The following is a 288358-nucleotide window of genomic DNA, read 5'->3' on the forward strand; positions in this document are numbered from 1 at the left end:
GGAGTTCATAGGTGATGAGTGCCTCGCTTAAACCAGGATTTAAGGCTTATATATATTGTAAATACAATTTAGTTCTACAGCGCTGTGCAAAAGTCTTGAGCCACTTCATTTCTTTATACTTTGCTAAGAAATTGGGAAATAGGCCTGTGATTTAGGAAAACATGCGCAATCATCCTTGTAAATATAGTGTGTAAGGTAAAAACAGAGATTGATTGAAAGTCAATATTTGGTATGACGACATTTATTCTTTAACATAGCATGAACTCATTTAAACAAGCATTCTTTTAGTCTTCAGGGATAGTTATTCAAAGCTCTTATTTGGGTGTTGGCTGCTTTTGTTTTGTTCTCTGTCAAGATGATCCCACAGGTCTCTGGGGAGGTCAATACATGACTGATAGTATGCCACGGAAGCTTTTCTGTCCATGTATGTTTTCACTGTATTTGCGGTGTATTTAAAATCATTTGTCTAAGTAGATTGGAAAGAAAAGCGTCTGGACTTCTTTAAGTTGCTTGAAGACGTTTCACCTCTCATCCGAGAAGCTTCTTCAGTTCTAGGGTCAAATGGTGGAGAGTCCCAGATTTAAGCCCTGTGGGAGTATCCCCCCAAGAGGGACAATGGACCCCCTAATGATCCTCTACCCAATCACAGCCCTGTGGGGAGGGACACTTAAATCTGGGACTCTCCCCAATTTGACCCTAGAACTGAAGAAGCTTCTCGGATGAGAGGTGAAACGTCTTCAAGAAACTTAAAGAAGTCCAGACGCTTTTCTTTTCAAGCTCCTTAGCCTACGATGACCTGGATGACTGAGAATTTTAAAGGACATTTAAGATCATTGTTATGCTGAAAAATTAAGCTATTGTGACACTTCCCTCAGCCTTTTCTCCCTCTTTCCCTTCTTTAAAAATGGCTTCTTGAAAGCCACCCTTCCACTGACACGGTTTCTGATGAGGCTTCATTAGACAGTAGATGGATTGTCAGATTTTTTCATGTTTCTTAAAAACATTATTTTCTATAGACAGTTATTTTCGGTCCAACACTACTTTTGTCCTTCACTTGTCCAGATTCCTTCATTTCTTTAAACGCATGAGGCACACCACGTGGAAATATGATTCAAGTAAAGAAATGGGAAGAAACAGTGTGTTAAATGAGTTTTTTGCTAAGTCACCCTTTATTTGTAGGAATAACACTCATTCATCCTTTGAGTTGGGTGTTTTTTTATGCTTGAATGATTCATAGATCGGTGTTAAGTGGCTTAACAAACAAACAAAAAAGGATTCCTCTGAAAATTGTCAGATACAAGGAATGCACAAAACTGAGGGAAAAAGCAGCCACTGTCCAAAGAAAAACTTTGAAAGACCTTCAGAAAGCCTGGAGAGCTATTGCTCAAGACCACTTTTAAAAAGTTCCAAGAAAATCTGTGAAAAAGTAAAATATGAAGAAACATAGGTGGCTCAAGAGTTTTGCACATTACTGTATCTTGGATGCCACACGGCTGAAGGGAACAAGAGTTGGGAAAAAATGTCCAATTATTTACCTTGTAGTTAGGATTTATTTTGCACAGCCTCTTAAGTCCCAGAACCCAAACTCAGCTGTAAAGCGGTAGAAACACAAGGTTATAACAAGGGTAGAAAAAACCCATAGTTATTATATTTATCTTTTAGTTTTTAGAACTAATTCAGAACAACAAAATAGAAGGCCACATAATCTGAAATAACTTTTAGTATTGATTTTTTTGTATATGTTAAATGTTATGAGACTTATCGCTTTTCAATTTCAAATGCAATACAAGAGCATTATGTGAAGAGCACAAAAAGACAAAAGCCAGTTACAATTCTGTATGAAAAAAGCTGCATGAAGTAAATATTTTATAAAGCTGTTTTGTATGTTTCCTGCTAATGAATCACCCGTTTCTACAGATACAGTTTTAATTAAAATAATTGGTTTCTCCTTTTAGAACGGAAAAATATGCAACTTTTCCATCTCAGCGAGGGGTCTTCTTCATTATGCCACCACCGTTCACAGTTATGGGTATAAACAGTGTTTTTTTCTGTTAACTGATTAAAATGTCAAACACACAAAGGCACATCAATCAGTTCCAACTGGCAATAAGAAGACCTTTCTTCTGTTTGAAAGGGAAATGTATGTTGCTGATCATGTTTTTAGGGTTTTTTTCACATAGCAGATGTGAATCACAGCCAGCCTTGGAGTTTCTAACTGAGAACCAGGACAGGCAATGTCCCCGACCAAAGAACAACCGAATGTTCAAAATAATCACACGCCCAAAGAATGCCCACCTCCGCTGGCCTCTGATGAGTTGTTTTTAGGGGGCGGGGGTTTGTGCTTCTGCCAGCAAAGAGAGCTGTGAGTTTTCACAGCACACTTCAGCATCTGGGTGTTGGCTACAACCAAGGGCTTTTACATCCTTCATTACTAATTTGTCTCAAAACAAATGTCAGTAAACACAAATCAAACCAATCTATGATATGATACGATGTGACATAAATCAGTTTGTATTCACAAAATTGATTTCCATGACATAGCCGGTCTCTCAGGCTGTCCAGGGACAGGATTTGCTACAATGAATGCATAGTCCATTATCTAATAAAATATCTGTACAACTCAGGAAATATATATTTTAAAAAAACAAAACTAAATCAAACCATCAGTTTGAAGAAACTAATTAAGTTACACTGTGTCATGTAGTTCTGTACCTCAAACTTCTATAATTGTCACAACAAAGATGGATCAGTTTCATTTAGTAAGCAACACTGCAGTCTCTGCCCTCGCTAATGTACGTGCGCTGTGCAATAACTCTATAACTCATGCAGCTTCAGCATGTGCCCTTTTGAAGTCATGCACAAACTGACAAAGCAAGCCAAAGAGCTCCTGAGAGTCTTGATCCGCCGGTTCTCCGAATTTCACCTATGCAAAAGAGAAAAAAAAGGTTTACTGATTTATGAATAAATAAATAAATAAAATGAAAATAATGGGGGACAGCAGTTACATTTTCTATGACCACAGGGCTTGTAAAAAATTGTTTTACAATTAACAACTGCAATCACTTTCATTTGTGAAGTGGTGCCTGGCCCGCACATGTTCTTCTTAACAGTAGTCTTTTGATTTAATTAGCTCATATGCTGCCTCAGCATGCATCCCAATCCTTGAGTGCCCTTATACAATGATGCAGACATGTACTGCCAAATTAATACATAGACCTAGGTGGTTAAAAGGGTCACTGGCATACTAATGTTAGTAATTCTGAAGCCAAAGTTTATTACAAAGGGTCACAGTGGTTAAGCGTACTAATTTGCTGACTGCATGCTGTTGACTGTGCAGGTTAAAGTTCAGACTAAAGCCATATGCTGTTACTCTTTCCTGATATTATTTTTGTCATGTTTTACAAATGTGTAATTTCTCTAATGAAATTAACCATAAGCTTACTTACAAGCAAACATTATGTACTATAAGTCTTATAACGCACACCAAACGGCTGACTTGAACACACACAGGATGTGCTCACTAATAATATGAAACAGCCTTCAGCACAGTTGGGCTTCATCTTAATTGAATTTGTTCCTTTACATCTTGCTCTTGTAAAGACATTACAAATTATTAAGTATCAGACACGCTCCGCCGGAAGGCGAGTTTCTTACCTTTTCTAATGATCAAGTCTTTTCAGTTTTTGTGCTAAGGTGTCAGAAATGATTAAAGCCCCAGTCATGCAGTCTTAGAGACCAGCCAGCGATCCCCTAGCAACCACTGGTCGCAAGGGAAAATTGCGTGTTCCCTGAACACTTGGCAGAACTGGCCACTTGCAATCAGTAGGTAAAATTGGTGGCAATGAGGTATATCATGCTACACAGAAACCCCTTCAATTAATACCCGATTGCCACAGTTTCCTGGCATTTGCATGGAAGACAAATACTATTTGCAGAGCAGTATTGAAACTGTGTATCCAAGTTTGTCTTCAAAGTAAAAGTCGCACCTTTTGAAACCTTGTCTTTCACTTTAAAGGCAAATACTACTAGTCTTTGTTTCAGCACTTTCCTTGTGACTGTGTACCGCCATACTTAGAGGTTGCCACTGGGTCGCTGACCATTCACTAAGACTGTGTATATGAGACCTAACCTGGCTGTTGACTCTATTGCTATACCTCATGTCAGCAAAAAACTAAATAAATATACTTCCAAAAATATCACATTTCAAGCTGCTGAAGCAAAGCTGCATATCTCTGCATGTAAAAATCGCAGTCAGCCTAATAAAAAGCGAGCTTGCCGTTGTTATCACTTATTTACTGCAGTTGGAATATCATACAATTTGCCACGGTTAGCTAGCTCACGCTTTCACAATGTGATTGGCATCATTTTATGCTTCACACTTATTCACAGCTGTGTGGCTATCAGCCGACTCAGTCATTAATATTCACCCAGATGTACAACATGTACATTAGAGCTGACACTTTAACTCTGCTAATGCACTAACGCCAGCCCTTGTTTTTGTAGCTCCCTGGAGCATCCCATCTTTAGTTGCTTATAGAATCTGCTATTTTGTTGGTACTGTAGATTTAATGATAATGTAAAAATGCAATGTTCATGTTTGTATTTATGTAGATGGGGAATTAGGTTTCCCAGCAGAAACCTTGTTGCTGCTCAGATTAGTCGAGAGCTTCATGAAGGAGGACCTCGGACTAAAATAAGAAAATTCCCATGGCAAATATATCCAAAGATCTACATTTAAAGACAAAGAGTATTTGTAGTGGCTGCTGTTTCGGAATAAAAATGAAGGAGGACATTTCTTATGGATTGTTTTAAAATCATGTAAAAATGTACCCAGAATACAAGTTACACTGCCGCTGTAACACAAGCCTTGCTCTCCCAAACACTTAAAGCGTAACAGCTGACAGTCAGTGCATTTGTATTACTGTGTGCTTTCACTTTGTAGAAACAGTTACACAGGTGTAAGATTCAGCAAAGTCCCCAGCAGCAAAAGGAAGATGTTAGCTAATGGTTAACACTGTTCTCACCATGAAATATTACACTCAGATGTGCAGATTAGGCTATTTGCATACTTTTATCCTCACATTTTTCACTGTCTGCCACGGATGCTCAAAATTATGTATAACTGGAGCAAAAGACTTTCTTTTACTTGGTAAAGTGTAGAAGTTTAATCCTCTCAACAGTGTTTTAGCTGATTCGCTTCCTTGTCTTTTGTGCACGTTGAACATTTATGAGTATTTTCACAAACACATGCTGGGCCCAATAAAATCAATTTACTAATACACATCATTTGACCATTTTATTAAAGATTAAAGAATTTAGACAGTTTTTAACTCTCAGTGTGCTGCAGTGTTCGTTTGACTTTGGGACCTGAAGCGGGTGGAGTTTTGGACCCAGATTACTCCGCCAGGCTCCTGTCTACGGCAGCCATAATGCTCCGACAATCCATGAAGCGGTGCGGCTTGTTCTGGGAATTCATCCTAGTTGACAAACCATCCTACCCGTTGTCTACACATGCGCACAACACGAAATTAAGTGCCAAACCATGCTACCTTTGTGAATGTGACCTACAAGCATACTTTAACAGCTAAAATTAAGTGGCAAATCATCTTACCTTTGTTAATAAGAGCTAGAAACATACTCTGATGGGCAAAGTTAAGTGCCAAACCGTCATACCTACTTAAATTTTGCTGGAATTACTCTGTGACAGCAGAAATGTGCATAAACTACTTACGGTAGGACGTTTTGCCAAAGTAGGATGGTTTGTCAGAACACGGCTTCGTAACTTACCAAAGTCGTACTAAAACATTTTTTGACAGATTTTTGAGGGCCGTGTACCACATAAAATCGGTTCGAGGTCATTAAGCACAACCATTATTCATATGTTAGGCGCACCGGATTATAAGGCGCACTGTTGATTTTTGAGAAAATTCAAGGATTTTATATGGTAACTCTTCCAGTTTAGTATTTATTCTAACCCTGAATAAAGATTGATATCAATAATATGAATCAACAAATGCGAGGCATTATAATATCACAAGGTCTGTAAAATGTATACTATATCACAGATACTCACTCAACACTTGAACTATCCTTATATAAAAATATCAACATACCTGAAGTATGCCTGCTGTTGATTTTATTAATACAAATGAAGTTACAAAACCAGGCCCAGGAATGTTCATTACACACCCGACAGGCGGGTCTTGGATAATGTTTAACCTGTAGGTCTGAGCTGTGCTCGAAGAAGCAATATTAAAAGTTTTTATCTGCAGAAGCTGAGGTGGAATTGATTTTCTTATATCATGTCTCACTGACATGGTGCATTAAAGATGTGCATTGTATGAAAAGAGGCTGGTAATGTGACACAGCTGATAGCGTCTAGTCTTCATGTTTTTATTTTTGCTTTTATGTATTAGAAAAATTGGAGTGCATGTTTTATAGCGTATTATATAAAATGTCTCCTTTTATTTAGTACTTGAAGTGGTTTTAAAAAACATGCTTCCAGTGTCTGGGGACATCCGCAAATCAACTGCCCCAAAATTTTATGAGCTGCTTCTATGTTTAATACATTTGCATGTTGGCTATTTCAGGGCATCATTATGAATTCCCTCCTTCCACCCACTTGACAAGATGTGACTAAATATGACACCTTTTCCCCAACCTGCTGCTCCCTTGCACTACACCACAGCCCAGTCAGTCTTAATCATTTTTTCCAGCGCTCCTGAAGGGGTTTATTGTACTTTCAGGAAGTTTCAGAGGCACAGTCTTAGTACTCAGTAAAATGATCCAGCATGGATGGGACACAAGTGGGGCAAGTGTCTACAGACTGCCCTGTGTTAATCCTCAAATGACATTGGTTCTTTCTTTTCGTTTTTTTAAGAAAAAGGATGCTTGGTTGTTCTGTGGTCTTGTATTTAAAGAAGATTACGGGAATAGTCTGAGAATGGTTCAAAAAAAACATTTCAAATATAAGATATATGAAAGGCACCGCCATTTAAAAACCACTGAGAGGTAAAGTGAATAACATTAACGATCCTGTAACAATAGCACCTGTCACAGGTTGGGATATACATATATATATTATGTAGAAAGTGACCAGTCAGTTATTAAAGGTGGAAGAAGGAGAAATGGGTTTGCATAATGATCTAAGTGACTTTAGCAAGTGAAATTATTTCTTAGATTTCTTGTTTTTTGTGTTTCTTGGTCTCTTTATCCTCCTGTCAGTTTCACATCTTTCTTTTGCTCAGTTTTTTTTTTTAGCACACTTTCATCCAGTCCAGTCATCTATCACCCCAGTTCAATCACTATTTCCTATTGTCAGAAAATCTTAGTGCCTTAGCACTAGTACAAGTTTTCCCCTGTTCTCTGTATTTTGTTGTTGTTTCTTTTTTTCATGAATTGATCTTTTTCCTGCCTCCTGCCAGTTTTGTTCACCTATCCAACTGCCTACACATGTGAATATACTTTATTAATCCTACCTGCTGAGCTATCTCCTCCCCTCCCCTTATAAGAAAATTAGGTACTGATAAAGGACCAGAGAGCTAAAAGGCTGGTCCAGTACCACTAAACAGCTACTGTGGCACAAATTTCTGAAAATTCTAATTCTGCCAATGATTGAAAGATGTTACAACATACAGTCTATCACAGCCTGCTTTGTATGGGCCTCAGGCTGATTGAGTTCCCATGCTGATCCCTGTCCACCAGAGAAAGCACCTATGGTAAGAGGGCACATCAGCAGAGGTAGTGTGACACTCTGGGAGTGTTCTGCTGGGAATCGTTGCATTCATGTGGAAGATAGTTTCCTAAATGCCATATTTTTTGCAGATCACAGAGTCTTTCATGCAACCATCTCAAAGGATCTACTGATAACATCTTTGTTGCATTGCAAAATCTTGTAGAACCCATACTTTGGCAAGTCATTTGTCTTTTATCCTGTCTTCCTTCTCTCACCCCAACCGGTCGCAGCAGATGGCCCCGCCCCTCCCTGAGCCTGGTTCTGCTGAAGGTTTCTTCCTGTTAAAAGGGAGTTTTTCCTTCCCACTGTTGCCATAGTGCTTGCTCATAGGGGGTCATTTGATTGTTGTCTTGAGGCGACTGATGTTGTGATTTGATGCTGTATAAATAAAACTAAATTTAATTTAATTTTGAAAGTCCAGGGAAAACTGCAGCATATGAGGAAGAGTTTATTTATCTGCAATAAACTAGCAAGCTTTTGAGGGTGTACTTCACCTCTCACCCTAAATTGGAGAGACGGACAGATGGACAGGTGGATAAATGGATTGACAGATGTGGCTTATTCTTAACATCAAGCTTCCAAACTTTGATCAAACATTTAGGGATGATGCTACATTTAAGCAGCACTGCCTGATGATTAAAATATAACTCCCTGCCTGAAGGGGACAATGCAGTTAAAGGTCAGCTAGTTAAACTTTAAAAAGGCCACAGCCGATTCACCACCAGAACATTTTTAATAATAGTGGAAGAGTGATTTATGTTAAGAATAAGGTATAATATTGGATTAGGATAATATTGAGGTAAATTAGGATTTATTGTTCAAGGATGTTCATTTAAAATGTTCCTCATTTAGAAAAATATGCTTATTTGCTTTCTTGCTGAGGTTTAGATGATACTGATATGATTCTAATATCTGCACATTAAATGAAAAGCTGCAGCTGGGGTTACATCAGTATGTAAGAGGTGTTTCTCAATTTCTACATGAGCTTATGTATAAATTAGAAACGCATGATATGCATTTTGCATTCTTCACAAGTTTAGTCAACTTTTTGCACTTTTGATCCAGCTGTATTGTCTGCTCCACTGAAAGCATATCCACCACATGGAGTCTTGCCTTCCATTGACCTGCTTACCTGCACAAATTAGACACTGACCTCTCTGACAGGAAGCAGCACGCCTCTGTGGAAGGTGATATTTGAAGGAAAAACTGGCTCATTGGTTTCTAAGCTTCATTGTGGGATTACATTAACTGGAAAAATCCATTGAACCTTTATCACATTGATTAAGTGGTCATGACCAGAGCTTTTACAAACTAGAGGCTGTGAGAGCAAATCAGCTGCAGCTGGTGTGAGCATCAACAGTTAGCTCTCTGAAGGCAGAGACACACAGGAGATTGATTTTTCAGTCATCCATGTTCGTGCAGCTTACAAAAAAGATACATGGCTCGTTTAGACAGCTGGATTGATTAAAACAGTTTTTTCCCCCCCACATAAGCACAATCAAATCAAGCATTTTACAGGTTTTACCGATGGTCTGTCGACATTGGCTCATTCTATCCCATTGTTAAATTCAAAGGCTGAATTCCTCACTGTGATGACATTGAACCAAAGCAGCAAGAAATTTTAATTTTTAAATAGTGTTTTCATCAATTCCAGTTCAGGAAACTACTATTTTATTTACCTTCAAAAAGGTAAATGACCTACTTTACATGTTGAGCCATCTTGAATAGCCAGCTTCTTGTAGCCATGGGTGAGATTTGGACAGAAGATGTAGCTGATGATCTACAACTGACCTGCTACTACTACAACCCTGAACTGAGCTGAACACAAAGAAGCTTCTTAGTAATCTTAAGCTGTGTCCAAATTCATACGCCGTATCTTTTGGAGGACCTGGCCCACGTAGACCGCAAAGGCTGGGTCCTCCGAAGACCGAGAAGGCGGGAAGTGCGAGGCTGTGAAATTGGATGGTCTAGCCTTCAGATTTGCATCACCAGCTGTCTCGGTGGAATTTAATAAACTCAGCCGTCTGCTCCTTGCTATCTAAAATGTAACATATATAACAAATATGTATATCATGTTTAAGCTGAGTAGTGAAAGACCGCGGCGGGGGGGAGGTTTGAAAATGATGTGACGGGAGTTCGCTGTTCTCGCCGGCTCTAGTGAGCCTTGAACCCTCGGCTAGCTTTAGGCTCCAAACGCTGACCTCTCTTTGAGCATACATAATTAGAAACAAGCAGACATGAAGTCAAGTCTACTTGAATTTTATATTTTAAAAATTATATTTTCTTACCAGAGTCGAAGGCCACCCTGGAAATTGCTACGATCTTGAATTTTCAATTGAGATTTTTTTAAAGGGTACTCAAAAAAGAGCATTTGTGCCAATTGTGGTATTTGTATCAGGTTGTAAAAGATTTCCCTGTAATGTTAAGCTAACTACTGCCCTGCGCTTTGCTCTTATATAAAAGTGTGCTAGTATTTGCATCCTCACACACACAGAGCGGAGCATACAAAAGACATGACATGATATTAATCAAGTTGACAACAACTTGTTACAGTAATTACAAAAAAAAATTCCTGCCAGCTGTTAACCCTGATGTAATATAATGAAAGACAGAGAGAAGCCAATTGGCAAAGCCCAGTGCTTTTCAATATTTGCCTACTCATTGACCACTGTTTGCAGTCAGACTGCTGCAAATGATTTGCTCTCTCTCCTTCTGCTGCTAACTGTTCACACAATACAACATAGAATTAAAAAAGTATAGATCCATCTACTTATTTTCTCTGATCTGGTGATGCAAATATTGGATTGGTGCGGTGTTTTACGCTGTATCTTCAAAACCTGCACAACAAAGGTGCTGCTTTCACTGTCCAGCCTGTTCAGACACTGTGTTAGTGATCACAGCATAACTGCTGTCCGACAAATGTGAGGACTCAGAAGGAAAATGAAGGAGAAACAATATCTGCCTGGCTGGAGTTTCGAAGAGTTTGTGCCAGACAAAATCAGCCAGACTCAACGGCTTCAGCCAGGCGAGTTGTTTGTTTCCAGTCTTTGTGCTAAGCTACATTAACAAATTGCTGTCTGTTGCTTCATATTTACCATACAACAACATGAACGTGGTATTGGTCTTCTCATCTTCTCGTCTAAACCACTCCTTTGCTTTTGAAAACATTACACGTAAAACACACTAAACGACCCCTTGTTTCTGTCTCTTATAAAATCTACACCAAACACAAAGGAATCGATGCAGATGATTTTTTTTCTTTTAAAGAATTTAGAGGAATGCTGAACGGTACCTTTGTTTACTTGTGAACAAATATTTTGAGTGCACAGGAATCTAATTGTGGCTCTAGTATAACAAAATTTCCTACCAGGCCTAAAGCTCACAGCTCATGCCGTCATATCTCAGCTCTCAAATACAGCAGGAAGGGTAAGTGGACTGTATGATGATGGATTGTCCATAGAGATATGAGAAAGGTGAGAAAATAGGCACTGCTTTTGTATTGATTGTTTTTGGTGGGTGACTCCTTAAAAAAAGACATAGCCCCTGTTAAGATGTCAAAAGTGGGCTTGAGCTCTGAAAACCTAATTTAACCAGGCTAGTGAGCAAAGAAAAGGTTCTCTTTTATGGACAATGTGATGAAAGAATACACAGGGACCAGTGCTTCCATTAAATCTGATGATATGTGTGACAGAGGTGTTCGCTTTATGGTCGATCTCACGATGCGACCAGAGCTTTTAAGGCAGGTGCATTTCTCATTAAAGAACATCACCGTCTCCAGAGTCCAGTCCACACAAAAGAGCGCTTAAATCATAAAAGGTTCACGTACGAATGGATGTATTGTACATTCAGATATATGTATAAATGAGATGTCATCAAAATACAAAGAGTCACAAAGCAGTATGAAGCTCAAAAACCATGTTTAATTTATGGTACGCCCCTTAAGGTCTAACAAATGACTTAAAAAAAAACTACATGAGAATCCCACCAGGGGTGCTCCAACATCTCGTCATTTTTCATCATTTGTAGAGCATCCTAAATCAACGTGACATTGCACATTAAGGGTCGGGATGAACTTGTCTTTCACACTTTCTGGCTGCAGGAAACCAATGTTCACTAATCCTCAAGAAATTATCCAATGAAGGAGGTATAACACTCCAAAACAGCAAATCAGCTGTGGAAGGTTTTAAACGACGTTAAGATCATTGGTATAAGGTATATGCCACATGCATTATATGCGCTTGTGGAAGCCCTCAAGGACACGCGGTGCAAACGAAGTAAATAATGTACTCTCCCAGTGTAGCATGGGGGAGATGAGATGACAAATAATTGAAGAGGGCCATCTAGACATTACTGGGACAGGGGACCATCTGTCTTTGACGCTGAGATATTGAAATAATAATTCAAGGATTACCAGTATGTCAGAGTAGAGTTTCTTCATCTCCTCGCATGTCTTCATCAGGGCCGAAAGATCTGCGTTATATTTCTCAATCGCCATCTAGGATAAGGAAAAGCACAAGAACCTCCTGGTAAGTTTGTCAGTCTTCACATTAACTGTTTAATTAGAAATATTCTGGTTATAAAAGAAGGAAACTAAAGATCTGCTCCCTGGATTTTTTTAAAAGATAATTGTAATGTTAATGAATGGCATATACATACATAATATATAAAATGAGATGAGTTGATTCATTAAAGGTGGATTTCCTTGTCTTTATTCATGGGCCTCATTACAGTAACTTTGCATGAGTCGGAGTTATGATAATCCTCAATGTAGCCCCTTAATTTGAAGAGCAGACGAGTAAGACTTCTGTTGTCACAGCCAAGTCGAGAACAGAAAAACTGGCTCTACCGTTGTATTAGCGCATATATATGTGCATGAATGACAGAGCATTAGGAAAAGCATAAGAGGCTGGCTTTAAAGAGACACATTTAGGGTGTCCAGGTGTCCCACTTTATATGCGACTGCACACAAGCACACGGCAAGATACAAAAGTCTGTTTTCTATTCACTGGCTGTGAAGAAAGTATGCTGCCATTATGGGTCAAGTGTAGCTTAACCTGCCACATCCTTTCGCTGTCAACATTAAGTCTCAATAAGGTAACATGTTATGCAGATTTCAGTGGAATGTGATGGAAACTACCGCAAATAAGGAATGCAGCAAAATAAAATCTGTGAAAATACTTTGGTAAGTGCAGAAGGCAATTTACAGAGATATTTTTTCCTTTTTTTGCCAGAGTTGTTTATAACTTTTGCATGGCGGAAGAATGTGACTTACAGGGTCAAAATCCAGGCGAGTTTTTAAAGAAAAGTGGCTCAAGATGGGATGTGCCGGCATATGGATCCATCCCCTCTTAAACTCAAAGATCAATTAGACAGAACCGGAGCTGAAATAGCTCCGGTTCTGTCCAGTAACTGTCAACAGTTTTGACAGTTACTGGAACAGAAAAAGAATGAAACAGATGAATGTAAGAGGACTATCCAGGTTTGCTGAGAAAGTGACATTCAAATAAAAACATGTTCTTCAAGTCCTAAAGGCCAAAACTGTAAACTGCATAATGATCTTTATTTTACTGCATCTCAGCATTAGTGAAGTGTCCTGTATTGTAATGCAGTAATTCCAGTAATGCATATACTCTTATATATTGTACATATATTTATTACTTTCAGATTTAGCCATTCTTATATTTTTGCTTGTTTTACGTTATTGTATTTTTGCACAACTCTGTTGCTTGAGAAGCTCGTACACAAGAATTTCACTCGCATGTACTGTACCAGTGTACCTGCACATGTGACGTGACAATAAAAGTGATTTGATTTGATTTGATTTGATTTGTCCCACAAAAACATATTTAAGCCATTTCCACAAATGCATTACAGCCCTGAACCTTTAGACACTGGCCAAATGTGGTGCATGTGTCAGTGCAAATATCCCACATGGACAGATGGGGCTTTAAGCTGCCAGTTCTCCGGTTCAAAGCCTGTGTGATTTCTGCATGTGCTGATGTGAGAACAGCACAGATATTAGTTAAGTGGATTCAGAGCTGGTGAATGAGTGTGCCGTGTACTGCCTCTTGTGCGCTTTACTCAGGCAGCACCCTCTTCTAAACAAACAGAGTATTTCCAGCAGGGAGAACATGGCTGGTGCAAACTGTCTCCTGCTGTGGTCTACATGTGAGAAAGGACTGGTTTCATTTCTTCATGTGAAAAACAGCTTTCCTTTGTGAGGATCTAGTCACTCCATGCAGGTTTGAGTTTCCGACCTGGAGTTGGAACTACTGTCTTCGTAGTCTTTATAGCTTAGATTGCAATTATTATATTAATTTTAAAAATGCTTTTAAATATGGTCAGTCTTTTAATTTTGTTTATTTTCTGAAGAACCACATTTGTAATTCCTTACAAATGTGGAGTTAAAATGTGTATAAAATGTTACTACCTGATTTAATTTAATGATAAATTTAACCTGAGGAGAAAAACGGTAATTTTTACCAGAAACATTGACTGAGGGAGAAAATTGAAATGAAAAGATTCATAATAACATTGCTTTAGCAGAGCAGTGAACAGAAATTTAACAGCATGTTATTGTTCGCAAAAGTTTACAACTCAGTTTTCCTCAGGGTCTTTCTGTGTATTTTTCTAACTTATAATGTTTGACAGTAGGTCAAGTCCACTGCGACATGATTGAAGCACCCAGTAATACTTGGGTATTTTTTTTTTATCCATTTGCAGAAATGATTCAGTCAGAACTGTTGAAAAGTTTTCCTAAACATCTCCCACACTTTTCTCAACCCATTCTATCGCAGAGAGTTAAGCTGATGACATTATGCAAATGAATTATTTTCTCACATAAAGCCTTCTTCTCGTAGGATGAACACACACATTTGTGCAGGCGTCTTCTCTTCCATCACTGCTCCAACCTCAGCAGCAAAGCTAAATAAGTAAAAAGACTTTCTTTTGAGCTGCATTGTTTGCCTGATATGAAAAATCCTCACTGAGTGGTTTTAGTTACGTCCTTAGCCTTGGTAAATACCCTGCTAAGCTGAATAATTATGATGTTGCCAAAGTTTGTGTTACTGCAAATAGTTTGCAGTCGGTTTACTAAATATTTTCTAAATGTTTACTAAATTTTGAAGGACAAGAACAATTTATGTCTGAAATTTCACATATAAGCAGTTTGCCATGACAATAGGACATACAAGGCATTTCCACACATGACCTGTAGGCTGGAACCAGCCCATGAAAGAATCTGAGCTGGGACACAGGATGGCTTTGCAAGATTAAGAAACAAAACTGACAGGAAGCGCATAATCCATAATCCATAATCCTTCTTTCACCCCAACCGGTCACAGCAGACGGCCCCGCCCCTCCCTGAGCCTGGTTCTGCCGGAGGTTTCTTCCTGTTAAAAGGGAGTTTTTCCTTCCCACTGTCGCCAAAGTGCTTGCTCATAGGGGGTCATATGATTGTTGGGTTTTTCTCTGTATTTATTATTGTGCTATCTACTGTACAATATAAAGCGCCTTGAGGCGACTTTTGTTGTGATTTGGCGCTATATAAATAAAATTGAATTGAATTGAATTGAATCTTTTTTACTTTTGACTATATTGTGCAGCAGATAGCGTTGGATTGCAAGTCAACAATAGATCATGTCATGAGAAAGTTCGTCCAAAATGATCAATTTCACCCGAGCCGTACATCTGATTCACAGATTTCTTACTGCTAAAAGCAATATCCATGCCCTGCAAAACCACAAAAAGTAAGATAATAAGCCAGCAAACTTCAGTAGAGTCAAGCTACAATTTTTCTTTGCAGAATTGAACTCTGCTTCTTTACAATAACAGAAAGTTGATTTTTTTTTTTTCTGTTTGGACTATCCGTGGCCTAGAATTTTAAATGAGTGACAGCCATATTTTAAATGATTATTTAATCTTTATGTATGCAAAATGTTTTATACTTTACCTTCAGGTCTTTAGAGAAGTTTGAATTCTGAGCTGCTATATTTTTCTTCTTGGACATTTTTCTATACTGAGTGATTTTCTTTAGTTCATTCTTCAGGACTGAAGAAAAGAAACACACACACACACACACACACACACACACACACACACACACACACACACACACACACGTCTTGGTTACCGTCTATGATATTTGAGCACTGAAGTAAATAGCTGCTTTAAATCAGATGCTGTCTCCTGTGTGATCTCGTGGAGTGCAGTATTTGTGGCTTGTGGCAAGTTTTTGTAAGTCATCATATAGACAATATATTGGATTGAGACCTTACACTCCCTAGACAATGAGATCATGGTGTTTCAACAAAGTATACTGAAGCTACAATCACAGAAGATGGAGTAAATGTTACGATCACACTTCCTCACAAATAACTTTGTTGGCACAAAAAAGGAGGGTCAATATTACAGCAATCTCAGCAAATTTAACAGTCTTTGGTCACAGTAGTAAAATGTGACACAGTAGTAAAATGTGATCTACTCACCGTCTACTTCTGCGGTCAAGCCTTTGATGGAAGCTATCCAAAAAAGGGGGCAGTGAAACACAGAGAAAATACACGTTTCATTTAACAGACCTCAACTAAAAAGTGCCACGCAGATTTCTTTCAGGTTTGATCAAATCTTGTCTAGCAAATACCTCCAGGGACAGTTTCAAATTCTGCCAACTCCTGGGGAAAAGTGGCCAAGCACGGTTCATGCAACATAATCTGCTCCACAAGGGCATGAAGCAAGGTGAACTTCTTGTCTGTCCCACGGAGCTGGGCGAGCTAGGGAAGGAGAAAACACAAATTGAGAAAGGGAACGGGGCCTGAACAGAGCTGTGTCCCCTTGCCACGCAACACACTGATTCAAACATAAAGGACAACATGTATGTATGTTCTTTATATCCATGCCTGTGTGCTGATGCAAACATGCAGCTTTGTTACTCTAGGTCAAATGAAGAATTGGAGGATAATGTATAAAGTGTGTTTACACCCATGGGAGGTTTGTGTGTGTGTGAATTTACAGTCATTTTCCAAGGACACTTCTGGCTGTTTTAACATGTCTCTATACATACATTTGATCCACTTTTATCTGAAACTGTTTCAAGGTTATAATAATACACGACTGCAAGTAACAAAAATAAATAAATAAAAAGCTTTTTCAGCCATTTGTTCAACAAAAATGTCAATACATGTAATATTCTTCTGTGGAAAAGTAGGTGCCCCTTTGGCCTCAGAAGGAGAACATTAACAGAAATAACTTCTTGTGAGCAATTTGCAGGCTTCTTCACCAGCCTTTGTTATCGGATCGCTGAAATTTCTGACGACTCCTCCATGCTGACTTTATTCTGCTGCATGATGTTTGAGAGGTTTTATCTTGCATGTACTGGGTGTTTCAAATTCCCCCACAACTTTTCAGTGGATTTCAGATCTGGGCTTTTTTTTTCTAAGCAATTACACAACCCTCAGTTTCTTCTTTTTGAACCATTCCTAGGTGGATTTATTAGTGTGTTTTTGATCTCTTAAATTCTTGTTAAAAGCTCCACTTTGACTCTTGGACAGATGGCCTCACATTATCCTTGGGTACCCTTTGATATGATGCAGAGTTGTATCAATAACTGCAAGCTGCCCAGTCACGGACACAGTGAAATAACCCCAGTACGTAGTGTTTCCACCACCATCACTCACACTTGGTGTGATATTTCTGTGAAAACCTGTGTTTATTCTGCCCAAAGCATGTCTGCAATCCTATCTTTTATTTGTCTGTCCAGATCACATTATTCCAAAAGGCCCAGGGCCAGATGCATAAAACACTGTGTTGATTCAGGGTTAAAACTTAGCACAAAGGCAGACACATGTATATTACAATATTTCTGTCTGATTTATAAAGCCGTGGAAATTCAATAATAGCAAGCATGCAGACAAGCCTATGTTACACTTTAACCATGGATATATGTAGACACTATGTCATCCATCGCATATAAAAACGCTGATTTTTAGAATGTTGTAAAGTAAACAAAGGATTTACAGCAAATGTGAAAATGAGGGAAGGAAATATGTTTGCAGGTCTTGGAAATAAGACTAACATCTTTGTAAGTTAAGAGCAACAGTAACACACCAGCAACACCAAAGCAGCATTTCTTGCATGTGACAATCAAGCAGAGCTATTTATAGCACCAACATTCAAATTAATATTGCAAGCCCTAATAAAATTTGGAACACAGCTGGTTACAGTTGGCTACTATGTGGTTACAGTGGCAGACAGTGTATGTGTAAAGAGAAAACTACAACTTAATGATAAGTTTAATTCTGCCTGTCGGCCTCATTTCTTATTTTCACTTCACGATATCAGTCTTGCTCCCCCCAAAAAATTGTGTGGCTAAAATATCCATGTGGTGTCCATATTTTCACAAAATATTATTCCTCTAAAAGGCACATAGGATGAAAAAGGTGGAGTGTGTTTGTGTTTATTCATCCGATTGCAGGTCTTTGTATTTTCATTGCCAAACTGTAGTTTCACTTTTTTTTTCCTCTAGGCACATCTCCATTGTAAGTCAAACTTGTGCATTCTCTTATGTACGTAGATATAGGCACTTTTAATAGAGAACATACAGTATGTATTCACTCGCCTGGATTAATTATATAAAACCTTTTACCTTGGTGTAACTTTGCTCTTACGATGCCATTTCAAACTCTGTTATGAAATACCTGTTTTAATAGCTTGTCACTTCTGTTTATGTGAATTATTTTGAATGGAGTTTAATAGTAGTAGTATGAATGAGGCATACTAGCTGTCTGTGACTACTTTGAAATTGTGCTGTTGGTATGAAATGGTAATGATGACTATCGGATTTAAGCTACACTACATTTGATGGTGCCGCATAATTGAAATTCAAGAACGACCTCTCTTATCCTGTGAAAGCAGCTCACAGTGGGTTTTTTCTATTTAGGTTATGTTGTTTACCAATTTAAGGCCAAGGCCAGCCTCTCAGGATTGCGTATACAAGACATGCACAAAGTATTGATGCTCACAAGTAAAAAAAAAAAGAACCAAAAAAAGATCTGAGATAACCTCGATGCATTTTTCTTGGAGGCAGTCAGCCATTAATTTGAAGAGAGTCTGTCTGAAACAGCAACAGTTTACTTTTCTCAATTAGACCTGGAAACACCTCTGAGGCAACACAAGGCCTCGGCTTCATTAAATGGAGCAGAGGACATTTTACTTCTGTGCCAAGAGCACTGCCCCTTAAACATTCCCAGTAGAGAGACATAAACACAAAAGAGTGATTCAAACTAAATTTAAAAAAACACAAAGACAGTGTCGCAAACCCTAGATAAAGGCTGTGCATTCATCAGTTTGATCAACCTTAGAGGAATCATTTTGGAAAACAAACTTATTTGCTGTCTTTCCCGTGTTAGATGAAAAGATTGATGCCTTTCGCTAATCCATCTGTTTATAGTATAAAGCCACAGACAGCGCATATAGGATACAGGAACCAACATGACACATGCTGGCTTGGAAAGTACTGCTTTAAAGCCTTGAGTGCTGCATTTTGGCTGTTGTCACTTTAGTTTTTATAAACCAAATGTAACTCTTTTTGAGGATCGTGTCAGTGATTAGCCTATGCTAGTGCTCAAAAGCATGGTTCGCAAATGTATTCACTGTGATCCCATTGAAGTGGGATGCTAAAAATCAAAAGTGATAAACAGGCTTAAAACAGAACATACTTACCATTTGAATTTTATATACAGTCCACTAGCAGCCAACAGCTGGTACACTAGTCTGACATAATGAATCATATTTCTAACCATCAAGTAAATAATTAAGTTTTGGAGGCAGGTTTGGGCAAAGCTAGTAAGGCTGTTTCTACCATTTGATAAGGCCTCGGTCACGCAGGTCTAGACACTGGTCAGCAACCCCCCCCGGCAATCTTCAGTTGCTAGGGAAAAGTATTCCCCAGCTGGTTGGCAAGTAGTTTGCAAGTGTTTGTATACAAGCCATCATCTTCAGTGCCAACTGCTGGGGTCCACAGCAATCTCCTAGTGACTAAACTGTTCATTAGGATATTTTTGATATATCTTTCATGTGTTAATAGACCTCTCTGCTGAATCACACTTGTTATTAATCTCTGGCTCTCTTCCACAGCATGTCCTTCATCCTGTCTTCTTTCTCTCACCCCAAGCAGCAGATGGCCCCGCCCCTCCCTGTGCCTGGTTCTGCCAGAGGTTTCTTCCTGTTAAAAGGGAGTTTTTTCTTCCCACTGTCGCCAAAGTGCTTGGTCATAGGGGGTCATATGATTGTTGGGGGTTTTTTCTCTGTATGTATTATTGTAGGGTCTACCTTACAATAAAAAGCGCCTTGAGGCGACTGTTGTTGTGATTTGGCGCTGTATAAATAAAAATGAATTGAATTGAATTTTGATGCAGTACCATACACCTCTTTGCAATCAATTTCACACTAGGAACTTCTAACAATCTTCAGCAACCACCTACAAACAGCCAAGGAATACTGTACACAGTTTCCCCTAATGATCAACGGTTACCGGATTGTCACCGGCCAGTGACAGTTTAGGCCTGTGTGACTGAGGCCTGAGCTAACCAGCTCCTGCAATCTATTTACCAGATACATGTGATATCCATTAAACTGTAGTTTTGATATTCTCATTTGAGTCTCTACATTTTTTCAAACCTTTTCATCCTGTGCCACTTCTTTTCATTTCTAAGACACTGAGCCACTAAAGGCGATATTTTGTGCAACGTTTCATTCCTCCTGCGAAGCCATTCATCGACACAGTCGCACAACTGTTAGAGTGAATATGTTCAAAGACCTGAGTAATCCAGAGCGACTGAGAGAAAAACTGAAAGATGCACAGAAGCCCTGCTGTGTATGTCAATGAGTAGTCTTATTAGCCCTGTGCTGCAACTCAATCAAAGGTCAGGCAACAGTGGTGGACTCGTACTTTAGTTAAGGAGGAGAGGCGGAATCCCTTGGCCTTTTCCTTCCCGGCATTCTCATTGAGGTAATTGCCAATGGCGAGGAGGTACTCCAGCACGGAAACAAATGACCTGCAGTTGTACAGCTGCGTGCACATTCTGATCTTCTGGTTAATCAGCTGGAAGACAAACACAAGGGCACAGAGTAAAGTCATTTGTTCTGAAATCCACCCATATACAGGCTCTCACATTCATTTTGCCACACAACAATAATGCAAAGTGGAATAAGGCCGAAGCTTGTTTAGAGGCTCTCTGTACTGACAAAGAGTCGACAAAAATAACTTCAGGCTTTACAATTTTACATTCTAAACATAAACAGCCATCTCACTACACCTCATTTGACCTCATAAAATGAATAATCAGGACCTGGTTGTTTGGCAAGATTATTATTTGGTATGCAATTGTGTCAAGTACAAATATCCCCCTAGAATATCACACAATTTCTGTGTCTAACCATCTCTAAACAGATCCCGTTGAATATGGATAGCATTCATATTGAGAAAAAATTAAAGTGGGATTTTAGGTTTTGCCAGTGATGTATTAGAGGGAAAAAAGGAGCTGATGCTTTGGGAATCATAGTCCTTGACAAAGAGTTAGCTTCTCCAAATAAGCCCATGCCAGCCAACAACACCCCCCACCATATGCTCCTGTTTTAAGAATAACTTCCTGAAATCTACCAGTGGGACAACCTCAGTTACAAGAGAAAAGAACGCAGAAAGCAGATATCCAGATACAGAACATATTATATAAACCTTCTGTAACATGGAAAACTATTGTAGCTCCATGGCATACCAACTGATAGTGCAATGTAACCTGTTTTAACCCTAGAACACTATCGCCGGGTGATTTATACCCGAGAAAATACATTTACATGATTTCTCCCTCCTCCAGCTGTAAACGTGTCGAGGAGCATGTGCCTTCACCATGGAAGTCTCAAATGTCCCAGGAATGGGTGGACCAAAGACCAGCTTTCCAGAGTCATTATTTTGTTTTAGGAGGTTTATTTTTCATTTTGTTAGACATGGCACAGTTGAAAGTAAAAGAAGACCACTCTAATTTGTCATGTGTTGTCATATTTTGATATATTTGATTACTTTTCATTGGTTATATTATATCGGGTAAAAATCACCCGGCACTAGTGATCGTGTTACTATTTATAGCGATAGTGTTCTAGGGTTAAGAAGATCCTCTGATTTGATATACACTATATATATTTAATATATTATTTAAAGTCAGTTAAAGATCTGAGATATTGATCTGGTTGGTTACGTAGCAGAGGGTGCTGTTAATCAGTTTCAGCTGCTTTGATGATAATGAAATTAACAACATGTGCACTAAAAGGGGCAACAATGAGACAATCCCCTAAACAGAAATGGTTTTACAGGTGGACACTGCCATTTTTTCTCTCTTCATCTTTTCTGTTTTTCACTAGTTTTGCATTTGGCTAGGGTCAGTGTCACTGCTGGTAGCATCAGGCGATACTTGGACCCTACAGAGGTTGCGCAGGTATCCCAACTCCACCGGGATGGTACATCAATCCATTCGAATGGCAGAAGGTTTGCTGTATCTTCTAGCACAGTCTCAAGAACATTAAGGTGCTGGAAAAAGGTTGTATAAGGTACTTAGCCCATCAGAAGGACCTGCATCTGCCCCTTTGTGCAAGGACGAATAGGATGAGCGCTGCCAGAGCCTTACAACATGATCTCCAGAAGGCCGCTGCTGTGAATGTCTCTGACCAAACAATCAGAAACAGGCTTCATGGGGGTGGCCTGGAGCCCAGCGTCTTCTAGTGAGCCCTGTGCTCAATGCCTGAATCTGTAGAGGCCAGATGACTTTTGCCACAGAATTTCAGAATTGAAGAATTGACAGGTCCACATCTGGCACAATGTGGCAGACATGAAAGGGTCAGGAGAAGCTGTGGAGAACGCTATGCTGCTTATAATATCATTCAGCAAGTCTGGTTTGGTGGTGGGTCGGTGATAGTCTGGGAAGGCATATCCACAGAGGGACACACGGACCTCTACAGGCTAAGTAACCCAGAGTCCTGGGTTTCTCTTGGTGCACAATAATAGTTGGCCGGATATGGCGAGAATATGCAGGCAGTTTCTGGAGGATGAAGGAATTGATACCACTGGCTGCCCCCCACGCTCACCTGACCTAAATCCAACAGAACACCTCTGGTTCATCTGAAGCCGCCAGGTTTCTGATCAGAGTGATGCCCTGGTCAAGGTCTAGGAGGAGATGCCCCAGGATGTCATCATCGTCTCATTGTCCCAATGTTGTCAGACATGCATGAGGGCCGTACAAAATACTGAATATGATTGTGAGCTGCTGCAAAGAAATTTCAGCAAAACGGACAAGCCTGCCCATCCTTTTCTAACACATTAGCCAGTTCATATCAGTATAGATATCCAGTATGGTATTTTTTCCATTGAGACTTGATGTGTTTTCAATGTGGTTTTTTTTTTTTTTGAGCAGTTTAACGTTCTAATCACTTTAAAGCCAGAAATTTTTTTTTCTTTTTTTTAGAGCCTGCGGCTTAATTTGACTCAACACGGGAAACCTCACCCGGCCCGGACACGGAAAGGATTGACAGATTGATAGACCAGTGTCGGTACTCTCCCAGTTTTCTAAGATACTGGAAAAACTATTTCTAAAGAGATTTGATAACTTTGTGGATAAACATGAATTGTTGGCAAATTGCCAGTATGGGTTTAGAAGTAACAGATCAACAGTTTTGGCATTGATGGATTTAATGGAAGAAATAACTGAATGTATGGATAAGAAGAAGTATGCACTTGGAGTCTTTCTAGATCTAAAAAAGCATTTGATACTGTTGACCACAAAATTCTAATAATCAAACTGGAAAAATATGGGTTTAGGGGTGTGGTATTAGATTGGATAAAAAGCTATGTGATGAATCGACAGCAATATGTACAAATAAATGAGTTTAAATCTAAACTGATGGATATTGAATGTGGAGTACCTCAAGGATCAGTATTGGGACCAAAAATGTTTATTATGTATATAAATGATATTTGTAAAGTATCAAAGATACTAAAGTTTGTAATTTTGCAGATGATACCAATATACTTTGTTCAGGTGTGGAATTTCAACAGGTTTTGGAGGTGATCACACAGGAGTTAAAGATGTTAAAGAAGTGGTTTGATAGAAACAAATTGTCCTTAAATTTAAATAAAACAAAATTTATGTTATTCGGAAACTATAAGAAAAAATTAATATTGAAATTTGTGTTGATAATGTGTATCTAGAAAGGGTTAATACCATAAAATTTCTTGGTGTGATCATTGATCATAAGGCCTGTTGGAAATCACACATCACTTATGTGAGGGGAAAGTTAGCACGGGCATTGCTGTCTTGGGGAAAGTAAAACAATTTTGGATAGGAAAACATTGTATATGTTATATTGTGCTTTACTATTACCATACATGAGTTATTGTGTAGAGGTTTGGGGAAATACATATAAAAGTAATATTCAGACTATAATTATAATGCAGAAAAGGGCTATTAGACTAATAAATCAGGAGGGGTATAGGGCTCACACAAACCCGCTCTTTATTAAGACGCAAGCTATAAAATTCCAGGATCTGGTGAAGTTTAAAACAGTGCAAATAATATATAAGGCAAGGAAAGGGATGCTCCCAATCGAAATAAGTAAATGGTTCTTAGAAAGAGAAGGGAGGTATAATTTTAGAGGGAAGTGGAATTTAAAATTACAAAAAGTAAGAACAACATTGAAAAGGATGTCTATTTCAATAGCGGGAGTTAAATTTTGGAATGAGTTAAAAGAAGAAATAAAGGTCAGTAGTGATATAAACCAGTTTAAAATAAAACTCAAAAAGAAATTTTAAATAAGTATAAGAATGAAGAAAATGCAATTAACCCAAGACAGCAGTCAAACTGATGTTTATTTTCTTGATTTTCTTGTTGAACATGACAATTTTTTTTTTTTTTTTTTTGTGATGTTATTATGTTCTAAGTTGAAGGCATTGTAAACGTTTTGTTGTTCAAATTTAGATGATGAGGATGTAAACCTGAGGGGGTAGGGCTAAATAAGTATATACTTCAGCCTACTCCTTTTCAAACAACTGCATGGAATGATTTTATGAAATGTTGGTGAATGTATATATTTGAAATAAAAATGAACTGAACTGAACTGAACTGAACTAAAAAAACACAGCCATTGACAGAAGTGTTCGTGAAAGTGGACATAAGAGTTTTTTGCTTTTTAAAAGAAAAAAATGATTGTTTTCTCGTGTATTATTTTCTTCTTTCTCTACAATTTGTCATCAAACAATGCAGAAAACGGCAGTGTGAGTGGCTAGCCCCGCTGCATACTGTCTCCTTCATTGTGTGGGAGGTGGATGCTTCCCATTGAAAAGCTAAGGGAAGCAGCTGAGTGCTGTTATCTATTGGAGGTGAGGAAGTTAACTTCAAGTGCATTTTCCAAATCAACAACTTCTCATCCTTGAAAAGTTTTTACTTGTAAAACCATAAGTTTTAAAATTAAATTACTACAGCGTAAATCTCACATTTACAGTATCCTCATAAGTTGCTAGACATTTACACTTTTTTAACTCTGTACATTACCACAAGGGATTTTAAATCAAGCAATCGAGATCTGATGTGCAAAGTACAGACTTTCAACTTTAATTTGAGAAGTTTAACAAAAACATTGCATCACATCACATTGAATCACAACCCTTTTTATTCATAGTCTCCTATTTTCAGTGGCTCAAAGATGATTAGACAAATGAAAGTCATTTTAAATATATATATATTTTAAATAAATGGATTAAAATCCTTTGCAGTTAATCACTGCCTGAAGTCTAGAACCCATGGACATTACCAAAAGCAGTGTCTCTTGAGATACTCACTTCAGCTACCTTCAGTTGCTGCTTGTTCGTGGGTCTCTCTGCCTTCAGTTTTGTATTTAATAATTGAAAAGCATGCTCTATTGGGTTGAGATCAAGTGAATGATTTAGTCATCCAAGAATATATCCTTTCTTTTCCTTGAGAAACTCTTGAGGTGCTTTTGTAGCACGGTTTGGGTCATTATCCATTTGCACTGTGAAGTGCTATCCACTCAGTTTTGCAACATTTAGTTGAATCTGAGCAGTTACTATAGCCCAGTACATCCTGTTACTTCTATCAGCAGTCTCACCATCAATAAACACTAGTATCCTGGTTTCCCTCACAGTCTTACATATCAGATCGTGCCGTCTGACATACCCATGCTGTTAACATTGCCTCTTCCATGTTTGACAGATAATGTGATATACTTCATATCATCATCTGTTTCTCTTCTTTGCCATACTTCTTTCTTCTTATCATACTGATACAATTTAATCTTGTTTCACTTTTCCAAAGACTTTTTTTCCACAGCCAAGCAGGCTCTTTAACATGTTTTCTGGCAAAGTCTAATCTGGCCTTTCTGTTCTTGAGTAGGGATGGGAACTGATAAGAATTTAGCCATTCCAATTCCATTATTGATATCACTTATTGATTCGATTACCAATTAAAAATCTCTTACCGATTGTCATTGGCTCCGCTTTGAGAGTCACCACCATCACTAAGCAGCAATAAAGAAATTACACTCATGCAAATTAATTGCATGCTGTGGGTCAAATGTTTGTGCATGTTTTTTCAGGTATTTCCCCTCTTTGCTGTGATCACTGTTGGAGTTGTTGCTCAAGAATGTCATTATTACACATATTACCTAAACACTTTCCTTAGAAGTAATGCATTGCGTAACTTAATTACTCCTATTTGTTATATTTTTTACATTGCTTTCATGTTACTCTGTAATATCTGAAAAACACTGCTTCATAATCACCATTTAACAATATAAACCTGAGGTTCTGAAAATGTTAGACTTTGTATAAAAATGGCTTCAATTCTTAAACAGCTAACGCAGTGCTTTTGTTAAACACCTTGAATTAAAGCTGGAATCCTGCACTTCAGTCACTTGATTGTTTGATTTAAAATCCACTGTAGTGGTGCACAGAAGGAAAACTACAGAAACTATGTAAATGTCCAAAACTTTATAGACCTAACTGTGTGCGGCTTGTCCAGATACGTTTTCTAATATATGTTCTTTATTTCATTTGGATGCTGCAAGCTATAATAGGCTCATTGCTGGCTCCAGAAGCAAGGAGGCCAAGAACACCCACTGGTAATTGAAAACTGCAGTTACAAAGAGAAGACAATTAGCCCAACCTGAACTCAAAGAAAAAAAACAGAGCCGAGCCTCCCAGATTGTCTCTGTTTTTCTCCCTGCATTTTTTGAGGAGAAAAAATGACTTATTATGCTTTTCTGTGCTTTTTTATTTACTGTTACAATGGTGAATGTCCACGTTAAATCTGGCCAAAGTTTCATATAATTGGATCAATGTATTTACAACTAATCCCTTTGAAACAATGCTCCAGGAGATGTATGTTGTTAAAAACAGGGTTATGCCAAATATGGCTATGTCAGGCACAGAAGCCCCGCCCACCTACTGAAGAAACCTGACTTAAAGGGACAGTAGCTTTAAAGGGGGAAGAACTAGAGTGGTCTGAAGAGCTTTAGTATAAGCCTTAGGTAAGAAGGATTATTTTTAGTTGTCAATCATTTAGAGTCTAGTAGAATCCAACAATAAAAATATGGAGTTAAAATTAGAATAATAAGTTTCCTTTAATAGATAAAGTCAATCTGGTATACATTTGTACATTTCTTTAATGCTAAAGTTGCTAAAGTTTCATATTCATATTGATGTTTTGTGCATTCAGATGAAGTCTGCAAGACTTTCTTTATATTCATGTTTCCTTACTACAGCCAGGCTTTCTGTCAAATTACAAGAGATTTTATTGTGTCTTGTTTTAGAATAGTTTGCCATTTATATATCTACTGAAAATACTACATTTGGTTTTATCATTCTGTACATCACAGCTTCAGGTGATGCCTCCCTGTCTACTGCATCACTGGCTCTAGCTCTGTGACTTTGCATTTCTTATATGTATATTTGAAATGGCTGCACACAGAGAACAGCAAATGTTTAAAGAAAAAGCTAGGTCCACAATGCAGAGTAAAAGCTGTCATCCTTGCAGTGAAACACCAACAAGCACATCACAGGTGAGAAGCATTCCCATAGTGGTGACTTTGCCATTTTCCCTCCTCAAGACCTGTCTATCAGGTGGCAGGTAAACCCTTCTTAATGTTAGTGCCTAAGAAGCCTGTCGTGTTTGAGAATCCAAGGATTTGCAACTATGTTGCGACTATGAGGACCCTAATGTTTGAACACACTGTACTAGGAAAGACCTAAATCTGAAGTGCACCTTACCTTTTTGTCACAGTGTACCTGTACGCAAATACCAAAGCTTTTGATTGAATGACCTTTTTAATAACTCTAACACAGTAGAAAGAAAACAATATCAGAAGCAAAAAGCCAAGAGTAAATTGAAACTTAATGAAATTGCTAATCTTTCTTGTCGAGTCATCTTGCCGGCACACAATATGTTTGTCTCTGTGTGTTAGACAAAGAAAAATTACTGTCACAGTCAATGGATTACAGTGCCATCATTCTTATCCATTGTTTCTCTTCATTCTCAGACAGTCAGCAGACAAGAGATTAGGGTTGAAGCACTGATGCTGAAAGAAACAGAAGCTTGAGAGAATCACATAAAAAAATGTCTGAGGAGCTGGGGGGCATTCTTGTCTGCCTGCAATATCTTTACACCCTGCAGTCCCCAGTGCCAATAAACAACAATGCGCGATAAGAGTGTTAACGATCAGTCTGACTAATGATGAACAGGAATCTCTGGATACTCGAACTACACAAACCAAAAATATTTCAGGTGTTCGTGTAAGGGTTAAGAAGATACTTAAATTAATATAGATATATATATTTGAGTTGGAACTTTGTGTGTGTGTGGGGGTTTTTTTTTATTTGATTTTACCTGTATTAATTTAAGAGTGACTGTCTTTGAAGTGGGTCTAGAAGTTTGCAGAAAGAAGAAAAAGTCATAAATCTTTCCACATCTCTTCCTTTGTGATAACTCCAAAGTGAGTTTTCATTGGGTTTTTTGATAAGGATTTAAAAAAAAAACTTTGGTGGTTTTACACCACCTGCAGAAAAATTAAACTTGATTTGATTAAGAGCCATCTTTTCTTCTCCGTCAATGAAGAGAAGTGTTTTAAAGTGCTTCTCATGCTTTTGTGTTTCCAAGACTCTTAACATTCCAGCAAATAGAATAGAAACTACTTCACCCGCCACATAAAACCTAAAAGTCAAACTGAAGAGGGGGGAAAAGCTTTCATGTATTAATAGTATTTTGTGCACAGATGTTCTTTTCATTTATGTCTAAAGCTATGATGTATCTGGGCATTAGCATTTGCATTAGAGAATAAATTTGCATGGAGGTGTTTGATTATGTGCTGTGCAGTCTTGTGGTTTTACCCTTTTTCAGCCTGTAGAAATGGGGCAGACTTTAAAAACAGCTCAACATCTAATTCGACTTTTGATTTGACTCTGCTGGTGATCAAGTGAACTCACGGGCTGCAGGTCGTTCATGCTGATCGGAAGCTCTCTCAGAGTCAACAACAGGTCGAGTTGTGTGCTCAGGTAGGGGATGTTGCACATCTGTAGCAGAGAAAAGATGTAAGGGTAATGAGCTGTGGATATACAGAAGAGAGCGCAATTATCACATCATCACACAGCCTATTTCCATGTGATTATTCAGAATTATCTAAAAAGCAGAGCTGCTGGGAGATGCTGGAGGGAGATACAGTCATCGGATGGCTGAGGCTTGTTCTCAGATTCGAGATTACCGCAGGCAAAAGCAGAGAGCTGCAGGCCTGTCGACAGGCTGATTTAACCGAGAAACTGAAGGCTTGACACTTTGAAACGATTGGCTGAGCTGCCTAGTCGACCTTTGTGTCTGTGCTAACCTCTAATAAATCATTCTTCATTGTCAGACTGGCTCGCTGATGCTCAGGTACCATCTCCCAAAAGGCAAAGGGCACCTGGTCTGACGGACAGTTAAGGATAGGTATCAGGATTAGTGTTAGAAATCTATACCATGTAATAATTTCCCCTGTTGCGGAGGATGTGTCATCCTCCACACGTGAAAGCATTGGGCTTGTTATTTTTTCACACTTTCTGTCATGTTTTAAATTTCAAATGCAAGGTTAACAGTTACAGGGGTTCTGTGTCAATCTAATACCAGTAAAAGGACATCACCCTGGGCTAAAAACAAAAAGTGTTTGCTTATTTGTCACTGTCAGATTTTCAGGTATTTTGACAACATTTTCTAAAACTCACAAGATGAAACTTTCATCTTCAGCAAATCTGATTATAAAAACGAAAACATTGCAACTTTTCTACTGTGAGACAGCACACTTTAGCTTTGTGAAAAATAGCCAGCTTTCATACATACACCAGATAAAACCTCCTATACAGTGTAGCGCGAGACAGACTGCTATATATAAGAGTATGACAACACAGACAGCATGAGTAGGATTTGATTTATTTTAAGAAAAATACCTACGCTTCATCCCTAATATATTTTACCTCAATGGAAAATGTGCTTCGAGGATGCCACTCTTATGTCCACAAGCATCCTGAGAGGGAAGTGATTACTCAGAGCTGTAAGGCAGATAACCAGACCATTTCCAACTGTCAACAGCAAAGACAAGACTCTGCTGCTTTGCAAGCTGCTCTGTAAAGCTGTATTTACAGCATGGAAATGTTTGCTGGGCACTTAAACTGTATACTATATACTGTAAACAGACTTTTAATTCACTTTATTATACAGTGCACATACTCTATATTTACAATAAAAGAGAGTGAACAAGACACCGTTTTGCCATCTAACTACAGTATATATCGCGACTAAAAGACGACCGATTGTACAACTTTATTAATTCATTAGATGTTCTAGAAGAAGCCATTGTGAGCCATCTCGACACATTTATACAATTATTTGAAGATATATTTAAATGACCTTTAATTTAAATGGTCAATTAAATATAAAAATATCACAAAATCCAAATCTGATATAAAAAGACTTCAAAGCTTTGATGACTTTGCCCCAAAATAAGGTTTTAAAAGGCATTTTTTCCCATTAATTCAATTCAATTCAATTTTATTTATATAGCGCCAAATCACAACAACAGTCGCCTCAAGGCGCTTTATATTGTACAGTAGATCGCACAATAATAAATACAGAGAAAAACCCAACAATCATATGACCCCCTATGAGCAAGCACTTTAGCGACAGTGGGAAGGAAAAACTCCCTTGTAACAGGAAGAAACCTCCGGCAGAACCAGGCTCAGGGAGGCGGGCCATCTGCTGCGACCGGTTGGGGTGAAAGAAGGAAAACAGGATGAAAGACATGCTGTGGAAGAGAGACAGAGGTTAATAACAGATATGATTCAATGCAGAGAGGTCTATTAGCACATAGTGAGTGAGAAAGGTGACTGGAAAGGAAAAACTCAATGCATCATGGGAATCCCCGGCAGCCTACGTCTATTGCAGCATAACTAAGGGAGGATTCAGGGTCACCTGGTCCAGCCCTAACTATATGCTTTAGCAAAAAGGAAAGTTTTAAGCCTAATCTTGAAAGTAGAGCTAGTGTCTGTCTCCTGAATCCAAACTGGAAGCTGGTTCCACAGAAAAGGGGCCTGAAAACTGAAGGCTCTCCCTCCCATTCTACTTTTAAATACTCTAGGAACAACAAGTAAGCCTGCAGAGCGAGAGCGAAGTGCTCTAATAGGGTGATATGGTACTACAAGGTCATTAAGATAAGATGGGGCCTGATTATTTAAGACCTTGTATGTGAGGAGCAGGATTTTGAATTCAATTCTGGATTTAACAGGAAGCCAATGAAGGGAAGCCAAAACAGGAGAAATATGCTCTCTCTTCCTAGTCCCTGTCAGGACTCTTGCTGCAGCATTTTGGATTAGCTGAAGGCTTTTCAGCGAGTTTTTAGGACATCCTGATAATAAAGAATTACAGTAGTCCAGCCTGGAAGTAATAAATGCATGAACTAGTTTTTCAGCGTCACTCTGAGACAGGATATTTCTAATTTTAGAGATGTTGTGCAAATGGAAGAAAGCAGTCTTACATATTTGTTTAATATGTGCGTTGAAGGACATGTCCTGGTCAAAAATGACTCCAAGGTTCCTTACAGCATTACTGGAGGCCAAGGTAATGCCATCCAGAGTAAGAATCTGCTTAGATACCATATTTCTAAGATTTTCAGGGCCGAGTACAATAACCTCAGTTTTATCTGAATTAAGAAGCAGAAAGTTAGCGGCCATCCAGGTCTTTATGTCTTTAAGACATTCCTGCAGTTTAACTAATTGGTGTGTGTTACCTGGCTTCATGGATAGATAGAGCTGGGTGTCATCTGCATAGCAGTGAAAATTTATGCTATGTCTTCTAATGATGCTGCCTATGGGAAGCATGTATAATGTAAATAGAATTGGTCCTAGCACTGAACCCTGTGGAACACCATAATTAACCTTAGTGGGTGAAGAGGACTCTTCATTTACTTGAACAAATTGGAGTCTATTAGATAGATATCATACAAACCACTGCAGCGCAGTACCTTTAATACCTACAGCATGTTCTAATCGCTCTAATAGGATATTATGATCAACAGTATCAAACGCAGCACTAAGGTCTAGCAGGACAAGCACAGAGACTAGTCCACTGTCAGAGGCCATAAGAAGATCATTTGTAACCTTCACTAAAGCTGTTTCTGTGCTGTGATGAGCTCTGAAACCTGACTGAAACTCTTCAAATAAGCCATTCCTCTGCAGATGATCAGTTAGCTGTTTGACAACTACTCTTTCAAGGATTTTTGATATGAAAGGAAGGTTGGAGATTGGCCTATAATTAGCTAAGACAGCTGGGTCTAGAGATGGCTTTTAAGTAAACATTTAACTACAGCCACCTTGAAGGCCTGTGGTACATAGCCGATTATTAGAGATAGGTTGATCATATTTAAGATTGAAGCATTAATTAATGGCAGGACTTCTTTGAGCAGTTTTGTAGGAATGGGGTCTAAAAGACACGTTGATGGTTTGGAGGAATTAATTATTGAAGTTAACTCAGAAAGATCAATTGGAGAAAAGAGTCTAACTTAACATCGATGGTACTAAAAGTAGCTGTAGACGATATTACATCTGTGGGATGATTATTGGTAATTTTTCTCTAATGATAAAAATTTTATTTGTGAAGAAGTTCATGAAGTCATTACTAGTTAACGTTAAAGGGATGGTTGGCTCAGTAGAGCTCTGACTTTTGTCAGCCTGGCTACAGTGCTGAAGAGAAACCTGGGGTTGTTCTTATTTTCTTCAATCAGTGACGAATAGTAAGATGTTCTGGCTTTGCGGAGGCTTTCTTATAAAGCAACAAACTATTTCTCCAGGCTAAATGATGATCCTCTAAATTTGTGACACGCCATTTCCTCTCCAGCTTACGAGTTATCTGCTTTAGGCTACGTGTTTGAGAATTATACCACGGAGTCAGGGACTTTGGATTTGAGGCCTTAGTTTTCACAGGAGCTACAGTATCCAGAGTCGTACGTAGTGAGGAGGTAAAATTATTAACAAGATAATCGACCTCTGTTGGAGTAGCGTTCAGATAGCTGCTCTGCTCTATGTTGGTACAGGACATTGAAGATGATAACAGTGGGTGGATTATATTCTTAAACTTAGTTACAGCACTTTCAGAAAGACATCTACTTTCTACATTAATGTTTTTCTACCACCATCTTTGCTGTTTCCAAATTCTCCATAGATTTTAGGTTCCCCGTCTCTTTCTGATATTGTTTCTGGCCTCAGTTTACTTAGTAAGATGACAATTGAGACTTTCATAATGTTTGCTTAAAACTTTGCAGCTGTGGGTACATCTAAACAGTGGATAGAAGGTCTAAACTAACTGAATCCTAGAAAAGGTGTAAGGATTGTAAAAGATGTTGTACTTCTTAGCTCTGTCGTTCTACCAGATGTTGGGTGTGCCAAAAAAGCAGTTTTGTTAAATGAAACTGCACAAGTTTCTAGGCACATTTGTCATCATATCCAACCCAGAAGCTTAACCGTATAATGCCCTTTGTGTCATATTTGATACCTGAGTTTCTGAGACCTCTATCTCATCAACATGATCCTTTCCATAATTTCAAAATGTTACGGACAAAACTCTTTTTTTAAACTAAAATTAACATCGTTGTTAACGAAAAGTTGCCATAAACCCCCAATTTATCAAATGCGATACAAAAAATATATAATAAATATAAAATAAAAATATATTATACAGAACATGATATAGCAAAAAAAAAAAAAAAAGGATTTTGTTATAAGGGTTAATAAACATCTCAGTTCCAAAAACTGGTTAAGACCCTTAACCTGGGTCTTACCAGGTTAAGGGATGCTGAAGTCATGTGACCAGAGTGTAGTTTGTTTATACCCGGTCTGTGACCCAGGATTTTGCCTTCATTTTGGTATTTATTGAGTTATATTATTATTGAACATGTATTTAGTTCTTGTTGTTGCTGTTATTAGTTCGGATTTTAGTCTTCTTGTATTTTGATATTACTTCATGTTCATCTAGTTATTCCTAAAGCTCATAGTTTCTCAGTGTTTGTTTTGTTGACCTAGATCCTTTCGTGTCGTCAGCCCTTATGTTCCAGTCTCCCTTGTTGGTTCATGTTGTCAAGTTAGTATTATGTCTCCGTCCTTCATGTTTCCTGTTTTATTTTGAAAGAGTCTGGTAATCTTTGTCTATTGTATTTAGTTTCACTTCCCCTGTCCCCTCATTAGGTTCATGTGTGTCAGCTGTTTCCCCTCATGTGTTTCCACTTCCCTAATCATCCATGTGGGTCTTTAGTCTGTCTTTTTCATTCAATCTGTGTTTAATCATCTGTTTCCTCCCACCACGTTACCTCAAGTTGTATGTATGTCATGATTCTGCTCAGGTCGTGTTCATGTTTCATGTACTTGTTGGTCATAGTTCTTTTGCACGTTCCTGGGTTGAATCATGTTCATGTCTGTCACCATAGTTATCACAGTTCAGTCACGGTTATCATAGTTTAATTTTCCCAGTGTAGTTTTTAGGTTAGTTTACGCCCCGTTGCCTTTGCTTTATTTTAGTATTCATGTTTTATCAGCCAAAATAAACGACTCGCCTTTTGTTTAAGTTTACTTTGTCTTCTCGTCTGTGTCCGCACCTTGTTCCTCCACACACACCCCACACGGTCTGCCCCGCAAACCATGACATACCCCAAATATTAATGTTTTAATGGTGTAGTGGTTAACACATCAAGGGTTTGAGATTGGAAAGAGAAACAAGCTCAGCTTCATAAGCTGGCTTACTTCATGTGCCAGTGCTAAAACCGAATAAATGGGAGGATATTATCAAGAAGGGTATAAAATCAAACTGCAGATCCATCCACTTAATAAATAAGGGAGCAGCCAAAAGTACCTTATTTACATTTTACAAAGTTTCATCAAAAACTTTTTTTCCAACAGAACGTTTTATTTTGTCATTAACACAAGAGCTCATTTATTATTTGTTATTTATTAAAAAATCTCATTTACTATTTTATCATGGGAACCAAGGTGATACCAACTTCCAGGTTACCGTACAAAAATACGTCATCTCTGCGGCAGCCTATTTCCGCTGTTTAAAGCGCCATTATGAAGTGTCAGTTAAGGGAAACGACAGAGGTCAATACATGATTGGGAACAATGACTGCAAAGGAGCTGTGGAAGAGTCATGCTGACACAATAGTGCTAATGCCCTCTTTTCACAGTGCAGCACTGATGAACAAACAGCTTGTGTATGAAAGAGTTTTCAGTGGGAAATCTTACTCACACACTAATCACAAAAGTCAATGCCTGAGGAAAAAGTGACGTTAGAATTTAGTTAGTTACTGGGGGGGGTTGGATTGGGTTGCTTTTTTGTTTTGGGGGGGTTGGCCACAATCGCCAATGTTATGTTTGTAGAAAAATGAAACTAAACAGTTTCTGATGAGGAAAAATGTCTGGGTAGAAAATTCTGCTTCAAGCAGCCTGTAGCACAAGAAGTAATGCAGGGATAAAGGAAAGAATGGATTTCACTAAATACCAGTGCATTCTGAATGCAAATGTCCTGCAGTCACTCAAGACACTGCATACTTCAAAATCCTACATACTGTTAATCCATCATGAGCTATTCAAGAAAGGTAAGAGGAATTCCTAATTCAGTACAGAAAGACTGGCTTCAAAAGGTGACTGTTGTATGCACCAAAATTACTGATCTTTTGAAGTTTCACAGATAAAATAACAGCAGTGCAAAGAGTATTCCATTTTAATGTCTGCTTGCTGCAGGGCTTGAATTTTCTTTTCACTTCAGAAATCAACAAATTGAGCAAATTAGCTCAGGGGTTCCCAAACTGTTGCTTCCAGCTGGATCCAATAAGTAGTTTTATTGATACTCCGTAAACAGAGAATAATTAAACAGTTGCTTGAAGGCTCCAACATAATGTTCAGTTTCGAAATACAATAAAGCACCAGAAGACCACACATGTTGTAAAGTGTGTACAAGGTGTGGTGCAAAAGCATAAATACTGACTATCCCATGTCTTGCATAGAAAACATGTTCAAATTGTGTTATGATGGCACGGTGTTTTAGATTGGTTTGGCTCACAGAAAGAAGGTGCTGGGGCCTTTCTGTGTGGAGTTTGCATGTTCTCCCTGTGTCTGCGTGGGTTCTCTGCGGGTACTCTGGCCTTAGGTTACGTTCACCGCTGATTCTGAATTGGCTAAAGGTGTGAATGCGAGAGCGAATGGTAGCTTTTCTCTCTGTGTGAACCCTGCCACAGTCTTTTGGCCTATCCAGAGTGTACCCTCTGTCCCTGTGGGATAAGCTCCAGCTTCCCCATGACTCTGTATTGGATAAGCGTAAGAGGTTGGATGGATGGATGGATGGGTGGATTTTATGGGGTGGATGTCTGGAATGAATAAAACCTGCAGAACATTAGTTAATGGTATTTTAGTTTGAATACCTGTTAGTTGACAATAATAAATATAACTGATTTTCTCATTTATTTAGTAGAATCCAGCCTGTCTGCATGGAGGTTTGAGCCTTCAGAGCCTTCAGAAGTACATGAGGCTTGCGAAGGTGTTGCCACTCAACCCAGGCTTACATACGAAATCCCATTTTAAAAAAAACACTGTCAAATATTCCTGTGTGGCAGTGTGGGCTGCTCTGGCTGTTCATCTGCTAACCCTGCTGCAACCTTGAGCCACCATATCACTGCCAACCTTGCTGGAAAGTGATAACCAGATGATGCCTGCCATGACAGCCGTGATGTGTGACTGAGAAGGCAGGTGACTCAACAAGTTCTCCTCAGCAAAGTGCTAAATGAGCATGCACTGGATGCTGCTTTAATCGTGAGATCTGAAATTTGCTATTTAAATTCTTGTAATTGTAATTCTAGTAGGGTAGAATTAGTGCATTGGTTAGTTAACTGTTATGTTATGCAGGAATATTCTGGTTTTCATCCTGCTGCCTTTTTTGTTTACAGTTTGCACGTTCTTCCGCCCGGGTGGGTGCAGTATAAAGACATTCACTGGTTTTGCGGTGATTTTAAAATCGCTGTAGGTGTAAATCTGAGTGTGAATGGTTTTCGTTCTGTCTGATTTGGTCTATGATAAACTGGTTACCCAGTAACCAGCTGGGATAGCCAACAGCCTCCTGTATCATTCTCTAAATCAGTGCTTTAGACTATCCCAGTTCAAACTGGGTTAAATAAAAGTCATGTTTTTCTTTGTATTTCTTTGGGCATCGAAAAGACAAACTGCAGTAAGTTTTAAAAAAACCCAGCATAACCAATCCTTCTTTTTGTAACTGTAGTATGGCTGCTATTCCAACACAGAATATAAAGCACAGAGTCATCAGATGCTGCCCGTCACGGTTGGCCAGAGCACTGCTAAGGTACAGGGCACCAAGAGCAAGTCTCCCAGCATGGGGGGGTCACATTAAGGTAAAGTTCACAGGAAAGGGGAGAAGGCTCAGTGAGAAATGACACTCCCACCATCAACTTTAATGCTCCATTTCAGTGTGCTCCACAGCATGTTTCTGTGTGTGCAATAGCATTCCCTACTTGGAGGGATTGCATGCACAGAAAAACACTACAGTTTTTTCAGTGATACTTCTGAAAGTTGGTACTGACGTGGTCGCTGATCAGATACTTGCTTTACTATTTTCCAACCTTGTACTACTTGAGAAGTGGTCAGGATGGTAGCAAAAAGTGGTGCTGGGACACCTAGCAAGTAAGCGCAAGGTATTCGTTAATTGGCATATTGGCTATTTGGTGATCTATTAGTATTAGCAACAAGGACTAATACATTTTAAAAAATAAAGTAAAGATGAGAGAAACACCCTTCAGATAACAAATGTGAGAAAAATCAGTTTATGTCTCATTTGTCAATATATTGGAATATCCATCCGTCCTCTTCTCCTTGTCAGGGTCGTAAGTGGGCTGGAGCCTATCCCAGCTGTCTTAGGGCGAGAGGCAGGGTACGCCCTGGACAGGTTGCCAGTCTTTCGCAGGGCTAACAGACATAGACAGAAAACCATTCTGGTAACCAGCGTTAGGGGGCAATCGTGGCTCAAGAGTTGGCAGTTCGTCTTGTAATCGGAAGGTTGCCGGTTCGAGCCCCGGTTCGGACAGACACTTCACCCGTTGCCTACTGGTGGTGGTCAGAGGGCCCGGTAGCGCCAGAGTCCGCCAGCCTGTCGGTGCGCCCCAGGGCAGCTGTGGCTACAATGTAGCTTGCCATCACCAGTGTGTGAATGGGTGGACGACTGAATGTAGTGTTAAGCACTCTTGGGTCCTGCAAACTTGAAAAAATAAACTGTTATAAACTATATTATATTTTCAACTGTATTCCTGTTTTTGATGCAGTTGTTTGTTATCCATTTCCATTCCCTGTGAGTGGAAATTCATTTTTAGCCATTTAACCAAAGGCAAAAAAAATCAAGAAATCAGAAATGTGTCGTTGAAACGTTGCAGCATTAGAGCAGAAAACAGAGAAAGAAATGATCCACATGTGTGAGTGTGTGTGTGAGGATTTCTACAAAGCAATGAAACAGGCTGCGCCTCGAAAGGAGTTTGATGACTGCAGTCTCCCCTGCCACCGAGGATGAAGAAGGCCGTCAATGAAGCACAAGCCCATGTTTCTCATTAAATTTTAAGTGCAACTTGTAAAATAAGACTGCATTCGGTGCAACTACAATGTCACGCTTAGTGTCAATGCATGATGTCAAAAACTGGTTTGTAATGAATTTAGTGGTAAAATTTGTACAATTTAAAATGCAGTGTGTGAATTGCTCAGCTACAGCTTGCAAGTTTATTTTATTGAACACTGATGTTTTAGGCCTGCAGCTTATTGTAACCCTTTCTGTTGTTTTATGTTAGCGAGCTTGTATGTTATGAGCTTGTATACCTAACTTTTAATTGCATATGAAGATGATACATGTAACTGAAAATTGTACCTCCATCATGTACTGGTCCACAATATGCTGTTCAGCTACAGGTCCTTTGTAGGATTTGTACATTTCCACATCTTCCATGGTGGGGACATACCTTAAACATAAAACAATAAATAAATAAGAAGAAAATGTTTGCTGTTCACCACAGGTGATGCTATTTACCTGTTAAAATGCCAAATCACATGGCTTCACAGTGAACATACCATTTCTTGCCAAACAACAGTTTGAAACATTTTTTGAGTATATCATTGTCCTGCTATTTCCCCCCTTTGTCCCCTGAGGCTTAGTTCTGAAAAGGTGATTTCATACTCTTTTGAGCTTTAATCAATCACTTGTCTGCTCTCTGTCTGTCCGGTCTAATCAAACCACACTCACATAGTCCTGATACCTCAGATTAGCCGAGTCTTTAGAGTTTAATTTGTAATCAGTAATACCTAAATATATTCTTAAAACTCGATGCTTATTTAGTCATTAATATTCATCTGGTGGATAAATACGGAGCCCGTTTAGAGGGCTGTAATAGTCTGGGTCCTTCAATTTTATGTGAATTTGCCAATCAGTCTTTTCTTTCCTACGTGGTTGGAAAATAAGTTCCAGCTGATTTGGGAGACTTGCTGCAACATCCTGTAGAAATCTGCTGCTGCTGGAAAAACAACAGTGCCGATGTGATGTCTGATTTCTTTTTTATGTATTTATTTTTTGCCTCTGGGCTTATATGCCATATGTCATATGAGATGTCTATGTTCATTTCCCTTTTTTCATATTTGCCTGTATGTGTGTGTCATCCTCTGGGACAGTTAGTCTTGTTAGGCTTTTATGCCTCTCTTTTTAAATCAATTTTACACATTTTTCTCACCTACATTCATATCACGTACATTCCTTTACAAAATTTGATGTTTGATTTGTTTGCTTTTTATGTGCCTTGTGTCTTTTAGTCATAATGTGTTCAGGAACTGCAGATAAAAGATAAGCTATGTGGTTAAATCTGACAGGCAAGTGTAATTAATGAAGATTAAGTCAATTTATTTAGTAATTTGTTCATTGTCCAAGGTCAATAAATGTTTAGAAATTGACTTTTCTGGCCACTGACAGCAATCAGAAATTATATATAAACTGAACAGAGGCAGATGTTTTTTCTAAGTTGATATGGTGCTGTCACCAAATACACCCTTATATCGTCCACACGTGGAGCTGCAATATGTCCACCTAATGCGTATATAGTTCCCAGTGCAAGCATTAGGTAAGAGTGGTGACAGTTCATCAAACAAATAACAGAGTTTATAGTTTTCTTATTAAAAATGAACAAAAAAAAATCATAGAACATGGAAAAATTAAAAAAAAAAAAACAACTTAAAATCAAGAATGAAGAAAACCTTGGCAACAATCAAAAGCAGAAATTTTCATTCCAGAACTGATATCTTTTTCTGTGCCACAGTGAATATTTTATTGCTAAGGGGAAAAAGCGCCCATCCTCAAACAGTATGCTGTATGTGGAGCTATGAATTTATTTTCTACTGGTTAACAACACTGTGTCAGCTGTACATATTTATAGTCTTTTGTTTTTATTTTGATAGAGATATGTCTTAGTATGGCCAGGGTGTGAACTTTAGAGCGACTTTTGACTGAGAATATTAATACTGTATGAACCTGAGAATTATTTTAACTTATTAACTTAAAAAAAAGAGTAAACAGTTGAATATGACGTGTCGCCATGTCAAAAAGGTAAAAACATATCAAGTGCAGCGATCTCTAATATCAGTCGTTGTTTAAGCATCAGAAAAGGATACATACATTTAGACCTTTAGACTGACTTTAAAATTTTATGTTACATTTTCTTTTTTTGTCATGTGTACTTTTGTTCAGGTATCTCATCACATGTTTCCTTGCTTGTCCCCATGAAGCGATGCCATTAGACTGATTTCTAGTAGCCTGGGGAAAGACGAGTGATTAAAAGCCAAGTAACGCTGATGCTCCTCGTCAGCTTCTATAAAGCAGCGAGACGTTGATGGGAAGAGCCATTTATTCGCTTGCACTGAATTTGAACCTCTCTCTCGTCTTAAACTGGGCTTCCTACTTCTGTCATTCCTGTGAGTTCTGACCTCAAACCATAGACGTCCGCCTTCTCACGAGTCCGCCTATGTGCCACCAGAGTAGCACCGGTCATCAATATTGCAGCACCTGTTGGGAGTGGTTCTTTCAAGATTGTATTCCTCAGGACGACGCCACCACGCATTAAAATATATATTATGTTTTCACAGAATATATAAAGCCGTCCCCACAGTACATTAGATCAGTTTTGCCTTCCAGGAGGTCAGCACACAGAGTCACTAAGTAAACTGCAGGTAAGAATCAGGAAGCATTTTACCCACTTGCTGTGTTTTATTCCTGAGGGCATGTCAATAGTTTCCATCTCTGCAAATAACCCGAGATAAAACTTTTATTAGTGAGCTGCTCTTGTAAAAGGTTCTGGCATCTGCTCTTTAGTATTAAAACACAGTGAATACTGCCGTGTGTCTTCCTCACATGAATTGGCAGCGGTTTCCCCTGTTTCACATTGTCCTGGCAGTAACATGGACCCACATCCCCGTTGATGATTTGTTTAGCATCTAGTTTCCAAAGGCTTTACCTCTGCCAATGAAAACACACATCAACCGCCCACGGACTTGGGCACAAAAAGATGTTCACCTCTCAGCTTCAGTTGTGACACTATAAGGAGTGAATACAAATCAGCGTTTTTTTGGCACCAAGTCATACCTCCTCAGAGAGGTGATGTGCTCATCAGACAGGCCTCCATCTTTCTCATTAATGATGAACAGTTTGTCCTTCAGCTCTCCCGGTTGCACCGGAAAACTTTTGAGGAAAATGTCTAGGAGAACAATAGATTAGAAAAAGTCAACACACTCAATGGTACATGAAAGCTTTTCTCTTGACAGATAGTCCTCTTATCCTGCGATGAAATGACTCAAAAAGCATTCTGAAGACAAAGGGTCCTTTGCTTAATTACTTTCTTCCAAATGCCTAAGGGAAATGCACAAATTTGCATTCTATCAAGTCAAAGCTGATGTGATTTTTTTTTATAGGAAATGCCTCTGCATAATTCAGTAGCTGTGAGAAGACTTCATTATGAGCATCAGCGTTTAGACATGTATGTAATATGAACAGTGAATTCTATAAAATACACTCACTTAAGCCGGTCTGACATACGGGCTCTGATTTGGCAATTTTAATTCAATATGTTATGAGGCTAAGTAACAGAAAGCCTCGATTCTGAGTGCTGAACATGCTGTTTAAGACATGCTGACCAAATAGTTTGATCGTCTGAGAAATCTGTTCACACATTTTCTCTCAACGGTAGAAAAGATCGATACCACTCTCATGTTTGGCTGCTGGTATATGAAACTGCAACAGCAGTTTATCTTTAGTATAATGGCTTGTTCTAAAATGTGCACACACCTCTACCTCTAACATTCACTTAATAGTGGATTGTATTTTGCTCTTTTAATATGTCCATCCATTCATCTTCTTCCGCTTATCTCGGGCCGGGTCGTGGGGGCAGCAGCCTAAACAGAGAAGCCCAGACATCCCTCTCCCCAGCCACCTCATCCAGCTTGTCCGGGGGAACACCAAGGTGTTCCCAGGCCAACCGAGAGATATAATCTCTTCAGCGTGTCCTGGGTCTGCCCCGGGGCCTCCTCCCGGTGGGACATGCCCGGAACACCTCACCCAGGAGGCGCCCAGGAAGCATCCTTGTCAGATGCCCGAACCACCTCAACTGGTTCCTTTCGATGTGAAGGAGCACCATTTCTCTGAGGGACAGGCCAGCCACCCTTCGGAGGAAGCTCATTTCCGCCGCTTGTATCTGCGATCTCGTTCTTTTGGTCACTACCCAAAACTCGTGACCATAGGTAAGGGTAGGGACGTAGATCGACCAGTAAATTGAGAGCTTTGCTTTTACACTCAGCTCTCTCTTCACCACAACAGACCGGTACCAATCCATCTGTCGATCTCTCGCTCCCTTCTCCCGTCACTCGTGAACAAAAACCCCGAGATACTTAAACTCCTCCACTTGGGGCAAGAACTCGTCCCTGACCCGGAGTGGGCACTCCACCCTTTTCCGGCTGAGGACCATTGCCTCAGATTTGGAGGTGCTGATTCTCATTCCCACCGCTTCACATTCAGCTGCGAACCGTTCCAAGGCGAGCTGGAGGCCATCACCCAATGAAGCCAACAGAACCACATCATCCGCGAAAAGCAGAGGTGAGATTCTGAGACCACCCAAGTGAAAGCCTTCCACCACTTGGCTACGCCTAGAAATTCTGTCCATAAAAATTAGGAACAGAATCAGTGACAAAGGGCAGCCCTGGCGGAGCTATGCGGACCAAGCTTTTGCAACGGTTGTATAAGGATTGACTGGCCCGTAGCAAAGAGCCAGACACCCCATACTCCTGTAGCACCCCCCACAGGACCCCCCGAGGGACACGTTTGAATGCCTTCTCCAAGTCCACAAAACAATATGTTAAAAAAAAATTAAATTAAAGCAATAATTGAAAAGTTGAAAAGCCCCCCTTGCTATTCTTAGAGACAGCTAGGCTAGCTATTCAACTGCCTCCAGCATGTAGCCAGTCGTAGGATAAGCTAGGCCGCTGCTTGCAGGCATACGATGCAACTGGTGTCAATCTTATGTAACTCTAAACAACTGTCCATAAAAAGGGTGACTTTCAACATTTGCAGTCCGAAGTAGTAGTTGAACTGCTGAATCTAAACCATCAAACTGATTAAAAATGGGCTCATCATGTTAAATGAGGAGCACTGAGGTACAAAGCTGTAATCATCACGTCTCTAAATCCTTGACATTAAAGACTTGAGACAGTAATTCCCTTACCAGGACCAACAGAGGACGAATCATAACATCAAACATCCAAAACAATTTTGAAGAACTACTAGTCTCCTCGTGAGTAAGGGTTAGGCTGTCTCATCTAGCCTGAAACACACACACACACACACACACACAAGTGCAAATTAAGCCCTTTGTTGGCTGGCACTCAGACAAACTGGGCAATGCCCTGGCAAATTAGAGTATGGAGATGGAGAGCGTATCCCATCGGGTGCATGAAGCCACAGGTGTACTTTTAATTAGGAGTGCGACATTTTCAGTCATTAAATAGGCAGCATGCAGTGGGGCTCTCAAGGTAAATAACCATATGAGTCGGACACACAATCTAAACAGAACTGCACTTTGATCATACAAATCCGCAATGGATCTCATCTAATTATGGAACTGTATAGCTCTATCACATTACTTCAGTACAATTTTGAGGTACTTGGAGCATCTCCATTTAATGCTACTTTCTGCTTCTACCCCATTTCATATGGCACTTTTTACTCCTCTTCTATTATCTCACCAGTTATCTGGTAGCTTTATTGTTTATAGTTAATATTATTTTTGAACAAATATTCACTTGAAGCAAAATGTGTACAGAACAAAGCAGTTTCACATTATTTTTACCATTCAGCCAACAATCCCTCAAGCCAATGGATTCAGTTCAATTCAGCTTTATTTATATAGTGCCAAATCACAACAATAGTCACCTCAAGATGGTTTATAGTGTAAGGAAAATAACTATAATACAGTGGCAACTCCTTGTGAGCAAGAGATAGTGGGAAGGAAGAACTCCTTTTTAACAGGAAGAAGGAGGTCACATGCCCCAAGACACACAGACACACTGTGGAAGAGAGCCATTTACTAACAACTAACAATTAAATACAGAGTGGTACACAAACACATTGCAGCATAAATAAGGGAGGATTCTGAGTCACCTGATCTAGACCTGAAAGCTTTAAGGCTAGAGAGGGTGTCTGTCTCCCAGTACCAAACTGGGAGCTGGTTCCACAGAGGAGAGGCCTGAAAGCTGAAGGCTCTTGATGGGGCCCAAATCAGTGCTTAGACCAGGAGCAACTGGGCAACACACTACAAAGAGTATTGAAAGCTGTGGGTCCATCTTTCACATCAAAAACAACACTTGACCTGGGAATAAACCATTCTGTATGATAACATTCAGAATCTTTTATAATTTATTTAAACATTGTGGTGGCATGCAGAGAGGAGTCACGGCTATTAGCATTCAGAAATTCCTAACACACATTCACAGACAAACCTTGTATCAGCGTCCTTCATCTGCTCTAAAGATATTTTTCAAAAGAATGCAAAAAAAAAAATCAATATGAGCTGCAATCTTGCTGTGAAGGGTCCACTGAGTTTCTGTAGAGTACTTAAATGCAGTGCGCAAGTACACAGATCAATGCAGCATTGTTCTATGCACGCTTGATGCAGCTGATGTTCCGGCTTGCCCATAAGGATCATGCTGATTACCATATTAAACCCCTCAAAAACACAAAACAATAGTAACACAACCACCTGCTCAAGCTGTCTAGTTCCATCTGCCTCAGTGCGTAACTGCAAACACCATACTGTTTTTAAAGGCACTGTGGATACAGTAAGGGAGCCAATGTATGTCTAATGCTAATTATCACTTCTGGGTTTGTTAATTAATTATTGATCACATATCTGGGATGTTATTATATTGAGGTGGAGTCTCACTGTCTACTGAGGTGAGGTGTTCCTGGCTTTGTAAAAAGAAAGTGAGACTTTGCATGCACACTGGCTCCCGGTTTAATGGGATCAGATGAATAAATAGTGTGGCGAAGAATGAGATATGAGACGAATAAACAGCATGAATTTAGGCAGGTTTTGGTGATAAACATGCAAACAAGAGCGGGAGGGGCATGTTGCTTATGTGTGCATGTGTGTTGGGGGTGGCAGGAACGGATGCGATGGGATAGAGAGGGACAGAAAGAAAGAGAAGTCTGATTCCCAAATTATTCCGTTTTATGTATCTGGGTGGAGATCATGTGTTTTTAAACAGGCAGAAATCACCTCTGGACTAAGTCTGTTCTAAATTACAAAAACAAAACTCGGTGTTTAAAATGTGCCTCAAAGTCAGATACAAAATGCAGCAGTGCAGCAAAGGTAATTAACCATTACTTCTCACGATGCTCTTTCTTCGGTATTATCATTTTATGTTACTCATATATCACTGCAGTTCAGATGTAAGGCTTACACAATACAAGAATTTAAATGCATTGATATAGATCCAAAGTGTCAAATTTGGCTCCACTGTGGCCCACTGCGACCATAAAATACTATTTACAGATGAGCCACAACATCCAGTGTTGTGAGATAAAGCCAAAGCAAAGTCATAAAACTGAAACCAAAGTTACAGCACAAAAATAATGTTTTGCAGTTACATAAACACATCTATTTATTCTTACATTTCATTTACCAAATAGAAAATGGTGATTTTTTTAAGTCACCCTTTAGAATTTTATAAAGGTTAAAATTTTGCAAAGTCAGCAACTAAATGCATTTAGCCCAGACGACCTGTTGAAGTTCAAACTGAGCTTCAAAATGGGGATAAAAGGCAATTTAAGTGACTTTAAATATGGCATAGCTGTTGGTATTTCAAAAAATGCTAACCTACAGCGATGTTTACACCACCATCTCTATCTTTACAGAGAATAGTCTGAAAAGGAGAAAATATCCAGTGTGCAGCAGTTATCAAGAAGAAAATACTTTGTTCCTGCTAGAGGTCAGAGGAAAATGGCCAGAGTGCTTCGAGCTGATGAAAAGGCAACAGTAACTAAAATAACCACTCGCTACAACATAAATATGCAGAAGAGCATCCTTGCACAAACAACACATCAAACCTTGAAGCAGATGGTCTACAACAGCACCAGACCACACCAGTCGGCTAAGAACAGGAAACAGAGGTTACAGTTAACATAGACTCACCTAAACTGGACAAAATAAGATGCCTGGGAAGGTTTGAATTTGGTGTAAACAACAGGAAATCTTGGATCCATGGACCAGTTCTTATATTGAATCTAACATCTCTCATTCACAAGCACCTTTTTTTCTACACCTAAGTGCTTTCTTTCTAATTTTCACACTCCAGTGGATGTGCTCTCCGTATCTCGCCCATGGATACTTAAGCATGCAGACTGAAGCAGTCAGGGATCGAACCACCAACCTTCCAATTACTAGATTATAGGATTGACAGTCAGGCTGTTAGTGGCAGTGCAATAGTGTGTGAGACATTTTCTTAGCACACTCTGGACTCTTTAGTACCAACCAAGAAATGTTTAACCACCACACTAGGAATGCTGCTGATCATGCTCATTCCTTTATGGTAACATGTACCTATCTTCCAATGTCTGCTTCCAGCATGATGATACACATCACCAAGCTTAGATATCATCAAACTGGTTTCTTGAGCATGGCAGTGAGTTCACTGCATTCAAATGCTCTCTACAGTCACCAGATCTCAGCCTGATAGAGCACTTCATGACGTGGTGGAACAGGAGGTTCACATTATCGATGTGCAGCTGACAAATCTGCAGCCACTGTGTGATGCTATCACGTAAATATGGGCCAAAATGTCTGAGGAATGTTTCCAGCAACCTTGTTGAATCTATGCAGATCTTCAGGTAACGGGAAATCCAACCCAGGACTAATAATGTGCATCTAATAAAGTTTCATAGTGTATTTACTGAACTGTACCTCTCAACTGTTTTTCAGGTGATTATGTGGGGCATCTCTGCTTAAACTGCACAGAAAATGGAGTGATTGATAGATCAGTGGTTACCATACTGGTTACCAGTGATGGGAATAACAGCATTAAAATAAACGGGATTACTGTTTTCAGTAATGGGTAATCTAACAAATTACTTCTTCTATGATTACAATGCCATTACCTTTACACATGACAATTTTTTGGCACACAATGGGTTGAAGCTGTCTTCATCTTACTGGGAGCTAGGGGGGGGGGGTGCAAAACAATCGCATGAGTGCTGCTGATTGGCTGATGAAGAGTGAAGTAGTCATGCTAAACCAACCAGAGGTAGACTTGGGCGAGTGTTCACATACAAACATAGTGAGCACTCATAAACGAAAAGGCAGACAGAGGCACAGTCATGGAGATCCCAGATAATTCAAAGGTAGCATTTTTTTAAGTGGAAGTCCAGACATTATTTTTCTCTCAAAGAGAGAAACGTCAAGAATCTCTATGTGAAATGTGATTTATGCCCTGGAACAAAGTGCTTTTCCACATCAGTTGTAAGCAATTCGACTAGTTTTGTTGCACCTCTCAATGTCACAGCCGCAACAAAGCTAGTCACCAGTAACGACGGTGTTGATGCTAGCAGGCGCAGACCAAACCCAGGTGAGGCTATCATCAGCTCAGCAAATAACAGAGATGGAGCGACGCCATCTAACAGTCTAAGCTTGATTTCTCTTCTCCGCAAACATCTGTAGCACAGAACAGACTGATAGCCAAGTACGTTGTCGAGAACATGCTGCCTTTATCAACAGTCTAGTGAGATTTCTTCAAGTCTCTTATTTCCAAGATACCAGCCAAGAAGAAGTAGGCCCACCAAGCAGAAAGACTTTTTCCAAATACATAGATACCCAGTACTTTAGTGTTCAGTGTTTCCTGTTAGTTCCTTCGACTGAGGGCTCATTTATTTCAATTATATATTCAGTTTTATAATAAACAATTGAATATGCACTTTAGTATGTTCAAGTATATTTACTAATTTATATTTTAGTATTTTACTAAAGATGGGATCAAAATTCTTTTACATATTTAAACTTTTTTTAAAGTTACTTTTCCTGGTAATTAGTTACTTTTATAATATTGTAACTCATTTGTAACTCAGTTACTTTTTGGAAGAAGTAACTGGCAACTATAACTAATTACTTTTTCAAAGTAGCTTGCCCAAAACTGATTAGCACTAATTAGCAGGTATCTGTGTCTATCTTACAGACAAGCTGGCGATAGTTAGCATTTCACTCTGCTCTCCATACGTGCTCACTTCTGGTGACAGTTTCAAATCAAGGCTTCACAAACCAATGTATGACATCATGGAGGCTACACCAATGTTTCATATATATTCTACACTTATACACTCTTGTATTAATAACTATAATCCAGTAACAGAAAACCAAAACACACATGCACAACCACTTTTCTTTCCTGAGAATATACTTATCGCTTTCACTTAAGTGACATTTTGAACTTTTTAATTTTTTGTAGTAAAAATGACACTTTCAATAGTGGTATTAATAGGACCAAATAAATAGGAACTGAAAGGCAGATGCTTTTCCTTGTTCGTCAAATGTTTTTAAAGCTTGCAGCAAAAAGATGCATGGCCTTGAGTTGCCTTCGGGCTCTCATCTCTCAGCTCCTGCGCCTGACAGAATCAAAGTTTCCAGGTCAGGGAGGAGCCCTTGATACAGTATTCTGTATCAAGGCAGGAAATCACTGCTGTTGTCGCTCAGATCCCCTATCCATATTTTATGAATATGTGAACTCTAATTATGTTGCCAGTCTGCACATTCATGCTGATTCCATTTAGCAGCCCACCACCACATCTGTATCGGTTCACGGTAACTGTGCTACTTGGAGGACCTGTGAGAGGAAGCTTCTGAAATGTTCTCCCCTGGCATGGCTCTTGAAATATACAAGCCACATACACTCAGTTAATCAAAAGTGAAAAGCCATTAGATGAGAAATAGAATATGTTCCAGTCCACAATCACTCTGCAGAGTCCATGGGCAGTCATGTCACCGCTGGATTGGTGACATACTGCCCCCTGCAGACACAAATACAGATCATATATGTGCTTTGCACAAAATGTGTCTCAACTATTATTTGAAGAGAGAACACTCGCAGCATTTTTAACCCTGAAAGAAAGTTGTCAGGTCAGCTTTCTCTTAACTGGGCATACAAGTCGAATTTATAAAAAATTCAAAGGACTTCCTGACAATAATGCTGTTTCTGCAGAGAGGCTGCTCTTTCTGTGTAGTGCTTCCCTCTGGTGGTTGTGTAAACACACGTTCTAATTTCTAATTCACTGGAGAAATAAGCTCCTTTATTTGACTTAATCCGGAAGAATGGCTTTTCATTACAGCATGGAAATGATACTTATTATTTTGCAGAGGAAATCTAATCTTCTTCTTAAAATGCTGAAAATTATATGTTTCCTTTGGCAATATTTATGAGCAGCTTCACGTCAAAAGTCACAGACATATTTATTGTACTCACTGAAGTTGTGTGCAATCTTCTGGTTCAGCATAATATGCTGGGTATTATTTGGCTCAACAACACCAAACGTCCCAAGATCTTTAACAGCAAATTGGTTGTGTAAGAGTGATGTGTCGATTTCAACCCTCCCCATGCGTTCCTGTATCCAGAACGATTTTGCAATCTGCCAACAAACAAATTAATTCAGTACTGCAACAATTTAATTTTATGAGGAAATCAATGCTAATATTACAAAAGAACAGCACTTGAGAAGAAATAACTGACAGACAAAACAAAGAACAATTCACAGCAATGATGAAGAAAAACCAAGCTGAAACTGACCTTTCTGTTTTTGCCGAAACAATAAAACATGTCATTTAAATATGAAAGACTCACACTAATGGGAGCCTTTGTAAGTGCTATACTTGGCTCTGAAAATATGATAATTCAATGACTTGTAATGAATGGAGACAGTTTTACCTTGTCTGGGCTAATAAGATCCCAGTGGAAAGCCTTGGTGCATGCTTTTTTTGAATTTAGGTTGAGGGGTAAAGGTGGAGGAGCCGGGATGCTTGGGGGAGGGGGCCCTTTCACGATTAAAGAGCCTGCTTCTTGGGCAGGAGACTCTGGGACCACGGGAGGGGGTGGAAGGATAGCACGGGGACTGGGTGGAAGGGGGGTGGGAGATGTCGGAGCAATACGACTGGGAGAGGGTGGTGATGAGACCTGAGGTGTGATTATTTGGGGAGAATTCTTCCTGCGAGGTTTAGGAATAGGGTTTGTGTGATCAGCTGGTGGATGGGTTTGCTGAGCTGATGAATTATCTCCATCACTCAGGGGTGGATCTGCATTTTTATTATCAGCTGGAGGATAAGTCATGCTGCCAGCACCAAATTCACCACTGGACTCGAGATCTGTATCGTTGTCCTCTGTGTCTTCGGGTATGCTCACGTGTCGAAAGGACTTTTGTTCCATGAACATCTTGGACTTCCTTTTCCACTCTGAACACAGTTTGTCAATTGCTTTGACCCATGCGTCCCGTTCCTGTTGCACAGTCCCCAGGGCATCTGTTTCATCTGGCACCTTAAATCTGCAATAAATAAGCAAAACCTAACTAACTTATTTAGATGACATAAGTGTGGTAATTAATGATCCCAGACTCCTTTTATAATATTATCACTCAAACTGTTACAGTAAAAATGAACACATTGCACAAATAGACTTTTGATCAACAATACCCGCTTGTGCAAGGCAGATAATTAATTTGACAAGAACTACAGCTGGTGTGACAGAGTTCATTAGCTGCTTGCTTTTGTTATATTTCCACATCTTAATAAAACTCACTCACTGGTACTCATTTTTGTGGGTGATTAGACTGAAAGTGTCAGAGTCGTTAAGTTTCTGCACTCTGGTGTCACCGTCTGACAGGTGAATCACAGTGGAAACAGGCACCGAGGGTGTCATCTCGCCATCTGTGGTGCCCCAGGATCTCAGCGGGACCAGTGTTAGTTGGCCTGGATGGAGCTGGGCCTCATATCTGGAATAAAATGGAGAAGGAGTTATGTTTAGTGTAAGCTTTAGATATATTATAATGTATGCAATTTACCGGTGTCTACTGTTTTTGAAGAAAGAGAAGTATAAAATATAAAAAATATAAAACAGCAGCTAGAAATATAAAACACCCAGCCTGGATGTATTCTAAGATAAGCTCATCTGCCTAGTAATGGGTCATGTATGAGGAAACATAGAGGAGGAGCCAGCTGTAGACTCAAATCCAGGAAAGGTTCAGTTAGAGGAACTTTTCTAACTGAAGATAACAGATAAGAGGCTTTCGATAAAAGAAGCGAGTGAATGTAACACCTGACTCAAAGATTGTATCAATTTTCCATCAAAAATCAAAATGAAAGCATAGATTTATTCAGGAATACACTTAAAACTGCTCTCTAACAATGAATACGTTCTCCTTATTCCGAGATTAATTGAATGCGCTGACTTTACTTTGCAGCATATGTCTGGATTCTGACACAAAAGGATTCGTTTTTCATTCCTCAGCTGTAGGGCAAAGTTTAAGGCAATTGCAAACATGATTTTGATTAAGCTTTACTTGCATATGCAGTGATCCAACGTTCTTGGGTAATGGGGGAATGGAGGATTATGGACTAGAATTGGTTGGATAAACATTTCGGGGTTCAGAAATATTGTAATCATTTTGTATGACTGTAAAACTGAAATAAAACTCAAGTCAAACTTAAGAAACTCAAGACTATCGTAGAATTAGCTTGTGGTATGAGCTACAAGGATTCAAAGTTTATTAAAAGGGATCAATTATGCAGTACATTTTTTTTTTATTCCATATTGTGGTGGGGCGTGGTCTGCGGCACCGCTTCAGGGGAGGCGAACGCACCCGAGCAGCATCCGCAATCACGCCTCGCCACACACATACAATTACTTTATCGACAATGACACATATTGTACTTATACACAGTCCCCACTTTTGAAGGCTGAAATGTACTTGTCCAAACTCACATAATTATAATTATGAGGATTTTTTAATACTTGGATGAAAATTCTTTGGAGTCAATGTAGAGCCCATGAACATCGTTAAATGCTGGGCTTCCACCCGAGATGCTTCAGGCACTGTCAACTGAAGCTGTTTGCTTTTCCATCTCTGTGCAGTTTAAAGTGAAAATCGTGCTCTGTTGGGTTGAGATCACTCAGGCCCAGTATAAGACCAAATTAATGGTTTAAGCTGTTGACTTCTACACTAGTAGCCGACAAATATTACTGACAAATAACCTCTCATCACTAACAAAACTGTCATTTTGTCCTGTGGCTGTTTTATGAGAGCAATGTTTCAGTAATAAGTAGACATACATACTTCATCCATTTAAATGATGCCAAGCCTCCCCTGTGCAGCAACAACATCCCTTCTCGAATGCTCTGTGGTGCCTGAGATTGCTCATGGGATTCTGCATTTTCTTCTCCGGGATCATTGTATATGTTACTATAAATTATCTTATTGATAAGCTCCATCATCTGCTCGAAAAGAGAGAATCACGACAATGAAAAGAGTCACTGTGAAACCATCAGTGAATGACATGAAATGGTATAAACGTAAAAGCAAGGCTGTTGCATTTATTTTTATAGCTTAAGTGTTTGCAATCAAGAGTCTAAATTCAAAGAGCAATAATCACATCTCAGTAAATCTCAGCAGAAATTGCCTCTGTGAAACAATCTTATCATCACCTTATGTTTATCCTCCAGCGACGTGGCCTCCAATTCATAATCATGATGTCCTTTAAAGGAAATAGAGTACCTGGAACCCTCTCCATCATCACAACTCTTGACAATAGAGAAGGGAAGTTGCCGCTTGACGATTCCTTTCTCTATGCTGCACACCATTTTGGTCCTGAAATCAATCTGGATGTTCACAATGAGAGTGATTAAATGAGCACGTCTGAAGTGTGCACTGTGTGGCATTAAAACATTTATTACTGCATTGCTTTAGTAATTAATCTGCTTTCAGTAAGGCACCATCATAATGTCAAAAATCTAATTTGGTCATTACATTAGATTACACAAATCGACAAGTACAATTCCCATCAGCCCAGCCTGACTTTATCTTTAGTGCTAGTTAGCAATGCTAACATTTTGTGTGGGTGTGTGAAAGAGAGATTCTGGAACATGCAGAATCTTTGGCCTCTGCATAACCATTTATATGGATTGCCTGTTAAACTGGTATATGGAGTACCTGCTCAACCAGTGAGCTACACCAGCACCAAATCTACAATTTTTTACTATTGCACTCTACCAGAAGAGCTTTGCATGTTTCAAAATGCAAAAATAATCCTTCTTTATCTTGTACCTGTACCTTCTTCAGCCCCTGTTCTCCTTAAGGCCCCCGTCCCTTTAAGATTCCTTCTCTGGTGCCTCTCAACAACAGGTGGGCGGCGTACAGCCAGAGCACACAGCTGAGCATGTTAAGGGTTGCTCTGTCACCTCAGAGAGCTAAGAGCAGCCTGAAGCCTGAGGTCATGGTCTACATTCCTGTTTCATTTGTTATGCAATGGGATGCCTACAAAGCATCAAAGGGCTGCAAGGTGTTAAAAGTTTTTTGTTTTTGTTTTGAACTCACCTGTAAAACCCGTTTCTGCCACCTGTAGCGGCCATGCTTGTGAACACTAAAGTTGTACTGAGATTCTTGCACCTGCAAAAACAACAAATAAACACCATTTCATATATGAATACTTAGAGGGAGATCACCACTTAAGGACAATGTAGAATCACTAGATTACACTATACTGGATTACACAAGGACACTGCATTATTGTTTCTGCCAATGCCCTTGGACTACCTTCCACATTCTTTCATAAAAACAGCTCTTAGAAAATTGTGTTTGAACTGATCCAGCAGGCTTTGCAGCTTATTAACAAAACAATGTTTTTAAAGAGCAGAAGAATAGAATAGAAGAACAGAATAATCTTTTAATTGTCCCACAAGGGGAAATTTGGTTGTAACAGCAGCAAGAAAGACACATATACAAACGAACAGTACACAGGACACAGAACAGAAACATACACAATTTTTCTTACATATTTACATTAAGGACAATGGTTACTATAAACAGAGTACTGTACAGTTATTAAATTAAATAAAAATAACTACAGATAGAAGAAGATGCAGTACTATATTTTTTAAAGTCTGGTTAACTCCAGCATCAGACTTTTAAAGCCATCTGCAAAGTTTCTGGTGGTGCATTTAGGATATCTGCATGTAAATTACATTCCTTTATCTGTGTCTGTCGCATGGTGGTTATTTGCAGGGACATGTCGACTATAACAGTTTACCGTAGTTAGATCAGTAGCTTAAGGGCTGGTGTTTATAATTTGATTCTTACATGGAATATTGTTTGTTGTGTACTTATACTGTATTATCCAGGAAGAAGAGACATTAGACAGTTCATTTTGGGTCTGCTTTTAAACCATATCTGGCTATCTTGAATGGATCATCTACTTCTTGTAATATTTGTGAGAATTTAAGCTTCATCTGCGCTATTAAAAAATTCCACATACGAAATTATACACTTAACATAAACAGAGCAACAACCTGGAAAGTTTACTTTAAATTCCCAACTGACTGTTCTTTTTCTTTAGCTTTAACTACGACACGCTCCACTAAATCCCCCACTTATCTGGAACTGTTTAGTGTTGAGCGCATGACATAAAACTGCACGTATCTACATATAGTGAATATTTAAACACTTTCAGGGAAAATTGAAAAGCTGCAGGTTTCACTCTCCATCTCGTCACATACTGATCAGTGGTCTGGACACATGGGGAACCCCAGATCCTGTTTACAGTATCTTGTGTTATGTTATGTTACTGCATTTTGGTCAAAGCTTGTTTCACATGACTCATAATACAAAACAATGTAAATTCTATCCACAAGATCCCTTTTTTTTTTTTTTTTTTAATTTTGGAGTTTTCAATATTGAAACCACACCCACGTCAAACGCAAACTGAAGTCACCATGAAAACTGTGTACCTGCTTAGTAAAAATGAAGGTTACCTTGTCATCTGTCATCTTCTGTTCTCTGTCCATCCTTGCCTGCTGCAGAGCATCATCGATTGATAACTGTCCACTCTTCACCTTGTTCAGGATGTCTAGTTGCATCTCATTGCTCAACTGAAAACATAAGAATGTTTGATTTTCTTTCCTTTTTCACCCACATTTCAAAGGTCATCTCGATCTCATAACAAGCATTCTGTGTGTGATTTATTTCTTCAAATTTAAAAAAAAATAAGAGAAATATTTTAAATATTAAATATTTAAATATTTATTTAATACCACTGCAAAGCACACTTCATATCTTTAGACCACAAGAGAGTTTCATGTTTTTCCTTTAAATATTTCTACCATAAGCACTATCCACAGGTGCACTGCTTAAGTTTTCCTTTAGATTTGCATAAAGATGTCACTGATTTCTCTGCATCACAGTATGAGCAATGCCAACATCTGTCTGCCTAACTGCACTGATAAGCCATTGTGTTGTAACATTATCAGAAACCGTTTAAAAGGTCTATTCCAGGAACGTACTGTCACACTTATGAGTAATGTCTGCTCCTATCTTTGGGAAAATTCAAGAGGGAAGTCAAGTAAAATTGAGGAAGTAAAATGCTAAAGAGACACTGGTGTGCTAAAACAGAGCTTTGTCTGCTCTTGCTGTGGGCCTGCACATGTGACGTTAGTGAAAGCAAGGCAGCTATTCTGTAGAAGCTCTATTACAGTAAAGCTGTTGTTATTTAATGACTCATCTGCAGAAAGAGTTTGGCACTTCCTTAATTCATAAGCTGAAATCTTACCTGTGGCATGTCCCCAGTGTACTTCTCCATCCTGGATGGGTTGTCTTTTCTCTTTGATCCTAAAGTTGGCATCCTAGCTGTTTAGATTATCTATAAAATGCTACACAGTTTCTCACTTAAGCAAGAAGTTTCTCCTTTACTGCAAATATAAATTCACAGTATTGTGTCTTGTTTTGTTTGTCATGCAGTCTAAACAGAGGTCTACTTGACGACTGGGAAAAAAAAAAAAGTGCTATGATTTGTATGTTTCCTTCTACCACCGCCCACTTTCAGCGCGGGTTAAATTTGTTCCTGCTTAGGCTGTTTAGCCACACCTACAGCAGCCAGCACAAGACTTTATCTCCAGACAGCATACATTTCAAGGCAGGTTACATGTCTTAACTGGCAGGACATGGTTTTACCTCTTCTTTTTTTCCATCCAGTGGAGAGTGCTAGGGAACCCATGATTTTACTAAAGTGTTCATATGAAATGCAATAAAAGTACTAAAATTGTATCTCCTTTTTTCAAAAAAAGAATTACTTTGTTTGAATTATTATAGCATAGGTTTGAAAATATGTATTCATTAATTTAAAAGTTAAAATATTATAAGATATAAAGGATTTAAAACTTTACAGTTCCAAATCACTCAGTCCAAAGACTGTAAACATCTGGTTGTGATTCATAGTGTGAGGTGTTTTCCCTGCATAGGTTTGTACACATCTTTATGTTGAGTATGTGGCAGTTTATGTGAGAAACACTCAATAATTGAAGTGCAGGGACGTGCACTAGGACAGTCGTTTCGGTTAGTTCTCCGCTGATTATTGTGTTTTTTGCACTGTGTACATTATACTGTGGCTTTAAAAGCTAACTTTGAGGACTGTTTATTTGCTGTGTACATCAATTTTATGTCATTTTGTTCCATTTTTTTGTAGTTCCTTTTCATAGAGATTGCATTTGCGAAGTTCCTTTTTTTTATTGTTTTAATCTTCATAAATCTTTATTGCTATGCTTTTTGTTGTTGTTGTTGTTTTCATCCATTGTCATCCAGTTTCCTCATTTTATCCAGTTCAGGGTCAGAGGGAGGGGACTGGAGCCGGTCTCAGCTGTCACAGGGTGAAAGGCAGGGTGCAACCTGAAGAGGTCACCAATCTGTCACAGGATTAACATACAGAGGTAGACAGCTATCTCACATTCATACCCAGAGACAATCAGCCTAACTTCATGCATTGACTATGAGAGGTGATCACCATCACAATGTCTTTTTTTCTGACCATGTGAAATAATTTAATAAAGTTATTGTATTATATGTATTGTGTATTAATTACTGTTTGAGAACTAGTGTACAATAGAGTTATTTTACTGCATATTTAGTGTTTTAATTGATAGCTAAAAGTATAATCACACTGAAAATAACTGTAAGTAATGAAGTTCGTCTCATCGACTTTATCTGCAACAAAGTTTTATGAAAAATCCATGATAATCAGTTTAGGAGAGGAAAGAAAACTTCAAAATTGATAAATGGCAAAAGATAAGACGATATCTGGACCTTCATCACTTCACCAGTGAAATAGGCTATTTAGAATACAGGACATGATTAGGTTGCATAAGTACAAGGAAGTTTTCATGGGCACACAAATCCCGGTGCATTTAAATAGGAAAAAAAGGGGGGAAAGCCTACATGTTATAGTATCTTAAAGTGTAATTCATGAGAAGTACTTTTTTGCTATGGATCGATATTCTGTGGTTAGTAAATCAGAAAACTGTAAAACGAGTTAGCTAAATGGGGTAAGAAAAAAAAAGTACCTTTCAAAAAATTCCAGATTTAGTTTTGTTAATGTTAACTGTGTGCGCTGTTCATATTCCTCAGAAATTAACAGGACAGTGATGACATTTTTAAAATGGGAACAAGGCAGGACACTGAAAAGGAATCTCTACTGGAATTTCCAAAAACCGCAGTGCTGTGAGACGTAGTGACGTCGCAATGATTTTTGCCTGCTTACGGTACCTGTACCGTAATTGCAAGAATATAGCGCAACAGAATGTGACTCCTGCTGCTGTTTCAATCGATTTGGCGAAGAAGAAGCTCGCGTTGGTCATAGATATTTTAAAAACCTTACATATACATATTTTACATCTATATATAACAGAGAAAAGCAGCCTTTTAAGATAAACAAAGTTCAACAAAGTTAAACTGGGGAAAGCCCGCTCACGAAACTCTTACAGGGAAATCCCTGGTGGTGGTGTGGTGGGTTTAAAACACTATCACAGAGTAGGTGTGGTCAAAAACGAACAAAACAACTAAAGTCATTGTACTTTCCACTTTTGTTAGATAAATATAAAGTGCTTAAAGTCCATTAATAATCTTTGTCATTTCCTTAAAATAACAATCTCATCATTTCAAAATACTGCATGACTACTATGAGTAAAATAGTACCATACATGTGGCTTATATGTATATATAACATAACACATGTATATATATAGACATATACTTATATTCAGAATGTGATGGTTGTCTGTTTTTGTATTCACCTGCTAAGGAGTGGAAAGTGTCTTGGAAGTCACCTAAAATCTGAGGCGCTCATCTGAAAGTACTGCTATTACGTTGTGTTAAACAGCTGTAAGGACATTGTACATGCCAACATCAACACAGGAAGTCATATATGAGACATCAATACTCTTTTAAAATATTGCATTTTTGAAAGATTTATAGAATATGCATGGAGGGTGGAGGGGTGCTGATTTTTTTTTTTTTCAGTTGAACAATAATAACTGATTGTTTTTAAAAGCATAATATAAAAACATTTACATGTTTTTTTCCACTTTGTGCTACCTAAAATAAATCTTTAATAAAGACTGGTGGAGTGGTGCTCCATTAACAACCTGGACCTCAACATCTCAAAAACAAAAAAAGATGGTAATTCACTTCAAAAAATCAAAGTGTGTCTGCTATCTGGAAACATGGGAGGTAAACTGAGAGATTTAAGTGCGTCATGTTTCTCGCATCACACCTCAGATTTCACGTCATCTAAAAACATCTCCCATTAGGTAAAAAAGGCCCAGCAGAAACTCTTTTTCCTGGGAAATCTCAAACAGGACCACCTCCCTGCAACAACTGATAATTAGTAGCCACCATCACAGTGGTTGTACAGCAGAAGCCTGGAATGATCTGCAGAGGATAGTAAAAGCAGGTGAGTGTGTCATCTACCACTTCTGATCGACCAAACCTTGGCACCGCACTGAGAGCCAGGGCAGGGATGCAACCCACCCTAGACGCTGGAATATTCGAGAGTATAAAATGCAGACCAAAACAGACTAAAAGCAATAACTTTAACCCAAAATTTGTCACCTCTGTCCACCCCCTCACCCTGCAAATGACTCAGTGATTGCAATATGACTGAGCTTGACTGGCGCATTATTTGTCTATTAGCCAGCTGCTGCATTATAGAACAGTACTTTCTGCTTCATCAGTCTCAAGAATAAGAAACAGTTCTTCTAACGGTTGGGTTGTAAAATAGAAATCAAAAACTGGAAATAAAGTTGCAGCCACTTTGTTGTAATTTAAAAGGGAAATTTGTTACAGTCTATATATGATATATAGACAGGCAAAGGTAAAGACCCTACAGAGAAACCCCCAACAATCATATAATCCCTTTTAAGAGGAAAAACATCATTTTAACAGGGAAAATAAATCCCCCCAAAACAAAACTGAATCTGGCTCAAGCAGGGGCTGCCATCTGCCCCAACGGGTGAAGGGAAAGACAAGAGAACAAATGCAAAGTGGGGGAGAGAGAAGACTAAATTCAATGCAGTATTGGTATATTAATACATAACTGGAGAAGAAATGCTCACAAGAAGTTACATGGCAATCTGAGTCTATTGCAGCATCACCAAAAATCTAAATATCATAAAATGCACTGCAGTGAACATATTTTATAGACTAGAAGTAGCAAGCTTTTAATAAAGATGGCTACAGCCCTCTACATGCAAAGATGGGTGCCTTAGTTCGTCCTCAGACATACTTAATACTACTACTGGAGTAAAGCAGCAGAGTAGCTCTTCCTACTCCATCAGAAAAAGACCCACTCTTTATTTGTGCAAATAATGTGCCAGTCAGGCGTGCTTCCTGTTGTGTGAAACAACGCGTTGTTGCAGAGGAATTCTATTTAAAGAGGATTTAGCACTACTTCTGGGTATTTTAGAAAATAGCTAAAGAAGAGTACAAGCTTCACGTGTTTTTACAGGAAACGGTCAAGGAAAAGCCCCGTGCGAAGCCCCTCCCACACAGTATAAACAGACGACATAGCAGAATAAGTTCGCATTCACAGTTCTGCGTATGTGTGCACTTACAGAGCTGTGTGCTGTTGTACTCGACGCTATTCAAAATGGATTTTAAGTTTATAGCGCTGCTTATACTGATCGGGTCTTTCATGGTGAGTAAACCGATTAATGCTGTGGTTTCATTTTTACAGGGATCGGTTTTGACCTGCGACAACAAAAAGAAGCACGATTTCAGATGATTTCTTCTTAACGTGTTATTATACGCTATAATGTGTGCTAAATACTTATCGTATCCAGCTGTTGCGTTACTGTGTTATATTATTGTCAAAATCCTGCTTTTTCCCTGTAAAGTCAAAACCTAATGCTAGAATTACGTTTCATGTGGTGCTTTCACTTTCGATTTCCTGGCAGTGGACAAAGACGTGACCTTGTGTGAATCACGATTTGCAAATATTTGTTAGTAACGTTACGAACAGCGGTGCACCTGGCTGCTGGATTGCGTTCACGGTTAGTTTAGCAGTTAACAGTTGGCTGAATCTTTGGGACTTTCCACCACGCCCCTCGCAGTCTAGGCCTGAGGAAGTGAATCTAACATTATCAACATAGAGAAACTCAAACGATACTCGAGATCACACAATGGCCTCTTACTTAAATGTCATGCTTTTATTTTGCAGGGAATGACTGTTGCTCAGGCCAGCTGTGACCCAGAAACACAGTATGAAGAGGAGGGTCAGTGCTGTCTTATGTGTAAGCCAGGTACGAAAACACTTTTCCTATAAAAAAAACAAATAAATAAAACATCTGCTGGCTTGTTATTTATAATATATTGTCACCAAATTGAACTTGACAGATAGATAAACAACAAATACACGATTAAGAGCCATATCGAAGGCATAACTTTACTAACAGCATCCAATCTTTCTTTTTTCAAGTAATAAACATTTAAAGTAGCATGTATAAGAAAAAACCTAGCAGCAGGAAGCATGTGGTAGATAACCGTCTTTTTCAAACAGCATGATCACTGTTACTAAAGCTTTGCTTTTGCTTTCATTTTGGCTGCTTTTACACAAGCATTTCAGCCTGTGTGTGAAAAGGCTAACATGCACATCACTCAGACATATTATAGCCAAAAGTGCATTTCCAACAAGCTAGTTGTTGCCTTTAGTCGTGCCTCACTCATTGTCTATACTAGCAGCACCCTCACCTAAAACAAACTGAATATTTGCACCAAGTGAGAATTCATCTTTCCTGTTTTGTGATATGTGTCTATATAAAAAGAAGGTGGAACTGAAACAGACGATCACTTACACTGGAGGCAGACATTTTGACAAAAGGCCCTTTCATTCATTTTTTGAGGAGAATTACTCTAGGTTGAGCTTTCAAAATGACAGTAATTACTCTTCTTTAATTTATTATCAGTGTGAGTGGAATGTCTTCTAGCTTTATGGACTTTTGGTGGAACACAAAAGACAATCTAAGATGACAGCAGAGACACTGAGAAGTTGTCCTCCTGGTATTTTAACATCTCAGAATAGAGTAGCATATAGAAAAAACAACCTAGTAATCGCTACTGGGAAGAGGGGCCCTCGTAATCCCACAGACAATGTGAACCATGTAAACAAACCAAATATAACTTGTTGATTAAAATGTTTTAGGGTTTGTTAGAACCAGATAAGCCAACCATCACCTAGTTGACTTGGCTTAGTCATATTTCCCTAAAAGGTCCATTGATTACCTGGACTCAGAAATACCAATTTACTAATTACTCAGGATAAATAAAATGCTGCAAATAATTTACTTGATTCTAACTATGCATATCTTGTTTTGCAGGGACTAGCATGTCTACAAAAGATTGTAAGAATCCTCGATGTCAATCTTGTCCTGATAATCACTACCAGGATAAATACACAACGGAAAACAAGTGTCTGCTGCAGCCTTACTGTGATAGAAGTAAGAAATTGTGACAAATTACCTCAAACTGTTCCGATACAGTGTGTCTGTGTATACCGGGACAGGGAGAGACTTTTCTTTGATGTTGCTCACCTTACAACGTAAACCTTTTTTGTCATTTAGATAAAAACTTTGAGGATCCATTCCCGAAAAGCAAGACACAAAAATCCATCTGCGAGTGTAAAGTGGGATTCCACTGCTCCAGTAAAGACTGTATTACCTGTGTGGAACACACAGTCTGTCAACCAGGATATGGAGCCAAAGTCATAGGTACCCACATCCTTGTGACTGAACATTTGTTTAATTAGCTTTAAGTTGTGTTTTTTTATGCGATTGAGTCTCTTTTTTTGAAAATGATTTTTGATTTTCAGGCAACAAATCACAGGACACAGAGTGTGAAAAATGTCCAGACGGGACATTTAACAATAATACGTCGTGGGATGCTCATTGCCGCAAATGGACAGAGTAAGTACACATTTACATTAACATGTGAACTTAGAGATGATCTTTATAAAAAAACCTGAAAAAGGGCCTTTGTTCACCTTTTAAATTTAGTTATGTGTTTCAAGAATGTTTTTTCTTCTTTGTATGAATATGCCAACAAATAGTCCCGCAGAATATCTGCCATAGGTCAAGGTCAAGTTTATTTATATAGCACATTTCCAAACAGTCCATGCTGCACAAAGTGCTTAACAATGTAAAATACCACTAAAACAAATAAAATGCAAATCAATAATGATGCAATAAAATATAGAAAAAACTAATAAGTAGATGAGATAAGTCAATAAAAACAACTTAGGCTGTTAAAACCAAAATGTTTAGGTCAAAGTGTGTTAAAAGCCAGACCATGAAAAATGTGTCTTTAGTAACAATTTAAAATGTTCGAGTGTTTGTGCAGGTCTAATATTAAGAGGCAGACTATTCCACAGAGAAGGCTCTCTCGCCACAAGACTTGAGTTTAGTCCGTGGAATAGTTACGGTTAGTTTCGACCTGGACCTCACGGTTCTTTCTGGAGCATAAATAGGAGCTTGGACAGGAAAGAAGGGGCTCAGCCGTGAAGTGACTTAAACACAAAAAGTAAGAGTTTAAATTGGCTCCTGTATCAAACGGAACCAGGCTAAAACTGGGGTTATATGCTTCTTCTGCATAGTTACTGCACTAACATACAATTTAAACACCTTAATTTTTTATCATGAATTTAAAAAGCTGATGTGAGCTGTTTGGCCACAAAGTCTGGAATTTTGTACAGGAATTTCTTCTCAAAAACAGGGATTAGGTGGTTGTTTCAGTCCTTCTGAAGAGACGTGCCATAGATTATATTTTTCCTGACAATGATAGAAAATGCTGCTTGTAATTGACACCCGGAGACCAGTGCTTATTCACTATTGATGTAGGAAGATGCCACTCTTGTAGAGCTTGTTTGTCTAAATATGTTAACATGAAAAAATAAAGCGAATCTGAGGCATTGTATTGACTTGCTTCTTAAGTTTGTGTAACTTTAGCAGTGATTTATTAACAGTGTGAGTCTGATTGAAAACGAGGTTCTGTAAATGAAGAAAAGGGTGTTTCTAGCTGAGGGGATTTTTTACTGTGTTTCATGACACAACCGTTTGGTTAAACCAAAATACGACCTCTGGCGAACTTACCTTTCATTAGGCCCAAATACAGTAACTTACACAAGTTTTAATCTTTGTGTAGGGGCAACAAATCAAATGAAAATAGTGGAATTCAAAGTGTAAATACAAACCAATGACAAATTATTGAAAAACAAATGCAACACTGAGGCAGGAATTCTGCTCTAATACTGTGAAATTCATTGCAGATGTGAGACGGGATACCACGTTGAAGAAAAGGGAACGCATACCACCGACAACACATGTGGTAAGTTGTAAGTAGGAAGATGAATTGCAAAGGTTTCTCACCTTTCTCGCTACTGCCGTGTGCAGCTGTGTGGTTGGATATGATGCATTGTTCAAAACGAAACTACGTCAACTGTGAGAAGGTTTGTCTCACAAATCTAAGTTGGTCTGTGGTTTTCAGTGTGGCTTTATCAGCTTTCACTTACAGTGTATCGATGTGTAGACTCCACAGTCTCCTAATTTACTGCTTATTTTAGAATTACAACTGACTTAATGATTTATTTTCAGTTTTCCACAACGCTTCTGAATTTATGCTTCCTCTGTTTAATGTGACTACGTGTTTGACATGAAAGTCTCTGCTGTTTTATATTTTGTCTACACAAATACCCATGTTCTAGACAATATCAGAAAACTCATTGTATGGTTAACTGTGTTTTTATTTCTTTTTCTCTACTAGGACTCCCACGACGGGGTCACATAATCGTGATCTCTATTATATCTGTAATGGCTGTGATCACTGTTGTAATCTTGGTTTTGTTATATCGAGGTAAGCTGTGCTCTAAAGTTTTAAACAAGTTTAATGAGTCTTAATAATGATAATCTTCCCATGTACTTATATTCTGTGTTTCTTCTTTTTTATGAATCGGTAAAGCAGGATGCATAAAACAAAGGACAAAGGTAAATATGACTTTTTAAAATGTATTTATTTGTTCTTACATAGATGTTTTTTAATGACAGTAAAAAGATACCCACTCATATATGTATTTGAAATGACAAAAATTTAAAATTAATTATTGTGTCTGTTGACCAGCACTCCAGTGTACATCTATAAACAAAAGATGACATCTTAGAGTCTGAATGATTAGCTTAGCTTAGCATAAAGCCTAGAAACAGTTAATGAATCTAGTCATAAGAGGGGCACCTACAAGGATCTGTTAAAAAAAAATTCGTACATTAAAAAAATTAAACTGCAAAAATTTGTTTTGCATTTTTTTTTAGGCTTTTCATAAAGCAAGACTACTTGTCGCTAATCTTTAATGCTAATCAGGAAAATAACAGCAATCACCATAGCTTATTTTGTGTACACACTTGAAAGTGTGTATTTGAGCTTTCAGCAAGAAATCAAATGAGACAATTGCAGAAAAATGAAAGCCTGTTGTTTTAAATGACTGCTGAGCTTTGTTCTCAAGCTTAATCAGCGTGGGTCATTTTGTGCAGTCCCTTTTAATAAGCCTGCAGTGGATTTATACACACATCCTGCTGACTGGGTGTCATTTCTGACATTTCTGATGTACCTTAAATCCTGTTTCACACCTTTAGACACTGTTTCAGAGAAATGCACTGCATAATTCAACACAGAAACTATAGCGTAAACTTGTACATGCTTTTCAGTAAGAGGAAACAAATCTGTAAAGCACCAGAACTGTTGACTTGATCAAATTGATTTTTATCATTATTATAATGTGTGTTATTTCTTTAACTCTGACAGCGCTATTTTAAACCACTGCATCCAGAAGAAAAACCAACATGTACAGAAACCACCCTGAATATGCCACTGACACCAGAGGAAAATGAGGACGACCCAAGCCATGAGCTCTCCTCAGAAGGATTCACAGAGAAAGGGAACCAGGTGATGCAAGAGAGAGGCAAAGAAGAAATCGTGTCTCGTCAGGAGTCTCAGCTGGAGTCTCAGTTTGAGTCTCAAGAAGACAGTCAGTCAATGGATCCATTTTACAAGCCTGTGCAAGCCTGTACAAGTGCTGTGGAAAGTTAAAAAAAATAAGTACCTGATCTGAATAAGCATCAGTGAATTCGTCTCCTTACTAATTCATTTTGAATGTTTACATGAAGTTACAATCATTTCATTTGCACTAAATTGTAAAAACCTAAACACACACACACTATATATACGTGGTGTAGACGTTATCATCCGGCAAACAAAACGTTGCTGGTTTGTTTCAAGCTAGGAAGGACATCATGGACCAAATGAAGTGCCCAGTGCGACCCCTAGTGGCAAGTGAACAGCCGAAAGTAGCTAGCTATAAGCCTTAAATCTTAACAATAGAATGTAAAGTAAGATGTATTATAAGGTGTAAAGAGAGTGTGGCGTAGTGTGTGATTTATCTGCATTAGTTTTGAAGTTATATGTTGTTTATTTTTGTTTTGTTTTTGTTTGCGTGTGTGTGCGTGCATGCGTGTGTGTGTGGGGGGGGGGGGTTCAAGACAGTATTGACGGTATCCTGCTCCTATGGACATGTCATATGGACCACTAGCTACCGCTACTGTTACCTTGTACATCATTAGCACTGTTTTGTTTGTTTGTTTGTTTTTTAATTTGAAAACATATGCAACATGTGGAAATAACAATCAGTGGGGTTGTTTATGTAAGCACAATCCCACTCCCATCAAGATCAAAACAACAGTGAAGACCAACCCACAGTGGACACCACCATGCTGAGCATGCTTAGACCCTACAGTTAGCTTGTATTTGATGTTGTGATCTGATTTGTTCTGTACAGATGCTTTGTTAGTATTTGCATGTACTAAAATTGTGCCATTTAGCATGAAAATGGCATATTGTTCACCGTTTCTGCATTAAAATTTGTGACATTTAATAAGATGAGTTTGCTCATTGTTTCCTGCTCTTGGTTACCATAGCTTCCCACAATTCCCATAATGCTTTTGTGGGATCAGGAAGTATAATGTTCAGCGGGCTATACCATGCCATTTTGACAACTGGGTAGTATTAAGTGTAGCCAAATTAGTTATTAGTTGTTACTGAACCATGGGCTTGCATGGTCTATGTACCCATGGTGACGATGCTGATAAAATTATTAAAACGTGATATCTTCAACCGAGTTTCGGAGATGAAAGGAGCGTCTTGTCTACGTTTCCTACATTGGTTTATGGACGTGGTGGCTGACGTTCTCCTTTGAAAGTGTAAGCCACAGTTAATTTAAAAATATTTGTACTGTGTCTGTATATTTGCACTTAGTCCGAACATAAATTGCGTTTTGGCGCAATCCATCGCTGACGCTGACAGTTTAAAGAGCCTTAATTGCCTCTTACCTGTGTCCGAGTACATCTGTCCTTTTCACTTCTGCTCTCTTCTCAGTGATGTCTTTATGTTAAAAACCCTGTAGGTTAGTGGAGTAAATTGTGCCGTAATTGCTCTTGATTTCCACAGAGAGGCGCCAGATGATTACTCTAGATTGAAAATTCAGTTTTTAAGTTCGAACGGTAACTTGTTAGTGCGACACTAGAAATATAAGAAAAAAAGTTTGTAAATATCCAAAGCAGACATGCATTTATCGGTATCAAATATTTTTAAGTTTCATGACATGATATCAATTGTATTTCTTGTCGCTGGTGTGAGAAATCGGGGAGTCAGGTTGGAGCTAATCTGGCCTGTGTGTGTTACTGTTTGTAGGGATTTGCATAGAGAGTTGAGGCCAGAAGACAAGGCATTTCGGACCAGTTCCTCCCAGGAGCTTTTTTCATTATGTGTGGATTAATGGAGGTAGGTCCCTTTGAATGTACATGGAAACTGGAGTGATTGATACTAAGAACCTCTAGAAGACCCTAAGGCCCGCTGCTGTTAAGTCTTAGGAAATGGAAGTGTCGTATTTAGCAAAGAAATCGGGTTTTTTCGTTGTTGTTGTTTTTTAAATCAAGTTTAATTGAATTAACTTGCAACATTCTATCAAAAAACCTATAGAGAAAGACACAATGGACGTATTTTTGATGTGTAAATTTTCCCTGAATCTCTTTGAATTCTTAGTCTACTGTTATAGTCTCTAAGTGATAGACTTCTGTGGTCCTGTTATCAGACTGTTAATGTGGGCTATCATCAGTGTGATCGGAAAAGGTCAAAGCTGTATGCAAAGTATATCAAGATGTAGGGATACAGACCAGTAAAACTGCAGAATTTCGCCATAAGTCGAAGTTTATTTAAGCAAAAAAATATTTCTTCATGATTAGACAAAGGAAACATAATTTACAGTTTGTTGGTGGAAAAATACATCTACATTTATTTACAGTAACACAAACATGTTCATTCTTTGGTTTCACGACACATTTTCGTTTCAATGCAAACTTCAGGAAATCCCTGAGGTCTGAAAGTTTAAAGTGCAAAAGCTGTGGGAAAGTGTCCTTTTCACTCGTGCCCAAACACCGGCTTAGACGAGTTCACGAGTCGTATAGCACGAGGGAACGAGCAGTCCGTTTCTTGAAGCCCAGTCTTCCCACAGTTTTCCGGCAGGGTGGTAAAAACTGTCGACAGGTTTCTTCACAGTCTCTGAGGTGGCGGTCTCTGCCAAAGACCAGATTTTGGGTTTTGGACTGGCGATGTTTTCTTTACTTTCCAAAACTGATGGCGTGCGGTCAGAGTCACGCTTTTCGGTTTTCTTGACAAGTCCAAGCTCTTTGTCTTCCTGACGCGGTATCTCCACAGGTGCCGAGCTATCCAACGCGCTCTCGATCTGCTCGTCTGCATCTGTGCGCTCTGTTTGAGGCTCTGCCTCGTCATGATCATCCAAATGACACTTCTGCTCGTCTTCATCGCTCTCCCCTTCTTGTTCCTCATCCTCCTCATCAGATTTCCCCTTTGACGCCCAGCTGACCCTGTTTTCCTTCTTGAGGCGCCTCCTTGCGTTGGCGAACCAGGTGGAGACCTGCGTGAGGCTCATTTTGGTGATAATGGCCAGCATGATTTTTTCCCCCTTTGTGGGATACGGATTCTTCAGGTGTTCGTTCAGCCAGGCCTTGAGTGCACCGGTGCTCTCTCGAGTGGCCACCTTGGCCACCCTACTGGGATCATCGGCTGCTCCCGGACGGTATGGAGGGTAGAAAGCCCCGCCGCGAGCCAAGAGAGCGTGATGGTAGGGAGAGGCGGCTTTCAAGTCAAACCCGCTGCTCTGAAAAGTAGAATGAAAGAAACGTAAGAACTAAAGAAGAGATTCGAGACTCAGTGTCACAAGCAACACACCCAGAATTTGTTTGACTTTACGCATCACAAAGATACAATTTAAAACAAATCCGTTTCAGTTACTCGAGATCAGAGTGAGAGTGTTAATCTCTAAATTATCAACTCACCATGTGTGCAATGTGCCTGTGGTGTGGATAGGGTATAAAGTTATATCCCTGTAGTCCTGAGTATGGTATGGGAATCCCAGCTGCCATCGCAGCCAGATGTTGAGCCTGCTGCTGCTGCTGTACACCCGGTGGACACCCCAGCACCGGGATCTGATATCCAGTCGGCATAGTGATGTTCCTCTCCAAGAAGAAGTTGCCAAATCCAGTTTGCGATGCGGGCATCTTTTCTGCGTCCAAGCTGTTGAGGTCTGAGTTTGATGCAACCTCCCGGGTCTGTTTATATAGGCTACACCCAGCTGCCAGCGGAGGAGGGCGAGAGGAAGGGGGGAGACGGGGGGTATCCCACTGACAGCCCATTGACTGACAGCTACGTTCAAAAGACCTACAGCTTTCACTGGCAACAAATCCCATCAAAGAAGCCCTCCGCTGTTCCTTTTAGCGTTTTCGAGGAGAGGCTAAATATGTGCTGCTGATCGCAACGCTGTGATTTCTGGAGAGAACCTAAGTTTCAATTCAAATGCGACCCTTTGGAGAGGTGACTAAAGACGCTCGTCACTACATGACAAGCAAAGATCTTTTATTTATACTTCATTTTACATCAAAGTGTCCAGTTAAGTTTGTTTTTGTTCATACGTCGACGTGACTCGTCATTTTTATTTATATTTTACAGCCTCCAAAAAAGGCAAAACTAAAAATAACAATAAAACTAAAAAATAAATAAAATAAAAATATTAGTTGTTTAAGTTGTAATGCTTTCCTAATCATTCCGTAGTTTGCATTATTTTATGTTTTTCTTCTATGTGATATATTTTTATGACAAGTTTAACACTTATCATGTCTGGCACTAATCAGCGGAGAGGGTTTTTTTTGTTACCTGAATTCAGTTAACAGTTAACAGCATCCTGCCAGTCTCTTATTGCCGCTTCTGACACTTCACCGCCTTCGGATCTGTCGTTTTGTGAATTTAATTAACCATCTCACCAGCAATAAATTACGCTAATAAGCCAAAAGGAGACGTTTACGCACGAGTAAAAGTGTCACTACGAGAGACTTCTTGAAGGTCTTTCACTAAATAATTAAAAATGAATGAAGAAAATGAACATAAAATGTAGTTGTCCGTTAACCTCTCAAGCCCCGGAGCAACGTCTTTTTATTTGTTAATTTAATGAGAAACTGCCCTTCATGTCGGATGGCATTGTTTTGAGCGCAGGGCAACGTTTCAATGGCCCTAATTAAACGAGGCTAAGTGAAACAGGTGTTGACTAATGTATATGATAATTATAAGATAACAGATGCTAATGTGTGTGTGTGTGTGGAAGGGGGTTGTTAGAGATAAGAGGTGAAGATTACACCTCTTATTCTGCTGTCCTCCTTCATGCCCTTCAAAAGAGTCGAAGTAAAGCTGAGTGTTTGTGTTCAAAGGAGCTCCGCTCTGTTATCTGGCATAAATTTGACTATCTTATTAACAGCATTAGAGGTGTAGTGGTGGTTGTGTAAGCAGGAGTGCTTGTATTAAGTGGTAAAAGAAGTGTTGAAACAGGCAGAGCTGACACTTTAGAAAATATTAAATCCACAGTCTTCTCTTTTTAATTGACAACCCTTAATTTTCACCTGCAAGTTGTTATTTTTGTTGTTGTTGTTCTTTGGTTTTCATTTGGCTTCTTGTTTTTTGTTGTTGTTGTTGTTTTTTTTTTTACAGTACTTACAGTCAGCTTTGATTTTGCTATGTTTGTTTTAATTTGTTTATTTTTATGATGCATTTCTGTAGCAGCACAACATTCTTCTAAATCTGAATAGCCTCTAACAATCATCTCCAGCACTCACTTTTTTCAGTGTCTACGTAGTTATTTCCTTTACCTTTCACATTAATCTAGGCTGCATATGTCAACATACTGCATATTTTTCACAGATTAAAGAGAAATTTTAAACTTTTTACTCCACTGCACTTATTCGAAAGCTTCCTGTATTTATTTTTGCAGGGTTAAAGATCTACTTGTTTCATCACAGTTGGAAGTTTACACTAAAAACAGAAGATGGACAAAAGTGAATAGCAACGGCATTTCTCTGAGTGTAAATACTATTGTGTATGCTAAATACAGTGTAAGAGATCTCATGAGGGGTTCTGCTGCTGAGTATGTTGATACTATGAGCCAGGAAAAAATAAGTGCATTGCAACTTTTGGTAATTCGCAAGCAATAAGTAAGAGAAAAGTGATGCAGGAAAAGGATGAAGCAATTTCTTTGTTAATAGAGTTTCTTATTATTTTAGATAGAAGTTAGTTATTACTAATTAAAAAAAAAAACATTAAGTGTTTCTGTTCTTTCTTTCTTAATTTTATTATTTTTGGTAAACTCTGTATTATCTTAGAGGTATTTGTAAGATTTTGCTAAACAGGGTAAGTAAACAGAGGTCCAGATGTAAGGAGAGTGGGAACTCTTGGGGGTAGTATTAGAGGGGAAGAAATGTAGGAAAGGTGGGGGAGGGAGGGGAATTTATTTGGGTGCGGTCCACATAGCCTAAAGCAAATTTGTACAAGAGCAACAATGGGTTGACTAGGGAGCAAGGAGAAGAAGGCTTATGTCTTCAGTAGTCTACATCTCACAACACAAACAGCTCAGGGCAGCAGCCTTTGTCCCTCCTGAAGAACATCTTCTCATTCTCTTCCTCTTTTGGCAACTGTGCCACAATGCAGGTGTTGGTCCTGCTCTGACAGGTTTGGGTTGCACTGTTTGCTGTTAGGATGTCAGTGATTTACAGGAGAGAGAAGTGACCAAATGGAAGACGATTGTCCTCAGTAGGCTGAGAGATAATGCAAGATAGCAGAGAGGATGACCCCATCTTCATCTGTGATAACATCTGAGCCTGTGCTCTGTGCTGAAACAATGCTCTATATCCTCCTGCTATTAACAAATCCTCTGCATATTTCATATTATAGCTCACTAAACTCAATGTGGAGTTTAATAAGACCCCAATTTTTTGGAGCATAAAATGCTGAATGACAGTGCAAGTGGTCTAATGATCAGGTCAAGACAATAGGTGTAGGTGTGACCTCAATTACAGGCCATCCCATGCCTTCAAGCTGACAAAGGGACTAAACATGCAATTTGAATAGCTCATATGTAGGTGTGAAGAAGACAACAAAAGCCTAAATAAAAGCCTTAGCATCTTTAACACCTTTTGCTTGTTAGTTTATTTTTGCTGCGCTCGATACAGAAAAAGGAGAAAGTTTACAGAGATTTATAGAACCAGAAGATGGCAGTTTTGTTTCAAAAGTTTACCTTGTAAAATACTGGAAGGTATTTGTATAAAAAGGCAAAATGAAAAGAGAAAGTTTGTGATTTCTTTTGTATAATTTCACACACAAAAAATAAAATCCTTTCAAATCCAAGGGTGGAATAAAAAAACAAAAAACAAATCTCCGACGGTCAATTGGCAACAATTATTTAATGCTTTCCAGGCAAAACTCCTTAATGGGATTTTCCTGGGCACCAACACAGAGAGAGATGTAAGTAAAGCGTGAATGTTATCAAGCTCTCCCACCTCTTTGCTATCTGACCCCCTCTTCCCAGACCCCCTTCCATTCTTTGTCCTTTGTCATTGCCCTTATCAGGACCACTCTATCATTCTTTCAAAATAGTAGTGGCGCTGAAACCGCTTGCAAATGTAAGTATGTCTTTGTTTAGGGCCGGGCAGTGGCCCGCCTCCCAGCTCCCTCCTGGGTGTTGCCTGATTGACGGCTCTCCACTGGGTGAGTGACAGGCGGCGTTGGTTAGACAGTGACGGCCAGTGTGACAGCTGGCGCTGCTGCTGGTATCTCCATGCATCGGGCCCCGGTAGGTGGGTGCTGGACCCCCAGGATCCCTCAGCTAGAGGCCTGGCCCAGTTTGCCGTGAGCTCAGTCAGATCAGTTCCCCGGTGTGCTTGTTGTTGCAGATCAGCTTGTTAGCTTCCACACATGTGCAACAGAAAAAAAACAGGACCACGGTGACAGCAAAGTTAGATCAAGGGTGAGAAGATGAGAAATTTAAAAACATGTATATTGTTAAAAACAGCCCCTATTTTGCATTTTTATAAGCAGAATAATCAAATGATGAATGGATTCTGACACACTGTAATGGTTAACAAAAAGAGCCATTTATTTAGCGGCTTTACTGTATTATGTTAAAATACTTGAGTAAGCACTTTTGTCTTGGTGTGTGTCTTAAAGTAGTTTATATACTGATTATGAATACTAAAATAGGGATTTAAGGTAAAATCTTGTCTTTTTACCTTTGTAATTACTAATATTTGTTATCTCACATCATCCTCCAGTTTCCCTGTAGATATGTAGATAGTTAAACAATAAGGATGACATCTCAAAGTTATATTATAGGCAGCATCAGTGGCCAAGATGGACTGCATGCACACAATGTGTTCTCCTTTATTTACTGCGTAACAAAAGTTTCAACAGTATTGTTACCTCAGAGCTATGCAGAAATTCTCTCCAGTTGAGCAAACTGAAGTTCACACATCTATTATTTTCTTTCTATGGTCTAACAGAGAGCAGCTAATGAGGTTATTGGGCATCTGTGACGTGACATCTACATTTTGGCCTATTTGTGAAACAATGGTAACGAGGAAGCCAAAGACATTGGGCTCTGTGTTTTTCAACTCAAAATAACAAAGCCAAGCAGCCGCTGGTGGGAGGCTGCGCTCTCATGGAAATGAGCAACCGAACCAACAATGTAGCGCCTAATCTCTTCAGAGAGAGGAATCAGTTACACAGCAGTATGCACCCCTCAATGCTTTTCATTAGAGTCAGCGTGCTATTGAAACAGTCGCTCCACCCCCTGACTCACACACATACATGCGCACAAACACAACCCTCGTGTGTAGCCACAGGCCTTACTCATACATGCACCAGATACAAGGTAGCCCCCCGACAACAGGAGGGTTGAAATAAGTGGGGCACAGGGAGGTATGGGGGTGCGAGGCCTCAAAGCATCGGATTAAAGTTAATGTGCCCTCCCTGGGTTATAATCTCTTCAGAGGGGGACTTTGTTTGAGGGGCTTGAGGGCAGTAAGATAAGTATCTATTACAGAAACTCCCTCTTATCCCCCCCGCAACATCCCCGCTTCAAAAATGAAGCACAAAAACACTTGCCTCTGTTCCCCTCTGTGTTGTCTGATATCCAAGAATCAAAAGCAAGTGCTGCCCTTTTCAGCTAATCAGGTATTAAGGTCTAAAGCCGTATGGCGAGTTAGCAGGGCCCATATTTACTCCATCTGTAGCCCACCAAGTCATGTAGTTGAAGTAAGATCAAAGGCAGCTTAAAGAAAAACCGGGGTTATTGTATAGAAACAGAAAACAAAGCAAAATTACAAGTCGGGGAAGCCGCGGTGTGAACGGCCAAGTCGATTTCAATGTCGCAGTTAAGTAGACGCTCACCATGTTGATGGAAGACAATTCAAAGACACGCACTTTCATATAAAAGGCAGTTTAATTACAAAATATCTTCATTATATAAATAATGTGCAAAAATGTAACTGAGGCTAGAATTAGGTTAAAAATAACTGTAACAAATGACACTTAATTTAGAAAGAAAAATGAGAATCTTTACCAACAATGTAAAAGTAATGAATACGTCACTTTTAAAGCATTAGAATCAGTTGGCAACATCTTTAGAACACAATGTAACAATGCAACCTAGAGAACCAATGGGGTCAGATCCGACCCCATGGGTTCTCTAGGGTTAAAAAAATGTTACCAGGCATTTTGATAAACAGCTGGTGAGCAAATCAAGTACAATCAGCAAACACCACTTTTTGTTTCCCTAACAATCCTTCATCGAGTAACAGAGTGACCTCATCTGTGCTCAGTTAAAGTAAATCAGAGTTATTTTACCAGCAAACTAAGAAAAACTGCCTCACGTCAGATACACAGTTATTATAACCTGAGAGTAACCAGCAGGGGCACAGCAGAAATGTAGGTTGGCAAAAATGCTAATACTGCTTTGCACTAAATCTCAAGATCTAAAAAGAAAAATAAAATTTGGATGTTTAGCCCAGTTACTACAAATTAGAAACATGGCTGCCAAATATATTGCAAACAGGCAAATGCTTATTCATTTACTCAAGAAACTAATCTCCAGTACTGTCTGAAAAGTCATTTGCAAGAAACCTGCTTTAAACAGCTTAGACACAACAAATATTTATCCTTGTGTTGATTGGATTATCTCATTACTGGGTGAATTTTCCAGCGGCTCATTTATAAAGTCGTGTTATAGACTCTGTATTTGAGTGTGAGCTGGTGCAATCATTACCATTATCTGATGTCCGACTCTAAGAACTGGCAAAGGAGGAACGCGAGAAAAAGAGGTAAGGTTTAGTACTTTATTTTTGTTGAAAGGAGGGCAATGAGCAAAGTTTTTTAAAGAAGTAGAGTGAAATGGAGAATTAAACTGAAATGAAGTTATGGTTAAATGCTAAATTTAGTGTTTTTGTGAATTATTTTTGCAGTGAGACACTGTTCTGTACAGTCCCTTAAGAGTGTTAAGTTTTAAATAATACATTTACCAGTAAATTAATGTTAGCTGCTGTCAAGGACTGAAGGAAATCAGTTTAATTGCATTGTTCAGTTATGGTGCATTTAAAGAACCGAAACATACAAAAAACATTAAATGATCCTTTTAGGGGGTGAGCCTGGTAACTTCTGTTTGTATATATGGAAATGAGAAGTATTATCACTTGATTTAAAGTCAGACTTTTTTTTTCCTGTGTCAGAATGCTCAGCTGTTCCTTAAAAACTACAAACTATTTTCATACAGAGTGTGAAGCTTATTCTTCCTTTTAATCCCCAAATTCTTACTAAGACAGCCGATGTACGACTGGAAATACTCTCCAAGAAATACGCTATCTAGCCTTGTTTTTGATTTGGTGGTCACTCTTGTGTATTCTTGACCAATTTTTTAAAGGTTAGAGATCTGAAAGCCACTGACAGGCTGAACAAGTATAGAGAGGGAGACTAAGACGTTATCATTTTTGGTCTTTTCATTGAAAACTGTAAACAATAAAATAAGAAAAATAGAGAAAATCACTAGCTTGACCATCATGGCCTCAGCTTAAGGAAAACTTGTAAGGCGTGTGCCACTTTAAGTAACACTGAAGAACATTGATGAACATTTAAAAATTCAAAAAAATATTTAAACAAGCTGTAAGGAAAAATATGGATTATATGCATGAACAAGTATATTTGGTTTCTCTAATTTTGTTTAGGTGGCAAACATTCGATTGGATCTGTAACCACAGGTATGACTCCTGTGTGTGTGTGTGTGTGTGTGTGTGTGTGTGTGTGTGTGTGTGTGTGTGTACATATAATAAATATACATATTAATACTTGGTACATGTGTGTAAATATGAATGCCTGAAAGGGCAAAGTGAGTGACAGAGAGAGTGTGGGAACAGCGTCAGAACAGGGTTGACCCTGGAGTTTGTTTTCCCTCAGCGGGAGAATTTTCTGGGTCTAAAAGCAGGAAGCGCGAGCTGATGTGACGCCGTCCTCTCCTCCTCTATCGGAGCCAGCTCCTCTGCTGACCCCCACTTCTTCTTGGAGTGGAACAACGATGCCAACTTCCTGTTCTTGTTCCGCTCCCTGGCCTGAGTTACTTGAAACTCTGAAAGAATAAGTAACAAAATTCATTAATGAGTGAAAGAACCACAGTGTTCTATACAGTGTCCAATGTTACACTAATAGTAACTGATACATAGTAACAATGCAGGTGAAACTTTGTAGTGAAACCAAGGTTTGATGATTTCTGAGTCAATCAAATCCTTTTTTTATTGCCATTAATGGGCACAAACTGTAGAGAGGTGTTTCAGAAGGGGACATGGCATAAAAAAAAGTTCAACATTTGGGAAAACAGTCCTCTCCTCTGTCTTCTCGAGTTTAGATAAGGAAATAAACACCAGTGTGGTGTAGCTTAGCTTATCATAAACACAGAACACTGCTGTTCCCTCCTACACCAGATAGTTATGCAAAGCTACAGTAACTGTCCACTTCACAGTTGGTGTGCAGACAGAGTGACATTCCTCTGTTCAAAAACAGAAGAGGATAAAATAAATCTGCATATTTCTATGGATGTTTTCCAACAGCCTTTTCAAATTTGGATTTGGGTCCAAGTTTAAGTTCCGCTGTCCAAAAATTCCTTGTTCAATCCTTCATCCTTCAGTGCACATTGCCTGGACGTGGGTTAGACAGTTAGGCACATTTTTGAGTCCAAAATATTACAGATTTACTAACCAATCAAACCTGATCGCTTCCTCTGTATTGAATACTGTCTTCAGTGTAGCTGCCCTACAAGCCTGGATGAGGAGCAAGTGTTGTTTTTCCTTTTAGCAAAAGGAAAATGACTCAGGACGGGGTTACTGAATGTCACAGAGGAGTGACAGGGGATTCATAGTTTCTAGTAGTGTCAGTGTCCATAAATATGCGGTTACATCAATTGTTATTTAAAACAAATGAAACCTGTTGTGTTACTACAGTTAGTGGAATAAATTAGAATATAGTAGAATATATAAATATTATTAAAGAAAAGTGATATACAAGTATTTAGATAGGCAGGGTTATTAGACCTAATTTCTACATGTTTTCCAAAATGTTGAGCTACTCCTAAAAAATTATTTTTACTTATTTATTTCAACTTAAATTGTGGTTAGAGCTGCTTAAATCAAACACACTGTCCCAGTAACTTGTGATAGACCAAGGATTCCTTTTCAAAACCAAAAGTTGTAGTAGTAATGGTTTCTTATTCATTTTGTGTATTTTGGAGATCTTTTTCTTTTTGTCCTGTTGTCGACTTATAACCGTGTTTTAATGTCACTGAAAACTGAGCTTTTAAAAAACTGCTTATGTGTGGACAAGGAGTTAAGTGTCAAATGTGTGAACCTTTGTCTAATTTGTTTTACTTCATGCGCTTAGTGTGTATTGCTGTAAGAAAAGAACATGAACATCAGCATATACGGCTGTATTTTCAGATTTTCCTTTGTTCTTCTATGTGCCATGTTTGTTTGTGTAATAACTATCCCTCCTAGGCTGCTGATTGGCCAACTCCTCTTGCTTTTTGTGCTTTCTTCTGGATGCAGATATTTTTTGAAACACTCCTCATGTGAACAGGAAAGTTTCTTTAAAAGGATATTTTAAATAATTCATCCCCCACCTTGATTTTTAACATGCATCCTGCAGCATCCTGCAGCGGCAAACTCTTGCTATGCAGGGTGTCTCTGAAGAAATTATGATCACTGTTTGTAATGGTAAAGCTGCTGTGATGGGCTGATACAGACATACACTGCAGCGTGAAACGATCAACCCAACCTGACTGTCATTCCCTGTTTGCAGATGTGGGTATTAGAGGGCCGACGCAATGCAGTTGTTGCTCTGCAGAAAGCAGAAAACGTCTGTCATCTAAGCAGACTACATATATCAGGCAAGTCTGATATGTAGGAATATAATGCAGCTGAATATCTATTTATTATTATTGATTCTATTTTGTGCAGCTGATGTTGTTGATTTCATATTAAATATTGAAGTTAGATGACACAGTTGGCAAAATAGCACTGAATGGACGGGTGATTTCACTATTTGTATTGTTTCGTTTTACTTGATCACCAGTGTCTGAAAAGAAAAACATAAGACTGAGAATAATGCACATATTCCCCTATATTTTTTCACACCATACACATTTGTCTGGATGTAGCCAAAGTATATTAATCCTATTTTCAAAGGCGCTAACACCAAATAAAGAATTTAAACAAAATACAAAACCACGGCAGGGATGGTCATCAAATAGTTTTAGCAGCAAAACTAGAAGAGTCATTCACTCACGTAGCTCACAGTCTTCATCTGGACCTTCTGCTTCTTTGATGTTCAGATAATGGCAGGCAAGATGACCACTGTAGTCCCGCAAGTTTTCTTTAGCCCCTGGTAAGACAAAAAATAAATGACTGAAAGCAGAGACTAAGCAGCAGATAAGCCTAAGCAGATACTTCACTGACATCTTACACCAAAAGCTTTAAGGAATGACACATAATCTAAAGGTAAACAAATCTACCTACATGAGGTAACCAGCTGTTATTCTTTAAATTACTCGCAAGATTCTTTTTCAGTGGCGAAAACTTGCAAAGCATTTTTGTGGCACTATCTCTGCAACCAGTAGGTTAAATAAAACCACTTTTTACCGTATGTCCCTACGAGCAGGTCAAGAATGTGCCGATGCCCATGTAACGCTGCGATGTGTAAAGGTGTGTATCCCTGCAGAGAAAAATAAGTATAAAACAAAATGAAAACATGCACGTACATGTGTATTCTGAAGGTAATTTCTTGGTGAGGCCGCGTGGTATGCAAACACGCCAACAACAGTCACTCCACCGACACATAAAAAGAGTTTAGAATTTACATTTTGACTTTGTGTGTAGTTGAGGGGAATAACTATGGCAAAGTGCTGGAAGGCTTAAGTACCTACCCCCTAGAGTTTCCCAGGCCCAAGGACAGCCAATGAAAACAGCATGGAAAAGAATATACAAATTAGCAAAGGTTATGGAAACACCAGATAATGATAAAAACATAATTGCATGGTAATTCGCTGAAAATTGCATAGTTGTAGAGTTGTGCATGCTGGCACATTGACGCACTGTTTTGGGAAACAATTAAAATGACATGACATGATTTATTAGCGGAGTAGACCCGCGGCAGCCCCACAACACGTGCTCCGGTAATACATTTGTACAGCTGGATCTTCACAGAGATCTTTTAGGAGCATTACATCACAGCAGAAGAGGCCAGCAGCGAGGCGGTTGTTCTTTCAAGACATATAATTTACTGTACATTACCCATCCATGCCCGGGAAAAGCCTGGTTACTCACGTGCTGCAAGAAAGAACAACGCCATGATAAAAAATCAGTGAATGTGATGTCACACTAAAGCATAACTGAAATAAAATTTACAAGGGCACTGCTGTGGTTTCAGTTCACCCACGATGGAGACACTGCTTATAAAAACAGCTGTAATTTATTCTTTATCTCTGGTGGTAAGCCTGAATTATGAAGCATTCAGGCTAAACTAGCCAAAGAGCCATTCATTAAAGTGCAATTTATAGTTTTGTGGGCAATATAGTTGCATTTATACTTGTTTGCTGATAGATCTGCATTAGTCTGCCTTAAGTCTTCTACCTTTTACATTATCATTAAAGAAGTATGTATATACTAATATAGTACTTAAATGTTTTGGATTGCTGAATCAAATGACAGGGTTTCATGCTTTTCTATGCATACGAGTGCTCCAACTGTGACTCATGTAATGTTGTCTATGTTACATATAAATAGGACTAAGATAAGACATGCATACTGGGAAGTGAAAGTTAGAATATGTAGGGATTATTTTTATTTGGATAAATTTTTTAGGACTTAACAAATGCATAATGTGAAGCATGAAATCGTTAGGAGTGCCCTTTTAAAGTTATTGTCTAAAATTAAGAAAAAAAAAATGCACTCACTGATTTAATGTTGACATCGCCACCGGCATTAACCACCAGTGTGGCCATTTCCTCATTGCCATGTTTGGCAGCCCAGTGCAGAGCTGTCTGTTTGGAATAGGGAAAGATTTGTTAGTCCTAAAAATATGATCAGATAATATTCGGCATTATTACAAGTGGTCCACAGTAAGCTGGGCTTCTTATTGGCTATCTGAGTTCAGAGGACCAGCTGTGCACGGGGGAGGGCTTTGGAGAGATGGTAAGAAGGAGGGATGGAGGGATGGTTTCCTGCCATCTAACGAAGCCTAATTACAAAACAACACAGCCCTGTGCCCACAGTTGGGGGGCCCAGCCGCCTGTCACCAGGGGGAAGATTGATGATGTTAGTGTGACCCGCAGAGGGGAGACCCACCCAGACATCACCGCACTACTGTCAGCACACGTCAAGGAGGGAAACAAGAGCCCCCATGATAGAAGTCTGAGAGATACACAGAGAGGTCCTCATGCAAAAATATGTTCATAGGTGTGAAAATAATACGCATATGTACACGCAGCACATGCAAACCATATCGACCTGTCTGACTAGCACTGTGATCTCCTCTGTTTTTCCTACACTTTAAGCTGCATAATTGTGGGCTATCAACAGGTGAAAGCAGTGTAGGTGCAGATGTCAGCTAAGTAACCACATCCATCCCTTCAACAATTTGACCCTTAACAGAGCAAATCAAACAGTAACCATTTCAGAATTACATATTAACTGCGGGCAGATGAAAACCCCGTAACCTCTTTACTTCGGTTAACTGAACAGCTTCACGGGGGATCAAATGAAATGAAAAAAAAACCTCTTTTATCATAATGATTTTATGAGTTTAACTGGTCAAACGATCTCACAGCTACTATTCACTGCTACAACATAACATAAAAAATGCTGACGCTATTTAATAAAACCACGTGGCTGCACAAAATCAGCAGATGATTTTTTTAAAAGGCTTTCTTCTCTTTCTCTCAAATTACCATTATATCTACCAGTACACTACAAAGCTAAATATCTATATGTTCTTTAAAATAAATATGTGACAGTCTTTGAATGCCTCAGATCTTTAAAAAAACTTGCAGCTGTTTAAAAATGTGTACAATATATATACATATGTGTGTAATATGTATAAAAATTCATTCTTTTGGACAAATTCAGTGGATATATTAGTGTTTCGTCTTTTTTTCTGTCATACACCATTAGTAATAAATCCTCATATTATGTTCATTTTTACACTGAATATTTCAAAAATGTTATATAAGTCAAATTTGTCAGCATTGATATATGCGTATTGTGTAACTTGTGTAATTAATCTGTATGGGAAACAGAATCATCTGTACCCATGAGACTAGTAAAAAACTGTCTTATTAATGCTGTCAACACCTTTTTTTAATGTAGTGGATGTTATAAATGTTGGGACCAGATAAAGTTTCTCAGAGGATTGGATGGTCAACCTGTGACTTAAATATCAAGAGAAACTGACACTACCTCAGTGCTTGAAATTTTGTCCAGAACTCCTAATGCTCATAGCAAAACAAGTTGGTTCAACAGCTGGCAACAGAAAAATCTATCTTATCCACTGAAGGCAAAGAGGAAGCCATATGTAGCTCCATCTCTCTGCGTCGCTCGTCTGCGAGACAGATTGTGATAGATGCTGTCTGGCTGGAGTATCTCCATCTCTTTTGTCTGTCCCCTGTCACAGTTTAAGACAGATTGGCCAAGGGGCTCTTTGACAGGCGGCTCAGCGGGTTTCTCAGTGGGCAGGAGTGATGGACGAGGCTGAACAGGATGCTGCGTCTTTCCCTCCTGCACCTCTCGTTTCTGTTCCTGCACACTGAGGTAACCCCCCACCTGTCTGCTCACTCAGGGACGGCTCTGTCCCCACCACGTGCTCTCCAGTGAGGGAAGTGGTGGCTAAAGAGGACATCGACAGGGGACACAAAGGCCTTGTGTGCCTGACACTTCCCTGGATGTGGAGGAAGATAGAGAGGAGTGATGGGCTAATGATGTACTTACAAACTGTGTGGCAGGGGAAGTCCATCACGGCAGGAACGGAGGCCCGCGTAATGAGGAGAACAGGAAGAGAGAAAGGCCATTAGACTCTGGAGTGAGAAGTGCTGCATTCAGGTGAGATGACCTGTGTTAAGCCTTCACTTTTAGGTCACTGTTTGAAGAGCATATCTATAAATCTACCTTATCCTCACAAACATTTTGTCAGAACAGGAAACACTTAAGTCCTCCCAGCACTGAAGGGTAATCCCTTCAGTGCTGCTCAAACGTGTGATTTGCAGCCTGCTATGTGGTACACTTGGCTAAACTTCTGTTAAGTAAAATCAAGCCAGCAAAAGATCAAATATAATAATTCCCAGTGTTAAAGACACCAGCAGTCGTGTGACTTTTTGATTGTCGGTATCACTGTGCATTATCTCTGGAAATGCTTCTACCACTGCAGAGCAGGGAAAGGCTGAAGGCTAAAGAGGAACATCAAAGAGGCCTGAGGGGGAATTAGCACCTTCCCAGGGACACAACCAGCATTGTTCTACAATTAATCCCAGCCTCCTCTATTACTTTCAGATTATCTTTAAGTGGGTGAACTCTTTGTGGGGCATTAAGACTCTCCTTAATCCCCCCCTCCCTCCCCATCTCCCTAAACTTCAATGGCGGCCGTGCTATCTTGTCCGGGTAGAGATGGCAAAGGCTTAAGGCTACTCTTAGAAGGTGGTCTGCCATGGCCACAGGACAGTGTGAGAACTGTGACACAGGGGAGGGACAACAAACAGGAGCTCAAAATCTCTTAAGCGCACAGGGAGACAAATAAAAGGATTTGGGTTGTCAGGGGGGCACAGGAGCTAAAAAGCTATCTTTCATAATCCTTTTGATAGTGGACCTTTGAAATGCGTGATCTGGATGTTTTAACACAGGGTTCTCAGAATACTATTAAGGGGAAAAAAATTGCAGCAGGATGAGCTTGTAAACGTTACAAAAGCGAAAGACAAATCTGAGTACAAGTCATTGGAGATCCATTGAGAATTTTCCCAAAAGGCGTTGGAAATGAACTTCTAATTTCTACAGGCTGCAGATAGAAGTATGACGTGTGAAACTTACACCCTGGAAAAGGTGGGCACGGTCACAGCCGGGGGCCATCGTGTGTCAAAAAGAGAACGTGAGAAGCATCAGGTCAGAAAGAGTCATGGAACGATAAACAACAACGAACACAAAGTAGATATAATACTGCAACATGCTACGTATAGGGTATCAAATACTCACTGAAGTGAAATCCTGGTTCGACCACCCCCCAAAAGATAGAACAAGAACACAAGTATTAGTGAAAACAAATATTAATTATTATTCCAGCAATTTGAAACAGATTTTTTTTCTTTTTGTTTACTCATCTTTTTTTGTTTCAGTCATTATTTATTTATGTCTTTAATACTAGAATAACCATTGAATTCTGACAGGGACAGAAACACAAGCAAGGAAGCAATCAGATTTTATCCTTACTCAAGTACTTCCTGGAACTACAGAACCAGCAGTTTTAAAGCCCCTTTTGCTCACTGCTGTAATTTTCCAGCAGATGTGACTGTGAAGATTAAAAAGACAAGACCAAGAATAGTTTTTTAAAAACTCCTGATGCTGTTATCTATATTAATGCTGTGTGACTGATTGTTTCAGTAAACATAATAAATAATAAATAGACTGTAAATAAGACATTCTAATGTTTGAGGGTTATGTATTTATTCTTTAAGTACCAAAGGTGAGACAAATTTCCTCTAAAGCTCTTGCACTGTGATGACCAACTGTTAGCTGGAACATGAATCAGGAGGTCAGGGTGTGGATTGTCAGGAGACTCTTTAAGTACCGCTAAAGTCTGTCAGGTGATGCTGCTATAAAGTAATACCTGCAAGGTGAAAACTCCTGAAAACTACAATTTTAATATAACACTTCAGTCGCATAGGGCTAGAGACCAGTTGGCAAACCCCTGACAATGTCGGATCAAGAGGGAAAAATGTGTATTCCACCCGACTGGTTGGTGAGTAGTTGCTGGCTGTGACATGCTGGCTGAGCATATCACCAAAAACCTTCTTGTGTTTGCTTTGGTCACTACCAGACTGCTTCTTTGCATAAACCCACCAACTACCAACTGAAGTGTCCCTTCAGAGTAGAAATTCTGCCCTGCTGCACTTTTCAAAAAGCACAACTTTTGCAGCACCGTATACCTCTTTGCAACTGATTTTACCTAGCAACAGCCAGCAACCTCAGCAAAACTGTAATGAAATATAAATTTTTCCAGAACAACGGGTGTTCACTGACCCACCGCTAAGCCTAATATTTATTTTAATTATAGTTTAATAATGAGTAATCAGTGTTATCTGCTTCAGTAAGAACAAATCATTTAAGTTTATTACATCTCTTGTACCCTTTTTGACAAATGTCGACACTGAATATATATGTAAAAGATTACATAATACAGAATTTCTAGCATAACTTAATTTATTCAACTTTACAAAAGTCATTTTTAAAAATCTGTCACGTTTTCACGGTGTGATGGGATGCATCATACCTTCGTGGCGCACTTGGTTTGTAGTGATGTTTAGCTGTGTGGCATGTGGCTTAGGTAACATCTACAATTACCACCATATTCCAAGATTTCCATGTAAAACGGATCTTCTTTCCATGTTGCATTGTGAGAAGACAAATTTTATTACTTCACCTGTCATAATTTAGCAGGTTAATTAACATGTGTATCTTTGTTTATACTTTTGATTGTGGGAAGTGTTATTAATTTATCAGAGATGATTTTTTCATGGGTTTCTTCATGGATTACCTTCTTAACAAGTTGACAGTCTAGCGAGGCCTCATTAAAATTTACCTTGTGCCCACTTTGTTATACTATATTTGTCCTTCACCAGTGTTACCCAATTCCAAAACAGTTTTCAATAATAGTTTTACCATTTTTTCCTTTTCTAAATAAGTCTGGAAAATGAGTTATGTGTTAAAGGGAAACTTCCTGATTGTTTGGCTGCTTGTGTTTCTTGCCCCATCAAATCCAGTGATAATAGTAAAGTGTCCAATTTGTACTAAACTGGATTTATCCTTTAAGCACTGAGGCAGAGGCCGGCACTACCTTCTTGTTTGCCAGAGAGCGGTCCTGTCTGAGCAGCTGAGAGAGGTCAGGGACTCGAGCACCGGCAGCAGAATAGATCCACTCCTTCTCTAAAGGATCCAGCTAGGACACACACACACAAACACACACATCCTGTTATGGGCTCCTTTGATAGTGCTGAGGCCACAAACCTCTAATCCATTTCCTACATGCTACTGAGTCACAGCCAGCTGACACATTGTGGGAGACGCCCATGATGACGCCGGTTTCAACAGTTTGGATTTTTACTTCTGTTGTTTGTTTAGTGAAACCACAGGGAGAGTGAATGTGTATTTACAAGACCAAATCCACGATTGACACATGTGAATGAGACAAAAAGGAAACTTGAGCCGCTCTACTCCTGAAATGTTTCACTTATATCTCTTCATTAATAATAAAGGGTTAGAAAAAAGAGCTGAGAAGCACTTACAGCGACAGAAGCAGAGCCCATACTGCCCGTACCCTCCTCGTCTTGCTCCGACTCGGACTGAAACACAAAGTCAGAAGAGTGTTACTCAGAGGTGACAAAAAGCTGAGCTCTGATAAAAGTTAACTACTGTTTCAGTCATAACACTCCCACAACATGATTTGAGATCACAGGACACACACTTTTTCACACACTAGTCACACTGCTGTGATGTTTTCCAGCCGGGGAGATGTGACCAAAGGGTGTGAGACAGATAGATAGGTAATGAGACAGCGAGACAGAGGTGACGCATTCACACATAAGGGGTAATGAATAACAATCCAATTAACAATTAACCCAAAAAACAACTCGCCTGCAGTCAGGCCATATGTTTTTGTCACCATTTTAGTGTAAAGAGGTCAAGAAGAAAACTTCTTAAATAATGAAAGCGGTGTATAAAAGTGTCATAGTGGTTGATTTATGTGTGAGAGGATTGTTCTCAGCTCACACAGAGACATCATGTTAGAACACTCGGCCCTTTCACGTCTGTGGCACAAACTGCACATGTCACTCTGCGAACACGAAAAGTGGAGGGATGATATTTATCCAGCCTGCTCCACTCTGGCACACATGCGTTTTTAGCTATTTTTGCTGGCGACCAGTAATAACAGACGGAGAAAACAAAATACCATTGTTGGGTATGTATTCAAGGGAAAGACAGAAGAGGATGAAAGAATCTGAATTTCAGCAAAGACTATTTCAGCACTGTTTTAAGCCATGTAAGCATTATTTTCACTGTCAAAATGATGGTTTTTGTTTTAATATTCATCTCACCTTTAAAATTATTCTCAAGAGGTCCAGGTGGCATCTCTAAAAGTGACCATTTGTCCAAAATCTAAATATTTATTGAAGTGCCACAGTTAAACAGGCCACCGAGTCAACAGACACTCAAGCAACTTTGAGGATGTACTTAAAGACAGAAATGCTTTGAGCGAAAACTTCCCATTATTACATGGTTACAGTGGTATGTTTACCATCTTAGCATGTCAGTGTTCTTCAAAGGATTCCTGAAGTTATTGTTAAATAAATATCTTCACATAGTTGAGGAAAGATATTTCACTTAAAACAAATGTGCCTCCACAAATGTTAACCTCATCATGGGAGTAAGAGGAAAAAGCCAACTGATTACCAAAATTAGCTGGAGTGTGAAAGCAAAGCTGCTAATTTCTACATTCTTACCCTCACCTATTGCCACAGGCTGAGGGTAGTGACCCAAATAATATGCAAGCAGAAAAAATGAGCTTCCTTCGAAGAGTGTCCGGGCTTTGCTTAAAAACAGGGTGAGGAACCAGTCATGGCAAAGCCACTACAGCAGCCAGATGACATGGATTGATGGATGAATGGGCTTGTCGCTAATCTCACTGTAAACCCAAACGTTGAAAGTACTTAAATAAACTGAGGCTACGTCCACACTAATGCGTTTTCGTTTGAAAACGCATCGTTTTCTCTCCGTTTTGGCCTCCCGTCCAGATGGCGTTTTCCTCAAGGAAAAACGCAGCGTTTTGAAAACGCTCTCGAAAACGCATACATTTCGAAACGGAGCTGTCCCGTCGCAGTGTGGACACTTGAAAACGCAGACTTTCTAAAACGATGACGTATTTTAGTCATGTGATGCCATCATGTGACCAATTAAACAAAGATAGCGGAGTGCATTATACAGCAGTTGTTTTGTTTGCTCTCAATTTTGACAGCCCTAAAAAAGATTAATATCAGTTTGTACAAGCTCCAGATAGCTTTTCTTCAAATTCTTTAATGCTCACTCGCATTAAAGAATTGGAAAGGCATTTAACATGATTTTGAATTCTAGCATTAGCCCAGTTTGTTTTAATTTTTTGGTTTCCTTTCTTGTTTCTCCTGACTTACAGCTTCTTCAACATCTTTTGTCCACTATATCTACTATCTCATCCCAAAAGTGAAAAATAAATATTGAGTTTTGATAAACCTAAAAAGTGACTCTGTTGTACTAATTCCTATTAAGTTTCGTCAACTTATTCACATGGGAGACATAAATGAAAACTTTAAGTTCTAGTTCCCAAAAGGTTGATTCTGTTTATCTGGACGTAGCGTTTTCGGTGGGAGAAACGTTTCGTCACTCATCAAAATGACTTCTTCAGTCTCAGGTGACTGCAGGTTTCTCCAATCTTATAAACAGCACATTGCACAAAAACTGAAACTTGACTGAAACTAGCACCACTGAATGAACAATGGGCTGTGAGTTAGTTCCTTGATCATTAATATGCAAATTCTCATGACCACTGATCAAGGCCCATTGATCACTGATTAAGTTCCACTTACTAAATATTTCTGAATTTAATTATTATAACGTTTTTTTTTTTTAACTTTTGTCAGTTCTGATAAGCTTCAACTTTTAAGTTCATAAACTTAAAAAACTTCAAACTATTTTTTTTGTTCTACTAACTTGTTCAGGTCTACAGTGCTGAACATAAGCATCGGGAATGATTTCAAGACTACATTCATGTCTAAATCTAAAAATATATATTTCTTTTTAGAAATTATATTTTATTAATTTCGATCCAAAAGTTTGTGTCAGTTGTTCTGATAGATGTAAGCTGTTTTTACACATTCACTTTTTACCATTTCTGGAGAATCAACATTTTCCACAAGTGTCCTTTCTCACATGATTCACACAGCAGGGAATGTCTTCAGACACATTTGCACTACTAGAAAATACTCCTTTAAGTTTAGGCGAGGGAGGTGCATTGACACATTATTACCAGCAATTTGGCATCTCACAGATTTTGTACCAGAGAACTGATGGGTTAAAGAGAGGCTAATATCAAATGTGACTGCTTCAACATTTGCATACTTCAGTCAGGTGACATCTAGAAAAGCTCAGGGCTGCAGTACATGTGCGAATATGAGCTTACAGGTATGTCAGTCTGGATCATTGTCGTACAATGACTATGTCATTCACAGTGTGACTAACAAAAATGGCATTTAGCCTTTAAATTCTTGGTGTGATTGCATATAGAGTCAAAATTAAGTCTTCATTAGAACTGTATCCAGCACATCACCTTTGCCTCCCCTTCCACTATTCCCAGCAGGAATAACTCTCTGTATTTTATTTTATATAAGAACATTCAAAGATAAACACTTTTGATAAAGACCCACGTGTTTTCACCCCAAAATAAACTTTTCGGTACTCTCTGAAGCATAAACTAATGGAAACTACCATTTCTTAAAAACTTTATCGATTTATTTTTATCTCTCCAATGCACATGTCAGCACTGATAAATCAGCTTTTTCAGTTGAGCTCTAATTGTAATCCATTGTGACCAACATGAGTTTAGCAGATCTGCCCTACGGAGAACCACATGACACACTAAAACCTCTTGATGTGGAGCCACTCCTGCCTTAGCGCTTCTTGAGAAGCGGGCCAAATTTCGACAGGTCTGAGAACAGATTATAAGGTAGCACAGACATTTGGGTAATGTCTGTGGGAAGAAAATCAGATTGGACATCAACTTTACACCCAGCAACTTTGTGGCGCAGCGCCATGATGTTAATTTTTTTAGTGGATAAGACAACAAAGCGATGATGGTTTCCTCCCAAATGCTTCTGGGAACTGTGATAATCTAAGTATCTTTTTCTGTTCTAATCCAAGAACCAAATATAACAGTTGGCAGATGGTCTCTGTAACATGAAACAACTGTCAACACTATAATAGGTGTACTTATATCAAAGTTTGTAGTGGCTACCACCATAAATAAACAACATAAGCTCACTCTATTTATCTAGACAGAGCGTCCAGCATCAACTTTCTAGGATTTCCTTACCTGGATGATTGAGCATGCATCAAGACACTTTAAATAAACACACCTAATCTGCTTCAAGTCCTACATTAACACACTCGCGCATCAACACATTTCATCTATGTGTTGTGCAGGCCATCGAAAGTCCCTGGGATGAATCCCCATGTCTTTAATGGACACATGATTATTATCTTTCTAATGAGGTTCAACATGTTGCTGCTTACCATGATAAGAGGGCTTAGTTTAAATGCAGATTCTCCCCCGACTGGTTCCCCTCCCTCTCACATTTAACATAGTGCAGGTTACAAATCCAGTTAATTTACTTGGCACCACCTGGTGGGTGAAAGGAGTCAGTGTTCCCCATTTCCTCTGTAGTCTTTTCATTCCTCTGACAAAATATGGTGAAAGAAGCTAAATGTTGAGAATGAACCTGCAGTGAATGTCATTCTGAAAGGCCTGCAGCTTTTATCAAAAGGGTGTTACAATTATTTTAAGATCTTCAGATACAAAAGGTCTCAAATTAACCAGATACCTAAAACTGTATATAACAACTAATGCACAGACATAAGCCTCTCCAGCAGTATTAGTTCCAGTCTAAACTCTTTTTCACACAATTACAGACTCTGGTTTCTACCTGGTGTAAAATTCTTGTGACAAAATTCTTTTGCAAGTTATTACAAAAGAACTTTTTCATTTTCTATTTTGAATTCTTCACTGCCAACAATTCTCTTACAGTCTGGATTCCTGCATGTGTTGTTTACATGGCACAGGTTCAATATTAACCATAAACGGGCAACTTTTTGATATTACAACTGAAGCAATCTTACAAGGTGTTTTTTAAAAGAAATGCAGACTTGCAAACGTGCCCAGCTTTTTTAAATGTGTTTCTGGCAATTATTTTGATTTTCTTTTTACACTGCACCTCAGTTTTCCTGGAAACGTGACCGTCCAGCACACACGTCTCTGCTAGTGAGTGGTGGTGCATTTTGCAGGTGTGTGAAAGGCACCGATGGTACTGTTCTGTGCCAGGAAATACCAGAACAAACACTGCCTCTCAGTTAAACAAACTGTCACCTTTGACCCAGAATCTCTTTCCAGCTCATCCTCTGCGTTGCTTTGCTCTGGGGCTTCATGGATCTGGATGGCAGGAGGTGGCCGTGGAGAGTGGTGCACAGGGTCTGCTCCTTTTCGCTGGTCCTACAGGAGCACAGATATAGTGTCTGATAAACTTTGTGTGATCCTAATTTGTGAGCTGAGTGTTTACATGCCAAACATTCAGCTGTGTCGAGTGTTGGTTAACAGCCAGAATTAGCATTTTGCTTGCTTTTTAGCGTCCTTCACCATCTGGTGTGGGCAGATAATGTTTACTTCAGTGCCTGCTCAGACTAATCATGTGTGAAAATACTAAAAGCAGCATAGCATAAATGTAATTTTATTGCATGAACAATATGGTTGGATGATGACTATAAAGTTATGGAGTATAATGTTTGTTGACAGTTGCTTGTATGCATTAACCTCCTAGGACCTGCCGTCCACATATGTGGACATCACATTTTGGGTTATTTAGACCAAAATACTTAATTTTGCTCTTCAAGGGTCTGATATCCATTTACGAGGACATTATACTGCTACTGTTCTATCAAAATTTTAAACGAATATCCTCATATGTGGCTCTGATTTTTCATAAAAACAAAAATAAGGTAAAAAAAAAAATTCTGGTAATTCTTTGTTTTTACATTTATCGGGCCCCAATATGCCCAAATATCAAAGAGAAATTAAAAATGCATGCCGTGGAAGAGTTCGGGTCTTAGGAGGTTAAACAACTATGCCCTTTATGCAAAGACAGAAGGCCTTGGACATTGCTTATTCTTAGATTTGCCAAAACAAAAAAGCTTTTTATTCTCTCACACAGCTGCTCTGTCAGTGAATGCTGACACTTGCTAAGATTAGAGGGGGAAACAACCCGAAGCACTCGAACAGCAACGCCCTTGTTTAGAAATAAGTGTGTCACTAACATAAAGAGTAGCCACAGAGTACTGAGGCGAGAACAAATTCAGCGATTTACACTTTAGCACCCAGTGTTGTAGCCTAACCACGCCCTGTCTGTCCCACAGTTTTTCTGGCTTTCGCAATGAGCAAAGAATAGTGTGCTGATTTCAAATTCACCTCTGCTGTGGCGTCAGCCTCTCCACATGACATTGGCTCATCTTGTTCCTCCTTCTCACGAGGAGTAGATGTCGGGGCGTCTGTCACTTCCCACTGCACTGTGGATGTCGTTCTGGCCGGACTCGTGTGCCTCTGTCGGTCTCCATCTGGCCTGAGACTCTTGGCCTCTCGCTCTTGCACCAAGTTCCTGTATTTCTTCTTGAGGATAAGATATTTCTCACCCTGTAAAAGACAGTGAAACAGTACAACATCCATGTTAAATAAAGCAGGAAACGGTATTACCACACAGTCAGTTGAATTTTAGAAGCACTTGCTGTAGCTTCTAACTAAAAACCATTAGATACATTAAAGTAATTTGTGTGTTAATCACACTCATCAGTACGCCTTTAATCATTTTGCTGGACCTCACATCTTTAATGCCCTTTGAACCCAATTATTAAACACCAAAAGCTGAGTTAGCTTCTTTGAATTGCCGCTGAGGTGATCATTCAGCTGCTTGATTAACTGATCTAATCTAATTCCTCAGTGTGAGGATTTGCTACTTTTCTCTGTTGTATCTCAGTATTGAAAATCGTTGGATTTTGGACTGTTGGGCAGATAGAAGATAAACACTTAAAGATACTAACCTCAGACACTGTTTACTGCTGAAACAGATTAATTTATAACAATCCTTAGCTACAGGCTTACTATTTAAATAAATCCTGTTGGAATTTTAAACAATTTTTTTGTTGCATCAACTGAAAAATCTTAGTCCAGGTTACACAAATCTAAGCACTGTCAAGTCTATAGATTTGATCATATCTTACGTAGGTTAGTAAAGTATATGATGCCAAGATTCTGATGGGAAAATCAATAGTACTCTCACATCTATCTACAGCTGGCATCATTAGACGAAAAGTCCATAATAATCTCTTAGCAGGCCATTGTAGTGGGGGTAAAATCACCAGTACAAATTACCATCATGAAATGCATGGCACTTAATTTCAGAAAGCCACAGAGAGCAACAAGTCCACCTTCAAATGATGCTGACACAAAATATGCTTGTTCAGTGGCAACTAAAAGTTACTCATATATCAACAGTAATTTCAACAGAAAGCTTAGCAGTGCTAACATAAGGCAGCATTAGCCTTTATCGTGTGTTGGACCCATGGTTTTTAACTGCTGTGCTGTGAGGTAAAGAAGGCCTGCTGAGGAAGCCAGCCAGGCTGATCAAACAGGATTTAAAAATGTCATGATGACAGTGCTTCTGACTTAATTAAAAAATGTTTGTAGCTAGGTACTTAATTAACATAAAAGGAACAGGAAATGGCTGTTATATGTCACATCACAAAATGCATCATGAAGCTAACTTTGCATTTCAACCTACTATTATTATTAATACTTTATCAACGTACTGCAATTTTAGCTTTACAGTTTCATTCATTCCTTCATTTCTTTAAATTATAAAGATATTATCAAGAAATGCACATTATTTACAATCACAGTGTGCCTTAGTGATCACTTTTTGATCTCTCAAAGCGGGGGGGGGTTGGGTTCAGAACAGATCTGGTCAGTACTGTACTATAAATATCTGTGTAGTTTAGAACAGACTGGGGGAGCTGCAGGAGGAGGGCTCATCTAGATTAGATCTAGTGCAGCTTTAAGTACAAAGTTAAACCCAGGACCAAATTAGTTTCTTTACAAAAAATTACAACGTGCTCTGTCAAAAGGCATGAAACTCCACAGTAGGGCATTAATTAACCTTTTATATCTATTTTGTTTAAATCTGATAAACATAAATGTAAAAACGGCACATTGCTGTTTTACAGGGATTTGCATTTTGTAACTGCATTTGCCAAAAGAAACTGTTAGAGCACCAAAATTTGTTTTTAAACGTCTTCTTTTTGCAAATTTACACAGGTTTGATATTTTGTCATTTACTGAACTTTAAAGCTGCTGATAGGTGTTTCTTTTTAAACAGTGATCAGCGAGCTAAGATAAGTCTCCAGACCTCCCTCTGTATCTTCACATTTATCACACAGATAAGCGTGCTATTCATTTCAAACTGTTTCTTCAAGAAAGAAACATCAAATCTATAACTCAGATGAGTTTACTCTGTTTATTCTTGCAGGAATTTTTAGTCTACATATGAGAACGCTTCATGGAAATAGTGTCTAGAAACACAAACTGCAGCTGTGTCCCCTGGGGGAAACCAGTGGGTACAAACGGTTCTACAAAACACAAAGATTGAACAGACTGGACAACCCCTTGTTCAGTCACAATAGTTCCGCCTTTCACAGCATGGCCTCTGTGTAAGAAGTATGACTGGAAAATCAATGAGAGCATAACTTTTCCCAGAAAAGGTAAAAATATTTGAGTAGTTTACTTACATTCTCAGATTTCACCACAGCGATTCGGTCAATGATGAGCTTGAATTCCTCTCGGTATTTGGCTGCAAAGGAAAAAATATTTGAGTTCAAAAACAGGAAACTAAACATAGTTTCTAATGTTTTTTTAACATTAAGTGGTACATGAGTGCTTCCAATACTCAAAAAGTCAAATAAGGATGGAAAAAAGGACACAAAACGCTGTTGTAGTGATGTGGATGCTGGACGTAAGACAATAAGAAGAATGTGTTTTGCGTATATAGACCTTAAGATACCCAAAGATTAGATGCACAATAGATGATATTTATTAAACAGCACAATAACGGAGCTGAATATATTTCTAGTGTTTATACTAGATGTGTTGTTTGTAAGTTGCAGTCTGCCGGTAAAGCTGTTGGGTTCTGTTACTTTATCTGAAGTAAGAAGACAAATGAGGTTTGGATGAGAACACTACTGGCAGAGCAGTTGTTTTACAATCTTCAGTTTAAAGAAAGAGAAAACACGTTCCCCTCCAGCCTGGCCAAATATGTAAACAGAATTTAACTTGTCCCTTAGGCCAAAAACTCGAGGCACTTGAAAACCTACAGTGAATCTTTCCTGTGAGAACCAAACAAAGTGACGAGCTGACAGAGCTGATCAGATAAAGCTTCCCGCCCTTTGTTTACACCAGTGAGCAGATATCAGGCTTGTGCAGAAAGTGTGATTAAAAGCTAACACTAGTCATCAGGCAGCCAGGACGGCTTCGCAAACATAAACCTTTCCAGACGTAGGTATTCCATTCACGCCAAGGTGTTTATATAAGTATGCGGCTCGGGACAATTGGAGCGTTTCCTTTTCCTCATGTGGACGGAAAGAACATTTGTAGGGAGACAGTTGCAAAGTTCGCATTCTCAACAACAGGAAATCCAAAGGAAGTGGCCACTTACATCTGCCTAAACAAAAGAATTCCTTGCATGGCACAGTGGGTAATATCGTGTATGTGCTAGTTACTTGTTAGCCAGAGGTCTGCAAAAAACAAGCAACCCACACACAAACTCACTTTCATGTACCCCCCCTTCAAACACTGCTACATTTTTACCAGCTGCCCCAGATTTGTTGTCTGATTAAAAAAAACACACAAAAACGCCCCCATTAGAGGTCTACATCCAGTCATGCATGTGGACTTAATTATGATTAAAACACTATCGCCACAATTACACGAGGAAAAGCTGCAACCGAATGCCGCGACAGACTTTAAATGTGTGGGAAGCACTTTTCTAATTGGACAGCGATGTCAGATGGCAGAGCATCAAAGCAGCTCTCTAAACCTCTGTCAACAACTGCAGTGCTGATACAGCATCTGGACAGTGCATGCTGGCAACTGCAATGCAAGGTCACCTTGGATAATCATTTGAGAAGGTTAAAACATGTTTGCATTTCCAGGCAGTCACAAAAGTAAAATCACTGCTGAACAGGGACTAGATACAGCATTACAAGCTCATTGTTTGCCTTCGTGAGACGTGCTCTTACTCTCAGCTGTTAGTTTAGTAGGCACACCTACATAAAAGAGATGTGCTGCACAGCTTTTGAAAAGATAAAATAAAAACAAATAATCCTCCTGTTAGAGAAAAGAGAAAAAATATTCATAAACCTTAACGTGCTATTAAGCTGATACGTCGTGCTGCAGCTTCATGTGGTCTGATATAACCACTAACTTCAGGTGGTTTCAAGTGACACCTTTAACTGTGTTTATGTCACCAAACCAGTTTGATGTGCACGTTTACTCCTGGTGCTGCCACTCTATGACACAGACGCCTTTTATTGTTTAGTTCTTAACTCCCTGAGCTGTTAAATCTTTGCTTTATCTGTTTACACAATACACAAAAACAGTATGAGATGTTGCTTCTGCTATTTATATACCTGCTGGTATGTATGTCAGTTAGTCACACCTACATAGAGTCTGTTTCTTTTGTCTGTGACTTTTGTCTATGGTCTAACAAAAATTAAGCCAATCATATTTGCCAAGAGATCTTCCAGAGGCCACTTTAGCAAGCCATTCTCCAGAGACCCATATGTTAAAACGCCACAATTTACTGCTGAAATAAACATGTTTACAGTCTCGAACAAAAGTGGTATTGTTATTTATAGCTAATTTTCCCCTTCATGACCACTGTACAGGGAGTGAAATCTTCTATAACGCAGCCATATGAATCTAACAAATAAGAAATCTGAAAAAAATGAATGAAAATCCATCTTTCCAAATTTCTTTTCCTTCTGCTAGAGTTGACTGTCAAGTATCTGTGTCTGTGCAGTGCTACCACACAGTCTATGGCAGCATGTTAACCAAGCCATTGTAAGGAACTGTTGGCCAATAAGTTCAAAGCTATGGGTATTTTGGGCGTGTCAACGAACATGAAGCTTAAAACTTGTAAGGTTTTGAAAGTGACTCCTTATGAATGTGCTTCTATGTAAAATTGTTTTTGCATAGGTAATTATCAATTGACTTTTCACTATGTAGCTATGCTGAGTGTAGTCAACCCTTTCAAAACTGCTCCAACTACGTCTTCATCTTCTTCATGGGTTATTGATGTCATTGGTTGAAGGTAACCCATGGCAGATAATAGTTAGTTCATCCAGTCAATAAATATACCAATTAAATTATGGACCGATTATAGTCATAACCCACAGTCTGCAAAACATGGACATGGATGCAGTGAAGCCAATGCAGAAGCATCTTTTTAATGGCCAGCAGGAGGTGGCTCATCTGGCAGCAAGTGCACTTAAGGACATGGAAAAAATAAGTATAATAAAGGGTTTGAGGCTTCATAACACGATTGCACAGTGGATGACTTCATGCTGGTTATGTCCATCTTTATATATAGGCTATCACCATACTAGACCAAATAAGGCAGTTAAAGCAAACCTTCTGTTTGCCACAGGCATGCGGTATATTTGAATGCTTAAAGGTTTGACTTTTTCAAATAATTTGTAGCTAAAATGTTACCTTTTCTCTCTACAGTTCTGATATCTTCTATGAAAGTAAGGTTCTCCGTCAGAATGTTCTTTTAGCTAAGCATATCTATGAGTACACAGAGTTACACAACTTTACTCCCAAACACTTTTTTTCTGCAGAAACCAAATAACAGAAGAATGGTGGTGTCAGCAGTGACTCAGGACATGATTGCATAAGCATCTGTAGAGTAGGTGGGTGGAGAAGAACAGGGGAAAGATTACATCTCTATGGCAAATACACTGATTCTGGGCTCAAATGGTGCATAACAGCCAAGTAATAACTAGTTATAACCACTGGTCGTTTTTATTTCTGAGGAGCCACGGGGCCTTCTTGTGACACTGCATAGTGACATGCTTTGTTGATGGGGTGGCTCGGGTCCTCTGTTTGAGTTAGAAACGTGCCCGAGGGAGGAAATGACACAATTCCTGCTGAAACTCATTGGAGGGGCTTTTTAATGTAAACCAGATGTCTCCTTTCTAACTGAACACAATGAAAACGACCCCAAAGCCGTTTGTTAAAGCAGACAAAGGGGATGTTGCGTGTTTAAAACACAAACAAACCAAAAGATAAATGTTAGTCTTATTATGAGGACTGTCATACTAACACGAGGTCAGTTGGTATTTTGCCATCCCGCTCTAATGATGCAGCACGACCTCATCTCATTTCATCTGCCCGGTTTTTTTCCGCCCAATATTTCCACTGAGTTAAATCCACGATGCAACCTCTGGTTACTTACCACGTAACTGCAAGTCACTGTGCCCAATAAAAGGCTTAAATGTCCTCAGTATATCTGCATTTTTGACTCTGCCTGAGTCGCCCCCGGCCGAGTAGAAATAATCCAGCAGCGACTCTTCGCTCACATCACTCATCTCAGCTCAGTGTTTGGAGCGTCTCTTACCGGCCAGGATGGGTTTTTTCTTAAGCGAGTAATCTAGTCTTTTAGGGGTTTTTCACTCTGCCACACCGCTCTCCTCCTGGCTAATTTGTTGTACTACATATCTAAAGTTCACTCCACCCAGACGAGCTGACCGCTGCTGCGCCTCCTCCCCCGTTAACCCTTTAAAGACACACGTCTTCATTTTCGAACTCCGCGTTTTCTGTGCCAACGGTGAAAAGGAAACATTCAGCTCCTTTTGTTGGAGTAGAAGAACTAATACTGGGCTCTAAGATACTTCATGACAAGTACAATCACTGTGCTGAAAAGCCAGTGTTTGGGACTATAATTAGGTGGATAGACGTTTTAAAAGTTAACGTATTTAATGCAAAAATAGTCCTTTTCCACTGTTAACTTTACTGATGCAGATATGTTTAAGCAGTAACTCCCTGCTGCATTTGCGTGACATGCAGCTGTTATGTGAGGACTGCAACGATTATTTCCATGACGTGCTGATTTGAGGGAAAGAAAGAATTATCGCGATGCTTTAAAAAACAGTCAAATCTGTACACTGAATCAACAACATGTTGATTTAAAGTCTGATATGTGTAGTGTAATGGTTTGTTGACTTAAACTTGCAACACGTATATTTTCATTAGGTAAAAATCTTATAACACATCCTCAAAAATAGATGATTGTAGAAGTGGTTCCCAGGGTTTTTGGCTTGTGACCTTTCACAATAAGACTTGTGTCTGCTTCAGGACCCTTAATGCTTTTCAGTTGTCTGTAACTGTTTAGTAGTAGAAACTATCCGGGATGTTTCATTTAACTAGCTCACAGAGGTCCAAAAAGATGGAAATCCATGATATGTTCAAGAAAGCTGGGATAAGAGAGGTTTTAAAGAGAAGGCTGCAGAATTTAGTTTTTTCTTTGTTTCTTCATTAATGATCTCACAATAAAAGAAGTAATATACATTATTTGCTATCTAATAATGAAAAGCATGAAGATATAAGTCAAAAGGGCCATACTCATACTATCTCCAGTTCAGGACTTTTACTTGAAATTGAGCATTTTGCATTTTTAGTACCTTACCTACGTGAAGGATTTGTGTACTTCTTACACTACTGCTATGTTGACCACACAATCCCAGACAGTAGCAAGGTGATAAATGTATCGCCAGCTGTTCTCTGTTGGCATAAAATAATTCCACAAAGACGTGGCATATGCTCTGGGATCAAATTTCTTTATCCTCATCAAACTTGTGTTGTTTTCTAAATTGAAAGAGCATAAGGTCCCACTTTCACGCAACAGAATAAACTCCTCACCTCAATAATTGTATCAGCGTATAAGAAGCTTATTGTAATTACAATATTGTCTTCTTAGGGCAGCAGCCTAGAACATGAAATACAAATCACTCATTTCTAAATTGAATGGAAACCCGTTCAAAGCAAAGCAATACTAGAGGACAGAGGGATTAAAATGTAAGTCCGGTACATTTAATATTTACAGCATAATCACACAATTAATCTGACAATGTGTTCTGTGTTTAATACCTGAACCGACTGGTGTCCCATCTTTATCAGTGGTGTGAGGGGGGTGGGGGGTGGGAGTCACTGTTTACTTGTGACCCAAATGCAACCCATCATGCAGATTTGGTACTTTAACCAATGACAACTGTTAGTTTTAAAAGCGGATTGGTTTTTATTTAGCTCCTCTGTGGTAAATGTGGTGTTGACACCTGAATATAAGTTAGGGCTTCTGGCATATAAAAGCTCATAAAAAAAAGGTCAAGACCTAGATGTTGGCAATTTATTTACCCACCTGCAAATGTTTTCAACCTGCACTCTTTTAATGGACTGTTGCAGTAAAAGTGCCGAAGTTTATCATATTGCTTATATTTTAAAGCAAAAATTAGAGATTAAATACTTTAAACAATATTCAAATATACTCAAGTAAAATGAAAGTACCTTAAAGTTTTTCTGAAGTTCAGTAGAATATACATGGACCGAGTTCTCTTGACTGTGGAGTCTATTTAAGCTACAGTCAAGTTCAAAAAACCAGTGTGAGATGATCTGAGCTTAATGACATGATGCTTCATCCTACTGGAAGCAGACATCGGAAGATGGGTACGGTGTTGTCATAAAGGGATGGACACGGTTAGCAACAATAGGTAGGCTGTAGCATTAACCAGTATCTAGTTTATACAAAGGAGCTCAAAGTGCAAGGAAAATAGCCTCCACATCATCACACCACCACCAGCAGTCTGAACCACTACCCGATCATTGTCGCAGCAGAAATTGAAAATCATCACATAAGGCAACATTGTCCAATGTTTGTTTTTCCAATTGTGCAGTTTTGGTGAGCTTGTGTGAAATGTAGCCTCAGTTTTCATTCTTAGCTGACTGCAGTGGCTCATATGGTCTGCTGAGTGTCCTCTGCATACCTTTGTTGTAACAAGTGGTTACAACAACACTTACTATATTGCTTTTTTTATTGTGCTTGTCTTTCAGATAAACTCATGTGTTCTCCTGTAATCTAACACTGAACGTTTATAGTGGCAGATAATTATTAATTGACTCATTCCTCATAGATCATTTATTATTTAACCTCCTGCAACAATTCCAGGAAGTCCAGAGTCAGGCGGGTTATCATAAAGAAGTTCATGGTGACATTAGTATAAAAAGATTGCCTCCAGGCATTGAAATAAAGGAGCAAGACTGTTTGTTTTTTTTAAATTATGAGAACAGTAGACTATGATGAAAAACTAAATATTTTTAATAATGCTCTCCCAAGTTCTTCAAACAATTTTTCACAAGTAGGCTGCCGTCATCTCTGCTGCTGTCTGCAGCTTTTCCTATCAGATTTTTCCTTTCTATTGAAATGCTTTGATTCATCATTCTGCCAACAGCCAGCCTTTTTATCAGTGACCTTGTGTGGGTTACAGGCCTTGCGGAGGATGATGATCATGAGCATCACCTGAATAACTGTCACCCTTCCCTTTGTGGCTGCATGTACTGAACTAGTCTGAATTAAACAGTGTATTTATAATGTCTGAATCATAATGTATACAAACCTGATTTATGCAAACGTGCGACCTTTATCCAGCGCTGGATAAAGACCAGTATTCATTAATACTATAGTAACACTGTCTCCTTCTCTCTGGGTTTTACACAGCTGTGACTGTTAGCTAGCTAATGAGCTAAAGTCAGCGATGTAGATAACTGGGAAAAGTGAAAACTTCAAGGTTCTACTCAGGTATAGACAGGAAGAAATCATTCTGGGACTCTAATAAGTTCTTTAATGGCTGAGCTGGAAGAACAAAACAGCAACAGGTTAACCCCTACTGTTGAAGTGCATTCTGGACTTTGTCATGCTGGTACATGGAGAGAGGTACTGAGCACAGCTGTGTGCACACACAGCATGTCTCTTCATGCTTGCTCCTCCCCTGGCCTCTTGTGTCACTTAGTTTTGCCTTATTATCGTCTTATTTGTTGAAATTTAGGGTCTGTGAGCACAAGCAGAGGTTTTTGCTTGGAAAGTAACTGTGGCCTCCTTTTCAGAGGCTTCTCTTATATTTAAGGGTCGTGAAATATGTCAATCTTTTCTCCCCTTATCCTTATTCACTTAGCTGCTGTTTACAGTTTAAAGTTATCATCAGGACAAACACTTCTAATTATTCTTTGCTCCTCATTTTCTTTAAAAGCAAGAGAAGACAGAACAGATCCAGTAAATCTTTAAGTTTGGTATAGTAATCTGTCTTGATCTATTTTTATTTGAATGTTTTATTCTGTGTTTTATTTATTTCTTATATGGGGGAAAGTCTTGCCAGCCTTGCGCTGAGGGCTGTGGTCATCCATCTGTTTTGCTCCAATAAACCCAAATTTCCGGGATACCTTCTTTAGATCTGTTCAGTTTTATTCATATAGCATTACTTAACAGTAAATAAATCTTGTCTCAAGTCACTTTATATGGTAGGATAAAGACCCTACAGTGTTAATCTAGGTCAAATGTTCACTTGGATTCACTGATGAAGTAAATGCAATTTGGTAATCAAAGGTGAGTTGACTATATACGCATACTCTGTCATGGTTGGACAAACAAGGATGCAAACAACAACTTAACTGTTTGGCTGAGACAAAACAACAACAGGGCAGTGATTACAGCTTAAATGTACTCAGGAGATTGTTAAATATTGTTACATTTTTTGTCAATGTTTGCAGGTGTCCTGTTTGAAGAAAACACATTTAGATGAGGACAAACTGATTTCAAGGAAAATAAAAATGCTAAAAAGATTGTGAGTTATTTTGTTAATATATTAGCTGTTTGGTCATTTTATGATGAGATGGATTCTGTCATTATATTTAAGTATAGTTTTTGTAGAATAAAAGGATATTTAACAGTAATGTAGCGGCACTGTTGTCTCCTAAGCACAGATTAATATAAGTTTAAATTCAAAAATTTTCAACCAAACGCTGTATTGGGTTTTAATTATATAGAAATTTGTGGCTAAGGATATAAAAAAGTACTTTAAAAGAGTTACAGACAGTGAAAAGAAGTGGCTGTAAATAGTATTATAAACAGAATTTTCCATTAATGGTAGTGAAAATATACTGTAAATCTAAAAAAGTCGGTGAAGTTCCGTAAAAAACAGTTTTTCTACATTTTTCTTTTTTTACAGTGTAATATGTGCCACTGGGACACATAGTACGGTGAGTAAGCCAGAGCTCTGTCAGGAGAAACCTGACACAAAGAAGAGAAACCATTTTTTTTTTTATATTGGCCTCTCTTCAATGGCTCCCTGTTAAATCCAGAATGAATCCAATTTAAAATCTTTCTCACATACAAGGTCTTGAATAATCAGGCCACAAATTTCAGGTACTATAAGGTCCTCAAGATCTCACGAGAGCACTTTGCTCTCAGACTGCTTGTTTACTGGATCTAGTTTGCTAGATCATTGTTCCACAGACAATGGCAGGTCGACCCTTCAGCTTTCAGGCCTCTCTTCTGTGGAACCAGCTTCCAGTTTAGATTTGGGGGGAAATCGCCTTTTCTGTTTTAAATTTTTTTAAGTTTAAAACTTTCTTTTTAAATAAAACTTATAATTGGGGCTGGATCAGGTGACCCTGAACCCTCCTGTAGTTACACCGCAATACACCTAGGCTGCTGTGGTCTTCCCTGTGTTTCTTCTTCACTCGCCTCTTTTCACTTTGTGTGTGTTTATATAGCATCTTGTTATTATTAATCTATGGCTCTCTTCCACAGTGTAGCTTTTGTCCTGTCTTCCTTCCCTCACGCTCGGGGTTTCTTCCTGTTAAAAGGGAGTTTTTCCTTCCCATTGTTGACAAATGCTTGTTCATAGGGATTGTCTGAACCCCCACTGTTGACAAACTAGTGTAGGAAAGTATTTTATGGTGGATAAATTCTATAAAATTCTATTAAACAATAGTTTAATGGTTTAATTATTTGTGATTTGTAAGCATTTATAAAGTTAGTTTGCTAGCTCATTGTTCCACAGAGTGGACCTCATGCAGCCCCTGTTTTACAGCAAGGAGTTTTACGAATAACATATGGACGTCCTTGTTGCTATTTGTCTACTTAATGCGGTTTCCAGGGGTCCGTGAGAGCAGAAAAGTACCAGATGTTCCTTTGCATCATCTGAAGGTCACAGGCATCAGTCTAGTGGCGTTGGTTGTGATCGAGGGCAGATGTTCCCAGGGTTATCCATTCCATATGGCTGCCACTCGTCCACTGGCCTTTTCACAGCACAGCGCTTGTAAACACGCTTCAGTTTGCTGTTCTCTTTTTTTCTGACCCTGTAAAACATGTCCTAAATCCAATCACCTAGTCCCTTTAGAGGGGATGATGTTGATGAATGGAAATGTGTAGTGGTAGTAGTGACCTATAAGCCCCTATTGAGATTACAGGCAGGCAAGCAGCCAGCCAGCCAGGCCTGGTCAGACCACTGGGAAACGGCTAGAGCTTAAAGAGGGATTGTTTAGATAGACAATAGTGTCTACCTGGTTTTAATCCCCGCTCAGAAAGAGTACAGAGGATTGGCAGAGTTTAATAAATGAAAGTGCTCCTATAATCAGGATTTGCCAAAGTGCCCCTTTGTGTTAATCGGACATTTTTTACAGCATGGTTTTTGACATCTGCCACAGCAAGTGGTGTTAACCCTCTGCTGCCCCAGCTGTACGCAGCACATTTGCACCAGACTTCATGCAGAGAAAAGCAAAAAGGGAGAAGTAAGTAAAGTTACACCGTTTAGTGTTTATGCACATTTCTGTTCTGTTCTGTACTTTAAGAGATGGCACAGAAATGTTTCTTCATAGCATCTTTATTCAACGATTGTTGTTAAAAAGGCCTAATGCGGGTGTGTTGCAACATCCCTTTTTTACCTTATAACTTGTTCATATTTTATAGTGCGTCATAATGTACTTGCATGTACTCTATAGGTTTCAGACAGATTGCAGCCATCATGGCACAACCTCATTACTTACTTAGCAGAGGCTAATAGAACTGGGATGTGTAATTACTTCAGAGCTAAAATAGAAAGCTGCATTTTATTTAATTAAAGTTCAGCGTATCAGCAGTAAAGCATAATAAAATTGTTTTAAAATCAAGGATTACAACAGTAAATCCCAGTGGGCCAGATGTGAGAATGGGAGGGGCCGCTGCATTCTGGGACCAGATTAAACAGAAAATCCCACAGGGCCGCACTGTCTTTTTCCTGCAGCTTAGGGGCTTGTGTGGATTCAACATGCTGTAATCCACCGATTAGCTGATATAATCACCTGTAAATACACCTTGGCCAGGACGTTACTCTCGGCCATTAGGCTCTGGTCTAATGCTCCACATGTTCATCGGACCGTTTACTGTTGAGACGGGTCGGATTTCACCTCATCTGAACTTTCTGGGAATTTCAAGCAGACGGTCGGCCCAGACAGACAGCTGTACTCGCTATGTGATCCAAATGAGTTCCCAGAAACTTAACTGGAAAATATAAATGCTCTTTGACTCTAAATTAAAGCCAAACTAAGTAGAATACAAGTGGTTTGAAGCAGCATTATAATTCTACTTTGTCTATTTGCCTATAAATTTTAAACTTTTTACTCTTTACTCAAAGCACATTTCAACACTGCAGCTAATACTTGTAATTACAATAAATGTTAACATTTTACATTCAAAACTAGTTCAGCATTTGTGCTTTGTGCTTTCCCATTATATTTACGGTACTAAACCAAAGCTGAAGTTACAGGTGAAAAGGTAACGCTTACACAAACTTCAGAGAAAAGCAAATCACACAGTAAATTTTGGCCTTGTGCTCTAATGGAGGTCACTGGGCAGAAATGTCAGCACATGTTGGCATGGCCAGAATAAGTCAAATAAACTTCAGTCTGTGACCTTTCTCCTGAGATTTTGCGTAAGTTTTGGTTATGCAGCTGTCATAAAGATATGTTTTTGTCACTATATGACTTTATTTAAAATAAAAATTTATGAAATATTCAAAACATGAACAAAATTGATGTAATCAACTGTAAAGCAACTACAGCTTTGGGATAAATGTACAAGAGTCCCTTCTTAAATGTATTACTGTAGAAGTACACAATAGCGTGGTTGAATTTAACAGTGTGTTAAAAAAAAAAACAACTTGTCTCCAGAGATAATTTTACTCAGGTATTAAAATTAATTATTAATTAGCACTTATATTTTTAAAAGTACTATCGTTTAAAAACATTTCAGAGTCAGATAACCTCTTAGTAAGTACTTTTATTTTTCTGTTATTTGCTTCGAACGGTATTATTGCAGTGTGTCTGCAGTGCAGTATTTTTTGTAGTGTGTTGTTGCACTGTATATATTAAAGTTCTTATGTAATCTAAATATGCCAATACGTCGTCTGCCACTGCTTACTCACTGCTCAGCTGATCTTATATCAAATAAGTCGATGTAGTGAATTGCTGCCACACACAGCGGTGATCCGTCTGGTGTAATTTGCCCCTAAACGTTCTTTCGCCACCTGCTGTCTGCGTGGTTAAAAACACAAGAGACGGGAACAGTCTGACCAGTTCATGTTGTTTTAATGCCATGCCGTTCAGGTTCAGCCTCTCTCCTCAAATCACTCCATTACATTGGATTAAACCATTAAAAAGAGGGATTGTATCTGTATTTGAGCCTTTGTTGAATTATTATTTTGTAAGACACTTTATAGTCATTCCTGAAAAAGGAAACACATTATTTTGGTTCATAGCACATTAATGCCTGCCAAGGAAAAAAATATTAAGACTAAATTGACCAAAAAAAAAAAAGAAATCACAAAACACAGAAGCAAACAATATAAACAATATCTTATATATAAAACAAAGGAGTCATAATAAATATTACATAAACACACAAAAAACTAAACACTTAACTTATTTGGTTTGGGCCACATTTTGAGTAAAGTCAGTAATTACTGATCTGAAAAGCCAAACATCAGTGTGAATGTTACGTTTGCTGCTTTTTTTCTTCCCCTTAAATCTCCCAGAGAACACAATTCATCTAAAATGAGAGTCACCACCCCAAACTTTTTATTTAGCCTCCTCTTTCTAGCAAGAAACACAATCAAGTGTGCACTCCTTTTGTTTTTCCTATAAATCAGTTCCTGTGTGTGCTTGTAAGCCATCCAAGCCTTTATATAGTGCAGAAAATTCCACAAAACAGCTTTAGTCACCCATGTTCTGTCTATTTTTTAGGAAAATCTTCTCACCAGTTCAACCTATAATCAAATAAAGAAGAATCAAGTCTTTATGAGCTGATATGTGATTGGCTGCTTTGGACTTGCTTTGCCTTTTTGCACTTTTATTTATTTAATTAGTTTTTTTGCTGGGAATCTACCAGCTCTGCAAGTCTTCCATCTTTGTGTTTGTAATAGAACGGGAGCAATTTTGGTTCAGTCAGGATTGGACTCAAAGTCAAATGCAGACATTCATTCACAGTCACACACAGATGTCTTTACAGCAAACACATACAAATAAAAATTCATTGTGACTGTAAATGTAAATTCACTCATTAGTGATTTTTCTACTTAACAAAGATAACTGTGCAATTTTTTTTTTTACTTTTCTGAAGCAAACCAGGACTAGTACAAGTATCAGGAGCTCGTCTTAGGCGCCGTTTTCTTGTTCAGCCACGTGTACAGAAGATTTTCAAGATTTAGTGTTCCCTCTTTTCACCTCAGGAGAAGGGAGATGTGCAGGACTCAGCTCTGCCTTTTCTCCGGTGTGGAGTGCAGTAATGAGGTCTTAAGGCCTCCGCCGGGATGCCTCCTCTCTGTAGGGGCTCCTTACGTACTCCGCCCCAAGTCCAACTTAAGGTTCCAGCCCCCATTAATGCTACTTCCATTGCAAAGTGCAAGCAGTTAATATCTCTCTGCCCCTCCCTCCCATTTGAGTAATTTGGAAACAAACGCAACAGCAAAATCAAAAACACAAATGGATTGCTATTGTTGTGATGTTAAAAAAAAAAAGGGGACAGTCATTGTCCAAAAAGCAACAGGAAGGGAGAGGGCAGGAAGAGAGCGAGTGCATTTGTGTGTTCAGTTCAGTCCATCCTCATAAAATAGGGATTCTTCCTTGTAATGTCCATATGCCACCAGTCAGCATTTGGAAGAGCTGTTATACCTCCCTGGGGGGAAAAAAGGATAACATTAATACACACATCCCTTGTAGATGCAGTGCACACGCCCCCCAGTTTCTTCTCAAACTATCAGATTATTTCTTGTATAATAGAAGTAATGACTTACGATGCTGTCAGTGTGGAGTTCAGGACAAGAGTGGTGCGTATCCTGTACAGCTGAGCCAGCGTCAGCTTCTTGTGTTGGCCTGGAGATTTTCTCTTTTTGGGCGATGCCTCCCCTGAGTCACTGGCTGCTGCTGACTTGGCTTTCTTATCTAAGCAGGCAGAAGGAGTCACTTCCCCATCTGAGCTGTTGCTCTGGGAATCGTTATCCTCGCATTGTCCGTCAGGCGCCCCGTGGCCATGCCTGGCTTCCGCCCTCCTCAGGGTGGCACTGAGTTTGTCAGAGGGCAAGCTAATGCTCAAGCAATCGTCAGGCTGGTCAAGGTCAGTGGAAAATAACTCCTTGTTTTCCACTGACGAGTTCTGGTCCAGCTCGGACATGCTCTTACTGTGCGACAGCTTTGACGTGTCCATGTCTCCGCACAGCGATTGGTCCTGCGTCTCAGAGCTGAGCGAGTGTGTGTGGGAGATGGGGTGGTTACCATGAAAGCGTTGCAGGAGGTTGTCTTCGGAGCGGGATAGAGCCAGAGAGGACAACCCCTGAAGGCAATGGAGTCGGGGCTGTACATGAGGCCGCCGGCGAGGTTTAGAGGACTGGACGACTGACACCTGAGACCCTAATGAAGCATCCTCCTCCTCTTCTTCTTCTTCCTCTTCTTCATCCACATCTTCTAATTCTGTCTCTTCGTGCTCTGGCTCCTGACCCTCCCTGTCTCCCTCTTCCTCCTCAGTCTCCTCGCCTTCACTTTGGCCAGGCTGTGGCTGCAGTTCTCTTAGGAGGGATTCAGGGGAGAGGGTACCGTAGGCGCTGTCCATGGAAAGAGAGCGGCACTGGGGGTCCAGGTCCTCACTGTCTGGTCCCGTGCCCTGGTTGTGCTCAGTGTAGATGGCAGAGTGGACTCTGAGGGGACTTGATGACTTCTGACCCATAGACCTTTCAGAAAGGGAACCCACAGCACTATCCAAGTCTTTATTAGCGCTTCCCTGGAGGTTCATGTTGGAAACAGGAGTTTCTGAGTGCTCGCCGGGCTCATCGACATCCATCACTGACAGGGTCTCGGTGGAACCGTCTGATTGACTGAAAGGAGAGTTTTGGTTGAACGTTAGATTTAAAAAGCTCACCAGAAAGCGTGTAAGGAAAACATCAAACAGAGACAATAATGGAGCACTTTAAGGAATAGTTTGAGATTTTAAGAAAACAATTTGTGTAGAGTTTTGTGTTACAAATGTGCAGCTGATTTTATTCTTTACACTTCAGTACCTTGAGTTTTGCTGATCCTTGTGACTCAGCAAAGGGGAACTTGTAGTGGAGTTGCTGCTCTCATCTTCCTCCTCCTCCTCTTCTCCATCCCCCATACATCTCTTCTGACTGTCCTGCTGGCGGAGGAACTCCTCAGTGCGAAGCCTTTGAAGCTGGTTCTAAAGTGAAAAGCACCATTTACATTAAATATGTAAATAACTGTAAAATTAATTTTTCTAAAATTAAATTACAAAAAACATAAAAATCTAATATCTGGATGCTGTCCGATATTTTTTCTATAATAAAAAAATTGCTATCCTACCTGGACATTGCAGATTGCATCTATCCAACTTCGCCCCTGGGTGGCGCTGTTGGCTTGGAAAGTGTACGCTGCCACTGCACTCTTGAATTCATTGAGGTAGATGAGGATGAAAGAGCCTGTAGGAGACATTAAACGTGAAAAATTTAGTACTGTGTGGATTAAAAAGTCACCAATATAGTTAAATAGTTGAATAGCTTCTCAAAAGGTGAGAATTTCCTGGATTTTCTGCTTTATTAAAAAAAAATATATATTATTCAGGAGTTAAAGTCAGTATTTGAGTACTCACCGGGGTCTTTGAGTTCCTTACAGATGACGTTGTGAATAAGGAGAGGCTGACGGATAATTTTGACTTTCTCCACTCTTTTCACCGGCTTAGTAATTAGCAGCAGGTCGGTGAACAGGAAACAATAGACCTCCATCTGTGGGGACAGTAAACTCATTTCAGTTATGGTAACTCTTGTAATGTTTTACAGATCTGCAGTTTTTGTGAGATTTTACGTAACCGCAAAGGAAACATGAGAAACCACGTGTAATCTGAAGAGCTGATCGTGTGTTTCCAAGCAGTCATGTGAGTCAGTCTTACCCTACTGTCTTTGCCCTCCTTCATCCTCAGCGCGCCCTCGAGATGCAGCTGTCGAGTCTCTTCCGGTGATACATCTCTCATGGGAGCCATGAGGTCAAAGTGGTTGTACTCCTTGAGGATCTGAGGGGGAAAAGATAAAGGCGTGAAGCCGAGTTTGACATGAAGTCTAATTTTAGGGCACTGGGGTATTGTAAAGTGTTTCCTACCTTCTCCACTTCTTCACTGCTCCCCTCTACAGCCTCATAGCAGTCTATACGGGCAGAGATGGTGGCCAGCTTCTGCTGTTCTTGACGCTGTCGCATCTGGGAGTCTACACTGTTGATAAAGCCCTCCACTGTGGCCACCTTTAAAACGTACATTTGCATTCAGACCTCAGGCAGGTGACAAGCAGTCAAAGCATATCGGTTACTTTAGTGTAAATGAGAAAAACAGCACTTTCTAAATGTTTTCCAAGTTCTTACCATGCTGCTGACGATGTCACGGGTTGCTGGTTCATCTGTCTTCTTGAGAAGAATCTTCAGTAGGAGCGGGTATTTGGTCAGTCTCTGGTGAGGCTTTGCCAACATGTCGGCCAGCTTCAGACGGTTACACTGCTTATTGGTCTCTGCCCACTGAATTGAGTCAGACAAAAGCAGGAAGTCAGGCATCAGAAATGAGGAGAAAGCCACGGATGAGTTTTTTGTATTAGAGTGGGTCTGGGATTATCATAATGGTAAGAGAAACCTTACCGTGACGTAGGTCCTGAAGAGCTCATTGTCCCTGAGAAGCGTGCGCATGTACTCCATGCAACCCTCCTCCTCCATGCAATAACGGATGTAGGGCTTGAACCTGGTGCCAAACTGAACCCGTACACAGAAACAAAGACATGCGTCATATTTACTTCTGTCTTCGGGAAAACAAAGACATACTAGCTGCTAATTTACATGTTTCTTATCCAATTTATGCTTAAAAATTGTGAAGCATCAAGGTTTTGATGTTTACTGGCATCCAGTGCAGTGTACCTTTGATAAAACACCTAAACCTTTATATGAATCATAGTTACATAATCAGTCACACTTATATATTAAACATAGCACAGGTAGTTACATTATTTAAACAGAGTGTAAACAAACACACCTTTATCTGATCATCTTATTTGTTACAAGTTAGGTTGGATGAAAATGTTATTGATAAACTCTGACATTTATGTAATGTTAATTAAAGTACAGTAAGGTGACTAATTTTTAAGATCATTTATTTTGATAAAAAGAGTAAACTTTTAAAAAGGCTTTTTTTTTTTTTTTTTTTTTTTAACATGTGCTATAAAAATATAAAAATCTGGATTTTTTGACTTTGGAAAGATGCACTCAATGCTTTAAACCAAGATACAAAGTTTCTATACTATTTAAATTAACTAGATGTCTTTCTTTTTTGTTTTCTGGGGGTGCATGCAGGGTTGTGGATTTATAATAACCCTCTTTTGTCGCATCTGTGGAGTCTGAAACTAACCGTTCTGAAACCATGGTGAAGGTCAGTGGGGTCGAGCAGAGCCCGGGCTTGCCTAGCCTTATTCAGGGCAGGCAGCATGACCTGGGTCCAAAGGGAGGTGTGGAGGCGGGCGATCTCCTGAATATTGCTGAACAACTTGGCAGGCTCCACCTCCGTCAGCAGGCCGCTCTCCTGCAGGTTCAGCAGCCCACACAGGAACAACTGCAAGAAGGGAGACATAAAAAGAGCGTAAGCCTCTGAATATTATGACACTAATCTGATGTAAGGCACTGCAGTTACGTCTAAACTTAAACTCCTTGTTTATTAGAACATGATAAAGGCCCCACACTTTGTCACTGTCTAATGAAAAAGAGCTTCATTGTATGTCTTATCTTTTACACTACATAACCCTCTTCATCTTACACAGTATGCGATTTATATACGCGTGAACAGACAACAAAAGCATTCTTTGCACTTACATCAGTAATGACTCGGAGTTTCTTTATGTAGGTCGCCTCGGTGTGCAGCAGCTCCCATATTGCTTCCTGCTGGTGGAACTGGCGTCTTGTCAGTGTCTGCGCACACACAGATTTTATTCATAAACATCCACAATATTTATACGTTCATCTCAACTGTTACAATATTAGCACAAACTTCCTTTAGGTTAGACATTTTAATCGCAGCTCATTCCCGTGTCAGGGTTTGGAGTACAACGATTACATCAGACATTTAAACCAAATACTAAAACTCCCCAACAATATTTGCTCAGAAGATGTTTACATATACAAACAAGTAAGAAATGAAATGACTTACAGGACAATTCCAAGAACTTTTAGTTAATTGTTCGTTTAATAACTTAATGACCAGATGAATAGATTCAACTTTTGGAGAACTTAATGTTCACTTTCAAAACAAATCAAGTTACTGATTGCTTAGAATAAGTGGTACAACATAGTGTGAGCCTAATAAACCATTTTATTGTACCATTTTTCGCTTTACTCTTTAATTAAATACATCTTTATTATTTCTGCATACTTCCTTATGATTTCATGCTATAATGTAAATTGCATCCATACGTCAGTCTATTCTGCCGTTGCATGCTCGTACAGCAGTTGTGACGGTTGCTTATTGTTTTAAAAATTCCACAGGAAATCTGTCACACCACGCAAGAAAAGCAACAATCGTTTCCTTGTGATGTGCTCATATTTCTTTTCCCCATAACTCACATCACCAACAGTATTGTGTTTCAGCAATCAAGACAGTAATGTGTTTGGTGTAACTAACATCAGAGGTACATTTACAGTGTATCTGTTGAGCAACAACCTCTAGCCCTGCTGATTCATCGTGGACTTGTTAACATGTGCAACAACTTGGTGACGACATGAGATGTGCAGCACAGAAATTCAGTTCTTTGTGGTAACATAACAGCGAAGTGCATTATAACCAGTATTTCAGGAAAGGAGGCATCAGGTTGAGTGTAAGAATGATAAAGATAGATATAAGGAAGTAAGAATTGGGCACACACCAGAAACCAGCATGCATGCAAGTAATGCAATGAATGAGAAAATTGTAATGCTAAACTATTCATGGTTCAGCATTACACCACTGGAAGTTACAAATATCTGCATTGATTCTAGTAGAAAACTGATTTTTTCCATTATGTCTGCGTATACACGAGAAGACAAAAGTGGGTGTGTTTGTGTGGTTTGCCTATCTGCACTGTACCTCTGAGTTGTCCAGTAGCGTCTGCCAGCTGTCCTCTAGGGATAGGTTGATCTCCTCCTCCTCCTCCCAGGAGTCCTGGTGGAAGGAGAGCTGTCGCGGCACCTTTGGAAATCCAAACATTGTGTAGGTCTGGAGTTTGCTCTGGAGCTGCTCCAGTCGATCCACCTCCTGTGATCAGATAAAAAACAATTTCAAAAAAAGATGTGATTATTTTGAACGGAAACAAAAAGAGACACAAAAGTAACTGTCCATTTGTGCGACTGTTTATTGTTACATTCAAACTGTAAGTAGAGAGGGGTCTGTGTATTATAAAGCATACAGAATCCCGTCCTTGCTGGCGCCTAGGCCGCTATTCAGGTCTTTGTTCAAGCTGGCAGGCCTTATGTAGTTATGAAAATGAGCTCCGTGCATTGAGACCATCTTAACAATAGGAGACGGGGGAGCGGGGTGAGTGCTACAAAACAGAGGAAAGAAACGGAGCGGGAGGATTGTGCTTCTTGAAAACAGTCAACAAAAAGTGATAAATTTATGGGGGGAAAAAGATCCAAAATTAGGACTTCTCGCTAAAGTTTAGTGTGAAAGCAACTCGATTTTGTTTAACCCTACAATATGGAGGATGCCAAAGGTCCAGACCCAGGTGCAGGATCTCTGGCCCTGAGGGGGTTACGGGGAACAAATAAATTGAAAAGGGATGGGCCCGGCAATGACAGGTGACTGACAGAAACGGTCTCCATTTGACATCTGCCACCGTTAAGGATGTGACCTCAGGGGATGAGATACAATGGAAGGCATGTGTGTGTGGGCGCGTGCCTGTCCTTCATTAGAATCAAAGTTGATTATCAATTTCAAAAACCTCTGATCCAGAAAGAGAATGGCTTTGCTTTGGTTAACCTTGCGATCTTTAACGAGAGCTGAAAGGCCGACTGTGTTAGTTTTAAACAGAGCCAGGTTTACGCCTTCCCTATTTTCCATTCCTTATGATAAACTTGTTTATCAGGCATGTGATAAAAAGTTAAAAGTAGCAAATTTCCAGAAAAGATGGCATTTTAAAAATCAAGATAAGAGTGGATAAAACTGAGTGCTAAGAGAAGGCTTTTCCTCTACCTACTCATTTCCAGAGCTGCTGGGTGGAAAGTATGTGAGCCAAAAAGTCAGGAGAACTTTGAAAGGAAATGACTTCACCAGGGCTCAAGGGGGATATGGCCTTCTGACCCCCTCCCACTGCTACTTGCTACTGTTCTGTTTGTTTTTTTAATGTTTTCTTAATCTCAGACATCGTCTGGGCAACAAGCCTGCCTCCTACAGCCCTTTATAGCCAAAAGAAAGTGCAGCACTTTGCTTGGAACAGCAATCGCACTCGCTTCTGTGATCATGTGATCACAAACATGTCAGCATTACCTTGCCAAAGGACCCCGCTCCAGCGTTGGAACTGAAGAAGCCACTGAAGCGGCTGGCAGCACGGTTCTTCCAGCTGTCGGGCCCAGCCCCTACGGCGGGCAGAGAGCCACCGATCTGTCCCAGAGCATCCTGGGTTGGGATATTCGCCTCACCCAGAAACTCTGTTATGTTCTTCCTCCGACGGGCCTGACCCTGCGAGACAGAGAGACAAACAAAAATCAGTTACATGATAGACCGTAATAGGAGGAAAACAGAAAATGAAAGGAAAAAAAAGATCCAATGAGTGAATGAGGGGAAATATAACTGTTCCCAGCCAGACGCATCGAAAGAGACAATGACGAAATGATAGGACAAACAGGAAATCTGAAAGGGGAATTCTCAGCCAGGGATGACATCAACAAGACCGTTAAAACTATCCAAATGCTTGGACACAAACAGGAGAGGGAAGGACTGCCACTTCCTCGCTGTGTATGTTCACTGCATCACAAGGAGCAGGCAGGAGGTTGTTCCATAAGAACAGACGGCCGAGTCTGGCCATTGTTCCCTGTCCATTGTTACCCTGTCAGCAGGCCCTGCCGTGCGCCCTCGCTCATGCAATCTCTGTACACTTTACGAGCAGCAGCAAAGTAAACAAACAGGGGCCACCTCAGTATCTGAGGAAGCAGTTGTTTTTGTCGTCTGGAGTGTCAATGCTGAAGAATCTGCTGGTCAGGAGTCAGCAAGAGGCAGGACATCGACACCCCCCCACACTTCACAGCAAAAGGAACTCACATTCCTGGACACTGACACCGTTTCTGAAACTCACCGGCCATTCCAGTGAAATTCTTTTACTCGTCACCCCCCCAGAAACACAAACAAGCCTACACAAACACAATGTGATCAAAACACCAAGCTGCTGCACTGATGGATATCACAGATGCACTTTCCAATTCTTCTGGCCCAAAACTGTCAGACTCACAGCTCTTATGGTCACTATCAGATAATCCACATGTAATTTTGCCCAATTTTCCTCATGAAATGTCACAAAATAGCAAATAGCCAGTTTTAATTCATCACAGCTTAAAGTTTACTGTTACAAATAACTGCCATATAATTTGAGGATTATCAAATTTTAAAATGTACCACAGATTAAAGCAAACTAAGACATTAAAACTGCACTTGACTTTTACTTGAGGGAAAGTGCAGGAACAAGAAGACTAGATAAAAAGCCTCGATTACTTGTAAAATGTAAACGGTTTTCAAGCTACAGTAATAATAACTGCCTGTCACCATAAACAGTTTCTAGCATGTATATGTTACACGATGGAATGTAAACAGAAGCTAAAAAATGAAAATCTCTGGCTGAAATGTTGCATTGTAAAGACTCATTTCAGGAGGGCTCTAATGGTACCACTTAACTACAGTGAAGGTGCATAAGTGTCCTATACAAGGTTGCATAATGAGTAAGTAAATCTAAATTTTCAAGGGGCTTTTAGTCCTTTCATCTTTCAGGAGTTATTACCAAAGAGAGCAGTGACCCAACTGCAGAGTGACATCTTGGCTTTAAAACAAAAACTAAAGTGAAAGAGGGGAAAGAGACAAATTTGGAGGCGCTTTAGTTGAAAGGGAAACGAGCCTGGAGCCATTTAGGGACTTTTTGTTGGTCCAACTGGTCAAGGACACAGGTGTTAGGAAGTGCCGAGTCCCCATGGTCAAACAGGGAAAATCTGAACCCTGTGCTACTGAGAGCGCACAACTGGCCAAACTGAAACCTGATTTATTTGTCTGACTTTGCTGTACGAGGCAATCAAAGAACAGGGTTTTATACATTTAAAGCAGGCTGTAATAATGGCAAAGAAAAGCAGCTAAAGTATTTCTACATATCAGATGGCATACATGAAGGAAACTTTGGATCAGAAATGAACACCGTGAATAGTTTAAAAACCTGTTTTAGAGGAAACCAGTTTCATAAAGCCTCAAGGCCAGGAAGTTGTAATTATAACCACCAAGGGATAAATGCCATCAGCAGTTTCCCACCATATTAACAGTGCTCACCATTGAAGCCAGCGGCATGTCAAAAGTAACAAAAACCATCCTAATCCTTCAATTGGATTCATGGATCGCAGCCCATTCTGGAGCCAGCTGCTGCTCTCTGTCAACCTCTCGCCTCCTCTCTCTCCACTTCCACTGTGAAACACACATCCACGTCGTCCTCGTTGTTCAGTTCAGCCGATGCAAAGTCAGTCAAAGAAGTCGAGCGACAGCTACAACACTCCCATGTTATTTCACCATCAAAACTTGAACTTCAATCAGTCTGCAAACGCCTATTCCAGCTGACAGGATCCGGGTTACCCGCCGCGTCCTGCAGAGTCCGATCACAGCTTCTCTTTGAGCCGGGACGTATCTGCGTCCTGTCCTGCGGTTCCGACAGTCAGCGGTGAACCTACTCACTGAGGCGCCCAGCCTGCTTGCATTTCACACACGGACTGGCCTGAAGTCATAGCAACCAGGAGGATCCTGCCTCATTGTGTTGGGCAGGAAAGAGGAGGCACCAGAAGAGGTTGATCTGAATATTAGGAGGTGGAGCTTTTGTGGCAGCTTTCAGGGAGCTCCCTGGTTTGAACAAGCATCCTGGTGCTTGTGGTGATGCCAAATGGTCTTTAGTCTCAACAGGCTGCTCTGAAGTACAAATAAACTATCAACTCCTTGCTTGTGAATCAGACACACTTTCTGTTTTCTCTTCCCTCCCCCAAAAGGATTTTTTCCCCCGATTAGCCCTGCTTGTAGTGCAAGCAAATTGCAGTTTGGATACTTCGTTTTTTACTCTTATTTGGACGTCATTATTCTTTGCCGTCTTCAATCGCTGTTTTGCTTTAGAGATCCTTAAACAATACCAGGGAACTGAGTCAAAACAAGGAAAGAAATTCCCCAATAATGACCAAAAGGGAAATCCCCTTTGTTTACTTGCTTGTTTCAGCACATTCAAAATGCTGCTTATGCCAAGCAGATAAGCTCGAGCGGGCGCACAGCTTCTTAAAAAGAAAAAGGCTCAAAACTTTCTAGATAAAGTAGATTAAGAGAGAATTAGGTGTTGTGGCAATCCAGAGATTGTTGGGGTTGTGTGAGTTTACATTAGCTGCTTTGATTTTTTTTTCAGCCTCTCAGGATATTTGGGTTTTGGGCTAAAGATCAAACAAAAGTTGTAATTGGCACTTTTGCACACTGAATAAATCTAATCAGATTATTATAATTAGCATAACAATAGATACTGACTACAAGAACTATACAACAGTTGGTAACAACTATAAACATTATAGTCAAAGAAATGCTTTCATTACATTTATCTTAGTAATTACACTGCCCATTAGTTCTTCAGTCAGACCAAATATTGATGAGCCACAATAATAAAACCACCCAAACATAGATCTTCTTGTTACAACGCCTGCAACACAATGTTTTTTCTGGATTACTTTGAATCCTGGCATTCACATAGAAGCTTCAAGTGCACACACAATGGTTTGATGACACTCCCCAACAAGCACAGCTACACACCCTGCCATGCCGCAAAAGCTGGTGCTGATTTAGTTCCCAAACTCCACAGACCCCAATCTGATCAATCATCTGAAGGAATGAACCTAAACAGGTCCTGTCAATGGAAGCCAAAACCTGCTACCAACAGGACTCAAAGGATCCAATAGCACCATCCTGGTACCAGACAACACAGACATACTCAGTGATCCTATGTTTTGGTAGCATAAGGAGGACCTGGTGGCAAACACTAAGCTGCTCGACTCATTTCTACCCAACTAATTATGTTTACAAACTTTACCTCGGGCCTACTGTGTAAACCTGACCTGAGCAGTCTCTGTTATAAAGCAACTCAATTTGGGAACTGAGACTTGTGCAGCAGGTCTAGTGGGGGCCAGTCAGGTTAATGATATCAAGCACTGGGCTTGCCCACACAGCCTTATCTTATCACTGTAGTTTGTAGCATCAACCTTGGCCTGTAAAGAAGAAAAATCATTAAATGGGAAGGGATTGTATTAAAGTAAGTGGTTACAAAGAGAAAAGTAGTGCCTTCCCTGCCCCCCCATTACTCACTGTGCCCCTGCGACTACCTTTATGCAACTGATAACGACTTCCCTTGATCAGGAAAATTGATTAACGATGGGAAAACAGCGTGCACACTGACCTTCCTCAAAGCTTGAATACACACCAGCTTAAGCAGAAAAACACACATAACGTGTGCTTAACCAGGAAATAAAAGCTGAGAGAAACTCCACGTTAGTCAACACACGCCACAGGTTAACCCAAAGCCATTGAATTTGTTATGATCAAGGCCCGATGACAGCCCCAAACGGCGGCACAAAAAGAAACCAAGACTTAGAGCTTAAAGTGAGAGAAGGGAGTTAAAACCATGTGAACACAAGACTCCTGATACTTTACCCCAACCCAGCAATCCTCACAGCAAGTGCACTAAATTATTTTCACAGTCATGTTTCCAGAAGATCAAAGAAAAAAAAAAAAAAAAAAAAAAAAAAAAAATATAATAATAATAATAATAATAATAATAATAATAATAATAATGCTCTCACTTTTCTGTATATGATTGCATTGGATAAATAAACTAACCATAACCATTTATGGTTGGTTTATTGTGACTAGTGACTGACAGTATTTGATTTTATTATTTCATCTCTAAACAGAAAATATAAAAAAGGATTTACTATTGAGAAATGTAAAGTCTTAACAACAGTTCAAAAACTAAACAGATCAACACTTCAACTCAGCAGATTTAATGCACATGTGCCAAATAATTGCCATTTTTAAAAAAGCAATCATTTGATTAAAAAAATGACTCAGTTTTTTTGTTCACTGCAGCTAAAAAACAAAAACATAATTTTTTAGACCAAGAAAAGCAGTAAAAAAAACCCTCATATCTTCCACTGCACTTTGACCAATCAACAGGCCTCTCACCTGACTCTCAGTTAATGTTGGTGTCGGTGATTCAGGAATGTCCGTGTCCACGTTCAGCAGGTCCCAGCTGCGCCAGGATGTAAGACGGACAAAACGAACCATTTTCCACAGGGAAAAAAATTAAATTAAATAAATAAGACCCCCGATTTGGGAAAAAAAGGTCCCGAGTAATCAGAAAAGCACAGGCACTTTCGGTAAATCAGGAATTCATTTCCAGGAAAGCACACTCCGGACAACAGTGCAAGCAGAGTGAAGCATCACACTTTCTTCTCTTGCATAAGTCTCACACTGTCTGCCTAAGCCTGCAGGTACTGTGTGCTGAAGACCAAAGGTCACACAATCACAGTCATAAAGGTGTGTGTGTCTGCCCTGCAGAAATCTCCTCCTCTGGGCATTAGGGGAAGTCCTTTGTCTTTCCAGCACACGAACACGCCTCCTCACCCTTCTCAGGTTTTGGCACCTCCCACACCATATGAGGAATTCATAATGGACTCTTAACAGCTAACATAATTACTGTAATTCTACAAAAGACTTTAATCGTTAAAAGTATTGAATGAGCTAGTTTCAGCAGCTAATAGATCTAATAGGTACACACACACCATTACCGTGACTTTTTACAAATAATCCTAAGAAGCCACAAATGCTAACAATTAGTCTGAAACGTATTGATAGCTAAAATGTTACAAAATAACAAATTTCTACTGGAGAATGCCTAAAGATTATTTTTTTTACTATCAGTGAATCTATCAAAATATTAGCATCCTTATTGCGCACTAATAGGTCAAAAGGCAAGGCCATTCAGTCTAAATACACCTTAAACGTCAATCTTCTCAGATTAAAGGAACTTAAATTATAATATATTTGGCTGATCTGGCTGGAAAAATAATTTTACTAGAACGAATCAAACAATTCATTATCCAGAGAGGAATTACAACTTAAATCTACAGTAAGATGTCTGTTTTTTAATAAGATATAAACATATATAGTGATTTTACATTAACTACCCATTAGCTAGAGCTGATGTCATGGATGAAATGGCACCGTGTGCACACAAGAGATCAAAGTCTAACATTCATAGTTATCAGGTCAATCAGAAGCACTTCTCACCCTATTTTTTTAAACAAAGCCCTCATGTTTCTGTTCAGTTCTTAAGATCAATCCAGCAGTAATGACCCTGTGTGGCCGCTGCTGATTGAAGCATCGTCATTCAGACTGATTACTTTGTTAGATCAAAGCTGCCCCGTTTGCAAACTATCATACAGGTCAGACACTGAGAGACAAATCCTTGATGTGAAAGTCTGAAACAGCACCACATTAACATCCACAGCTGTGTAACACGGGGTCTGAAACACACTGTATGACCTAATTTAAAAGGAAATAAATAAAGACAATTGCTCCTGTCAGTTTCTCTTGAATTTCCAAACAAACAAGCACACTGAGGGCACTGTATGAGTCGATTCCTGCAACACGAATACAGTAACAATAAAACACACTCAGATGACTAAAATGTGTAAAAGTAAAAGGAGACATGCCATTACTCCCAATTCTGTGTGATCAGCTGACAATTAGTCTGTCTACATCACCAAGTTTCTCAAGCCCTGAAGGCTTTTTTTGGCCTTTTGTTAGCTACAGCAATTCCACAGTATTTTCCCAGCCACCCGTCTGTTATAAAACAACATTATCAACCGTGGCGGCACGGTGAATACCAGACTGTTACTCTAACAACCTTAAGACAAAGCTGGGAGTTTTTCTTCCTTTTGGAATTACTGTAACTAATAACTGTAAGTGAGCCAAACCTACAACACAAGATTTCCTTTCTTTTTTTCCTTCTATCGGATAATAAAGTAGCAAATCGTTACACTTGAGAGGCTACAAGCAGTCTTCATGAGTGGATATGAAACGTGAGGGTCACCAGCACTATTAAATAAAAAATATCCTGTTTGAAATACACACTTAACAGATTAGATCAAGGTAATACTCTCCACACACGGTCCACAGGAGAAGGGTTACTCAATATAAAACTGGCAAAATATCTAACGTCAGCAAACGCAACATAAGGCAGTGTAGTGGTTTACACATCCGCCTAACAAGCCCCTGGTGTGATCCCAGGAGGGGAGACAAATCCCTACAAACCAAAAATCTGACAAGTTAAATTAGGTGCTACTCTCTGGGGCGAGCCCTTGTGAATATAGAGAGCTGCTTTTTCTTTAAACATAAGATGAGGAAACTCAAAGCCTCTTGTGGGTTAAAACTGAGAACAGAAATGTAGTATGAGACATCATGTGTCCAGCACATATAAATATTAGTATTAATATTATTAAAATAAAGCATTTTAATGTGTTAATTACATTTTTTCCTGCAAAACTGTGCTAGACATGCAATTTTTGTATGCACAAAGGTAATCTTTGAACTCCAAACTAGGATGCTTGTTTATATTTTGGATCGCTGCATCAATCATTTTCTTTTCTTATTAATTAGTCATCAGGCTGTGATGTGTTAAAGAATGATACAAAGAATTATAAAGCTCTAAAAATGTTGCTTTACACAGTTTTTTTTAATAGTGTCAGCCTTGCAGACTATGTTCATGGCAGCTGTGGCTGCAAGCACAGAAGCCCGACCCATCAGCTGTTCAAATATTATGTTTATGGAGCGCAGCCACTCAGGAGAGAGTTAAAGGACGCATTGCCTTAAAGGGAGAGGAGATAAATCGACTTAAGACAGTGAATAAACTGAGCTGCACCCAAGCCCACTACACAATAAATCAGGATTATTTGGATCTGTGAATCATGTAAAACTACTCTAGTAGAAGCCGGTAACAAAAATACAGAGCTGGTAATGAGCACAACATGTTTTAAAACGTCAAGTTTCACCAAAGATAGCAAAAATATTTACAAAGAGAAGCCAAACGTGTCAAATCTTAAATGAAAGTGCTTGGATCTGAGACTGGGACAACAAATTTCACCAGAAGCTCAGTACCAGCTTCTTCTCCAGGTTTTTCTTCTGTGTCACAAAAGGATTACCAAATGTTTTTCCTAACGTGAGGGCAGAGTGCATTATGGGAGGCCAGAGCCCTAAAACACATATGGAGGATCTATTACCCGACACCAGCTCCCTTTGAAAGCTAACGCAATCCAACTGCAAACTGTAAACCGAACCCTGACACTGGATTTGCGATCTCTTGATAAAATAATAGTGTTTAAAGTTGAAAGATTTTCTAATTCTTTTATTCAGCCTGAATCACACCCAGCGAGAGGCGCAGGGCAAACTACCAGAGGTCAGCCGCTTCTGTGTTGTATTTACAGTTCTATGGCAACAAATGGACTTTATATTACAACCGTGAGAACACTAATCAGAGTTATCATCATCAATCATGTTTTTCTGACAGTAACAAGGTCCTGGAACCTGACTGCCTTATCTTTATGAGAGCTGTAAAAGTGAAAGATCACAGGTTCTGTTGTAGGGAAAAGGGAAGACAAGAACGCTTGCGACTCTGACTGCATCTCAAAGCTTCTGTTTAACAGTGAGAGGAACATTTTAACATTTTTAAAGTTTTCTGTTTGCTCAATTTTAATATCAATCTGGGCACTAACCCTTGGGATTAATAAGGTCACCTTACTAAATAAATGGAGAAGGGTCTTAGCCTCCAGAGATTTTAATTTAGTAAAATTATGTAACTACACTTTGTGAAAATAACCCTACAACCAAACAAAAATGAATTCTCTGGACCTCAGGTCTTCTGCAGGTCAGAAGGCACCCTTAATCAAAAGGGATGTGGTGCAAAAGGTGCAAAGAGATAAATAACTGGCAAATGGTGCAATTAAATGCATGGCAGAGGTTGGTGACAGGGCTGCATGGAAACTATCAGCAGGGCTGGATTGCATCTTTCAGAATCGGTGTCATAAAACAATCATTCTCGATCACGAAAGCTATTTCTAGCCTATCACAAAAGTGCCAGGAACCATAAAATATAGGAACCATGTGATAATAAACATGAAATGCCTCATTTAGACAAAAGGTTAACTCTGTCGAGAAGGGACAGGGTTTGGTCAGTTTTGCTCTGAAGCTTTGCACAAGCTGATGTCGTGCTGTACTCAGATACGCAAGTGTTGAACAGTTGGCGCCCAAACTGCTGTCACAGGAGGCTCCTCAGTGCTCAAACAACGTTCCAAGCTAAAGCTGTCTTAAATTACCCGCCACTAACCAAAGTGAATGACAGGGTTTCCTCCCTTTCTTCTAAATCATTAAATTGGCTTCCCGTTTCCAGAAAATAGAAACTGTGATGCCGTGTCAGAACTGTTAGGGAAGATGAGAAAATGTTGACCACTCTGTTGCATCATCAAATAAGGAAACCGATCCATGTAATTCTGAAACTGTTTTTTTTCCACTGCATTCCTGCTGAATGTAAGATTACAGTTTCTCAGCAGGCTGGCGCCAGCTTTGCCATATTGTTCCTTTGATAATGCATCGAATGGCATCATTGTGGTTTTGCCAGGTCTAAAAATGTCTGAACAACAGTAGATAATACAATTTTCTCAGAACTGTATATATTACAATTTTCAGCATCAGTGTTACTTTTGCACGTATACAGGTAATACACTAACAAACCCCCATATCAACACTAGATGGCCATCCACCTTCACCACCTTTCCTCTTTAGCCCACCTCAGTCCATTTTACACCAGCTTGGACACCGATAAGATGATCTTGTTTATTTAGTCTGAACTATGAACTCTAGGTACACCAAGAATCTGTGTTCACTGACAATGCTTTTCAGATGTGCTTCTGAGGCCATGCAGGGATTTCCATTACTGACTCAGGCCTGTTTTTAATTTTAAAGTTCTGCCGGAGGGGCTGAAGGTCAGAGTCATTCAGGGTCAGTTTTCATCTTTGTCCCTCATGTGAAAGGTTTTCCTTTTGGTACCTATTATAAAATATAAATAAAGAAATTCCCATATAGTTATGCCAATTAAAAAAAACAAACAAACTTCAGACTCTAAACACTTATTCCACTACTCAAGAGGAGTGTCTTAACATTTTGAGATAAACTGCTCTCTTCTGGTAGAGCTCTGCACTTTACTGCCACCCTGAGGACTGCACTTGGGTTGTCACTCTCATTACTCTTTCAAATTCAGCGTAAATAAGGCTGAGAAGCATGAGCCAGCACTGTGGGTGCTGAAGCTCAGTAGTAAAAGTCATGTAAAGAACATAATTTACACAGAAACGTAAAATATTCCACTGTGCAACAGGTCAGACTGTATGACTAAAACTGCGTTACTGAGCAACCTCCAGTGTTTATTTCACAGCTTGATGACTCGTCTTCATGACTTACCTTCACAGATTGCCCATAAAATGCTTTAACCAAGCCTCTACCCGTTGTGCTGCCCAAGGCAACAATGACATCTGCTCACAGTGCGTATACGAACACACACAATCAAACTCGACTCGACGTGTCGACTTGCCTCAAGGATGATTAGCAACCAATGTTTGACGCAACTTAAAAGACATCTGACAAAGCAAAACTGACTAAACTTGAGTAAACTACAAATGTAAACTACAGTACAAGTAGTATGTGACAAATCTTACTACATTGGTTCAGGATATGGGGTTACTCTCATCCAGTACACAAAGACTAGATTGGAAAGTGATCACCACATTATGGGAAAACTTGAATATCTGCTTATCACAAACAAATAAGACAATACAAGTCACCACTCATACTATGTTGTTCAGAACATCAGTCAAAGCATTGTTATGGAGAGACGGCTTATAATTCGTTTTTTCTAAATAGCACTATCTAGAAAATCTTATTTAAAAACATCTTTTGAATTGTGTTATCTTCACTTTTAAGAGCAAATCAAGGCAGCGCGACCAGATACTGCACCAGATGATGCCGATTACAGTTTCAGTCATACACACATATACAGAAATATCTAATCAGCCAATCACATGGCAGCAACTCAATGCATTTATGCACGAAGACGTGGTCAAGACAACCTGCTGAAGTTTAAATCGAGCATCGGAATGGGAAAGAAAGTGACTTTGAACGTGGTACGGTTGTTGATGCTAGACAGGTTTTTCTGAACAGTTCAGAAAATGCTGATATGCCAGGATTTTCCCACAGAACCACAGACTGGTCCTAAAACGAGTGGCACTCCTGTCAGCTAAGAACAGGAAAGTGAGGCCAAAATTCACACAGGCTCACCAAAGTGGCACAGTTTGGGCCCTTTAGTACCAAGTGAAATAACTACCTGATGATTGTTGCTGATCATGTCCATCCCTTTATGACCACAGCGCATCCATTCTTCTGATGGCTGCTTCCAACATTGTAACACAACATGTCGCAAAGCTCAAATCATCTCGAACTGGTTTCTTGAACACGACCATGAGTTTACTGTGCTCAGATCACCAGATCTCAATCTGCTGGAGCACATTTGGGATGTGAAACTACTGCTACTACTAGCAAAGTGTACCTAATAAAGTAGCCAGTGAGTATATCTTAATATATTTATGATTTTTAGACTCTTGGCCAGACAAAATAGGCCACTGGCCTCTCACCCAAACAGCAGTTGTCCAGTAAAAAGAATCATAATGCCAAGGTATTTTTTCTTTTAAAAGGTTCATTCATCACTGTCACATCCGCTGAAGGCATTCCCACATTTTTAAGCAGCATCTGCATGCGATCACAGTTTAACACAACTCAGCTCTTTATGGGATTTGGGGACCTTTTCTCTTCTCTGCACAAGCTCCAGACAGAAAGTGTTGGTACTTGTCTTTTAAGAACAAGACCCTTAATTGATGATCAGTCGGCTCTAAATTCAGTACAAGACAAGCTTTCCAAACAGAGACATGGAGCTAAGCTAGTTTGGAGAGACAGTTGTTTCACGTGGCAAAAATCTGTGGTTGCAATTAGAAATAACAGCCTGACTTTGCCTGAAATGAAAAGCCCATTGTTTCAAAAAAATCCAAAAGGTTCAGGGAGAAAAATCTGCTACTGTTATTGTGAAGTATATCGAAAGTTTGGGACATGTCACAACATTGCACGGGTGGGTGTTTAGTGAGCAGCGTCGCTATCTGATTACATTATATTAGGTTCTGGGAAGCTGTTAGGAACATTTTTCATGATTTTTTTACAGACTAAACAGTGTTTCAAGCAATAATCAAAAACATTTCACAGATTAACGGATGATTAGACACAGTGCCAGCGCTAAAGCCTGACTAATGTCTATTTGTGCTAAAAATCAAAGTTTGCATGCTTAAAACTGTTTCGAGAGCTACAGCAAGCACATTATTTGCCACAACTTGAACCCGATGACCGTCTGCACCATTTCCAAGCTGCGTGTTTGGCAGCCAAGTGGATCGGGATCCTGCAAGCCTCTATCGGCCTTTTAGCATCACTCATCAGTAACAAAACAGGCGCTTCCTGGTGCTGCAGGAAGAGCTGAAGTAGCAGAGAGAGTTCCTGAGTGACTCATCATCATGTGAGATTCAAAGTTTCAGTCAGCAGCACGATGCGGCGTGCACATACATGCATGTGTGATCATAGATGCATGAAGAGCTGGCAGAAGATTTGAGTCTGGCAGAAGGCTCAAATAGATTCCCAAGATTCTGCAGTGCCGATAACGCTAATGGAAGACAATGAGGTCATAATGAGATCATGATGAGATACTAGGAGCCCATGGACAACAGAAACAGGTGATATGGAAAATGATAAAGCTTGTGGCGCAAAAACAAAACAAAAAAAAAGATGAAGGGCGTGTCTATGTGCAATGTGTCGTTCACAGAGGTGGTGTTCGAATCTAATCGTTTTCAAAAATTAACCCGTTTGTCCCAGACATAACTCACCAACAGATCTATGCTTTCGCGGCGTCCGAGAGATCCATGCTCCACCTTCTCACTGCCTGGCGCGAGGATGTAGGGGCTCTGGACTCCAGGTGGCTTCATGTTGGGCAGGCTGAGAGACCGCAAGTCCTTCACGCCCTGCTCCACCTTCAGCTCATCGCCTGGCCGAGCTACACAAAAAAAAGAAAAAAAAGTTCAAGCTGTTTGGAAGAAATACTGGAAAACTCTTAAGTCATTATTTATCTTTTATAGCAGAAAAAAATGCCAAAGAGTTTTCTCTTCAAACTGACTTTTGTTCTGAGTTTGGACTTATTTTGAACTCCGACCAGCACCCAGCAGTATGGGGTGTGATGGTTTTCCTTACATTTTTACAGCCTCTTAAAAACACAGTAGACAGGTTAATACAAATCAAAGCTTGGGCTTAAATTAAACCTGCAGTAGTGCGTTTTTTGGGTCACTTTGGGGCAACGGAAACTTCCCGCCTTCTCACCTTTCAAGTAAATATCTTAGAAATCATGCAACAACAAAAAAAAAATTCCTGGTGAAAGTGCTCACTTAAAGAGAAACTGAAATACTAGTTCTAACTAAATTCATGTTAAAGCTCAGGAGAAACCGTGATTTAACTTCAAGTGTTTACAGGACCAGAACAACATAGATTCTCAGACTTCATGGGACCGAACAGCTGTGAACTGTTTACCCTTGACCTCTGTATATTTTTGAGACTGTATGTAACTCCAGTCTGTGGTCAAGAGGTGAGAGAGTGGGAGGGGACAATTTCAAAGAAGAGCAATTACTCGTGGTACTGGATCTCATTATGAGCGGCTCTAATGGGCCTTTCATCTAAAAGCGAAACAGCGGAGAAGGAGCCATTTCACCCAGTTTCCACCCTGGAAAAAATTAGGGAAAGTCTAAAGACTCATATTGCTCTTTAGTCAGTGAAATTTGTGAGAATTTTCATGAGACTTTTGGAACAAGATTAAACAGATCAGTGACACATTTTCCACGTGTAGTTTTAATCACTTGTATATTACAAAAGACGCAGTCCACTCCTTTTTCCTGCTTGTCAGAAACACGGGTGTGAGAGGAAACTGGCCAGCCTCATTCGTCTCTATTAACCATTGTTACAAAAGGCGCAGAGGTAAGAACAGCGCAACATCTAAAATACTGCTGCAGAGGACGAGACTGCTCGGTTTCTAGGAAAAACAACAAAAGCTCCACTTTTCCTGTGGGCCATTTCATTGTGCTATTGAAATTTATTTAAAGAGGTTTCTTACAGTCTTTTTTTTGTCCAGCAACTGAATAACTGACCAAAATAAATATCCTAAACAAGCTGCGGACCCGCAGTTATGTCGGCTATTTTAAAGAAAAGGGGAAATAATTTGATTTGTTGATTAGATTTGCGTGATCTTTATTTGTTTTACAGAATCTCATGTGATCAGCTCATGAATTTGAGACAAAATTCAGTAGTTATTTACAGGTGAAGGGCTGCAAAATGCATCAAAAGAATGCATTTCTGCAATTAAAGGGAGGGCATTTGGCAACATTTGACTTTGTTCTGTGAAAACGGTGGCTAAAATATGAGTTAAATATTCTAATATTGTTAGCTTTACACTAATAGATGGAATGGGTTATTACAAAAAATAAATCAACCTGGGACAAAATTTTTACTGATTAGGATTTTAAAAGTATTGTACAAGACATGGATTTTGGTTGCTTCAATCATATCACAGTGAAATAAAGCTTCTGTGTCTTTAAGAGAAACGTATACTCAGGATTCGTGTGAGGGGTCACAGTAAGTATGATGTGGAAAAATTACAATAGTGCTCTTTTGGCCTCTGTCGTGCTGATGATTAGTGGGTTTTTGTAGAGGACCTTCAAAATGAATCTGATAATTGAATACCATATTCTTCACTGCTGTTCCTGAACCTTCATCTGCCCTTAAACTCTCTCTGTGTTTGGATCAGGCCAGTTTCTCTTTGTAATAAAACACAGCCATAAATTTTAATCTTGCATATCTAAAAATTTTTCACTGCTGAGAAGTTGTTTCATCTTCTGCAACAGTTGACAGCGATAAATCGGCCACAAGCGCTATTTGTACGAATCATGACTCATAATTTGACATCATTTAAGTGCTTGTTTGGTTTTACCTTTCACTTTGAGGTAGTGTCCTCCAAAACGGTAGGCCTCGAAGTTGAGGGACAGTGGCGTGTTAGACTGATCGAGGAACAAGTCCACCCGGGACAACTCAATGCCGTTCCTCTCAAACACAGGACCTAGAACCTCTCTGGTAAGATATGACAAAGAGAAATAAAATGTAACTATCATAGAAACTGTTTTTAAAAAGCTGTTAATTCCGGATTTAACACGATGCTCACCGCAGTGTTTTCTTTTTCATAGCAGGTACAATTTCTGTGTTTATGTCCACATTGAGGTCAAACTTGAGGCTGAAGCACTCCTTACTGGGGTCCTGCAGGAAGAACAGAGGGACTGAGTTTACACAGGTGGGGCGGGCTGTCCGGCTGTATGCAGGCTCTCAGCAGAGCCACAGGGGGGCTCCTTCATACTACACTGCCTGGCTCAGACAAAGAACAGCCTAGAAGGTGCTATCACGCCATATCTTGGTACAGAGAAAAATGGCAGCTGCTGTATTTCACAACTCTTTGTCTGTATCATATAATCTTGCTGGACTCCTTCCAAGAGCAGAGCATGGGTTAAAGTGTTTGCGTGACATCTTACATCAGTGTGTCGTCTCCGTGGTTTCTTTTTCGCCAGCTTCATCCCCACTGTTTTACGCTCCCTGCAAAACAGTCAAAGACATCATCACCCCTAACATGAAGCAGCCCTTCAAAAAAGCCCAACATATGAGAAAGTGCCCTCTTCATGTGTCTGCATCAAACATTTTAATGAGATCTGACAGGCGACATGCTTTATGGCTCCAATTTATCCTATAGCATGCAGGGAATAAAAGAGGAAAAGAGGCAAGCAGGAGGAAAACTGGAACACTGGTATGACATAACAGAGGGTTACTGACCCACGGTCACTGCTCCCTTCATCCTCTTCCTCCAGGTCCGAGGGGGGGCTGGTCCGTGGGGGACAGGAGCGTGTGGATACGTTCCGAGCCAGGATGGAGGCTAAAGGTTAACAAATCACAGCAGTCATTCTCTGTGTTGTTTCACAACTAAGTTACCCTTTATTGTAACAAATTTTAATTTGCATTGTTAATAAACGGAAAAGTGGTAGTTAATTCAACTTTTCTTAAAAGTTATTTACTGCAAAAGAATGAAAAGATCATTTTTCTGGTTTGTACATCACTGTCTGGATGATTATTGTACAATTCTGCTCTCAGTCTATGTAAATGGTAACAGTTTTTACTTCAGATATAGAACAAAAACATAGCATCCTTCGACAAACAAGGAAGTTCAGTGACAGTTACCTGCAGTTCCTGCATTTCCACTACATGGTGGTTTCTTTTTGCAAAGACATACAAAACTAAACTAAACAAATCCCTACACTACAGATCACATCTGGCTTTGGCACATTTCACTACATACCGCATATCACTTTGGGTCTGAGATAAGTTTAGCGAGCTATGTTGAGCCTTGCTGTGTCATGAAAATGACTCTTTATATCTGTTTAAATCACTGTCGTAACTTATTAATTCGTCCATTCACAGCATGTGTTAAAAACGATACAGATTCTCTTCTATATGGGCACGTTGTTCCACCGTACATTTTGGGATGCATCCCTACAAATTTCCATTCAATTCAATTTTATTTATATAGTGTCAAATCAGAACAACAGTTATGTCAAGGTACTTTATACTGTAAGGTAAAGGGTTGGACGGTTTCTACAAAATACCTGACTGGAACTTTGCTGGCACAATTTAAGCCAACACTGTCTGCATAGAGTGGAAGACAAATTTTCACTTCAATAAAAGTAACAACGCTCACTCAAATCACAAAATGTGCAAATGTGGAATTTCACGACAAACACACGTTGAGCTGTGCAAGAGGAAAATGATTTACATGATCTGCCTTATTTAGACAATAACAACTCTGAGTCCTTGACATTTACGCAGTGACGGCCTGCAGCGTCATCCCGCTCAGGGAGGGATACCAAATAAAGCAATCATGCAAGTGTACCTTGAGGTTGCAAGTCAAATCGGGGGTGCCGGTCAAAGTGCATGTTGTCTGAGTTCTCTGAATGGCAGCGTGAGTCACATGACTCACACAGGTGGAGGGGGCTTTTGCTATTCAGGTCTTGACAGTCTGGGTGGTGGCAAACCTAAACACAGAAAGCAAAAGAGGGGGAAAAAGAGAAAGTCAGAACAAAATAACTGCCAGGGACAAAGTCTCTGCATTAAAATACAAAAACAATTTAAATGACTCGGTCAAAGTAAAAAGGGCAAAACAGTCACACACACTTGGAATAAACAGCTCCCTGCCTGACTATTGTTTCAGTTACAATTAAAATGACCACAGAAGCTGTTGTGGGCATTCCTGCGGTTTGGTGACTCCCACCTTCCCACCATCTGTCCCTCAGCGGCATGACAACTAATTGAGTTAAAGTCAGTTTTACAGCGCATGTGCTGACATAGGACTAGCTTGCCCTGACCTAATCCTTACTGGTATCCCCAGAGGTGAAGCAACAAAACTGACCGCAGGTCAGCAACCGCAACACTTCCAGGCCAGAGAGCTCAAGAAGCTCCATAGCTGATGCAACATGCAGCAGAAGGCTGCAGGATTAAAGGATCTCCTGGCCCAGACACATACACCCACCCCGCGTCAACAATGGACGGCGAAGCACTGGGGGAGCTCTCCGTGTACACCTCCTCACTCCACCCTGTGTCCCTCTCACCATCACCCACACCCGGCTCAGGAAGCGTGAATGTATGGGGAGATACAATGGAAGTCCCGCTAATGTACTTCCTGTCATTGTTTCCATGTACTCATGAGGAGCAGTGTGTCTGTGCAAGAGAGTGTAAATATGTGTGTATGTGCACAGCAGAGATTTGAGCACAAGCTAGACAGCCTGGCTTACATGTAAACAACTATAGAAGGCAAGCGGTAGATGCCATACCCATTACATAAGCCTATTTTAGGCAATAATATGCACATAGGCACAATAATATGCACAAAGACAATACATCAATAACGAAAGGAGTTTAAGAGGACACGATAGACTCAGATTTAAGTACAATGTTCCCAGCCTTGGCACTGTACCCTTACATTGTGCAGATGGGACCTGAACTCTGAGCGGACACTGAAGACCCCAGTAAACATTCAACTTGCCCCCTCTTTGGTCTGCTAATTCACAGTGCAGCCCTGTCAACCCACACTGACAAGCTGCCTTATTAATCCCTCCTCTCAATGTCTAGCCAGATATAATCGCAGATTTTAAGGAGCAGATCGCAGAGCTGCAGGAGGACAAAAAGGGGGGAGGAAGGGAGTGAGCGGTAGGGTTAAGGAAGGGTGAGGAGTCCCGGTGAAGATATAAAGGCAAGGCAGGAAGGAAAAATAAAAAGGTCCATCCAGAAGCTTTTCAGAAGTACAAAGCCCCCTAATCTTGCAGCCTAATTGGTGCCTGTGCTCTGTCAAAGCCATCTGACGGTCCTGCAGAGATTAAACAGCCCCATAAGCCAGGGTCTTCTTCTCATTTTCCTCTCTCCAGCTCTGTCGTTTCTGTCCTCTGCCACCACCAGCATAGACTCCTCCCTTCCTCTGATGCACTCAGGGTCACTGTACCCAGACACAGCTTCAACCAGAGAAGATTTAAATAGAGACTGAGAGACAACAGCGAGAGAAAGAGCAGTGAAGTTAATGAGAGAATGGCCTTTTGTACTGTAGTGAACAGACATGAGGTTAAACAGCAATTCGAGTTAATTACAACTTGATTTTTATAGTTTGGGCTGTCATACTGAAACGATTGCAGATAGTCAAGCAGGTGTGTTGCTAAAGTTACAGACAGAAATGATGGTCATACCCATGAATAAAAGATTTCAGCTGTAAAAACTCAGACTCGGGTGCTGATAATCATATTAAAAGTCCTCACATGAGCACTATTCAGTGATAAACATCGTGTAAATAGACCGACCTAGTTAGCAAATAGCCGTATCTGCAAGTATTGCTCACTTTGTGGTGACTGTGGTAAAGGAGGATTAAAAGAACAGCCAGAATCCGGGTTAGAACATTTCTCAATAGCCACAGTCGATGACGTTCTATAACTTGCAGGTACAGATAACTGCTGCGTCTCACATCTGAGTCACTGACCTCACCTCACCACTCAACAGCTAGAAACAAGTGATAGAAAGTTGTTAAAACATCACATGCTTATGATTCTCTGAAGTGAACGTCAGCACAGACACACACGCGCATTTTTGAATGGCAGCGTCAAATGTCTCATCACACAGAGATGCTAACTTTTCCATGAAGTGTGGAGACACAAAGAACCAGACCAGAGAAATACAAGCAAATAAGAAGCCATATTTAGACAATAAGATAGGTAAGCCCTCCTCGCTATCAAGTCAGGGCGTTCACATTCCTGCAGGAACTAAAGCAGCTGAAAAAAAAATCGGATGCTTTAGCCAAGATAAATGGACGCATCATAGGATGAACTAATGCCTCTCCTGGTGAACCAAAAAGCACCAACTGTTAAAAAGTCAAATAGACCTAGAAAAGCCTGTAATCTCACAGTCATCACAAGATAGATTTGGCTATCAGAGATATGTAGCAGTTCAGGATATGTGCAGCTGAGATTTTTGCAATACTGAACATTCCTATCGGACAGTTATTCAGGTACAGCCTGACTTTTACGAACCATTTCTGGATATGGATCAAAATGGAAAAAGGTGGAGGAGGGTACAAATGAAGTTGGAGGTGGCGGTGTGAGACAGCTGACAGGAAGCCGCGCATGCCTCGGACGGTGAACGTATGAGTGTGTGCGAGACAACATGTGTCATGTGAGTGCGTCGCGTCAGTCCCCTGCGTGCCTGCTCTCAGATCTGCCTGGATTAGTGGGGTAGTTTGAGGCGGCATGACTGCAGATGAAAACGCTGAAAACACAAACACACACACACACACACAGCCCCAGATTCGCCCCTTACCCAACAGCTGAGAATACACACACAGGCCCCAACAGCGGCCCCTCTACTTGGCTTACCAGATCCGATGCCACGTGGCACGCGCTTATGCATCCTTGCTTTCACACATCCTGCAGCTTGCCAATTCTCCCCACATGCATAATTGAACACACAAATACAGGCATGCCTGCTCAAAAGTTGTGTCATCGATGAGCCGCACAGCAGTCGTTCAGCTGTAATAAAGCTGTTTTTGTTTGAAAGAAGATGACTCGAGTCTCCTGAGGTGAATCAGGATTACTTCAACACAGTCGTCCATGCAGGGACACAGTGAGGCTATATCCACACACATACATGACAGCTGAGGATTATTTTATTAAAGAAAAATTGCTTTACAGAACATTAGGCTACTTCACACAGCTGACCTTAATGACATTACAGTGGGGAATGGTTATCTTAAGTTTAAATTCAAATTTCTTAAACATGATTTATAATTAAAAGATGAAACTTGTGGGTTTGGAGCCACAACAACCAGGCAGTTTAATTTGGCTGCAAACTCCTCACCACCACCACCACCACCACCACTTTTGGTATCCTGAGGACAATTTTAAATAAGTGCGGACAGTTTGCCACATCCTCACAAGCTGGTAATAAGTCTTAGTGCATCATATAATTCCGCACACAGAGAGAAAGGCTGCAGACCCAGATTACAGATCTGAGCGAGTGTGATACGAGGCCCATCCATCACAGGGCTGCTTTGAAGACAATCTGCTCAGTAATGCAAAAAGCCAAAGCTACACTCCTGCCTGTCTGCAACCTGACTTCAGTTCCCCCTTAAACCTTACTCAGCCTTCCTCCGGAACAGCTTGTCCTGCCAGAGAACACCTAGCGCTTATGTAATAGCACGCATCACTGTGTGTTTGCATCACGTTAAAGTTGGAGAAGAAGAGGGGGTATGTGACCAACGAGATATAGTTCCTCTCTGTGTGGTCTGAAAGAAGAGGGGGGAAAAGACTTATCCTAGTTTTGTTGTGTAAGTGTCATTAGGACTTGGAGTTTGATAGGAATCTATCAGCTATTCAGAAAAACTAAACCCATCTTACATTATAAATACAAAAAAGAAGAGTTACTTATTACGTTGATAAGCTTAAAACTTGATAGAAGACTAAACCAGTCTATCCAATTCATCTACAAAAACACACAAATCAGTGATCATCAGTGGTGCCGCAGAGTGATTTTTGTTTTTAATCACAGACCCTGGCCCAGTGTAACCCTGTTCAGGAATGTTTCATCCACTGCACAGTAGACAGCCCCGGATGGTTTGAATCGAAAAAGCTCAGAAAGGACACGTCCGCTGCTATAACCAAATGTCCTGTACGTTTGCCAAATCAGTCAGTTCGTCCTCATGTGCGGTGTACCGGCGCTTGTAAAACCACAAGTACTGTTTGAAGTCGCTGAAAGTACAGTGTTAATCCCACCCTTACTGTCGCCTGTCAGAGTTGACACCACACTTCAAGAGAGTTGAGCCTGCAGGTTGAGCTTTGTGCTTTGTCAGAATTGTTCTCATACAATGTCTTTTATTCTTACAAGTGAACCCTGTTTAAAATGACTCATCGGCTGGTTTCGGACGCATACGTCTTGGTAACTTAAAGAGCAGAGCACAGGCGCTTTCCTGAGCTTTACCATGGGAACCATGCATGACTGTCTTCAAGCATTCCTTGAGGCAGCCCCAAACAGGCTAGACCCAGTACAGACACAAGTTCACAAGGAGTGCATTAACCCCGAGGCAAAAGCGAAACATTTTTGTAACATGAAACCAAAAGCTACTGTGGGTTAATAATAGGAAGTTGTGTTTTCTGATATTTTTCAATTGAAAGCAGGAGCAGTGGTAACAGCTTCAAGAAGACATTTGGTAGACACCCAGAAGAAGAAATAAAAAGGAGACCCGTTATGCTTTGATTTTTTCTGTCATATATGCTTTTACAGGGCTAACACATGTGTTAGCCTTGGGTCTATGTGTTAGCCCTGCGGCAGACTGGCGACCTGTCCAGGGTGTACCCTGCCTCTCACTCTAAGACAGCTGGGATAGGCTCCAGCACCCCCCATGACCCTGAAAAGGATAAGTGGAAGCGAATGGATGGATGGATGGATGGATATGATTTTACAGTGGCGGATGCTCATATTAAAAATGGCCACAAACATTCGTTTTCGGGCAGTTTTTTCCACTCTTGGCTCTGTCAAAGAGAAGGGATATTTCTAACATGCTTATCTCACACACACAGCTCCGGCTATGGGCAGAAATCCTCGTCCCACCTGCTATTCAAACCATCTGTTGACGAGGGGCAGCCAATCAAAATAAAGCTGACTGAAAGCAGCAGTTTTTCTGGCATGCCACACATCAAATGACAGAAAAAAGTTCACACCCTGCGCTACACAACTTTTAGAAATCATTAAACACAGTCTTAGGTTTTATTATTTTTTTGTTTCATTCTTTCTTTTCCACTCTTGTCATTGATGTTCCAGCTGCAGTGGCTTTATCCCTCACAGTCTGAGATTCACCATCTTAAAAGATGTGGAAATACAACTTATATGGCTTGTTTCAGTCAGTGGATGAACTGAGGGGCAGCATCTTAAGGTGTTTAAGAATAAATCGACTGAGCTGGGAATATAAAATGGGTATAATAAGTCCCCTTTAATAAATGTTGTTTTACTTTTAGAGTGTGTGTATATTCCAGGGTGGATATGTGAGCGCACAGAGGGGTAACATTTAGATAGGCTTATGTAATACATGTAAACTTTCTGCATCTGAGAGAAACACATAGCTCTAAAGGAATAAAACATATTTTTTCATTGCCTATTCCTACACAACACTCTTCTACTGCACCGACAGACATGGCTGTTTGTCACAGTGGTGCCCACACCCATAGAACAAACTCAACTCCCTATCATTGTTCAAAGTGGTTGTCATCAACCACCCCCCACCCCAGCCCGTCCACCACCACACACACACACACACGATAGAGAGCATGGAATCAAAGGTAGCCTGAATCAACACAAAAACACTGTATGCTTCATATTGGGTATAATGCATAACACTGTTTGTTTAAGTTGAATGTATTGTCCGAGGTCAAGCTTCTGTCAGACAGTGAAGGAGCTCACTGCACTCCAGTCTTTGTTGAGATTGCAGGTGACATCTATGTGCAGTGTGTTTAATTACACACGCCAACTTTGATGCTTACCATCGTTCCACTCCCACAGAAGAAGCTGTGTTAAGGTCCTGTCTTGACATGCATGCATTGACTGATTTGGCAGCTGGTAGAAATTCTCCTCCGCAGTCAGTTATGTTAGCTTCAACACCGCTGCTCATCAGTTATGGGGCTGGTTCTGGATAATCCTGCTACAAGTCAACCTCTCACCTTCTTCCAGCTGTGAACACCCCCACACTCCTGCCCCACTTACAAAAAACACGGAAGGAAAAATGCTCAAGTGCATCTCAATAAGCACACCTACGCACACAAATGATTGGTTAGCACCAGACCAGCAATAGTCATGCACAGTCTTGTTCAAATAGTGTGACTGCATTTAAGTCAGTTAAACATCCAGACAGACTTTGGCCAGATGAACTCACACAGTCTAGAACATCAAACTAATTAAAGGTAACTCAGACACAAGAACACATCACCAGTGGTTCATAGTCTAAGGCTTAAAGGCAGATAACCACCGTCTGATTTTTAACAGTCAAATACACTTATGTACTAATGTTTGACCTGTCTGCATAAATACAAGACACTACACAAACACAAGTGTACCCTACCTTCTCTGGGAAATGAAGTACACGGAGCTGCTGTAGTTCAAACAAGTAGTTATTATATAACCCGAATCCTCTGCTGCTACTATGAGGGGATCCACTGGTTAATCAAAGATAACCGACTTGCCCCCTTTGTGGAACGGGTCACTGCAAATTAAAAAGTTTTTTCTAACTGATCATTTTATCCTGCTCCCATGTACAGCGCAAGATGGTGTGAATAAGTTGACTGAACACCTATGGAAGATTTGGGAGCACTGGTTTATAATAGTTTGAGTATTATCAAAACACCTAATGAGGAAATATAGTGCTCCATCCCTCCTGTAGGGTTTGTGAGACCTGGAGAAGGCATCTGTGGGCGCAATTAAGCTCTTTTTACCTTTTCTAAACACCTGTGAGATCACCTATTGGGGAGGTCACCTATTGGTTTGTGAAGTTGTGCCTCTAAGACTCAACCTGAGCATTTCAGCCATTGTCATCTGGACCAGATAGTGAGGCAGAGGTGGATCTGACTGAGAAACCAAGGGAAAGCAAAGTGTTGTTTTCTTATAGCCCTCTATACAATTTATGCAACCAGAGGGGTCATCCCTTCCTGACCAGTAGAAATAACGCCGATTTAAGGCACCTATAAACTAGCCTCCCTTTTTAAAAGAGAATCTAACCCTCTGTTATATTCAGTCACTTATTCCAGCTTCACACCTTTTAAGTATTCCTTTCGTTCCCAGTTAACAAAAAAAAAAAAAAAAAAAACTTAATCAGATTATGCCAGGTGCTTTCGCCCATGCTACTCATAGAGCTGCATGTGGCTGTAATACTAACTACAAATACAATATCAGCTACCAAATTAAGCGTGAAGGATAAGTTCAGATGTCTGAACAATGAGTGTTCTTTTTATCAAGCTGCGTTTCTTTTTCAGTACCTTTGTCTTAAGAGCCCCCTTTCATCGTCCTCTCGGGACCAAAGCACGCAGCCCCATAGGGCCTCCCTGTGTATGCTGAAGTGGGCCTACTTTCCTAAACATTACAGAGTTGCCATTAGCTGTGGCCCAGTAGGTGGGATTGAAAACAGCACAGAGTAAGGCTGCAGGAGATCAAAGAGGTAGCCTGGGCAGGCCAGGCCCACGTCTGATTTATTTTTCAATAAATAAACAATGCATCTGTTGAGGAGTGCCATTGGAGAGTGCCGCCGCCGCCGCTGCTGCTCCTTGGCTCGCTTTCTTCTGCTGCCATCTGTCCTCTGGCTAAGCAAAGGGGGCGGAGGAGGATAGCCAGGCCCCGGTTTTTTACTGCTGCCCTTATGCAACACGACTGTCTGCCTGTCTGCACGCCTGTTCCTCATTAAGAGACTCTCCCTCACCGTGGTACAGTACAGTCCTGACGCCTTGCACACATATGGATTTACTCAAACAGAGGCACTTGTTGTGTTACATCCATCCAAGAGAGAGCCCAAGTGTGTGTGTGTGTGTGTGTGTGTGTGTGTGTGTGTGTGTGTGTGTGTGTGTGTGTGTGTGTGTGTGTGTGTGTGTGAGAAAGAGAGAGTGAGAGCGAAACCGTGTGTTGGCCAAACTTATGTATACTCATAAAAAGGCCGACAGTGGTAAATTCTGGTGATGGTACTCATTCACTAAACAAAGATCAAGTGCAAGCAGGAGGAGCAGTTAACAAGGGATGATGTCATTCAAAGGCAAGTGGAAATAAAACAATAAAAGCACGGATATACGGCCTAATGACCCACACATGACATACTGCCGATTGAACCAGTGGACAGGAAGAAGTGATCATTTATACTTTTACTCTGTTTGCAGTTTTACTGCTTAAAACTAGTAACTGTCAGCAAGTCAGCGGAATCATTTTTAATTCAGTTAACTGAAATTTTATCGGACATAGGTACTTCGCTTCTCCATGCCAACATTTTTAAACACTTTTAAAAACCAGACACCTGCCAAGGGTTTTCATCCACAGCAGAAAAGTTGAAGGTCACTTTAGGATCTTCAGATGGATGTTCAGAAATTCTGTTTGCAGTCCTTTTGAGAACAATGACACATGGTCCATGATTTGTTCTAATTTTATGAAAGGTTATGTGATTTCTAAAATGGTGATGGAAAAAAAGGGCCTCTTCTTTTTTTAAGATGTTGTAAAATACTATAAATAGCAGAAGAAGTCTATAGCTGCATGTTTCTGGGAAGAAGTAAAAGTTCTCATCAGCCGAAAGTCCCTGTAGGAGCAATAACGAATTAGCCTGTTCTCATTCCCAGAGCATCAGATACTGCCATTTTGTCGAACTCATGCTAGGATCTATGCAATGAGGCACTGGTTTCATAGCAGAAGTGGGAAGGGTCTCACCCCTAACTTGCATGCAGACACTCATAAAAGGAACCCTTGGCATCACATTTAAGCTGGCCCAAAGTACTGATATTATGAAACACAGTATTTAGTTCCTAAATCTAACCAACCAGTGAAAGTGAAAGTAAAAGCAAATTACTATCCAGTGAGGGAAAATAAAAATGATCAATGTGACATGATCTGCCGACATCTTCTAAATAGGAGTTATTTAGCACTCTGTAAAATGAGACACTTATGTACGCCTCTGACATTCACACTGCCACTGGAAAACCTTTTGCAGATCTTTGTTACACCAAAGATTTCTAAGTGAATAAAGAAATGTTAACTCCTACTGTTTGTGTATAGCACTCTGTCTTCGGGGCGATATAGACCAATTTGGAGTGGACGTCACTGTTACGACACTGCAGCTGCTTGGGCGGTGGAATAAAAGTAAAACAAACATGGCAAGATTCTCAGAATAAGAACTGGACATAAGACGGAAATGGCAAAAATCACCTAGAATGCAATGAAAAAGCATTTTAAAGCAAAATGCAAAGGAAACATGCGGTGCTTGAGCAAAAAGTGGGGTAAACCCAGTGTACTGCAGGGTCAACACAATCACACCTATGATCAATTTAGAATCACCAGTTTATTTACCAAGCATGTCTTTGGACACTGGGACGAGTACTCGGAAAAAACATGCAAACTCCACCTTTAAACCAAATGGTGCACCTTGCGATATCGAACATTGTTCTCGTAAGAGCTCCATTAACAATAAAGTAAACAGTTTATTCAGTTTATCTTAAGTTTGAGATAAAACTAGGAGTGCAGGCACAACAATCAACCGCAGGAATATGAAATGTTTGCTCAGCTATGGCAAGTACAGCAGATCTCAGATGAAGCAGGAAGTCCGTCTGTAAACTGTGGTGGATGTTTACACCAGAGAGTTTGGGTAATCACTTTAACGTGTTTTCTCTTCAAAATAAGCTTGTATGATCATCTGGCTGACTCCCCCCCCTCCTCCTTCACCGCAAACTTTGTTTTGTCACTGCTCTTGTGTCAGATTGCCAGTTAAACTGATTAATAAAGTCTATTTTAAGCTGAATTACGCCAAAAGTAGACATATCGCAATCTTTTTATCAGGGTCATTTAGATTCTCACTGCAGACTGGAGATACCCGTAATTGTATACAGTATTTCTTAATGTCATCCTCCTCTGCAAAGTGACACATGATGAACAAGGACTGGGTTTTCCCAGATTACATATAGCCATTTAGAATAAATGGGCCTATTCTGTATTACTAACACATGAACAATATTTATATTGCCACAACAAGGAAAACATGAGAAATACATTTCCACTTCCTCTTCTGGTAACAGATTAGATGAGAATGTATACAAATTATATTGGGTGCTGTTTCCATATATTCATTAACTATTCTGTGAATGACTGACTTGGGGATGCATCAACATGCTTTTCCTTTATCATTTCCCCATATCACGTACAGCAGAGCACCAGACAAACCATCTAAAGGCGGAATGAGATCCAAAGGTTCATCTGTCAGCACACGGCTCTCCGAGTTTGCCACTGAAAGTAACCGACTCAGGAACAAACATGCTCACAGGAAATACTGCAACTCTTTTTTTGGGGTAAAACAGACAACGCATTCCAGAGAAAGTTATGTTTCAACATGCAATGAAGTTTGCCCAAGAAAAATATTACCTCCTCATTTTTTCACAGCTCATTTTACTAAAGCTCCCCCCCGCCAAGGAAAAAGAATGCCAACACTTTAAAAACTCCTACTTTTTTTCATCTCCTTTACAGGCTGTATGAATTTAAAAGAACATTAAAGTGAGCTAAACTGACTGAAATCAAATTATCTGACTGACTTCAGCGGAAACGCAGCTGACCCCAACTTCTGCTACTCGGTCAAATATTTACAGGAAACCCAGATGACACATGCTACTGTCACTATGCTGTCAATGAGGAAAAAGCAGAAAACACTATAAAATAAAACGCATGCCTCGTGAGAAGAAAAACACCAATAAATCCTCTTAGAGATGAAGAACTAAATGACAGGCTCGACACCATTCACCATTCAAGACCATCAATACAACTTCATGAGAAAAACACCACTCACCAGCAGCTGCTCTCTCTCTGCTTGGACAAAGTCAAGTGTACTGACTGCTGTCTCAGTCAATGCTGGCTGACTATGATGTAACCAGCCTTCCGATCCATAGCTTCAGGGTAGGAGAAGAGAGCGGGATAGACAGGAGGGCGGTGAGCAAGACCAAAAAAGGAGGAAGTGAGAGGGGGGGAGAACTGGCTATTCCAAGTGAAATGAGAACTTTCAATGAATGCTGATTTGGATGCAAGATGTTCCGAATACGACTTGGAAATTGATTATTTGGAAACCACTTCCAGTTTGGTATAAAGAAAATGGAAAGGAGAGAACAGCGGTGGGTGCCAGGGTGTACACTGGTCTGTTGATATAAGAAGCAGATGTGAAATATGCAGACATACGAGGAAAAACAGACTTAAAGTGCTGGTCTGCACAGATGTAGATGATACCTACAGGCAGGAATAAGACAAGTACTGCCCAGAAAGAAAACTGTAACTGAAGGTCTGCCCACTTTGAAGTCATTAATTCCTCATATCATTCATTTGTCAAGCAAAGAAGTCCAAAAACTACTCAAATGAGATAACTTTGCTTTTTCCCATATAATGAATTCAACACATTGAGTTTATTTTGACTAGACAAAATAAACCATTAATTAAAAATCAGCCAGTGAAAGCGATAATATCCAGATAAAGCCCCACGTGAATTCAAACTGCTAAAGCAGCGCATTTCTCCCAGCTGTTCTGGGACGAGTATTTCACAAACTTATGTAAAAAAAGGAAAACTTAAAAGCACCATCACCGCAAAATCTAAGAAAAACAATCTACGTTATCTTTACCTGCCATAGAAAAACTCCACTCCTCTGCAAAGGTAACAGATCGATATCTCCAGCGTCCGATAGGCAGCAGGTGGTGAAAGTTTTAGTCCCAAAGTGAACTGAACTTGCTGTATAATTTGAGTTTTTCTAGTTCCTAAACTAATTCAGAGTTTCAGGGTGACGCTGTTAATACGACACACGGCTGGATCGACAGAGTGTGACAAAGCTGAGAGCCTCACTCTCTTTACTACGCCAGACGCACAGACAGAAATAATCAACCCCACCCCATCTACTCATTCTCACCCAACAAGCTCACACACATCCAGGCTGACTCATCTAAACTCACACTTAAACTCTTTCTCCTTGAGAAGCGGATTGATTTTCCATCAGACGAGCTGAGGTTTCACCATCGAACTAAACAGGCAAATTACAGAATAGCTGCTTCTTCGTGCCTAAGCTCAGCTCCCCAGCTTGATTTAGAACGTAATTTGAACTTTGACCCCACAGGGGCAGAAGGTCAAATGAGGGAGTTGAGTTTGGTTTCTTTCCAAAGTGCTGACCAGGGGGAGGAAAAGGAAGTAAATCTGTCAACATTGCCATCGGCACACTTTTAAACCTACGTTCACGGCTCCCTTTTGTTCAGTCTGGATCAGTTTTAGGGGGAAAACAGATGATGATGAAGGAGACAGGAAATCAAAAACAAAACAAAGGTATTCAGGTGTCACACATTTTCCCAATTCTTTTTGTCATCTTTTAAAGTTGAGAAGTTTTTAAAGGGCCGATCCCCTATGTTTATATGTCAAAGCCATGAGATCACTAGATGGCTCCTCTGAGTGCTCAGACTGGTAAACCACATGTACAAGGTATCCTGTTACTCCCGAGAAACATCTGCGTGAAAAAAGTCACCCGGATTACGTCACAGTGACATCAGCCGGTTTCTCTCAACTCAAGTTAGAAGACGCATTTAAAACAGAAAGTCTGCAGCAGTCAACTGTTCAAAGTAATTTTGCTAGTCAGTGTCAGTCGCTTTACAGGAAAAGTTACAAATATTTGAGAAACGGTTTAGGAATTTCTGCTTGTTTTTATCTCACAGTATGAATTCTGGCCTGTTAAAACATGACTTGTGTCCTAACTAATTAACTATTTTTGGCAGCTCCCTTTTCACAAAGGACGGCCACAGCAGGTAGCATGTTTGGTTTGGCAGATTTTTACGTCTCATGCCCTTCCTGACACAACCCCAAAGGGATTTGGGTCCGCCTGGAATCAAACCAGAGATCTTTGGCTTGTTTAAACCACTTCACTGTGGAGCCATTCTTTCTTAACTGATTAATTAATTAAAGGTAATCTGCAGATTAGTAGGTGGCGCACTGGTGCAGTGTTTAGTACCGTCTCACAAGAAACCCTGGGTTCAAATCTACTGGCTAGCTGAGGTTTTCTGTGTGGACTTTTCATATTCTATGTGGATCTTTGTGGGTTTTCTCCAGATACTTTAACTTCCTCCCACAGTCCAAAGTCATGTAGTTAGTGGGGTTAAGTTAATTGGTTATTCTAAATTGGCCGTAGGTGTGAATGAATGTCTTTCACTCTGTGTTAGACTGGCAGCGTGTCACCCTACTACAGCTGGGATACAGCTAAACTTGAAAAACAGTTAAGAAAACAAATGGATGGAATCTGTGGATTAACAGCTATGACGTGCTGCTCTTTTTGTGTCAGACAGTTTTTTGTTTGTCGTTTTAAATCAACGAGTCCTCTCTTTTGCCTCTTAGGAGGAAAAAAAAAAAATCCCTTTTTCGTTATTTAAATGTCTTTTTCCGGCTTGATTTTTTTTTTTTTAAAAAAAGGTTTGAACTGCTGACATTTAGTGACCAAACAAATTATTAATAGTGTGCAATGAACAGTCATTACTTGTAGCCCTAGTTTGGTGCGGTATGTGTAGGAGGGTGAAGCCTTGTGTGGGCTTGTAGTGTAGCAGCATGTGTGATTTACAGCCTAAATTTCCTGTTACAGTCTGTTGCGCTGACCACAAACACTCAGCCCACTACTCTCGGTTCTGTTGTCATTCAGGTTAATCTGAGATGAGCCATGTTTAAATCCCCCACAATTAGCCAGCTCGCAAAAAAACAATTCAAGACCCCTGAGGCTCGGGTGGGGGGGGAGCACAAGAGAGGCAAGGGTAGACTTTGGGGAGGATCGAGTGGTCAAGTGGGTAGGTCATAATACACAAACCCCACCTCTTCTTCTCTCACAACTTCAAAACAAGGCTGCCTGTTGAATCTTTATCATCCCCGCCACCCCCCGCTGTCAGCATTAATCAGGGGGAGGCTATATTTAAGAGTGGATAGCAGAGATGCAATTACCCAGAAGGATTAGCCCCCAGTGGCAGTGCCATTGTAGAGGGAGCGGACTTCAGTGGCCTTCCCTTGATGCCTACCCTTAGCATTAACCCTTCAATAACTGTAAGCCCCGATTTTATTTCTTTAAATCTTCAAGGCAGTTGCTAAATAAAGAGGACAAAAGGAAGGGAAATGTGAGCATTAAGCTAACAAAGAAAAGCAAGTCAGCGAGAAGAAGAAAAAGACACGTAAGGAAAAAGAAAAGATTAAAAGACCAATAATTCACTCACGATGCTGCTGGAAGTTCCAGTTTCGTGTCTGGCTTCAATTGAGAGCGATGTAGAGAGCAAGCATTACATGCTTCCACAGCCATAATAACACACATTAAATTAGAGATTTTTCAAAGCTTATTATCGCCTCTCTAACTAAGCTGTGCTGACTGCCACTCTCAAAGCATTTCATTAAGCAGCGGTTGTTTACATTCTCAAAACACTCACAACCAATAATTAGCAGGATTTGCCTTGAGAAGACTCTTCGCATGCAAGGGAGGTGTGGGGGTTGTTTTCCCATCCCATCTCTACACTCTAGGCCTTTTCCTAACGCTTTGAAGCTAGGCTAAATTGGTCAACCGTTTCCATAGGAGCGTCAGTCAGGTAGGTACCCTCTTCCTGTTATTCCCCAGTCCACTGCGATGGTGTTTCCTGACTGGGAACCTCTTGGATGGGATTGAACTGCTGTCCCTAATCCCCCCCACACACACACAAACTAGTGTTTGCACTTCCTGTGGAGACAATGTATGGAAAGAGACACACAAGTCCTTGTCCATCTTGTTTGTTTTTGCTGAATGTCCATCGCGCTGATTTTCTTTCCACCGAGCCACGTCGACGGGCTTTTGCTTTTTTCCACATTTCACCGTCATTGCATTCATACACAAGTCTGTGTGAAAAATTAAGAATTAGCTGAGGCTTTACAACCCAACTTCTCCTTTGTGCTCAAAGTGAATGGACCTCAGGAGCTAAAGTTATTTAATCAGTGTGATATTTTTTGAAATGTGTTCTTCTCCATATTACGGCTTTATATTTTACAGACTATATTAGAAGGTTATTTTGATACAGAAGTTAGATGATGACTCTGATAACAACATATGGGAAAAATGTGGCCTTTCAATATGCCACAACTTGTTTTGAGCCACCATCTTTCCCGCATGGTGATATGATCCTTAAACATTTACCTCAAACACACTTGATGTTTTTTCTGTTGAATTACCAGAAAGTTGATCAAATATCCAAGATGATAATTATTGTTTCTGACATATCCTATGATATTGCTGCTCAGATTTGGAAAGACAGAACATTTTTGCTTTAGACTGTGACATATGGGGTGTAAAAGGTATCCGGTTGCAATTTTTAACAGATCTTGAACATGCTTTGAACTTCATGTGGATATCTCCTATACTTATGAAACAATGAGGGCTTAAAATAGTGAAAAAATAATATGAATTAAAAAAATGCAAAATTTCAAATGGCACCCATGTACTTTGATGGCTTGTAACTAAAAATATTCATAGTATTAGGATAAAAATGTTCAGGTCTTCATTAAAGATGCAAAGGGGACTGTGCAAAATCAGCTGATTATGAGGACAGGGAACCACTCGCACTACTTTCACTAACCCAGTTTCTTGCCTCAGCATGCAGCTGTCCATATAGCCATTTGGTAGAGATACTCCTTTGGTCATCCATCCATCCAATCCGCCATCCATCAACCTTCCAATTACTGCCATTGGTCCAGGTCATGTCCCCAAGCCAGTTGAGAGAGACTCTCTAGCGTGTTCTAGGTCTCGTGAGCATGTTCTGGATCTCCCCCAGGGTGACTCATACCCAATAGGACACATGGCCAAACCATCTCGACTGACTTCTTCGGATATGGAGGAGTACAGACTCTAGTCCAGTCTCCAAAACAATCACACCCTTGGACTTTCACACTTGACATGTCATTCTTCCAGCCACTACCCTGAGCTAGTGACCAAAGGTGAGCTCAGTGACACAAACCAAACATGATTTGCCATTTATTTGGAAAGCTGACATCATGAATGAAGTATAAGAGACAGATTACTAAAAAACAGCATGCTAAACAAACAGTGATGCAAATGGCACTAGTGGACGTGTTCAAAAAAATGCAAAATCGCACTTTCATTACTACTTGTCAAAACAAGTAAAAATTCCAGTAAAAGCTTAAAAAAAAAACAAAAAAAAAAAAACCCCAAACAACTACTTTATAAGTTCCAAGTAAATAAGACTATGCAACAGTTGTGACTGTGCAATTCCATTTCTCTGGAATTAGCTACATTCATACCGGATATTTCACTGCCAATCTTCAATACTGGTAGGTGACAAGGGTCTGACGTTAAACACAGCATCAGAGTCTTTCTCTGGAACGAAATCTTTCATAGGGCTGGAAAAGTAGACACAGGCAAAAGATCTGCTTATTGCCTTTTAGATGAAGGCTGTGTGTCTGTTTGAAGAAGAAGGAGCTGTTGTAGCTTGCACCGTTGCAGGGATCCACGCAACAGTGTTACGCCATTGGAGAGAAATGTCCACATAATTATGGGAATATCACTTTTGAGTAATAACCCAAAACACAGAAGATATTTTTGTGATTTAACAGGATAAGCATGGTGTGCAACGTAACACAAAAGATTACTCTGAAGCAACACAGATTATGATTTCATTCTTTCTCAAGGTAGCAAAATCATTTCCAAGACTACTTAAAGTAATAGTGTTCACATCCAAAAGTCAATTGCTGCGCCAAAATTGCGAATTAAACAAAATTATTATTTCACTAAAGCTTTCCACACTTTTTCCCTTATTGTTGTGTTGGGTTTAATGACTTCAAGCAGACTGGTCAATCATAAAACAAACAGGATCCTAACAAAGAGATGATTAACAGTGAATCAAAACAAAACGTTATAATGCAAGAGAGGGCCAGACAGTTTAATCCAGACTGTTCTTACAACTGAGACTTTACTGGATAGCACACCGAATCTCTGGTTTGAACTGTCAGATGTTTCCATTTTTTTGAATCAATGCACGAATGAATAAGTTATATAGAGAATATATGCCATAAATACCTATATTCCTAAGTTCGAGTTCCTTAAAACTGAATTTCCTACCTACTGGTACCGATCTGTGAGTCGTTTGGTACCAGGCCGCGAGATTTGAGGCTCGGGTGTGAAATTTATGGTTTTCAGGGTTTTTATTATAATCGTTTTTATCGTTAACTTGGTTTCCCTGGGTCTTTTCCTGTGTGTTATGAATATTTTTTTTTTTGTTGTACCGATAGTGGTTTTATTTTGTTGTATTTATCCACGACACCTTAAAGGCCGGTCCGCGGAAATCTTGTCGGACATAAACCAGTACGTGGCGCAAAAGCTGTTGGGGACCGCTGGACTAGATGAACGTGGCGAGAAGTTAAAGGTTCAGTTATTTTGACCTAGTGCAATTAAGCTCAGGTGTTGCAGCGTTGCTGTTTCTCACCAATAAGCTCCAGTCAGTGGCTTTTCTTTGTGGAATTCTAGGTTCTTGTCATATCTACGTGGGTCCTCTCCAGGCCAATCGGAGGTCACTAAAATCAATATTGAATCGGTGTGTAACTTTGCCAAAACAATGTCGGACTCTGTAGTTTTCTCTGGTCCCCTCCCCAATCAGACCAGGAGTGACATGTTTAGCCGCATGTTCTCCTTAAATTGCTGGCTGTCTGAGTGGTGTCCCAGAAACGATGTGGGCTTCATAGATAATTGGCAAACCTTCTGGAGGAAACCTGGTCTTGTTAGGAGAGACGGCATCCATCCCACTTTGGATGGAGCAGCTCTCATTTCTAGAAATATGGACCAATTTATTAAACCCCCCAAAATATGACTATCCAGAGTTGGGACCAGGAAGCAGAGTTGCAGTCTTACACGCCTCTCTGCAGCTTCTCTCCTCCTGCTACCCCCAAAACCCATCTCCATTGAGACTGTGTCAGCTCCCAAAAAGACAAAAACAAACTAAAAACCAGCAATAAACAACTTAAACATAAAAATCACAAAGAAAGAACAATACAGTATCCACATCTGAACCAAAGAGTAAAACAGTGAAATGTGGATTATTAAATATTAGGTCTCTCTCTCCAAGTCTCTGTTAGTACATGACTTAATAATTGATCAACAAATCGATTTACTCTGCCTTACAGAAACCTGGTTGCAGCAGGATGAGTATGTTAGTTTAAATGAATCAACACCCCGAGTCATTCTAACTACCAGAAATCCCGGCACAGGCACAGGCCGGGGGCGGTGTGGCAGCAATTTTTCACACCAGTCTATCAATTAACGAAAGACCAAGACAGACTTTTAATTCATTTGAAAGCCTGATGCTTAGCCTCGTCCACCCCAGCTGTAAAACTCAGAAACCAGTCTTACTTGTTATCATCTATCGTCCACCTGGGCCTTACACAGAGTTTCTCTCTGATTTCTCAGACTTTTATCTGATTTAGTGCTCAGCTCAGATAAAATAATTATTGTGGGTGATTTTAACATCCATGTAGATGCTAAAAATGACAGCCTCAACATCGCATTTAATCTGTTATTAGACTCAATTGGCTTCTCTCAAAATGTAAAAGAACCCACCCACCACTTTAATCACACTCTAGATCTTGTTTTAACATATGGCATAGAAACTGAACATTTAACAGTGTTTCCTGAAAACCCTCTGCTGTCTGATCATTTCCTGATAACATTTACATTTACAATAATTGATTACACAGCAGTGGAGAGTAGACTTTATCAAAGTAGATGTCTTTCTGAAAGTGCTGTAACTAAGTTTAAGAATATAATCCACCCACTGTTATCATCTTCAATGCCCTGTACCAACATAGAGCAGAGCAGCTATCTGAACGCTACTCCAACAGAGGTCGATTATCTTGTTAATAATTTTACCTCCTCACTACGCACGACTCTGGATACTGTAGCTCCTGTGAAAACTAAGGCCTCAAATCCAAAGTCCCTGACTCCGTGGTATAATTCTCAAACACATAGCCTAAAGCAAATAACTCGTAAGCTGGAGAGGAAATGGCGTGTCACAAATTTAGAGGATCATCATTTAGCCTGGAGAAATAGTTTGCTACTTTATAAGAAAGCCCTCCAAAAGCCAGAACATCTTACTATTCGTCACTGATTGAAGAAAATAAGAACAACCCCAGGTTTCTCTTCAGCACTGTAGCCAGGCTGACAAAAAGTCAGAGCTCTACTGAGCCAACCATCCCTTTAACGTTAACTAGTAATGACTTCATGAACTTCTTCACAAATAAAATTTTTATCATTAGAGAAAAATTACCAATAATCATCCCACAGATGTAATATTATCTACAGCTACTTTTAATACCATCGATGTTAAGTTAAACTCTTTTTCTCCAATTGATCTTTCTGAGTTAACTTCAATAATTAATTCCTCCAAACCATCAACGTGTCTTTTAGACCCCATTCCTACAAAACTGCTCAAAGAAGTCCTGCCATTAATTAATTCTTCGATCTTAAATATGATCAACCTATCTCTAATAATCGGCTATGTACCACAGGCCTTCAAGGTGGCTGTAGTTAAACCTTTACTTAAAAAGCCATCTCTAGACCCAGCTGTCTTAGCTAATTATAGGCCAATCTCCAACCTTCCTTTCATATCAAAAATCCTTGAAAGAGTAGTTGTCAAACAGCTAACAGATCATCTGCAGAGGAATGGGTTATTTGAAGCGTTTCAGTCAGGTTTCAGAGCTCATCACAGCACAGAAACAGCTTTAGTGAAGGTTACAAATGATCTTCTTATGGCCTCTGACAGTGGACTCATCTCTGTGCTTGTCCTGCTAGACCTCAGTGCTGCGTTCGATACTGTTGACCATAATATCCTATTAGAGCGATTAGAACATGCTGTAGGTATTACAGGTACTGCACTGCAGTGGTTTGTATCATATCTATCTAATAGACTCCAATTTGTTCAAGTAAATGGAGAGTCCTCTTCACACACTAAGGTCAATTATGGTGTTCCACAGGGTTCAGTGCTAGGACCAATTCTATTTACATTATACATGCTTCCCTTAGGCAGCATCATTAGAAGACATAGCATAAATTTTCACTGCTATGCAGATGACACGCAGCTCTATCTATCCATGAAGCCAGGTAACACACACCAATTAGTTAAACTGCAGGAATGTCTTAAAGACATAAAGACCTGGATGGCCGCTAACTTTCTGCTTCTTAATTCAGATAAAACTGAGGTTATTGTACTCGGCCCTGAAAATCTTAGAAATATGGTATCTAAGCAGATTCTTACTCTGGATGGCATTACCTTGGCCTCCAGTAATGCTGTGAGGAACCTTGAGTCATTTTTGACCAGGACATGTCCTTCAATGCACATATTAAACAAATATGTAAGACTGCTTTCTTCCATTTGCGCAAACATCTCTAAAATTAGAAATATCCTGTCTCAGAGTGATGCTGAAAAACTAGTTCATGCATTTATTACTTCCAGGCTGGACTACTGTAATTCTTTATTATCAGGATGTCCTAAAACTCACTGAAAAGCCTTCAGCTGATCCAAAATGCTGCAGCAAGGGTACTGACAGGGACTAGAAAGAGAGAGCATATTTCTCCTGTTTTGGCTTCCTTCATTGGCTTCCTGTTAAATCCAGAATTGAATTCAAAATCCTGTTCCTCACATACAAGGTCTTAAATAATCAGGCCCCATCTTATCTTAATGACCTTGTAGTACCATATCACCCCATTAGAGCACTTCGCCTCGCTCTGCAGGCTTACTTGTTGTTCCTAGAGTATTTAAAAGTAGAATGGGAGGCAGAGCCTTCAGTTTTCAGGCCCTCTTCTGTGGAACCAGCTTCCAGTTTGGATTCGGGAGACAGACACTATCTCTACTTTCAAGATTAGGCTTAAAACTTTCCTTTTGCTAAAGCATATAGTTAGGGCTGGACCAGGTGACCCTGAATCCTCCCTTAGTTATGCTGCAATAGACGTGAGGCTGCCGGGGATTCCCATGATGCATTGAGTTTTTCCTTCCAGTCACCTTTCTCACTCACTATGTGTTAATAGACCTCTCTGCATCGAATCATATCTGTTATTAATCTCTGTCTCTCTTCCACAGCATGTCTTTATCCTGTTTTCCTTCTTTCACCCCAACCGGTCGCAGCAGATGGCCGCCTCCCCTGAGCCTGGTTCTGCCGGAGGTTTCTTCCTGTTAAAGGGAGTTTTTCCTTCCCACTGTCGCCAAAGTGCTTGCTCATAGGGGGTCATATGATTGTTGGGTTTTTCTGTATTTATTATTGTGCTATCTACTGTACAATATAAAGCGCCTTGAGGCGACTTTTGTTGTGATTTGGCGCTATATAAATAAAATTGAATTGAATTGAATTGAATTGTACTCATACACTCCAAAGAGATGGATGGGGTTAGATTAACGCCTTTCTCTGGGTTAGCACTGTGTTACACTGGCAACCTGTCCAGGGTAGACCCTGTCTTTAAGCCTATGACAGCTGGGATAGGCTCCAGACCACCCAATCCAAACTGGGATGGATACATGGAATAAAATTGATGGATAAATAAGTTCAGGACATTAAATTCAATAAAATTTGGGGTTTTTTTTGTTTTTTGTTTTTAGACATGATGCCTTTAAGGCTGCAAAAGCACAAGATGCTACATTATCCTTACTACTCATCCCACTGCATTGCATCATGACATTAATTATTATCCTCCATAATTTGAGCTTTTTAGAGTTCTCAGTAACACCCAGTAAACCGCATATATCAACAAGTGCACTATTGCGTGGCACTATTGTATGTAAATGTACATAATGAATGATGTAAGCAGGCAGCATTAGCTACACACTGCGTAGCCAAGCCTTGACTAGTATTTCAGTAAGCAATTGTGATTAAGAAACCTTTGCATTGCAGCACAGCATAATTTATGGTTGGTAAAAGTCAGTACTGTTTGAGTGGGCCACACTAGTTGATGAAGTAATTTGGCGAGCTAGCCAATTACCACTAATTAGTGTTAGAGAGCTAGATAATGTTAGTCACCTAACTGTAGCTTAGCCAAGCTGTGTGAATTTGGTGAGTTTATAGCATTAGTTAATAAGGTCGTCTAATAAAAGTTAATTTTTACCAATTACATCACAATCTTTATTAACAATAAGAATGTTTGCTACATGAAAATTGCTTTAGCAGTAAAAAAGTAGAAGTATAGTGATTCTGAACAGCATCAGTGTATTCATCTCTGAATGTAAAGCATGGACTAAAAAGCTAATTACGACCATAGTTTTTGAGTATTAAGCTTCATGTTGAAATGTAATTAGGCAACTTTTCCTCAGTTCCTGTAATGTTCAGTTCACTCTAGAGTAACCGAAGCATTTTAGACCACCATTTCCATCAATGGTCTCTCATTACTTCATAGAGTAAACTTTCCAAGAACCTAACGTTTATATAACTGAGGTCACATCCTTTGACATCTTTTTCAAGACTTTAATGTCTAAATTACAATACAAGCCGTGAAGAATATTGATGAACATAATGTATGTTGTGTCCAGAGATAAATCACCATCAGCAGCTCTCTTTTGAAGATACTGGAAGAAGCTGCATGACGTGAAAAAAGGCAAAGGAAAAACAGAAAAATATACACAGCCATTTTTCCCCATTAGGACATTTTCTAACATTAACTGGAAATTCCTAAAAGACCCAATGAAACCAGAAAAATGAGCAGAAGAAGTGGACAGTATGGATGTAAAACGGCTGTTTTAGAGTCCATGCGTGCTGAATGACCTTTCAGAAAAAGATGTGAATCCTCGCAGGCTGAAGATTCAACAACAATTAGGCAAGTGGTGAGTTGTTAGAGAAAATATGCTGCCTTTTTCACATGTCTGCTATGTAATACTGCTGGCTTCACTAATCATACGATGGTGTCCTGTTGTTTAGACATACCGTAGGTTCCTTTTAAGTTATGAGCAGAACATTTATTGCCTTTATGGCCACAGTTATTGTCAGTAACGGCTTTATTTAGCTTGGTTCTTTCATCAATGTCACAAAGAGTGACTCTCTTGGAGTATTAACTTTGTTCGCTTTTCTTTTTTATCTTTTTTCATTGGTTTGCCTTAGGTGTTTGTTTTCAGTGTTTCAAGATACTTTTTAAAAAATGTCATTATATACACACTGCTGTTCAACACATCTTCTAGTGAATTAAACAACTCACAAAGATGCATGTGGGCGGATGTGTCTGTTTGGTAATGTTACTATATGTAGTTCAGACTTGTCCTTTACTGAAAGCAAACATTACTGTCCCATAGCAAGACTGCAGTTGTGCCTCTTCCAACAAGAACAAGACTGCTCATTCATACAGCTGACACATTCAGATTAATGAAAGGAGGGTATGTCTGAAAGGGGCTTATGACACCTAGAACCGAAGCCATTTCTACCAGGAAATAACGCCTAATACCCCCCTAGATCCCCCTCAAAGATACAGAAAGTAGGCATCCAGCCAAACGAACGTGTTTACTTAGCAGCCTCGGCAGGTCCCTGTCAGTGTCGGTTAAGTGTGACTTTTCAACTGAGCAGTTCAGTGCAACAGAAAGCAAGGTCAAATCTGAAGATCCACCGTGTCTGTGCTTATAAAAGAAGAAACATTCATGACAAAATGAACTGATAGCCGCTAAAAGGAAAAACAGACTGAATGAGTCAGCTGCTAGTAATAAGGTGATTCTGTCTAAGTATATCACATAAGACTGTGACTAATAAAAATTAATTACCATTAAACATAAGCAAAGGATTGCTCATAAAACATAAAAGAGTGGGAACAAAAGAGAGAAAAGAGAAATTTTTTTATAAAAATGGAAGCCAGCCAGAAACATGAGTGATTAAATAAGATGTACTCCACATGTCCAAATACAGAGCAACTTTGACTGTGTACACATTAAACTGACTAAAGAAAATGGATACTACATTGACATTATTCAGATATTAGGTTTATAGAAATAGAAAAATAGCTGTTGGTGCCAGTTCTCCAGCTGGAGGCATTAAACAACTCAAGAAGAAGAAGGTGCAACAAATTAATACAAATATGAGAGTTTCCAATCTCTCTAAAATGGCAAAAAAACGAGGTAAAATACAGCACTGATGTTAGTTTCGTGTAATTATTTCAATAAGGTTCCCATATCAACATGAGTCAGGACAGAGTGAATTCTTCCACTGCATTTAAAATGATTCATACATCGTTTTACGTCAAGACATTATCACCAAATCTATTGCCACTTTTCATAATATTTGGTTTAACTAAGAAGTCCCATTGAGATCAAAATCCCCGTTACAGAAGCCTTCCAAGGCAGCAGTCATATAAACTCACTAAGCCCAGCAAATACGACTTGATATCAGACCCACATTTTTACTGTTACTTCTATTCAACGGTAAATAAAAGCACACTTTAGTTTCGATCTTGCTGCGAATTATTCCATGTCCTAACTGCTTAAAAAATGATGGCGTTAACCCAGATCTGTCCAAACCTGGAGCACATTAAAAAGCAACTATTTGGAAGAGAGTAGCTGGAGACACAAGGGTACAGAGGGAAGCTGAAAGTTCACACAATGCACGTACAGAGACCGAGGGGGATCCAGCTGACTTAAACATTTCCTCATCCTTTGTGCTTCTGTCAATTTCTACACATTATCCCTGTGCCTCCAGCTGTTTGGACTGGGAGAGGCCCGTTGGCAAAGCAACCCACGCCTCGCGAGTCATCTTGTCTGGTCATGTCAATCCTGAAGGAGGGAGGGAGGGAAATAAAGGGGACCGGTGGGATAGAAGGGGGATAGAAGCGAAGGAGGAGGGGGATAATAAACTCCTCTCTGTCTGTACCTCAATCCAGCAAGCAAGCTCAGACTAGCAGTGAGCACTAACCAGCACGCACTACCGTATCCCACCACCTCAATCGAGAACCCACTCCGTAACATTATCTTTCAGACAGACACCTGCAGACGGATTTCAAATCCCTCTGACTTAAGGAAACCAAAAGTATCCAAACACGCCAGCAAAAACCCAGTGGAAACATGTGTTGGGCCGTTTAAAATCCTTTTAGAAACCTTTAGGAGCTCTGCTTTTCAACGTGGTGACAGAGCTGAGCTACAGCAGCACAAGTACAGGGTGACACCTGGTGTGATTCCAGTAAATTATGGCCCAGGTGGACTCATTCAAGTCCCAGCCAGTCATGCTGCGACTAGAAGTGACACAGCCTCGCCAGGGAGCTGATATATAGCAGGAGGAGACTAAAGGCAAGCCTGCCTGGGAATAAAACAGCTGAAAAAGAGCATTACAAGTCCAAGACTCGCTTTCTCTCTCTATGCATTTGTGCCTGCAGTGTATCTTGTTGCCAAGCTGCCGACATATCAAAGAGATGATTGGGAGTCATTTCAAAAACTCTTAAAGTGAAATATAAAAGTTTAATGTGTTTTTTTTTTTTTTTTTTTTCATTTAGTAAAAACTGCTTTCTTTGATGTGTCTAAATCGGTTTCGTGGGTGGAGTGAGTAAAAGTCGAGGGATATATTTATGCTCAAATTCTTCTGAGAAATGTGCCTCTCGCTAGTCAGACTGAGCTTTGGAGGAGAATAAGCAGCAGCAGACCTGGAGGTCAGGGCAGCCATGAAATGCCCCCTGCTGTTTAAAGCTCGTTACAGACAATACAAGTTCTACTATTGAGCAACAGCTGTGAGCATGAATAATATTCACAACATCTTCCAGTACACAACAAAAATAATTTTTCATGATCTGGAAACCACCAAACGTAAAATGACTCACCCTCAATGTTCTTGTCTTTAGTTAAAGTATACAGTTACCAGAAGTGGTAGGAATTGTGACATCTTGGGTTATTCACTCCTCACTAGAGCAGAAACAGGCAGCGTAGGATCGAGGTGCAAGAATAACACCAGTGACTCACTTAAAACAATATTTTCAATGAATGTCTTTCATTTGAAACCATTCACTTGCTACTCATTATACAGCCAACAGGTGGCTTTTAGAGGCTTAATTTTAATGTGTCCAGTATATAGAGTACTATATATTTACAAAACCTGTTTTTATTGTGGTACAAGATTGAATCAAACAGATGGAATGCATCTTTTTTGACTTAGGATAAAGTTTGTATATATTTTAGATGTAGATATTGTATACTCTGCAGGTAGTTTCTTCCACTTTTTCCATAAAGCACATTTAAGTCTTTCAATATAATGAACTCGTGTTAATACACCCATAGAGAGAAATTGAGCAATCTTTTGAATTTCAGTTACATTTTTGACCTTTTTTCTTTGATTTTTTTCTAAAGGATTTACACTTTGAAAGTGGAATTATTACATATTAGCAGTAAAACAGAAATACAATTCAAGTACACTTATTGACTGTAGAGTTCAACTCTACTTTATTCAAGAACAGAAGTTAATATGGGTGTAGTACTGTATACTGTATACAGTACACTGTAAAACCCCTCAAAGCAAAGTCTCTTGATGCATGCTCTATCATCCAGGTAAGTAAATCCCAAAAGGTTGATTCTGTTGATCTGGACGTAGCGTTTTCAGTGGGAGAAACATTTCGTCACTCATCCAAGTGACTGCTTCAGTCTCAGCTGACTGCAGGTTTCCCCAATCTTATAAACAGTACATTGCACAATGACTGAAACTAGCACCACTAAATCAACAATGGGCTGTGAGTCACCACTACTGATCAAGGCCCATTGATCAAAGACTGCTGATCAATGGCCATGAGTACCATTCACAGTTGGGGAATGGCTGCAATCACAGCATTACTGAAAGATGGCGAAAGATGTATCCTTGGGCCCCCTCCTTCCCTTTTCACGTAAATGGCCTCCTTGACTCCGCGCTCAAACCAGCGTTCCTCCCTGTCCAGGTTGTGCACATCCTCATCAGTGGTCTTTGATCAATGGGCCTTGATCAGTAGTTGCTGATCAATGGTCATGAGAACTTGCATATTAATGATCAACTAACCTCCCAGCCCATTGTTCATTCAGTGGTGCTAGTTTCAGTCATTGTACTGTTTATAATGTTGGGGAAACCTGCAGTCAGCTGAGACGCTAATAAGCAAAATACCAAATTAACACAAAAACCAAAAACTTGAATTCATCTTCAAAAAAAAAAAAAAAAAAAAAAAAAAGAAAAAAAAAGAAAAAGAAAAAAAGAAAGAAAGGAAAGAAAAAAGAAAAACAAAAAACCATCAGATTATAGATTCAGGGATTTCAGATTTCATTGGTCTTTTTGCACAATTAACTGCACAGCAAGCCATATTTTTTTTAACAGCTGTATTAAAAGGACTCAAAGTCACAAAGACTACAAACAAACATGGTCAAAAGGTCCTGCGAATCAAATTAGTTAACCTAAAGTGACAAAGCAGAGAGCGACTGGAAACCGTTTAACAGTCTGTGCTATAAAAAAAAAAAAAATCTCCCCGTAAAGTAATTTGAAAGGGTGAAATTAGCTGCTAGTAAGCATAGAAACAAAAAACTATATTCTAGGCTGTAACTACACATGGCAGTCTACAGGTTTGATTTGCTTTTGGAGATGAGCATCAGAGGAACTGCAGTGTGAGCACCTGTGTTCGATTCATTTTTTAGTCTATCACTTGAAAATAAAAATAATCCAATTATTTGTATAAGTTTATATGAAGAAGTTTAGTAACATCTAAATGTTTAATGAAGCTTAGCTATCTGAAGAAGGTGATAACTGTTTGAAACAAAATGTAAATAAAAGCCTCTGTGTTACCTAAAAAGACTGTACACCTTGTATCTGCCGTCAGCCTTGTTCTCCTCCCGTCTGTCCCAGTCCGCACTGGGATACAAGCCCTTCCATAATCTCCTTACATAATAACGTCAAGCCTGACCCTGACCAAGGAGAAAGCCTCCCGCCTCATTTACAACTCTGCACACAAATCCTAAAAACAGGACAGACTTTGTCATGCAAGAGAGGCCAGACAGTCTGAAGTGATTTTGTCTTTAAGGAAAAGTGGATTTTGGAGACTTATGTGGGGAGAAAGGAAAGAGACAGTGTGAATAGTTCAGGTTAAGCACTTTGCATCTCTCTTCTTTCCCCCACTTCATTATTCTCAGTTGCCATGGAGAAAAACTATATATAACCCTTTCTCTCTAGAGGCCTGCCTGAATTCAAAATCTTTTCTCCGTGTCATCTTCCTTTTCCATTGTTTCCACAGAGAGGACAGTAGGAGACAACATCTCATTTCAATGGGAAATCTGTCTAATGCCCAGCTTTAGCGGCAGGAGGGAGACGTCAGGGCAGAGCAGACAAACCAAAACAAACCAGAGTTAGCGAGTGACCAGCCAGACACTATGGCGGTTTCCCTTGCTCTTCTGGCCAGACTCCCATTTTCAGAAACCAGTGGCTTCAAAGGAATAATTCATTTCACAGTCTGGTGGCCAGACATAGAGCCCCAAGACTCACGCCACTTTTAACACCTAAAGAAGAAGAAAAGCAGATTTGCCACTCTGCTTCGCCTTTTACAGTACTGTACCACAACAACATTTTGTCAGGCTAAATCTAATTAAATTCAAACACTCAGGGAGACCAAGAGGAGTTAGTCAGGGTCTGTGCTTTTTCATTACAAAGTTTTCTCATTTCTAGGTTAAGACATTGGACGTGTCTTACAAATTACATCCCGTGTAGCTTCGCTCAGAATGTCACACAAAAGCTTTTACTTCTCTGACATCTGTATTAAAATCACACCAGGTTAACTTTGGTTAAGGTTAGGCGCAAAAAAGATTTGGTTCAGGTTGAGGAATGTTCATGGTCTGAGTTAAAATAAGTACTTGTTAAAGATGGGGAAACGTGTGGTGGTTAAAATTACCGGTTTGTTAATGTTAGAGGACCTTCGTCATCATGGTTAAAATAATAGCTTCTTGGTTAAGGTTAGAAAAAAAAACAAAACAACCATTATCATTATGGTTTAAAGAAACCCATCTGACTGTCAGAAGGAAGTGGAATGCAAACAGCGGTCTCTATGTCCAAGTCAGGCTTTTTGGTGATTCATCCATCCGCCCCAAGTACTTCCTTTTCTGTGAGTGTAGCATGGAACTAGGTTTGGTTTTAGTCCCAAAAGATTAAGTCAAGACGTGACACCACTCCTGTCCAGCTGTCTGTTATAGAACAACATGAACACAAGTGGATGGCTACCTTTGCTCTGTACACTTGCCAGCATCTGTAAGGCTCACTCATCAACTCCATTTCATGCATAATCCATACAGTAAATAAATAAAGAGTCAATTGTCCCCATCTTGCTCCACATTCATAGGATAGCGATATGCCAGCTACATGTACGCAGGTATTTTTTTTTTAAAAATGGTTGTATTTATTTTCTTTCCCAGTTCATTTTGAAAAGTATTTTTGTATCATGACAACTCAAAATATGACCTCAAGGGCTGTCAAGAGCATGCCAAAGCAACAGGTGGCAATATAACTGTGAAGAAATGTTGGCCAATCAAAAGCCCCCAAATGCTAACACGATGCACAGTTTGATGTCAAAAAAAGAGATAAAGTACAATCCTTTGATGCTCTGATACAAAGTCTCTGTTTTCTTTGTGCAGATATAAACCCACATATGGGGTTTTCAAAAAGCTTTACCTCGACAGGAGTTTTTCCAAAATGCCATCTTCAGTAATCTTCAGTATTCCCTTTTCATTGAAAGGCGAAAATGCATATAAATAGCTATGCTCAGCAAATACCTGCATACATGTAGCCATAGCGTTCATTACAAGGTAAATCTGTGCTAAACCATTCCCTCCTTTATGGGCCTTTTTGACTCTAATAGGACCATAAATTTTAAAATGAGAATTGTGTTGAACGCAGTAGGATAAGAAACCAGTAACTTTATTAGTGTTTACTGAGGTCATAGAGTTGGGAAAACAAGGGCTGATTTTATGTTGCTTAACACCCGACCATTTCTTTTTGGAACCAGAGTCGTCATCCAGCGACAGCAGCTCTGAGGAGAGTTCATCAGATGAGGCTGAAGCGCCACGTAAAGCAGCCACTGCACCCAACACCCCAAAAAACAGTACTAATGGAAAAACACGGATGATGAGAGGCAATATCAGGACTTCCTGGAGGACCTGGAGGAAGATGAGGCACTGAGGAAGAACGTCAATATCTTCACGTGTCTTTTAGACCCCATTCCTACAAAACTGCTCAAAGAAGTCCTGCCATTAATTAATTCTTCGATCTTAAGTATGATCAACCTATCTCTAATAATCGGCTATGTACCACAGGCCTTCAAGCTGGCTGTAGTTAAACCTTTACTCAAAAAGCCATCTCTAGACCCAGCTGTCTTAGCTAATTACAGGCCAATCTCCAACCTTCCTTTTATATCAAAAATCCTTGAAAGAGTAGTTGTCAAACAGCTAACAGATCATCTGCAGAGGAATGGCTTATTTGAAGAGTTTCAGTCAGGTTTCAGAGCTCATCACAGCACAGAAACAGCTTTAGTGAAGGTTACAAATGATCTTCTTATGGCCTCTGACAGTGGACTCATCTCTGTGCTTGTCCTGCTAGACCTTAGTGCTGCGTTTGATACTGTTGATCATAATATCCTATTAGAGCGATTAGAACATGCTGTAGGTATTACAGGTACTGCGCTGCAGTGGTTTGTATCATATCTATCTAATAGACTCCAATTTGTTCAAGTAAATGGAGAGTCCTCTTCACACACTAAGGTCAATTATGGTGTTCCACAGGGTTCAGTGCTAGGACCAATTCTATTTACATTATACATGCTTCCCTAGGCAGCATCATTAGAAGACATAGCATAAATTTTCACTGCTATGCAGATGACACGCAGCTCTATCTATCCATGAAGCCAGGTAACACACACCAATTAGTTAAACTGCAGGAATGTCTTAAAGACATAAAGACCTGGATGGCCGCTAACTTTCTGCTTCTTAATTCAGATAAAACTGAGGTTATTGTACTCGGCCCTGAAAATCTTAGAAATATGGTATCTAACCAGATTCTTACTCTGGATGGCATTACCTTGGCCTCCAGTAACACTGTGAGGAACCTTGAGTCATTTTGACCAGGACATGTCCTTTAACGCACATATTAAACAAATATGTAAGACTGCTTTCTTCCATTTGCGCAACATCTCTAAAATTAGAAATATCCTGTCTCAGAGTGATGCTGAAAAACTAGTTCATGCCTTCATTACTTCCAGGCTGGACTACTGTAATTCTTTATTATCAGGATGTCCTAAAACTCCCTGAAAAGTCTTCAGCTAATCCAAAATGCTGCAGCAAGAGTACTGACAGGGACTAGGAAGAGAGAACATATTTCTCCTGTTTTGGCTTCCTTCATTGGCTTCCTGTTAAATCCAGAATTGAATTCAAAATCCTGCTCCTCACATACAAGGTCTTAAATAATCAGGCCCCATCTTATCTTAATGACCTTGTGGTACCATATCACCCTATTAGAGCACTTCGCTCTCGCTCTGCAGGCCTACTTGTTGTTCCTAGAGTATTTAAAAGTAGAATGGGAGGGAGAGCCTTCAGTTTTCAGGCCCCTCTTCTGTGGAACCAGCTTCCAGTTTGGATTCGGGAGACAGACACTATCTCTACTTTCAAGATTAGGCTTAAAACTTTCCTTTTGCTAAAGCATATAGTTAGGGCTGGACCAGGTGACCCTGAATCCTCCCTTAGTTATGCTGCAATAGACGTGAGGCTGCCGGGGATTCCCATGATGCATTGAGTTTTTCCTTTCCAGCCACTCACTATGTGTTAATAGACCTCTCTGCATCGAATCATATCTGTTATTAATTTCTGTCTCTCTTCCACAGCATGTCTTTCATCCTGTTTTCCTTCTTCACCCCAACCGGTCGCAGCAGATGGCCGCCTCCCTGAGCCTGGTTCTGCCGGAGGTTTCTTCCTGTTAAAGGGAGTTTTTCCTTCCCACTGTCGCCAAAGTGCTTGCTCATAGGGGTCATATGATATGATTGTTGGGGTTTTCTCTGTATTTATTATTGTGCGATCTATTGTACAATATAAAGCGCCTTGAGGCGACTTTTGTTGTGATTTGGCGCTATATCAATAAAATTGAATTGAATTGAATTGAATTAATCGCCCCCTGCTGGACATGAGACATAATGCAGGTATATGGCATTTTGGTATCTTTCATCATTTTGTTTTTTCTCATTAAACTCCAGGACAAAAATTTAATAAGCATATTATATATAACATCAACCTGCTGATGACTTTAAATTTACTCACAAATGTACACAGGTGTAAAACCAGGTGACATGGATGTATAATCCTAAGTTATAGTAAGCTAGTTAGACTTCATGAAAATACTGTAAACACCTAATGTTACAAACAAATTGTGATGGCTACTGTTAGCTAAATCAAAACACCTCAATATAATCTCATAGTAAGCTGATTAATTTGTGTTTGTGGACATGATTTTCCATCACTGTTTCTGACTCGGCTTAACATGTGTCTGTTGGAAGATGTGGCAGTAGTGTGGATCTTTTCTTCCATCACACTGGAAACCATGATTTTTACGCTTGAATTGCTTGAAATTATTTTAATTGAGTTATTATCATTTAACTGCTTAAAACTGACTGGTGGCCAATTCAGAACTCATATGGTCTCTGTAATAGGCAATGCTAAGGTCCAATTAATGTAAGGAATAAATAATACCATCCATGGCATTCACATATGGAGCTCCTTCTGGTAATGTCTAAAAGAAAACCAAACAAACTGTAGTTTGGGTATAAAAACTGCATTCCCTGCAGCCTGTCCTTGCAGACATAGACCTTGGCCCATTTAGTTACCGGATTTACACCAATCCATTTCTATACCATCTCACTGCCAGTGAAATGTGTCCATGCACAGACTTTCAAGCCTTAAGGATCTTACCTTAGAGGCCCTCCTCCGCTCAGGACACTCGGGATGTTGGCACACCACCCCATCGTCCTCCTGGACAGGCTTCTCATCTGAAACAGAACACACGGGTCAGTTTGACTTCCCTCTGTATCACTAAAAACACCAAACTAGCCACCCAGCCAGCAGCACGTCCATTAACACACCTTTCTTGGTAAAGTTTTAAAAACGTTCTGCAGACAGCTAGACTAAAAGTCGCTGCCTGTTTTTACATAAGGATGGAGCGACTACGAGCACAAGAAACACACAGTAATAGAGACCTAGAAGCCACGTAATAAAAAAAATGGAAGAAAGAAAAAAGAAAAAGAGAACTTCAGCTATAGAGATTTCGTGAAGGGAAGGTAAACAGAGGGAAGAGGGTGGGGTGTGTTTTTGGGAGGAGATCAGAGAGAAATGACAGGAACAGACAGGAAGAAAATGGAGCAAATGAGAGGAAGCCCCAATCTGGGTTTTGTACAAAAGTGCACTCATCATGGGCAAGCTCGCAGCACTCTGCTGCACAATAACAAATCACTGTTGTCAAATAAACTTCTAAAATCTACTTACTAGCTGGCTATCGCTACACCAGGGGGCATGATAAAAGGCAGTGTTTACATCTACATCTCCTACATGTACACACACGATAAAAATATCATAACAGAGTCCCTGAGCACACCAATATTTATCTGACCGTTTAATGAGAAAAACAGAGAATACATGTGAAGAAAGGAGAAAGTAAAAGCCAGGAGGGTAAAACAGAAGGAGCCTCTCTCCAAAGGATCTGCAGTTTCCACGCATGACAGGACTTTTTAGTAAAACTTTCACTAATAACCTCGTCGCTATTTTCGCACCTATAAAATAACATTAAACAGAGGAGGAGTGGTGCTAGGAAATGAAGTCACTTTGTGGCTGAACTGAAGGTCAAATTGAAAACACCAATTTGTCATCACAGAAACGAGGCCCTGCTCACAGCCCGCAGACAGAAACGAGTCATCCACTTGGCTGCAGCTGCAATCAGGTAAAGGTTGCTGGTGAGGAAGATGGAAAAACATTGTAATTGGTGTATACCACTGAGCCAGAGGTTTCCCAGCTGTGATGGGAAGGGTCAACCTGTGTGCAGTCAAGTTACTCAACAGTGCACTCGGGGGTTAGAGTCATGTTAGCAGCTTGGTGAGACTCTCCCCAAGGTCCTGAGGTCCTCAGGATAAAATGCTCATGTCTATAGGTCATATGAATATGTTCATTACACATATAGCATGCAAAGCCCTGATAAGAAAAACTGAATTTTTATAAGTATCTGGTCAGAAAACAGAGTTTTTAAATATATTGTAATAGGTTTTTGCGATTATTTTTTTAGCAGAGCAACAAAACGTCCCTACCAGAAATGCATGCGCCTCAACTTTTTCCCCTCTTGGATGCCCAATAGGGGTCAACCTTGTTTCTCTTATAGGAACTCAGCAGTTTCTGTCATATTTCTGGCCTGCTTCCAGAACTAAAAGTGATCACCTTACTAGGGATATCCTTGGAAAAACCCCAAACCTATTCTAAGGGTCATTTGTGATAGATACCAAGCTGTCTTGTTATTAAAGGTACAGGGGAGGTCCTCACATGTCATCTTTAAGAAGCAAAGAGTTAAAAAATTGAGCAACAAGGACATACTGTAACTTTAGATCTGACACAAATATGTACAAAGAATTCATGATATTCTATTAAAAACACTGCTGAGATGTTCTAAAAGCTCAAATTATCCATTTTAACCCTAAACAAAGTCAGGATGTCAGTAATGAGACATGAAGATTGGCCTTCTGGGGACACCAAATGTGTGTAAAAAAATATGCCACTACACCTAAACTGTTGAAATTACTCGTTTAGACAGTAAACAACAGTAAACGACTAATCTTAACAACAGTTTAGATGTTGAAAGAGTGACCCAAACACCTTCACTACCCTTAAACCCATTTAAAGTGATAGAGCAGAGGCCTAGCCTGTTTTGTAAAGCTTCCACCACCTTCCGGGAAAAAAAGAATAAAATGGGTCTCTCCTGTGTGTCTGCTGTGCTGGGAGCAGGCCGAGACGCGCTCTCAGCTCTGACAGCGGCCTCTGCCAGCGGGCCTCAGGCTAATGTTTCCCTCGGGGTTTACAAGCAGCAGGCTACAGAGGGAGCCTCCAGCTTTTATGGAGAGTTTCCCAAAGAGGAAGAGCCGTCTTTACCACAGCGAGAGTTCACAGTCGTCCACAAAACAAATGTTACTTGGCTTATCGGTGTGATCTCAGATGTCACTGCAGGGAGGTGAAACAGTAAACACACAAAATCCAAAGTGGACCTAAACATTTGGACACTGGTTATGGTTTAAAAAATAAATAAATAAATAAAAATAAACTTGGTTGTCCAACCACAACTTAAGGGAAAGGGTCTATACCCAACATTTCCTCTGCATACGGTTTAACGTCATTCTCAAGATCTTTTTGCAGCCTGTAAATGTATTCTTCATGGTTTAACCGTGCCAGTTGCAAAAGTGGTCTTTTGGCCACATTTTCCAGCTCCACCAGTGAGAAAGATCCAAAAAACAAAAGGCCACTGTATTTTTTGTGCTCAGCACCCATAAGCATACTGAAACAGTTTTCACACATGAACTACAGCCAGGCAAATCAGGTGTGCTGGTGTACTGTCCAAAAATAATCTTTCATCACATTTATCATAAAACAAACTATCTCACTTTTGGATACACATTTGGTTTAGACAAAGGACACGGGACACACATTCACTTTGTAGGCATCACGACAATAACCCAGGCTAACTCTACCATGGTATAGCGAGCATGACACACACCTTGTACGTGTGTGCTGCCAGGTTAAAGACAGCTATTTGAGTTTTCCTGAGTACATATGTGAAAGCAGCTAGACAGTGACGGCTTCACTCTCAGTTTCTAGACATAAAGTTGGTCGGTGTAGGGAAACAATTTAATACTCGTGACTTATGAAGCGCTATCCACATGTATAACGCTAACTGCTAATTGTGCAGTAGTGCTGCATACGTGCACCTCTGCTCACAGGAGGAGAGAAAGGAAGGAGACAGAAGGACACAGTGAAGTCTCCCCTTCCTAGCATGAAGAGAAATTCAAGTATATACACGAGTGGTAACACACCGAATTATATTAAGCTCGTTTACATGCAGAGATAAATGAAAAGAATTACAATTTCTTTACATTTTGCTTACAAGGAGCCAGACATTCTTGTATTGTACAGCACGTGGCCAAAGTATCATTTGTTCCCATTTATTTAGCTGAATCAATAAAAAATGCAAAAGATAAAGTGGTTTGTCAGATATAAAATAGCATTTTAGCACCAACAAGGTGATTTCCAAAGAGCTATTAGCCAAAAAACCTGCCATATCTTACTATGTCGTGCAGCATGTCCTTAGAAATAAAGGAAATTAGACAAGTGGAGGAGAAAAGACGAAGTAGCAGGCCTAAAATACTATAGCAGATGAACTCTAACTGTAAATCATGTCAAAAGAAACAAAGGAAAGAATTCCACAAAGAGCCGACACAGCACCTGAGAAAAGTTAAGAAGGAAAAGAAACTTAACTAGAACTGGAGTCTAATCATTGCATAAATCCCGTTGACACAGATTTTATCAAAATTTGAAATGTTGGGTTCAAATCTACTTTCAGATTGGAATTCAACATACAAAACCATCTAGAAATCATCTTACTGGCAACAGTGTAACTTATTTCTGCATTCTATGTAAAGATAATCACAGCACAGAACAGTAATAAGGAAATGTGCAGAAATGTTAGCAAAGCTGCGATGAAAGGTACCTTTTCTTGATTTTACACAATGCAACTGGCCAACAGTAACACTGCCACAACAAAAGGAACAACACATGAATGCGGCTTTATGGATGGCTTTCTCTCGCCTTGATTTTGACCCACATCATCAAATTCATTTCAGTGCTAAGCCTTCTCCTCTTCTTAGCCCTCTTCCTCATGACCATCCTTCCTTTTAACATATAATCACACCATTATGTGCCAAACCTCCATCTTCTCTCCTACTTGCTCATATCTTGCTCACTCTCCCTCTTTCTCTCTCTGATGAACTGGAATTTCTGAACTCAGCACTGCTGATTAAGCCAAAAGCAAACACGAGCACACACCATACACGCACACACGTGACAGCAGACAATGAGCTCGCACACTAAAGAGACAGGGGTGCATCCCATCCACACAGCTCTCAGCCGGCCTGCTCACGGCAGAGAGACAATGCCCGAGGCAAAGAAACATTAGGTATCCAAACTAGCCCCATAAATAAGCCCAAAGCAGCAGAGGCTAGATTTAATCATGCACACTAGTCTGCCTGTCCTTATTCTGTGATGAGAATGATGCGTCTATGAATATGGTGTTCAAGCACTTCAACAGTCTCTTCACTTCTCCACCAAATGTAGATGCTTGCTACAAGCCAAGGCAAATGTCAGTCTTTCTGTACCATCGTATATTGAACACCTTATAATTCTGGACCGCTATTCAAACCAATAATAGCAAAATGTCTGAGAAATCATAATTTCCACACTTTTATTTATAAAGGAGACGAGATTAACTGAAGGTAAGTATAATCACTGGCTGCAGCCTTTTCACTGGCTCGCTGGTTAGGGTTAAAAAAAAAAGAGCACACTATATGTTTACTGTGTATGAATCTCCAGGTTGACCCAGTATATGAGCTAATGTTTATTTATTTATCCATTTATTTTTTGCAAAACACATTACCATATTACCATTAGCACAATGGGAGCCTACACAACTGCACTGCCACAGGCTGTCACTCTGCCATCTGGTATACCTCTGACTCACACACAGAAATTGATCTCGCAGCAGTGCTGTTCTTGTTTTGCACTGCAGAGCTCGTTAGCCTCTGGTGATGCGAGTATAGATGGAAATGCATAAGATCATTCTAAATAAACCCTGTCTGGCAGCTTAGCTTACCTTCTTGATACTTTTTTTCCACAGTGCATGAGTAAATACGCAGTTATGATGAGAATTAAGAGCTAAATTTTGGAATTGTTAGAATAGGTAAAGGTACGGGTACAGATGGGTATGTAGGCATTGTCCAAACGCAGTAAAGACCTGCAGGATAGTCTAACATTAAACTCTTATGACATGGAGAAGTGGCTTATACACTGCAGGGAGATACTACACAGTGGATCTGCCAGTTGTAAACAGTGACTATATTCATTATAACCTTTAGCTGCCCCAATCAATCAGTTAAATATTAGATATGTAGCACTTTTATTAATGCAGGGTAGTGCTATTCAAAGAACTTAAGTGACAACCTGGTAAGACAAAGTGAAATGCAGTGAAATAAAACAAATAAAACAAATGCAATAATAAACAATTTGAAATAAGATAAAAAAGATATTGCTGTAATGTCCACATGCACTCTTTGGCTTTAGCGTAAACTCAAACCCTACTACAGACTGTAAGCTGCTTAGGCTGACTGCTAATATTAGCAGATTATAAACACGCCATTTAATCCATGCATTGCTATGGCACGTGTGTTTTGTCTTTTATTCGCAAACAAAAATGCATCTCAACTTCCAAGTGTATTAGATTAAACAGAGAAATCCAAAGCCTGACAGGCTACTGTCCCAAACAAGTTACGAGAGGACCAAGGCTGCTCAGGGAGGAGGGTTTTTTACAAATGGTCAGTGACCCCAGCGCACCTCAGTTGCAGGATAAAGATTTGGTCTGAGATGAAACTCCCAGCAAGTTCAGCCACCACTCGATCATGCCTCACTCTGTTCACTAGTCTCTTCTTCACCATGAGGTGGGCAGAGACTGAGCTGAGCACACGTTTAACCGTAAGCCTTCAGCACAATTTCACAAGGAATCTCAAGAATGCTTCGTGCTGCCTTCTGTTTGGTGCGGTCGCATCATGGTACATGGAGAAAGGGTGAGCTTATGTTTGCATTTGCAAAGACTTTGGCTCCTCTCTTCGTCTTCACATATTGTTTTTGAGAGACTTCAACGGCCTCCTCTGCTCCCAGACCCCCTCGTGTAACGCAACACACACCTCTCTGCCAGGAGATAGCTATGAAAGCAGTCCTGGGAGACAAACACAGATGGCAGACAGGTGGATGGCATACAGGCAGGGAAAGCTGGCATAGAGACAGACATATCAGCACCCATGGCGCAGCAGACAGAAAAGTTGGGCGATTGAAGCCAGAGCTGTGGAGATGAGTCGTTAATAGTTAATGCCTATTAGCATAAATTCCATCCATCTCCCAAATTAAGTGTAGATATGAAGTAAATTAAGCAAAGGAAGGGTTTAAATAGTGCAACAGTGTTGCTTTATTACTGCTATAGTGCATATTAGTTATTTTGGTGACTGCTTGACCACATAGTTTATTGATGCAGCACTAAATGATAAGAGCAATATCACTCTCATCTGTATGGCCAAATAAAACTTACGGAGCTGGAACCAGGAGGCAGTTAGCTTTCATTACCATAAAGTTTGGAATCAGGGGGCCAGCTAATCTGGCTCTGTCCAAGTAAAGCAAAACCTCTCTGCAGTCCTTAAAAAAAAAAAAAAAAGGATTAAGACAACAAACAGAAGTTTTGCAGGGAGTTATGTGCCGGGCTGTTTCTCGGTCAGGACCAGTGGCAAGTCTGATTTATCAGGTTGGAGAAAACAGAAACGCTGGTATCAGTCTCCCAATCTCCCACCTTGGGCCTAATCACTAAACCCTCAGACTTAATGGAAGTCACAGCTGTAGTGCTTGAATGGGTGAATTAATGAGGGCTCCACATGGGACATACAATCAGTACAAACAGTGTTTAACAGTTGCCTTTTTAGGACTTTATATTTTGGGTCTATTAATAGCATTCTGCCTATGACTGTTGAGTGGCTATGCATTTTAGCAAACTACTGCTAAGATGAATATTATGTAAATCCAGCCTGTTCTCATCCTAGGGCGTCAAACACGGCTGTTCTATCAATTTCACCTCAGAGGAGACTGCAAAGTGTCCTCAGCTTTGGTGTTAGGAGATCTGTTTCACTATTGATCAAAGCCATAGTGAAACAGAGCTTCCAACCCTTATGGTTACTTTTAAGTGTTGCTTTTTAAATGCACCGAGTACCATCAAAAATTTTTTCAATGCAACAGCATTAATGAAGGGACATAACTAAACCCAATTTACAATTTCAACTTCAAACCTAACCAAAGTAAGTAAGCAAAGGTGAACAGCAGGAAAACAAAGCTCCCGTGCACCACAGACTCCTGGTCGACAGTGGTGTTTGAGTCCACTTCCACCCCTCCTGCCTCCCGAGGCCTTGATTATACTTCTGCTGCAGACACAGACAGCTGGAGACACTACAGCTGAGGAGTCATTCCTGTTATATTTCTTATGCTTCTACTTCTAAAGTCTGCTGTCTGGGGTGCGTGCATAGTTGTTGCTGCACTGTAATGAACATTCTTAGTGGACAGGTGCACAGTCACAAAAAACAAAACTGGTAAGCCCGTGGACACCAGCACCTTCTGGCGGCATCGGTATTTTACCTCTGGGAGGGAGAACAGTAAATCCTATTTAAACATTAAAACTCTGCAAAGGCAGAGCAGCAGCAAAGTAACCAGATGTCGTCACTTATAGATATAATATTAGAGCATCACAAGCTTCCTTAACAACTATGGATGAGACTGTTCGAGAAGTCTGCAAATATGTAGACTCACAGAAAGACACATAATGGTTTAGAAAAGTCTACCTAAGAGGGCGACAGTATGACAATAGGATACAACCGAGTGAGAACATGGCAGGAACACACCTCAAGGTCAGAGTCCATAAGTGGGGAGACTGGGATTGGTCCAATCCTCTCATTCAGCTCCCAGACAGAAGATTAAGCTATTTTTATTTTTAAAGGCTACCAGACAGGAAATCACTTTTTTTTTTTTTTTTATATAAAAGAGAGAATACAAACATTCTTTTTTAGAAATAATTGCTTAATGTCGACACTACCTTTTATTTCAAACACTCATTCTCACTCCCAGGGGCTTGTGGTCCGTAAATAACGACCCCCTCCATTATTACTAAAGCCTAACTGTTTTCCTGTTCCTCTACAGGTGGATTGGGTTTGGGTCTGGTAACCATCCCTTAAATCACGAGCAGGTTGCAGCTGTTTCCAATGCTGAGGCTTCAGTGGCACTAGGGGGAAGAACACAGGCTTTCTTCTTAATGTTGTTTTACCCCAGTGGCGGTAAAAACCCACACATGTGCATCGCACACTCTCCCACCCTTTCCCTCCGTCGTTCTCCCTCCTCCACCACATCTGAGCAAACCCGAGGTCTCCATGCATAAAACTGAAAACCGCAGGACAGCAAGTGTAAACTGTTCCATAGAGGGGTGGATGAAGCAATCAACAGTTTTCAATTTACAAGATTTGGAAAAATACAAATATCTGATTAACTGTGCTGAGTCATTTCACAGTTATTTAATAGCAATGAACAAAAGCACCGTTCTCCAGCCTCTCCATGCGTATCCAAGGCTCTAGGTGACTTTTGCGTTAAAGTAGAAAACTCACAACCCTGTCACAATTTTTAAGAGGCATCATGAGGGGATTACTGCATAGCTCACATTTTTGGGGGCATTTATGTCAGAAAGTACAGTAATTGGTACAAGTACAAGATATTATTATTGTGACCTTTTTGTGTCAGGCTTTTCTTTTTATGGACTTTATTGGTGCTTAACTTTCAGCAAAACACAGGCATGTTCTGCTGTTACTGGAACTCATGTCTGAGTATGACCTGAGGAATGCCAGTGTGCACTTAGCGCAGTGTACAAGAAGCGCATGTTGGGATAAACCAATGATTTTAGAAGCCTCAATTATGACTCACTTAAGAAAATTTTTAAAAAGTCTGTCATAAAAATAACAAAATCTACTCCTAATTTGTTCAGAACACTGCTTATGTTACAAGAAGGCCAAAATAGCTTTCATTATCCAATTTTTCCCCACAATTGTAGCTGATAAATTACCACATGATCAGATGTATTACATAATATATACTGTGATTGTGTAACTGGGTTCATGACTAGCTCTAGATTCCCCCTCAGCACTAAAGTCAAAGTCTTTCCAGAAGCCACTCAGAAACCATCTTGGTAACACCACTGGTCGGTAATTTTGAAGCTCATTTACAAGTGAGGTTCATCAAAGTTTTGAATTTAGGTCCTTTTGATGGTGCAAACAGACCAAAGAGTGGCACACAGAGAGGCCAAACAGCAACATCATAAATAAAATCGTGCCTAGCTATCTTACTGATCTTCTCAGCCTGTATATTCCTAGTAGAGCACCAAGATCATCAGGCCAATTGCTCTTGGTGCAACCTAGGCCACGGCTCTAGACCAGAGGTGACCATCCTTTTGCTTCAGTTGCACCTAACCTCTGGTACAATCTCCCACAAGCTATTCGCGTGTCTGATTTGATGCAGACTTCTACAGACTTTTTGAATCCTTGAATACTTATCTATTCGGTTTAGCCTTCCCGGCTATCTAGAGCACGCTTCTTGTGTACATGCAACCCCTTTTCTTCTTTTTTTTGAACAATGTTTTGTATTGATTTTACCTTTGAGGTTTTATTTTGATATCTGCTTACCTTGTATGCTTGGTTTATCAATGCTTTCCACCTGCTAGCTCATTTGCATTTGTATTTTGCTGCTGCTTCTACTGGATTTTGTGAAGCACTTTGGTGTACCTCTGGTTTTAAATGTGCTATGCCAATAAAGTTGTATTGTAACAGATAATTTATCTTCATCAGTATCAAACACGGCTTATTTTGCTTTATTAAAGAAGCTATACATCCAACTATTTATTTATTATTGTAGTTTTTTTATTACTGATACTTTTACGCAGCACCTATAGAGTTAAAAACGTTGGTTGTTCACCTGAAATTTAACGTGGTGGCAATTTTGTACATATTTCCACATCTTTCAGGACAGACTGTAATAACCAGGTGATCCCGTTTACATCAGCCATTCTCATCAACTTCAGCTGAACTGAGCAAATGTTAGCATGCTAAACATCAGCTAGCACTGTAACAGAGAACCTCTTAACATGGTGACATTAGTGTAAAAGTCGAGCACCACTGTGCCGTGGTGCAGCTTCACAGAGTTGCCAACACAATTAGATTCTTGGTCATATTTCAACCGCTGAAAATATGTCAAAAAACCAGATCCAGTGTTCTGACAAACCATCCTACTTTGGCAAAACGTCCTACCGTAAGTAGTTTATGCACATTTCTGCTGTCACAGAGTAATTCTAGCACAAATTTAAGTAGGTATGACGGTTTGTCACTTAACTTTGCCCATCAGAGTATGGTTGTAGCTCACATTCATAAAGCCAGGACGGTTTGGCACTTAATTGTACCCGTTAAAGTATGTTTCTAGGTCTTATTAACAATGCTAGGATGATTTCCCACTTAATTTTAGCTGTTAAAGTATGCTTCTAGCTCATATTCACAAAGTTAGGACAGTTTGCCACTTAATTTCGTGTTGTGCGCATGCGCAGAAACAATGGGTAGGATGAATTCCCAGAACACCGGATAGATAGGATAATCCATGGAAATGATTGAATTCTGGATTCAAGTTTGTGTTTTCTCCCATTTTGGTGAATGTAACAATATCCTAAAGCTGACAGCTAAAACACAGTTGAGAATGTTTTCAGTAGAAGCTCAGGACTTAATTACAGAAATGGAGAAAAAAGATGTAAGGATCACAGCCTGACTGTACCCTTCTTGGCTCCTCTCTTCTCTCTTCGTCTGCCAAACAGGTCTGCCTCAGCAGGCAGACTGACTAAAAAGCAGTGCGATTTAGAAAGGCTGGCTGGCAAAGAGGACAGGATGAAGAACATTCCTCCACAGCCGTGTGTTATCACTTGCCTTTCACTAATGGCGTAAATCAGGAGAGGGGGGAGAGGGAGCACAGCAGAAAGCAAGTGCCCCTGTGCCACTTCAAAAAGCACCGAGGGGAGACGGGAGGATTTCAGTGCTGTTACGCACTTCTTCCGTGGTAAATATTTCATCTGTGAAGCTGGTCTCATCCGCTCTTCCCCTCTTGTCTACCTCATGTGAGGCTGTCTTCATGCCAGGTCACTGAGTGCTTTCCACGGAAGAACAGAGCAATGGAAAAAAAGCCTTTCCATAATGGGGATAAAATACTTCACTCAAAATGAAAGTGATCTTTTTTTGCAGAAAAGTTACATAAAACAATGCAGAGTTATTTCTTATGAATGTTAAAGGATCACTTGATCATATCAGTGAAATACGGATGCGACTCAGTGGACAAGCTCTGAACTGCACATGGTCCATTTCTTTTTTCCATCATAATGAATAATGCTCATCTTATAACCAAAGGAATTTCCTTTTATTTTTAATTAACTAATTAGCATGAAAGACAGTGTATTTGAGCCTAAATGTCATCAGTCTGGTGGGCTTCTTCTCAGCAGACACATACTGGACACATTAAGATTCATAAACTTGAGCGCGCGTGGAGATTTTAGCGTTTGGCTCTCAGAAGCGCACACAGCAAACACGTTCTATATGAAAGTGAGCCAGCATTCACACCGTCACTATTAAGAGCTGGTTCCAAAAAGCAGCTTTGAGCTTTATGCCCTGCAGTCTTAAAGAAAGCAGATCAGATCAGGGACATTTTCATTAGTGCTTTTCTAGAGGTTCAAGGGGCCGTGCATCGAGATTTCATCCTCCAGGAACGGGCGCATCGCTGCAGAAGGAGACTGCTTTGAAGGGAATTGTGTCCATATTTAAATTGGGCATATAATTGTTCCTTTTATTGCTACAGTCACTAAACAATTTGTAATAATCTGTAATCTAGTACATTTTAAAGTGTACAAAGACATTTGCCCTGTGGCGTTTAGTGAAATGGGGCTGGTTAATTCATTTCTGTGGCATCTCACTCTTTTAAAATAATCCAAAGTAAAACAAACACAAACCAGTGCAATGCTCAGCCTTGTGTTGTTGTGCAGAAAACCAGACACACAAACACTAATCCAAAAGTTAAGTCAGGTGACCTGGTTCCCCAGCTTACCACACAGATCATGGATGACGTCCAGGGATGAAGACCAGGAGTAGCGCTCCATTAACCCTTCGCTGAAAGGAGATGGCAAAGCCTCCAACTCGTACGCACCGCGCTTCTTCCAGTAGAGGAACATTGTGACTTCTTCGACAAGCAAATATTTTACAGGAATGAATATAATTTAGCCGTTTGCCCATACTTTGCTTGTGAAATTGAAAAGTCTGAGCAGTCCATGGCCCCTTCCCCCACTGAATAATTATCTGAAACTCTGCAGACAATTATTACTCCCTTTTCTTTGACCATTTTTAAAGACAAAGCCTGCCAGCCAACTCTGCTTTCAACTTTGCCAACTGCCAATATGTTCATCTGTAATCTCCACCTGCACGATTACCTCATCCAGCTTGCGCTTGCTAAAACTTGCTTTGAACCTCCTGTCTAAGTCTGATCCGACTTCACAGCGAGTCCAAGTGAGCAAATGCGCTTCCTTCAAGTACAATTACATTTCCAGAGGACAAGAGTATCGATTCTGTAACTGCAACAAACTTTTTATCATTTAAAAATAAGCAACATTAAATAAGCAACATTTAATGCTGCATCTGATCCCACAAAGCAAAGACCAATAAATGTCTCTGAACCTTCTGTTCACTGCATCTTCCTGTTGATCCTGTAGGTTTTTAGATTCTCTGCTAATCATCCACTTAAAGCCGCCCACCAGGAGCTGTCAAGCACCAAATGCTGTCCTCTTCTAATCCATTTATCCAAGCTTTTCCCGACTAAATTACAGACAACCAACTGCTAAAAAAGGTGTTGCTCATCTCATCTCTAGGAGCAAGTTTCCTTTGCCGTCGCCTTCCCTGAGGTTTGACTTTATCCATGACAAAGTTTCTCAAACTGTGCAAAATTGGCGTGTGAGGCAAGCTGCTCATGTTAAAGCCCTGTGTAGGATCTCCTGGAGATAGGGGGGCTTTCTGCCCACTCCATCAGACAAGTGTTGTATTCATGCAGAGGTGAGTTGCATGCTGGGACGGGCAATCTGGGCCAATGGCTTTTGGACTGGGTGACACAAAGATCTCTTTTAGGCCTCCTCCTACATCCAGAGCGGACTTTCTTTATGTTTTGCTCAAACTGTAAAAGGCTGACATTTTTCTGCATTGATTAGTGCCCGCGCCCTTTATGTCTCCTGAAAGATTTATTCGTTTTTATGAATGCACCAGCTCTGTGGAGCATGAGCTCAGATATTTCTGAGGAGGTAGAACGCACACATCGGCCTCTCGGAAATGAGCAAAAGGAGTCCAGTTACAAAACGCTCGAGTGAGACAACGCACTCCGATCCTCTAATATCTTGGAAAAACAGCTGAAGGGTTAAACCAACAGGCAGTTAGATATCAAATCAAGACATAATATTTTCCAGGGTTGCTTAAAGGTTGATGCACTGCTATTATGCATCTAAAATGGGAGAAGAAATACTGTGAGAATGTGCTGCGCCGGCCGGGGGAAGGGAGGGACGTTGTCACACATAGCGACCCACATGTCCAATTTTGGGATAAGAAATTAGAGGGTAGGATGGGAGCTGGTTTTCTGCTCAGCGCTGGGCTTTGCAGACATATGGTAATAATCTGAAGCAGCTTTGAGCACGCAGCTTCCCTTTTAATGAAGAGTGCAGTCGTGCAGCATGAGAACTGGGAAGCAAATACAAGGGCCAATTTCCACCTACTACAGAAACAAAGCGGGAAGCAGATGAGATATTAGCCTCGCTTTCATCATCATCCATCAGCTCAGCTTTTAATAAAAAGACACCTATTTAGCCCTATCAAGAACAGAAAATACCTGCTCAAGTGTGGCACCAATACGGACATTAGAATGCTTTTTGGTCTGATCTCATACACAGAATATTTGTGTATAATTTAGAATCTAGAAATGGTTTCTGTACAGTGAAAACACATTTTCAGAGGCTGGGCAGGTGTTTACTGGCAGACTGTGCATCTTCAGGTCCAGTCAAAGGTTAATCCCTATGAAAAGACTTTTTTTTGGTACAGGTAACTTTGGGTTTTGTGGCAGAGTCTGATCAGTTTGACTGCACATGTTTTTTGAGCAGGCTTTGGCTGCATGCAGGTGCACATGCAAATTTTAACACCAAAGGCTATCATCTGAACCTTTTTTATTAGCATGTTTTAATTTAGCTACATTCATAAACAATGACTGGCGCAGGGAACAGGAACCAGTCTTCAACCGTTATCTGCAATCCAGATATCCTGGCCTTTGCCTTCAGAGGCTACGATTGGAGACGAGTCAAATAATGACCAACATGCAAGGGAATCTGTATTTTCTACCAAGATTACACAGCCCGATTTAGGTTTCCCTTCACAAATAGGTATTCCAGCAGTTTGCATTGCTCTTTCAAGAAGTAGCCTCGAATACTAAAAACCAGCATCCCTGCCTCTTAAACACTCATTTTTGATCTCCACACTCCTACTCCCCCCAAACAAGTCAAGTCACAAGTTCAAGCTAAAAATAAACCTGATGTAATCGCTATAAAATAATCAGGATTATTTCTTTAGACTTAACAAAGAAGCTCAGAAAACAGAAGACATTGTGCAACTGTTTTCATAAGCTCAGCGGCTCTGCCCCTGGCTTTATAAGCAGAACTTCATGTATAACATCCGTGGACTAGGTGTTACAAATCTGCATTCCCATCTGCTTGAGTCATTCTCACCCATCTTAAAATAAACACCATTTTCAGCCATGTTTTATGTGAAGGATTTCAAACAGCTGATCTGGATATCAATCGTTCCATCTGATAAATGTAAACTTATTAGGGCAAAAATCTTGATGCCAGTGCAAAGTTTCAAAGTGTGCGTCTCTCAGCAATGCAATGATGAATGGCAGTCCTCAGCCAGTCTAAAGCGGTCTTTGGTACTGTAAAGATAACAGCAGAAGGAGCAGTAGTATGATGACGGCCTTATTATTGCAAAGAAATATGTTGATCTTATCATCCGGGATATCGTAAGGAACAGTTTGACCCTGACTGACACTTGTTATGCTCAGAGTTTGATAAGAACTTTGCATCATATCTGCCTGATAAGTAGCTACAGCCAGGAGATGGTCAGCATAACAACAACAAAGGTCTGCTTCTGTCCAAAAGTAAAGGGAAAAAGAGCATCTCCATAGCTCACTTAGTAACACTACTTGACAGATTGAGGTTTGTCTCTGTGCTTTGCTGGAAACCCTTCTATTGCAGTGCAAAGTGAGCCTTCACAATAAAATCCCTAAAAAGAAATATACACATGCAACAAGGGAACAAAGATTCCTTTTACACTATTGTGGTGACAGAAGGGTCTATATTTTCATATGTATGTAAAAAACAAACTGGGTTTCTAAAACATATCAGGCAGTAAAAGGTTAATTTCTTCCCGTTTACAGTCTTTATGCAAAGCTATGCTTCTACACTCACTCGCTACTTTGTTAGGTACACCTGTTCAACAGGCATGTGATTGGCGGAATATCTGACCAGCCAATCACACGGCAGCAACTCAGTGCATTTAGGCAGGGAGTCACTCAAGATGATCTGCTGAAGATCAAACAGAACATCAGAATAAGGAAGAAAGGCGATTTAAGTAAATGTGGTGCGAGACTCCCTGATCTCAGTATTACACCAGCTGCTGATCTCTAGCTGGTTGTGTCAAAGGAGAATGTTCAGACTGTTTCAGGCTAATAGGAAAGCAGCCACAACCCAAATAATTTGTTACCACCAAGGTATGCAAAACAACATCTCTGATGCAGATTGGCCACAGCAGCAGAAGACCACACCGCTTCCACTGTCAGCTAAAAACAAAAAGAAGCTTAAGTTCACATGGGCTCACCAAAATTGGACAACAGAAGACTGGAAAAACGTTCTCTAATGTGATGTTCTCAATTTCTGCTGCAACATTTGGACGATAGGGTCAGAACTTCGTGTAAATGCCATAAAAGCATCCTGGGTACATCCTGTTTTGCATCAACAGTTCAGGCTCATCATGGTGTAATGGTTTTCTTAGCACATCTTAGCACCAACATTTAAATGCAACAGCCTATCCGAGTATTGCTGTCCATCCCTTTATGACCACCTTCATGGCCTTTATGTACAAATCTGATGGCTGCTGTCCTTTTATAAAGATAATCTCAGACTGGTTCCTTGAACTTGACAATGAGTTCTCAAATGGTCTTTGCAGTCACAATATCTTAACCCAATAGAGCACCTTTTGGATGTGGTACAATGAGAGATTTGCATCATGGATATGCAGCTGACAAATCTGCATCAACCGTTTGATGCCAACATGTACCAAAATCTCTGAGGAATGTTTCCAGCACCTTGTACCATGAAAAATTAAGGCAGTTATAAATGGGGTCCAATCTGGTACTTGCAAGGTATACCTAATAAAATGTCTATTGAATGCATTTGCTTTATATACACCATGCAGGAAGTCCCTAGCAGTAAGAATATTTTCTAAATGCCTCAGTAGTCATTTAATCCAGTATAGCACTGCTTGTAAACCTTTTTTAAGTTAACAGACTAATTAGAGGTGATATTAATACAAATATTAATGTTAATTCAGCTACCTCCAACTGATCGTAGTAGCATAAGACAAAAATAGCAAGCAAAACGTCCTAGTGTGTCAAGCCTGAATGAACTGGCTGCTCAACAGGATCACACTCACTAAAGTATTAATGGTGTGTTGGGGAATGAGTGAGCGAGTGGCTGCAGTATGACAAGACTGTAAATGAGACTTTTGGACTGTGAGCGGTAAGAGGGAAAAAGTGTGTAAGTCTGAGTGTTGACAGAGGGAGTGCAGTTGAAGGCTTGTGCGTGCCCATGTGGAGGAGGTTGGGGGTTATATTTAGCAAGGTGGCCCATCAAACAGGCCGAGGTTAACCTCTCACCAGCAAACTAAGAGCAGTTAAAGACGTCCCTGTGTGAATGCTCAAAAAAAGAAGAAAATACAAATGATTTAGATTCTACTTTACCAAAAAGCAACTTCCAGCAAGACTATCCATCTCTGTTTTTACATTTAGATTAATACATTTTTAGGGAAAAGCAGCACATATTAATGTGCACATCAAACCTGCCAAGAGGCTGCGTATTTGAGATACATTTCAGGGTATGTATCACTCACCTGTCTTTTGCAAGAGGCACATTTCCATTCTATCCAGAGCCTGAGACACATTTCTCTACTCTTTGGATAAAATTTGTCTGGCTACTGTGCTTTGCACGATGCACACCACCCGCTTTGACTCCATTTTTTATATTTTATTACTTTTGTGTGCTTCTGTGCTTTATATGATTTGTTTTTAATATATAACCAGTCACACATAGATTGTGCCAAAGGATGATGATCTCAGAGACTTTGCATTAAATCAATATTTTTGGATTCACCCATCCAAGTCATGGTTGGACAGGAGCCTAGCCCAGCTGTCATCGGGCAAAAGGTGGGCCCAGTCCAGACAGGTGACCAATCTATCCCAGGGTTAATAATTCAATCTGCTTTCTGTAATGTCGTGCCGGCACTCAAAACACGGACAGACACGCACACAAAAGTTCATTCGCACATTTCTCCACTCTTTGAAATCAACATCAATCCATCGTCATCATCTCAAAATGAGAGAAAAGTGAAGGGTATTTTTGACTGTTGTTTTGACTATAAATTAGAGTCAACTGTGGCTTTGCGCACACGCACGCTACTCTCCTCCGCTTTTTATTTCATCATGTGTGTTTTGTTGGTGAAAGACTCAGCTGTGTGTGGGGAAGGTGCGGTGAAGGGTGGAGGCGAGACAGATGAGCCGTTTTACACATTTGTACAGGTTGAACAAGCAAGCGGATGCACAGGCGGAAAAATATGTAAAAGTTAAAAAACAAAACAAACAAACAAACAAACAAACAAACAAACAAACAAACAACAACAACAACAACAAAAAAAAAAAAACACAATGAAAGTGACTTATTGGTTATTGGCAGTCTCGCAGACGGATCACAGGACTATTGGACTATGGAGAAGATCACCAAAACATACTGTCTGGTTTCATTTCCTTTAGTCTTCTACTAAATGAAAATAAATTAAGTTTCTTTATCCATCATTACTGCTGTCAGTTTGCCAGTTGGACACCATTTGTCTGGCTACTCTGCTTTTAGCTCTTCAGTCGCTGCTGAAAGACAGCAGCCTCTGCAGGGCATGCAGCTCTGTTAGACTGTGCTATGAGCTAAATGCACGTCACTATGCTAATATGCTCACAACATCAACACTAATGTGTTTATGAGTATAATTCAGGGCAGAAATAATAAACACATTTGTCGAGTGTAACACAGCCTGCAAATATCGGGCTGTAAGTATTATTACACTCTCCTGCATTTTAGGTCATTCTCAACAAATCTCTTTGATTCTGTAGTATTTGTTTAACAAGTCGAGATATATGAAGCACTTTTAATTTTAGGCTATGATTTAAAAAGAGAAAACACCAGTTAACTTACTTATAAACTAATTCAGTGCTAATTAGAACTGACAGGAATAGAAACAGATATCAACCACACTGGGCAGATTGTTCAGTCTGTCAGAGTCATACGCTTAATCAGTTCCTTTTATCTGGCATGTTTTTCTGGCCTGGTCTTTTTGGCAGTCGTGCATTGCAGAGCAATGATGTCAAACTGGTAGCAGACCTGAGATACAGGCGTGTCTTTTTTCCAAGCCTAACTCTTTGACTCAGAGATGTAGACCTGTCTTAGCCCACACTATACACAGAAAACTGATAAGGAATCAGTAACACAATCGACATGGACAGAGATGTTATTATTCTTAGTGGATGCTTGATTAAAAGTATTGGACAAAATGAAATGCTGAGTCACACTAGTGCTTGATAAAAAGTCAGGAGGCCCACCAAAGTTATTACAATTCACCTTGAAGGGGGAACATTAATGTGTAGACAAAATTTATTGACACTGTATTCTGTGGTTGAGCTCAGCCTTGCAGAGTCATTAGGATTCTTCCTCTAGAAACTGTAAAAGTGTCAAAATTTACAGCAATCTTCAAATAGTTCATAAAGTATTTCAGTGTAGGGCATGGAGGACTTTATAAGGCACCAAGACAGGGCGACACCTGAGACCTGATAAGAGAGAGGATTGAAAAACAACAATAAAAAACAAACCAGCCAACTTGTTTATAATACAATCTGACCAGTGATTCTATACATGGAGATTTTATGTTCCAGTGGCCAATGAAGTTAAAGTAAATTTAGATAAAGCTTTAAAATCCCAGTAATTCACCACAGAGGGTCATCTGCCTCCATCTCACCCTATACCTTATATCATTGGGCCCAAACCAACAGGCCACGGACCAGTACCGGGCCGTGAGAGTTGAGGCTCTGGTGTGAAATTTATGGTTTTCAAGGTTTTTATCGTAATTTCTTTAATCGTTTTTATCATTAACTAAGTTTCCCTGGATCTTTTCCCGTGTGTAATGAATAAATCTTCTTTTTTTGGTACCGGTACTGGTTTTATTTTGTTGTATTTATCCACGACACCTTAAAGGCCGGTCCGTGAAAATATTGTTGGACATAAACCAGTCCGTGGCGCAAAAAAGGTTGGGGACCACTGCCTTATATCATCTGTCACTCCAACCCTCTGCAGCTTCTCTATGGCTCCTTCTGTTCTCCTGCCTGGCAGCTCCATATTCAACATCCTATTGTCCGATATATCCACGATTCGTCCTCTGCCCACGTCCAAACCATCTCAGCCTTGCCTCTTTATCTTCGTCTCCAAACTGCTCAACCTGAACTGTCCCCTCTGATATACTCATTTCTAATTTTGTCCATTCTGGTCATTCCCAATGAAAATCTGAGCATCTTCATCTCTGCCACCTTCAACTCATCCTCCTGTCTTTTTGTTAGTGCCACTGTCTCCAAACCATACGTCATCGCAGGTCTCGCTAGGATCTTGTAAACCTTTCCCTTCTATCACAAATCAAGGTGAAGCTTAAAAACACTCGCTCGAAATGAAAACAAACGTAAACACAAATTATTTTGACCTCGCTTGAGAGCTATCATCAAGTCTTCATACAACTGAATGAGAGAAGTGAATGACTAACTGAATTTGACACACGAGTAGATTTTACCACATGTCTTCTGAAGATATCAAAAGCGCTGATATAAACCCTCAGAAGCTGAGTTAGAGGGGCCATCCCCAGCGAGTGAGTCATGATGAGACATGGTGTAATTTAACAGTCCATCCTTAAACCAGCAGCTCAGAGGGACAAACAACCACTCTTCAGCTTGTTGATATGAATAATCCCATAATTGAAACAATCTGGTTGAAATTGCAGAGGGGGTCTACGGTTGAGAAGCCAATAACAGAGTCAACGGGAATCAAAAACACTTATTCTTGAAAAGTACAGTTATTGTCATGGGGAAGGCTGCAATGCACATAAACAGTCATTTAAGCAGGGTGGAGGTTACACGTGTGGAAGGACACATTTAGAGATAAACATTTGCAGTTATGTTTCTGGTTAAAGAAGGTGTGTGTGTGTACGTGTATGCGTGCACATGTGTGACCTTTACATAGGCCCTCTAATTATCTGCTGCACAGTTTGAAGTGAGCGAGCGCACTGTTGGTCTATTTACAACATGATGAGGCCCTGACAGCGTGGAAGGGCTTTTGATCATATTAGCTGCCTTTATTTGTTTGAAGTTGGCAAAGTGATGTGGAGCGTGAATTTACAAAACAAGACTTCAATCCAACGCTGACCAACGGGCAGATGAGCCGATTTCATATGCAAACTGAATGAAAATGCAAAGCGGAGGCCAACAGCTTGTGCTCTGTGTGACGATGCAAAACTGCATGGACAGACTACCCCTGAAGGCAACGATCAGTGCACCAACCGAATTGGGAGCCTAACAAACCTGCTTATAAGGCAATGCGCCCTGAAATGGCACAAACTACACAAAGTGCTTTGACTGAGCATAAGAAGGGAAGCGTATCAGCTTCTGTTCGTCATTGATCATTTAAAAGTGCTCCAATGGGAAAAGATCTGTGAGAGAACAGTGGGGAAAAATAAGCCCTTAGCTGACAGCGGGTTTATGACAATGACTTCATCTGTGGCTATAAACAAAAACACTGACACTGCAGTAAAGTGTGCAAGGCCACAACACCTGCTCAGTGTGCATACTGTGAGTTTCACTTATGCCTCTCAAAGCACCTGAAATCAATGTTTTTTACATTTACAATAGAGCACGACTTAAAGGCAAAGGCTTTGTTCTCATCAGCTCATCAAGCGCTCACAGCAAGAATTAGAAATGCTAAGCGTTTAAGAAGAATTCTGGTTCCACAAAGTGACACAATGACTGCTTTTGTTATGACAGTGTTGCATTTTGCAGGTTTTTAGAAAAAACAAAGCATTAAAACACAAAAAAGAACAGTAAATGCACTGAGGACTAAAAGCTAGTGGAGAAGATAATGTGGAAATGACACACTGTCTATTACCAGAGGAAGAACAAGGGCAAAAACTTCAAAGGGGAATCCCCCTGCAAAAGAAATAGGGCAGTAGAACCACAACGGTCAAATATGTGGAAAATCTGATGGTTGTACATGAAATGAGAAGAGTTTTGGGTCACAGGACCTTCATGAACTCCCCTGCTGTGGGTAAATCAACAAGCAAGAAGTGGAGTGCAGAAATAATTAGATGCAAGGAAGGAAATACATTTTCTGTCAGACACAGGGAAGGGAAAGATTGCATCAGTGAGCTATTGTTTTTCAGTACAGTCTGCAATGCAGATCACAGTCAACTAGAGACAAAAGCTAACTGTGTTCACCAATATTTGCTGTAGTAACAAAGGAGGTCAACTTGCAGTCATTGCATTTTAGCAAAAAACCAAAAAACTTCTATACGTTAAAAGAAAAAATACTAGGATGAGCTGGAGCAACACACAAGAAATTTGAATGATTATGTTCCTGCAGCTGAAGGAAAAAAAGAAAATAAGCAGAGCAAACCGTGACACAAAATGGCATCAGGAGAAGACACGAATGCAGAGAGGGAAAAGGAGAAAGGAAATCACACTGGAACAACAGAAAGACAGTTTGGAAAAGGAAGTTTAAACTGTAACAAGCCACGAGCCAGACAAACACTAATACGCACTCGCGCACACACTAACACACGCCGTGGCACATGCACGCAACTTTCAAAGGTCTGGTCAGGCTCCAGATGTTCCCTGAGAGCTCTGCAGCTCAACATCGGGTCCATTTAGCTGCTATTCTAGACCCATTTATTATGCTAAAGATGTTCTGATTTAGATTCACGTCTGAGCACTTCCTGGGCAACTTCATCCGCCAGCGGAGCTCATTTGATATGATCAAAAGCACCATTACAGCTGTTAAAGGAGGCTATTGGTAAGATATATTTTCTTGCTGTTTTAAAGGTGAAGAAAAAAAACTGTCATGCATCTTCTCATGAGCCTGCATGGGCAGCGACTTCTTGGGGGCTTATTTCAAAAAGGAAATTACAGAATCCATCTGCAGATGAAGATCATGTGGCATGATAAAAAGCCCCAAAGTGGCTAGTGTTCTGTCAACGGCTGCAAAAGAATGGCCCTCATCTTTGAAAGCCACAGGGCCGCCAAGTCCTTAAAGTACTCAGAAGAAGATAATTTCATCATCTGTAATTTCTAATTGATCATGAGATATGATTAAACACAGCTACTAAAAAGACTGTTTCCACTGCTGTTCAGCATTAACGTGCAAACCTCAGCTCTGAAGTCTGTAAATCACTGAAACCACTTAAGTGGACAAAGCAGCTGGTGAATTATTCTGTAACCTTAATGAAGTGATTAAATTGAAAGAAAATGTAAGTAGAAATTGGACACACCCCTGTCTCGAGGATTTGTGGCTCTAACAAGAAAACATTTACTGGCATTTTTCCACTAATTTCAAATATTAAATAGACTTGATGATTAATAGGGGTCGGAATCAAAGAGTAACTCATAATACAACACCACCACAATGTGTTATCCATCCATGTGGCTACCACAGACTAAAGTCTAACCAACTTGAACAGCCTATGCTGTTTGTGGACACAGGTCTTCAGTCTTTACCCCTTGGAAGTCTACTTGGAGTAACCTTTGAAGCTCTTCTCTGAACTGAGCAGGTTCTGTCATATTTCAGGTCTGCTTACAGACCAAATAACTTGAGTTTGCACCAGAAGTTAGCGAGGGTGGTCTCTGCCCATGCAGCTACCCTTGGAAAAACATGTAAACTGTTCTTATGGCCATCATATGACATTTCATTTAAATATACTCAGATGTCAAACCTCGTCATTAAGGGTACAGGCGAGGTCGTCAGATGTCGCCCTTATGGGGGGAAGAGTTAAATTTCAGCCTCTGACCTCTGACATCAGTGAACATCACCGATATGGCTGATACCGATAGTAGTCTGACATGAATCAAACAAATTAGGCTCAATCGACTGAAAATAAAGACATGCGAAGACCACACTTCTACATTTACAGTCAAGCTTTGTATGAACAGCACATGATGGCTGCAATACTACGAAGCATTAAACTAATATGTCCTTCCCACAGTTGACATCTTTCGGGACATCCCAGCAGTGAATAAGTGCACACAGCAGAGATATTTCTTCAGTTTTTGTTTTGTTGTGGACGACAGAGACCAGACTAGACATCTGGCCCCAGATTAGACCAGTGTGTTTAAGACAGACTTAAGACTCCGGTGGCCTGGAACACTGAAGGGTTCCAGACTCAACCAATTAAGGCTGCTAAACTTTAACTCCGTGCATACTTCACTTACTGCATGAACCCATGAACTGCAAACAGTGTACATGAACATGTAAAGTCTATAAAGGAGAGGGAGAGTGAGAGAGAGAGCTAAATTCCAAGGACATCAGTCTGATAAGTCTTCAAAGCTAGAAGAGTCAAGTATTCATTTTATTAGGTTTCCATCAATAAAAGCTCAACGAGAAACTAATTTGCAGATTACCTGAGTGTGAGAAACAGTTAGATAAACTCATACTGCTAGAAAGGTCGTTACACATCTAAATTATGAGGAGGAAAGAGTGGAGGAGTGCATGAAAAAAAACTGCAGTAAATTGTACTGTCTGGAGATTTACAAGAGGTAATATCAATCATCTGAGTGTAGGCCTATACCGAGTTGTCCCAAGATCCTTTATCAGGTGCATAACTTCAGATCAGAGTGTACTGTCCTGTCTGACTAAAATATTCCTGCCTCCAGCTGGGATAATTGCTCAGGTCACTTGCCAAATCCAGCCATTAACTTTGATGACTGGAGGAAAGCATGACACAAAGAACTGCTGCCTGAGGATCAAAGCCATGAGAGATCCTCTCTTCCCCTTCCTTTGTGACTTTTTGAAGACAAACTCACAGTGAATCACACAAATAAGCATGCTGATCACTCTGAGGTGATGACTTATCCAACATTACCCAGCTGCAGACTGAGCAGCCGCTCGAATATTAAGATGGTGATCAGTCAGTAGCTGACTTCATGAATTTTTACTTACTCAGGCGTAATCTGAGACCAAGCCAGCTCCTTGGTGGCGATTTGTGCAGAACTGAATTCATGGTCCACTTGTTTGGCACCATCTAAACATACAATCCTTCTCGAAATCCTCTCCCGCACCAACTCCAGCTCCTCGCAGGTCCGTCTGTCGGTGTGGAAGGCTCAGCGCTGATCAGCCAGAAAAATGTTTAATTAGCACATTTTCATTTTCCTCTCATTCCCACGGTCGACCTCTAAAAGGCAGTGTGCTCACACTGGAGGATCTGCTCGGCGGCGAGCACAATACTGTTCATATCACGGCGAATGCGCGGAAAAGAGTGGCAAAAAGCATCCCTCGGTGCACACGAACAAAAGTTAACGCTGGTCTAACGACTAGTGAAGCACAGCTGCAGGTTGGACTGTGCTTTAAATGACCTGTTGCCGTCTGCACGCGTGAAAGAAAAAAAAAAAATCCTCCCAGCGTCCACCGAGCAACGTCTGTTGGTGAAGCTCGATCGGTGCAGGAGTGGGATTACGAGGAAAAATCTTCCCCTGGCCTTTAAAGCTGCAGCTCAGTGGATGGATTTCCTTCTTAACGAAACTTTACACAACGCTCGGGTGAAGTTGGATTGTCCGCAGTCTCCTCCGGCCGCCTTCTCCGTTCAGACACCGGTTCTCGTCCATTCATTCATGGAACCTGGATCCACAAAGACTCAGTGCAGTTTCTCGCTCTCAAGTGGCGCAACGCTGCTGCTGGAGGCGCCAGAGATACACATGCAGTCAACAGCAGCACAGAACAGAGGTTCATTCACGTTTTCAGTAAACTTGTCACATGTAAACAGTGAACACAAAACAGCATCAGGTGTGTGCTCCACCTTGAAAACGGCAGGTGAGGAGAAAGGAGAACGAAAATGCCTGGGACATCCCAACCCAACAAAGGCTACACCTTTCTATAGTGGGCCCTCCAGTTAATGTTGTGCCTGTAAAACTTTCTGTTTTTGTCAGAGGCGTTTCCAGTTTTTTTTTGTTTTGTTTTGTTTTTTTATAGGGGTGCGCCTAAAACAAAGCAGCACTGGGTGGTGGGGCAAAGGAAATGAAGTAAAGTCGGTGTAGACAACACTGGGCAAGGTTTTCTGACTCATACGCAGCCTTGTGTCCTTACACAGATGGTATTATTAAAAAAAAAGGTGGTGCACAAGACCTCAGACAACTTTATGTATTAAAAACCGTTTTACAAAACGATAAAACAAGTAGCCTATTAAATAAAAGCCACAGTAATAGTTTAGCATTAAAATCTACTCAAATAAGCCAAAGTAACTGAGGTAAAAGTAATTTTTTTTGGAGCACATGTACGTTGCATCACTATTGATTTATTAATGTGTATATCGAATTAATTTTGCAACTGGAAACTATTTTATTTACTTATATACTTAAATGTAGCTTTATTTGTATTAAGCCAGCATCAGTAGTACCAAAGCTTTAAAATACATGATGTGGACTACAAAGTACATTATTTCCAATAAGAATGTTGTGGAATAGAAGCGGAAAGCAATAGAGAACTTCTTAATGTACAAGTACATTAACACAGTACTTCTGTAAAGTATTACATCACATTTTGCTCACTGGTTCGATCTATGCCCTCTTCCAATGGCAGTGGGCGTTGCAGGATTAACTGTACTCGCATCACTGTACTCTAATGCAGTAACAGCGGTGGTGAGGTGGGGCACCAGGGCAGTGATCCTTAATTTTAGTGGTCACCCGGACATAAACACTGCTTCTATGGAATCACTAGTTAAATATATGATAGAGAAACTTTTAAAAAGTCTGCTGATTGCAGCAGTGAATATTTTCTATTAATATCAATACAGATATCGAGTGACATGATGAAGACTATTAAATGGGTTCTACTGTACCAAAACTAAGCAGACATCAAGTATTCATGCTAGCTACTGTGAAAATCAATGTAATCAAACAGTCTAAAGAATCTGTAATTGCATGCATGTTTACATTGAATGTGAACAACACTGTCTCTACATTGTTGTTGTTGTTGCAGGCAGAAGATGAACATCACATAAAGAGTGAGGCACAGATTTTTTTGTGAGGAAAAATACAGCAACGAAAACAGGATTTGTGCATGGCTTTGCCTTTTGGCAGGTGTCCTCGATACTTTTCTGGTTGGTGTTCCAAGTTTTAACCAGATCAAGAACCTCACCAACTCTGCCAAACCCACCACGGGAACAAAAAAAAAAAAAAAAAAAAAAAAAAAAAAGCTCACGTGTCCCATTAAAACAAAAACTAAAATTTTTATACTTAATTGGACTGCCAAATATTTTCCCTTTAAAAGTAATGAGGTGGTGTGCAAAATGTAGACAATATAGGGAAAATATGTCAATTTCAATTTTCAACGTTGCTGCCATCAAACCTGGGAGGATTTATAAACTCATTTCCAAATAATTTGAAGCTCATCATTATTCACAAGTGAAAAATATTCAAGACAGTTGACAATCACAGCAAACTCACCACAATGTCAGAACATGCAATGCTCAGAGAAACTGCATACATCCCATGCGCTACATCTTGGAATCTTTAGGCCTTTATCAGCATGTTAAATGTTAATGTTCATGACAGCAGAATTAGAAAAAGACTGAATGAGTATGGCTAGTTCAGGAGGGTTACCAAAACAAGCCATACTGCCATGTTCTTTAAAGAGAATATGGCAGGACAGCTTAAGTTTGAAAAGTTACATCTGAACAAACCGCAAGATTCTGGAGGAGCGTCCTCACTTTGGACATATTTGACCAAAGTGGAGATGTTTGGACATAATGCACTGCACCAACCAAACACAGCACATACAAACACCTCATAACAACTGTCAAGCTCGATGGTGGCCTGATGATTTGGGCTTGTTTTGCAGCCACATGACCTGGGCACCTTGCGGTCACCTTGAGTCAACCATGAGCTCGTCTGTGTATCAAAGTATTCTAGAGTCAAATATGAGACCATCTGCTTGCCAGCTAAAGCTTGGCCAAAATTGGTAATGCAACAGGATAATGATCCCAAGCACAGCAGCAAACCTACATCTGAAAAAGAAAAAGTCAAGGTGTTGCAATGGCAAAGTCAAAGTTCAGACCTCAACATGATTAAGATACTGTGGTGGGACCTTAAGAGAGCTGTTCATAAACAAATACCCACAAACCTCAGTGAACTGAGGCAACATTGTAAAGACTGGACCAAAATTTCTCCACAATGCTGCCAGAGAGGGATAAAGTCATACAGAAAACAAATACTCAATTACTGCTAATGAATCATGGGTGCACTTAGTTTTTTCACACACCGGTTCTGCATTTTGGCTTTTTTTTGCAAATAAACAATGGCATAATTATTAACATATTTAAACTTTTGATAAAACAAGTTGATTTTTATTATGTCCTGATATGCAAAACCTTAGAACTGAAATAGGGGATTACATCTATGTTATCTTAAATCACATTTCTGGTTTGTTTTTTGAGATGTGTGGCATGTGCACTACTGATGAGACTTTACATGCATTTAAATGTACTCTGAACTGAAATATATCCCTACAGTTTCATGTAGACTGCCTAGTGGCACATCTACAGTGGGCTCTGGGTTGCATGAGGTCTAGAGGAAAACATCTGACGTGACAAAGCCAAAACAATGACTCTGCCAAAATGTAGCTGTGCTGTGTTTGTGCGCTCCCACCCTCAAATAAAGAGGGGGGCAACGGTGAACAAAGACGAGCGAGGGGGCAGAAAGGGGATGTTAAAACAGCCCACTTAACAAATTAGCAATTCTCCACTGCGTGACCGGTTGTTTACGGCCGAGTCCTTACAGTCCTTCAGTCCTTCCACCGAGATAAGATAAAGGTCAGTCTTCATGCAGCAGCATCTCGGTCCAGCGATCTTCTTCCTTAATCTTAATTTGCATCGTAAATTTATTACGAGACATTATAGTTTAACAGAATTACAACCTTATTACAGGCTAGAGTTCTTCTGCTGTTCAAAACAAAGTGGCAACATAATTATCTGCTGCCCCCTTGAGGGGAAAAAGCCAAACATCTAGAAACAAGCTCTTTATTTTCATCCCACATAGGTCAACATAAGGAACTGTAAACAAAACCTCTTGAATGGCCTTAAGTAACAAATGCAAAAGAGGGCAATAAAAATGGAGACACTTCAGTAAAGGCTTTGATTGGTGTACAAACACAACACGGGCATTGTCCTTGTTGGGTTTTCTTTGCAAATTCAACTGAGCTCATGTGAAAGACGTCTTCATAACTGCATCCTGTCCTCTTCTTTATTTTTTTTGTTGGATGGAAGGGAAAACAACACGGAAAGCGCGGGAAGTTGATACTTTATAACAAAACAGCCACCAACATGAAAAGCTACTTGTCTGGATCAGGCAAAAATACTGCACACAGTGATAAATTAAATTGCTATTAAACCGTTTGAACTCTACATGGATATATGATTATGATATTTAAATATCAAAGCAGCTGTAAGAACCACCATTCATGATGCTCTAAATAGCTGGTGAAGGTAAGAACCACATAGTCTGGAAAAGAACCTGCTTCACGTTTATTATCTGGCAGGCATTTAAGATTTGGAATGTCATCTACAAAAAACGAAAAAAGAAGAAAAAGAACCATCAATCAAAAGCTTTGACTATAATGTGTTGTGTTATTTTACTGTCCATGTGAGAGAAAACACCTAAGCGCCTTCACAGCATCAAACAAACATACAGTTTCAGGTTCCAAGATATGGCGAGGGCTCTCAAAAAAGAACTCCAGTAAGGTCAGAGTATGAAGTGTCCCACCTCAACCTCAGTTCTGTACATTCAAAGGCCAGCGCTGACTGATGAAATGTAAAGGGCAAAAAAAATTCTGCAGAAATGTCACTGCATGCCCACTTGACTGGGCCTTGTCATTCCCTTGAAGACTCGCAGCTTTCCTGCTCCAGTGAGATCAAAACTGTACTTTGTAGTAATATAGGGCATCTCCATGTCAATGCCCAGCTGAAATAGAGACAAAGACACTACAGGTCACAATAGAATAGTAATGTCATCTTTAGATATAGTTATACACAACTCCAGATCTGAGAACTTTGGAACTCTGAATGTAAATAAATGTACATAAAAACAGAATGCAACTGATTTTATTCACAACAGATCAAAGAAAAACATATCAAATGTTTAAACTGATACATTTTACTATTTGATGAAAAACTGTTTTTTAAATCTGATTTTTAAATTTAATGGCAGCAACAGATCTCAAAAGAAACTGGGACGGATGAACAAAAGTCTGGAAAAGTAAGTAACACTAAAAAGAAACAGTTGGAGCAAAACTGTAAAGACGTAAAACATCTCATCATCTACATGCCTGTGATAGTCGGGCCCTCAGGGAGCAGTGCATTAAATAAAAAAGAAGACATAATTCTGTCATGGAAATCACTACGTGGGCTTGGATACAGTTCACTGTGCCATCTAGGTTAAAGCTCCATTATGCAAAGAAGAAGCCATATGTGAACGTGATCGAGCAATGTCTCCATCTTCTCTCATTTAAAATGAACTAATGGAGAAGTGGAAAACTGTTCTGTGGTCAGATGAACCAAATTTTGGCTTTTTTGGGGTGAAAACATGAACACCAAGTCCTCAGGTACCACCTGGGTTGTTATCAGTGCTCACTTAAGGAGCCTTCATCTCTAATGCTATAGAGGTGCACTTGTGCCTACAGATAAAACAGCCTGCACATCTGGAAAGGCACCACCAGTGCTGCAAGGTCCATACAGGTTTTAGAGCAACACATGAGCCCTTTCAGATGGTATCGTTTTTAAGGCGGCGGGGCTTGCATGTTCCAACAAGACAATGCTCATTAACTGCATCTATTATACCAAATGGCTTTAAAGTAGAAAAGCCTGAACTGACTTTTCAGCAACTGAAAACATTTTTCATAACATGAATACAAAATGAAAAACATGAAAAAGGATCTGACCTGTGTTGTGAGGATACATGGAGGCATTGAAATTGCTCCTAAGAGGAGACAGTTGACTTTGCGCAGAACTGACGGCTCTACAGGCGTCAGCAGGAAGTACAGACCCCGTGCCATGTCAATAGCTCGGAGGACCCCTGGAAGACAGTATCAAGTAAATATAACGACATATAACGACTCTTTAATTCTCCCCAACTTCAAATTAGTCGGAGTGAATTTAGAACTGTACAAGAATTGTAAAATTGTCAAATGGATTTGGGTGTTCTTATTTATTACATATAATAATGTGTTTCTTTATTCCCGAGCTTAAGAATTGAATCTGGTGCTGAAACTTCAGTTTATGGAATAAAGTCTTCACTGCATAATCTACAAAAAGTTTTTAGCTCTTCACAAATATTTTTATTTCCTTCTTTCCTAGACTTTTTGGACCACCACCCCAATTATATATAATCTTATTTTTCTGACCAGTTACTACAGTTAAAGAAAGAGAGCTTTAATAAACTGAAAAAAAAACCAGTTTATTGTTGCAGTAACAATAACTTGAGCTTTTTTTAAAAAGATATCAGCAACATCCATTTTTAATTTGATAAAAATGTTTCAGTCAATGAGGAAGTAAAGCCAAAGTCAACACAATAACTCAGAAAGGACACTTACCAAATCCCACACATGGGCAGATGGGTGCCTGGGAAAGAAAGACTGGACCTCCCTTGCTTGATACTTTCTCTGCCAGGCAGCAGAGTCCTACTAGACTACCAGTGGTAGCATGAAAGGTGTGCGAGGGCACCACGTCGCAGTGGGTCACACCTAACACAACCGCTGTGTGTGGAACCTGTGGGTTTAGCAAGAAAATTGTTAGGTGGTTGCTTAATAAATACACAAATACATCTTTAAAAACAGTTTGCAGGTTAAGGAGGTTTAAACCAAAACTGGAGCATAGACAGCCATTTCCCATGTCATGAATTCTATTCATATATGTATAGACTGATCAGAGAGTCATGTGCTTCTTGTGTACCTGGTATGGTGTGAGGCTGTGCAGAGGTCTGACTGGTCCAGGGTCCGGAGACTGCAGCTGACTCAGATAGGCCAGGAGAGATAGATCCCTCTGCTCATTGCTACGCTGGTGTTTCCTGTCAAATGCAGCAATATGAGATGTAGCCAAGAGTTTGGAATAATGTTTTTACACCAGTATATTAATAATGGTGGTGCAGTGGTGTACTTACGCTGTTCCTTGACTCCCAACTCCTTGAAACTCTGCTTGTACACCTATGTGACTGTAGATTCTTGGGGGGCTGTGGCTTTCTGTAAACTCATCCAGAGCGGTCTGGGCGGGTGGGTGAGTCTGAAAGCCATTTGCTGTCCTCAGAAAGTCTGGAGTGAGGGCGGGGCACTGAAGGATACCACTGTGACTGAGCTGGACAACATGGGAAACTGGGAAGAAGCGGATCATGTCAACCAGCAGCTGGAATCCAAATCCTGTGAACAGAAACACATTCAGACACATTTTTTATTATTAGTGTATTTAAATTCCCCTACATTGTTTCACTGATGTCACAGAAGGGAGCTCACACTGACCTTTGACCCAGCCCATGGTGTTGATAATAATCGGAGCCTCTCTGGTCTGGGATCTTCTGCACCATAAGGATTTAAGAGATTCCATATATCGATCCAGGTTTGAGTCGCACGATGACTGACCGTAGTAGATCATGTGGTCTGGAGTCTGCTGATGTGTGAAAGGAGGACCTGCAAAGCAGCTCATTGTAAGTCTTTTAATCCACTCTTACTATTCAAGCAGGAGTCAGAAATGAAGGAAACACTATAGAGCCTGGTTCTGCTGGAGGTTTCTTCCTGTTAAAAGGGAGTTTTTCCTTCCCATTGTCGCCAAAGTGCTCGCTCATAGGGGGTCATATGATTGTTGGGTTTTTCTCTGTATGTATTATTGTAGGGTCTACCTTACAATATAAAGCACCTTGAGGCGACTGTTGATTTGGCCATGTATAAATAAAACTGAATCGAATTGAACTATAAAAGGCATAATTCTACACAAAACCCACCATAAAATAACAATTTTGACATTGCACTTTGAATCACACATGATTCTCACATGTTACATAGTAGGTTTAAAAGAAGCTGAAAGGCTAACACTTTTACTCCTAGTATTTCCAATCTTTCCAATCTTTAATCTAAGGTAACCAAGGAAAGGCTCTTCCAACACATTGTTGTTAATAATTTAGCCCCAGTTGTAAAGATGTGAACGCGCTGTTTAATATAGTATTTTAAATAAAAAACAATGTTTTTTGAACATATGAGGATTGAAACATACCTAAAAGGGGTTCTCTGACAGTGAGGAGAGACAGGCAACCAGCAGGGGTGAATTCTGTTTGACCGAGGTCACCTTCCAAATATTCGACACTAGCAGTGCTAAAGGAAAACAAAACATATTGTTATTCTCCACTTTAAATGACCCGCAGAGATGTTTGTAGGCTGTAAAGACCCTTGTGTAAATGTCAACCAAAGCAAACTAAACATTACAATAAAGAGGATAGAGAGAGGACCAGAGCAGGACCAATGACATAGTGAACAGGACATTATAAAAACCGTAGTTAGTGAGAAACTTACTAATTCAGCAAGGTGTTAATGAGCACGCGGATAAATGTTGACTTTCCAACATTCTTGGTCCCGCACACCAGGATAACAGGACAGCCATCTATGTCTCCTGTCAATGAAAAACATGTCAAGTTTTCATGAAAGCAACCAAAGTGAGCATTTTGTTTTGTTATGTATGTTCTTATCACATAAACGTCTGTGGTTCGATTCAGTTACAGAACAATTCTGCAGCACTCCCACTAAGAGTGAAGAGCAAAACTTACACTGACTATTCTGTTTTTCTGCTGATCACTGTTAAACCAACACAATAACTGTGACTGGTAATTCTCAGCAACTGACCAATTTACTGTTAAAGCCCTCAGAGTGTGAAACACTTTCTACTGAAGTCAGTTAAGTTACATTTGGTATCTGTTAAGTTCTTATATGAACCCTTTTAGGAACCCTGATAACTAAACCTCCTTGTTTTGAACTAGTAAATGGACCGTTCTTACAGAGTGCTTTTCTATCCTGAGCACTAAAAGCGCTTTGCACAACTTCACCCAGTCATACACACACTTTCTTCTACACTGTCTCTAAGTGTTTCCTATCAAACATTCACACACATTCATACTCTGATGGATGCATCGGTGAGAAACATGGGGTTAGTATCTTGCCCAAGGATACTTCGTTTGTAGGTGACCCGCTTTACTACCTGAGCTACAGCCACCCCAAAACATGACAGAACAATAATTCATCCAGAATTAAAATTCTTTAGAAGAGCTAACATGATACTTTATGAAATAAATACTCAAACAAAAAATAAAATAAAGCAAAAAGCACAAAAGACGGCCACTTAAGGACCGAACGAGTCTCTAAACCTGTGCCTCTGATGTTTTATTTTACTTAATTTTAATTAATAAACCCAAAGAATTTTAAATGATTATGATACAATGAACTTTATTCAGTACTATTCTCAGTGTGTGTGTGTGTGTGTGTGTGTGTGTAAGGGTTACAAAAAGGGTATAAATTTAGCCTTGTAGCATAAAAGTGACTCATGTATAATTCGGCACTTCTAAAAGTGGGTTACCTTTGCACACACTGACTACTGTGTTAAGAGCATGTCTGTAGCTCTTCGACATTTTCAGCCCTTCAATGTTGCTGTCGAGGGGAATCATACCCAAACCGTTGAGTGGAGTGTCAAGAACAGCTGACATGATTTCAGTCTGCAAACAAGCAGTGAGGAGAAGCTTTTCAGATCATATTTAACAGTAATCTGCATGTAAATTATGTTGAACTTAGTCAGCTTTGGTGACTATAGCCAAGTGTGAACATATCTGCCACCTTACCATGGGGAGGTTGAACAATTCGCTGAGATCTGGAAAGCTGGAAAGAAACCGTGTCATAGCCGTCTCGATGGGTTCCAGCAGGATGATGGATGAATTTGTTGTTATGCTTTTTAACAGCTTCTTTCGTGATGCTGCAAAATGCATATTCATAGCAATTTAAAGTCAGAAAAACACGTTCTAATACTATATATTCAGTATTTTACTGATATAGCTACATCAGTCTCTGTGTTGTATGATACATATACCTTTATTAAAACTTCCTCTCAAAGAAAATAATAGAGAAAAAGATGCTCAAATCAAATCATAATCATCACAGTTTCTGTTTAAAATCATATGTGTACATGTCACAATTGTTACAATTTATTTACAGTGTATTTGCCATGTTTTTGTACACCACTTTGCATTTAATCATTAGTTATTATTAATCTATGGCTCTCTCCCATAGCATGCCTTTTATACGGTCTTCTTCCCCAATTAACCAACCGGCCATGGCAGATGGCTGCCCCTCGCTGAGCCTGATTCTGCCTGTTTCTTCTTCTTAAAAAGGAGTTTTCTTTTCCACTGTCACCAAATGCTTGCTCATACGGAAGGTTGTCTGCTTGTTAAGGATTTCTCTCTTTTATTGTAGGGGGCTTTACCTTGCAATATAAAGGGCCTTGAGGTGACTGTTGTTGTGTTATATATAAAAAAAAGTGATGTTTTATGAATGCAGCCTTGAGTTGTATATTACCAACACTACTAAAAGAAGCTCTGCTATAACATTATAGCTGCACAAACTACAGTTTTACTGTTTTTACACATCTCCATTACTAGTTCGTCTCATATTTATGACTCAAACAATAAGCACTCAAAGAGTAAACATCCTCTTTTAGTGTGAGTGTGCACAGAAACTGAAGCAGAAAGCCTGGGCTAACGGAGAAAGTTAGAAATGCTTCACAGGACACCCTTTAGCTCATTTTCTGTTGTTTACATTTCACTTAAGACTGTCTGCAAACATGCATTGCAGTCCAAAAGGTGGGGTAAAGAAATTATAATCATTATTATATAATTATTAGCCTAAAAAAATCTAGACTTTGCAAAGAGAAATAAGGTCCAGCTACGTAGAATTCACAGTATTTTTGCCTATATGATATGAATTCTAACCAATCAGACTTCCTAGTGCTATATTTTAACTGAAAAACCAATACAAATGCCTAACTTCAAACATAAAAGAAAAAGTGTGCTGCTCACCTTGTGGAAGATACTTTTGGAGGATGTGTGATGCCTCGTTTCTACTTTCCAACGCTCTGATGCTTTCTAATCCTCTAATACTCAGTGGACAATGTGACGCTGGGGAGAAAAGCGAATATGACTGCTGACCCTCTTCGATGGTAAATCCCATAACTTCTACACGACCATAAAGACAGGTCAGAAGGCACTTCCCGCGGAAACACAGCGTCTGCAGGTAAGGCATGATTAGTCACAGAAATGAATTGAAATCGGATTAAACATCTACATGTCCAACTAAAAATCAACTGATGCATACCTGATCCTTCTGCATGACAAGTACTGTGCGGTTCTGTCGATCGTCTCTCTGCGCACAGTGATGCAGAGCCTCTCCCTCCAATCTACCTCTCCGGACATCCTCAGTGTTATCTGAGGTCTCCATACCGTTCCCATGCACTGACTGGGAATACTCCTTCCAGTCCTGTGAGTCATTTGAGTCACTGTCTATGGTAAACTCTGAGCTTCCATTAGCCTGAGCATGTGTCTTCTTAATTCCAGACTCAGAAGAGCCATTCTTGTGGTTAGAGACAGACTTCACTTTATTTTTCAGCCTCTTTACAGATGGTTTTTTCCTTACAGACTCCTGGTGGTCCTTCACCATGCTGATCACCACAGGGCTAGAGTTTACATTAGAGGAACTGACAGGAGGTCTGCACCGTTTTCCCTTCGCATCTTTCCATTTGTGAGATTTATGTTTTACCTCTGCGTGTTTGTTCACTTTCATGATTGTCAGCAGTCATTCAGGTACAAGAAAAATGAAAAGGTGAACCTGCAAAGAAAAAGATGCACTTTTAATGGAAACAAAGCATTTACACTCAAGCTATTATTAGTTTAGTTCTGTGGAACCCATCTAGTTTACTTAAAGAGCAACTTTATTTCATGGCATTTAACTTTTGCACAGATATTTTTATTGTAATAATATGATAGTTATTATAATAATCTTCAGTTATTTTTAATAAGTGTTCATCTATCCTGATGCCTGGGTATTTATGGGTTGAAACTGTTGCAGTCAAGTTCCCTCTATGGTGTTAAACATCAGTTTTAGCTTCCATCACAGGTAGCAGACTGTTTATGCTTAAGCTGACTTGTCTGCTTATATCTTATTGAGTTCAGTTAAATCCACAAAGAGCAGTAAATGTCAGAGCAGCAGTGGCGCAAGTCAGCTGATCACAACACACACACACACACACACACAGAGGAGCTGGTGAGTGAAAGGAGAAGGGTGGCTAAGCTGCCATCCCTGCTGGACAACATCTCCTACCCCATGCAGGAGACTCACAGCACTGACCAGCTCCTTCAGTGGTAGGCTGCGGTTCCCACGTGTGGGACTAATAAAGGTTATCTTATGTTATCTTAAACAAATCTACTGGAGCTCACAACAAGTTTTTACATGTGTTATTCCTAAGGGACGTTTTTCCCCAATGTTGTAGGCGATATTAGGGTTTTGTTTTTGTTTTTTTTAACATTTGATCTAACTTAAGTATTTTTCACCTCTTTGAGTCATTTTATAAGACTGAGTCTTTATAAGACAGTAAGGCTGTTTTTATTATGTTTATTTTTATTTTAAAATGACAAGGCATAGAAATTTACATCAACACTCCATCATTTAAGATTAAGTCATGCAGGCTCAGTTTCATATGCAGGTTCACAGCATTTATACCATAGACCAGATAACCATATTAAACAAACATTGAAGGCCACTTACAAAAACTCAAAAGCCCATGAACACAGCTGCACTACTTCAGGTTACTCTTTGTTTAAGTTATTCTTTTAAAAATTGTGTTTACTGTTTCGGCTGCTGTAACACAGGAACTACTCGACGTTTGTGATGAATACAGTACATCTTCTCTTAGGTTAAATAATCCTGATAATAGTCTTGTTTTAACATATCCGTTAGCCAGAGCTAGCTTTCTTTTCCAGCCACAGCTCAATATAAATGAAAACTAAAGCCAATTATGTCGGTTTTCCACAATTTAATCTCTCAAAATGTGAACAGGGCAATGAATAAAATCACCTTCACGCAGTATGACAACAATGCAACCTCAATTTTAAACTTGGGTTGAATTTATCACGACCAACTTCACCTACCACCGCCTCAACAACTAGCATTAGCTGCTAGCTAAGGTGGTTGCTTCCCGAGAAAACGTTGCTTTAAAACAGATGGCACAAAGCTGTAGTTATAATCCCTGTGCTTTGGTTGCGAACATGCACAGGTAATGTTTATAATTATCTTAAGAGACACTAAAGAGCTGGTCACTTGTTATTGCAACGGTGCTAACAGGCTAATACTTACATGTGTGAGCCGCAAACAGACGCCGAGTCCGGATGGTCAACTATGACTTTACCCGAAGTGTTATTATCTGCTAAAAGAAGCGTCTAACAACTTAATGAACTTTTTTAGTATTTTTTCAATACGTCGATAATATTACAGACAAATGGAGCCACGAGTAAGAATCTGGTTACGTCTCAGATTTTGATTCATGTGATCGTTAATATTTTAATATTGTACGACATAAAACATTCCCGGAGTGCGGTCGCATAAACAGCGTCACATCCTGTTCACTTCGCACTTTTTAGGGGCCTACAAGAAACGAAAACAAGGTGCACGAAGCTAGGCTTTTCTGTTTTATCACTCTGCTCATGTTACGCCCGGATCGTGTGCAGGTTACAGAGAGGCTCGTCGTGTTTACTTAGTTTTTAATCGATAATTCAAACGCGAGCTGAAGCTGTAGCTGTCTGCTGGACAGCGCGCTAAGGGAGCGTCTTTAAAGAGATGTGCTAGGAACTAAACGTGGAAGTGCAAAGTAGGTGAGAGTGTGCAATTATTCACGAATGCTTTTTCGAATATGTACACTGAAAATGCACTAGGGTGTGTTTAGACTTTATTTTAAAGGCAGCTCAATAAATGTTGTAAATATAAGGACACAAATTTAAATGTAAGGATTATTTAATTTGTCCATCTAATATTAAGAGCTATGCTCAGTACATACTTTAAAATGTTTTTTAAGAATATTTTTATACTGTCAAATAATCAGCAGTGTTGGATAGTTTTATTTATTTATTTTTTAAATACCTTTAGTTATTTAACTTAATGAAAATACAAATCCAGCAAGTAAAATCACTGTAAGGAGTATAATCAGGAAAATGTACTTGTAGTATTAAAAATAAAACTAGTGCACACAAATAATTACTGCTATTAGCTATATGATTTTTTTGTAATTGTTTTTTTGTTTTCTCCTAAAATGGATTAAAAAGGTGCAACGTGTTCACCCCAGTTTCCTTAAATCTAACACCAGCAGCTTGCTTTATCTCACAATTCATAAACTAATTGTGTTCTGTCTCTTGTCATATAAGATAAATAAAAGCTGCAAACATCCTCACATCTAAAGAGCTGGAACCAACATATACATTTTGTTATTTTTGCAAGAAACCTTAACAATGAATAGACTTAAAAATCTTTGCATTAAATAATAATACTATCAGTAATGTTTACAAATCTCTAGTAATTATGATTTATAATGATTTCAGGGTTTTTTTCAGTCGGAAAACATCAAAGATACTTTTATTTGATAAGCACAATATTATATTTGTTGCTTCTGCTTTATGTATATGTTTATAATCTCAGCATCTTTGGGATTTTAATCGTTTAAATTGAGCTGATAAAAAAGTTGATAGTATTTGTTTAAGATATAATATAATCGAGCATTTTAAAGTCAGACAGTCGACTGAACACATCCTGCGGTATAGTACATATGTCAGTCTCGTCTTGTAATTCCTCAGTGTGATTGTTGCTTAAAAATACTACTTAAAGCCTTTTTAAATACTGTTTTTAATGTTTTAAAATATTTTATTCATTAGAATTCCTTTTGGTGAGATACCTGCGTTTGTAGCCGGTGTTCTTAGAAACCGTCCTACTTTGGCAAATGGTCCTACCCATATTATAATTTGACGATGACTTGTGACTGGGGCTACGTCCACACGTACCCGGGTATTTTTGAAAACGCAGATTTTTCTATGCGTTTGCACCTTTCGTCCACACGTAAACGGCGTTTTCGGTCACTGAAAACGGAGATTTCTAAAAACGCCTGCCAGGGTGGATATTTTCGAAAACTCCGTTTTTGCATTTACATGTGGACGAGGAAAACAGCGTCAAAGGTGTGCGCCTTTTTTGACGTCACACTGTGCGTCACGTTATTGTTTCGGTGAAATGAATTTCTACAATACTGTTAACTGTACTCTCTGCAGTGTTTAAATGCTTACATATACACACACAGTTACTGTCCCTCCACACATACGACTCTGTTCTGCTTCTATGCCCCATCTTTGTTTACTATTTCCCACCGAGGCTTCTAGACTTCTGATTGGCCAACATTTCTACACGGTTAGGAATATATCGCCACCTGTCGCTTTGGCATGTTCCTAGCAGCGTTTTCCTTCATTTCTGCGTTTACGTGTGGACGGGATTATTTTTTAAAACGAAAACGGAAAATCTCCGTTTTCAAAAATACCCGTGTAGACGTAGCCTAAACCTAACTAACCATAACAAATATTCACAATGGGTTGTGCGCATGCGCAGAAATAACGAGTAGGTAGGGTAGGTAGGATGGTTAGGTAGGATGGAGTCCCAGAATACCCCGGTGTGTTCCTGCGTTGTGTTTGACAATGAAAGGTAAAAAGAAAGACCTCCAAGTAAATAACTTGCCCGCTCCAGCTCCTATAACCAAATATAAACAGTTGGGACGAGAGTTAGCTCAACCCAGTACACTTTCCAAGCTAGCCAGAATTATCTGTTCATGCTAGCATTAACGGTGCCTACACACATATGTGGCACACATGTACTACATATTCATAAGATCTAGTAAAGACAGGGGTGAAGATGACAATAATGAACTAAAAACACAATCAGAAATATCAGGGTGGATACAGATATAATTAGTGTTGGAAAAGAAATTACACCAACCTCTACCACAGTGGAATTGTAGAAAAGGGGAGAGGCCAAACTGGTACCCCAAATTTATAGGTTGCACCAACGAAGAAGAAGAAGAAGAAGAAAAGGATTAGGAGGGGCTCTAACTGATAATGAAGCTAACTACAGGCTTGGAGGTCCTAAAAGTCAGGTATAAAAGGAATGGTGTGGGGTTTTGAACACATTTTGTGTAATTATAACAATATGTAATTTATGACCCGGTTACACATTCAAATGTCTTTTTTTGACCTCACACGCACACTTGATTCTTCAGTCAGTGCAAATACAGTACTGTGCAAGTCTTAGGTTACCTCTCCTTTATATTTTGCTATGAAAACGAGAAAAAGATACTAAGGGTTATTCAATAAGGAAATACAGGCTATAAGGCAAAAACAGAGTTTTTACAGTTCTGTTCTATAACATAGCTCGAACTCTCATAGGTAGCTTTCTTGACATTTCTTAAGTAGTTTTCAGTTTTCAATTACGACACAAAAGAGCCAATAGATACTGAAAAAGGTTCAGATACCCCCGTAACCCACTTAGCTCACATAGTTTGATGTGAATGCCAAAAATCCTAATTACATATGCAGCGACCCCTCTGCTTTGCAATTTAAAAAACAGCTGATTGTTCACTCTGTCAAATGCTTTGGGCGGATCTAAAAAGCACATAAAACTGATGTGTTCTGTCTCTTATATTTGTATATATATTTATGTACAGATCAGTATTACACTTACTCTTAAAACCAACTTGATTATCAGTTGTTGTATGCTTTTGAAATCTGTGTTCAAACACTTTACAAAATACATTTGCCAAGGCAATTGGTCTCTAATTATTAATACTAGAAATCTTCCCAGTTTTATCTTTCATTACTGGCACTAACAGAAATGATAACATGGAATCAGGTAAAATACCATCAGTTCAAAATCCTGTAAAGCACTTTTAGAGTGACATGTGGATTTTTTGACTAGGTGCTCTGCTGATAATTGGTCTAAACCACACGCTTTGTTTGATGTGTCTCATTTACTAGCCATCTACAGTGAAGCAGGAGGGATGTCTGCAGCAGAGAGCAACCATGCACAACGTGTCCTGTCCGCCCTGAACCAGCAGAGGGCAGTGGGCAGGTTTTGTGATGCAGCATTGAATGTGGGAGAAGGGGTAGTGTTCCTTGCTCATCGCAACATCCTCGCCTGCTTCAGTGAACTCCTCCAGCAGTCAAACGTGCCTTCTGCAACAGAGTTCTGCCTGCAGGGATGCCCCAGCGATGGCTTGGAGCTGCTCCTAAACTTTGTCTACACCGGAGAGCTAAAGTTGGATCCTCACAACCTGGACAGAGTCCAGCAGGCAGCAGCCAGCCTGTGCGTACCAGAGGCACTCACACGCTGTCACCAGTTCAAGGAGACCTCTAAGGAGCCTGTGCCTGTCAAGCGTAAAAGAGGTAGACCTAGAAAGTCTGCGTCAGACATCAACCCAGTCAAAGAGAAGAATTTAATTAAAGTCACGAAAGACGAGCCCACCATTGATACTGCTGCAGCCAGTTTTACCACTGCTGCAACTACTGCAGCAACCACCACACGCTCTGGCCGAGTAGTGAAGGGCCCCAGGCGACTAGTGACTATCGATGAGAGCCCTACAACTGAAAACGAGTTGACCCCGCCTCTTCCTGTGGAGAAAGAAGTTGGTGATGCAGTTGTTGAGGAAAACCAAAACTCAGATCAGCTAGCTGGTGAAACTGAGGTAGAATACAATAACATAAGCATGAAAAAATATTTCAACGACGGGGCATTTGTGTGGACAATAATGAGTGTGTTTTTAAAGAGGAATATAGGGGATTTTATTACACCTGTCTCCTGTTGTTTGCAGGTAACGGAGCTGCAGATTAACGACAATGTTATTAGCCAGGTAAGTGGGGGAGTGGAAGCAGAAGACGATAATGATGACGTGGGTATTCCGGAAGAGATTCCCGAAGACACAGATGAGGAGTATGTGCCTGCTGCTGAGCCCGCTTCCTCAACCACATCCCCGTCTACATCGACCGGACAGACATGCAAGGCCCAGAGTCAAACAAACAAAAACAAGAATGGTCAGGCGATGGAGGACGACTCTAAGAAGGCCTCCGTGCAGTGTCCCATCTGCTTCAAAGCCTTCAAGAGCAAATACTACCTCAAGGTTCACAACAGGTACAGGGTGTCACCTTTTTTTTTTCTTTCCAAATGCTGTTAAAGGAGTAAACTAATGTCTCATCTCCACAGGAGGCATACAGGGGAGAAGCCCTTCGGTTGTCTTAAATGTGGAAAACGGTATTACAGGAAGGAGAACCTTTTGATACACGAGATGAGAGACTGTGCTAGTGTGCTGGTGAGTGAAGAAAATCACACTTTCACGCTTTCTCCAACCCTCACTATGAAGAATCCTCAGTGTTTCTACTTTTATAATTCCAGACGTACACCTGCCTCACTTGTTCTGCTACATTTAATGCAAAAGAAGCTCTACGATTGCATACTGTCACCCACACAGGAGAAATGCCCCACAAGGTACAGCACACACCTAACAAAAAGCATAACTGAGTATGTCACAAACCTGAAGTGAATATAAAGAATGTCTTCATCACATTTTGCAGTGTTCAACATGTCCTGAACAGTTTATGTACAAGAAAAACTTGACGGTTCACATGATGAAGGTGCACGGTTACCCCAAACCACATGCAGTAAGTACCTACAGTCAGCAGCGCCTTCAGTATGTAATTTCAAACTCACTTTAACCCAAACTTTTGGGATTCTCGTTTTGATTGTGTTGCTGTATTTCTAGTGTTCCCAGTGTCCCAAAACCTTCTTAACTCGCGCGGAGCTGCGTGTGCACGAAGCCGCCAAACATCGTGGAGAAAAGCCGTTTGTGTGCGAGGAGTGTGGCCATCGGGCATCTAGTAGAAACGGCCTGCAGATGCATATCAAAGCTATCCACAGGTTGGAGAACATGTTTTCTGTGAATTTCCTCCTGATGATGAATGAAAGTGTAAAAGAGTTAAAGTTTTAATGAAAACTATTTTGAGTCTGTTTTGTTCTTGCTCACAGAAATGAGCGCCCTTTTGTCTGTAACTCGTGTGGCCACGCCTTCTCCCAAAAGAACAATCTCAACATGCATCTGCGTATACACAGTGGCGAGAGGCCATACCAGTGTCACCTCTGCGGGAAAACCTTTAGGACACAAGGTAACAGCCATATTCTCTGCACATAAGCACTTTATTCACCTTGCATCCACCCCTGTGGCAAATTTAGAATCAGTAATTTGCCTAAAAGAAGCAAAAGAAAGATCTCATGCATCTCAAACTAAGACCCTACTTGCTCTGAGGTAATGCTGTGCCACCCAAACGTCCCTACATTACTATCGATGGGGTCCGGTGTGCTTTGTGCTTCTAAGAGCAATTGCTTAGCCATTTTGCTGCCTTTGCAAACTTTTACTTTAACTGCAAATATTGTGATTTGTATTGATCTCTGTATTTCACTGCCAGCCAGTCTGGATAAACACCACCGGACTCACACCGGCGAGCGGCCCTTTGGCTGTGATGTCTGTGAGCAACGCTTCACAGAGAAAGGCGCTCTTCTCCGACACAAGGCCAGCAAGCACGAGGAAGGCCGCCCCCACTGCTGTCACATCTGCAGTAAAACTTTCAAAGGTCAGATGCTGATTCTACAATAAATTTGTTGTTACTCATGACCTGTGCCCTAATGAATGAAGTGCTGCTAATGAAAGAATCACTGCTGAAGTGATTTCTTTTTTATTTTCTGGTCGTTCTTTTCTCCTTCAGCGAGGGAGCAGCTGCGTGTCCACCTGCGTCGTCATAAAGGCATGAGGAAGTTTGAGTGCGTAGACTGCGGCTACAAGTTCACTCGACAGGTTGGTTCCAACACAGTTTCTTCATCTTCAGCAAGCTCCTTTTGCAGAGCCCTAATCTAACCTACCACAGGATTTATTATACACCTGAGTGTTTTAGTTTTAACCCTAATTTAATTTCAGGAAATGTGACTGAATCATAGTGGGAAGACAAAGAGATTAATAATTTTGATGGAGGTGGTTTTATTGTAGGATGTCTCCCATGCTAATTTTCCAAAAGCTTTGATTACCATTCATCACCATTCTGCTATCTCCATCTTAGAAGGCGAGTGGCACATGCATTAGGCCAGCGGTCCCCAACCCTTTTTGCGCCACGGACCGGTTTATGCCCGACAATATTTTCACGGACCGGCAATAAGGTGTCGCGGATAAATACAACAAAATAAAACTAGTGCCGGTACCGAAAAAAAGAAGATTTATTCATAACACACGTGAAAAGACCCAGGAAAACCGAGTTAACGATAAAAACGATAACAGAATAACGCTGAAAACCGATAAAAACCCTGAAAACCATACATTTCACACCTGAGCCTCAACTCTCGCGGCCCGGTACCAAACGACTCACGGACCGGTACCGGTCCGAGGCCCGGGGGTTGGGGACCGCTGCATTAGGCCACTCGGGCTACTGTGGATAGGGAGTGAGTGGACACAAATGTCAATTTTCAGGGGCCTGCTTATGTGAATGTGCCTGAGTGAATTTATTGTGTCCTAATTCAGACTGTTTGCTTTGTGATGTGATATTGGTCTATAACTGCTATTTCATACAAAAAAATATTTTTTTAGAAAAGAAATAAAAAAGGTAAAAGCAAGTTTTACAAAGTGCAAAGCAAAGTTCTTTGGTCATAAATATGAAAACTGGTAAAAATTTATAACTGAAGCTTTTGTATAACGAAAAAAATAATCCATCTCTTTAGTTGCCTACTAAGTTCCAGGTAATTAAATTAATTACTTTTATTATTATTTTTTAAATTACCTATTAATTACTTTTATAATCATTTCAGTTCTGTATCACTTGTGTGGTAATTTGTGCACTGTCCCTATATTCAGTTCTCTTTAGAGACCTTTCTAATCTTTAATGTCATTCAGCAAGAATCACCTATATAAAGCTTTATATCTATCTTTCTAACCGGTTTATGTATTTGTATGACATTTTACAATTATTGGACTCTACTAAACTAAGTTTGCATGAGACACAGTTAAACATAATCCTTCTTTATTTGTACTGGGTGTTTAGAGTCCCTTTCCCCTCCCTTTAGGCCAACTTTCTACTGGATGTCTGACCCTTCCACCAGGTGTTTGGGTGGGTCTTCTGTGGTCACAGCCAGGAGCTGTGTGGCTGAGATGACCATATTAATAATGTGTAGAATCTGAACTTTTCACTTACAGGGATATTTGTATAAACTTGACTGTAGATTGACATGACTATACTGTATATCTACAATTTTTGTGTTCTTTTTGAAGCATTCCCTCACTTGCATCATGTTAAGTCATTACCTAACTCTCACATTTTTACATTTCCTCTTCAGGCACATCTGCGGCGTCACATTCAAATTCACAAGCGCACTGAGAACTACAACCCGCGGCAGAGGAAGCTGAGGAATGTGATTGTGCAAGATATGGATGGAAGTCCGGTCGAGACCGAAGCTCCCAAATCGGAGGAGGCTTCGCTGATCTGTGATGGGTCCACTCAGGAGTCCACAAACCAAGGAGCTGATTCCTCAACAGGGCTCGCCTCTGGCTGCATCGTGAGGGTTGTGATTGAGTCGAGTGATGCGGTGATGGAGGAGGTTATTTCTAACCAGAACTTGGGAGAGGTCGAATCTGCGCAGACTTTCCCTGTGCCGCAAGTGTTGCAGCAAACACAGCTGGTTACCGAGCCCTATGAGTCCACGATAGACATGGAGGGAATTGTTGAGAATTTGTCAGAGAGCAAGACCTGAAGCGAGCAAGTGTGCAAAACCACAAGTCGGCTTCTGCTGAGCTTCCACGCATGCAAGAAAAGCAGATTCATGCACTCTGTAGTTTACACAGAGTAATTAAATTGCATGTTTTTAAATGCTGTTTGAATGTAAAATATTATTTTTCTGCTTGTTTACTTGAGACAGGTTTTGTCAGTGTGCTTACAGCAGCTGGAGCTCAGTGTCACCTTACATCGCTGATAGGATTAAAGGAGAACATTTTCTGTGCAGTCAGAAAAGCATTTTCTTACTTTTGGTTACAGTGTGGTTACAGTGTAACAAATGTAGTAGTTCAGTGATTTTTATTAGGGTTCCTCCAGGTGGTGGTTTTGTACTGCACTCCATTATGTTTCAGGGTGCTTCTAATATTCTTTGAAATAGAAGAGTTGCAGAGCAGTAAAATTGCACAAGTGTATAAAAAAAGTAAAGGCAGTCACAAGGTGGATGAGTGATAACAGCTAATCATGAATGTAAACAATGAATGTAAAATTGTTTCATCTTTGATGGGTTTATTTTAACCTGGTGTATTTCATCTTAATGTGGCTCTATGGGCCATGCTAACTTTGCAGGTTCCATCTCCACTGGAATAGAAAATGGTCCCTCAAAACAATGTGGACAGTGGTTCCCAAATGATTTGTCAACAAAACATTATTATACACGTTATAATATATAGTTGTGGCTTAGCTTTTCGTGTGAATTGGACACAAAAAGTGTGACAACTAAGAACTGCTGGGATGCTCCGATTGGGTGCCTTTTGTGCCACAGAAACACTGAAATGCCCTCTAAAAAACTAAAAACTTTAACCACAAGGTGGCAGTATTATACCAGAGGTTTAGTGCTGTTATCTATTCCAAAAAGCGTTGAATTGTTTTATGTACTTTTGGAATTATTTTGTAATTTTTACAAATCTAATATTTCTGTTAGTTTAAAACAAACCAAAACAAACTGCTTAGGCATTTTCATTGAGCTACTAAAGTAACCAAGTAACTAAGTAAGACGGTAACACCAGCTTGACTATTTTGTGCAATGTTGGATTAAACACTACACTGACTCACTGCACCATCTTGTGGTTCAAACTGGTGTTACGGTCCCATTTCAAGACGTCAACGGAACAGTTTATATTCAGTGTTTTTGGGCCTAACATCATAACTGTTGCTCATTTTGAAGAGTTTAATTCCTTTAAAGAATGTTTTAAATGTTTTTTATGAAATATTTTTTTGTTGCAAAAATGATCCTTATCACATGGTTTCTGAACATTTAGCCAAAGTAAAACATTTGGAGAACAACAAATACCTGAAAAGTTCCCTGCAACTTTCCAAACCATTATTTTTTTTTCATGTTTACGTTTTAAACGTTTGATTAAAATACTTGTGTTTGTTCTCTTCACAATAAGCAAAAGGTATCACAACAGGTAAAAGGCATATTTTTGAGCAATTTATGTTAAATATTTGTCCCAAATCTCTGCAATGATGGTAGGGACTGCAAAGTCATAATGGCCACATACAGCAACCGCTGCCAGATAGAAGAATACCAAATTACACCTGAAGGAAATGGTTTCAAAACATTTCTTAGATTTATATTATATATTTGGTGAGAAACTCGTCAGGATGAATTCTAGAGCACCTTTGATGTTTACTGGCCAAATTAATTTGTTTTCCTGATGCAACAGGTGCAGATTGTTTTTAAAATGTCACACAGGTTAATAATTTTTCTTGAGAAGTGCTTTTATGTTTAAGTGAGCTCGTGTTTATTTCACAGTCTTTTGAAGCTACTGTCAAGTGTTTCACTGAAATATTTGCTGCAACCTTGCTAAGAGCAAATCATTGTGACTCAGCAGAATGAACTACGTCAGACCTGCCTGCAGTTTAATTCATAGTAGCCTCCGTGGAAACAGTGTACAAACACAGCAAATAAGGTTAAGAATATACTGTATTTACAAAACTGTTCAACATCACAGACCGAACACTTAAAAAAACAATGGTGTATTGACAACAGCATGGAAACACACAAATATACTACTTCCAATGAAGCAAAAATATATCCTACTCAACAACAAACTGAGATTTTTTTTGCACTTCCAGTTGTGACTGACGACTCATTAGCGTTTACAAAGAGCCACTGATCTTTTTGCAGCTGATAGGCAGGAACTTCAGAAGCAATCACAGCACAAATATATCCATAAATAAGAAAACCGTATAACAGTGAAAACATTTAAACGTTAAACATTAAATGAAATACATTAAAAAAACAAAACTTCATGCATGGTTATAGAGGCTGATATAGCCCTGTTTAAGAGTCTAGAGTGTCATGAGGACATGCCGTGCAGCCCAAGAATCACTATAAACAGAATCAACTCAGTGCAAGTTAAGATCACATGCAGCCAACTTGAAATTCTACTATGATGATTTCTCAGCACACCGATTCCTCCGGGTAAGGATGAACCTTTTAACCATACGGCTGTATGCCTGTTTAGTTCTGGATATCAATTTTTGATTTTGGAATGCAAACAGATTCTTGTGGTTTCTGTTAAAATATTTGGCTTTTACTTGTTAAAGAAATAATCCACTCAGAGCAAAACTGCTGCAAAACCAGAGATATGTTGTTTTTATTCCACAAATTCCTCTCTCCTCACCCAAGCCTACGTCACCCATAATGCAGATTATCTGCCAGTAGCAGCTAATGTAGCCTTGAGCTGCAGGCCTCAAGCTGAGACGAGCAGCAGCTTCAGAGTTTTAGTAAGCTCACTTACTTGTAACCTTTAGATTTTCTTCATTTTAAAACTTCTTCATGTCTTCAAGCTTAACTGTTACTGCCATTTAATCGTGTTTCTCGCAGCACCCTCTTAACTGTTTTATTCACATTTTGTAATCTGACTTTAATTTAGCAGATTTTGCTTTTAACTTTCACTTTTCGGTGTTCATAAATGAAAAACAAAACAAAACAAACACCAACAGAAACTCATAAGTAACACACTGAACGCAGAAATGTCTACACGCAGACACACCTCACCCTGTAGGAGATAACTCCCATCCACTGTGTAGTTAACATCAGCAGATAGTTCCCATAGAAAAGCTAAAGTTGATGCACACTGTGTGGACCAGTCTGATAACTCACCACATCTGTTTCAATTCTTAAGTGTGGTTTTGGCCACTGAAAATAATCTCCACTATAACTACAGTTCATGCATGGATGCTGGATGCAGTGCCAACACAACAGGTTACATATGAACGCAGCTAGCATGATCTTACTCACTGGTTTACATACTACACCACTGGAACGTCAAGTTTAGCGAAGACACCCTGCTTTACCAGCTAATTTACTATAAACAGAACCATATTTTAGAAAATGCTGTACTGAAAGAAAAATAAAACAAGGAACTGAGACCATTAGCTAGTCAGTAAAATGTTTACTGATGCAATAAAGTTGAGAATTTGCATCATTTCCTTTTATGCACAGCCATAGCTTGTCTGACAAATGCCTGACACGCCCACCTTCAATGCAAAAATTCCCCTGTTTTAATCTTTCTAATTTGAATTTTACTTTCAGTTGGTAATAATCTCAAAATGTATAAGCCAATGGTGAGTCCAAGCTCAAGGCCAGTAAGGCATTACTGACCAGCAGGAACTTTAATGGATACAACTTAGAAGTGACCCTGCACCACCTTTAGATCCATAATCCAGTTCTTCTTCACACCAGTATATGGCTCTCACCAACCACTCAACAGGAGCTTTCTGGTCTCCAGCTGTAAGGGTAGTTAGGACCCCCATCACAATCTGGCACACCAGAATGATAACCTCTTTAAATATTTATTTTACCCAACAAACAGTCTAAAGCTGAATGTTTACAATGTGAATAAATATATAAATACAAAAAAGCACAGCTAAAGCTGAAACCATTGACATTTAACCTATTATAAAAATAGTTCCATCCATCAACTTCATAATAAATTCATTATTTCAGCACTAACTCAAAGTGGTTTCTCTTGTATAACCAAAACAAACTGCATGCCTGGTTATTTAGCCACAAAACCAGCAGCTCTCTAGAGCTTTTGTACAGAGCCCCCCGAGAACACCATCCATGTAATGGATAATGCAGTCCACTGGGGATACAAGGAGCCAAATGTTTATACAATATATATCCATGCATAGACAATTTCTCACACATATACTGGTAAAAGATGTAAAAAATGAATGATGATCTCAGGCATATTTCAAAAATCATAAGGAGGAGATTAAATCTGACCAATGCTGCAATGATGTTTTACAGGTAAATTCATTATTGTGTAAGTGCTATAAATTCACAGCTGTGTGTAGTATTTTCTGATAGAGACAAAGAGGTTTAGTGAGAGCTGGGTTGCCACTAGTATTAATATGCAAATAATCTCAAAAGGTGGTGAATGTGGTGAAACGACTTGGAAATTAGGGTTGTGCACAAAACAATCAGGTGACTTTAGAAAATAACAGGTATGCATATCTGTAGTGTGTAAACATTGCTTCACTCTAATATGCAGAAGCTTATGGATGTTTTTCTTAGCGTTGCTGATGTAACTTAGACTTTTCCCCCTGTGGGATAAATAAAATATCTGTGTGCGTCTATCCATCTGGCTCCAGGCCTTTCTGTCCAGTCAACAGACTAAGACTAGCTCAGTCTTCTTTTCTGATATTGACAGCTTTAGCAAAGCGATGAGGTAAATTCACAGTACACTGAGGGCACGATGAGGGAGAACACGGTCAATGGGGGTTTCGAGATCAGTGTGCCGCGTTCACATCCTGATTCTGGTTCTGGTTGAGGTTATTGAGATTGTGGAGCGCGTGGTGTCGGTGATGCCGGTGCAGGAGAATGCCGTTTGACTCGGGTATGTCAGTGGGTTCGAATGCGCTCGACACGAGGGGCATGAACTGCCGGAAAATGCTGACGCTGCCATGCCAGAAGGTCGGCTGAGGTAATCGTCCAGCAAGACTCCAGGTGCGGGTGACCGGGTCGTAGGCTTCCACGACATCGGACAGCTCAAACGTATTGTCGTAACCACCAGACACGTACAATTTAGCCCCCAGGGCCGCCACACTGCCTCCAACATGGACCTGAAAAAGAAAACAACATTTTTAAACATGTATTTTTGTTATAATTCATAATAATTTATGCATCTAACAATAACACTAGAAAGGTGCCAGACAGACAGACAGACATAGACAATTTTTATTTTTTTCTTTGTGTAGCCTTTGTTTCATTATTGTATATAATAAGTAGATTTTTTTTTCAATTCAACGAAAACAAAAAATGCTTATTTAAAAGGAGCATCATATGTGTCCCAGACTAACAACTGTCCTGAACATACTGTATGTACAACCACTTTCTCAACACATTGACACGAGAGAAATATTGCTTTTCTTTGAAAAAAGTAACAGATATATTATTAAACGTTTCTTCCTGAGATCACAAATACAAAGCTAAAAAACTAAATGAACTAGTGGAAGATAAGGCTTTGTACACTCTCTCCAACTATCTAATTTGTTTCTCTGGCAAGCCAGTCAATTTGTGATAAGGTGTGGCTGTCATAAACTGAAGTTGGAGGTGAGAAATGTGGATACGTTTATTTTTATTCATGCATTTATCATCATGTTGTAACAGACTTAGTTTGAGTGACATATGTGCTCTTCTTCCTAAGGACAGGGATCAGATCACACCTGGTGTGAAATACTAACCTGGGTCATCGGACTAATTTTGTCCCACTTGTTCTTTTGAGGATTATAAACATCAACTTCAGCTGAGTCATCCCTGCAAATAGAAAGACACTCAAGTCAAAGAGCTGCCAAAACAGCAAAACAATCCCAGCTTCAAATCTAACAACCCAGTCATATCATGTTTATTTCTCTTTCATATATAAAGACCAACCTCATCAACAGTCAGTGGCAAATTTATGTCATATTTGTTATATTAAATAACAAATGCAGAGCCCAAAGAACTAAATTTATCTTTCAACATGAAAGAACTGGATAGAAAAGATCAACACTAGTGCGTTTGTGTGGTCCAGTGTCCCTCATTCTGTGAAAGTCTAAATCAGGTGGCACTGGGGTCGTTTTAGGTCATTGGCCGCAAGCAGCACAACTTGATCTCAAGTGGGTGGGGCAAGTAAAATCATTGCACAAGAGCTCATATAAAAAAAATCTCCTGAAAACAATGAAAACGCAATGACAAAAAGGGATTTCAGATAACTTCTCAGCAACTTCAACCCTTCTTTAAAACCATTTATTAGACCCTTCAGGAGTATGCTCTGTTAGCACATGTGGAAGAATGACTCAGATCCTGTACACATAAATCACAAGATAAATATTTAAGATAAAAATTAAAAACAAGAGCAGTTTGAATTAAGTGCATTTAAATATAAATCTACATTTACATAACTCATGTTATCAAGTAAAAATTACATTTCCCTTGAAGATAAAGTAGATGAATATGAAGAATACAGCTAACAAGTCTCCTCCTAAGCAAATTACCTAAGTGCATGTACTTAATTACATTCTATCCCTGGTGTTTACTGTTTTAAAATTATAGTCTAAATGCAAAAAGTAAATTAAAGATGTAAGAAACAACTGGAAAAGATTCTTCCTCACCTGACAAAGTAGATGAGGCCATTTAGGGTAACAGTTTTCGGTGTGAAGGACCACGGAGGCAGCTGTCCACAGTTGACCATGGTCCAGCGGTTGGTGTCTGCATCGTAGCTCTGGATAGCCATGGTGTCCTCACCGGTCAGAGAGCCGATGGCATAGAGGCGTCCGCTGCATGCGGTGGTGGAGCAGTTATCCATCGGATGCAGCATGGCTGGCAGGGCCTCCCAGCAGTCCAGAGCTTGATCGTAACGCTCCGTGCTGTCTGAAGCCACCACATAGAGCTGGCCTTTCAGGATGCAGGAGCTGTGATATTCACGAGCCTTCAGCATGGGTGACACTTCTGTCCATTCGTTCACGCTGGACTTGTAGCGCCACACACCGTCATAGAGGCGGGAGCCATCAGAGCCACCTAAAGGACACAGATATGTGTCTTCTTGGTTAGAAATTGTCAGAAATATCATGAGATTGCACATATTTGCCAAATACATTAATGAAGATTCATTGCATCTGCTGTAGATGAAAGCTGATTATCCTTATGGACCCCACAGAGGTCCATTTTGAGCCAGGGAAAACCCCTGAAGTTAAATTTGATACAACCTAAACAGCCACGGTTAGGAAATCAGTGGTGTAGGATTTTATTTCTAAATTAGTGTACAAGGCAGTAATTTTGAAGGTCTTTATCACCAGCCAAGGTGGTTATGTGATTGATCTGGTTTGCCTGAATGTTAGCAGCATTACTCAGAGAGGTCGTTGCAGATATGAATGAAAGATTTTTACCAGAGGTCCAACTATTAAGTGAACCTTTGGATATGACCCAGACCTGGCTCTGCATCCATTAATTTTTGGGAGGACTCTTCCAAAAAGACAGAGCCAAATAAACATTTCATAACATATCTGCACAAATACAAATTAAACTGGAAGGCATTTTCATCTGTCAAGAAAAGATCTGTCTCAGTGGACAGTCTCAAAGTGCTCTTGTTTTGTATAGAAGCTTTGCTTTAAGTCTGGAAATCCTCATTTAAAAGTCACCATCTGGTATCACCAGACTGTGAAAATTACAGCATCTTCTAAACAACTCCTCTTAGTTGGTTTAATTAAAGAAAGTGTATCAAATGTTAGGAACAGTAAATCTGCTTGACAACATTATGCAATCATATGTGGCTGTTATTTCTGCCACTGACGCATGAGGTAACACTGCTAACTTTATAGCCCACCATCAGAATCTTGTAGGAGTCACAAGCCTAAAATGAAGGTCTATGATGATTTCTCAAGAGAACCACACTGTTCAGACATGCTCAGTTACTGGTAATGATGGTGATGATAAAGATAACACCACTGCTGTTCTGTCAGCACACTGTGTCCTGACTCACTTCTCCTTGTTCACACAAAGTCAGTAGCCGTAGAGACTGCAGTTTATTAATAAATAGTAGATGATATCTTTCTCAAATCATGAAAGACCAGGAAGAGAAAAAATCAAAACAACAACCTCCATAATGCTAGAGCTGAGGCTTCTAAATACAAATGTCACACATCACCAGGTGATGTCACGATGGTTATGGCTATGGCTGAATAAAATGCTTGCCAATATTTATCCATTTTATGGTTAAGATGACTCAAATCTGTAAAAACCATGGTAACCAACCTTGGTGTCAAACTGGACTGTGATTTTAAACAAGATAAACAGATATATATTTATATTTAATGCTAGTTTTTACCAGTTCAGGCTTTAATACAAGGTCAAATCTGGGTTATATTTTAAAGTTTTTGAACATTTTATTGATGCTTTTATCATCTGGACTATTGTAACACAATTTATGTTGGCCTTAGCAATGCTTTACTTTATTATTTGCTTTTAAAACCTTTAATGTCACTGAGGTTAGTGGACCAGCTGCTCCTGGTAGTCCCCCCAAAACAGAGGCAATCATCCCCAAACCGTGGAATCATTTCCCTGACCATGTTAGGATGTCCAGCTAGTTGCCTGTTTTTAAAACACGTCATGAAACAATTTTATACTCAATGGCTTTTAACTGAGAATGAGAGTGGTGTGTTCTAATCTTGTATTAAATGTTTTATTGTTTTGTTGTGGTGTTTTGGTATTTTTTTTTTTACAGCATTTTCTCAAAAACTGTTGTTTTTAAAAAGTGCTAAATAAAACTGGATTGGAGTGGATCAGCATCAAAGCCTTAGTTTTAATGTCTTCAGATAGCTTACCTGTGACATACATATCATTTCCGAGTGCTGCTATGCTGTAGCCTCCTCCCAGGTGGTCGGGGAATTCAGCCAGGTAGCGCCACTGTCCAGTATGAGGGTTGTAACAGTCCACTGTGACCAGCTCATCACAGTCCTGGTCGCAGCCTCCTACCACCACCAGGATTTCTGCCAATCCTGTGGACGGCCGAGGTCGCATACGATGACAAGGTCTGTCGTGACGGTCGTATTCACAGGACTGGAAGCTACGCGCTTCATTCACCATACGGAGACAGGTAGGTGAAAGGTAGACAAGTGGGTCGCTCTCCACATGGGCCAACAGGAAGAACCTCCTGACAAAGGGGAGTCGGACTTGCTGGAGGAGCTCGGGCCAGTAGTGCAGTCGTCGCTGGAGATCAGCCTTCACCCAGCGCACTGCAATTTGATAAACTGTCTCCTCCTTGTCCACACAAAGCTCATCATCCGACACAAACTCAAGGAGGCGTTTCCATGGCAAGCGTTCAAAGTCTGTCCCTTTAGCTAGCTCCATTATGTTTTTGAGGACAAAGCGTCGTGCGCTGGCTGCCAGCTCTCTGCAAGCATAGGCCTCTGCAAAGTCCTGGATTTCTAAACAGTTGGAAACATCCAACCGCTGCTCCAGAAAAGCACAACAGGCCTCTTTGACTGAGGGGAACTGAAACAGATCGGCCGTCTTCAGCAGCAGGTCCACGTTATCCTGAGTGACGGTGACCCGTCCTGTGTAGCAGAAGTCCACCAGCAGACCTAAGAGCTCACCTGACACCTCGTGTAGAACAACCCGGTCCATAACACTCTCCCTGAGTGTCCCCGTAAACATAGCCCGGAAGTAGGTGCTGGCAGCAGCCAACACCGTGCGATGACAGTGGAACTCACGCCCCTCGGCGCATAAAGTCACATCGAAAAACTTTCGTTCGGCACGCAGTTCGTGAATTCCCCGAAGCAGGTTGAAGGCGTGGGCCGTGTCGAAAAAAGGCAAGGTGGAAGGTTGTGTCTGCAACACTGGCTTTTCCATTTCTCCTCTTTTAGGGTCTCTCTTTTTCCAGTGGTCGATCTCAAAACTCTGTTTTCATCTGAAACAGATCAACACAAGAAATCTAAGTCAAATCTAACTCAAAACACCACAAAGGGCTACAGATTTTAACCTTTGGTCAAAAAACTATAAAAAAAAAAAAACAACAACACAGTTTTCTATAAGCTCATTTTTAAGAAAAGACTATCCGTCAACACAGGAAACTTGTTGCACATCACTTTACAAGTTGGTCGCTAACAGACATTCCAGCCTCCAGTTACCAAGGGAATCCTCTAATGTATTTACCACCTTCTCATACATTTATGTCCTGTGCTCTCTTTGATAATAACGTTAATCACTTTAAAGTTGTGAATAATTTAACTTGGGACCCACCTACTGTCAGCTGTTATTTCACCCATCACCACTTGAAGCCACTGACTGTCACTGACTATATAGCCTGTAGTTGCCATGCCACTGTTAGTTGTTTCCTGTGTGGCCGCCCCTTAAGATATTTCGTTCTTAGTCGTGTGTGACCAAGAGAAACAAATTTTCACGAGCGTGGAACCGCAGGTAATGCAGATAATCATTCCATTTCCACAAATTTACAACTTGTAACACAAGAAGTTTTTACACCCAATTTCAGTTACCTAATAATGTTTTGCTCAACTTTTCATTTGTTTGCAAGACTATAAGGTTCCTCTGCTGTTTCTGGGAGTTATTATCATACACAAACAGGGTTCAGATGTGAAGTTGAAGGCATGTAAATTTGACTACTAGCTAAAAATGTAAGTCAATGGATGAGAAAGGAACCCACTCAAAACACACACACACACACACACACACACCACGTATCAAAGGAACGGCACAAATAAACAAAATCTGAATCTTTTGCTCCCTCAGACAGGCACATTTCAGGCTAACTGGTTCAGAACATTTTTGGTGCTCTAAATTACAACACTGAAATCAACTGCTCTATGTGTGAAATATACAGTCCCGAGTTAGACAGGAAAGATGTTGGAGTTAGGGTAGAAAAATAAAATATAACCTAAAGGAAAAACTGTAAGACCTGTAGTGAAGCTCACAAGTTTTATCCCCTAATCTCCCCTATAGGAAGCATTTGAGGGATGAAATTCCCCCGTAATTTCAAAACCTTCTACGGAGAAGATGAAAAAGGTCTTTGAGATGTTTGCACGATGAATATGTACATTAAAATAGTTACTTATCAATTACTAGTCATCTGACTAATCGCTGCAGTATACCAGTGTCAAGCCAACACTTAGCTGTATATACTGATAAATTTAGTACTGGCTTTGATATTAAATGACATTCAGTGAAACTTCACCGTTATAGAAAACAGGTAAAAAATGAGTCAGTCTACCAACAAGACAAGCAAATCTCTATAATACACAGTGATCATTACAGAAATAATACAGTCATATGTGAGCACACCAATTATAATAATAAATGGAAAGTTTTTAACTCAAATATATTCTTCTCCTACCTGATGAGCCTCCAGGCAACGTTTCACAAGCGAAACGACAGAGTTCAACGTCTAGAAAGTACGACAGCAAAGCTCAGCATGACTCTGAATATGAACAGCTCCTTAACTGTGTTTAAAACAGAGAGCCTGGCTGAGGTTGGGGTCTATAAATACACCAGCAGTGTCCATTTTCAGAGAAGGGTGGGGGGAAACACCTAACATGCAGTGGGCTGACGCCGTGGGGAGAGTGTAACCACCCCCCCTCCACACTGGTATGTCTCTGTGGTCAGTCAGTCTTTGAGAGAAAAGCCAGCTGAGCCTGGGCCTCCTCCAAACCTGGAGCACAGCAGCAGACCAAAACACAGCTTCCTCTCCTAATACCTAAAAAATTGCTTAGCAAAGCAGCAAAGAATCAAAGATCTGCTTGGATCACAGGACACAGACATTAACAAGACCCGCTCCTCTGTTAGAAACATACTCGTATTACAATGGCCAGACAAACAACAAAAATTGCGTAGTTTGGATACAATTCAAAACACTTCCACTGACTTTACATATGGAAACTGCTAAATTAAAATGGTGATGTCATGCTGTATTCAGTATTACATTTAAAGCAGTACAGCCTTAAAGAGTTCCTACCAGGCTCTGGAGTTTTTAAAGCGATGCCCGAATTTGGCTTGTAAATTTGTTCACATTAGTCTGTCCTCAAAAATTCCACTCTTAACCAAAAAAGAAGCTTCAGTGGCATGATCATTACTTCTCCACAACCCAAAGCCCCCAATTTTTTTGTGCCATTCAAAAGTACCAATATTTTGGCTATCCCCGATAGCTTGGGCCAGATATTTGTTTGATCCTGACTCAAAAATCTAAAGTGGAAATTGTGAACAGATCTATGCTACCAATTCATTCAGTTAAACTTTGTGTTTCTCTGTGTTTATTATGTCATATGCCAGCAGCAGTGAAAACTGATTGCTAGATGAAAAACTTAAAGAAAGGGTTCTGGAAATACTACAGTAGTTTTGTTGCTTGACCACCAGGACATCACCCACTGTTTTGTGAATCCCTGTGTTTGGAGCCTCAAGCTGACCACTTTCACCATCGCCAGCTCACACTTTACGACTACAAGATGAGTCTGACTGAGATAGAAGAACAAGGTAAGCTTTAATATTTTAGGAAAAATATCAACCACTCTCAGATTTCATTTGCAGTTTTTTTTGCTTATGAACTTTTTTGACCAAAACAGTGGATTGCTAGCAGGAAAGGAAGCAGCATTTAAATAATGTATTTATGATTTGGACTCGTGATCAAAGGGCAATTTGAAGGCAACATAATGGCCTCTAAATCACTATTTTTTACAGACCAAGGAATTGATTAAGAAAATCATCAGAATGTAAGTCTTAACTGAAAATAATAGCTAGTACCAGGCTTGGTCATAAATAAAATAATAAAAATAAAAATCTCCTAACATGGATTTATTAGATGCTTTTTATACTGTTCGAAGAAACACAAGATAGTCTATCCATCAAATTGTGACTCTGGAAAAAGAGATTAAACATTAAACAGATTAAATTCTGAAATAAACATATGGAAACAAATTCCTCCATCTCCTCTGCAGCTGCTTCCTGAGTAGTACAGTTTAACCCGTACCAGCATTGAATTTCAGTTATATAGTCCTATTAAATCACCAGGAGAACAAGACTAGACGGTAGGGTGGTTAATAGAAACCTGCATTAAATCTCATGCAAGATTCTTGTCAGTATTTGGAGATAATCATTCCTTCTCTAAACACACAGGTATCTCCTTACAGAGATTTGTTTAAAGGTTGTAATAAAGCCCCTATTCCTCTGGCCAAAGGATTTAGCTCACATTCCACACCAGGGTTCAACAATGCAGATGTCCAAATAGCTCTGCGAGGGATCAAACTCCTCTCCTGAAGGGCAGACAGGGCCTCACAACTCAGCCTGCATTGAGAAAACACATGTCCCTAACTTCTGTGTAAGTGATTGTCATTATGTTTGAAGAGATTATGGCATTTTCTTCCAACAAACTGATGGGCTTTCATTTCACTCAGTCGTGAAACGATTTATTACTCCCACTGTCTCTACTACAAAGGCTTAAAATATAACATTCAGATAATATATCTTTATCTGAATGTTTCAGCTGTTATGCTTTGCAAGCAAAAATACACAAATTAAATAAACTTAAACTGTATCTGTTTAAAAACTTTTGAGTTTCTGTGGCATTTTATTCTTTGTTTTTTAGTAAAGATGATTTTTATTGTATTTAAAAAGTATGACTTTATGTACTTTCTGATTTTGTGTGTATATTAGCGCTGTGTCACATCATACTGGCAATGCTGGTGTAAATTTTTCATGTGATTAAAAAAAAAGCTTCATCTTGTGTTTGCCATGTGTTTGTGTTAGACATGCACTGATTACAATTTCCTATTCTTTGCCATTTAGATCCCAGATTTAAAAAAAAAAAAAAAAAAAAATATTGACTGACAATTGCATTTTTCCAAAAACCACTGACAGCATATACAAGGAAAAATATCAACTTTTTAAAATGCAAAATATTATTCTCATAATAAATAAAAAAAACAAATCAATAAACTTTACAATTTCCTCCAAATTGCTGCAAGTTACAGGATCTCCCACTTAAACAACTGCAAATACTTTGTTCTGCTAAGTGGAAAGAGGTACAAACTAAACTGAAAATGTACACCCATATTTACCTGAAATATTTTACCTTACTAAACATAAAGTAAGGCACAGATTTAAATAGTACAGTGCAAAAGACTTTTGCCACCGCTAATTTCTTTATATTTTGCTAAGAAAATGGGGGAAAACGTGCAGTGAAACCAAAGAGCATCTTTGAGTTACAGCAGCCAAAACACTAAATGCAACCTCAAAATATTTTAAATGAAGTAGAGGGCTCAACAAAATAAAAGATGCTGAAAATAATAATAATAAAAAAAAAAAAAACTAACAAAAAAGTAAAAATCTAAATAAAATGCAATAAAAATCCAGTGAAACAAACTACATTTTTTTTTTTTTTTTTTTTTTTTAAATAAAGTGACTGTAAGTTAACTCAAAAAGAGGTTCAATAAAGCAAACATACCGCCCCCTCCAAAACACAAGGCTTACTAAATGGAGTATGCACTATTGGGCAACTTATACTCAGTGTGTTTACCAACAGCCCAAGAATAGCTGACAGAAATGTGTACTCCGTAGGGAGGGAAACAGCCAAGGTGTGGAAACAATCTTCATGCTATGAGTAAAGAGCACAGAGAGACCAGCCCAACAGCCAGGGTATGATAGCGACACCGCCCTAAAGCCCCCCTTCCCTCGTGAACCATTAAAGTAGGATATAAAACTAAACTCATGACCTGAAGTTATAACAACAAAGAATAATGATGTTAGTCAAAAGCTAAGCTAAAAATGCAGGATGGCTGATATATTTAATAAATCTATCATATCTATACCTTCAAATGGTTGTTCTCGTATCCAGGAGACATGAATCTTCAGACAAACAATTAGAAAACTGTAAATAGAAACTCTGAGGTTACTTTGACATCTAAATGAACCCAGTTCACTGAATCAGAGTTCAAACATCCTGTAATGAGGCACAGAAACCACAGCCATAATAGCAGCTCTGTGAGACTGCACTGCACAGGTCTACTTTGAGCTAAATCATATCAGCTAGCGTGGCTGGTATGAGGTTTAACATGTTCACCATCCTTCATTTGCAAATGAGCAACAAAAACAAAACATCTTTTGGAAGGAGATGAATTAAATTAGTTTTCCCAGATCTTAAACCCAAACAGCAAAGAGAACTTTTAGGCTTAGTATTGGTGCAACAAGATTAGTACAAGCAATCTTAAGGGGACTATTACATCACCCAAGTAACAATAAAAGCATGCTGGTTGAAAAAGGAGACAGAGGAGCAACACTGGCAATAAAACAAAGAATTAATAATTGAACTAAAAGAACCAGACAAGCCATTATCACTATCAAAAAACTAAGTAATCCAGAGCAAAACCCAGAAGCTGGTTGAAATAGCAGTAAGTCACAATCTTAACCCTAAACACACTTTTGTCCACAAGGAACAGAAACCCACAAACACACAGTTCAGATATTTCCAAGAGAATAGGACTCTATCATCAGAACTCTCCTCTGACTGGCAATAAGCACTCCAACCCTAATTGGTGATGGAAATCAGCTGCACAGATGGTGGAGCGTGAAAACAGACACACCCACACAGGTAAAACCTGGGAAGGCCTGCTAGAGCTGCAACACAGACTACGTAGATTTCTTGGCAATCTATCCAACAAATATCAAGACATTTTATTTGATGCACAGGATCAACTGGTCCATTGTTTGTTCAATATGGTGTCATGAGGCAAAGCTCTTATTGAACATTTGCCGTTGTTACTTTAATATGACAATTCGACATTAATAGTCTTTTAGGATTGATTCATTAATTGATTCATCTTCTGTTTATCTGGGTCACAGGGGAACCAGTCTAAAGCATAGATGCCCAGACCTTCTGCTTGGTCACTACTTCAAGCTCTTTTGAGGAAACAGTAAAACATTTTCCAATCCAATCGAGAAACATAATCTCTCCTGCATGGGTCATGTCTTGGGTCTGCCTTGGGTCTCCTACCAGTTGGACATGCCCGACATGGCCTACTATTCAGATGCCTGAACACACTTCCTTGTGTTATTTTGGTGAAACCTACATCAAGTGCAAAACAAATAGAGCACAACCAGTCAACTGGTTGATGTTTCACATTCCAAACATGTCGTCAACAGGGAATTTGCAGAGTGCCCTCTGGGAGACATGAGATGGTTGAAGAGTGTTTCTCCCGTCTTTTCTTTACTTTTTAAATTCTTATTAATGTTGATAGCAATATATCAGACCTACTATTTAGGGATGTATGCAACTAGTTGACTAGCCAACTAATAAGCTGTTGTCACTAGTCAGTACCAGAGTTAGTAGTGGTTCAATCCAATCGTTAAAATGTTGATTGATGCTCAATGCCGGTAAATTATGGTGTCCTAAATGTTATGCAGCCATCTGCCACCAGATGGCTCATCGTTTTTGAGAAACGCCATAAATCTGTTAATCTCTGCCCAATCATTTTGTTAACATTATCAGAACAAGATAGAAATTAGATTTGTCCGAGAGGTGAATGGGCGCTGCCTTAGTAATAGGGTGAGGAGTTCAGTCATTGTGGAAGGCCACAGAGTAGAGCTACTACTACTACATCAAAAGGAGACGGCTAAGGCTGTCGCTTTACCAGCATTCATGTTTAAGATGTGACTTCAGAGTATGAGTGAGTGAGCTTTTGCCTTACACCAGACTTTACACTAAACTTTTTCACAGCAGGACTGATGGATAAATTCTACCAACCTAAAAAGTTTCAACAGTTGTTGCGGCATTTGAGTCTGAAATAAAGTAGTGAGGTGACTGCAGAATTGCTTCCTGCTAAGTAATTAAAAAGCAAAAGGTCAAAAGGCACACAACTCAAACGGAAATATATAAACAAAAACAACTCAAAAATGAAAACATAGTCAAAAAGCCATTGTGCAACATTTACACAAGCCCCAAAAAATTCTGATTTACTCAATGGAAATGTGACTTTGTGCCACAGCTTCATAAAACTGTTTTGGCATCTGCCGAGAGGAGCTGTTTATCTGGAAGCCGCTGTGTTGATGTGAACAGAGTAAATAAAAGATAGACTTGGTTTACATGGAACTGAGTTCCACAGGTGGAAGAACAGTGTGTTCAGTCTCTTCAGTCGCAGTGCCAGGGTTGCCCCTTGTTGGTGCAAGCTTGGAATGACCACCAAAGACAATTTACATTCAGGCTTCACGTCTGTTTCATATTTTTGCTATTAGTATCAGAAGTAGTAAACAGCAGAAAAAGCTCTCGCATACAGATCTACATAGTTGAAACTTTGAGTTTCTGCAAGGCTTTACCAAGACAATATTAAATGTAATAATATACATCTTAAAATTAGTATGTAAACATGATATCATTTTGAGCTTATTTAAGCTAATAAGCTGAAATTTCGAGAAAATCACTCAAAATGTAAAGTTAGCTACAACAATCAGGAAGTTCTGTGATCCTACCTCATTTCTTTGTTGCCCAGAAGTAGAATGTGGAAGGCGTCAGCTACCAATGATACAGCTGTCGGTCAAGAATGAGCAAAGTGCTGAGTTCTTTCAGCGTGGCTTTACAAACGATGAAATCGCTGAGAATTGCATGGCGTTTTCAGCAGAACAGCAATTTATTCATGTTTATTATACATTAGTAGTGCACTAATGCTATTACTATCTGATTTTCAGTGTGCCTGTGTCTACACCATCTGTTTTCAGATAACAAGGAAATGACGTCATTCATCGAGCTTCCTGATTGGCAGAGCTAACTCAAAATTTCAACTCATTAACTTGAAGTTATAGATGGCATTTTTTTCAGTCGTGGAAATAAGCTTCCACAATTTACTGCTTTGTCCGCAGCAGCGATCGTACCTTTAAGCTGTATTATGTGTTTAACTGTTTCGTATTTTTCCCATAGCACAATTTCATCATCCGTTTCGTGAAATCAGCCACTCTACTGCAGATACACACATCCATGTTTGTGATTAGTCAGATGCTAATGCAAGCACTGCACCTTTTCATGTGAACATGCAGTTAACCCTGGGGTAACTTAGCGAGATGATAACCAGCTCCACGTGACTGCTTATCCCGACAGCCGATGTTGAGGTAAGTGATTCCAGATAACAGAAAGATACCCTGGGTATGGTGTAGTACAGATAGTACATAATGTAGTACATAACAATATTAAGGTTCATGCAGTTTCAGCCAGAACCTGGCAGGATAACAACCACACAAAAAACAGCTCCCCTCTCTCTGCTGTCGCTCCAGGCTGTTGAGGCAAAGGCAAACATCAGAGTGGAGTGACATGAAAGTCTTGGGTTGTCCACAGCTGAGGCTGTCTTGGCCTTAAAAAGGCAACACCACTATTCCTCTACTGAGGAGGGCCAGCATGAAGCTACTAGAAGGATTAACACTAGGATGCAGGATATTATGAGACTTAATGGATTCGTGTATGTTGCTGCAGCAGAAACTGATCTAAACAGAGAGGTTTCAAACTGTTGAAATTACACAATTACAAGACGACATGTTTTAACCAACAAAAAGCATCTAATTACCATTGCTTTTCAATGACAGAGGTCATTAAATATGCCAGAGATATGTTTTTGGTTTGATTATTTGTTTTATTCCCCAAAAGAAAAAACTCATTCATCCTCACATTTATACATACAGCCAATTTATAATTACCAAATTAATCAAACATGTATTTGAACTCCATAAAAAATCCAGAGAGACAGAATCACTAGCTGACCAGCAAAACATTTCACGACCCTGAACTTCTTCCTGTCAGGTGACATAGCTAACCACTACACTTCCCATAAAACAGTTAATAACAATTTCAGTTATGAACGCTGATTGTTGTGGCTGTTGGTTGTGTTCACCATTTGGGCATAACATGGGGCATAACTCCTGGAGTAAAGGACACATCTTATTTTATTGGGCATGTTCCAGATTATCTGTGCATGCAAAATTTATTATCAGCTTATAAAATACGATGCACTTTTAAAGATTAGACTTACCAGCAACTATATTTTAAATGTACAGTTATACCAGTCCTTTTATGTCTCTATTTTTCCACTAACGCGCCCTGCAAGTGGCACTTTCAGTGAAAGAGCCCATCTGTTGCCAAATGAATAATCAAAGCATTATTCATTAACTTGTGCAGGGAACAGTGGGCAGAATGAGTTTAAGTGCCATGCAGAACATTTGATTCTGCATTATGACTCAGCCTTTACTGGGAGGAATGACTTCTCCAAATAATGTGCTTTCATCTGTTCCCTTGAATTCCTCTAATTCGTGCTCCTGTAATAAAACTTGCGCAAACATTTTTATCACTCAGCTCGTGCAGCCATACATGTCCAGATTACTGAGCACAGTGAGGCTTTAGTCCTGAAATGCTTAGGGGGAAAAAAATGTTCCCTCCTCCCTTTCATAAGCCATGCTTGGTCCAAGATAATATTCAAATGGTCTAGATAATGTTCAGCCACAGTTCAGATACACTGACAAGTCCAGAGAAGGGTCGATAACAACTAAAGCAAACCTATTAACATAATGGGAAAATACACTGATGGAAACTGTTAGCAACTTCTCTGTAGCCAATTACTTTCATGTATTGACTTGTTTATGTGCTTAAAAAGCATTTTCATTAGCACGTGGTGTTTATAACAATACATAAGCTGCATGCAGAACGCTATTTGGATGCGAAAGCTCCCATTTTAAACAGTCAACACCGCCTGCGATCAGCAAAGTAAAGTCATATTTATACGAACGATATTTTTCCAACGTTACAGCTAACGTTAGGCTGCCCTCCGCTCGGAACAAATAACTGCCGTGAAAAGCAGGCTGGCTCAGTTTTACACAACTTACCGATATGTGTCGTCAACGGGTGGTGATGATTTTACAGAGTGTAACGCCCGAACATCTTAGGAATAGAGCCGAAATTAAAGTTTGACGCCGCTGATCTGTCTGGCCTGCTCTGCGCCATGACAGCCTGTACTGTAATAAATGCTGCCTTCATGTGCTGTCGTAAAAAAGGGCTTCGAACGCAACACCAGGGAAATCTTCAATTACACCAGACGTTATAATAAAAAATAAATAAATGTTTATTGTTTTACTGAATTGTGCATATATGGATTCTTAACAAATAAACATTATTTTCTGGGGCATGTACAAATAAACTTCACATCACAAAATCTGATGAATAGAATAGAATAGAATAGAATAGAATAGAATAGCCCTTTATTCGTACATCGAAACGAAATTATGGGTGCTCCACACCAACTGTGCAGCAATTAAATATATATATAGTAAGACAGCAGGAATAAATAACAAACAGGAGAAATGTATATAATCAAGAGGAATATATACAAACTAGAGGAATATATACAAAACAAGAGAAAGGCAAAGATAATGGAAGAGGCATACAATGGTGAAAAAAGTGCTGGAAGTAGTGCAAAGGACTTGATTTAGTGTCCATATGTGAGTGGCCTGAGTGATGAAGGATATTCATACCATGGCTGAGATTGGTGAGATTTTCTTGAGACAGAAGGATCTCTATATTGCGCCCAGGGATGGCAGAGGGCAGCCAATGACTTTTTTGGGCCGTGTTAATTACCCTCTGCGAACCCTTCCTTTCTCAGTAGTGGCCCCTGCGTGCCAAACACCCAGGCAGTAGGAGAGCACGCTCTCCACTGAAGAGCGGTAAAAGGCCAGCAGCAGCTTCCAGTCCAGCTTGTTCTTTGTCAGGACACAGAGGAAGTGCAGCCGCTGTTGGGCCTTCTTTACCAGGGCAATTCATAACACAGATGGTATGATTCAAAAGCATGATTAGTTGTGGCAGTGGTTTTGTGGGGCATGTCCCACTGGTTTGGGCGCTGAGCCACTGCGGGTGGGTCTTGGAGTTCAGCATTAATTTTTAATGATTAATTATTAACAAATTGTTTGATGTGAAGTTTTCTTAAGCAGGCCGTGCCTCTGCGGCTCTGAATTGTCAGCAGTGATCATAAACGGATAAACACATGATCAGATAATGATAAACAGAGAAGAAACCAGTTCAGAGACTTAATATGGATGGGAGAGAGAAGAAAAGTTCTGGGGCTGGACCAAATAGGATAGCCACAATATTGTGGCTCAGGGGGTTGGGAAGCGCACCTGTAACCGGAAGGTCGCCGGTTCGATCCCCGGCCTTTCTGTCCTGGTCGTTGTGTCCTTGGGCAAGACACTTTACCCTACCGCCTACTGGTGTTGGCCAGAGGGGCTGATGGTGCGATATGGCAGCCTCGCCTCTGTCAGTCTGCCCCAGGGCAGCTGTGGCTACTAACCGTAGCTTGCCTCCACCAGTGTATGAATGTGAGCGTGAATGAATAATTGCATTGTAAAGCGCTTTGGGTGCCTTGAAAAGCGCTATGTAAATCCAATCCATTATTATTATAATGAGAATGCAACTAGTGCTTGCAAGTTCAGAGTGTTTTCTTTTATGGTTTGATTTTGGGCAGTAAGAGAAGAGAGGGGACGAAGCTGTAAGGATACTAATAACACAGGTAATATGATTTTCACCCTTTCTCACTGTGCCCCCTGGTCCTACTTGTTTTGCTCCTTCTCAGAGTCCTTGTCCATGTCTATTGCAATGCTATAAATAAATAAATAGATAAACAAAAATCCAACCTTCCACCATTCTGCAGAGGTGCTTCATTTCAGGTGAAGTTCTAGTTGAAATATTTTAGAACAGATTCACTAAAATCACTATTTAGAGAATCAGTACTATGAGGTTGTCCTTCACTCTAGTTAAATTTTATTTGCAACTAACCAAATTTGTAAAGGTTTTCTAATCTCACTCTGGCCTGATTCTATAAATAGATCTTACATATATTAAAACATTTTTACATGGTGCTGGTGCTGAATTTGAGGATGTTTTCTCAACTAGAAATAAAAAATAAATGCCAAGGCGCAAGGGATTTAGTGTTCCTGACTTGACACATGGATTATGTGCAGAAACTGGGGTTTCAGTGACGCATTTGACAGTGAGAAGGACATTACATAAGGTGTGCCTCAACTGACAAAAAACCCACTGGTCACAAAATGGCACAAAACTGCAAACATAAGCCTTGAGCATAACATACAAAATGAAAAATATGAAATGATAACTTCCAGTCTTGAGAAGCTTTGCAGGCAGGATTTCTCCAAATGAGAGTGACCTGAAACATATACAGAGATGATAGCTGTATCATCTCTAAGTATAGCACACAGTCAAGCCTATGAAGGCATAAATCAGTATAAATGACTGCCCAGGCAGACAGAAGGGCAATGAAGTTAAGAAAAACATTTGAAATACAATAGCTGGAGTGCAAAAGCAATCTTACAAAGAGTGACTGTGGACCACTGGAATATATACCAAAAAGTTAATAAAGTGAATGATAATATTTCTAGGATAAAGGAGCTGGTGAGGAGAGGTCGTGAATGGGTAACGCACAAACGTTGACATTATAAATAAATGCCTGCAAAGCCACAGTGATTTTAAAGAAGAGAAAAAAAATGGAATCTATGATTTAGTTAAGCATGTCCACAGATTTGAATCCAAAACAAGATTATCATGGGTCACGTCTCTCATCAGTAATAATGGAGCACTTTACATGCAAATAAGGATGAATTTAGGATATACTCACTTATTGCTACTGCTTCTGAGTTCTCCAAACATTTAGTTGTTTTATATCAAAACAGTATCAGAGTGCACTTATTTTTATTGTAACAACTTTAAATAAACATTTCCATAATCTTTGGAGTAATGTCTCAGTGGCTCGTTTTTCAAACTGTGAACTTGAAATGTTGAAATCCCACCAGTCTTCCATTATGCTCTGCAGACACTCTCCCATCTTAAAATTAAAACCAAAACCAGGCATCATCAACATTTTCCCTCTCCCATCGTCTCCACTTGGAAAATAAACGTTTGCCTTTGGGAGTATTGTGCAAATAAAAAATTATTATGTAAAACTATAAGCAGTTTTTTGTAAATACAAACAATTCATAATAAATACTTCAGTCAATCTGCTACGGTTCTGCCTCAGCCTAACCAGATAAAACTGTCAAGGAAATGGACGTGAAATTGTCCTTTTTAAATTGATATGATTCCCATGTGAAGGAATAAATTAATCTGGTCCTCTAAGTCACTTGGCATCAATTTCAAGCAGCAGAACCCTCACGGAGAAAATCCGCCAAGGCTTTCACAATGTTTAACTCAATAAACCGCTTAAAATTCAGTCCATGGAGGACACAGGTAGATTTATCTACCTTTGTGGTTTGCTGCTGAGAGGGGGATCATGAGGAGCAGAGAAAGAGATGATGGCCTGGAATGTAAAACAAAGAGCGAAATAACCCTTTGCTGGGCAATTAGGAGTGACCCACTGTTGAACTTCCTCTGGCCTCACTGTGTCCCTCAGGCACTGTAGAGGTGGGAACTGCTGACACACATCTTCCATGGGGGTGACATTGCACAAACGCTGCCAAATTATATGCTTACAGACAGTCTCGTAATAATTTATACTGACATTTTACACCGCTCGGCTTGGATTTGGTAATTAAAATTTGACTGTGACACTCGTCCTCACAGGGAACAAGTGAATACTTTAAGATTTTGGCCCCAACAAATAATCCTCAGACATAGTTTCAAAAAGTAATCTGACATTTTTGGAAATGTCAGATATGGAGAGGAAAAAATTCCACCTAGTCAACAACTCTTTAGCTTACTTAATTAAATACAATTTATGCTCATTATCTTCTTTTCTTTTTGGGACCATTAGCTGCTAAATGTTTTGGTACATTTACCAACAAGTGATTCAACACTGATTGACCAGCAGAATGGGACGTTTTTCTTTTTCTTTTTGAAAACAGCTGATAATTTCTCATTTTTTTGTCTTGATTTATTCAAGATAAATATTGAAAAGAAAATTTCAGAAAACTCAACCCACTATCAGGATCATGATCTCATGAACCGAAAGGCTTGTTAGAAGGGAAAAAACATCACTTTACACCACTTCACTCACTAGATGGAGACATTTTACAGGTTTTATGATAAAGCCACTCTTAGAGCTGTTGACCAGTTGGTGTGAGGACAAAAAGCTCATTCTCACTTTGTAACCTAATGTCCAAACTTTGGCTTGGTAAAATAATACATTTGAAGGGATTATTATAGTACAGCCTGTGGACATTAGGACTCTTAAAGCAACAGCTTAAGGCTTGCATGTACAGGTGCCTGACACAGAGCTTCTACACTGTGCTTAAGGATTAGCAAACTGTTAGTAAAGTCCTTCCTAAGTTGTAAGCTGATAGTTTCCGAATATGTAGCAAAACCAAATACAAACGGCCAGACAAGATTTTAGGGCTGTAAACTGCAACACACCTTGCAAACCTGTGAAAACTATGCATGTGTTACTAGTTGTAACAGTCTGTGTGATTATTAGAAACAGACATTACATTAAAATAAATCCTTAATTTAAATTCTGTACCAACCAGAAAAAATGCTGTTTTTATCAGTTAAGAAACCAAAGTATTAAATATAATACATATGTACACACCAATTAAAGTGTCTGATGTACTTCATGGCCAGTGCTGAAATGCACTTTATTTATTTAAGTAAATTCAAAGTGAGCATCATTCATGAATTCATGCATTAGCAAAGAAAATCGAAGGAGACTGGCGGATTTTGCCATCTGCAAATATGTATGATGTCGATTTTAAAGAGCGTAATTCATCACACATCAATCAGCAAGTAAATTAGCTAAATTTAATTTTCTGTCTTTCTGTAAAAAGCAGGAAAAGATTCAGCTTATTATATTTTCTTGCGGCGTAGCTGTTAATTGAATTTATAGCACTTACATCTAAAACATCGATGCTTTATTGACATTTGCTGTTGTGATTCTGTGTTGCATATCGAAGGCCACAGCAGCGTTATTGTGTAAATTATTGACATGACAGAGCGCGGCTTTAAATGTCAATACATCTCCCTGGAGAAAGAAAGTGAACGACCCCTGATGCTGAAGTTTGATCAATAGATGGAGATGAAGAGAAGTGAAATGGCATAACACAGCGAGACTCAAAAGAGGGGAAAAAAATCATCAAAAATTAAACAAAGGAAGTTACAGAAAGGGAGAATACGAATGTTGCATTTTTTTCCCCCCAAAATAAAGCTACAGCTGCACAATATTCCCAAGCAGATACACCGTGTAGCACATAATGACTACCTTCTTGTTGTGTCACAATATCAAAGGTCAAGATGTGCTCTGGTTAATCAAATTCCGAATTTATTGCTGCACAGCGGTGTTTCTCTGAGAGGTGACAGCTTAAAGGGCTTGATAATAACACACCGTGGGGTTGTTGAATAAGCATGTGTATTATTTGTGGATGAGGGTGTCAGGGAAAAGCAACACATTAGGTAGCAGCATAAAATATTGAACAAACTCATCTTTATTGTGCACGTCAGGAGGATGGTGCTGTGGCTTGCTCAGCAAAGCCTTCCCTGGATACGATAAGGTTTGAATTCTCTGTATATGCATTCTTTGCAGATCCACTTTTATTCATGTATTCAAATTTGCATGATTTTTTTTAAAAATTATTTTTACTTGCTGGGTGATTTATGACTGTCTACACTGTGTGTAAAATACACCAGATTTATTTCAGGTAAGATGCAGAATGTCTGCATTCAGCTTGCAGTGGCTGCTTAAGAGGCTGTTATAACCATTTACTTATGTAGAATAATTAGGATAATATAATCTGAATAAGAAATGTGTCCCTACTTCTTTCCTTTGATCTTCCTGAGACAAAATCAAAACATAAAATCTTTATGTGACATACATAATTACGATTTCTCCCAGACAACAGAGTGTGTGTCTATTTGCAGCTGCCACAATATTTATGCAAAATGAAGGAGACCCCCTGTGCTCTGAGGTGCTTCACATTTATATTTGTTGCTCTATTTGTTGCAACCACACAGTTACACGTTTCATGCTGTTTACGCTGTCAGACGTGCCATAAAGAGCATCTTTCAATCAGGCGTCATGGTGTATGTGTGTGCATGTCTGTGTGTGTGTGCATGTGTGTGTGTGGGCACAAACTGAAAATCCCCTGTCAAACATTGAGTCATTTCTCTTATTTGCATGTAATGCACACTTAATGCCAGATTATACGTTCATCTTCACCTTCATGTTTTTTTCCTTTTATTAAGTCTGTGTTTACATGCCATGGAACCGAAACAAAAACGGGGAAATTATAACATCACATTCATTCTCGTTTCTCTGTAAATCTTAAACACTGCACCATGTTTGTGATTACTGAGCATTTCTACACTGGAATGCAGAAGAAAGAAAAAATTGCAAAGCATAATCACAAAAGCTGTCAGCTGTCAGTAAAGCGACTGAAGTGTGAATGATTGAAATGTCTTTTATTCTGTGTCCGCTCACCATAAATTGCCCTGCGAGGCTAAGGGACTCATGAACATGCACATTTACTGCATTCAGTCAACGGTCTCCGTGTTGCTGTGCTTGCAGTTGCATATTTTTACTTGCATAAACAGTAGTTATTTCATTTCTGTTGCTGTAGTGTTCACTGGGGGCAAAACACTTTAGTGTTGGTTTACTGTGATTAATAATTTCTGAAGGCATGGTTATCTGCTGGCCCACTGCTCACAGCCTACATGATAATCTGCAGTCTAATCCAATATGCTGCTGATGAGTTGAGCTACTACGTGTAGATATTACCTCTGCTGATGCATCTGCATTGGCTGAGTTTACAGTAAGAGAAATATAGTCGGAATTTTGCAAAATCTTCTTTATTTCCCCTGCATTTGCAGTAAAGTTGGCCGACATCCCAACCCAGTCATTTAAATTGAATATGACTGTGAAAGTTTATGCTGCCATTACAGGGGCCATCAAAGCGCCTAAATGGAAGATTAGAACTCATTTATCCTTCTGAAAAAAATATTGTTTTGAGATTCTTAGACAGCGTTTTCCTAAGACATCAGCGAAATATTTCCGCGCTTTCATTTCTCATTGCATTGCTCTTCTCTTTCACGCAGCAAATAAGCAACTGCTTCTGCTTCCAATGCCGAGAACTCCTCACATATCCATCTTTGCACCCAAAAACGACACAATTAATCATGCTGTCACACTGTCTATGCATGCGAGCTAGATGGCTCAGGGTTACCAGGCACAGAGGGAGGCAGTCAAACAACGTAGCGGAGGATGTTAACTACTTTGTGATGTGCAAAAACTGATTTCCATTATCACTGTGACCATGCAAGACTTTAAGTGTGAAAGTGTTGGATTATGCATTAGTCATCTTGCTTTGCATAATTATTTTGTACTCTGAGTGTCCACTTTAAGCAGTCAATCGGCTTTTCTCAAACATGTCATTCTCTTTCAGAGGGCTAGCCAAAATAAATAAATTAAAAATTGAGATAAAATAAAATAGACTTAATAAAAAAGGTTTCTCGTCCCCATTTACTCCTTCTAAATTCTCATTACATGTGGCTAATTTAGGCTCAATGACTCATATGATTCATCTAGTTAAAATGAACAAACTGCCCTATTCTAACAGTGTGTTGAACAGAAATTCAATAAGTCTAAGTGTTATAATAGGAACAGAGTCACAGAGGTGGTGACGCTCCAGCACTGGAAAAAAAATATAATTGGACAATTCTATATTTGGCTCCGTGTTTGTGTATTTCAATCCTCAGCCTTATTAAATTCATCCTGAGTGCATAACTGATCCCTCAACAGAACGCTCTGAAATCATCTTCGGATGTAAGATGCCAGCTAAATGAACAGCTACTAATGAAAAAAGTGAATTTCTCCAGTTTCCCTCAATTCTCAGCAAGCCTCCCCCCTCACTGCATGCTCAGAGGAAGTGACACCAACACAGCAGTGTCCCTGCCGACAAAAGTGTTCATTTTGGTACTTTCTGTGGAAAATAATAAGACATTAAACCCTGGGAGGGCTGGAGAGCCTTATGTTACTTGCAGCCTGTCTTCGAAGAGCAGCTTTGCCTCCTTCTCGCCAAATGCGCTTACATTTGGGGACTCCTGCCTCCTGCCACATTTCCAAGGCAGCTGTGTTATTATGGATAGAGATTACTGAGGGTTGGTGGGCAGAGGCAGACCTCAACTGATTATTAGGAGAAACAAAGCGAAATGCCTGGTAAGCGTGGCCTGTTTGAGTGCAATTATCCTGCACTCTTGAAAATTCTGCCTCAAAAGATTCGAGGGACCGCAGGGTTACTGCTCCCGAATCAAAGCCACAACACGCTTCCATTGAATTAGTATAGACAACAGTACATTTTATGTTTAAGTGCTCTTTGACTGTGCTGAAGAAGTCTGTGGTAAGGCAATAGAGAGTGAAAGTAAAAAACTGGAGCTACCAGACTTTCTTATCTCATTAACAGCTGTGTTTTGCTAATAACAAAGAATTACAGCCCTGTAACAGCATGTCGACTGGACAACCCCACGTGTTTAAAAAAAGAGAGGTTAAAAAACAGAATAATCTGAAATATTTCAGTTTTATAGCCAGCTTTTATCTAGCTTTAGTTACATTTTCCCACACTGCTCATTTGGTGGCTACAAATGCATTAGAGATATATCTAAGCTGTTGTATAAGAGCTTGTTTATCACAAGTATGACTACATTTTCATGAATTCTGTTTTTTTTTTGTTTTTTTTTTTACTAGAAAATTGATATACTTCCCTAATGTCTGCTGGGGGGAACCCACAGCTGGGTGCAACATGGTAAACAGGGGAAAACAACAATGAACAGAAGGAAGAAAGTTTTTCTCTCATGTGTCACACAAGTCAGCAGCAATGTCAGTGACATAGTAGCTCATCTGGCTCACGATCCAGCATAATTTACATGTTATTGTAATGTGTGAAGTACTAAAAGAAAATGGTGAGGTTTTTTTTCCACTGTTTGGCCTCACGGTATGGCACCAACTAATGAAAAGTAAAATCCACTGAGATGCCAAAGAGGATGCAAACCACCACATCCAAAGCAAATGAGTCTACTTCACTCTTGAATCAAAGTGTAGATGCCAGGAGTGTTTGACTCCACAGTCTGTAGGAACCGTGACCTTCAAAAGCATGAAAATGTGTGAATGCATCAACTTGTCATAGCGCTGTATTACTAACATTAGCAACTCATTGGTTGACTCCCACAGCAGGAACCGTTCTACTGTGGGAGTCAACCAATATGACGACTCCCACTATGATCATGATCATCACCATTGCTGGATAGAGTAACAGGGTAACAGAGGTATGATTCTGAAGCTATCACATACTTTATTGTTTCATGAAATTCTTTCTTCTTCAATCATTTTGTGCAAAACTGATAAATCCACTCCATCAGAAGTGAGAATTTGGTGAAAATGTAAATATAGGTCAAGACATTTTGTCTGAACAATACTGTTATAGGAGTACCGATTGTTGTGAACTGTGGACAGACGCGTCACCACGGCATGAGCTCATTGGTCAAGTAACAGCTGACGTGTTTGACATCAGGTATCCCGTCGTCTTTAATACATCAGTGCTTCACCTATCAGATATTGTTCCTCTGGAAGAAACAACAACCAAAATAAATATCCATTCTATATTCTATATTCTAAATAATATATAAAAACATAAAAAGAAGATAAAAGTTTATGAACTGAATCACACAATACCAGTACCAGCTGAACTTTAGTTGGGGCGAATACTTTTAGCCATCTAAAATGAAAATACATTAAATTCAGAGATTTTTTTGAACTGCTAGTTGAAAAATACCATTCTGTACCATTAGTTCATAAATGTTTCTAAGCCTTGCCTTGTTGGAATCATTGCATGTTCCACTTCATTTGTTTTTATTTTTGAATCTTACCAAAAAGGGAAAATTCTGACGTTTTTCTGCATGATGGAGTGGTATCAAAATGAAAATAATTTTTTCTGTTAGACCAACAACTAAGATATCCAAGGTAGTTAGAAGAATCACTGAACCTGTTTGCTCTTTGCGTGATTATTTTCCACCTTTCACACATTGAAATTGAAATAGAAAGTGTTCTCAATTGCTGAGACAACAGTGAAGGCTGTGTTTATCTGCACAGAAACAAATCTCACGCTGCTGCTCCTCAGCCAAACATCCTATCATTCTGCCCGAACGATTTCATGCATGGGGAAGCTGAGATTAGGAAGAAAATATCAGGTTAGAAAGGACAGTAAGAACTCAGGCTGAAGCACCTTCTAAACACAAACAAGCTTATCTGCTCTGCCTACCTTTTACTAAAATGTTTTTATAATTATGTAGCCTACTTAGAGCTGTTAGATCTCTATTTTGCTATTATGCACTTTAATAGATGCTTAAAAGTATCCATAATTTAGTTCAGTCCCTTAAATACAATTTCAGTAAAAATGGAGCACCTAGAGCAGCTCTGAGCTTTTGGTTCAGAGGGGTTACTTGTACACACTGGCCATGTTTAGTATGAGCATCATAAGGAAAGGCATAATATTTCCATAATAAGTACCATTTACTGTTCATTAATTTCAATTAAACACATTTTTGCCTTTGGTATTTTACAGTGCAGTTACTGGTCCTGACACATTCATAATCATATCCTGAAGTTTTTCTTTTGCTCATATAACCTCTTGTTTTTAATTTCTTAGGCTTGTGTGAACCTCTGGGTTCAGTTGCTGTGGCAACTAGATCACATTTCCTCCAGTGGAATGAAAACAAGCTCATTTAGTTTGTCATCTCCGGGCTCTGCTTTCCTGCACCTGCTCAATACAAGGATATGAGTATCTTAAATTACTAACACCCGTATCACGGGCATAAATAACTAGTTGCTAGTAGTAGATCCTCTAGGTGAGCTTGTAAAGTAGTAAAAGAAGAAAAGTCCATATCAGCAGTCAGAGAAGTAGTAGCTGGGAAGATTCTGGAGATAATCAGTACTGTCACTTTATACTTAATATGTTTTGGTCATTGTTTCTTCTTCCCTGCACAGAATGATGTATATGTTTTGCCTGCAGTTCCATTGAGACATCTAATCTCTACTATATGTATATATAAAATCATAGATTCTGGATTTATCAACAAAATTGAAATATTATTTAAAAGAAAAGCACATAAATATTATAGATATCATCTACTGAACAACATTAATATTTTATTTTGTGTTTATTTATTGTATAAGTTTGACTGTTTTGCTCACACGCTTTGGTATTTACTCACTGTTTTATTTCAAAAGTTCCTTTTTTACACTGTATTTTAATTCCTTACACCTCTTCCCAATCACCATAAAAAGCAGCACCCATGTTAGGTCCACTGCTAATGATAGATGCTTGTCTAACTATTTAACACTGAACGCCTGAGATGACTACATACAGCTGTGCGGTGGAATAAAAGTCAAGAAGTAGCTTTGTGCCAAGCTGTTCTCATTCCTGGGGCATCTATTAAAACTGCTGTTATGGCTAATTTACACAAAAAAGAGTCACACGGTACAGCCTGACAGATGGGGTTATGGCATTAGCTGCTCCCAACTTCTCATTTTACAGCACAGATGGTTACTGTTGAGAAAAGCGTCCCAAATGTAACCAAGAAGTTCTCAGTGTCTAAAGCTAACCACAGATTGTTAATGTAAGTAAAAAAACGGTGTAAAAAACACACACAAACACAAATCACCTGGTGAGAGGGAAAAAACATCAAAACACAGTCATCTCAACAGGATCCAAACCACAGTCTCTCCGACTTCATAACGTGGACTTCATGGGTCTCTGAAACAAGGCCATGATATTTTGATGGCACCTGTTCATCCAGCCAGTAGGCATCAGCGCCAAAGGATACCATATGTGTAACCTGGAAATAGGATCTGCAGATGGGATCTGACAAAACATCGTTATATTACATGCTTTCATGGTAACGTTTTACTTTGAACAGGTTTTCATGGTTTTTAAAACTTGACGGGAGATCTTTTAGATGGGTAATTGGGCTATTAACTTTCTTTCTCAGATGTATCTGTGCAACCAGTGCACCACTCAAAACCTCTCCTCATGGTCAGGGCAGAGAAGAAGTCAGTTAAGGGATCACCGCACTGATTGGGTTCAATCCTCTGGGGAAGCTGGTGCAAAGATTCATAGCAGCAGAGTTGGCAAAAGTACATTTGTGACTAAAGCAGAAGCACAAATAAAAAAAGCTACTGTTTTTTACTCAAAAGTAAAAAGGTACACACTCTCAAATGTATTCAAAATACAAATGCAGAAAGTAACTCTTTGTACGACATTTTTGTTTTTTTTTCCCAAGCCGTCTGAATCTCATTAATATGATAATAAAAATAGTATTAATAAAAGGGAATACAAACTTTATTTAAATTGAAATTCTAATTCTGATGAATTAAAATTTCCATGGGTGACTTTGCCTTCACATCTAAACAGAAAAATCTGAATAGTCAGAGGTTTAAGTGGGACTTTAAAAAGTGCAAGAACCCAGAGATCTGTGGTTGTGCTGCAGTGTGAGGAAAAGCATCACTTAGAAATAAGTCACAATAATTTAGATATTGAGTGCTATTTTGTGTAGAGTTTGTTATTAATGGTGCTGCTAAATTTTGTGGATTTTCACAAGTGAATTCAACATGATACAAGCAGATGTTGTATGATGTCTGATTTCTCGCACCCACACATCATAAAATCTGTACAAATGTAGAATTCAGTCAGTAAATCTAATATCCTAACTTTAACCATGGACACATTAGCTGCTCTGCACCAGTCCACTATAACCCTTTATGATAAACTAATCCATCTCAGCCTGCACTCAGCTGGTATTTTTATGCAACCTTTGAGTAACAAAAAGTGAGTATTCTTCAATTTATTTTGCATGATGGTTAATAATATGAAAAACTTTAGGAACACATAATGTAGGCCATACATCCAATATCTGTTCAAAGAATGAATGAGGGCTTTACATGTAATCTGTCTTTCTTACATTTTCCTCACATTCTTTTCTCTCCCAGGGAAATCAAATCAACTACAACTTTAGCTAACAGACACTCACTGTGTGACAAACTACACAGAAACAGTGTTTGTGTTTTCTGATATTTGTTGATCTGTTAGAAATGCTGCGTTTGAACTCAACTTGCAACATTACTCTCTTTTCTTGCTCCTCTTCTGTAGCACCAGCTAGATGCTAAAGTACTGCGACCAGAACTCCTGGACATCCGGACATATGGAATGATCCGGACAAAGAGCTTCCAAATGATTCTGAGTCACTTTAAGCCCTGAATATCATGCTGCAAATAATGCATAAACTGTGTGTGATAAGTCCAGGTGATGGATACACTAATATGATTTGCTTTATGTGTTATTGTTCTCTCCAAATCTAATCAAATCAAATCAAATCAAATTTTTATTATCTTTGAAGACGCAGAGAGGCAGAAAATAATAACTCCCCCCATATGTGTTAAACCTAAAGTAATGAGCCTGTTTTGAAAATGGAAGGAGTAGAAAGTAAAAGTAAAAAGTTGTCAGAAAAATAAATTCATATACCTAAAAATTCTACTTCAAATAAAATACTTGCGCTCTGTTACTTCACACCTCTACACAGTAATCCCTTCAGTGGTAGTCTTTTAGAAAATTGCCTTTCCACAGCAATAGCAATCTTCCAGCCAAACATCCACTAATTTAATCGTCTATCCTTCCACTTCATCTGATGCATTAATCATTGAATCATTCATCCAACGCATCTATTTAAGAAACAAAATAATTCAAACGATTCCACCGAGTCTGTCTGGCAGCCTCCGCATCTGATCCAGCTCACAGCCCTAATGGTAAACAGTTGACCAGACACTACTCTGCAAGCAGGAATGATTCATAATGAAGATTGTGTCATTCCTCCCATACTGAAAAGCTTCTGGCTCACTGCAGCTTGTAAACACCCTGCTGCTGCCAGCACAGTGCAGAGCAGCAATGGCAGCAGCATCTCCAAAACTGTCAGCTACAAGGGTCAACTTCAAGACCTCTAATTAATAGACAACATGTAGATGATAGCTTAAAGGACAATAAAATCGAGGTTTTGTGGCCAACATTATTTATCAATGAAATCTGCATCATTCAAAATGCAGTTAAATTATTTGGCTACAACTAGGGATGGGAATCCTAGGAGTCCAATTCCTTGGAATCGTTAGTCTGCTTGCTTATAGGCCAAACTCTGAATTTCAACAGGTAACAAATGGATGAGCAGTCAGGCTGCAGCTTCAGTTTCTACCTGTTAGTGTTTCTACAGTAGAGTCACATTGGCGAGTCTCTTTGTGTTGGTTTTTATCTTTGCTTTGTGCTGTCGCCTTCGTCTTCTGTTTGTGTAATACTAAGAGAAAGATGATGTCTGTTGCCATTAGGATAGAAATTTATGTTGGTGTGTGGGACTGTAGCCTATAGGTTTATATAGTTAAATGTTAATTACGAGACAATGTGTTTGAGGTCATTTTACAGTGTAACACAAAAGTAATGTAACGAGTAGTATAACAAGTAATTCAGTAACATGCTACATTTTCTGGGAGCTGGGGTCTTTGACACGGCATTTTGAGTTTATTTTTGTATTCGTGATTCTATCCTTCCATGATGATGATTTTAGTCAAATTTTGTACGGTCTAGTTTTGAGTTTAGTTCCTTTATTGTCTCTAAGTTTATTTGTATTTCTTGTTCTTGGTTTCTGGTCTGCAAGGTTTTTTTGTGTCTATGCCTCGTCTTCCGTGAGAGTCAGTCGTGTCCTCTGTGTTTGTTATTTTCTTTCCCTCGGTCATGTCTGTTTTTTCCCTCTCAGTCTCTTGGTTATTTTCCTGTTGGTGTCTCCCTTCATGTCTCACTCACCTGTTCCCTTGTTCCTCTCCTTGTGTTTCATCCTTGTCTCCTCAGCCTGTCATGTGTGCGTGTGTTTGCTTATTCCTGTCCTAGAGTCAGTTCACGTGTTCGGGCTGATCCTTGTCTTGTGTGCATTGTGTCTAGTTTGCGTCCCATGTAGCGTTATGCCTGATTTGTCCCTCTTGTGTTCCCACATGTCTCCACTTTTCCTGATCATCTTCATGTAAATGTATGGTGTCTGTTCCCCTTTGTCCCTTGTGAGATCACCTGTTCATCTTCACCCATGTTCCAGGTTTCATGGTTCTCGCTCCATGCTGGAGTGTTTAGTTTCTTGTTAGTGAATGGTCAATCTCCTTTTGCTTTTGTGTTGTACTTCCATGCAGCCACAATAAACAGCTCAGCTTTTGTTTAAATCCAGGTTTGTCTCCATAGTCTGCATTTAGGTCCTCACTCTCTGCTTCACAGAGAGCATTACTTATTTAAACAGAACACATTAAGAAAAGCGTTTTATGTAATAATTACTTTTTTGACAAAAAACCCAGACACTGATCAAAACAGAGAGGGAAAATACCTCCAACATGCACAAACATTTGACCACACAGCATGCAATTAATTTGCACGAATGTATGGATACAGCTCTTTGGATATGTACAAACCGGATTGCTTGTGAAAGCAGCACCGTTACCAGTACCAGGGCTCGCAAAATTTCAAAATCTCTGGTAGCCCTTCGGGCAGGGACTCTTCAGTTTTTGGTAGCCCCAAATAAATTTAAGTAGCCCGAATAAAAAAATAGAGCAATTTTTTGATTGATGTTTTGTTTCCTGTTTTGTTTCCGTTACAATATTATACATTAAAGTATAATATTGTAACGGAAACAAAACATTAATCAAAAAATTGTTGAAACACAAATTACAACATTGTATAAAAATTACAATCATCAACTCAAATACTTGTTTCTAATTGAACAGAAATTTCTATGAACTTGTAAGAACTGTGTAGAACATGAATCAGTCTGTGTCAGATCCTGAATCTGAAATTTCCACTGAAGTCAAGGGTAAGAGGCAAGTGGAACCAAGATCTAGGCCATTTGCTTTTTGAAGTTTGCAAAGACTGCTAAATTTTGCCAGTGGTAGTTCACTCTGTGCAACATAGTACGCTGTTCTAAACAGATTTTTCAGGTTTATTTTCAGTATGTTATTTGCAATTGGTGTTTGTTCTGGGAAAGATATTGCAGACTGAGCAATAATGCATTTCTTGCATTTCTCATGGGTTCTAATGGGGGTCTTTCTTAAAATTACTGGTCCCAGTAACAAAGGCGCTTGTCGACTCAGAAATCGAGGGAAAAGCAACAACACACCCGGCAGAACATTATGTTATTTACAGGGGTGCACATAAGTGGTCTGCATGTGCACATTCGCTGTCAAAATAAAAGACGCGCACCAGATAAGAAGTTGCAACGCGTGTTTGCGTACATATAAAAGGCACTGTTTTTGTCCGCCAGAGTGGGATTTTCACGGCACATTCTGCACCACATCTCTGTGCGTTCATCATTTGTTTGAAGCCAGCTCACCTCCTGCAACCACTTTTCAGAGAATACGCGCTTCTTTTGCGGTTCGGACTTCTGACATTTCTTTGGAGGTGGAGGAACACCAAAGTAATTGCTTAAAGGAGTTTGCTTCTTCGACATCTTTAAGAGTTCTAAACAAATGTCTGTCCTCCTCCAGAAAATCTTATGTACTCAAACGCGCGTTGCAACTTCTTATCTTGTGCGCGTTTTTTATTTTGACAGCGAATGCGCACCTGTGGACCACTTATGTGCACCCCTGGTTATTTAGCTTGTCATATTCCAGCCACAGAAATTCTTTTGTCCATGAAACTATAAAGCTGCACTTTCTTTTTGCCTTATAGTCTGATTTGTCATAACTTTTCCGTTTTGTGGTAGGCTTTTCTTTGGCTGTCACTTCTTCACCCTGACTTGTCTTATTTGGCTCAGCAGAACTAAAATATATATCCTGCTGCTTTTACACACGCACTCACATAGCGCTCAGCGATTCTCTGCGCGATCAACCTCTCACATGTTTAAGTTTAAGCTTGCTGCGGAGATTTCACTTGTCATGTTTGCACAGTAAGCTAACGACTGATAAGACGATGTCAGAGGAATTGGTGCGCAAATGATCGTCACTCACCAATTAGTGCTGCCGCTCTCTACACACCGTTCGCGCGATCGCAAAGTGAAAGCAAAAAACAAGCACAAATTCAAACGCGATTTCAGTATGTCACATATTGGCAGTGGCTCATCGATGCCAATGACATAATTACTCAGCTACATTTCCGAAAGAATGCAAAAGCATTGACATATATTTTTCCTTCCTATGATAGCCCGACGGGCAGGGCTGAGATAGATTTTGGTAGCCCGACTGGAAAAATCGGTAGCCCCGGGACGTCGGGCTAGCGATTTTGCGAGCCCTGAGTACTCTTGCAGAATAAGCAATGATATATTAACAAGCAAGACGGCCCAGGATAGTTCTCAGATGTTTTAAGATTTTTATCACTTTTTCCCTGTCCTCGAAATCAACTGCTTTTTGATAGGCTGATCTTGGCAAACAGAAAGGTCAAAGAGCAGGATGGTGGCACTTCTGTGCTTACAGCAGAGCTGCTTGACTGAGATGACCACATTTGTGCTCAACAACTTGTTTGAAACAAAAATTTTAGAGCAGTTTGAAGCTTTAGCTTTTGGCTCGCCGGGATTGCTCTTGCAATTGCTGACTTCATTATTTGACAGTTTGGCCCTTTTAGATCAACATCAATAGTTTTTATATGACAGAAAATAAGGGAAAGCATAATAGCTCCCATTTTAAAAAAGATAAAAAAGGAAATACAGCATAAAACATTAAACTGCTTCTTACAGACCTCACGGTCCTTTAGGACATCTTTCAAAGCAAGTCTTTTCTTCTCCGTCTGTCTGTCTAAAACCAAGAGAATAGATCAAAGTCACCATTGATCTTGTCCGCCTTCATTCGCCCTCAGATCTGAAGGGAAACACTCTGCTACAATAACCTGCAGTACACACAGGAGAAACTCATATTTCTTTCTTGCTGTACACAACCTGGGTGTTTTTCTACAACACTTGTTTTGCTTTCAGTGTCAGGGGATGTTGGCTTGGTGGTCATTTTTCCTAGGCAATATAAACAGTTAAAGTGTGTTTAACCTGGAAGCTGAACTGAGATCAAGAGATCTCTTGAGAGAAATGTGAGAACAAATTACAGAAACACAAGATCAAAATGAAATCAAAACAACCACCACCACCCCCCCACACACACTAATTAAAACCATCAGAAATATTATTCCAAATCTAATTTGATAAAGCTTTAAAGCCTCTCTCAGGAATGAGTGTCTAATCTATTTGAAGCCGTTATTTCAGTGATGAAATGCATGAACCTGGATACAGTCTTCCATGGCTCACTATTGATAACAGGAACTTTTGAAGTTGATTTGCGATCTATCTGGTGTTGTGTTTATTATCTCTGAGCTGAACTTTGGATGATAAATATCTTGGCCCCGTGAACGGAGACACAGATAATCTGGTGTCACAGATGCCAGAGAGACCATCCGGCCATTTCATATAACTCACAGAAGTGCGTGTGAAAGCTGTCTGCAGTGATGAATCGAGAGCAGTGTGCTAGAAAGTGTCTACTTTTTTAAGTGACAGCAGCATGAGCATCCATTCTGTGTTTAAAGGAAAAACAAGCAGAACAAATCCAAGTGGCACGAGAGATATATCTCCATCTCCAGTATGTAAATATTAAGTAATAAGGCTGTAAAGTGCAAAAACATAATTTCAAGCAATTAGACTAAAATAAAGCCTGACAGCATGAAACTGAATTGAAAGATTTTATTTCATTTTCAAAAACAGTGGCCGTCATTCACTAATATCGGATTTATGAAACGTACACTCTGCACTATTTTGTTCTTACCACTGTTCATATATTAGTATATTAAAATCATTCTAAACCAGCGTGCTTGTGCAATCTGCATGATGCCACACCCTCATTTTTCTGTACAAAGATGCAAACTTACTTTCAGGTGAAGTGGAGAAATTAGCGAGGATGCTCTAAGAGAGAAGCCTGAACCTCTAGGAAAGGAAAGTAGGAGAAAGTCCGACCAAAGAAACTGAAACAATCGGGTCCAAAGAGGAAACACAAAAGGTCTTCCAATCAGATTGATTGAAACACAGACTACAGGAAAAAGAAGAAAACAGGTGGAGGATGAAGAGCAACTGATCTTTAGTCCTGAAAGTGAGAAGTTTACTGAGGAAAAAAATGCAGATTATCCAGCATCAGTGGGACAGTGCCAAGAAATCAGATTCTAAGGGATGACATCCAGCAATGCTGTGTAAGTTTTAATAAAAGATGAATAAAAAATAATGGAATGTGTAAATAATGACCAAAAGGCAATAACAACAACAACAATAACAATAATTATCATTATCATTGTTATTGTTGTTTCAGTAGCATTTATAATTAAGACGTGTTTAAATTTCGTAAGAGAACGAGGCCTCCATTTGTTCAGAGGCACTTTTAAATTTGTTCATAAAGTGTGAACAAAAAATAACTGTTTTGTGCGTTAAACTTTTTGTTTGCATGATGTATACACTGTTAGTAAATGAGGTAATCATTCTTACAGGCAGGTCCACAGAAGAAAAAAAAATAGGCATAGTATTTCCATAAGATGGTCTCATAGTTACAAGAAAGCAATCTACTTGCAAATAAACCATAGTTTGGTGTTTGATTTGAATGGTTTGTTTTGGAATTATTGTCTATTTCTGTCAGTTTCACTTTCTCACTTTGGTAATTGTCTATTAATTATCTGCCCTGCCATGATTAATCTCACTTGTGTTGTCTTCCACTCCTGTCCCCTAGCCATCAGTTACCCTCCTGTGTCCAATCAGTTAATCAGTCACCCATGTGTGTAAATGTTCCCCAGCTTCATTTTGTTCCCTGCCAAATTGTATTGCTCATTTTGTCAAGCTTTTCAGTGTTACTCATGTTCTTTTGTTGTCATTGGCGATTTTGCCTTTTGCCTTCCTGCTTCCTGACTACTGTTAAACTTTTCAGTAAAGACTTTTTGTAACAGTCAGAACAACTTTGATATGAAGTTGGTTAATTAGGAGGTATATTTAATGTCTGCAGCATGTCAGTGTTGGGCAAGTAACTTTGAAAAAGTAATTAGTTATAGTTACTAGTGACTTCTTCAAAAAAGTAACTGAGTTGGTAACTGAGTTACAATATTATAAAAGTAACTAATTACTAGGAAAAGTAACTATTGCGTTACTTTAAAAAAACTGTTAACCCTCTGGGGTCCAGGGTATAATTGGCCATTTTGACTACCTTTGAGTTTACTGCTACATTTCAACTATTTCCCTGGCCTTGTTTGGTATCCTTCTTTTCAGCACAACCTCACATGTTTGAATTTACTGTTATTTTTTCATTTGGACATACTGTATTAACACAATTGATCTAAAATCAGACAAAAAAAGTTCGATTTTTTACTGTAACAACCACAAACATGTTTAACGACTCATTTTCATAACTTGAAATGCAAACATAAATTGTACATTTTAAAAACCTGTGCACAAGTTTTGCAAAAAAACAAAGTTATTTGCAGCTTTTTACCCAAAATGCAGCCAAGGTGTTTTTTTTTTTATAACTATTTCAAACTATTTACAGAATAATCAGGTGTTCTGCATAGAATAAGAAGGCACACAAATTATTTGTGCCACTCCAAAAAATTATTTATGTCCACTATAAAGAAGATAAAGGAGAACATCACAAGCCTGCTACCTGCAGGCCTGAAAGGTGTATCACTCCTCATGTTTTCCACCTGGAGACAGTGTTTACATTGCAATCTGCCTTTTGTGGTTTTTTGGCAGCAGCTGCCACATACAGCAGTCACGTCATTGCGTTGTCACACAAAACAAAACAAAACCTTCGACTACACTAAACAGTGACTGCACATGGCAACACTCTAACTACACACTCCAAACACACTAAACGTCACAAATCTCTCACATCTCAAAGCTCGCTCTCTCGCCGCCGGTGTTGTACCAAGGTAGGTATCCCCATCACTGCTTTAGAGAGGATGCATCACCATGGCAACCAAGTAGTTTTTTAATTAAAATCAGTTACACAATTAAATGATGCAGTTATGTGTAAAAATCGTGCCGCGAGAGACTTGAGCTTCAGTTTGTGTTGCGAGAAGAGATGTGAGTGACACCCTAATACTGAGCTCTTTAAATATTCGTTTTTTCAATACTTCATGTACATGGAGTGGAATTAGTACATATGAGACGAGTGTGATTAAAAAGAAAAAAATCTTCAGGGAACAATTGAAACATGTGTTCAAAAGTATGAATTAGTGGATTTAATGTTGTGAATATTTCATAAACTTCCAAGACTGTATCTCAGTTTAAATACTCTTTCATTCACTATGCAAAGTTCACCATGTGCTTCCATGCCCAGTGCTTTAATACAGCATGATGTTCACTTGCCAGATAGAACTCCAATTCTGCCTTAGCATTTTTAAAACATTTACAATTTGGGGGAAATTAAAACTAGTACCTACATGAGTTTTACATTTATTCAATTCCTGTTTTAACATTTTATGAATTTTCATAAGTAATTTGCCTTTTGGGGGAAATATGTCAAATACCTAATTCATCACTGCAGGTTTAGAAAGCATATTTGAGCCTTCTCTGGAGTTCTATCAGAGCCAAGTAGGACCTGATAGGAACACTATCAGTGCATGTAGAGAAGCTTATCTCCTAACAGGCGATCAATTAAAGGAATTAATTTAATAGCTTAATTCGTCATTCTTAATTGATGAGTTAATCACCATCTACCATCAGTTCTCTGCTTCCTATCCGCATGTGGGTTGGATTGATTTAATTAATAGAAAATATTGTTCCCCATAATAAGTTTTATTGCCTCTACTGGTTTTCCATCATGCTTTCACAGCCGACTTGTTCATCCCTGAAACATCACTTGACATCATTTGGCGGTATTAAAAATGTTCTAAAAAATCTTAATTTGAACTCACTGAATCCTCTTTAGACAAACAGAAACAGATTATTTGTTGCCACATTTCTCATCACACACTGGGTAAACTGACCAGTAGTTTTAAACTGAGTGAAAATAAGGCACATCCCTCTAATTCTAGGCTTTTGTTGTAGGCAGTTTATATGGTGTTAATCTGTAAATCAATTAGGAGAATACCTAATAGAAATTGACTGATGGCATTTACATGCCTCTGGATTGATATGCAGTGGGCACTCACACTCAACTCTTCTGGACTCTATCACTCATGTGGGTTGTGCTGACAGTAGCTCAATTAACCACCTCATTTCAATGATATTCAGGACATGTCTGATTATGCTTTCTGTGCATTTCTGTCGGACACAGAATGATAATGCAGATCCCTGTCTATACTGGGGTAAATGTCAGCCTGGTTCACCACCGTGTTGTATGCTCAGCCTTGTTGAAAAACATTGCGATATAGCTCCATAGGTATTTTGAGCCTCTTTGAGAGCCTCAAGGAAATATCATGTCAGTATATCATTGTAAATCCTACAAGCCCTTGTGTAACATTCATTGGCAGATTTATTTTTTCACAGATCATCGCTTCATCTGTATTGTAGGAGATGAACCTCATCCATCAAATCCTCCTTACACAATTTATGACTGTTACTAATGAGCTTATATAACTCCAAATAGGAATATTTTTCTTGTTGCCCCACAGCTGAGTCGGAAAGCTTTAACACATCATGACAATGAAACGCACACACTGAGATAAACCGATATGCATTCTATGTATGTTGTATAAATCTCGGCACCGCAGCCCTCAGGAGAAGTTGCTGATGTTGATTAGCATAGCTTTGAGTGAGCCAACGCTTTGTCGTGCATTTGACACAATGAATCAAGTTCAACATCTGCAGCCACTGGGCTGTCACTACAGAAAGATTTGCCACAGATGAAGTTGATTAGCATATCAAAACGAGGACCTCGTTGTGCCTCAACCCCCTCATTTGCTGTGAAAAATATGCCTGCACCTGGTACAAAACTACCACTGTGGCCAACACAACCTTCCTCATTTATTTATAGCTTATAGGCAGAATCTCAAATGAAGGTGAAAAGACAAGTTTTAAATCTGTTGGATTATTAGTCACTAGTGCTATTTAAAACAAGCTCTCTCAGCAGTTGATTATCTCATTTATTTAACATTACCATACAGAGGGCTTCTATTTGTTTTCTTTAAAGCACTTTTTGTAGTTGCGGAGCTCTAAATTATTTACAGATGGAAACAAATTTATAGGAGAGACACTATTTTCTCCTCTTTGTAACAGTGGTTTATGAACAAAGAGGCCAAAGCGTGCTTTGCAATTAAATCCGAGCTGTTAAATCCGTACTTCATTCCCTTAAACTGAGAGGCTGCTCATTCCAACACATTAACTATTTTTTTACGCGACATATTCTGGGATGGTGACACAATGTATGTTATTTTTTTTATTGGTGGACATTTTCAATTTACAGTTACATGAGCTTAATATGTATAGCTTGAGCTGTAATTTAATAACAAGAGATCAATTGATGAAATTGAGCTTCTTTAGTTTTCTTAAATGTGTTATTTAAGTAATGCCCTGAATCTAGAGACACTAGTGTTGGTAGGTGAAGACTTGGACAAGGATCTCTATTGCCTCTTTTCCACTTGCACTCAACTCATCAATTTTTGTTAATCTCAAAGTCTGCCACAAAGCAAAAAATACCACTAGGTTCATCACAAGATTCAAACCACTGATCTGTCTCAATCAAAAAAAGGTCAGATCAGACTTTGCCAAATTATTTTTAAAAAATGGAGTAGTCCTTCACATTATTCTTTTGTCAGATGAAGAGATCAACTTGTAGCAAAATGAAAGCTCATGATCTGAAGCACACTACATTACTTGTAATATATGGTGGAGGCTGTGTGATGGACAGACATGTGTCTGCTCAAATTCATCTCAATGCAGCTAAGCTGACTGGATGGTGTTTACAGTACAGCCAAAAAATAGTCAAAAGGATTTTGGGAAAGGCAAAAAAAAGGAGTTTCATGACGCAAAACAGTAGACTATGTTTTGATTTGTTTTGTCCAAGTCAGTGAACTAATCTCAAGTCAATTGAGCACGTAGAAAAACTAAAGGCAGAAAAACCCACAGACTAACAACAGCTAAAGACAACTGCAGGAAAAGATCTGACTCAATGGGTTATGGTAATATAAGCAATTTATATTTTTTATGGTGTCATATTAAAGCAGAAACTGTGCACTTTAAGGCCATATTCATCATACAACTCCAACTTGAATGTGTTTTGTTACACAGCTGAAATAAAATAGAATTTGTGTCCAGATTTATGTGGCCCTAGCTCTATATAGAATTTTATCTATCTAATACAGGATTGCTCACCTTAACAGGTGTAGTAATGCACTGTGATGGGAAATTTATCTCAAACTATTGCACATAAACAAGATTATTATTACATTTAAATTGCAAGCAATTTCCTGACTGTCTCAGAGTGATGGAATATCAGTTAACAAGACACCAGTTCACAGAGCTGCATTATTATCGGACATCCTTGGACATTATTTCTAAGCAATGCAATTACACAAGGAAGAAGTTCTACACCCGGGTCTGCTTTCTTTCACCATTAAATCTGTTATATTGGCGGTGTTAGCAGCACTGTATGTAATTATGGACTTGTTTTGCTTTGACATGTGAGCTTGTGGTAGAAGTGAACCTGCTTGCAGTTGGAAAACACACAGCCAGAAACAGTTTATTTGCCTGTTAATCAGGATCACTCAAGAAGAACAGATCCAATCTTACAGAAACAGGAAGCACAGTAGACTCCAGATCCAACCTTTGAGGGACAGAAGAGAGAGACTTTGATAAGCCCCCAATTACCTTAGCTATCTCAGAACAATAGTCCACCGATGTAGATGCCGTAGTATTTATGCCCTGGTTAAACTCGATTAAGGATGGGAGTCAAACAACATCTGGTTAAACTCAATATCATTTCGTGATTAGATAGGCATGAAATAATTTTTCTGAGGCCTTAGTCGTCACAGAGTTTATTAAATTACTTTGATTAACGGTTAAGTTGGTAAGAACATAATTAAGGGATAAGTTCAAGGAAGTTCACATATAGTTCAACGTAATTTAGAGGAAAAGTCAAGCTAATTAGTTTCTTCTTCTTCTTCACTGCTTTAATTTGAAAATAAATACATCTAATCAGTTACAATATGAGAAATTAATTTGAGATAAATCCTCAGAGGATTGGGGAAAAATAGCATAGGGATCAGAGATGTGTTTTATTGAGCTTCATTAGCTCCAAGGTCCCGACAGACATATTAAGGCAATTTCCGAGCTTTACACAGCCTGCAAAGTTGTGCTCAATCATATATAAAACAAACACATAAACTTGCCTTAGCTATCTCAGCTGCTTTGGTACACTGAAGTAAAAGCTCATACAGTATAGCTCAACAGTAATGTTCAGTTTTTGCTTGAAGCAGATTATGAGAAGAGCTGATTCAGCTTTTTGGATGTATGTGATTTGCATTATAAAGACAGGTTTGTGTTACTTTCTCTGATATACCCAGGGTGGAGAAAATTACAGAACATTATGCTACTGTATCACAGCACAAATTCCATCCTTCAATTAAGCTGAATCAACATGTTTCTCAAAAACATTTCAGAATATCAGGAATACTAATATTGCATTTATTTTAACTATTTGCACTCTTATACCTAAAAAAAAAACTGGCAACATATGAACAACAACCAGCCTTCTGAAAAATTAAGCCAAGTGCCCAAAATAGCAGTTCTTCAGGAAATTTGTCTGCAGAAATAAGCATGACCTGTTATAAAAAAAAAAAAAAAGCCTAACAACTTCATCAGTAGGGGATTGATTACATCTCTGCATCTCTTAACAGAAGCAGCTGCAGTCATTTGCTGTCTGATGGGCGTTACCTCTGTTAATTTGAGTCTCTGAACTGGACTAATTGGTATTGTTGGTGCCATTTAGAACATTATAATAAAATTACTTGACAAACAGTGGCTGAGTCAAGCAGATATTGTCTTCCTGGTCAAAACTTGTTACTTTTTTTTACGGCAAATGTACAGTAGACAAGCAGATATTGACATTGTTTCCATATAGTGGTCCAATCACAGAGCTGCTTCCAGGGGAAAAAGCGCTGTTCACATTTCTGCAGTAGATTACGCTTCTTTCGTCTGCTCCCTTCAAGGCAGTTGGAGCCCCATATTTGATTTGATTTTTTTGCCAGATGCTGTTCCTGATGCAATCCTCTCAGGGATTTGTGTCTCCTGATAAGTATTTGGTTACCGTTATGATCAGACAATCACATAACATCCACTCCAGACTATTACCAGAAGCATGTTTTTTTAATGTAGGTAATTTTCGTACATGTGAATTCCGTCTCATCTGTTATATGATTAACTTACTTCCTAGCCTTCCAACGCCATTGCCTCTCTCATCCAAATGGTGCAGCTTCTGATTTTTAAGCACCTCACTGGGCAAAAAGATTAATTTCTGACGAAGGTCACAATTTTGTAAAATTGCCTTTTTAAGAATCTCTATTCTTCTCACGAGAGAATATTTTGCTTTCATTCAACGTGGATATAGTGCTTATATTTATTAGACTACGACCCAGTGTAAGAGTTATACCACAGCTGCCCTAAATTAACAGTTCTGCTATATAGTGAAGAAATATTTTTTTATGTTTCTAATTCAAGTCAATTTTAAGTATACAGCACCAAATCACAACAACAGCTTTATATTGTAAGGTAGACCCTACAATAATACATACAGAGAAAAACCCAACAATCATATGACCCCCTATGAGCAAGCACTTTGGCGACAGTGGGAAGGAAAACCCCCATTTTAACAGGAAGAAACCTTTGGCAGAACCAGGCTCAGGGAGGGGCGGGGCCATCTGCTGCGACCGGTTGGGGGGAGAGAAGGAAGACAGGATGAAAGACATGCTGTGATGTTAATCTGGTAACATGTGGTAGTACAGCCCTTACTAAAAAAAAGTAACCTTGATCACCTTGCAAATTACAGACCAATTTCCAAACTTCCGTTCTTGTCTAAAATATTGGAGAAGATAGTCCTCTCACAGATGTAGGCCTACTTGGATACAAACAATATCAGTGATAAATTCCAGTCTGACTTTAAACCACGCCGTAGCACTGAAACAGCGCTGCTGAGAGTCCTTAATGACTTTCTTTTATTTGCCAACTCAGGGTGCTCTATGGTCTTAGTTCGATTGGACTTGACTTCTGCCTTCAATATGGTGGACCATAATATCCTCTTAATGAGGCTTGAACATACAGTAGGCATAAGGGGTAGTGCCCTTAACTGGTTTAGATCGTATCTTTCGGATAGGTCCTACTCCGTCACTACGGGTGGCTGCTCTTCCTCTGTTGCTTCCCTCTACTGTGGTGTGCCCCAGGGATCTGTGTTGGGCCCTATGTGGTTTTCATTGTATATGCTGCCCCTAGACTCTATCTTCGAGATGTATAATATCTCCTTTCACTTTTACGCTGATGATATTCAAATTTACTTTCAGCTGACTGATGACATTTCGTCGTCAGTACACTGTCTGCTAGAGTGCTTGAGAGAGGTCAAAAATTCGCTCTCTGATAACTCTCTTATATTAAACGAGAAGAAAACGGAATCATGTTGTTTGATAACCATATTTCCCGGGGCCAATTTGCCGACACTCTTGGACCCCTTGCCGCCTTTCTTTCTGGCGCTGTTATCAACTTAGGTGTCTTCGACACTCTTCAACAGCCCCTTTAAGTTTGACAAACAAGTATCCTCTGTAGTTAAATCTAGTTTTTACCAACTGCGTCAAATCTTATCCATGCTTTTGTGACCTCTAGATTAGACTACTATAATTCCCTTTACTTTGGTCTCCACTCTGCCCTTCTTCATAGATTTCAGCTTGTCCAGAATGCTGCGGCACACCTTTTGACTGGAACCAGAAGGTTTGCCTCTATTACCCCAGTCCTTGCTGACCTGCATTGGCTTCCTATCAAATACCACATTGAGTTTAAAATTGTGTTGCTTACCTTTAAAATCATGAACAATACTGCACCGTGCTACCTTGTTGAACTCCTTAGTCCGTATACCCCTAGGAGAGCCCTAAGATCATCAGGACAATTACTCCTAGTGCAGCCTAGGTCCCGGCTAAAGACCAGAGGTGACCGTGCTTTTGCCCTGGCAGCCCCTAACCTCTGGAACAATCTTCCTGCAGCTATTCGCGCCTCTGATTCCATCCATTCATTTAAATCACGGTTAAAAACTTACCTGTTTGAGCGAGAGTTTCTGGTTAGTTAGTGCTCATTCCCTGTATTTTATCCCTATGTTATTTATCTTCTATTTGATGTATCACTGTATAAATACCCCCACCTTATATTTACAAATACTCAGTGATTTTATCTTTTAAATTATGCTCAGATGTTTTATTTCCTATTTTATCTGTATTGATTGTTTAACTAGCGTTTCTCACTTGTTAGTTTATTTGTACCCTGTTGGTCTGATATCTGTTATGTTTTAATCTTGTTTTGAAGCACTTTGGTGTACCTTTGGTTTTAAATGTGCTATATAAATAAACTTGTATTGTATTGTATTAATCTATCAGTATATACAAGGTGTAATGAACACGATATTTTCAGTGCTAAAATAAAATATTGTTGTTATGCATCCATTTACAAATACTCTGTTTTACAAAAAGCAGGAAGATAGTCTTAAATAAGATGCAAATTCCTGAACAGAAAGATTTGGTTTAGTAGTTGAATGTTATGCTTGATTAATTTCTGACTAAAAAGTATAAAATTGTGAATTATTTAGTTTTTAGTTAAAAAATGCATTTTCAAGAGATTTTTAAAATATTTGTGTTTTTATAGTTTTTAAGAAAGGTGGTCTAATAAATCTGCTAAGCACTCTCTATACAAAGGGGTTTTGACTCCAGCATCCAAGGAAGACATCCAAACATTCATGAAGGGTATGCAACAAATGGCAATGTTATGCCTGTGATGTCAGCACAATTTCATGTTGGAAACATTTTTCATCCACAACTATATTATGGTTAGTTTGCTGAGTGGTACAGTAAGTCCAAAAGTTTGAGCTTCAGTATCTGCTTTATGGACAGTTTATAAAATTCTTGCTAACCAAGCTAAGTAGCAATTTGGCTGATAACACATCACTCCACTCAAATATGACCACTTCTGGTTCCAAACACGGATGGGAATGGTAATTTCACAGAGATCAAAATATTGCATGGCAAAAAGGGAAGACCAAAATATTGCACAGAACAAGGAAAGACTGAGATATTGTACATGGGATGGCAGCAACATAGTCAATCAATAGCAGCGACGGAGTGATTGGATGGGAGAAGTAGCTGTATAAACTGTTGGCTATTTGAGTTTGTATTTTAGAGTATAAACAGTGCATGAGTGTGTATCAGTAAAATAACCATTTGAACACATTATATGGAGCCCTACTTACTCACAAAGAGGTGAACTATCATCATTACAGGTCATTAAGGGATCACAGTTGAACCGATAGGGGATTGTCTGTGGGAGTGAGACCTGGCAGTTACAGGTGGCTCAGTTCAGGGGAGATTCGTGTCAGGGGAGTCTCTGACCTGCAGGGACCAGCCATGTTAGACAACTTGAGAAAAACAAGTCTTGTGGGTTTTTTAAAAGTCTATTCACACTCAACGAATGTGTGGTGGCATAACAGCCAAAGGTGAGGGGGCTTGAAGGTGTCATCAAGCTCTGACATTTTATAGTGTACTGTATTGAGGTTTGACTGAAATCAGTGTGTTTTGTTTGACTTGCTTTCCTGGTGTCAATGTGATGCAATAATTCTGCGCTTATAACACATGGGGATAAATGTGATTAATTAAGTCTACAAAACACAGTTATACACACACTTACACATGGACACATGGGGAGCAGCACAAACACCACATGTTTATGCACTAAAAAATATTGGTCCATCTTGCACACACGCACACACAATGTTGGGACAAGCTTGCACACATGAACACACAAACAAAGTGAAGCACACACACGCACGCACACAAGAAAACATGCACACACACTCGAGAGACGGCAGAAGAAGGAGAAGAATCAGCCTAGGACGGAGACAAGTTGCATTTATCTTCTGCATGCCAGCCTGCTGCGTGTGTGCGTGGGAGTATTGGTCCCCTTGGATGAGCACACGCGGCTGAGGATGCAGCTGGGAGCATGAGTTCTGACAGAGAGGAGTATGACATGGTCTGTCAGAGAGCTGTGACCCTAATTGTTGACCTCTGCCTGCACAACAGCACATCGTTGGATCAGGACACCTGTCAGGATTTCCTTTTCCTATTGTCTGGCCACAGCTCTGACCACAAAGAACTGGGTGAGTAATATCATTAGCTTCTGATGTGCACTGGTTGTAAGGCAGCACCTTCTCTGCCTTCTCTGTGCTTTGTATGGCTCCATGCTCATTTGTTTCCAAGAGTAGAGCTAATAGTAAAGGATTTTGTTTGTGAATGCTTTTCTGTCACGCAAAAGTCGAAGAAAGCAGCAATCTGCTTAAACATGTGCTTGTCCTTTTCTATTTATTTCCCACATGTATGCTCAGAGATGGTTACTCGGACAGGGCTTTCACTGAACACTCGTGGCCATTTATATATCCTTAATGAGTTTTTGTGACCTCAGGGCAATGGGGAGCAATAGGTGTACAACAACAAAACAAATTCCCATTGACTCGTCAGTTTGCCCCGGAGGGCAGAGTTTCTTTACTGTAATGGATAAGCCTTAAGGCTGAGTGATGCCCGGTGATGTCCTGAGCACAACAGCTTACAATCAAAATAAAATAAAAACATTTTCAGGCATGTTTTGTATGGTTTATGCCTCTAAATATAAATCTGAACACATGTAGCTGCAGCTTGTGGAAAAGCAGGATAGTCGTGCGTTTAATCTGTACGGCAAAGTTTCGACATCATAAAAAAGGGATTTTTGACTTATTCATGAGGGCTGATTTACACATCTGTTGCAGCCTTGTGCATCTGTTGCTCTTGCACTTGTAGTGGGCTTCACCCTCTTTAAAGGAATAATCCCTCTCTTCAAATATATTTTAAATGCAGCAGCTCTACAACAGGCTCCAGCGTTTGTGTGTATTTTTCCCCCCTACAAATTCTAGTCATGAGAATTTGCAGTTCAATCTAGCAAATATTGCCTGAGTTTTCTAAAAGCGGGGGAAGCTTGATTTAATTTACTTACACTGCAGATAACACTGTCAAATACACCAGGGTGTTTGAAGGATTTGTTGCTTTATAGATTTAGAAAGGCAGGCTTCCCTGAGGTCTCACTGTGTGAAGATTTTTAGTAAATGGGATTTAAATGTTAAATGTCTGTGTACAACATGAAGAGTGACACGATTTATACACTTTTACAGACTAATTTGCATGAAAAAATGAAGCAAATTCAAACTACAGAAGAACAGATTGTTTCAAATAGGAAGTCTATCAGGACACTATTTCATGCCAATTTCCATTAACTGTTGCATATTATTTATTCATAACCACAATTTGGATTCCTTTTATAATCCATCTGATTTTACGTTCCCTTTTCTAACCAAAGAGTTCGCTTGCAAGTTCACGTGCACTGCATTGAGTTTTCTGTGTTTGACAGAAAAAAAAAGAGTCTTTAGATTCATCAGCAGGTGCAGAGCAAAGAGGAAATGTTATTTGCTGCTGCTTTTTTGGAAGATGGGCCCCTGCTCAAAGAGTGCATGTCACACCAATCCTGACCAAATCCACTGTCACCTCACATCATCCTCAGCAGAGAAATTGAACGTACATCACAGTGCCACTGGCATCTACTACCGAGCTGTGGGGACATTACATGCCATTGCATGTTATGTGGCCATTGATGCAAATTCCTTCTGCCACAAGGAAGCTAAAGACAAGCTGCTTCTGATAGTGTTGGAGGATGTGTAGGTTGGGGCTGAAGAAAATGTCTTGTTTCACGTATTTTTGTGCAACACTGATTACAGCAGAAAGAGAGATTTGAGTTTTTGTTCATCAACAGGACTTACAATGCAGGATCGTAATAAAACTGACATTTAAATAAAAGATTTTTGACAGATTTTATAGGTTTAGACTGAAGTGACAACTTATTCGTCACAAATCACAGTAAATACACATTTCACTACCATGCTAATTGCCAAAACGCAATCTGTGGTCACACATTTGCTCATTCAGTTTAGTTTTTTCCATTTTCGTTATATAGCACTGTTACGGCCGTAGCAGGGCCTCCTCCTGAAGGTGCCTGTGTGGGCGTGTCCCACCACCTCTTCTGCCTGAGGTGCCACCTCTTTTCTTTGACACAGCTGACGCTCGTCAGTAATCAAGAGTATTTAAGCACAGGGAAAGGTGAGCTCTGGGCCAGTGTGCCATTAGTGTGGTTGCAGCTAGTGAGCTGTGCTGTTGTGGGTTGCAGCTAGTGAGCTGTGCTGTTGTGGGTTGCAGCTAGTGAGCTGTGCTGTTGTGGGTTGCAGCTAGTGAGCTGTGCTGTTGTGGGTTGCAGCTAGTGAGCTGTGCTGTTGTGGGTTGCAGCTAGTGAGCTGTGCTGTTGTGGGTTGCAGCTAGTGAGCTGTGCTGTTGTGGGTTGCAGCTAGTGAGCTGTGCTGTTGTGGGTTGCAGCTAGTGAGCTGTGCTGTTGTGGGTTGCAGCTAGTGAGCTGTGCTGTTGTGGGTTGCAGCTAGTGACCTGAGTGTGTCTTTGCCGTGTTTGCAGTGTTTGCAGCTAGTGAGCTGTGTGTGTCTTTGCTATGTTTGCAGCTAGTGAGCTGCTCTCTTTCTTTTTGGCTTACGTTTTACGTTGTTGACCAACGCTTGAGTTTTGTTTGTTTCTTTAAATGGTGATAGCGGCTTGTCCGTCTCTTTTAGTTAGTTTTAATACCAACTTTAATAAAGCTATTTAATTTAACCCTCTTTGCCTTCTTGTCTCCTTTTTCTGACCCGGATACTTTTTGTTACTTCCCCCTCACCGCCTAGACCCCTCAGGGGAACGTAACAAGTGGGGGCTCGTCCGGGATTGTCGAAAAGGGAGTTTTGAGTTGGAATTGGTTTTTGATTATCTTACTTTTTTTCTACCTTTAGAGATTCACAACTTCCAACTACCCAGTTAAGTTAGGTGAGTGTCCAGCTGAGCTTATTGAGTTCTTCCTTCGGGCACTCTTTTGTTGTTTTGCCTTTCTTATTTTTGGAGTAATCCTGGGTGGGGATAAGTTCCCTGTTGGGGGTAGGCAATTCAGGGCTCCGGTCGCTGAAGTTCTGCCTTTAAAGTTGCCTCGAGCCCAGCACGCTCCAGAAGATAGGTAGGTAAAGTTTGTTGTGCTTAGGAACTGGGTAAGTTGTATTTGTTAGTGTGTATGCAGCAAGAGGTAAGTTGGTCAGTTAAAGTGAATTGTGTAGTTTTTTTGTTAATTGTTCAGTAGTCTCTGAGTGAGTTGGCAGGGGGTGTGGTAGTGTCTTAATTAGGGTGTGTCTGTTAAGCCTTCTCCGCCCCTAAAATGGATGATACAGCTATCAATGCACAAGTGTCTAGAAGCTCGTTTGTGAGCAATAACATCCACCTGGTTCCAGTTTACTGTGAGTCCAGTGTTCATAGCTTCTTTGTTGCATTTGAACGCATAGCGACTGCACTGCAATGGCCTCAAGACATGTGGTGCGTGATGTTACTATGTAAATTGACGGGTAAGGCTCAGGAGGTTTGTTCTGGTTTGTCTATGGAGGACTGCTTAGTTTATGAAAAGCTTAAAAGTGCTGTCCTCCAAGCCCATGAGCTCATACCGGAAGCCTATAGGAGGAATTTTCGAGGTCTAGATGTGACACAGGGTCAATCTTACCTTGACTTTGCAAGAGAGAAGAAAAAGCTTTTCGATAGGTGGTGCTCTGCAAGCCATGCTGATGATCTGAGTTCGTTATGTGAGCTAATTCTTGTGGAGGATTTTAGAAACTGTATTCCTGAGTCTATAGCTTGTTATTTAAGTGAACAGAGGGTGTCCACTTTGCAGCAAGCTGCCACCCTGGCAGATGAGTTTAAGCTGACTCATAAAGCCAAGGCTGCAGGACACGATATCCCTTTGTGCCGTAGTACCTCTGGGGGAGGTAAGAGTGGGCCAGCTAACAAAGCTAATGCAGTTGTGGCTTTGAGACCCAAAACAAAGCTGTGTTTTTTCTGCCACAAACCTGGACACCTTGTTGCTAACTGTTTGAAGCTGAGACTCAAACAGAATGCACAGTCAAAGCAAAAAGGGCCTGCTTTGAGAAAAGTCAGTCAGGGTTCTCAAACTGACAAGGTTGCCAGGCCTAGTAAAAGGCTACACTGGGAGCATAATTGCTCAGTAGTGTCATGTAGTCAGTGTAAGAGGTCAACTAACCCTGAGCTGCCGCTGGCTGACAATTTCCCAGGTCCTCAAAATGACCTGCAGGGGGACAGACTGTGTATAAAACCACCATTAAGACCCGCAACCCTGGCTAACAAACATGCCTGTACCCCTGACCTGAGGAATCGTCTGCGGAGTGTTTCTGTAAGGCCCACTAGCTGCCTGCTGGGTTCTCCACATGTGATGGCTCAAAAAAGCCCTGGCTATCACACAAGACATTGTTTTGAGGGTCTGTGGCCACCCTCAGTCAGTATTTTGAACCCACTGAGATGGGGTTGGCAGCTTCCACAGGAAATGCCTAACCGTTCCTATGGGGTTTGGTAGGTGGAAAGCCTACAGTTTTGGTGGTGCAACGGTTATGGGACTTTATTGTTTTGGTTATTGTAATCATTTGACAAACCACGGGTTTGTATTTATGGGAGGGGGTGTTACGGCCCTAGCAGGGCCTCCTCCTGAAGGTGCCTGTGTGGGCGTGTCCCACCACCTCTTCTGCCTGAGGTGCCACCTCTTTTCTTGGACACAGCTGACGCTCGTCAGTAATCAAGAGTATTTAAGCACAGGGAAAGGTGAGCTCTGGGCCAGTGTGCCATTAGTGTGGTTACAGCTTGTGAGCTGTGCTGTTGTGGGTTACAGCTTGTGAGCTGTGCTGTTGTGGGTTACAGCTTGTGAGCTGTGCTGTTGTGGGTTACAGCTTGTGAGCTGTGCTGTTGTGGGTTACAGCTTGTGAGCTGTGCTGTTGTGGGTTACAGCTTGTGAGCTGTGCTGTTGTGGGTTACAGCTTGTGAGCTGTGCTGTTGTGGGTTACAGCTTGTGAGCTGTGCTGTTGTGGGTTACAGCTTGTGAGCTGTGCTGTTGTGGGTTGCAGCTTGTGAGCTGTGCTGTTGTGGGTTGCAGCTCAGCTTGAGCTGTGCTGTTGTGGGTTGCAGCTCAGCTTGTGAGCTGTGCTGTTGTGGGTTGCAGCTCAGCTAGTGAGCTGTGCTGTTGTGGGTTGCAGCTCAGCTAGTGAGCTGTGCTGTTGTGGGTTGCAGCTCAGCTAGTGAGCTGTGCTGTTGTGGGTTGCAGCTCAGCTAGTGAGCTGTGCTGTTGTGGGTTGCAGCTCAGCTAGTGAGCTGTGCTGTTGTGGGTTGCAGCTCAGCTAGTGAGCTGTGCTGTTGTGGGTTGCAGCTCAGCTAGTGAGCTGTGCTGTTGTGGGTTGCAGCTCAGCTAGTGAGCTGTGCTGTTGTGGGTTGCAGCTCAGCTAGTGAGCTGTGCTGTTGTGGGTTGCAGCTCAGCTAGTGAGCTGTGCTGTTGTGGGTTGCAGCTCAGCTAGTGAGCTGTGCTGTTGTGGGGTTGCAGCTCAGCTAGTGAGCTGTGCTGTTGTGGGTTGCAGCTCAGCTAGTGAGCTGTGCTGTTGTGGGGTTGCAGCTCAGCTAGTGAGCTGCGCTGTTGTGGGGTTGCAGCTCAGCTGGTGAGCTGCGCTGTTGTGGGGTTGCAGCTCAGCTAGTGAGCTGCGCTGTTGTGGGTTGCAGCTCAGCTAGTGAGCTGCGCTGTTGTCGGGTTGCAGCTCAGCTGGTGAGCTGCGCTGTTGTGGGGTTGCAGCTCAGCTAGTGAGCTGCGCTGTTGTGGGTTGCAGCTCAGCTGGTGAGCTGCGCTGTTGTGGGTTGCAGCTCAGCTGGTGAGCTGCGCTGTTGTGGGTTGCAGCTCAGCTGGTGAGCTGCGCTGTTGTGGGGTTGCAGCTCAGCTGGTGAGCTGCGCTGTTGTGGGTTGCAGCTCAGCTGGTGAGCTGCGCTGTTGTGGGTTGCAGCTCAGCTGGTGAGCTGCGCTGTTGTGGGTTGCAGCTCAGCTGGTGAGCTGCGCTGTTGTGGGTTGCAGCTCAGCTGGTGAGCTGCGCTGTTGTGGGTTGCAGCTCAGCTGGTGAGCTGCGCTGTTGTGGGTTGCAGCTCAGCTGGTGAGCTGCGCTGTTGTGGGTTGCAGCTCAGCTGGTGAGCTGCGCTGTTGTGGGTTGCAGCTCAGCTGGTGAGCTGCGCTGTTGTGGGTTGCAGCTCAGCTAGTGAGCTGCGCTGTTGTGGGTTGCAGCTCAGCTAGTGAGCTGCGCTGTTGTGGGTTGCAGCTCAGCTAGTGAGCTGCGCTGTTGTGGGTTGCAGCTCAGCTAGTGAGCTGCTCTTTCGTGGGTTGCAGCTCAGCTAGTGAGCTGCTCTTTCTTTTTGGCTTACGTTTTACGTTGTTGACCAACGCTTGAGTTTTGTTTGTTTCTTTAAATGGTGATAGCGGCTTGTCCGTCTCTTTTAGTTAGTTTTAATACCAACTTTAATAAAGCTATTTAATTTAACCCTCTTTGCCTTCTTGTCTCCTTTTTCTGACCCGGATACTTTTTGTTACTTCCCCCTCACCGCCTAGACCCCTCAGGGGAACGTAACAAGCACCAATAAAAACTAATTAAACACACAGAGTATAAACACATAGTGAGTGAAAAAAAGATGAGTGAAGATGAAATACTCGAGTAGTCTAGAGCTATTGGAACAAAGCTAATGGAGGGTTCAGGGTCACCTGATCCAGTGTGAATCCAAACTGGGAGCTGGCTTTACAGAAGAGGGGTCGGACAGCTGAAGGCTCTGCTTCCCATTGTACTTCTAAATAGCCTAAGTACCACAAGTAAGCTACTGTAATGAAATCAAACAGAGATCACGATTCAGTTTTGCTAACAAAGCAGTTGATAGACTGATTTTTGTTTTGTTGTTGAGATACACCTATCCTGTCTTCTCTTCACTGGCTTCCTGTTCATCACAGAATTAATTTCAAAGTCCTAACACTGGTTTATAAATGCCTTAATGGTCTCGCTCCCCCATACCTTTCCGAGTTACTTCACCCTTATATTCCTTCACGGACCCTCAGATCAGCTGACCAGCTGCTGTTGGTTGTCCCAAAATCAAGGCTCAAATGCAGAGGAGAGCGAGCCTTTGCAATTATGGCCCCAAAACTTTGGAATACGCTGCCTTTTTAAAACGCTTTTGAAAACACACCTTTTTTCAGTAGCGTTCAGACTGGCGTGAGCTGATATTTGTATATGTGTTGTGTTTATATTGATAGTTTATGTGTTTTATTATGTTTTATGTAAGTGTCAGTGATTTTATCTTGTGTTTTACGCTTTGTTTTTGTACAGCACTTTGGGCAAACCTTTTGTTTTTAAATGTGCTATATAAATAAATTGGATTTGGACATTTGTTCCAAATTGTAAGAAATTAGGAATGTTTTTTGTTTGTTTGTTTTGTTTTTTCTGTGAATTGCTCTTCTTATTTTAACTCAATTATTCCATTTCTTATAATTGATCAGTAAATTAAATACACACACACACACACACACACACACACACACACACACACACACACACACACACACACACACACACACACACACACACACACACACACGAACATAAGGCTGACTTTAAAAGTGCTACGACTTGTCATAGTAGGGTGTCCAGTGTTTGAGTCTTCACAGACAGTACTGAGAAATGCTGTTGTTTGAAAAAAGTGTGCGTGTTTTTTTTAAGTGCAGGGGCATTTTTACAATTTTGCTGCATCACGTCTTTTTAGAAACCTCTGTTCTTCATAACTGCGGAGATCAGCTGGTTTATTTTTAAAAGCAAAATTTCGCTTCCCATTCGTTTTCTTCTATATTGGATTTCTTCTTTCTTCATGTTTTTAATAGTTATTGTGAATGTTAAGGTTCTCAGTCATGCAGGTCATGGTGGTCTAAAGAGCTTGGAAAGAAAAGCGTCTGGACTTCTTTAAGTTGCTTGAAGACATTTCACCTCTCATCCGAGAAGCTTCTTGAGGTCAAATGGTGGAGAGTGCCAGATTTAAGCCCTGTGGGATTTAAGCCCTGTGGGAGTGTCCCCCCAAGAGGGACAGTGTACCCCCTAATGATCCTCTACCTAATCACATGAGCCAAGGTGTGAAAACGGGTGTAGGTCACAATCAGTGATGGTGACAGTAATAGTTATTGTGAATAATATACCATTTCCAAAAAGGACCACACACCACGTCCGTTTTTCACCTCAGCTTAGCCCATCTTAACTGACCTACGGACAAGGGACAGCAGCTGGTTTTGGATCTTTATGTTTTTTATGTCATTGCATGGTAGAGTTTCAACTTCTATTTGTTGAAACAAACACACTGTGTTTACACTCAGTGGTTTTTAGAAGTGTTCCTGTGCTCACACAGTACTTTCCAGTGCAGAATCATGTTTATGTTTAATCCAGTTCTGTCTGAGGGCCCAAAGATTCACTCTTGGTTTACAGCCTTTTCCCATGGGTTTCTCTGGGTTCTCTGAAACTTTAGATAACATTATGTACCACAAATGAGAACCACGAGAAACCTACGTTGCTGAACCCTTCCCCAGCTTTACTTTAGAAAAATTCAGCCTCTCTGGGATGCGTTTTATAAACATTCATGTAACCTGTTCATCTAATAAGCTAACTGCAAGTGAGATGTTGTACTAGGTGTCTTTTTAGCATAAGGAAATGTATTGGTTGTCTGCCCCTGTACAGAATTTTGGGAAAGTATCAAATTCAAACTTAGGATACATTTTTCTAATTTCTCAGATTTCTATCTGCTTTTAATTTCATACACATATAATACAACTAATCACATCTTTAACTGGGAAAAAACTGAGCACAACCTGAAAATTTGTAGAAACGGTTTGCAAATTGTTGGATATTTTCACTTTTCATTTAACATTTCACACATCTTCATCTCACCATTTAAGGAAATATGAGAACTGAAAAAATGCATCTTTTTTCTCCCCTGTGTGCAGTCCAAAAAAGGGCACATTTGGCTTGCAGCTGTTTGAAAATATCTGCAGCTATCATGCTCACAGCAGCAAAGCATTTCACTAGAGCAAATTTCCCTCCAAGTCCCCCGCTGTCAGCTGAGCATCCCTTCAACAGATTCAAACAGATTATGATAAAATAAGAACGACTAATTAGAAAGTCTGAGACTCCAGTTCCCCTGTCCTGATGTGACTGGGAGATAATAGACCATTTTCTTTATTGACCAGCCTGTTGACTCTTAAGCTGGCTGATAATATCCCAAACAATGCTGGGTATTGGTCTGGATGCACCTGCTGTGAAAACCAGCACATGACTTTTTAAACGAGATAAATTAGAAGTCAGATCAGTGTCTCACACTCTGCTGAGTGAACATTTCCCACTAATCAGCTGCCTGCCTTAGATATTGATATTCACTCCAGAGCCCTGATTCAGGTTACAAAGCATAACCCTTAAGCCTTTGTAGCCCCTAAATGGACGAATGCACCTTCACTCATCCTCATTGCTAATTCCACTGTCATTATCAGCCGCACTTTCAGGTGTGTGGGCTTGAATTGGCTTACTTTTTATCATGTTATTTCTCACACGGCTGTCTCATCTTGAGGTTTATTAAGCAAGACCTCGGCTGGCAGAGGACATTAGCATCAGTAGATCATTCATTTAGTTCCCAGTGGCCTGCTCCTCTCTGCCTGTGATATTTGCAGGGATGGATGGTGCATTGCAGGTTGATTCCAAAACAGAAAAACAAGAACATCAAATTAACTGCTCTGTGGAGATTAGAACCCCAGCCGAACCAGCGTGCCTTTCAATAATTCATACCCCCTGTATACTGTCTCGGTGTATTATTGATACAACATTTCACTGTAGACCACAAAAGAAGGCTGGAGACGGCGTCTGTTCCTGTTGTGAGAGATAACACTGGGGAAAATGTCTGTCTCAGCTGTCAGGAAAAGACCAAACGCCAGTCCTCAAAGGCTCGTGTCTTTACTGCTGTAATCATTAGAATAATAAAACATTTTTTAATAGCTCGCACTATCTGCTTTTAACCCCTCCTTTGCACTTTGAAGTCTAAGGAGATATAATGTAATGGTCTTTCGTTGGCCTGTGGTTAAAATCACACAGACATGGCACAACACTGGCAGCGGGTCAGTGAGCCTTTTCAGTATGTGGAGGAAATAATGACTGGCGATGTGGAACACATTTTTCATTAAAATTAATGCACTAAAGACAGAAGTCAAACACTGGCTTGAATACCAATCAAGGAGTCTGTGAAAAGCATTGTAAATGAGAATGCCTTCATCTCTTTCTCGGAAGGCTTCTTCTGAGTTTCCCTCCCCAGCTTCTTTTTTTTAAGCTCGATGGCAACTGGGATGACCCTGAAGGTGCTCATTTCAAGTGATGTTTTAAGCTCCCCAGATGAACAGCTGTGGCACTATTATGAATGTGAATCTATCCCCATTAATAAATGATTAGAATCCTTCTTCTGGGACTCTGTAGCACAGAGAACACCAACAGCTTTCATTTACCTTTGTGGAAGTGTTTCATGGTGCTCTCCCTTACAAAATGCATCAGTGTCATTAATGACAGAAAGGTTTTAGAGGATGAGTAATGCAGAAACCTGCTGTGAGTTTCTCAGGTTAGCAGACTGTGCAAGCATCCACTGAGGTATTGAGCAGTAACATTGGTTTATTGATTAAAGAATCAGGCCCCAAGTGGGCGCAGTGGTGAGAGGCTCACAGGATGAGGCGAGACACAACACAGGATGAGAAAATCTTTCTTTCTTTTTTTTTTGTACATCGCTTTTGCCCCACTGAAGCTTAACGTTCTACCACAAGCTGGCACAAATATACAGCAACTGAGCACTAACTGACAGTTCGCTAAGCCTCACGACTGCTGCTGCCTGTCAAGCTTTCTGTTTTTCGCACAGGGAGAATTTACCAACAAAATTCATCTCCGCTTTTTTAACCAACAGTCCCAGATTTCAGACAGAGGTGGGTAAAAGCAGGCATATTTCACAACTGTCACAAGGTAGATAAGCTAATGTGATTCTGCACACCACCTCCTCATCACCAAGCTGCAGGCAGACACCGTTAGCCACTTGCTAGAGACAACAGTGAAGCAGCTAGCAGCTGAGGAGCCAGGTCAACTTAAAGGGTGAGGATAAGTCAGCGGTGTGAGTCAATCACTTCTGGTCAAAAATGTGCTCCGACTTCTCATTTGAAATTCAAGCCTGGAGTGTGAGGGATTTTAAGACGGCGTGAGCTGTTACGTCACATCGGTGATTCAAATGAAATACGCTTGGAAGCTACATCGAGGATTTTCCGACTGACAATCCAACTCTGCGCCTCTGAGGGGGCCGTCCTATTATACCGTCTTACATCTCTAGCTGCGCTCATTACTCCCAGATAAAGATGTAGCATAAGGAAATTTGCATTATTCATTAGATTGTTCTGATTGGATCAGAGTCAAACGTCATGAATAATGATAATCGACTGTAAATAGCTTCCGAAATAAGCTGCTGGGGGGACAGATGCGAATCTGGACTGTAAAAAAAGATGGATTTAAAGAAACTTTTGGTAAATAAAATGCCAAATGTGCAATATATTAGCAAAAAATTATCCAAAAGGCTAAAATACCAGATCTAGTTTAGAGGAATCCCAAATGTCTGTAACAAATTATGGAGCCAAAGTTTGAGGGCTACACAAGAGAATATGTGCATCAAGCAGTGTTTGTAAATTCAATGTGTCATTGTAATGAGATTTATAGTCTTGGGGAAGTCTTGAACTCCTGGTGAAGTGACATTTTCTAAGGTGTACTGGTCAAACTTAAAAAGGTTTAGCCTGCTGTGTGGTCTTGTTAGGATGACACAGACATGAAGTGGATGAAAGAAATTTCCAGTTGTGTAATTCTCTGGGTCTGCCGATCAGCCACACTTTGTGAAACCTGGTCTTAAAACAATAACTCTGAGAAGTGAACTTAGGACCAGATTTGCTTACATGTTGCGCCTGCGCAATCTGAATTTTTATATTAAAAAAAAGATTATTGTCTGTATTTACAAAGACAGCACAGTGAACAGATTAAATGGAAGAGATGAGAACTCTTTCTTTCCAAATGACCCTCCTGCATATGTTTTTGCACATGCTATTTTCAGCACTGTGGGTTCTGTGGCAGAAATTTAACATCCTGCACAACTGGGGTTCAAAACCACAAGGTAGAGGAAAGAGGATGTTAACTTTGAACCCTATCCTGAAAATAGTAAAGCCTTGGCTGGATGATACAGTAATACAGATCTAAAATCTAATTGGTATTTTATACTGTTATACCTGACTCCTCATTGACACACGTCTCCAACTCTTTCACATGCTTAAAGCATGCATGAAAAATCCTGCAAAGTTAATGTGTTAATTACTAATAAAAGTGAGTAGTTTTTTAAAGGCTACACTTTTGCTCCACAGAGCAGTTTGCTACTTACCAGAGCGTGATAACAAACATGTTGGCTATGTCAGCATAAAAAAGCGGTCAGGTATTGTGAGACGATCTAAATTCTTTGCAGAAGCTAAGAGAGAGAAAATCCTGTTGTTCCTGTCTTACTTTCTCTCTTTGTTTCGCTTCGTTTGACTCTTGCCTCGCAGATGTCAAGCCCTGCTCGTTTCCATCTTCTTTCCTAACTGAGCCTCGAGTACCTCATCTCTCTCAAAGTTTCACTGGCTGGTTCGGTTCATGTTGCTGTTTTGTCATAATGGTTGTTGAGCTGTCTGTCACGGTGAAAGCTTCGGGCCTGTGGGGCCAACACTCCTGTCACGCTGGCAGGGTTGATGGTGTAGACTCAGACATGGGGCTTGTACACTTCATCACACAAATTAATGTGCAGGCTTGCTGGGTATCGCTAAACGGCTGAACTCAGTAAACACTATTGTTCCAGAGAATAAAGTCAGAAGTGAGAATAAAGGCACACCGAAAATTGAAGGGATGTTATCGAAAGACATTTTTGTTTTTAACGTGCATATTTCTAACCTGTCTATGATTGTCATTACAGCCCACAATAGTCCATTACAGTAAACCACTATAACAAAATATTAGCCCACACAACCTACTGTTCAACAGTTTTACACGACCTTTAGATAACTTTCCTAAGTGAAGTTATCACTCAGCGCACAGAAACATTTTGCATATTTCAGAACTTTTGTTGAGCTGTCTGAAAAGTTGCATTTGAAACTACCTGCCACATAAAAGTAACCAAGTTTATGCTTCCCTTCTGCTGAGCTAGCAAGATGGCTAGATGCTAAGGACAAGAAGGCTTCTGCAGCCACAGCTTTATTGATATCTGTGTGCAGGAACTCACGAAAGAGAGAGAAAAATAAAAATAAAAGGATGTGTGAGGAGTGTCATTATTTGCTGATTTATCGAATGAGTATCTCAATGGTGTCAGCTCTAAGGCATGCAGACTGCACAGAATCACAGGATAAATCTGATGTTATCTTGTTCCGACCATAAGAATGCCTGTAAACAATAAAAAGCTCTCCACAGCCACAGACGTATTTGTCTGTGTATAACTTTACAGCTTATCAATGATAATAATGATAATAAAAATGTTAAAAAATGTAATCATTTTGCTCCCATATGGCCATAAAATATGTATTTCACTAGGCTTAATCACAGTAGTGTCTGTCTGCCACTGTGGCTCTAGATATTCATAAATCTGTAAGTTATAGTGTAACAAAGTGTCATTTTTTTAGTTAGGTCAAAATTAATTAACGTTTATCTTCAAAACAATTTTATAAACAGTACAGTGCTTCAAACGTACACAGAGGGGTCAGGTTTTGGCACACAGAATTGTCTATGCCATAGATTCAAAGGTGTTGGACACATTACCCTGAGAGTTTAGCCCATATTGACACGATAGTATCACACAGATGTTGCTGACCTTTCTTTTTCACACCAGTGTTACGAATTTCCTGTTCCACCGCATCTGAAAGCTGCTCTATTGGATTGAGCTCTGATGATTGTGGAGGGCATTTGAGGACAGCAAACTCACTGTCACATTCAAGAAACTAGTTTGAGATGGCTTTTGACATTGTGACATGGTGCGTTATCCTTCTGGAAGCAGCCAACAGAACATCGGTACACTGTAGCCATAAAGGAATAGATAAAGTGAGCAAGAATACTCAGGTAGGTGGTGGTTAAATGATGTTCAGTTGGTGCTAAAGAGGCTAAAGTGTGCCACGAACACATCCCCCACATCATTCCACCAGAAGCAACCTTAACCATTAATTAATCCTCACTCTACCAACTGACCCTGCAACGGAAATTGAAACTCATCAGACCTGGTAACATTTTTTTACAATATTCTATTATCTGTTTTTGGTGAGACGGTTGTGCAGGGAAATCTCAGTAAATCAGCAGTTTCTGAAATAGTTACACAATCAACCATGTCATAGTCAAAGTAGCGTAAATCACCTTTCAGCAGAGTGTCTCAACCTGCAAACGATACCAAATGCACTGAACTGCAGGCACGTGACTGGCTGATTATATTTGTGTTAATGAACAGCTAAACAAGTGTACCTAATAAAGTGACTGGGGAGTGTAATTCTGCACAGTTTTGAACCAGGCTTGGTTGACATTAATGTTTGTATTGGTAAGTTATTGGTATGATTTTGCGTAGCTTGACAACAGCAGAATGAATCTGATTATATCTTCTTCCCACCATAAAAATTCCTGCAAACATTACTTAAAAAATTACAAAAACAAAAAGATGTTTATATGCAACAAAGCTGCATAACACCAAATATGTACTGGGTTAAAACAAAATACCTGAGGGCCCATCTGCTTACGGATTATGTTTGACTCTTTATAACTCGCCACATCTTAAAGAATGACACTTAGCTCAAAGGCATGTGTTCATTTAGGCCTTCAGTAGTATTATTAATACATTTTAGGTACTTTATCCCCATGTGGCACACAATGTGTTTTTTACTATGTTTAATCACAATAGTGTGTGGCTGCCACTGTGGATCTGTATATTCATGAAGATATACAATAAGGTTGGAGCATAATAAAAGGTGTCAATGTTTTATTCACAGAGGTCAAAATGAATTAATAATCCTCATCTGAAAACCAGTTTTAGAGTACAGCACTTAAAATGGAAATATATAAACACTGTAGGTTTTAGAAATAGTTTGTACTGTAGTTCAGCAGAAATCTGTCACTTTTTACAATTCCACTCTTTCCATATTTCACTGGGAAACTTTTACTTTTTACTCCACTGAATTTTAAAAGTCTGTATAAATAAAATTTGTCTTAATACATCAGATAAGATAAGATATTATTTTATTGTTCCAGCATCTGAAATATGAGAATTTGTTGCTTTTCTTTGTAAAGTAGAATGATTTCTTTGTCATGGTTTTTATTGTTTTAACATTCGGTAAAGGGAAGAACACCTGAATGTTCTGAAACTGGTTCTCTCAAATGCATAAAGACAGAAATAAAATTTCTTGACTTGCTTTGGAATTCAACAGGATTTCAATGCTGATTTTAACACTGGTCTGATGTTTGAGTCACGAATATAGACAACCTGACTAAACCAATAAAATGCAAGCATTTGCATTTGACGCGTCTTTATTGACCTCAGTGATCGCTCGCTGTGGTAACTAGAAAATGTGGTGCTTTACCTTCACAGGCTTGCAAAAAGCAAAATGTTCCATTCAGTCATGTGTCATATTTATGATTAATCCTAAAGCTTCCAGCAGAACACTGCAATAAAGTGTCAAAGGTCGAATTCTAAGCAAGGATTTTCAGCATCAAATTATTCTCAGGCTGAAGGTTGACACAGCAAGGTGCATGCCGATGCTGTTTCACTGGTACCCAAAGGAGGATCAAGCAGACCAAATGTGAGCACACCATCAGATCAATACATCGAGCTTTGCTTACTGAGGGGTAGAAAAACATCTTCATCACAGGTAGATAGTTTGCTAAATAAAGAACATGAGCTGTCAGAAGATACTTTGGGTAGGACAAAGCAGCAACTCAGAACTGGAAAAAAAGGGTTCTTTGTTCTTATTAATCCAAGTTAGATGTCACAAGAAGGTAAGCAGGATGCTGCAATAAATCAAATCTACAGTAAAACATGGTGGAAATATTGAAGCCTCGGGGTGTTTTGTTTCTCTGGAGTTGGACTCCAGCACTGAATCTACTCCACTTTGTCCACACAGAAGTAACACTGTGGGGGAAAGTTTATATTATTGGAGGATATTAAGCACAAACACACCTCAAGCCTTTTTAGACTTCCACTAATTCTTCAGAGGACCAACGTGTGCTGACTGTCTTTGACTTTAATCCTTTGCTGTCACCAAGATTAACATTACAGTTGTTCCATTGAAGACTAAGAACACTGGGGTTTCACAGTGTTGTGAAGTCTTGTAAAGTCCCTGTAGTGCCTTAGTGCTGCTGTCAAAGCAAATGATGGGCAAACAAATACTAGTATAGTCTCAAATTTTAGCTTTAAATTCATGTGGGAGGAACTCAGAGTATACTTTTTGAGTTAGACCACTTTGAGCCGTGTCTTTCTTGGCCGTTAAAGAATACGAAGAACTGGATTTAATAAGCTGCTACTTTTCCACATTGGCAGGTGACTCCTGCATCTGATTAGGATGCATCCTGGGTCAGGAGAAATTATATCTCTTGGCTAGTTTGGAAAAGTGTTACTTTTCCCCTGGATGAATTTAGTAAGTGCCCAGAGAGAGAAATGGGTCTGGGCGTCTCTGCATAGACTGCTGCCCTTGCTACCCGGATAAGCAGCAGAGGATGGATGAATGGATGGATATTTATATCTATGATTCGGGGCGATCGTGGCTCAAGAGTTGGCAGTTCGTCTTGTAATCGGAAGGTTGCTGGTTTGAGCCCCGGCTCCGACAGTCTCGTTCATTGTGTCCTTGGGCAAGACACTTCACCCGTTCCCTACTGGTGGTGGTCAGAGGGCCCAGTGGCGCCAGTGTCCTGCAGCCTCGCCTCTGTCAGTGCGCCCCAGGGCAGCTGTGGCTACAATGTAGCTTGCCATCACCAGTGTGTGAATGGGTGGATGACTGAATGTAGTGTAAAGCGCTTTGGGGTTCTTAGGGACTAAGTAAAGCGCTATACAAATACAGGCCATTTACAATTTTTTTTTTACCATGATTCAAACTGTTTGTGTGTGTGTATTGTGGGTTTTTTAAAACATATCTGCACAAATTGAATAGCACTGAAATGCTGCTATCACCTTGTATTACTAACTCCGTTAGTGTTTGGAAACTGAGTTGTATGGATCTCTCAGTGCCAAAATAGTGTTGTTGTTCTCACACGTGTCATGTTTGACCAGAAGAGGTCCAGTCAACACCAGGGTGTGAGCTGCTGCCTGTGGGTGCAGGATGTGAGATGTTTTCCCTCTACTAAAATTGTAACCACCCACAGGCAGCGAGACAGTAATGAGGAGGAGGTTTACTACATTAAAACTTTACTCACTAATTAGATAGACGTTGCATGCATGGAAGAGTAAATTAAATACAAATACAAATGCTTAAGGGACAAACCAAGGGTGTAATGAGCATGCAACACAGCATTGTTTCATACTATGATGCCAGCAGCGTGATGAATTCTGCCATCGTGTATTATGACATTGATGGAAGATGTTTTTCTTGATTTATTTTAAGGTTCAGCCAAAGGGGAAGGGCACCATGTTATATATTAGTCAGTAAAGTCATCCACTACACAATGTGTAGAATATCTCCTCTTTTTTTTTTTAGCTTGTAAACTCTTTTGTATAAATCCTGTTTGTGAGCTGCCTGAAAAAGTGTTAGTCAGTAGACCTAGAACATATGGTGCCTTAGGCCCTCCATCCGTTCAGACTGTATCTTTCCCATTTCCTGGAATCTCTGCTGCTTCCTATATTTTGTGTTTTCACTTATACTGCCATTAACAACCCCCTGAGGTAACATGACCCACAAGAAGCACAATCAGGGAGATGGGGGAAGGACAAATTGAATAACAACCTCATGACAAAAGACACAAAGACACCGAAAAAGGTTGTCTGTGTGTGCGCGCTCATGTAGATTTGTGAGCATGTCAGTGTGTGCACCTATATGTGTGCTTTTTTGTGGGTAAGCAGGGTCACGCTATTTGCAGAAGATGAGGCTTTTGAACAGGGGGGTGATCATGTTTCATTAAACTGTAGATAAAATTAGATTTTTTTTCTTCTTTGCTCAGAACGAGGAAATCGAGGTGCAATTTGAGGTTGGTTGTGACATTTCATCCTGTGATTATATTAGCACCCTCTGCAAAGCAGCCACTGCGTGGCTTGAAATGATGTTACCTAAGCTGACAAGAATTGATGGGATGACCTTACAGCTTGTCCACCGGTGGAAAATTGCTCCGTGGGTTCACTGTGAAACAGTGGAGATGTGAAAAATCCATGTAGAACTGTTGCATTTTTATCTCTCATATTACATCAGTGGAGCAACACCAGACTGAGGCGCGCGAGATCAGAGCGGTAACACGTTCTTAGAAAAACCTCCAAAACATGAAGAAAATCTGTCTTATGTGAAACATACAGTGGAATATACAGCAGATTGAATTTTTGACGTACAGCCAAATAACAAAGTAGATACACATGCTCTAGGGGCCTTGTTCCATTATTCATCAACACATGCATCCATTAAATCTGCATAACTCATTTATTTGGCAGATGCAGTATGAAATGCCCACATATAGATTATATTGTATGACAAAATTACTTGAAATGGATTAGTTTTGAGGCAGAGCTGGAAGGTTTGCCCAGAAAACAGGGTAATAACAAATGTGGGGAAATGCAAATAGTGAAAAGGAAACTTTTCAGAGAAATAAATAATTCTGACAGAAGCTCAAACAGGTGAGTCCCAACTTTTGAGATGCATTTTTAAAGTTTTAGATAGAAGTTAAAATGCTAAAATACAGACCTTTAAAATAAGCTTAGTATCACTCATCACTATTTTTTCTCTTTTGCATCTTTATAATGTTTCAAATCATCAAACAAATATTAATATTAGGCAAAGAATATTTCTCTTTTAATGTAAAGTGAAGCATTTCCAGTATAAGTATCATAAAAATGTATCTAACCTAATACAGGTTGTTTGTTTCATGAATAAGAAACTAATGAAAAAATGTATTTTTGGTTTATAGGTGCTCCGATGACTTTTTGGCCAACACGAATCCCAGTTTCACTTTCAGTAGCCTACCTTGTGCAGCCATATGTAAAAAAAATCATTTCACAGCCCAGTGCTGTTTCCTGGAGCTTGTTGTGCGCCTGACTGTGCCAACATATATTCATCTTGATGTACTCTACTTCTAATACTTACAGTACATAACAGCAGTGGATGAAAATGTGCTGCAATTCTCATTTTCTTCCACAGATGAATTTAATAGTGAACTGAGACTGCATTTCAGCAAAATGCTTATCGAAATGCTACATGTTACATGGATCAAATCAAAGGCTCCTTGAATGTGACTGGTCAACATAAATCAATATACAGAAAAAAGAAAAGCTTCCAGTCCTGAAAACATATTCTTTAATACTTGCATACATTCATATGCAGATGTCTGTTTATAGAAATGAATATGTAAGTGACATTGCAGTTCCTCAAATGACCACAAGAGGCTCACTCTAAAATTGATGTCATGATTTTACAATCAGTTATGAAAAGACTGCCATGTAAAAAAGTACAACATGAACCACATGTTTACAAGTACGTTCAAAATAGGTAAGCCTGTGGGACTCTGAGGACTTCTGTAGAGGAAAAGGTATCATCAAGATGTTTTCTGGCAAATGTGAGATGAGCCTTTATGTTTCTTTTGGTCAGCAGAGGTTTTCTACTTGAAATCTCCCATGGATGCCAGTCTCTTTCTTGTTGTTGAATCATGAACTCTGACCTTAACTGAGACATGTGAAGCCTGCGATTCTTTATTGTTGTTCTGGGTTCTTTTGTTCTTAGAGTAATTCTGGTCAGCCGGTCATTCCTGGTAAGGTTGGCCACTGTTCCAAGTTTTCTCCATTTGTGTATAATGGCTCTCAGTGTGGTTCACTGCAGTCCCAAAACCTTAGAAATGGCTTTGTAACCCTTTCCAGTCAGTGACATCTTTATTTCTCAGGTGTTTCTTTAGCTTGTGGCATGATGTGTTGCTTTTTGAGTTCTTTTAGCCTGCTTCACTTTGTCAGACAAATTCTATTTAAGTGATTCCTTGATTCAACAGGTCTACCAGTAATCAGGCCTGAGTGTGTTCAGTGTAGCTGAACTCAGTTTTCCAAAAAAATTGTTTACTCACAGTTAATTTATGATTTAACAAAAGGGACAATTAGTTTTTCACACCACTGTATCTTTCGGCTGGCTTGGGAGCACCTTGGTGTTCCCCTGGACAAGCTGGAGGAAGTGGCTGGGACGAGGGAGGTTTGGGATCCTCTGCTTAGGCTGCAGCCCTGGATATGCGGAAAAGGGATGGTCAGCAGACACTGTCTATAATAGCTAATCATGCTGTCTTAGGCCTAACATCCCCTAATTTGAGTAACTGAACTGGAACTGCTGATAGAGCTGTTGGTACTTTTGAAGTACCAAAGGTGCTAATTAGCAAGTGCTACTACTGTACATGCTACAGTATTGTTTAGTCTGTTCAGTCATGCTTTTAGCTGTGAAATTAAAATGATATGCTTGATTAGTTGATGAATTTTAACCTGTTACATGATGTTTTAATGAAACTGTGATTAAAAATGTAAGAGTCTGAAGAAGTACTTTGTTGATTTGTTTATTTTCTGCTCTTAAATGTCACTTGGCCTTCGATTGATTTGAAAAGAAGAACAACCAAAACATTCCAGGTCCGTTTGGACTCTTTCTACAGTAACGTATTGCTAATACTTGGAGGATCTGTTGATTTTAAGCAATTTTGAGTTGCTGTAAGTTAATTTAGTACTTACAGTTTATTTCCTGGAGTGGGAGGAGGTATGACTAAATAGGCAGGACTTGCAGCTCTTTTCAAGATTGATTCTGTTATGCAGTGGAGGCTGTGCTGCGAGGTGTTCAACTGAAATGGGGTGTAACCCCATAAAGACTCTTTCCTCATCCGTTTTAGCCAGTTGCTTTGCTTAGTTGTCACCTTCAAGTTGAAGATTCACAGTATTTATTCCCAGATTTATTCATAGCTTGCACTATAAAGATGCTGCACTAATCAACTGGTGTAAAGAAAAAAAAGGATACAAGAAGAAATTTAAGGGCCCTTCATTTCTGCCATCACATCTCTCATGTCACAGGGACATTGACTATGGCCATGTTTTACATAAAGTCCATAATTACTTCCCAGGAAAGGTGTCATAGATATATGTCTATAAAATAGCTGATTTACATGGACACTGGTAATATTATATTAATTATTTTCTCTTAGATAACAATTAAGTATACCAGTGTTGTAATATGAAACAGGTTAAAAGTGTTGAGTATTACAGAAGTGAGACACCTCATTTTACAAGCTATCAGTGATGACCTGGGGGTCATTTATGGAAATTTCTCTCTGTAAATATATTTTACAGATGGTACTTCCCCCCCCGGTAGAGCATAACCCCTTCTATGACAAGCTAATCCCCAGCCAAGCGTGTAATTAAGAACAGCATTAGATATGCTGGGAACGTACCACACGTGTGTGATGTGACGGTGAAGCGGCGGCCTGTGTCACCAGTGTGGTAACTAATCACCCGTCACTGGCTTTTACTGACCAAACATACTCACTAATGCATTCAGTGAGCTAAGTCTGGATGAAGACGGAAGAGGAGCATTACTAGCGTAGAGCATCATTATTAAGCATTACCCCTGACAGTAACATGTGATGTCTGTCACATGGACGCTGATTCATCTACATGAGACTGCGATATATATGGGCAGAAATCTGTGCCATCAGAAACTGAATTTGAATAAGTTAAATTTGAATTTGAATTACTCGGATTGAATCTGAATTGTAACTTGAATGAAAGCTTTTGAAAACTGAATTTGAATTAGTCTAATTTGAAATTGAATTTATGGTTTGAAAATGAATTGATTTGCTTTGAAACTGCATTTTATCCTTTAAAAATTCAGCTCTCGAATAATTTCAGATTCACTTCTCACCATTCAGTTTCAGTTCTACAATTCAATTTCAGTTCCAAAATTCAGTTTTTGGGACTTACATCCGTTCGGTTCAGCGCAGATTAATAGAACTACAGACTGATAGCGTTACTGACGGAATCTACAGCGTCTTGAGCTGAATTAAGACTTCAGAAGTCATTCGTCATGTCGAATGACCAGCGGATAAACTCTCAGGTTGGTAATAAATGTATTACATGTATAAGAACAAGCGTCATGTTAACAATTGATAGCCGTACAGTAACCTTTATGCTTATTGTAGCTGCTAGCTAAAAACGCTAATTTAGCGTAGTTTGCCCTGAATTCAGCTTTGACAAACAAATATGATCGACTGTTTCTAGTAGAATTCCAAAGTTGTCATCTTGTACCCTGTCAGAGCCCTGTATGCTTGCAGAGACCCCTACAGTAGGGAAACATGCAAAACAGGTGATCCAGTAATGCTGCACTAATGAATTAGACTAACTATTCACTTTAGCTAAAGTTATTAAGTTAGCTAAAGAGTTGGGGTGCTGTGTAAGACATAAATAAAGCTCAAATACAAAGGTTTGGACACCGTTTTGCATGTTTCCCTACTGTAGGGTCTCTGCAAGCATACAGGGCTCTGACAGGGTACAAGATGACAACTTTGGAATTCTACTAGAAACAGTCGATCATATTTGTTTGTCAAAGCTGAATTCAGGGCAAACTACGCTAAATTAGCGTTTTTAGCTAGCAGCTACAATAAGCATAAAGGTTACTGTACGGCTATCAATTGTTAACATGACGCTTGTTCTTATACATGTAATACATTTATTACCAACCTGAGAGTTTATCCGCTGGTCATTCGACATGACGAATGACTTCTGAAGTCTTAATTCAGCTCAAGACGCTGTAGATTCCGTCAGTAACGCTTATCAGTCTGTAGTTCTATTAATCTGCGCTTGAACCGAACCGGATGTAAGTCCCAAAAACTGAATTTTGGAACTGAAATTGAATTGTAGAACTGAAACTGAATGGTGAGAAGTGAATCTGAAATTATTCGAGAGCTGAATTTTTAAAGGATAAAATGCAGTTTCAAAGCAAATCAATTCATTTTCAAACCATAAATTCAATTTCAAATTAGACTAATTCAAATTCAGTTTTCAAAAGCTTTCATTCAAGTTACAATTCAGATTCAATCCGAGTAATTCAAATTCAAATTTAACTTATTCAAATTCAGTTTCTGATGGCACAGATTTCTGCCCATACTGCGACACACCATGTCATTTTAAATGTTACAGCAAGGCCGGTGGAGCCTGCGGTGCAAACCAGCGTTTGTACTGCTGGATCCATATCATATCACATCATACTCGCTTCAGTGTAGCAGAAATGGCAGGTATATGTGTATGTGTATATATATGTATATATATATATATATATCCTTTCACACAATGACCACCTTACTGCTGAGACTTTTAAAAAATGAAACCACAACCTGATTCGAAGAAACAAAGTTTGAAAGACAGGGTTTCGTTTAGTTTTTTGATGATCAGATGAATAACGCTGAAGATAAATCTTCTTGGATATAAGCACACTGATGCTTTTTATGCTGTGCCAAAGTGCCCGCAGACCACACAAGACAGCCAGTAAATCCCCTCATGCTGCCTTCAGCACTCAAGCATCCTACTTATAAACTCACCAAACTGACTACAATTCTGTTTCTCTTCTTTTCTTCACAGATAATGACATAGCATATTCATGCCAACTGTTTTGTAAACACTTCACTGCTGATATCAGTGTCTTCTGTCCTGTCTAATGCTTGTTTTTTTTAGTTTTTACATATTGTCATTTGCTTTCATTTTGTTTGTTATTGCTTCAGATTGGCTTGTTTTGTTCCGTCGCATTGCATTAATAATAGACACATAAAGCTGATACGGTGTGTGTGTTAGCAGACACTTGTGTATACACACACCCAGCAGGCACAGATAAGGGCGCTGGAATTATTGGCCCACTCATCACAGGTCTTTAATTGCAACGGCAGCTTCAGTCATGGTGGTCCATTACTAGCTAAACATACACAGCTCTCAGTCATAGAAACACTGAAAATAATATCACATGTGCATTAAAACAACAAACTGAACACAAGCTGCTAATTCAGCTTCCGTCTTTAACAGTCCCATCACTCCTTATGCCATCAGATGACAATCCTTTCCAGTTACTACATATAATAAATCTTTCCTCACCAGCTCTGTGAGATGGGTGTTTTAAATAACTGGGATGCAGTTATCATTAACCTACATCAAACCATCCATTCATTTTCTGAACTGCTTATTCGATTCAGTGTAGTGGGAGAGGCTGGAGCGTTTACCAGCTCTCATGGGGGCAAGAGGATATGCCACCGGTTCATCATGAAGCTAATACACAGTGCAATCACTTATGTTCACATTTCAAGTTTTTTGCAGCATTTAAAATTAACCTCACATTTGTGTCACTGGACTGAGGCTAGAGTATTTGGAGAGAACAAGCTCAAAAGAGAAAGGCCCCAGCTGGCCGACGCTGGTTGGCTGAAACCAGGCACCCTTTTGCTGTGAGGCACTGGTGCTAACCACTGCACCACCACCACCAGTAACCTACATGAAAGCTGACTTTCAAATGACAGGGAATGATCATTTGTGTCATGTAATCTTATGAATTGCTGGTTTCTGCATAAAAAGAAAGGCAATCTCAAATAACAGAGTGAATAACCAGTACTTGCCATGGGGATTTGGGTGTTTAAGCCAATGCTTAAGGTCATTAGTTTGACACTTGGTTTAGAGCAGGACAGTAATTTTTTTCAGAAATTAATTTTAACTGAAATTAATCCTTAAAAAGAAACTTAAAATTTAAAATGACTACAAATTGGGTTTCTAAAAGTGAAATACTGATCCAAAACAAAAGAGTTAAAGATGAAGGGAACTAGTGAGTGAATATTGGGTTCATCACAGGAAATGATCATCACTTACATATAAATGCATCATTTCAGCTTTTGAGCAGGCCATTTTCTTTGGATCCATTTCCAGCTTTGCAGCATTTTATGAAACTACATTAGAAAGTAACTTTATAAAATGCTTGGATTACTTTGTTGCAACAAAAGCCATTAGTCTTACAAATTAACAAATAAATTATTTAGTTTCAAACAAGCAATCTGCTGCTCTTAATGTGGCATAATGTAAATGTGGCAAGCCTTTGCAGTGCTATATCTTTGCTATATTTTATTGGTCCTGTTGTTCCTCTCTAATGTACAGGTAACACATTAGAAGGTAACTTCATGAAAAGCTTGGATTGTTTTGTTGCAACAAAACTCATTAGTCTTGCAAGTTCAATTAAATAAGTTATTTAGTCTCAAACAAGCAATCTGCTGCTGTTAATTATTAGCCGTGTTTTATTGTTCCTTTAGAAAATCCCA

At 39.8% G+C, this 288358-nt stretch overlaps 8 protein-coding genes across 17 annotated transcripts; 2 read left to right on the forward strand and 6 right to left on the reverse strand.

Annotated features, from left to right (window-relative positions):
- Nucleotides 1-2480: 2480 nt before the first annotated feature.
- Nucleotides 2481-56950, reverse strand: LOC116321971 (formin-like protein 13). Of its 2 annotated transcripts, XM_031741919.2 has the most exons (17): nucleotides 56762-56950; nucleotides 55968-56084; nucleotides 54535-54606; nucleotides 53646-53819; nucleotides 53278-53435; nucleotides 51748-51936; nucleotides 50880-51489; nucleotides 50421-50583; nucleotides 42013-42124; nucleotides 39262-39352; nucleotides 29268-29354; nucleotides 20679-20831; nucleotides 16374-16503; nucleotides 16222-16254; nucleotides 15687-15784; nucleotides 12147-12230; nucleotides 2481-2923 (listed from the first exon to the last, which is right to left on the reverse strand). In XM_031741919.2, exons 1-17 carry the CDS (start codon nucleotides 56831-56833, stop codon nucleotides 2822-2824), a joined length of 2445 nt encoding a protein of 814 aa, XP_031597779.2. In that variant the 5' UTR covers nucleotides 56834-56950; the 3' UTR covers nucleotides 2481-2821. The 2 variants fall into 2 exon arrangements, with proteins under 2 accessions (XP_031597779.2, XP_039459910.1); XM_039603976.1 differs by lacking the exons at nucleotides 54535-54606; nucleotides 55968-56084; nucleotides 56762-56950 and adding an exon at nucleotides 54265-54373.
- Nucleotides 56951-61017: 4067 nt separating this feature from the next.
- cd40 (CD40 molecule, TNF receptor superfamily member 5) lies at nucleotides 61018-67447 on the forward strand. Of its 2 annotated transcripts, none has more exons than XM_031741945.2 (9): nucleotides 61018-61174; nucleotides 61697-61778; nucleotides 62853-62972; nucleotides 63096-63242; nucleotides 63344-63437; nucleotides 64796-64854; nucleotides 65290-65379; nucleotides 65485-65510; nucleotides 66322-67447. In XM_031741945.2, exons 1-9 carry the CDS (start codon nucleotides 61127-61129, stop codon nucleotides 66604-66606), a joined length of 951 nt encoding a protein of 316 aa, XP_031597805.1. In that variant the 5' UTR covers nucleotides 61018-61126; the 3' UTR covers nucleotides 66607-67447. The 2 variants fall into 2 exon arrangements, with proteins under 2 accessions (XP_031597805.1, XP_031597806.1); XM_031741946.2 differs by having other exon boundaries at nucleotides 65488-65510.
- A 1071-nt stretch (nucleotides 67448-68518) lies between these two features.
- Nucleotides 68519-71737, reverse strand: irx7 (iroquois homeobox 7). The gene is made up of 2 exons (XM_031741943.2): nucleotides 69927-71737; nucleotides 68519-69748 (listed from the first exon to the last, which is right to left on the reverse strand). Exons 1-2 carry the CDS (start codon nucleotides 70335-70337, stop codon nucleotides 69011-69013), a joined length of 1149 nt encoding a protein of 382 aa, XP_031597803.2. The 5' UTR covers nucleotides 70338-71737; the 3' UTR covers nucleotides 68519-69010.
- Nucleotides 71738-76284: 4547 nt separating this feature from the next.
- Nucleotides 76285-99542, reverse strand: LOC116321988 (ankyrin repeat domain-containing protein SOWAHC). 2 transcript variants are annotated; one of them, XM_031741941.2, is made up of 14 exons: nucleotides 99107-99541; nucleotides 95382-95443; nucleotides 93013-93234; nucleotides 91921-92043; nucleotides 87038-87094; nucleotides 86590-86691; nucleotides 84731-84743; nucleotides 81744-81748; nucleotides 81452-81538; nucleotides 80823-80825; nucleotides 80423-80425; nucleotides 80139-80211; nucleotides 79786-79881; nucleotides 76285-77578 (listed from the first exon to the last, which is right to left on the reverse strand). In XM_031741941.2, the coding sequence occupies exons 1-14, from the start codon at nucleotides 99237-99239 to the stop codon at nucleotides 77406-77408; spliced, it is 1152 nt and encodes a 383-aa protein (XP_031597801.1). In that variant the 5' UTR covers nucleotides 99240-99541; the 3' UTR covers nucleotides 76285-77405. The 2 variants fall into 2 exon arrangements, with proteins under 2 accessions (XP_031597801.1, XP_039460410.1); XM_039604476.1 differs by lacking the exons at nucleotides 81744-81748; nucleotides 84731-84743 and having other exon boundaries at nucleotides 86587-86691; nucleotides 99107-99542.
- A 7761-nt stretch (nucleotides 99543-107303) lies between these two features.
- On the reverse strand, nucleotides 107304-191512 carry plekhg5b (pleckstrin homology domain containing, family G (with RhoGef domain) member 5b). The gene is made up of 21 exons (XM_031741934.2): nucleotides 190611-191512; nucleotides 165998-166074; nucleotides 132693-132834; nucleotides 131582-131681; nucleotides 131287-131347; nucleotides 130926-131017; nucleotides 130698-130834; nucleotides 128554-128720; nucleotides 115757-115948; nucleotides 114359-114526; nucleotides 113113-113208; nucleotides 112655-112855; nucleotides 111895-112005; nucleotides 111628-111777; nucleotides 111373-111510; nucleotides 111167-111286; nucleotides 110870-111002; nucleotides 110584-110699; nucleotides 110283-110440; nucleotides 109026-110099; nucleotides 107304-108907 (listed from the first exon to the last, which is right to left on the reverse strand). The coding sequence occupies exons 1-21, from the start codon at nucleotides 190690-190692 to the stop codon at nucleotides 108898-108900; spliced, it is 3525 nt and encodes a 1174-aa protein (XP_031597794.1). The 5' UTR covers nucleotides 190693-191512; the 3' UTR covers nucleotides 107304-108897.
- Nucleotides 191513-194665: 3153 nt separating this feature from the next.
- nol9 (nucleolar protein 9) lies at nucleotides 194666-206769 on the reverse strand. 2 transcript variants are annotated; one of them, XM_039604084.1, is made up of 13 exons: nucleotides 206748-206769; nucleotides 202047-202556; nucleotides 201752-201959; nucleotides 200522-200652; nucleotides 200263-200398; nucleotides 199209-199305; nucleotides 198913-199010; nucleotides 198165-198332; nucleotides 197813-198065; nucleotides 197605-197719; nucleotides 197247-197421; nucleotides 196596-196729; nucleotides 194666-195619 (listed from the first exon to the last, which is right to left on the reverse strand). In XM_039604084.1, exons 2-13 carry the CDS (start codon nucleotides 202509-202511, stop codon nucleotides 195500-195502), a joined length of 2100 nt encoding a protein of 699 aa, XP_039460018.1. In that variant the 5' UTR covers nucleotides 202512-202556; nucleotides 206748-206769; the 3' UTR covers nucleotides 194666-195499. The 2 variants fall into 2 exon arrangements, with proteins under 2 accessions (XP_039460018.1, XP_031597778.2); XM_031741918.2 differs by lacking the exon at nucleotides 206748-206769 and adding an exon at nucleotides 204081-204211.
- On the forward strand, nucleotides 204349-215529 carry zbtb48 (zinc finger and BTB domain containing 48). 4 transcript variants are annotated; one of them, XM_031741936.2, is made up of 11 exons: nucleotides 204349-204595; nucleotides 207782-208488; nucleotides 208615-208931; nucleotides 209004-209109; nucleotides 209193-209285; nucleotides 209372-209458; nucleotides 209560-209714; nucleotides 209823-209959; nucleotides 210260-210424; nucleotides 210557-210645; nucleotides 212169-215529. In XM_031741936.2, exons 2-11 carry the CDS (start codon nucleotides 207805-207807, stop codon nucleotides 212580-212582), a joined length of 2247 nt encoding a protein of 748 aa, XP_031597796.1. In that variant the 5' UTR covers nucleotides 204349-204595; nucleotides 207782-207804; the 3' UTR covers nucleotides 212583-215529. The 4 variants fall into 4 exon arrangements, with proteins under 4 accessions (XP_031597796.1, XP_031597797.1, XP_039460016.1 ...); XM_031741937.2 differs by having other exon boundaries at nucleotides 204350-204591; XM_039604082.1 differs by lacking the exon at nucleotides 204349-204595 and adding an exon at nucleotides 206399-206456.
- klhl21 (kelch-like family member 21) lies at nucleotides 214452-232589 on the reverse strand. 3 transcript variants are annotated; one of them, XM_039604086.1, is made up of 6 exons: nucleotides 227408-227421; nucleotides 223945-223995; nucleotides 221420-222504; nucleotides 219212-219617; nucleotides 218303-218375; nucleotides 214452-217681 (listed from the first exon to the last, which is right to left on the reverse strand). In XM_039604086.1, the coding sequence occupies exons 3-6, from the start codon at nucleotides 222444-222446 to the stop codon at nucleotides 217349-217351; spliced, it is 1839 nt and encodes a 612-aa protein (XP_039460020.1). In that variant the 5' UTR covers nucleotides 222447-222504; nucleotides 223945-223995; nucleotides 227408-227421; the 3' UTR covers nucleotides 214452-217348. The 3 variants fall into 3 exon arrangements, with proteins under 3 accessions (XP_039460020.1, XP_031597798.1, XP_031597799.1); XM_031741938.2 differs by lacking the exons at nucleotides 223945-223995; nucleotides 227408-227421 and adding an exon at nucleotides 232452-232589; XM_031741939.2 differs by lacking the exon at nucleotides 227408-227421 and having other exon boundaries at nucleotides 223945-224062.
- Nucleotides 232590-288358: the final 55769 nt, after the last annotated feature.

The sequence above is a fragment of the Oreochromis aureus genome, linkage group 20 (assembly GCF_013358895.1).
Source record: "Oreochromis aureus strain Israel breed Guangdong linkage group 20, ZZ_aureus, whole genome shotgun sequence".
NCBI lineage: Eukaryota > Metazoa > Chordata > Actinopteri > Cichliformes > Cichlidae > Oreochromis > Oreochromis aureus.

What these genes read in the sequence shown, in the direction of transcription:
- nol9 (XM_039604084.1), bottom strand. Translation starts at nt 202,511, where the DNA reads ATGAAAGTGAACAAACACGCAGAGGTAAAACATAAATCTCACAAATGG. An exon ending in ATTAACACCTTGCTGAATTA is followed by an intron (nt 199,011 to 199,208) that starts GTAAGTTTCTCA and finishes GTTTTCCTTTAG; the next exon opens with CACTGCTAGTGTCGAATATT. An exon ending in CATGTATCCTCACAACACAG is followed by an intron (nt 195,620 to 196,595) that starts GTCAGATCCTTT and finishes TCTCTATTTCAG; the next exon opens with CTGGGCATTGACATGGAGAT.
- plekhg5b (XM_031741934.2), bottom strand. Translation starts at nt 190,692, where the DNA reads ATGGTGCCAAACAAGTGGACCATGAATTCAGTTCTGCACAAATCGCCA. An exon ending in GTGACATCGTCAGCAGCATG is followed by an intron (nt 111,511 to 111,627) that starts GTAAGAACTTGG and finishes TACGTTTTAAAG; the next exon opens with GTGGCCACAGTGGAGGGCTT. An exon ending in GCAGTGAAGAAGTGGAGAAG is followed by an intron (nt 111,287 to 111,372) that starts GTAGGAAACACT and finishes TTTCCCCCTCAG; the next exon opens with ATCCTCAAGGAGTACAACCA.
- LOC116321971 (XM_031741919.2), bottom strand. Translation starts at nt 56,833, where the DNA reads ATGCCAACTTTAGGATCAAAGAGAAAAGACAACCCATCCAGGATGGAG. An exon ending in TGGACCAGTACATGATGGAG is followed by an intron (nt 29,355 to 39,261) that starts GTACAATTTTCA and finishes TCTCTGCTACAG; the next exon opens with ATGTGCAACATCCCCTACCT. An exon ending in ACTTCTCTAAAGACCTGAAG is followed by an intron (nt 12,231 to 15,686) that starts GTAAAGTATAAA and finishes TCCTTATCCTAG; the next exon opens with ATGGCGATTGAGAAATATAA.
- klhl21 (XM_031741938.2), bottom strand. Translation starts at nt 222,446, where the DNA reads ATGGAAAAGCCAGTGTTGCAGACACAACCTTCCACCTTGCCTTTTTTC. An exon ending in GGCCTCATCTACTTTGTCAG is followed by an intron (nt 218,376 to 219,211) that starts GTGAGGAAGAAT and finishes TTCTATTTGCAG; the next exon opens with GGATGACTCAGCTGAAGTTG. An exon ending in AAATTAGTCCGATGACCCAG is followed by an intron (nt 217,682 to 218,302) that starts GTTAGTATTTCA and finishes TTTCTTTTTCAG; the next exon opens with GTCCATGTTGGAGGCAGTGT.
- irx7 (XM_031741943.2), bottom strand. Translation starts at nt 70,337, where the DNA reads ATGGGATTTGTTGCCAGTGAAAGCTGTAGGTCTTTTGAACGTAGCTGT. An exon ending in ACAGGCACATTGCACACATG is followed by an intron (nt 69,749 to 69,926) that starts GTGAGTTGATAA and finishes TCTACTTTTCAG; the next exon opens with AGCAGCGGGTTTGACTTGAA.
- LOC116321988 (XM_031741941.2), bottom strand. Translation starts at nt 99,239, where the DNA reads ATGAGTGATGTGAGCGAAGAGTCGCTGCTGGATTATTTCTACTCGGCC. An exon ending in AAAGAGATTCTGGGTCAAAG is followed by an intron (nt 87,095 to 91,920) that starts GTGACAGTTTGT and finishes TTTGTGTTTCAG; the next exon opens with TCCGAGTCGGAGCAAGACGA. An exon ending in TGGGCTCTGCTTCTGTCGCT is followed by an intron (nt 86,692 to 87,037) that starts GTAAGTGCTTCT and finishes TGTGTGTCCTAG; the next exon opens with CTGGATCCTTTAGAGAAGGA.
- cd40 (XM_031741945.2), top strand. Translation starts at nt 61,127, where the DNA reads ATGGATTTTAAGTTTATAGCGCTGCTTATACTGATCGGGTCTTTCATG. An exon ending in TACTGATCGGGTCTTTCATG is followed by an intron (nt 61,175 to 61,696) that starts GTGAGTAAACCG and finishes TTTATTTTGCAG; the next exon opens with GGAATGACTGTTGCTCAGGC. An exon ending in CTGTCTTATGTGTAAGCCAG is followed by an intron (nt 61,779 to 62,852) that starts GTACGAAAACAC and finishes CTTGTTTTGCAG; the next exon opens with GGACTAGCATGTCTACAAAA.
- zbtb48 (XM_039604082.1), top strand. An exon ending in CATATCAAAGCTATCCACAG is followed by an intron (nt 209,715 to 209,822) that starts GTTGGAGAACAT and finishes TCTTGCTCACAG; the next exon opens with AAATGAGCGCCCTTTTGTCT. An exon ending in GCTACAAGTTCACTCGACAG is followed by an intron (nt 210,646 to 212,168) that starts GTTGGTTCCAAC and finishes TTTCCTCTTCAG; the next exon opens with GCACATCTGCGGCGTCACAT.